The 288358-nt window shown below is 44.6% G+C and overlaps 2 protein-coding genes across 5 annotated transcripts; one reads left to right on the forward strand and one right to left on the reverse strand.

Annotated features, from left to right (window-relative positions):
- The first annotated feature begins 248 nt into the window (after positions 1-248).
- Positions 249-76721, forward strand: GFRA4 (GDNF family receptor alpha 4). Its single transcript, XM_074904254.1, has 8 exons — positions 249-713; positions 58413-58691; positions 61373-61453; positions 64961-65306; positions 68473-68582; positions 69560-69694; positions 69959-70116; positions 72617-76721. The coding sequence occupies exons 1-8, from the start codon at positions 674-676 to the stop codon at positions 72761-72763; spliced, it is 1296 nt and encodes a 431-aa protein (XP_074760355.1). The 5' UTR covers positions 249-673; the 3' UTR covers positions 72764-76721.
- Positions 76722-84647: 7926 nt separating this feature from the next.
- Positions 84648-239039, reverse strand: ATRN (attractin). Of its 4 annotated transcripts, XM_074904259.1 has the most exons (30): positions 238634-239039; positions 204518-204601; positions 200464-200577; positions 190851-190979; positions 188631-188836; positions 186594-186762; positions 185127-185217; positions 182907-183150; positions 181270-181453; positions 179087-179241; positions 173946-174030; positions 172072-172292; positions 170785-170906; positions 170131-170269; positions 168485-168666; positions 166040-166256; positions 165155-165163; positions 164599-164784; positions 162596-162829; positions 161757-161894; positions 156320-156413; positions 155374-155426; positions 153668-153762; positions 153057-153135; positions 152520-152677; positions 127739-127800; positions 115345-115423; positions 103038-103145; positions 88854-88968; positions 84648-87746 (listed from the first exon to the last, which is right to left on the reverse strand). In XM_074904259.1, exons 1-30 carry the CDS (start codon positions 238975-238977, stop codon positions 87622-87624), a joined length of 4221 nt encoding a protein of 1406 aa, XP_074760360.1. In that variant the 5' UTR covers positions 238978-239039; the 3' UTR covers positions 84648-87621. The 4 variants fall into 4 exon arrangements, with proteins under 4 accessions (XP_074760360.1, XP_074760358.1, XP_074760359.1 ...); XM_074904257.1 differs by lacking the exon at positions 165155-165163; XM_074904258.1 differs by lacking the exon at positions 165155-165163 and having other exon boundaries at positions 166040-166251; positions 168468-168666.
- Between the last annotated feature and the right edge of the window lie 49319 nt (positions 239040-288358).

The raw sequence follows: 288358 nt of genomic DNA on the forward strand, positions 1-288358 counted from the left end.
GGGGGGTGCCGGGGGTGCAGAGGGGGAGAAGGAAGGACATCCCGGGGCTGGGAGAGGGGAAAGGGGCCATGCCCCGGGGCGCCTGGGGCTCACCCAGGACACGGGACCACGACCTGCTCTGGGTTGGGGGAGTTTCTCCTCCTCTCCGCATCCCCGGGGACAGGGATGCGGGGCCGGGGGGGGCGGGGAGGAGCGGGGCCGGGCCGCCAAGCCCCTCCCCGCGGAGTCTGGGCGGTGGAGAGGCGGCGGCGGAGGCAGCCCGGGGAAGGCGGCGAGGGGCTGCCCCGCCGCTCGGGCACGGCGGAGCCTCCGCCCGGTGGGGAGAAGTTTGGTGCTGCAAGAAGAGAGGGACGGAAAAATAAAATATAAAATAAATTAATAAGAATAAAAAAATAAGCCAAGAAGTGCCTCCTCCGCAGCTGCCCCGGAGGGATGCGGCGGAGAGCGGCCGGAGGGAGCCCGGCTGCGGGCACGACCCGGGGCCGGAGCGGGGCTGAGCCGGGAGCGGTGTGAGCATCGCCCCGGGGGGGCCGGGCCGGGGCGGCGGGGACGCCTCCCGCCCTGCCCAGCCGCCGCGCATCCTCCGAGCCGAGCCGAGCCGAGCCGAGCCGGGCCGGGCCGGGCGGTCCGAGCCGTGCCGAGTGGGTGTGATCGAGCCGTGGCCAGCGGTAGGATGAGGGGCATCCTCTACTTCTGCACGCTGATCCTCCTGGGTGAGTAGCGCGGCGGCAGGCGGGGGGGGACAACTTTCTGCTGGGGAACATTCTTGCGGGGACATTTTTTTCTTTCTTGGAGGTCCATTTCTTTTCTTCTTGGAGGTTCATTTCTTTTTTTCTTGGAGATCCTTTTATTTTTTCTTGGCGGTCCATTTTTAATTTTTTTTTTTTTTTTCTTGGAGGTCCAGTTATTTTTTTCTTGCGGGGACATTTCGGCCACCCTCAGAGCACGGGAAGTGTCCCCCTCCCCAGCACCCTAGAAGCAGTGACAAGCCCCGGGGGGAGCAGCACCCAGCTTTCTGTTGTCTCCTTTCCTCTGGACCTAAGCGCTGGGCTCTTTCCTCCTTGTCACTCCGGATAGTCCTATTTGCCGCGGAAATGGCTAAATTTACCCCGCGCATTAAAGCACTTTTTGCTGGGGAAGGGGAGCTTTGGAGGGATGTGTTCTCGGCGAGGGGCGGGGGGGGGACACACACGACAGATTTTGCACGGCTCCGGGCAACCCCACGGTGGTGCTGAAGCTGGAAAATGTCGGGGTTGGGGGCGGTGGGAGCAGGCTGGCAGCCCCAGCTCCGTGGATGTGCTGCGCAGCGCCGTGCACCGTGTCCTGAGCTCCGACCTGGGCTGTCCTCAGGGCTTTTTGTTCTGGGTTGTTTTTTTGGGGGTTGGGGTTGTTTGTTTTTTTTTTTTTTTCGCACCGGGAGCGGGGGACTACGAACCCCAGATGCCTCCCCCATCCCCCTGTCCGCTCTGAAGGCATCCCTCCTCCTCTGTGGCGGCTGGGAGATGCTGTCCCCCGTGGGATGCCGCCGTACCCACGGGGGTGGGGGGCAGTGAACTGCAGCACCCCTGCTTTAAGCATCCCTCTCGCATCCCGCATCTCCCCAGCTGGGAGCTGCTTTTCCCCCGTGCCATTCCCGGGGCTCCCCGCACCCCCGGGAAGAGCCGTGCCCGGGGCTGGCAGCACCCGGCAGCGGGCAACCGCGACTGGGAGCCGCCTCCCTGCCTGCTTTTGCCTGGTTGCAGCCCACCAAGCTCCCCTTAGGGTATTTTTATACTCCCCCCCCGTGCTTCTTTGAGATAGCAAAGCCAAGAATGAGTCTGTGCTTAAACAGCCCAGGAAAGGCTGTGGGGAGGCAGGGGGTAGGATGCGGCGGTCCTCTTCGGGTGGCCGCTGGGGGAGAAAAAGGTTTGGGGATGTATGGAAGTGGCTGGGGCATCCCGGCACTGCCTCCTCCGCACCCCGAGCATCCCTCCTGCCAGCCCACCTCCTGGGGAAGACCCCGAGTCTGTTTTTCCCTCGGTGGGGAAGGCAGGCTTTGTCAGAGCTCCAGGTAACTCCTCTCGCCGGCTCTCTCTGTCACTAGATGTCAGCAGCAGCAACTCTTGCAAGTCCCAAAGGCGAGGGGGGGGTGGTGGGGGTGGGTGTTCGACACCCCAAGAGGAGCCATCACCGACCAGGCAGTGCATTGCTCCAGGGGGTTGGGGCAGCACCGGGAGCTGGACATACCCCAGGTTGGGGCGGCTGCTGCCTCGCAGGGGCTGGAGCTGTGTCCTGGGCTGGGGGAGGTCTCAGTCTCCCTCCGAGCTGGGGATTTTTCCTGCAGGGCTCACAGGGCCTCTGGGTGGGAGTCCAGGTGTCTGCAGGATCCATTTTCCAAGTGCCTCCCTGATTGACTGCCTGATTGACTGGCTGGTGGACTGATTGATTTTCTCTAGAGAAAAGGGACTTAAAGAAAAGAGCAAATGGCCAGCTCTCCACTGTCAGCTTGGCAATTGGGAATAGTGGGCAGGTGTTAAGGACGCGCTCATCACCTCCAGCCCAAGCCAGAGCAAAGCCATCAGCTAGTATTCACGTTTTGCCCTCCTGATCTCGGGGTCTCCAGAAGGACCTTTTCATCTCTGAACCGGCATTTGACCCTGCAGGCTCAGCACCATCCCAGCAGATGCTATTCAATGCCCTCAGCCTGCTCTCTAGATATTTTCTAGATGTTTGTGTCAGGGATGGACAAGGGCTGCTCGTTTCGATGTGCCTGGGGAGATCCCCCGCAGGGGTCGGAGGTGCTGGGGTGCCAGGCTGGAGACGGCAGCTTCTACAACTGCCAGCGTGGCAATTCCCAGCTTCATCCACGCTGGCTGTACATCATGAGGGCTGCCGTGTGAGAGCCTTGCTTTTTGTGTGCTCCCCCCCTGCCATATTTAGGATGATCCTGGGTGGAGGAGGCAGGGCTTGGAGAAATTAGGGCTCTCTGAGGTGGGACTAGGCAGTGTCACCACCATCCAGCCTGGAGGGAGAGCTCCTGCTGCCACTTCTTCCCCAGCTCCCTGGTGGCACGGGCCCAACTTACATAGTGGAACATCATTTTTATTTTTCTCAACCACTTTTCAGCCAGATCAGCTCCCTGACCCGTCTCACCAGCAGCCACATGCCAGTGCCAGCAGCAAGGACAGAACAGGAGCACACAGCTGGGGCCAGGGATGTGGCTTTGGGAAAGTTCATTGCTGCCGTAGTGTCCCCTGATATTTGCTTGTGTGTGTGGTATTGGCTAGAAATCCTACTCACAGGACAGTGGTGAGGCATTCAGGAAGACTTTATGGAAAATCGATGCTCTAGAAAGCACTGATATACTTAAACATAATTTATTTTACAAAGACACTGGGTTACACTTGTAACCAGCCCCCAAAGCATTGCCCATCCCTTGTACAGCTTTCAGAGGACACATCAGTCCCAGCCCTAACAAAATAATAATTAAAGGATGAGAACAAAAATCTGGGCTAGAGTTGAAAGCAGTAGTTTGTTGTGAAGTCCCCATGGGACCAAGAGTAATTTCTGGACCATTGCGATGGAGGGCAGGATCCTGAAATGGCATCTAGGCTGTCTCCTGCCCACAACTGCTGCGTTTACCTGGCAAGTTTTACCGCACTTGGTCGTTAGTGTAATTTCTGGCATATGTTCCCCACAGGCTTTTCACAGATGCAATCAAACACAAGAGATTGTCTGGCGGCTTTTCACCTGGTTTGGGAACTCAGATCCCAGGGGGAGAGCAAAAAATCTCTTGAAAAATGCGTCTGTGCGTATGAGAGAGGGAAATGCTCTTTAAATTAGTGCCTTTGTCAGTTCTGACAGGAGCAATCCGTTATTTGCATCAATAAGAATGTGATATTTATGCCTCTCCGTATTGGTGTGGAGGAGAAATAAAACTTCTCCCTCAAAAGGCTGTCCTCAACCACTCTGCAAATTCCTCTGCAAGGATCTCACCACACCCAGGGAGTATTTTTTCCAGAGCTCTGGAGCTTTAAATAGTAATTACTGCTGGGTAAAAATTAGTACTAGTTAAGTCTAATAATTAGTATAACTTACAGTGAATAGTGCTTTATTTTCCTTTTGGAGACAGAAATGTCTTCTCTGCTCTCCTGGCAATTTTCACAGACGACTTCTATTGTGCCTGAAATTTCCTTCATCATTTTCACACAAGACTTGTTCATTTTTATAACTTTCCACTTGGTCATTTTTAAACATGACTTTTAATGTCGTTAAGGTTTGCCACCTTTCGATAAAAATACTCTGCTACCAAGATATCTATGATTTCTTTTTCCCTCCAGTGGATTTTATATTCCTTTTGCTTCCTAACACAAAAAAGTGACCTCTTTCTTCACAACCCAAACGTGGAAGAGGACAAATTCAAAGGTAGTTCTGCTAAAACATTTTTTTTTTTTTTAGAAGGACACATTTCACTGAAAAAATAAAATGGAACAAAACTATGAAAATCTTGTTCCTGTCAATCTTCAGTTCAGTGCAGCTCCCTTGTTTCAAATGCATCTGTCAAAATCCCCTCTGGTAACACCTCCTGGCAATGAGCTTCATGCCTGGATGGACTGATGGTGGGAGCTGTGTGACAGTGGTTGGGGGAGTTGGGCTAGGAAGACATTTCCACCACCTCATGTGGATTGCCTTCATCTCTTTTGGCCATCACAGCTGTAAAGGTTCAAATATGGGCATGTCGGGGCTGGACTCCTGGTGAAACCAAAGTGCAAAATCATGGTTGAGAGGCTGAGGTGGATGAGAAGCGGAGCCATGGTTGGGCATTATGTCCTGGAGAAGGGCAAGGAGGAAAACCAAGTTTAGTGTGACTGGGTGGAAGAGTGTGTCCAGGGGTTGTGGTGGTCAAGGTGATGGAGAACAAAGACCCAGGACTGTCTTATGGAGAGCAGAAAGGGTTACTGGAAGGTGAAGCCACCATTTGTCCTGGGTAAGGAGAACCTGGGACTACCACAGGGAAGAAAAATGAGCATACAGGAAGGACAGGTATCTTCTAAGGTCACATCACATTCCATCACCTGTGACTCCTCCAGGATTTGGGACTAATAACAAGTGATGTCACAGCTGGCTGCCTGTGAGCTGTAGTGAGCTTGATAGGTGTTAAGAAAGGTTGTTATCTTCATGAATATTTCCAGGCATGTCTCTGCATCTTACCAGAGCTGAGTTGATAAGAAGTCTACCCCAACTGCCGATCTGCCTTGGGGGTCCCTCAGTCCCTCAGCAATGACACGTCTTTGCCTGCCGCTGGGAATGGCATCCCTGGAAGGTGCAGGGCATGGCCAGACCTCTGGTGGGTCCTCAGAGCCTGCTCATCTCCTGCACCCTCTGGTCCACCCGACTGGAGCTGTTGGGGTTACTGGGATTTAGCTGCCTGCAGCAGGTGGCTTGAAGGAACAAATGACCTCCAGAAACAGAGACTGAATAAACCTCTTCAAGTTCACAGCTTGACTATCCTCATGGGGAAAAAAGTGTTTCCCTGTATCCCATTGGATTAGATATATGTGGCCTTGGCCACATCTGGTCACTCCTGAGTCTCATCTCATTTCACCTCCCTTCACGCGAATCCCTCTTCTTTCTCCACAGGCAGCTCCTCAGTGCGCATGTTCCTCTTTCTATCCAAAGCCATCTGGAAAGCAGTTTTTGTGAAAGATGCAGTAAAATAGTTGCGCTGTGGTTTTGATTTATTGAATCCAACCGGAAAATCCTGTCTGCAATACCTGCCCTCGCTGAGGGCTTTGATAGCGTTATTAGCAGCACTCCCCGCGCTACTGCTGACATATGGGTTGGGGGGTCGTTTTGACACACAAGTGCAGGCAGCTGGTTTCAAAGTTCATGGGTCCAGTTTATTGAGGAGAAAGGAATGGGGCAAGTTTTCTGGTGCTTCTTCCAAAAGGAGGATCAAATTGCTCATCTTTCATACATCACCAGGCTAAGCCATCTATTCTTTGCCCCCAGGGGGATGGCAATCCACTGCGGGATGGGATTTTAAACAGGTCCAGATGTTAAAGGGCTGCGAGTGAAGACCTGAGAAACTGGTGGGTTTTGCTCCCCTCTGCTCTTCCTGTTACTTGTACAACGATGAAAAAGGCCAAGCACAATAATTCGAGTCAAGACTCAACTTTAATGTTTTTGTCTGAGCTGCAGGTCTTTAGCTGCAAGCGGTCTGTGCTGCAGACTGCCGTGCAGGAGGCGTACACACGGGTTTCACATCTCTTCTGCCTCGAGGGAGTTTAGTGGCTAACGGCCGCAAAACCCACGAGGAGTAGGGGTGCCTGTGGGAAGTGCTCGGCTCTTCAGACAGGCAGCAATGGGAGCGTCTCTGGGAGTACCTGTCTGCGTGATTTGAGGTCTCGGGAGGCTCAGAGCTGAACTGGACCCAGGAAATGCTCAGAACACATCTTGGGAGAGCTCCAGGGTGCCTTCAGAAGTAGTGGATTGAACACAATCTCTGCAAAATAATCAGGTTTACTTCAAGCTTTGCATCACACGACGTTGGCTGATGCCTCTGCAGCAGCCACCTGGGAAATCCCATCATCCTTGATTAATCAGAGCAAAGGAAACACAGGGCAGCTACAGCTTCACGGGAAGGGAGCCTTCACTTGGATGATGGCTGTAAATTTTTTGGAGCAAACCTGGTGTCTGGGCCATCACTCGTTCAGAGTTCATGTGGTCCTGTCTGTGAGAATTTTACATAAACAGTCAAATCAATCGTAAAGGGGTTTGAATTTCTCAGTTCATCTTCTTTTACTGTGGCAGCATTTATTGAATGCTTTGAACTATTTTTTTTCCCTCCTGCTGCCCATATTGGACCCTCCATAAGTATCAGCTCCACCATAATTATAACTTGAGTTTCTTACTGTCCATCGGACATCTGCATCTCCCATAACTGGTGCCCAGGACCTGCAGACTGTCTCCCAAAATGTTGGCTATAGATGCAATGATTTGGCTTACAGCCAACCTGGCGCCTTCTTCAGACTTCCCCCGGAGGGAAAAGCCAGGAGGAACCTCAGAGCTTCTCAGAGCTACCTGTCTCTATGACTTTGGATAAACAAGTCTTAATAACAGGCTAGCTATTTCTTCTGAGATTTTAACTTCCATGCATGTGAAGAAAAATGCATCTCCCCATGACAGCCTTCACGACAATATCTCTCAGATATTATACAGCTGACTCGGTTACCTGCAATCTGGAAAGAGGTAGCAGATGTCTCTTGTAGCACCGTGCAATTTTTTTTTTTTTTTTTCTTTGTTGCTGTCTGTGTTTTCCTTTGATGTTCGGTATGTACAGCAGAAGGCACCTTAAAAAGATGTCACAAGGCTTGAGGCGACATAAATCCATGCACACTGAATCTGCTGTAATAAAGGCTGCAGGTTAGGACGATGTGTTTGCCATCTACTAATGGAGAGGAGAGCAAACCAGCATGCTGAATTATTAGACAGGGCTTGGAATGAATCAAAGGCATTTGAACTGTTTGTGTAAAGCCCCAGACAAGGCTGAGTTTGCCTAAGTGCTTCCTCTGCACGGTGAGGAATTACACTCCTCCTTGAAAGAGTTAGTTGATTTGACACATGAGTTATAGAAATTTCACATAGGTCCTTTCTTTCTTTTATTTTTTTTCCCCCTTCCAATCCGTTCGTTTTGTTTTTTCCTCTTGGTAAAAGAACATAAGCCAGCGAGGCTGCTTGAGAGACAAACTTCATGCCTTGGTCTGCCTGTCACAGCCACATCATCTTTTCAGAGAGAGGGCACGGGCAGAGTCATCTCAGCTGAGCTTTCCTTCTAGTGTGGGAAAAAGTGCTCGGGGGTCATGGTGCTCACAGCCTATAAATACCTTCAAGGTATATGTGAAGGAGTTGTTCTCCGCCTCGCAAGGAGCTGCAATGAAGAGGGACTCGAGCTGGGTGTTGGGAGTAAAAGCTTTGCTTTCAACCAGGACATCTGATTACTGAAAGGAAGGAAGAAGAGTAGGTTTCCCTTTGGGAAGATAATGGGATCACTTGGGAGCTTTTCAAGCTTTGTTGGCTTTAGAAAGCCATACACAGTGTTGCCCAAAGGAACTCCCGAAAGGTGGTCAAGTGCCCCATTCCCAGAGAATTTCCTAGTTTTCCCTATTTGATTGGAAAGGTCGTCTCCATTTTGTGATGATTTAGGATGTTAATTGCAGGGATAAACTAAAGGAAATGTGCTGATGCCCAGATGAGGAACCTCCTCTAGGATCCAGCCTTGGGGGGCTCTCCTGCTGTTCTGGGAAAAAGATCAGAAACTGCGTTAAACTTGCGACACGCAACTTCTCTATCAGGGCCAGAAGGTGTGGGAAGGGAACAGCAGAGAAGGTCCTGATCAGAAGGTCTGGAGGCGGGAAACGGAGGAGAAACAACTCCTGAGAGGTTGGATAGAGGATGCAAATGAAGCTTAATAGGAAATCCAGGAGCTGGGAGGAGGAAAGTGTGGGATCGTAAAACTCTGCAAGGCTTTCTGGAGCTGGGGAAGCCCTAAGGGTTGGCTTCCCCCCATCTGCAAAAAGTGATGTGAGTCTTCACAGGCATGTGGAGTGACAGCTCGGGGACTCATCCGTCAGTGTGGAGTGTGGAGGCATACGCGCTGGGCAAAGCAGCCCCAGAGTTACCACCCTCCTGGGACTAATGCAGGGAAATTTATCTTCCTCTCCTGATATTGCTTCATTCTTCCTCTCTACAGACCCAGCCAGACCAATTCTTACTGTGTGCTGGAAAGCCTGTTAGTAATTAAGTACCTGACTCGAGGGGGTTCAGAGCTCTAGTTGAGTTCGTTATATGCTATCGCATTACCAATAAGTTTTAATTATAATTGGAAGGGCTAGAGGAAAAAAAAAAAAAAACAAACAAAAAAACCCCCAAACTAACAAACAAATGAACAAAAAAAAAAACCAAATAAAAGGAATCCATTAAACTACCCCAAAAGTGCCTAATCTGCAGGTTGGATGCTGTCCCATGAGATGAGGAATTATGTCATCTGTTTCTGGGTGTCTCTCAGGTTTTTGGAAAATGATGCAAAATCACTGCATCACAGTGTAAAATAAGGAATTTTTTTTTTTATGGTAGGGAAATTACTGTGAGGCGAAACCAGGTGACAGTGCAGCGTTTGACCTGGGGTATTTGTGATTGTGTGAAGCAGCTAACTACAAGCTGGGATCAAAATTTCTCATCAGCATATTGGGAACAATGTGACTTTTAGCAGCACCTGCTGTGCACCCAGTCTACCGAGCTCTTATTTTGGTACTCAGGCAGGAACTGAATTCAAGTGCAGTAGCTGACTAATCTGGTCTGAAAATCTTTCCATATCCCCTACACAGGGATCAGTGATCCTGCTTTGCACCAGGATTAGAGATGTGTGCTGTTAAAGAGAAGGGGCTGAATTCAGCGATGTACCACAGAGACGGGAGCAGCCATGGGGTGCAAAAAAATAAAAGCCTCTGATAGAACAGCAGGCTGGAAAACAGAAATTCATTCCCCCAGAAAAATACTGGGCTTTTTTGTACAATTTGGCTTCCAAACAACAGTGACAAATCAGGAATTGTAAAAATTGCAATAAAAGATAGTGAGTGGAGAATAAAATGCTTATTGAGGATAATTCCAGGGGAAGAAAAATGAGGACTAAAATAAAGCCTTAGATGTTTCTGTTCTGTTTTGCCTGCTTTTATTAAGAAAACAGAAAATTATCTTCCTGGAGGGACCCTGGACGGGAAGAGAAAGGGATCCTGTTTCTCACTTCTCCCCTGCTCACACACCAGATAGGGATGGGATGGTCCCAGTAGGCTGCAGGAGATGGGTTTCACCCCACCTAGTTTTCTCCTGGTCTTCTGAACTTTTCCTTTAAATCAGTGGAGAGAGGCTGACAGTGGCCAGAGGGACATTTACCCTCTCTACAGATCAGTGTTATCTCCAAGATCTACAAAGCGAATCAAGGTGACAATTTTAGACCTTTCCTTGATTTTGCTTTAAGTTCAATGAGATGAACCCCACCTAAGCCACCAAGGTTTCTTGTCTTCCAAGAGAGAAGCTGGTGATGGAGGGAGCAGGCAAGGAGCCATCATTTCAATGTACCCGACTAAAAAAAAAAAAAAGAAAAGCCAAACCGACAAAAAAGGTAGTAATATTAAAACATTATTGAGCACTATTTTTCTACTTGCGAACCACAGATTTTGTCAGGGAATGCATTTTCCCTTGGTTAAAAGAGAAAGAAAGAAATCCAGTGGGAAATTTCCAACTGTTTCACAGACCTGACTGCTCCGTCCACAGTGATGATTGGAAGTACCTGGAGTTGCTGACTCTGTGGGGGGTCACGGAGGCCACTCATATATCACACAGTGCCCAGGAGCCTTTGGAGCAGTGGAAATTTGATTGTCACGCTTATTAAACCCCCTGAAGTGGTTTTGGCCATGGCCAGCTAGACATCTCCTTGGCATCGGTCAGGAGCTAGCACAAGCCAAGGACTAAACTCAGTTGGTTTGCAAGTGGGTGCTCTGTTTTGAAGGGGAAGAGCGTTTCATAGCACAAATGAGGCACTTCTGGGTCATTTGAACCAGCACCTTGAGTTTCACTAATTAACTAACCTAGGCACAGCACGAGAGACCACCCTCTCCCTCCCAGATGCCGTCCACTTCTCAGACAGCCTGCAGATGCTGTTGGATAACCACGTTTCAGCTTAATCTCTTTCAACCCCCTACATTCATCTTCCTTTTGGCTCTTTCCAGCTCAGAAGGCAGAACACTAACAATGACATGAGATAATATATAATAAATGATAGCACTGGCTAATTTGTTCAGGAGCAGATAAATCCCCGTTTCTAATGCACGCAGGTGCGTGCAAACCCACAAGCACGTAGACCCGGCAAGGGGCCAGGGATGCGCATACGCAGAGCGAGTCCATCAGAAGTTTCTTGCAGAGCCTGTGCAGTGGCTGTATCAGCTCTGAAGTGTCCTCTCCAACAGGCAAAGCCTTTCTTGGCTTGCCATTGCAGTTAGCATGACCTCGTGAAAGATAAGACACATGAGAGAGGTCTGAGGAAGCTTGATTTATCCAGAGTTGAAAAGGGAAGAAAGAAACAGGAGAGAACATGATCACACTCTATAAATACCTTCAAGGTAACAGTGCAAGGGAAGGAAGAGGATTAGTCACACTTCTGTAAGACAGGGAGGGGAGGAGAGAGAGCAACAGCATGAAGCAAAGGAAGAAAAAGTTTTAAGCTGAGTATTAAGAGTGAAATGTTTAGGCTATTTTTCTTTCTTATTTTACTGAAAAAAAAAAAAAAAAGAAATTTCAGGGCCTCGGTTTGGGCTAGGTTTCAGGCTTGATGAATTTTTTTTTTTCAGGAGAGTTGTGTGTAATGGGGATGAGGATTAAATGGTACATGGATGTGTAAGATCTGCAGGTTTTAGATGCATTTGTGAACTAAACAAGGGGCCTGTGTAGCCTCTAAGACAGCAACAATGTCACTAGGTGCAGGTTAACCCTGCTGCCTGGTTCACAGTTGGAGGTTGGCCTAAATTCTTTCGCCCCTTCCCCTTTTCCCTGCACCCCATATATCCCAACACTCATGTTGAAGGTACCATGGAAAGATGCTGCTGCTCAATCAAGGGTCTTAGTGGTCATTTGATGGTAGAGCTGGGAGGTGGCTCAGTGATGGATGGTGAGTCTGGGTCAGCCAAGACTCTCAGCTAGCCCTGGGCTCTACCTGTTAATAGGTGATGAGGTGGCTCCTCCTCCTCTGCAGTAAAACAGCCTTGTTCTTGGTGCCTTAGGCCTGGCCTCACCCTCTCCACCTCCCAGACCCCCCCTGCTCCCAGGACACAAGGCCTCCTACCTTCAGACCTGGCCCCATCCTTCCTGGAAATGGAGGTGAGGAAGGCAGGAGCTTTGATACAACCTCCCTGAGGGATTGGCTCCAAGTCAGTCCTGGACAATCATTCTTATTGTCACCTTCCATTATGCTGGGACGCAAAAGCAAATGTTTTCCAAAAAATGTGTGTAGCTGCTGCCAAGATTTTTCCCTGTCTCCTCAAGCAAGTGCCAAGAACTCTTTCTTCTCATAACAAATCAACTAGCCAAATATAGGTGTCCCTGGAGAAAACCCTTCAGGCTAGTAAGAATTAACGAGTTGATTCAACTAAAGGCAAACAAGCTAATTATGCTGTTCTTCAGACTGTGGTTTCCTGAGAAAATGGATCTTGTGTATGTGTGTCAGTCTGTCCACCTCCAATAATTTTTGAGCCCCCTGGCCAGGTTACATGGGTTTGGTAGAAGTCTCAGAAGATGTTCAGATCCCACAGGTTGATGTGAAGTTGGCTGTGGAAAAGGGAATGAGCTCCTAATGTTGCCCACTGGGGGAAAAATTAGTGAAGTTCATAGCAGAAAAGATGCATGTGAAAGGAGATGTAGGAAACCAGGCTCCTTTCATAGCGCTACTTATTTTTTCCCAGCTAAGCAGTAGTGTCTGATGCAGATCTACGCAGAGTCAAAGAAGCGGCTTCCTGGGGCCATAAAGGCCCATAAAAGGCCATGCAGCCTGCAAGTCCGGGGAGAAAAGTGAGAACTTTACGTAGGTTCAAGACTGCTCCTTGGAGGTAAAAGCGGCTGGGCACTGTCCCAGGGGAAGGATGGTCCTGTGGATGTTAACCATCACGAAGTAGCATAGCTGTGGACATAGATGCGTCATCTCCCAGGCAATGCCCAGGACCGTGGTCCTGTGCCATCTGCACCTTCCGAGGAGGGCTACATTTTCCAGAGGGATGGATATTAGCATGGAATTTTGCAGGAACTCCCTCAGGTTGTGCTTGCTTGTTGTGGCGTCACCTTGAACATGCCAAGTGTGCAGGAGAATTGCTCGAGGGGCAGCAAGTAACCTGTTGGTGATGAAGGGAATTGGGGAGACCGTAGGCTGGTCTTCAGAGGGTCCACAGGGCCATGGTAGAGCTTCCCAAGATGAAGTCCACCTGGTTGGACAGAGCATGAACAACAGAGAACACCTGGTTTTAGTAAGAGTTTTCACCAGCTCCAGTGTGTGGTGCAGCTCTGCTTGCACCTCCCATGTGCTGCTTGCCTCAGATGTGACACACAACTCTCCTGATCTCCATCATCTGACGTGTTGGGTGGCAGAGGTTAATGGCATGGCATGCAATGGTCAATAGCTGTCGACTACAATAGATATTGTGACAGCCTGCGGCGTGGAAGGGGCAGGGATTAAGTGAATTGGCTGGAGCTTTCTTCGCTTCTGTGCATATGATTTGTGTGCACCCATCTGAACCTCACTGCTTGTTCCCATCATCCCGTGTATGCTGCTGCCCCAAAAATTCAGGGGCTGGTCCAAAGGTGCCGAGTTTCACATCTGCCCCATGGTATTTTATACAGAAATCACAGGGTAAAAGATCAGAAGGGAAAAAAAAAAAAAAAAAAAAAGTGAAAGAGAAGGAGGGAAAAAAATGTTCCTTCATGGTGCTTTTGTTTTCTAACAATGTTGACATTATGTGGAGTAACCGAGTATAAAATCTGCCTATCGTTTGGGAGCTGGTGTGCAGAAAAGATGCTATTACCCGAGCCTTTTATGCCTCTTTACCCTGTCTGGATCAGAGGAGATAAATGCGTAGATAGGAGCTGAGGCTCCTATCTTTATTTAAGCTGTCAGGTACTGCTACGTTATTTTATGCTGATTGTTATAGAAAGCCTCCACAAAGAGATATATGTTTCTATATTCCCCCCCGTTTCCTATTTTAATCTATAATTTAATAATAAAAGAGATGTATTTCCCTATATTATTTTTATTTGTAGTGTCAGTGCTTCTCTTGCACTCTTATTTTTCAAATAAACATTCACAGACAAAAAGCACTTAAAATATGCACATAATCAGTCTTCTCTGTTCTCTTTTGGTCTCCCTTTTGACTATTATTGCAGTCGTGTTTTAATTTATGCATTGATGCAAAAACATTTTTAGTGTAAAACAGGTTCCCCGTGGGGACAGCAGACTGGCAGTGAGCACATACGCAGGAATGCATGGCCGTCGTTACCTTCAGGCACGTTCCCACCCCAGTCCCATCTTCACACGGCTCACACGGCTGAAGTTAAGCACATGTACATATGAAATGAGGCACAAGACACTTCTGTTGGTGTGAAATAGTCCATAGAGCCAGGATCGGGTTGGACCAGGTTGCCCAGAGAGGTGGTAGATGTCCCCTCCCTGGAAGCACTCAACGCCACGTTGGACGGGGCTCTGAGAAACCTGATCTAGCTGAGGATGTCCCTGGTCGCTGCAGAGGGGGTTGGACTAGATGACCTTTAAAGGTCACTTCCAACCCAAGCCATTCTTAAGCCTTAAGCCTTAACCCAAGCATCCTTAAGCCCTGCCCTACTGTTGTCCAATCTCATTATCTATCAGCTCACTGGCATAGTTTTGGCTCCTCCTGACCAAACAGTTCCTTGGCACACTCAGGAGGTGTCGTAGACCCAGGACACACGGGTAAAGGTGTCTCTGCTGGTGGGGAAAGGGTTTAAGCATGTGGACACAGGCAGAATGTACCTTTTGACCTCAAGGCCGAAGATTTTGTCCAGTCTTGTTTTATGCAGTAGTACAGATAAAACCCAAGATGCCATCAGAAGCAAAGGGCTAAACTTGGTTTCCAAAGAAATGCTTCCCACCAGGAGTTAAAGAAATGCTTCCCACCAGGAGTTAAGGAAATGCTTCCCACCAGGAGTTAGGCGTTTCCCAGCTATTCCTCAGTTCAAGGTGAACACTGAGGCCAAGTTACAACTGGATCAGCAGCCAGCAAATGTGAGTAGGAAATAATATGGGCCACAGGGCTTTGCTTGGCTAAGCCCACGTTTAACCTCCTGCTTCTTCACAAACATTGACAAGGACAAGGACTTTCTCTTCTTTTCTTCTGTCTGAATTTCTACTGGTTTTGCCTGTACATTGGATTAATTGTAGCCAACTATCCAATTAACCCAATGCTTGTGAAAGGGGTTGCTGGAAAAGACAGTGATTGACATATTGAATTACAGGGAGACCAAGACTGGCCAAAACTGAAAAGTGGGGATCAGGAAGGACAAGGGAGATGCCATTTTGTGTAACTAATCGAACATGCTCCATTTCTAATCACAAAGCTTTCGTAGGTAAACCATTCACTTTGATGTTACATGAGATTATTAACAGATGCTGGGGTTGACTTACCCATCAGGGCTTGAGCAATATCTTCCTTAATATTGAGACGTCCTCATCATATGAGGGCACTGAGCTTCCCATAGTTTTCTGGGAGAGTTAGGTACCTTAGAAGGAGGTAGGTCTTGAATGCCTATGGGTCTGGAGACAGCTATCTAGTGTACATCTAGACCTTGGGTGAGTTTGCTTGAGCCGAGCTCATAACCATGATTTCTCTGCAGCTTGGTCTCTCTAAGGTTTGTGACCTTACCTGGTGTAGATTGGTGTAGACATCAGTCAAATGGCTCCAGACAACACCGTAGGAATCACCGATGGTTGAAGCAAACAAAGGGCTTGTGAGCTGTCATTCTCTTGAGTTTAACAAAGGTCCCTGAAAACATTTCAGCTCACTTCTTCCTGTGTAAAAATGTCTTTCGGTCATCTGAAACCACTTAGAATAATTCGTCTTTTTTTGGGAAAGTATTTTCCTTCTGCTTTGTTTTTATTTTGAGGTTTAAACAAAAGGGAATAGCCCTTACCATTCTCAAAATTTTCAGTGGGCAGATAGAGCAGCACTTGGGAACACCAGTTTGATTAACTTGAGGCTGTAGCTGGGCTGGGCTCTGTGACCGGACCAGATCTCCTGAGGTGCACAGTGACCTCCTGGTGTGCAAAAGTCCTACTGGGGAGCCTGGCCTTCAGGCCAGAAGGGTAACTAAAGCTGTCTGAAAAATTCCCAAGCAGAAACTTGGCAGCATTTCAGAATTAAAACAGTGAGACAATTAGTGGAAGTAGTTTCAGTCTCGATTATTTCCCTCTTATGACAGAAAAAGAATCTGTGGAAAACTAGGACAATTTCTTTCTGAGTGTGTTGAAAACATATTCAAGAGAAAATGAGGGAATCCCCACGTTGGCCCAACAACTCTTGCTCCTGCACTTCTGAACTCTGTGCCATCCGATACCCACCTCTGTCCAACGTCTCAAATCCTGGCTATAGAATTATAGTAGGAGTTACAAGGCTTGTTAGAAGCATTTTTATTCTATCTAGTCTAAACACCACCCCTAATATCCAAGCCATAGGAGTTCTGTTTTTAGAAAAAAAAAAGTGAAAAACTATATAGGGTATTCCTTCTGCTCCCATGTGAAAACTCCCAAGAGAAAAAATGACGTGAAAAAGCAACTAGGAGTCACTGAGTCTAATGTAGACACGTCTATTCGAGTGATTTGGTGGGGGTCAATATTACTCTGTTTAAACCTAGAAATTGTGTCAGGTCATCAGGGCTGCAGGATGTTTCTCGAGCTCCATCGCTTCTCATGGCGGCGGCGGAAGGGTTGTTCTTGGAGATGTACAGGGGTCCAGATTCACGGAGGGACGCAAGGCACAAAGACTGCCTGTTCATTCCTCCACGCTGTGTTCAAAGCAAGAAGCAAAGCTGCTCTGCATCCCAGAAAAGCGAAGTGTGAAAGGACCATGTTGTCCTCTCTCGGCCAGTTCATAATTTAGGTTGGAAAGATGCACAGACCATCTTTTCCAGCACATTTCTCAAGACCTAGGAAAACTCTGTGATGAGAACTATAAGCACAGGCTCCCTGTACCCCCTGACACGTGGTGACTCTTCCTGCACACACAAAGTGCAGGACAGGCTCAAGAGTAAAATGAAGTATTTTCTTCCCTGGGGACCTTGCACCCCTGTTGCCCACATTGCTGCTCAGCACCCAGCTGGAACAGAGCTTCACAGTATCTACACGGTGGTTTGGAAGAGCTTATCTGAGACCAGGAGGTCACCTTTTGTCCACATCCACCAATGTCTCTGCCTCCCAGAGAGGTCCATGTGGGAGATGTTACTGGAACTGACAGCGTGGACAATGGGTGTGTAAGGACCCAAGAGTAGTCTTAGCCCTACCAATGACCCGAACTTCTGCTGAATGACACAGATCCTTATTTATGTTTTTCTTCCTACACAGACAGGGAAAATACGTGTCTTTTGGCTTCATGTAGAAAATTTATCAAAAGCTTATGTGAAGGAACGACTCAGCTTGGTCCCACTGCAAAATTTTCTCCTCCTCCACCCCTGGCCACCTTCCTATGCAGCTCTTGACGGCAAATTTCTACCTGTGGCTGTGTCACAGGCCCTGAAAGGCTGCCCATCTCCCCAAAGCCTGCTACAGTGAACCTCAGAGATCTCATCTAATCAGCAGGTTTGCAGAGAAAATGAGATTTTCTTTTCTTCCTGGCTGACTTCCAGGAGCAGCTTCAGCTCTCCAAGGCACATCTCAATTAATTAATACAGTCAAACCTTATTAGAGACAATCGTTGGCCAGAAATTACCCAGTCCTGAGTTCTCTTTGCCTTTCTCCTTGTTGTTTCTCACTTTTGCTTTCCTCCCCACTGTCCTTCTCACCAGCGAAGCATGTCCTGGTGAAGCCTGATGTAGAGTGGGAGCTTCTTCAGTGTGCAGTGGAAGTTTAAGCCTCCTCCTAGCCCGAAGCCCTGCTGCAGTCGAGGTTCCTAAGAAGATCTCAGCACAGCCTGGTCAGAAACCATGCAGTTAGCTGAGGCTGGGCAGCAGCAGGTTACAGCAGTTGGGGTCTCGGGGGCTCTTCTGTCACCTCGCACTTGACATTGGTGAAAGATCAGGGAGCTATTTCTGTGGGAGAGGAAGGAAGGAAGGAAGGAAGGAAGGAAGGAAGGAAGGAAGGAAGGAAGGAAGGAAGGAAGGAAGGAAGGAAGGAAGGAAGGAAGGAAGGAAGGAAGGAAGGAAGGAAGGAAGGAAGGAAGGAAGGAAGGAAGGAAGGAAGGAAGGAAGGAAGGCAAAAACTAAACTCAGCACACTCAAAACCAAAGACCTAAAGCACACATCAGCAAATACAAATGATGTTTGGTTGGTTTTGTATCACCAGCCACAGCTGCTGCAGAATTCCTCACCTCGGGTTTTTTTGATGCTTTGGAAAATAATGAAGTGCAAGCAGGACAGGGTGCAGTCCTTAGGAGAAGTACGTGATGCTGAGGGAGGAAGGGATGGAGACAGCAAGATCCCCTGTGAGATGCTGCTTAGTTGAGAGCATGTGCTGGGGCTATTTTTTTTTTTCCCCGGCTTAGCATGAAAGGCCTGGGGTACCTCAAGACCAGGAAGGTCCCCTTTCCTCAGGTCCCACCCTACAGCAGCCCCTTGCATGAGCCATGGCCATGAGTTGGTGGTGTGGGGATGTCTGGGCACACAGCTTGTTGCCCCTGAGCCTGGGCGATGAGGCTGCGGGTGGTAGAGCCGTGGGCTGGGGGGTGGGCTGGGGTTCATCCACAGCAGGGAGCAACTGTGCCCCAAACCAGGCTGATCTCTCTCCAAACAGAGGTGGCACAGCAGGAGCAGAGGCTGCTTTGTGCCTGTGGGTAAATGAGAGGCATTCTCCAGGGCTGTCAGAGCAGCACTTTTCAACAGCTTCAAATTATTATTATTATTTTCTTTTAACATGAATGCAAATACGTCAGCCTTTCTAGGTGGCTTCATTAACTACCCAGCACATCACTCAGAGCCTCACAATTCTTGTCAAGTGCTGACATTCCCGTCCCATGTTCATTGCAGAGTCTGAATTCCTCTAACTCCATCTCGTGATGGAAAACAAGTTTAGGGTAGGATTTAAAAAATATCCGAAAGATAATAGCAATTGTTCTTCTTCTTTGCAGTCACTAAATAACAGGGTGGATACCTGTCAGAGTCACTGCAGCTTACACCCAGAGTATCTCAGTGTTTCATCACAGTGGCACAGGCAAAAACTGAATCCCATCCTGGGTTTTACTGGGTCGGAGTGGAAAAGATAAGTGGGGCAATGCCTCATCCCTTCTGTGTATGGGAGGAAGAAATTCTTATCTTCCCCATTTTATTTCTTGATTGAACAGAATAGAAACAAGAAAAGGGCTACAGAGTCACTATAAAAGCTCATCAAACTTAAAAGCAATAAATAAATGAACTAACAAGAGAAAATCCTTTTGTTACCAAAAGGTCTTGATTAGTCTGTTTATTTTTATAAATGGATCGGGTTGGTTGTTTGAGCCTCAGTACATGCCATTCCATTTCCTAGGAATTTTACCCACCTTTAGCCCCCATATATTGTCAAATAGGGGACGTGCATCCCTCTGTCATGTATCTCAATGTCAGAGACCACCACAAGACTCACCCATGTCTGCTTGCCCCATTTGTTGGGCTGCCCCAGTGTCTCTATGCATTCCTCCTTCCTGAACCTGCCCTTGAGACTCAGCACTTCTCCTTGAAAGCCTCAGCTCCAACAATCAGATCCTTATGGGAGAATTTAGCTTCTTTTCCCTGACCAGCCATGTCACGCGCAGGGAGAGATGCTAGAAAGAAAAATGTAGAAGACTGCAGCCTCCCATCCCTTTTGGGATGCAAAGAGCCCTTCCCTTGTGCTGATCTCTTCCAAGGCATGTCCAGCCTGACTTTGCTTCTCCCACTGAATCTCCTCTGTCCTGTAAGAATATCCTTCTCTCAGCCACAGGCCATCAAGAAAACCTCCTTCAATTGCTCAAAACATGGGAAAACTCAATATATTTCCTAAATAAACGAAGCATGAAGAGGTGGTTTCCACATCTCCTTTGAGGCTGGGGAGCTCAGACGAGAGATTTTTCATTATACTGTAAGAAAATGCAGTTGAAGAGGCAATTTTCAGGAAGGGAAAGTCGTGAGCACCCACCCCTGCTCCTGCTGCATTTCAAGACCAGTCAAAAAAAAAAAAAAATTGTTCAGGATTTGAGCAGAAGGCACAGCACACGGACTGGCTCAAAGATGTTGAGAGAGAATCAAACCTATTGCGTCAGGTGTGGATGGAGAAGACCGTGCTGGCTGATGTGCAGGGAGGGGCAGTTTTAAGTATGTTTTAGCAGTATGTCTAAAATGCCTGAGCCTAGATCTTCAACTATACATAAAAGGAGTTGCAGGCTTTCAAATCTTTGAGACTTTTTATTTTAACGAACGACAGGTACTCCAAAAATTGCAGAGTGAACTGGCAAAAGAAATGAAGGAAGTCTGAGGCGCTAATTAAAACACCACAGTGGCTGTTTTGTTACTCATGCAACCATGAAAGCTGTGGGAACCTCAAACCAAGCTTTACATTTGATGATGCAAGTGATATTTTATAGCTGAAGTAACTTTGGCTGCACTGGCTTATTATCAGCCTTCACACAACCGTACCTGCCTCCTGGAGGCTGTGAACCCTCCTGGTCCCTGGAGGGACGGAGGGCCATTTCTGGCGACCCTTTTCAAATCAAAGACGCCGTTGCACAGAGGGGGTATCAGGGTGTATGAAAGCAAAAGCATCCTTGGAAAGATTCAGAGCACATGTCTGCAGATGAAATTTTCTTAGCGTACTGGTTGGGAGCAGAGAAATGTGAATGGGAGAACAGATTGCCAGCCTTTTAAAAGCAAGGCTGGGAGCTATAAAACCAGCTGTATATGGAAAGACAAGGAGAAGTCACGGAGGAAGAAAGAGCAGTCTCCTAAGGTTAAACTCTTTCAACTTGAACCATTGCAACATTTAATACTTACAACTTTCAATACTTAAAGGGAGCTTATAAGAAAGGCAGAGACAGGATTTTTAGTAGGGCCTGTAGCAAGAGGACAAGGGGTAATGGTTTTAAACTAAAAGAGTGTACATTCAGACTAGATCTAAGGAAGACATTTTTTACGATGAGGGTGATGAAACGTTGGCACAGGTTGCCCAGAGAAGCTGTGGCTGCCCCCTTCCTGGAAACATTCAAGACCACATTGGACGGGGCTCTGAGCATCCTGGTCTAGTTGAAGATGTCCTTGCTTATAGCAGGGGGTTTGGACTACATGACCTTTAAACGTCCCTTCCAACCCAAACTATTCTATAATTCTATAATTCTGTAACATCCATTTGGTTGCACCGACCTCTGAGGAAAACACCCTCCTGCCAAACTCCCACAGCCAGGCTTGGAGAGGGGACCCGTGATCAGATCCTGGTGGCTGCCACGAGGCTTAGCGATGGATGAAGGCAGTAAAGCACAGGCTCTGCTCACTAATCGCCAGGAGTTTACCCAGGGATAGATGCTGTTTGCTTGTTTCTCAAGCCCTACTTTTTGATTTGAATGTAGGAGAAAAGATGGGCATTCGGAGGAGAAATGGGCATTGGAAGGGCTTGGCCAAACTGTTGTTGACGTGCCTGGGTGTGGAGGTGTGACAGTGCTGTGGGGAGAAGCAGAGGAGGGTTTTCCTGCTCCTCCCGAGTGCTACTGTCGTTTGGTTGGCAATTTTGCAGACCCTCACCCCTCACCACAGCCTGAGCTCTTTAGTCACTGGTTTTGTTTTTTCTCAACAAAAAAATTTACCTATTTCCAGAAGTAGCCATCTGTATGCCTCTCATCACCCCCAGATGATCTGCTTTGTGCCCCCCTTTTCTGCCCCACTCTGCACCCCACTACCAACTCTCAACTCCCACCCTGGACCCCCGACACACGTGCCTCCCCCTACCCACCCAAACCAGCAGGTCCCTCCTGAACCACCCCAAACCATCGCATCCCTCACACGGAGCATTCAGCAAAGGGGATACCAAGGTGGGAGGGGAGAAGGAACCCGACTCAGCACAAACCAGGGGTGTTACAGAAAACCTTTAACTTTGCCCAGCCCACTTGTTACTAAACCATGTGTTACTTGGAGAGAACACACAAAACCTGCTTTGGAACACCAGTGCTCACGCCGCCCGTATAAGACCCCTCTTTTTCATCAGTCCGAAAGAAAACAGAGAATTTTTCCTTTTAGCAACATTTTAAAGTTTGTTAATACTCAGAAGTACTTCTGGTGTCACTCTCACGGTAAAGATTATTCCAAATCAATTAAAATGACCACATAAATTACCAGCATTAAATTTGGCAAAGTCATAAGTTTTCCTTTAAAACACACAGCTCCTTCCCAAGCAGCAGAGGAAACCTTCCACACTCCTGATTCACCTGATACAAACACCCGTGTGTATTTTTAGGAACTGTATCTCTTAATGCAGGATCTGAGGCAGGTGGCCTCTGACTTTGTGGGTTTTCTTTGCTTGTGTTTAGACCTTAATCTGCCAGTATATTATTCTTTAGGTTTGGAATAATTTGCAACATTCTTTGTATAACCCCAAAATATTTTGTCTGAGCAAAGCTGCCATGCACGATTCCTTGTAAGCTACTGCTAGAAGAGGTTTTTTTATCTGCTCTGTAAGCAAAGATAGGAACTTGGGTTAGCGGAGGCAATCCATGCAAAACCCAAGTGCTGTGTTTGCAAACTGAGATATAATAATGGTTATAGGTATTCCAGGGCTGTAGCAGGAGCAGCTATTCACTTTGGGAGGTTCGGGTTGGACAGAGGAACAAATGAGTTGAAAAAGCAGGGGTTTTAAGCCCAGCGACTAAACTAAACTGAAAACCCAAGTGAAGTGAAAACACAGCAGTTAGTTAATGGGGAAAAATGGGCACGGGCTGTGCGGACACCTGAGGTTTTGGGGGACATCTCAGAGACCCCTCATATTCCACGCATTTCTTAGCATCAGGGAAAGCATCACCCCCTTGGTTTAATAAAATGAACTCTACATACTCTTTCAATAGCAAGTAGATGTTGGGGAGAAGCTGCTAAAAAGCTTTTTTAAAGAATTAAAAGATTTTTAAAGATTATACCCAGGTGGCCTGTCAGATCGTATTTAATACAGATTTTCTCAGCCATCCTGAGACCAAAAACTTAATGATATTGAAAGGAAAAGGAGAATCCCTGTGCTCCAGCAAAAGGGAAACCCTTTCTAATATTTCTAGTCCCTCTGCACTGGGGACCGGGGCAGTGGTAGTCAGCACTCACCGGGATTTCTAACCTCGGTGAAGGGAGGGATGAGGTGGTGGGATGGGTGAAGGACTCTCACAGTTCCCTGCTTAAGGGTCTGGGGTTGATGTCTCTTGAGCCAGTCCATGAATCTGGCTGCTGTTGGTTTTCTTTAGGGCTCTTTGAGTTTGGGGTTTTGCTCTCCAGGTTGTTTTCTTGTCTGTTTGTCCCCAGGTCTCCACGTCCTGATGGGAAGCAGAGGCTGCTCTCAGCCAGTCTCTCCTCAAATCCAAAAGCAAGCAGCTAATAAAACATGATGTGTTTTACATATTTGCAATGTATTCCGCTGTAATTGCACTCTCACTTTCACTCTTTTTCCCCTCAGAGGTCTGATCTTAGGGCAGAGAGCGTGATACTGAAAATTTTACTCATGGTTGCAGTTGTCCTGTGGCCCAGGGCTGTTGTTATACAGCCACTCCAAATATCTCTTGATTTTTTCCTCCTCTAAGTTCACTTTTTCCAAAATTTTACAGACAAGATCCAGTAACCAATGCCAAGTAGTTAAATCATCCAACTCTTTTTTTTTTTTTTTTTTTTTTCCCCCTCCTTTTCCTCTTGTTTGCACAGGACAAGTCTGTTGTCATCACAACACGTTATTTCCCTTTTCAGCCTTTCCATATTTTTTTCTTTATTTAAAATCTTTTAAGGAGGCTTTTACACTCTCCATTACACACCATTTGTTTTGCACATGGCATCCAAAGCTCATCAGTATTGTATTTACATGACTTAAAAAGTCAGGGGATCTTTTATCCTCCTGAACAACCTTTCAATGGAGACAGCCCTGGGGTCAGATGGTTTTGAGTTTACCATGAGCAGTGTGTTGTGTATCTGAAAGTGGCAGTGGATGAAGCTGAGCACACTTTCTGGTCAGTCCTACTTTATACTCGTGTTTTTTCCATGTCAGGCGATGATATGTGTCCTGGTTGGGGACATTCGTCCCACAGTCTTCATTGTCTACTGAAAACCTTGCTTTTAGCTAGAGGTCTATCAGAAGATATCACTATCAGAAGATATCTCAGAGTGCAGATACCTCTGCAGTACCTATGGAGAGAGGGGCAGAGGCTCTTGTAATTTTGCTTTTCAGGTGTGACCCTGCACCTGAAAAACCCTCTTTATTTATTTGAAAGTAATTATTTATTATTTGTGCTAGATTATTTTTAAGGTCCTATCCAACCCAAACAATTCTATGACTCAACCCCTGCTTAGGGAGAAGGTTTGCAGGCTGGTAACCCATCCCTCTGGGTGCTGGGTGACATAGGACAGGCAGAGGAGGGACATGGTAGCTGAAACCCTGCTGCAATAAGAGGACCCCCAAGGACCCAGGATGGAATCTCCCTAATGTGAATATCAGTATAAAACACCTCTCAAAATTAGAGTGGTAGGGATGGTGTTCCCCCTCCTTTATCTTTAACTGATGCTTTTCCTCCTTGTTACTCCATGGAGGATCACTTTGTAAATGTTTTAAGGCCAGCTGGGTCTTCTGGAGTGGTACAAGATGGCATCACGCAAGTGACAGGTAGATGACCCGTGGAAATGCTCATGGCAGGATATTGCAGATGTTTACGTGGGTCTGTGGAGAAACCGGACAAATTCCCCAAAGAGAAATCTGCTGAGAGTCGCCTCCTTGCACAGAAACCACTTTTTGTTCAGGATGTCCACAGGATAAAAAAAGCTGAAGACTGGCGGGGTGTCAGAGAACAGTATCATGCGCTGGTGCCTTTTTTGTACTCTTCCCCAGGCATCTTCTGTCGGTCACTGCTGCACACAGGCTGCTGGGTGGGATGCACCTTTGAACGGCTGCTGCTATGTAAATCTGGGTCAGGAGGTTAAACGCCACTTTGTGGGGTCAGAGTGTGATTTACGGACTACAGAGTAAAGGTCTGTCCAGCACAATCCTTCCCTGGGCTTCCAGCTTAACACTATCAGCAGCTTAAAAACTTCCTAACTCAGAGGTTGTATCCAGTCCCTCCCGTTTAATAGCCCCAGGTGATGCTGAAGCCTTATCCCACCGGGACAGGTGTCCGATCCAGGAGTCCTGCTTTGCTGTTTGCTCTCTGGGTGCTTCCAGTCCAAGCTCCGAGGATGGACAGAGTTAAGGCTGCAATTCAGTTATGGGGGAGCTTCATCAGCAAACCCCAAACCACTGAACAGAAAGCATCAGCCTCCCCGGACTCATATTTCCTCTGCAGCCACCACTTTGATTTTATAGGAAATTAATTGGAAGCAGCAATGCACCCACGCTCCACAGAGGATATGCTGGGGGAAGAGGGGCTTGGGGATGCTGGCAGGATAAGTTCGGTTTGAGCACAAGCCTGGTCTTGTGTCGCAACCCTGCAGAGTCTTCCCAGCCCTGTGGGGAGGGAAAATGGACAGACAACAGATGGAGAGATGAAAGCAGCAGGAGGAGAAACTGCTTTGAGAAGAGGGTGGAGGAACGGAGAAGAAAAACTCAAGCAAGGGGGGAGGGTGTCAGCATTCTAGAAGATGATAGTTTGCCCGGATTAGTCCTTGGGGGGATTCATGCCCAGGGTGCTTTCTGATGCTAATCAAGCAGGTGAGGGAAGAAGGAAGATATAAACCTCTCTCGCAGGGTAAGAAGGGATGTGATATCTTTGCTAAGTGAGGAAGGAGGAAAAGCACTGCTACCTGAAGTCCAAGGCAGCCGCTCACAGCACGGAGCCCTGAGCCAATAACTCAGGGGCAGGAGGGATGGATGGGCAGGTTTCAAAGAGCTCAGTTATATACCTGGAGTCAAAATACTTCTTAGTCACTCTGATCAAAGTTAAGGATGAGTTTTTCAGCCATTTGTCTAGAGCAAAGCTAATGACTCCTTTCTGAATCCAGAATCCCCATGCTGTCCCCCTCCCATCCCAGTCTGGCTGCTCAGGCCCCACCAAGGTGGACAGACTGGTCCTTGCTGGGCTGTCTCAGGATGAAGGTGAAAAGGTGAAGGAGTCCACCTCTGCAAGAGTCCAGCTCTGCAGACATGCTCAGGGTGCAGAGATGCTGCAGGACTTCACAGCAGCACCGGAATGGACTTTCCCCAGCATATGTGTGCGGGGATAGAATCAATAGTGCTTGAATAGTTGAGGCTGGAGTGGATTTAAAGGGGCTTTTATAAATGTCTTCAGAATGATTTTATTAGGACTGGTTTAATTTTGGTCCCAGATGAGGGAAGCTTACTGTTTTGTTCCCAGAAAAGCTTTGTCAACTTGCTTCTGAAACCTTTGAAATCCAACAGGGAGAAAGTGCATCATGACGAGTTAATCCTGATTTCTTCTACAGTGTTCAAAGCAATCCTGCATCTTGCAGGAGATCAAGAGCACCAGCTCCCACCCCCAAGTAACAGATTTTCTCATGACCCAAATATCATCTGCATTTGCTGAGTCAAACAGGGGAATTCGTAGTGACTTTGCAAGACCCCAACTTTGCAAAGTTGCCTCACGTGGCGGTTTGTGTTTGACAAGTTTTCCTTGAATCACTGAAAATGTAGGGAAGTAACTTATCTCAGGATGAGATCATGGACCCCAGACAGGCCCCGAGGCTGAGATCCTGTTGTGCAATAACAGAATAAGGAAGGGTGAGAGGGAAAGCAGGAGAGGGAGGTGGTCTGAAAAGTCAAACTAAGCATAAACAAGAAAAATAAAACTTTGGTTTGTCAGTCTGGAGTTTGTGTTTGTGCAAAGACTAGCAGTGCAGGACTTAAGCACGCTTGGCAAGGGTGGAAGGAAGGAGTGTTTGCTCTCCTGGGATTAATTTAACTGATAGAAATGTGATCCCAAGCAAACCCGTTGATTTCCAATGTCCAGGGGAAAAAAAAAAAAACAAAACAAACAAAAAAGCAAAAAAGTACAAACTCCAAATACACCCATTAAAAAGAATTGCAGTGATATATGAATAAACATAGGCTTATCCACACCCAAAGCTCAGATTCCCAGCTAAATTCTTAGTTCTTCATCCCTGTATTTATCAAGAATCTCTGCTGATTCATGTCTGCTGAAGTTCTGGCTCAACAATTTAAAATGGCCAGCATTCCTGTAAAAGATAATCGGCACCTCCAAAGGCTTTTCTTCTTCCTGTCCACCTTCCCACCAGGATAAAAGATTCCCCCGCATAATAATTGGCCGAAATGGAAATTGCACACGTTTTTCCCTAAGGTATGCACAGCTGAGCATCTGCAGTCTCAGCTGGGAAGTTTGATTTTATTCAGCCATTCAGCCCGGATGCTCAATAAAAAATGCAAGAGCGACAACAACAACAAAAAAATCAAAAATCAAAGGGCAAAGGAAGGTAATATTGCTGTCAGCTAAACAGCTCCTTTTAATCTGGGCTGTGTCCTCCTTCTGAGGGGGGAATGGTGTTGTTATTAAAGTCAGATGAGAGGGAGAGATGGGATCCTAGGTGTGTGGAGCTGGAGTGGTTTGAGGAGATAAGATGTAATTTTCAGAGGCAGAAGCTGGAGCTTTGTTGTGGCAGAAGGGGGTGTGTGTTGCGGGGAGGCTGTGGAGAGCAGGAGAGACGTTTAGACTTCGCTTGATATCAGCACAGGGCGGTACAGGGCTGGATCTGCGTGGTCAGAGGCAGACCCAGCTGGAAAAAAAAGAGAACTACTTCTGTGCGTTATTTTGGATGGCGATTTGGTATGAATGCTTCCTTTCCTTACTGGGAAGAATTGGTTACTCCTAATGATAAGGCTCCTGCATCCTTTATGGCATCCCGAGGCATCCAAAGGGCACGGAACACCTCTGTATAGGCCTCTGGATCCTGCCCAGTCTCTGCACTGGTTTCGATGGGAGCTGAGACAGCTGCCAGACACGTTACTGCCCCACAGATCTCTGTGACACTGGGCTCCATGCTCCAACCCCAAACTGGTTAAAGAAGTCCCTTCTTGCTTGTGACGCTGGGATTTCCCTCTCCTGGTCCCTGTGGCTGGTGGTGGCTGGAAGGACCTTCTGTCGCTGATGAAATGCCCAAGGACATCTGGCCAGTTCAGCCAGTTTTGGGGAAAGGTTGGAGATACACAACACAGTGCAAGCCCAACTCTTCCAGACACCAGCCCTGTTTGAATCCCTGGACACCAAACAAGGAGCCTGATGCGGAGAGGTGTTTTCTTCCCTGCTTCTATACCTTGGTTTTGGAGGAACAAGGACAATGTTTGGCACCTCTGCCAGGCTGAGCACTGTTAGGCCAGGAGTGGTTGCAGGCAGCCACCTTCAGGATGCCAAATATCCTGGAGTTACAAGAGAACCTGTGTGGCTCCTTCATGATCTCCACCCGTTCAACTTCTGCTCAGAGCCTACATTTTCCAAACTATTCTGGGAAATTGTCCATTATCAATGCTGTGGCATTGCACAGAATCACTGAGGCTGGAAAAGACCTCTGGAGATCACCTAGTCCAACCCCCATTCTGAAGCAGGGTCACCTAAAGCCAGTTTCCCAGGACCATGTCCAGATGGACTTTGAATATCTACAGGGATGGAGACTCCACAGTCTCCACGGGCAACCTGTTCCAGTCTTCTGTCACCCTCACAGTAAAAAGTGGGTTTACTTTGTTTAGTGGAAATTCCTGTGTTTCAGTTTCTGGCCACTGCTTTCAGTCCTGTCACTGGGCACCACTGGGAAGAGTTTGTCTTCCTTACTCCTCCCAACAAGCATTTATCTGAAGGCAGAGCAGCAGCCGCAAAGCAGAGGCAGACTGGATCCAAGCCCAGGGCTCAGCTGAGTTTCTCAGATCAGGAATGTGTAAAAACTTGAAGCCACAGGACTGGTCTGGGGCTCAAGGGAACTTGGGCTGCCCCTTCTCTGCCACTGACTTCTCGTGTTCCCTGGGAGAGCCACCTCACCCTGACAGGTCCATGCTTGCCTTGTCTCTTTGCATTAAAAACCCCACAGTGATGGATGAATGGCTCCTTCTCTTTATTATTTTAAGGAGGCTTTAGAGTACAATAACCACCCTCAATGCAAGGAATTCCACTTTTTTTAGCACCGAAATGGAGCAAAAATTCAGCAACAGCCTCAGTTTGATGAGAACTGGGTGTTTCCCTGTGTTCCAAAATGCCCATTTTTTTTGGTCCCAAGATGCCCGTGTGGTGCTGGGAAAAGAGGGGAAAGAAAAGGAAAATATTTCCTTGTTGTATGAAATTGTAAGAGTCTGTGCATTGTGACTGCTAAAGAAGAAAAGGGAAAAGCATCGGTCAGACATGTTTTTTGAAAATTCCATCTGGATTTGCCACTGAGCCTGCTCTTGCAGTCACTGCTTAAAAACCCAGCAAGTTCAGACCCTCCTTTTGTAACTCACCCCAGAGGCAGTCTCAGAAACATGGTGGTTTGGGTTATGCCCATGTAGCCCCATCCAGAACCTCTTCAAAGAGCTACTCCAGATGCTTGGTGGTGGTCAGAAGGACCCAAGTGTTAGTCAGGGCAGGTTGGGGATGGAGGGCTTGTGTGCTGGTGCTCAAAACCAGAACAGATGTTCATACAGTAGCTCACTTCTGCTTCCCTTTGCCCAGCTTTATTCTGGGAGGTATTGCTCTGGGATTGCTGCATGATGGGCACCAGAAAAGTCCCATGATCACCCACTGTTGACTGAGAACCATTTAATGAGTTGCCAGAAAAGCAACTTTAGAGTCAGCCAAATATCTGTGGCAAGAATTAGGTGAGCAACTGTTTACTGTGGCTCCAAATACCCATGTCCTAATCTCAGCTTTCAAATTATCCTTTTCGTTAGGATCAGGGCTTTCTGCCTTGGTCTTGAAGACCTTCACAACAGGGACCATCTCTCCCTATGCTTTAGAGAGAGGTGGTGGCATGAGGGGGGACTCCACAGTCTCCTGTGCTGCAGAAATGGTGCTGCCACCACCGTCAGACCCAGAGTGAAATGACCGAGAAGTAACTTGCCCAGGACTGTGCCACCAGCCTGTTTCAGAAGTGGGAACAACCCTGACGATTCCCAGTTGTGTTTGATGCTTATTGACATGCCAGAAGGTTTGTCAATGAGAAACTCAAACTTAATCCTCACTATCTTGATGGCCGCTTTTGTGTGTGTGTGTGTGTTTGTGTGTGTGTGTGAACTAGTTGCCAAACACTTGATCAGAAAAGTGTCTCTGAGCTTTAAAGCAGTGAGAAAAGAACGCCCACATGTTCACAGAAAGGTGGGGATGTGAGCTCCCAGAGAAGACACTGGTCTGAGACAGTGAGAACCCTCTGGATACCCGTGTGTGTGACACTCAAACATCTTCCTGCATTCATAAAATTGGGGTCAATAACACCATTACTGATGCTAACTATGGCAGCCCCATTTCCCAGAGTGTCAGCTGTAATAAAATAGCTCCCCAAATGTCAGGCAGAGCATAAAGGATATTAGAAGCCTAATGGAACACATTCATACTTCTAATTGTGAGTAAAATATCAGCAAACGACTGAAGACTTCGACAAGGTTGTTTAATAATTAGGCCAGGATGCAAGAGAGAGGATTCAGCTTGTTGCTGAAAATGAGGCAGGGCTTATGATGAGGGGAATAAAGAGAGTTTTGCAAAGGTAATTTGAGAGGAAATACTGCTGGAAGAGTGCTGTAAAAAATGTCATGGATATGGTCTCAGCGTGCATAGTCAACGGGAGGGCGAGCTCGCTGCACTTATTGCCCAGGGAGGAGCCTGCCAGAAGTAGGTGTTGGTGAATAAGCTAAGTTTAAAGAGCAACTTTGTTGTGTTTGCTTTCATTTGGGTTTTTACATCAAAGACCTCGTTTATCTTCCCCTCCAAGCAAAAGGCTACAAGAGGCAAAGCCATCCTGCTACCTGAGCAGTAACAAAAACCCGGCGGCTTTGAGCTAGAAACATGAAAGACCATCTTTGTGACCCCGCCTTGACTTTGGCAGTCTCTGGAGATCCTCCCCATCCCTTGATTGCTGCGATTCTCTGAGTGATGCCCTCCCTTCATGTAACTGCACTAAACTGGCGGGGAGATGTTTGGTGTTGCAGAGATAGGGGAAGTTTTCCTTGTCCTACACGGGGACGTGGCACTTTGACCATCTCCTCTCACCACTGCGTAGGAGAACCTTCGGTGACCCCATCCCAGATAACGCCCATCAATGCCACCGTGACGGGAAGAGTGTGGCGAGAAATGGCACTGTGGGTCTGCTCAGGGTAAATAGGGTGATGTGAAGATAGATATGGGGAATACAGTAAAGCAATCAGGTATTTCTGTGATAGAGGGATTGATGAATGCCTGCGACAGAGAGACAGGAGACGTTTGAGAAGATCCCGGTGGATTTTAGGGTACAAGTTTCCCACCAGCGTGATGCTGCCTGGATTTTGGGACAGGAGAACAGGTGAGATATCTGCCCTTGCCTCCATCGGTTGTGCTTACAACTCCCATGGCACCTTCGGTAAGATCAGCAAAGTGTGATCGCTGGCATCCTGGCCCTGTTCCAGCAGTAATAATTATATCCCGCCTCCCCAAATTCCTCCCGTAATCTCAATTAGAAACAATTTTCTTCTTCACTTCATGACCCAAACAGTTGCCTCGATTAGTTGTGCAATGTTGATTAAACAAGCCAGTTCCTATAGATGGTTGGAAAGGAGTCTGTGGGGATTTGAGCACTGATGGAATGCACAATATTAATAGAAATCAATAGAATTAATGGGTTAATTCTGTGCTAATACATAGTGCTGGAGGAGAAGTTAGGCTAATGAAAATGCATGTATTCCCTAAACTATTCCATTTGCATCAGATGATTCATCCACCACTGCTTCTTTCAAACAACATTAATGAGATTAAAAGCACATTTACTAAGTGCACATGACCACGGGGGGAAGGGAACACCAAGTTGCTTTCAGCAAGCTCTGCCTTACCAAACTCTCTATGTAAGGTGCTCTCTCTGTACCTGTTTTTTTGGAGGTTAGCTGGGCATGTGTTGTGAGAAGGGGGATTTTCCTTTGACAGCAAGCACCTCTGCAGGGTGATTTGTCTATGGAGCTTTCACTAGGTTTGCCCTGGCCTAGCTAAAATGATGGTGAAAAGTGAGAAGCTATAGTTATTTTGATGCCATGCTAAACCTTGCCTTGCATTGGCTTTGGTTTTTTTTCTTATACTAGATAGACCCACCAAAAAACAGTTACAGCTCCCTGGGTTTTATTTCTTCTGGTGCTGATTGGTGATTGGAAATGGGTCTCAGTGGTACCGGTAAAGTGGGATAAAAATTGAAAATATCTGTGATTGCAAGAAGAAAGGTACATTTTCAATACACTTGGACGTCCCTGGGTATCACTGGGCCCCAGCCCCTGCCAAAGGGCAAGAGGAAATATTGGTGAAGTGGGGTTCATTTAGACTGAAAAGGAGGTGCAAGAGGACACAGCCTTGAGCAGCAGAGGACATAATCACAGAACTATAGACTGGTTTGGGTTGGAAGGGACCTTAAAGATCACCCAGTCCCACCCCCCTGCCCCAGGCAGGGCCACCTTCCACCAGCCCAGGTTGCCCAAAGCCCCGTCCAACCTGGCCTTGAGCCCTTCCAGGGAGGGGGCAGCCACAGCTTCTCTGGGCAGCCTGTGCCAGGGCCTCACCCCCCTCAAAGGGGAGAATTTCTGCCTTAGATCTGATCTAAATCTCCCCTCTGTCCGTTTAAAACCATTATCCCTCATCCTATCCCTCCCCCTGATCAAGAGTCCACGACCCATGGGCAGGACCTTGCACTTGGCCTTGTTGAACTCCATGAGATTTGCACGTTCCACCTCCCCAGCCTGCCCAGGTCCCTCTGGATGGCCCATCCCTTCCCTCCAGCACATCGACGGCACCACACAGCTCGGTGTTATCAGCAAACTTGCTGAGGGTGCCTCGATCCCACTGTCCATGTCTCCAACAAAGATGTTAAACAGCACCTGCCCCAACCCCGACCCCTGAGGAACAGCACCCATCACTGCTCTCCACTTGGACATCGAGCCGTTGACCACATCTCTTTGAGTGCGACCATCCAGCCAATTCCTGATCCACTGAGTGGTCCTTCCATCAAACCCGTGTCTCTGCAATTTAGAGACAAAGATGTTGTGTGGAACAGTGTCAAATGCTTTGAACAAGTTCAGGTAAATGACATCAGTTGCTCTTCCCTTATCCATCAGTGCTGTAACCCCATCACAGAAGGCCTCCAGATTTGTCAGGCACGATTTGCCCTTAGCGAAGCCATGGTGGCTGTCACTAATCACCTCCTTATTTTCCGTGTGCCTTAGCACAGTGTCCAGGAGGATCTGCTCCATGTCAGGCACAGAGATGAGACTGACTGGCCTGTAGTTCCCTGAGTCTTCCTTTTTTCCCTTTTTAAGAATGGAGTTATGTTTCCCCTTTTCCAGTCAGCAAGAATTTTACTGCCACAACTTCTCAAAAATGATGGATAGAGGCTTAGCCACTTCATCCGCCCATTCTCTCAGGATCCACAAATGCATCCCATCGGGTCCCATGGAGTCGTACACCTTCAGGTACAAACTCTCAAACCTGATCTTCTCCTACAATGGTCAGTTCTTCCCTCTCCCAGTCCCTGTCTGGGACTTTGTGTCCATCCCTTACATCCTTTTATAAAGGGCAAGAAGTCATGAACTTAATATAAAGCAAGATCAGGAGTTAGGAAACACTTTCTGAGCACTACAAAAGAGAAACACTGGAGCTGTAGGCTTCATGGAGGTGTGTAAAGTGCAAGTTAGATGTACATCTGTCATCTGTCAGGTATGAGTGTGATTTCAAGTCAAACCCTTCGTTTTTGTCTCAGAGAAGCTCAGGTATAAGGTTTCAAATCTATCCAGACTCCAGTAAATTTTTCAACCTTCTCTTCTTGCAAAACTAAAAAGTCCCCCCATCTGGATCTCAATGACCATAAAACCAAGTTTACCAGCATAAGAAAGGATTGAAAGAAATATCCTTCCAACATAGTGGGGATTCGATAAACAAATGGCACCTGAGTAGAGCCTGTGACCCAACACTGCAGCCGCTGAACACCCCAAGGGCTGTACTACATAGGCTATAGTGCCTAAGCTGTACTACATACGTTGTTTTGCATATGGGTATTGCACACATTGTATTGTAGACGCTGTATTAGCATTATTGCATACGTTCGGCCCAAGAGCATTTTAGCTGTGGCCCTGTGTGGTCGCTCTGATAAAAGAGCCTTTTGTAGGCTGCATCCAAAGGCCACCCGGGCAGCTTATGACTCAATTCAAAACCGAGGAAGGAACTTGCTTTTTGAGCAGTCCAGACACGGGCCCTGGCACAGCCTCAGCCTTAAAACCCACTGAGCAGGACGTTATTCTAACCGAGCAGAGCAGGTTGCAAAACCTTTGGAGATAGTTTCCCCCCTGCGGGAAATGTTGACAAAACCAGAGGCAAAAAAGACAATCCCAGCAGCCTACCGAATTTTTGGCAAAAGAGAAAATGGCTTTGGCCGAAAAGGAGGTGATTTGGATCCTGAGCTGCATCTATAGGGCATGCTGGGAGATGAACTCCAGCTGCAAAACTCAGAGCAGAAGTGAGCCAGACTGCAGGACTCACCATGGCCACAGTTCAGAGGCCACATTTATCTTAGTTTGGGGACATTTTAGGGGTTTTGATTTAAAACCAAAAATATCTATCATCCGCTCTTTGTCTGTGAATCTCCATCTGCTCTGTGCAAGGCCAGAGCTTTGGGTGGGTAAAAAGAAATTCCTGATCACACAGCGGTTTGGGGAAAAAAAAGAGCTTGGAGAGACTATTTTTGGGCATCTCCCCAAAACTGGGGAAGGAACCAGTTTAAATCACCGGGACAAAAAGCTTTGTTGCAAACAAGCAGCAACAGCCACTGAGATTCCCGGGTGTCGTAGCAAGGCTGATGTGGAGACTGAGGGTTGTATGTGTCCCACTGCTGTTCTGCATCCCCCGAGCTCAGGGATCCCCTCTGCCAAAACCCCTCTGCTGCCCTTGGCTTTGAGTTTGTGCAATAAGGCTGGGTTGACAAAAGAGGACACCCTTTAAGTGACGGTCAGCCCTTGCTCCCCAGGAATGCTACAGCTGTCTGTTCTGTCCTTAAATCACCAGCTGAACGAGTCCTGCTATGTCCAGAGTACCTCCACTTTCCTTTAAAAGATGTTTTGGTTTTGACCCTAGACTATCCCAAACCATGCTTAGGAATGAATTCAGCGGTCAGAGCTTCTGTCAATATGAGGATTAACTTGTTATCAATGAGAATAGATTTTATTTTTAAAATGGCCATTTGGGACAACATTTTCCATCTCAAAATAGGCATTGCCCAAAGTAAAATGTGGGGAATAGGTAGCTCCATCTGTGGGAGGGAAAGGCTGGTTAGATAATTTGAGGAAAACTCTTCTATTTTGGTTTGACAGAGGTTTCTAACCAGTTCTGCTTTGTAGAGTGACTCCGCAGCTGAACTTGGGACTAATTCCCCAAACTCACCCCTCGCTCTATGGCATGAGCAACAAGCTTTCCTGCTAACAGGGGGTCTCTTATCCTCTCCACGGGTAGCCATGAGATGGTGCCTTTACTCAGCCATCCACATACAATGTCAATAGAGTCTTTTCCTTAATTTACTAGAAGTGACATTGATTTCCCACTTGATCTATTATTCTTCTGGACCGGAGCACGACTGTGTTTTTCACATAATGAGCTCTATATTCAAAAGCACTTACGCAATGTGAAAGGCTCATTTTCAGAAGTGTTTTACAATTTTAAGAGAGTGTGTCCCAGACTACAAGATTGGGAGAAATCTTTCATTCCTGTGCCCATTAGTGTACCTTGGTCCTGGCCCAACACTGCATCAAGGGTTTAGCACACGTCAGGCTCTACTTTGACCTTTAGTCTCCACAGGAAGGAAACCGGGATGCACAGCCTGGAAGGACCCAGGGAGCATGCAAGCCAGAACTGCTTCCCCAATATAGATGTTTATTCGTCCAGAAGGGGAGGCAGAGATGACCGGTCACACCGGCAAATCATCCAGCTCATGAAACTTACCTTTAGTCTCATACTTTTATACACCACTGACTTCACTGCAGAATTGACACCACCAAAAATAAGACCAAGGTCTGGTCTGCTCCTTGCGCACTAGAGACATCTGTGATATTTGCAAAAAACCCAGAGTCACCAGACTTATCTCCGTGGAATTACTGTGGCTTTACAGTCGTGCAACTGTGATTAAAACCTTGTCTATACATTAATTCATATTTCACGGGCCTTTTTTTTTTTTTTTTGATATTTCACATTGTGAGTCCGCTGGGGAAATTCCAGCTGCATGTTCTAGATTCATGATCTGTTTTATTTTGTCATCTATTCAGTCTCTTGTCACCGTGGCTACTCAGTCAAAGGAGAGGAAAAAAATTGTGGCTTTCCCCCAGGCTGGTGTAAATCAGCATAACTTCAGTACAGTCATCTGAGACAGCCGTGTCTTCACTCAGTTGTGCCAGCTTCTAATTTCATGAAATTGGGGATTTCTCCTTAGAGAATGGCACTGCAAGGAGCCGGGAACACACAGGACAAGTGTAGTACAAAATTCCCAGCTTGCAAAAGCAACGTAAAGTGGGACTGTCTGAAGAGGGGGTGGATGGACAGGAATGGTGCCTGGTTCATGATTTTGAGCCAGTAAACAACTAAGTTTGCAGCCAGCATCACTAACAAGAGGATCTCTAGTTCAATACCTGTCCCCCAACCATCAGGTTAAACTTGTAGGAGGTATGGGAGGGTTGGGGGCACAGTGCTTGCTGGACCCAGGTGAGCTTCACAGGCCAGAAGGAAGTTCAACCCACCTCAAATCTGTTCCCATTAAGTCTGTCCCTGAAAAGTGCCCCACAGGAGCTGCAAGAAAACTGGAATTAGGTAAAGTAGGAAATGAGCACTTCAGAGGGGATGGCTGTGGTGAAAATGGTCAAAACCAGGCTGAAATGATCAAAACCGACATCACCTCCCAGCTCTGGAAACCAAGGCTGAGGGACCTCCAGTGTCATTGTTAGGAACGAGATCAGGAGCCTTCATCTGAGGCTCATGTGTTGTGTGCAGACCACACCATCCCACCACCTCTCCAGAAGAGGCCACGTGTCCTCTCACGAGGCACAGAGCGCACAACATGGCGTTCACTACTGGTCCCATGTGTGATCTTTTGATGTAGAGGATTGAGGGAGGGAGGGGGTTCAGCAATGCCTAGAGATGCCTGTGCCTCTCTCTGAGATAATTTGCAAAGCTGCGAAGTGTTCGTTTAGGAGAAAGTGAGGACAGTGGGAGATCTCACGGGTACATTACGCCTGCTGGTATCTTGTGGGGGAGGAGAGGGAGAATAGTCTGAACTTATTAGAGAAGGTTGAGGTAGAAAAGCCAAGCAGTCAAAAGGCAGGAGATGACAGATCCAAGGCTGTCTGTGCAATTTAATTCCTTTCCCCTGGTGCATATCCATTCTGATATGGTCTTTAATTACATGATTAAAATTATTGATACTCTTCTTGGACAAGATTACAATCTGTAGTGTGGAGGTACCGAGTAACTGAAGACACAAATCCCCATCGCTGGTATGTAAGCGAGGCAGATGCAATGAGCTTGATCTGAATGCAGGGTCCAGGTTTCCAGAATGGGAGGAAAACCACAGTCCCTTGTCACAGAACGATGGTATTTTGGTGGAGAGAGGAGTTAGGGACCATGGCAGACAGGCAATTCTGATGATACTGAAAAGATATTGTATGGAGGACTCAAATCCTTCATAGACACAGAAGTGAAGACTCCATGCTACAGCAGACCAGCACAGTTGGGGGGGATGCCAAAAAAATGGAGACGAGCTCCCTCCCCGTGCCTGGAGGGCAGATTTTGAATTATTGGATCAGTGGATTAAGGAACTACAGAAATAGTTTGTAATTCTGCAAAGACCTTTCAGGGGCAGAGATTTTAAGGAATGAAGTTGTTGCAGAAGGGAGATGAGCGATGCAGTGATTCTGTTTTCAAGAAGAGGGGGGGAAAAAAAATTGAAACCTCACAAGGAAAGCTGTAATAAGAGGTGGGGGAAGAAGATGAGCCAGATACAACCCAAGGAGCCAAAAGAAGCACATTTTGGCAAGACGGGTGATCAACCATTGGAACAAACTACTCAGGATGATAATAGATTTCTTTCTCTCTTGAGGTCTTCTTATCTATGGGGGCTCTTCTCTGAAAAATACGCTTGAGCCAAAGGCAAATTATAGGGGCCATTACCACTGTAAGTGGATGCAATCCTTTGGACTGTGTAAGGGAGGTCAGCTCTGACCTCCTGGCCTCTGAACTGGTGAATCATATATTCCTTTTTCTTTCTGAAGGGCCCTTGCCTCGCTCACGCAGGCAGCACTGAGGGATTTAGTCAACTACTTGCTGACCACAGCAGAACGGTGACGCTCGCGCATCCTGGCTGTAATGCAGGTCCTGTTAGAGGAGCAGCCGAGTGCTTCAGACCTTTGCCCTCTTCCACCCATGGGTGTTTTTTGCTCCAAATAACCTTACACTGACCCACCTCTAGACTACGCGTATTAGCTCTGTTCTCATCAACGACCACATCCACCCTCTGTTCATCCAGCACAGACCCTTCATTCCTGCAATCCCAACACCTACCCTAATTTGCTGCCTCTCCTTGACCTCGTTTACTCCATAACAGCTGCTAACAACTCAGCATGAGACCACACAAGCAAAGGAGCTTGGACTCACACCGACATCCTAAAAGTGCCCATCTTTCGCATTTCCAGCGGGACCCTCCTCTGAGACGATCATGGGTGGGTCTGGTCTGGAAACAGCCTCATGCCTGTTCCTTCCTAGCTGTCATCTCTCCCTTGTGGTTTCTGTGGTTTTAAATGGATGTAGCAATCTTCTCAAGGGCACTGCATTCGCTACCTCCTTTGGTAATTCCCAACCTTTTTCTGCAATGGGACCTTTCTGCTATTGAGCTGGGTGCCATGGAGAACTACTTCCATGGCACAGGGAGCTTAATTCTGCCTTGGGCACTAGGAACCTCAAGTTGAGCCACAGCTGAAAAAACACTTTAAGGATGAAAAGCAGCTGCTGCAGCCCTTTGCCTTATTGTTTATCTCCGCACAGAGCCAGGAACTCCCCCTGACTGCAACAGCACTTGTGAACAGAAGCATGACTCTATAAGGTGAAAGGCAGCAGAGGAACTGGACTTGACCGGTGGTATTGTCTCTGGCCGGGTCCCAGACAGCTCTGAATCACTTTTCATCATGTGGTGGAGGAAGAGGGTCCTCACAGTTAGTTGCTGGCACAATTTTGTATTGTCTTGAGCAGAGCAGCACAAGGCTGAGAGCCGCCTCAATGTGCCATGCGAGGTTAAAAAAGGGTCATTGAAATAACAAATGCCGCTCAAGGAGAGCTGTGATTAGCTGGGCTTTATGCAGACAGTTAGGAGGAAGGCTGAACTTTATTGCTCTTGGCTTTTTTAGCTGCCTCTGGTCTATTCAGACTTCATGACACTTAATATCAGCTTAAATGTTAAACTTATGTAAACTGGGAAACTGAAGTTAACAGAGGGCAGGGAAGAGAGACCAATCACAGTGTTACCTACGCTGATTAGATGATAGAAAACGTGATCTCCCTTTAAAGGTCCTGTCGATTTAAGTGTCTGAAATTCACTGATGTGCAATAGAGTTTTTAATAGTCCACATGTTCCCGGTAAACTTTCATAATCAGTTTCCCTTACACATTTTTTTTTTAATATTATCCATGATAATCACCTTCCCCCAGCTCTCCTCAGCAAGCTTTTCTGAATTTCAGGCTTGTTTGCAACCTGCTGACCTCCCTTCACCCCGCTGTCCCATATGAAACCTATGAATAATCATTGGAAGTTATAAATAATTGCATGTGTACAGCAGCCAGTAATTAAATTTTAGGATTCTGCTCCTGTTCATGGAGGGACCCTTGCTTTACAAGGGTAAGAAAACCTTTGAGCAAGTAACTAGACCTTTGTATGGATCAAGTTGTCTTGGATTACAAGATCATTTCTTACAGGAAAATTCTTCTTTGTTTATTTAAGCTGAGACTGAAAACAGATTTCCAGAACAGAAATAGGGAGGGCATAAGGAGAAAGTTCAGCATGAAGGTTCAATACTTGCTTAATATCTTATTATTATTTAATTTCCTTCTATCCCCTGGGATCTCTTGAATGGAAGGAACACATAATTGCCATGAGCGTGGGTCTAATTCAGGTGAAGACATCCTGACTTCAGGATGCAGTTTCCTTCTTTGGTGTTTTGGAAGTGCTGCTGTCTGGGGGCCTGTTTTGCCAATTATGAGGCCTAGCATAAAAGACCCAGCCAGCATCAAGCTGAACCAATAACCAGATTGTATTTGATACAAAAGGGTCAGGACATGGGTGAGCGCTGGGGGTACAAACAAGTCAGTCAGGTTATACATAATCAACATCAATCCCAATGATCCCAACAACGACACCACACGACCAACAATGGGTGGGATAAACAGTGAAATGCAGTCTCCCATAGAAGGGACGGGAGACAACCAGGTCAACCAGCCAAACACATCAGCCCAAGGAAGCCCCATCATGAATCCCCCAGAGCCCACGTTTACAAAAGCCAGACCTGAGTGGAGCCCAGTCCCAGGGAGGCGGGAGGTCCTTCCCCAACAGGGAACTCTGCACAGGGCATCCCCCTCACACACAGACACTCCTCTCTCCCTGCAAGGGGTCCCAGCTTTGATCCCTCAGGGGGACACCTGACCTTGGGTTACTCAGTGCAGACCCCTGGGGCTCCTTTACCCAATGGCTCTGTCTGCAAGGCCCCGCACCCTGGGGGGAAGCCTAAAGGGAAACTCACCCCCCTTTGGGAAGGGCTGTGGGAATCACCCACATGTCAGCCTTAACTGGGGGCTTGGGGTTCAAACCCCAGCGTTTCAGGGCTCCAGTGTTTATAGCAAATGACACTGCTGGCACTTTGCTGCTGTGTTACACTGTGAAAGCCACCTTAAGCAAGCTCTGACTCTAGCTGGCTGGCTCCAGATGCTTTATTTAATCCCTGACACAAGCTAGCGGTCTTCTTTTTAATTATCTTGCTACTTCCCCTGACAATGAAGTTAATGATCCCTGCTGTGGCCACATTTGACACCTGGGACTTACGTTTTCACTATCATCCCTCATTGTTTCAGTGCACCTTCAGCAAACATCTTGTTCCTATGTGATGAGGATTCAGCTCCAAGGGTTGTAACCCTCTAATTTCACATAAGTGTCTACCTACAGCTGAATCGGTTGCCCTACCTAATGCTCTGCTTGGCTTCCAGTTGCTGGCCCAGAAATTCCCATGGGACTGTGCCACATCTGCAGTCCCTCTTCATGTCTCAGATACCCTGGAGCATCCCGAATGGCATCAGGATGCACCCACAGGTTGTCAATCGGCTCCTGGAGTGGTATAGAAACATTATATTCCTAGCTCAGATGGGATCAACTAAATGAATGCAAGACAATTCCCATCTTTCCTTTATACAGCCCTTCTATGACAAATAATTAAATATTTGCTTTTCATTCTGTATATTTATTTTTTTTTTTAACATACTGCCCTCATCATTCATTATCTGCCCATTTTTCTTGCCTCTTGCCCAGTGCCTCAACTCGGCATCTCTAGGGAAAACAAATCCCTCATCTTGGTTTTGAAGCAAGCCCAAGATATTGTCACTTTTTCTTCTCTATCTCTCTCCTACTGTTTTCACTGTGTTTCCCTGTTCTGCGGCCTCCACACTGGTTTTATGCCTTTTATTACTAACAGTTAGCTGGATGATATATCTCTTTTGCTCTCCCTTTTATGAGATGTATTTGAAAAGACTTGCCAAAGCTGCTTAGATCTTCCAATGTTGCTTCTTACCGCTCTGCGCAGCACTCTAAATATTACATGAGGTACAAATATGAGGCTGCATTGCTTCCAGAGGTAGATTTTAAGCTGAGTTTGATGATTAAAATAACACCTCTGGGTCTAACTTGCAGTCAGCCCCTGATGTTCTGGGCAATCTAGATATGCGTAATAAGAAACACTCCTGTGTGTAAAGTTGTAGTAATGCATAGACTGGAGTTGTTATGTGACTGTGTTGGTAGAGACTATACGATCATGCTGGTTTGGGACGAGAAGGGTGGATATTTCACCTCCTTCTGGATTACTCATGGTATGTCCCAACTTGTGAATCCTTCCATTTACAGCCTCAGCACCCCTTTAATGTGGAGTTTTATTTACTTCAGTATAAGTTCTCATGGGTTTGTGGTTTTGCTCTTCCAACACATCCTGCCTTTTCCCTTTCATGACCTCCCACCCCGTGTCTGTTGTGTTTCTCTCCCCATCAGTCTGGTGGGTTTTGAGGGTGATCACAGCTCAGTGAGGCTCCCTAGTCTCTCCTGGAGTTGCTGAAGGCATGGAAGTGTTGCCAGAGAGTAACTGCAAGCACTTAAATCAGGTTCCTTTATGGATCGCCTAACTCTTGATCAGCTCTGTGTTGACTACTTCTCTGCGGTGATGTCGTAATATATATTATCTTCCTATATACTTACTTACATTTAAACACATACTTACGTTTAAATACATACTTTTATATATATGTAAATATATATATATATATATAAAAACCTACATACCTAAATTTCATCTGTCTTGCATCAGCGCTCATTTCTCACTGCCTTTTCTCTTCCTCTCCTCTTCAGCAAGAAGTTTCTCCTGTTTTTCCAACTTGGCTTCCCTCTCTAATCTCAGTTTCTACCTTATTCAGCCTCACTTACGCTTTGGATTCGGGAGCTCCAGCCTTCATGTTTAATATCTCATGTCAGAAGCAAAAGAGCAGGGTAAGCATGGGAAGAAGGGATGATAGATAGATGCAGTGACCCAGGCTGGTACAGGCATGTGCACAGTTTTGTCTTTGAACCCAAGGTTGCCTGAAAAAATGCCACTGGAGAACATATATTGGAACCCTATGGTTTTGTAAAGTCAGGAGAAGGACCTCTGTACTTTGATTTTAATCATCATTCATCTTCATAAAACTTCAGGGGGGTTTAGCTTTTGTTTGAATGAATTTTGTGACTTCCAGAGAAAACAGAGGCGGGGGAGTATAATTGAGAGCTTGTTTAGTGCCAAATTCATCTTAAAGCACGGAATGCAAATCGCATGGCAAGTGTTGAATTATATATGATTAAAACTGCTTCAGTCCTTGCAAAGAAAAATAAAAAAGAACCCTTTTATTCACCAGTTAATCATGTACAAAAAAAAAAAAAAAAAAAAAAAGCGTATGGAACAAAAATGAACTTAATCACACAAAAAGGGGTCACAGTTCCTGCTTGACATATGTCTGGGTTCTCTATCATAACTGTGCAGTGCAGAATGCACCATCATGTAAGTGTTTTAAAGAGGTACATTAAGAAGAGAGTTCATTGATAAATGATCCTTTAAAAATGGGTGAGATTCTGTCCTTACCAAAGAATGCTCAAGGTCTGCACAGTTGTCTTGGCCTATCGCGGATGCTCTTCTGTTTTGCAGGCAGAGCTGGAAGGTTTTTCAGTGCTTAGCTATATGTGATGATGTATGGGGTAGGTAAGAGTGTGTTGAAACCACTGAAGGCATGATCCAAACACTGTCCATTTTTTGCTAATAATTGTTAGTCTGGCAGTAGTTCAAACTGAACACCCATGGATTTTCCTGATCCAGAAAGTGCCAGAGATCAAACAAAGAAAATGGAATTTTCTCCTCGCTTCTCTACAGTGAGGATGGTAACCTGAAAATGAGTTCTGGCCCCTGCTGAACCAGCCGTGTTGACATGCTCTTAGGGCTGTTTGATGCGGTGGGCATCACAGCTCCCTCAGAGAGCTTGCTGAACTTCGTGTACTGAGCCTCTGTCTTTGAAGGCGTTGCACTTATTTTGCTATTGGCAGGAGTGGACAAGGGGATGCTACGTGCTCTGCCTTAAGATCAAGCCTGCAGAGATGGTGTTGAGACAAAAGAGGGTGCAGTGTGAACAAATGGGCTCAGCTTGCCCTTGAACAGCAGTTCCCTCAGCTCTCTGGCAAGGGTGGCAAAGGAGGACACAGACCTCCAGCGGGTGCTTTAAAAAACCCAGCCACCTTTCTGCTGCTTTGGTGGCAAAGTGTCAGTGTTTGGTGGTAGCCAGTGATATCTACAGAGCTTCCGTAGCTGTGACAGAGCCTGGTGAAGCAGGGAAGAGCTACTTAGGGACCGTTGGCCGGATCTATTTGCTGAATAAGGCAGAGGCACTCATGGATCTGAAAGTTAAATACAAATGGGAAAACGTCCTACCATCTCTCCTGGGATCTGGGTATTCTTTGGGGCTTGGTCAACCTGCCCAACACAGGCCTCTTGAATACAAGAGGATAATTTTTTACAAAGAAAGCAATCATCCAGTGGAATAATCACCCCAGGAAAGCGGTGGATTCCCCAACATTGGATGCTTTTAAGATTTAACTGGACAGGGGGCTGGGCCATCTTTTCAAGACTGTGCTTTTGCCAAGAAAAGTTGGACCAGATGATCCTTGAGGTCCCTTCCAACCTGATATTCTGTGATTCCAACACTGTATTCTCCACCATCCCCAGCAGAGCTCCGTGCTGAGCCCACAGGCAGCTACTGTGGGTAGTAGATGAAATATATTTAATTTAGAAGTGAAATAGAAGTATATTTAATTTCCAGGATAATCCAAATGACTGAATTTCCCCATTGCCATACTCAGCACATGCCCAACCCTGCATCCAGTCTCAAACAGCTTGTCTTTCATGGGTTAGTGTGGTGGTTGTAGCTCTTGCTGGGAGGACTTCCAAACCCATTTCCTTTGTTTCCCAAGAGTCCCCAACCACCAGCTGTATAATTATCCTCAGAGGAGGGAATACTGCTGCTTTTTTTTTTTTTTTTTTTTTTTTTTTTTTTTTTCACAACAGTTGTACCAGGCTTCCTTCTTCTCAGCTTTGGTTTTACACACCTTTATGTTGAATACTTCAGCGATGTCACTGCTGATTAACACCAGTTTAACTGCGAGAAGAGGGAGATGCCTTGTCTGGAAGAGCCAGACTTCATACAGACTTTAATTCACCCTTGATTTGTGTCTGACTCCAGTGTGGTTTCTTTGATTTTGAGGTGCTTGTTCTCACTTTACAAGTCCACACTGGCCACAAGGCCTTCAATAACCTACAGTGTCATAGGAACGGAGGATGGGAAGGGACCGCATGTACAAAGCAACCTGCTCCAGCAGAGAGGGGAAGGATGCAAGAGCCATTTCTGACAGATGCTTCTGTAAATGATTCCACTGCTGGGGATTAAACAGACCCTCTGTAATCTGTTCCACTTTTTAACTTCCCATATAACATTTTTCTTAATATCTAACTAAATCTCCCTTGTTGCACATTTACTGAAGATTACTTCTCCTCTTACATCCCATGACAGCGGAGGGCTATCTATCACTGTCCGCTTCTGAACTGTCGTGTTTACATATCCGAGGGCTCTGATTTTGTTTCTTCACAGCCTTCACCCTAAACTACACAACCCTGTTCTTTCAGACTTTCCTCTGTTGAAAAACTGCTTGTAATTTTAATAAAATTCCTCTGGGATCTCGTCATCTTCCTTAGCACCTGTTGCCCCAACAAAAAAGTGGACCCAAACCCCAGCTAAAGCCTCACTGGAGCTGAGGATTGCAGGATAACTGCTTCCTGTGATAAATTTGTACCACTCATGTCCCAGACCTTGTGTTTTCTGGTTTGCATCCTGTTGCTTCTTCTTGTTCAGCCTGTGACCACCTCCCACCCCATGGTCATGTCTCCCATACATCTGGAAAGCCACCCATTTCTTAGGTTTGCTTTTCCCTCCGGTCCTTTTGCACTCACATCACCCAGTGCCGCTTTTGCTTCTGGTAAGTGTTATCCACCTGATTTCAGACACTGTCTTTAACAGATCAAGATCATTTTGAATTCCAGTCTTGTCCTGCACATTGCTTGTGACCCCCTCCTCATCTTCTGTCAGCCACAAATTACATAAATCTATTCTCTATTCCATCATCCGAGTCATTATGAGAATATTGAACAGTACCCGACTCAGGACAGACCCTTCAACACCTCTTAGTATGAAAATGTGCCTTTGCTGCTCTTCTTCGATCACAGTATTCATGAGCACCCGCTTTACCCCGATTGCTCAGAGGCCATTCTTATGGGCACATCATATGGACCTGTGCCAAATAGCTTGTAAAAGTAAAATCATACCGTGTCACCCCTTACTCTCCTGGCCAGTCTTATCCACATGATCGTTCTATAATTCATCTGGTTCCTTCTTCTGCTTCTTTAAAAAGGGCATTTCTTTGTCCACTTCTTTGGGATCTCATTCTTAATGAGGATCAGGATGATAAAGAAGTTACTTTTCTACCATTTCTTGTAGATGATATACGCAGACTCTCTGACAGGTACCAGCAACCCCTGGGAGAACTTATTTCTGGGAAAGCAGTTGTGTGGCATAGGGGTGGGATTTTAAAACCGTACTTAAAGGGAAAAATCTCTTATTTTGGGGGGAAATGTGGTGGGACATGACAGGAAGCAGCCTGGATGTCATTTTGAAGATCTTGCCCAAAAGGGTCCTCAAAGTGCTTTATCTCCTTGGAACTGCTGCCCGTCTCGTCACCCACCACAAGTCCTGGCTTGGGCAACAGCATAAATTCAGGGTCTTGCATTTCATTTTCTCAGAGGAGAAGCCCATGACATGCATACCAGATACAGTTCTGTCCCCATTTAGCAGTTTGTACCTGTCCATCACTGGATCACCAGCACAAACATCCCTCTCCTCACCCTAAGCCTCGCTCCATCAACTGCTTCTCAGTTAAAAACTCCTCCATGGGAACTGACAGCAATCAGAGACCAAAACAGTTGGAAAGCTTTTTTTATTGTTTTCATTTTTTTTCCCCAGCGTAAATTATTTTTCAAGTTTATGTCTTTAAAGAATCTGAAACACCAGATGGTATCAGGAGCAGGGAAGTGATACATTGCAAAGCAGTGTAGACCAGGAAAGAGGAGTGCTGGGGTTAAGGGGGGGGTAAATTAAGCTAAAACTTCAGGAAACTGAAAAATAAAATACATCAGTAGTGTGAGTGGATCACAGGCAAGGGATAAGTGAGGTTCTGACTTATAGGTAATGTCATTAAAAGAAGGAATCTGGTTTACAAAAAAGAAAAAAAAAATAAAAAAAACACCCCAGTATCAAGATGTCTTTAATGGCATTTGTGAACAAGGCATAGAAATCTGTGCTGTCAGATCCGAAGTGCTCAGTTCTTCAGCCTCCAGAAATGCTCCTCGGTTCATGAGACAGAAATTAAAGGAAGGGTTTGGACTATCTACTAACACAGAAAATAATTTTTAAAAATAGAAGCCACTGCAACGTGCCTGCCCCCGGGAACAGCAGGAAAGAAGGACAAGTCCCTCGGACTGAGATTAGATGCCAAAGAACTCAGTAAGAATATTTGGAGAAAATATTTTCCTTTGCCTGCCAAGGGAGATGCTTTCAAGACAATGGCTGGAGATGTGTTTTCTTTTATGCTGTTAGCTGTCCCTCTTGGGTCCTTGCAAATTGCCCTGACTGAGAAGACTTTGAAAGGCTGCATTTCCAATGACTCTGATGGGAGATGTTGCTTGTACAAATTTCCCTCTGGGTTTTAACTTGCTCCTGAGACTTTTGACAGGAAAGTGAAAGAATTATTTGAAGGAAATGAGGGCATTGCAATACAGAGAGATGACATCCTGAAAGACTGGGTGGGGTACAGTGAAAGGAGAAGATGACAAAAAGCTGCAGAAACTGGTCAGGAAATGGGGCATGGCAAGACATATCTAATTTAAAATCAGAAACATGAGATATCTGGGAGAGAGTATAAGTGAATCAACATACACACATACTCTGGCCAAAGTCAGATAATCACAGAAATGCTGCTTTGACAGATAAGAAAAATTCGTATGTCTTGATGCCTGGAATAAAACAAGACGACAATTGTTCATTCTGGAATGTGCTGAAGGACTCAGGAAGAGACAGGATTGACAACCTGGACAGGAAGTTTTGAAAGCCAAAGAGAGAACAAAGCAAACACCTGAGTTTTGACAAGCTGTGTCACCCAAAGAAGAACCACCTGGCCAGTAAATCCTTCTGTAAATGGCTCAGGACAGCGTGACAAAACTCTTTGTGTGTGCAGGCTGGTCGGTTTTCAGAAATACTTTGGAAACAGCATCTTAATATGTAGAGGGATGCCTTTGCTGCAGAAGATGTTGACGAAAAATCAGGTAGAGAAGGTGGATCCCAACAAAAAATGGACCCCAAATTCATTGCTCCCGAAGCAAAAAGTTCGTTCACCTTCTAGAAAGCAGAAGGGTGTTTCATTTTCCAGCTGCATCCATGAAGGCTGAGCAGTGTGCAAGCCAGCAAAACAAGAGCTGAGAGAAGGCACAGTCCTGGGAGTGTTTGAGGAGTCTGTTCTCGAAGGCTACGTGGAGAACGGCATAACACATGCAAATCTGTTGGAAGACATTTCTTTCATCTCAAACGCAGTAGGGAATAAACTTCTGGAGGCCACAGCAAAAGACAAGACATTGCAGAAAGCTGTTAACAGTGTCACTGAAAGAAGGCTCGGGAATTACATATCAGTTCAGATCAAAGATTGCTATAATTGATCACACAGCGTACAGATGCAAAAATTAGCGGTGCCAAAAATACTACAGCCCTGAGGTATTCTATAGAATCTGTGACATCTTGAAAAACATATTGCAGTGGTCACAAATGAATATAGGGATGAAGAAAATTAATAGATGGATATGCATGAAATGTGTCAATAATTTCTACCTTGGAGAGAAAAAACAGTGATGCTGGGTCAGATATGGTGGAGCGGTTGGATTATCCAGGGTACTCTGAGACTGAATTTTTAGAGACTCTTTTATTGAAGTATCTTGTAGAAAAGAATAAACCTTTATTTAGCAGATACGGGCTTCCAGAAATGTTCGTGTTTTACATCAACCCATACTTAACTGACAGGACTTTGAATGGTTTTGAGGAACTGATGAATGCCAGAATTCTTCAGTCAAATGATTTGAAGCAAAGTGGAGTTAAGGGAGTTAAAAAAATGACATATATATATTTATATATATATATTTGTATGAAACTATTACAGGCTCTGATAAAGATCTGTATCTCACTCTGCTGGCCTTAAGAAGGCTGCCTTTAAGGCATTGATTGTTGCTATCTCAAATTTTGCCCAGAAAGCTGAGAATTAGACTGCCTTGCTTATTTAAGGCTGGTCTGGGAAGTTGAGCTGATCTTGAGGTATAGATAGATAGACAGACAGATAAAAATACACATACAAAACCAAAGGACAGCCGAGGAGCTCAGTTACTACAGGCTCTGCGGCTGATGACCCCTGAGTGCTGTTTTAGTGGCAGTTGAGCATAAGCTGCAATGCGAGAAGAATTCCTGTTTATAAAATAAGAAGATGTAAAGAGCTTACACTCAGTTTACTCTCTAGAAAATAGAGACCAAGAGAACATGTTAACAGCATGTTCCTTGATCTCCAGTTTCCATACAGGCCTGTGAAACATTTCTTTTAAATGTAAATCTTGCTCCAGATGTGGACTGTTGAGGAACCCCAAACACCACAGTCATAAATTCCATGGGGATCGCACAGCTCAGTGCCTGCCATTAAGGAGTAAACACATTAAGGAGTTACACTGCCTTGAGTAGAGTAAATGTAGCCATTAGAAGCACCAGAAACATGCCTGTACTAATAGTTGGAGCATGTAGAACTTCCTCTCCTCTAAAGACTGGAAAACCAGCCCCATGACTATGAACTTGAGCGTGTAACCCAAGTAGGGGAGACTGTTGTAAATGTTTAGCATGTTGCTGATGTCATGAATACTGCTTTGATTAAATATTAATTTATCCTACCGTTTTCCCCATCTATAGACCTCCATTTCTCTTTTCATGTCTCTACGTAGGATTGTGCCATCCTTGCCCCACGCTTCCTGCATCTGCTTGCAGAATGCTCCACTCATTCCTTACCTGAGACTTGTGTCTGGGACAGGGAATTTTTTTTTCCTTTCTGTGTGTCAAACCCAGGTGATGACCAAGGACATTGTCTTCTTGATAGCGGTACAGACGAGTCATCAACATTACAATTGTCATTCGTTAGCCAGAAAGGTGGTAGATGCCCCATCCCTGGAAACATTCAAGATCATGGTGGAGGGGGCTCTGAGCAACATGGTCTAGTTGAAGATGTCTTTGCTTATCACCTTTAAAGGTCCCTTCCAACCCAAACCATTCTATGATTTGTTTTGTTTTTTTTTTAAGTCTCCAGCTTCGCATCTAAAATTTGTCCCTTTTTTGCCACAATTCAGGGTGGCACATGCTTAAAAACATCCTTCCCCCCTCCAGTGGAGGCTGGACTTCTATCTTTGGGGCTGCTATAGCCAGATCTTGCTTAGATAAAGACTAGGACTGCTGCTTTCACTGGCGCAGAGGAGAGCTCTGATGTGTCACACATTCTTCTCAAGGGCATCGAAGAGGAAGAGAAAAGGTCACAGCACTGGACAGGGCAAGCAGAAGTGACCCGCGTGCAGAGCATTACTGATGATTGTGATCCTTTTTATATTGCTCTCAGTTCATCCAGATGCGGTGCCAATTGAAGTGATAATGACTCCTCTTTCAGTGGCAGCTCTCATTCGAAGTATTTTGATATGCCAGTAAGAGTTGCTTTAAAATGCCGGCAATAAATACACATTCAAAGCAATACACTTAGTGCCTCGGCTTTGAAGTCCATATATGTTCCCATCAGATATATTTTTGACTGAATAAATGCTAGGCATGAACAATACTTGCCTAGCCCTCCCTACTCGCCACAACCCTCCCTACACACACACACACTCGCACACACACGTGCACACAAAGGCTCTCTCTTCCTTTCTCTCTGAAAAGATGAGATTCAGGTTTTCCAAGAGATGCAGGCAACCTGTGTGCTTCCCACTTTGCAGCCGTGACCAATTATACCGCCTCACTGTGCCATATCTCTGCAGGAAAATGTATAATAGATCCCTCTCTTAGGGACAGGGTGCCCACAAGGATCAACCTAATAAAAGTTCTTGGGATCAACCTAATAAAAGGATCAACCGAATAAAATAAAGATAATATAGAATTTCAAGAATCCTCGGTATTCTTATTGAGTCACCTTCCTTGGGACTGGCTTTCTATAACATATGACAGTCAAATACCACACGTGAAGCCACAGGCAGTCGTGCAGTCAATGCCTTTATTCACCATCATCTTTTGGGTGAATAGGGGTGTGTCTGAGCCCTGCCCAGCACATAAGAAGATCTCTGGACAAGGAACTTGAGAGGGCAGAAAGGAGAAAGAAGACAAGGTGGTGTGATTGAGCAGACCCAGCCAGAGCTAGACCTAAATAGGCGCCATCTTGGGTCTAAATTTGCTTTGCTCTGCCTCAGCAGAGAATCTTTATGTCTCTATCACATGGCCAGGATATTTTAAAGTCAGACTTTGGTGGAACTTGTGGTCTTACATGTATCTATTTTAAGTATTTAGAGATCACCTCTAGCCCTTGAGACCTCACAGTCTTTAATACAGTTGTACTTAGAGCTCTCTGCTAGACGTGTTCTTATCTTCACAGGCAAGGAGCTGATATTCAGAGACCCTCAAGTTATCCCAGAGGATGGGGTGCTTATTTTTAGGCACCCGTGTTAAGATCCTAGTAATCGCAAGCCCCACTAACCACTGTATCCTGTTGGTGGTACAACTGGTTAGCTTTGGGATGGGGGAAGCATCTCTGTTACACCAGAAATCAGGGACTGAAGCTCCCGGATATATCAATATCATGGTGTGCCCAAATTTTGTCAAGCAATGAATGCGATATGGATCTCGTTCACTGCCTAAACTTTTATCTTGTTGTACAATATGGATTTCAGAGTACAGATTTCAGAATAGCATGTACCCAGTTTGAGGCTTCACATGGGTGCTCGAAAGTTTGAATCCTTCTTTCCAGTCAGATGGATTAATCTTATTCAGAATAGGTATACAACTATTTGCAACCGGGTCATGCAGAGAGCGTGATGGTTTGATTTGCATCTTACTTTCATAAGAATATTTTTTACAGCTGATTTGGTGGTTAGTCTGGCTGAGTCAGTCCAGCAGGATTTGGCATTCCAGAGGCGTTTTCAGAAAACAAAGGCTGAAGCCTTGTCCAAAAGGATGTGTTAGTGTAGGACAGTAATGATATCTAGGGAGACTTCACCCCAAGTTATCATGAGAGTTTTGATAAAGAATTCTTTTCTCCTTAAGGGTAACGGAGGCATGATATAACTTCACCAAACCACTGACACCCAGAAGGCTCCAGATTTTCTTCCAACTTGAAGTTTGCAGACACCATCCAACAACTAATGCCCCAGCCTATGGTTTGGGGTTTTTTTTCAGACAGTTTCTAGACATTGACTTGATGAGGGACAAAAAAATCACTTCATCTTTTCAGGCTTCACCGACGTCAGAGTGATTCTTGCCTCCTTGGCAAATGGCTAACAGAGCTACAGATGAGAAGGGCTGTCAAAGACAAAGGGGGATTATTGAGTTCATCTTAACAGATGTCTAAAACCCGACTCAGCGAGCCTTCTTTGGCTTTCATTTCACACGTATGGCCATCACTTTTCCCTCCCATTTTGCAGTGTAAATTCTCACAGGGCAGAGAATAGCCTGCTAAATCTTGTGCATCATCTGACTTGAGTAGATCCCTCAGGCCGAAGGACAGGTGGGGTGGTTTGCCTCACAAAATTCCTGCCACAGCAAGGATCTTGACTTAAAGGACATCTCAGGTTTTCAGGATTCTCTGAAGCTATTTAGGTGTCAGGTATTAGCCGATGATAAGCAGGAAGACAGATCAGAGGAGTGTGGTTTCTTCTTGTTTTATTCCATACAAGTAAATTATCTTCTATGTGGGTCAGCTATTAGAGGAGAATGAAATATTTAGTGAATGTTATTGTATTTATTTGCGTTATTTCCCCAGTGCCTGTAAAGTCCGGCTTGAAGGCACTGAGCAAATACAGGCAAAATATTGTTTATAACCTGAAAGTAAGGGGAGAAAGGTCAGAGCTGTAGGTACAAAGAGTCAGGCAGCACAGACTTAATGCCTGCTCGAGACATGCAGCACGTTCTTGGCCTGAACTTCCCAGTATAGCTTTGACACCCTCAGACATTACATTCCTGAGGTGTTCTCAGCAAAATCCACGCCCCCACCCCCCCAAGTGCTGACTGGGAAGAATCGATAGCAAAAGAAGATCAGTATGCACTGTGGGATTTCATTATGCGTGTGTTATGTTTGTAAAACCATCTAAGTCCACAGAGGGCTGACCAAAATGAATGGTGTCATCCTCGTCACATGAGCTTCTCCGACCTAATCCAGCAAAACGGTGAGCCAGCCCTCAAAGTGCTCATGGCGCTGGAGCACTGAGCATGCCCTGAGCCCAGGGCAAGACAGAGGGAAAGGAAGGAAACTTTCCCTTGCCCGAAGAACAGCATCCCGAAGGGGATTGATGGGCACTACAAAGTCCGGATGACAGCTCTGAGTGCTGGACAAGGTGTGTGGGATCTCCTGGGAGGGCTGTTCTCAGGCAGGTTTTGGGAAAGGACCGTTGGTATGGCAGAGGGGCAGCTCTGCACAGGCTGCAGCTATTTCAACAGTAAATGGGAAGTGAAGTTTGAGCTATATACAAGGGCTTGTTCCTTAGGTGATCCTGAGCACTTGGCTGTAAAATCATGACATGAAAACATAGTCTAAACCAGGTTTAGCAGTGACCACCTGCATCAGCCCCCTGGCCCCAGGCATGCATCATTATTGGTTTATGAATATTTGGGAAATAATAGGAATATTTCTTCCAGCCTCCCTTTCCCATCGTTTTTCACTTCAGGACAACTATGCGTAACAACTTATTTCTGACATCTCTGGGGAAGTTGAAAGTTTCTGGATATCAGGCAGTTGCCTATTAGCAATTACCAACATTTATCCTGAAGATTTAATTTGATCCAGGCTCTTAAGATTGCCCAATGATGGCCATTTTTCCCAGCTGAACACAGAGCGACGGTCGGGTGCCTACCTCAGATTTAGACGCCGGTTCTTGGAGGACACAAGTACACTTTGTGTTGACCTCTTCCAGTTGACCTATATTCTGGCTGGAAGACTGGCTCTGGCATGAAGAGAGCTATCCACCTCTGCAGGCAGAACGAGGTTTGTAGAGGAACAGCCTCTCACACACCCTGATGTGTTGCGTGTGATATGTCTGGTCAGCAGAAGACCTCTGAAATACAGCAAGAACAAGAGGTGGCAGAGCAGAAGGGAACCCACATTTTGGAGGGTGTGTGAGCACAGGAGATCCAGCCTGAGCGTGAGGGGAGTGAGAGGCAGGAGCTTTCTGCACCATATTGTAATCATTGTGCAAGATTTGGCAGGCCTGATTTAGGAAGAATTATGTAAAAGGTGTCCACCTAACCTAAAGGGGTAATAAACCACTCCTGTTCTTTTGTTGGAGATTTTGGGTGGTTGTTCTCTTAGCAGCAAATATTGTAAAAGCAAACACCAAAAGTTCTGGAGTCAACAGCTTGTCGTGGAAATAATAACAGCGTTCATCTCTCCCTAGGACTGTGCGTGAATCGGGGGTGTAAAAGGATTCACATCTAATACACACACAAACAGGCGAGGAAGGGGTCGTAACAGGAGAGGAAGGGGTCGTATCCCCAAGCCCCAGGTTAAACAGTGCCATGACAATCAGTGTGGTTCCTCCTAAAAAAGCTGAAGTTGGTTGGACGAGAAAGGCAAAGTAACAGAGCCCCGTGTTGGTGCTCCCCAGGCGTTTTGTTCACGATTTCCAGACCACATGGAGTCACCTTCACACTTCCGTACCCCAGGTACAGCTTCATTCCCTCAGTGAAGGAAATGGTCTCCTTGGAAGACATTCAAACCTTCTTGTTCAACAAAATGCACGTTGAGATACCTGCATAAGAACCAAAGGTCTGTTAAGGCAATAGGAAGAGCCAGATTTTTCTCTTACTCCTACACCATTAGGTGTAGCTTTATGTAAGTGTCACTGAGGTAAGCAAGAACAGAAACAGATGTGGAGCATAGCTACAAACAGGATGTGAAAATAAACTCATTACTCCATCTGCCCACCGTAAACAGCGTGAAATTAGCAGCAAGCAAGGAATAAAAATCCAGACAAATGGCCTTTTAAAGAGAGCAGCGGGAGCTGGAAGGTCTGCTATTAGAAAAGCAGAGGCACGGAAAGCCCAAGCCGTGCACAATCGGGTCGTATCACAAAGCCCCTGGTCCGTCAGGGGCAGAGGTGGAGGAAAATCTCATGGGGGAAAGCCCACAAGACACTATTTTTGAAGGCAAAACCAGAAAGGCCACTCCATCTTTGGGACAGAAGACCTGATTTTGCTTTTGTCCCTGCCTGTTAGGAAGCACCATCTATTTTATAAGCCACGGAGATTTTTTTTTTTTTTTTTTTCTCCCTAAGAGGCGCTCTCTTAATGTTGCATAAAATTATTCTCTCAGGGGTAGTGTGAAGAGGAAAACGTGGTGTTATGTTGTCTCAGTTGCAAAGACATCGCTAACAATAAAAGCCCCTGAATGATTTGGGTTTTAAGTGACGTGATTATGGAATGGGTCATTCGTGACGCTCCACTTCAAGCACCTCTGTCATAAAGTCTGAATGGGGGTGTTTTATGCTTTGGGCTTGGGCTGTAAATATTCACCCCTGGCCTTTGTTCTATGAGGCAAGTCTCAGCTTGAGGATATGTTTACTTAAAAATTTTGCAGGAAAATTTCTCAAATGGTCAATCTGCTTGATTTATTTAAAGTGGGATCCCAAAGTGTTTTACAGCTTTTACAGGTTGGCTGTGTTTATAACCATCCTGGGGAGTATCTTCTGCAATTCATGTAGCAGAGAGGGGGAAGGAGCGTCATAATTTCTATTTTAACCTACTTTTCTAGCAGCTGACATGACACTGACAAAGTCATCTCTTCTAGAATAAAACCTGCCATGCTTTATCCTTGTCCAGAAGAAATCTTTTAGAGAAAGCCAAGGGTAAAATGTCAGGCACTTTTTTTCTTCCTCTACGGATTCTGCTCAGATATGTGCATGGGCAATTCAGTGGTGTCTGAAAGCAGAGACTATGAGCAGCTCTGGCTCATTTTATGGATCCCAGTGAAATTGCAGACCAAATGATATTTCAAGGAAACTAGTTCCTTGTGTTTTGAGTTCTTCAAGATATGATAGCCCAAGGCAGAGTTTCCTACGTGTTGGAAATAATTTCTCTTTCCGCATTTGGCAGATCCAAACAAGCCTTGAGTGCTAAATAAACCAGCTCTATGAATAAATCAGGGGTAGAACTCAAATTTGAGGTGTTGTGAGACTTGAAATAACCGAAAGGTTGACGTTGGCCATGAGGCACTTTGAAATAGTCTGGAGTTTGATGAAAAGTTTTGCATTTGAGATGCCATTGGGATATTTCAAGAGGAAACCTCCTGGTGGGTTCACCGAAAGTTTGTAATAAACATAATTGAAATATCTGAACTCCAGCTGCTACCTTCTACTCTAATCAAGAGCAACAGAAGCAGCTCCTTCTTAGCAAACACCCAGTGATGGCTGAGGGAGAGAAATGGATATGCTGGGCTCAAATGCTGAACTGGGAGAGGAGCAGAGGCTGGTGCAGAAATTCAGGGCAGAAGAGGTGGCAGGTAGAAGGAGGAAAAAGGGACTTTATGGAGAGATCAAAAGACTCTTGGAGAAAGAGGAGATCTCATGAAGTCCTCAGAGATGGAAATCAGGGCCCCTCATTTTTCTCAGGAGAGAGGATTTTCTAATATTGTCTGAGTTGGGTCTCACTGGGAACAGACCCTGGAGAGGCTCAAAAACTAGAAGGTGCCCCCACCTAGTCTATCCTGTGAAGGGTAAGGTGTCCTTGTCCTTCTGGTTCCTATCCAAAGAGATGACAAGTTATATTAGGGACAAGGTGTTCCTTTGGGAAGGATTTGTGAAGTCCTTCTTCAAGGTCATGACAACAGTTTCTGTTTTTATGGTACAGCGCGATCTGACATTATGTTATAGGCACAAGGATTGATTCTCCCCTTCATAAACCTGGCTTCCCTCTTCATCACTGCCCCAAGCCTTGGTGCAGTCACGCCTGACCTAAGTCAACATACTCCAGAGGATCACACCAACTGGAAAGAGTGCAATTTGTCCTGACCCCCTCATTTCCTCTCCATCACTTGGGTGCCACCACATCCTGCTGAGCATTGCTGAGCCTCTGGCCTTGCCATTGCCAGGGTGCAGCGATGCAGCCACGAGCCTCGGCGTGAGCACATCCCCAGGAGTCAGTCTGGATGTGGCCAGCCTGCTTTAGAGAGGAAATGCATTTAATAGCATGGAATTAGTTCCAGACCATGGGGGCACAGCACCACTGAGCCCTGCCGAACTGATTTATCCGTGGTATCTGAGGACAATTTATAGAAGCTTGGAAAAAGCCAAGACAAAACAGTGGGAGTCCTGGGGAGGTGGTGACCGTGAACAAGGGCCAACTATAGGGACACATGTGTGCTGACTCTATGTCAAAACACCACACACAAAGCTGTTCATAGCTTCAGGGAGGTGTAGGCAGAGTTAAAAAATGTGCAAGGAGGACAGACTGGGGTCTCCATAGCATTGAGCTGCTGTTAACTTTGGAGGGCAGAAATGAGATAGAGACCTGGGGGATCAAAGGGTTTGAAAAGGTTTTTGTGCTCCAAGCAGAAAAGAGCAAGCATCAGGAACCGGTTGAGTTTCTGCCACATAGAATCCTGCCTCCAGGCTGACCCTCTCCAGGGTCACTCTCTCAAATCAGGAAGAACTGGCTCTCCAGGAGAGAGGTGACTTCTCCTGCTGACTCCTCAGCTGCTGCTGGTGGCTCAGCAATATGAAAGAAAGGGTTGGGTTGAAGTGTTGTCTCTCAGGTTGTGTCTTGTCTCCTTAACATCCCTCCCACTCCCTTTCACCCACCCCTGTTCCCCTGCGTGCTGCGGCACACTCGAGCAGCCAGTGCTCCCCATCGTGTGGGCACTCCACGAGTAGGAGTGGCAAACCTGATCATTTAAACCCTCCAGCTGACCGGTTGGAGAGGGATCTGGCCAGTTAAAGATTTCAGAAGGAGGGTCATTGCTTGTAGACTGGATGGTGATGAGAGGGATTTCCATCTCTCACGTGAAGATGGATGTCCCAGACTGGTCCAGCTCATGGGAGACACAATTAATTTCCTATTTCTCTGGTTTTCTTGCAGAAGGTATGGCGGAAGCTGTCAGCTCAAGCAGGGACTGCCTTCAAGCAGGCGAGTCCTGTACCAACGACCCCATCTGCAGTGCCAAATTCAGGACCCTCCGGCAATGCATCGCAGGCAATGGAGCCAACAAACTGGGCCCCGACGCCAAGAACCAGTGCCGGAGCACAGTGACGGCCCTGCTCTCCAGCCAGCTGTACGGCTGCAAGTGCAAGCGAGGCATGAAAAAGGAGAAGCACTGCTTGAGTGTCTACTGGAGCATCCACCACACGCTGATGGAAGGTCAGTTGATCAGGGTATTCATCTCTGATGATCTTCCTAAAAGGGAATTTACTGCTGGGGTTTTCTGAAGAGCTTCCCAGAACCAAAGTGGCTGCCAAAAAAGTCACTGCTGTAGTATTCCGTTCCCTCTCAAGGCTTACTGACCCCCACGGTAATGGCATTTTGGGGAAAGCAACCCTGAAAACCTGAGACACTTCCTTCCTTTTTTTTTTTTTTTTTTTTTTTTTTTAACCTGGCCTCTTTTTCATGATGTTCCAGTAAACCTTGAGATATTTTGCTGGGGAAACACATGGTAAGTTTTGTATCTAAGTATGCTAGCCAAGACCACAAAAGCCATGGATATTACAGAAACACTATACAAATCATGGGCGTTGAAAAAACAGCATGAACTTAAAAAAAAATAAAAAATCACTCTCTTGGAAGGTCTGAAATGCACCAGCATCTTCGGGTTAGTGAAGATTTGGGGCTGGTGACATCAAGTTGGAATTTAGAGTGTTCCCAGAGCCAGTATTTAGTAAGTTTGGATTTTGACGTTTTTTAAGAGTCATCATAAAAGTGCACCTCGGTGGCCATAACTCTTCCTTGTCAGGCTGGTGAGTATTTTATGCACCATGAAAATTAAAACGGAGAATAAAACAGACCCTTCCAGGCATAGGCTGTGAAATAGATTAATAAAACATCACTGGCTGAAAGCTGAAAGGAAAGGTACAGGGGTGGTAACACAGGCCAAAAGGCCAAGAAAAACAAAGAGGATGGAGACTATAATACACAGGCTTGCCAGAATGGGAACTGCTTGATCAAGTTCCTGGAAAGATTTCAGGTGAGACAGCTTGCGATGTGCAGAGCATGGTGCTACGAACTGACTGGGGAAATAAGAGAGCTCAGCACCCTCCAGGATCCAATCTTTCCCATAATTACTTGCCAGGAGAACTTGTTTGCATTGAAGTGAAGCCTGGGGAAGAGGTGGCAATCCAGCCTCTCCATTCATCTTAACAGGCTGCATCACAACTCCTTCGTGAAGTTCGGACACAGCTCATCTGCGACGCGGTTTCTCAGGACAGTGGTGTTGGGAGGGCTTCTAGCACTGGGACCACTGCTGGAAGAGCAGGGAGAGGATAGCAGGCAGTGCTGGGAGCAGTCAGGGGCCGAGCGTGGGTCTCCAGATGCAGAGTAGGAGATGGGTGCTGGATGGCCAGCTTGGATGGGTGGGCATCCTGGGGATGACTGTGAGAGGGCTGTTATCAGAGACTGCCAGGACTCTGCCCTATTTCTCTTATGTCATGCCCCGAGCCCCACATTTTTTCAAGCAGAGTTCACTTGCAATGCAGATCCACGCTCCCAAACCTTTGATTTCCTTACCTTAATTTCCCTGGGGAAATATACTTCATAATAGTCATGTTTCAGAGTCCTTACACATGTTTAATTGACTGAGAAAGGAAGCCAATCCACATGCTCCGTGTAGAGCTTTGTCTCTCAGTCATACATACCCAGGAGGCCGTAAAAAGCTTCCTAGAAGCCCTCTTATAAAATCAATTGTGAAAGTGTGTGCTCAGGGAATTTACAAAGCATACTATTTACTCAGCTCCTCTTGAGCACGCCTGTGTTTAGCCACCTTCCCATTTGGAGACACAATAACACGATGACAACCCGATAACAATTCTCTGATAAGGTGCTATATCATCAGGACATAAAACTGCTATGCTGGAACATACAAATGGGCCCCTCTCCAGTCGGTAACGATGCAAGATATTTCAATGAAGGTGTAAAGCTGCCTTGTAATGCACCTGTGGTAATTGCACAGGGCTGTGTACCCTGGGAGCCATTTCTTCCTGACCGCAGCTGGTGATCAGCATATGCCCGGAGCATGAGGTTTGATAGTCCTTTTATCCCAGCCAGTACATCTGCTGCTGCTGTCCATATCCATCTAAATGTCTAATAAAAAAAAAAAAAAAAAAAAAAGATACTGAGCTGTTTGCTTCAATAATATTCTGTGGTATCCATCAGGATGACGGGGCATTACAGACCATTGAGCGGATGAAAGGGAAGAACCGATTGAATAAAATTAGCTTCCCAGCAACTTAAAAATGAAGAGAGGAAGTTTCTGCCGATGTTGTGGGTCATTAGCTCTATGCCAAGTAAGAAAGGGCTGTTGGCAAGGAGAAGGGGAGGTGTAATAAATATGAAGGGGTGTGTGTGTTGTCACACCCACAGACCTCTGCACAGCCCTGGCTGTGTCCTAGAAACAGGTGAGGACCATTGACAGAGGCGGGGACATATGAGAAATAGCAAGAATGGAAATGGAAACGCCATGTGTTTAGGGAGCTGGTGGTCTGAACTCTGCCCATGAGCAAGAACTTCTGCTGCAGTCTGGTGTCCTCAGTGGCAATCCCTGTAAAGGGGCCCAAGACTTGAGCTATAGAGGGCTGCAACCCAACAGTTCCCCAAGAGGCTGTACTACTCCAAATTTGTCAAATATTTTTAAAAGCTGGTTACATCCTATTCCCTTCTTTAAGAATATGGCCACACATCAGTTCCTGAGTGACTTAAGTATCCGTTACTTATGACCTTTAGAGCACATGACCCCTTGGGCTCACCAAGCAAACCTGAACTGCATCTCTTGAACCTTGTACATCTTGGACATCCCTCAGTTGCCTTCTCACTAACTTCTCTTTTCAATCCAGGCATGAATGTACTGGAGAGTTCCCCTTATGAACCATTCATCAGAGGTTTTGATTACGTCCGGCTGGCATCCATCACCGCAGGTAGGTGGGTGGGAAGATGGTCTTACACTGACTGGTTCACGCAGGGGGGGACTGGCTGCGGGGTCAAGCCCTATGGACAAGGCAGTCCTCTGTGGTCTCTTACGGCCTCTTCAGAAAGCGTTGCTGAGATCTTGCAATCATTTTTCCAAGGAGCTTCTTATGATTTTGGTGTTAGACAGTTGATAGAAGAACATGTCCTAGAGAGAAGCACTTGTGATTTTTTTTTTTTTTGTTCTTTGGCTTTTTCACGTCCATACTGTAAAGGGCTGGGACTGAGGGACATGATACAGGAAAGCTTCTTCCAACAAGCCATCACAGGTGGGCTGATTCTCCTTAGCAGGTGGCTGACCTGTGCCATGCAGACACCCTGCCGAGCAGGGACTGCTCAGGTATCGGCAGGTATGAGAATGTGCTTCCCCATCAGTCACGGGGACAAACTCTGCAGGCAAAAAAGATCAAGAACCCAACCTACTGGTTGATCCCAGTCACAGCCTTTAACCCCATGCCCTGAGGGCAACCCCAGGACTCAGACCCGTGTTCTGCTCTGCATCATGTAATCCGCTTAATAACACGAGCAGAGCTGCCCGACACCTCTTAACCCCCCCGAGGGCATGAACCCCCAGCTCAGCAGTTAAAAGGTCAGTGCAGTAGCTATTAAGCCATTCATCACCAACAGCACAGCTGCCACCACAACCAGTGTTCGACTCTGCTTAAGCACCACGGCCATGGGGAAGCTTTACCGATGGTCTTTTTTTTCTTTTTTTTTTTTTTTTTTAACCAAACTTGCCATCTGGGAGCAGGTTACGTACTCCCCGCGTGTTTCTGGCAGATGTGCCAAACCAGCAATCTTGCTGCAGCTCTTTCCAAGCGTGCACTGACTCTGGGGTGCCATCCACAGCTGGAGTGCACCCAAGTGAGGAAGGAGAGGCAGGTCCCTGCCGCCACCGGCTGTCTGTAGTCCCAGTGATGGCGAGCCACTTGTTAGGTGAAAATGTCCAGGAGCAAATTAACCCACCAGCCCTTGACAATCTGAGCAGCGAGGGGAAGGGGGGTGCTCCGTGAACTCACATCTTCTTACTGACTCCACTTGACTGATTTGAGCATGGAAAGTGAAGCATGCACAAAGCTGTTTGCCGGGTCATGGCCTTCTTTACTAGAGTTTTTCCCCCTTCGCTGAAAGTCCTACAGGGCTCTTCAGAGCACGGTGAAATGTAGGGTTGGGGATTTTTATGCATGATTAACGCATTGGCAGGTTTTTTAAAGCAGACTGAAACCGGTTTAGCAGCAAAGCAAATGGGCCCAGAGCAGCAGGGATGTGTACGAAAGGACTCAGCATCCATCTAGGGATATGGAGTTCCTTGGTTTAAGCTTTTTTTTTTTTTTTTTTTTTCTCTTTATGCAGATCAACACTTTTTATAACATGTTATGAACTCCCACCCCATGCAGGATCATGGAGTCAGCATTGCCAAAGCACTCTCTTTCAAATCTACCAAAAAAAAAAAAAAAAAGAATTCTCACGAACTTGTTGAAACATAAGACATCCCCATGACTCTATGCCAACTCAGAGCAACAGATATTTTTAACCCAATTTTACATAAACAATATATGGCCACTATTAAAACTGTACAAAGGGAATTATATCCCTCCACTCTAATTGTAGTGGTGATTTAAAAAGCACATTCTCTGTTGTTGCATGGGAAGAGGAGAAAAGCTAGTGTGTTCCCTGTGATTCATTAGCTGAATGGGTAATGAAACCATTCCAAGTAACTGTTTCCTACACATTTGTTGACAGCTCCCCAGTGTAAAACAGCGCTCTGACAATATTCATCTCTGGGCATTTTTAAAGGGAAGTACCTACATGGTGGGAACACACCAGGAAAAAGCTTCACCCGTCATAAATAACTGCAAAACTTGGAATTTGACTTCCAGCTCACTGTAAGCAGCGGGAACAACAGGAAAGGAAAAATAAATGCTCGGAGAAGGACCATCTGATAATGTCAGTGAAAATGAAGGAGGGCAGTTCTGAAGTGCTCGGAGAGACTGTCAGTGTTTTAACACTTGTCAGCAGTGACGGGCTGGTTTTAACTCCCGGCCAAAGATAGGGCTTGACTCTGCATTGGAAATTTATCATTCTGGGGATTATTGCTCAGTGAAAAAATCCTCCTCTGCTGGGGTCACAGTCCTTCTAGTGTGCTTCAGGTCATGGGCTTAATTCAGAGAGGTGAAAAACAGCTTCAAATTCATTTTCTCTCTCACGCTTGGAGGACCCTTGTCTTATCTGTTCGATCAGACAGAGCCTAAAGTCTCGACCGACTCTTACCAGGGATTCTGTAGCATTTCCCCCCTCTATAAAACAGAGCCCCACCCATCTTTGAAGGACCCCAAAAGCAGTGTTATACAAATACCTTTCCCTCTTAAGCTATTCCCCACATTTTCAGAGCTCGTTGGCATGTAAACTCATGAGACCCCTATTTGTGTATAGAAGACAGTGTTTCTAATCCATCCCCACATTTTTTGCTTTATTTTCCTGACTGTTCCCTCTGCTGCAAGTTTTTGTCCATCTTTGCATCCCCACAGCACACCCCTTCTGTTCCACCAGGGCTGCTAATCTGGGACTTTCTTTCCCCTCTTGTTTAAGAGGATGGAAATGGTTGAAGCGATTTCGCTGAAGCCAGAGAAGGGGTGACCTTGTGAAACGTGTGGGGAAAGACCCACATGAGCTCACCCACAGGTAGCATTAAGGTCCCAGGTGCATCAGGCGGGATGGTAGCTCTGATCCCCATCTTGTGAAGACACTGTTGCTGCTTAGGACATGGGCATACTGGGCAGGACTGGTCTGAATGGGGAAAGCCAGAGCACTGTTGTGGTGCTTTGAGACCCAGACAGCTCCCACATAGCTGGACGGGTCCTGGGATGAACATAGCAGAGATGCTGCCAAAGCCAGGCTTGACCCTCCGGAGGCCTGAGGAAACTCATTGCATGCAGTGTAGAGTCTGAGCTTCAGTGCAGGGCACCCATGTAACAGGAGACCCAGCTTTGCCACTGACTCAGTGTTCAATCTTGAGCAACGTTTTAGAAAAAGAAGGTCCCTTAGAAGCGATCCCATCACACTGGTGGAGCCAGCCATGGCCATTAGTAGATGCACTTTCTAATGACTGTTGTCTTCCCAGGCCCCAGGTGGGTTGATTCACATTGGTAAAGTGTTACGAGATGCCCAGGGTAGAGCAAAGCTTCATTTTATTAAATGCAGGCTCTGGAGTGCGATGTTTGTTGTGTGACTGTGGCATCTCTTGAGAAAAGTGAGTAGGGAAAGGGGATTTGGTCCTGCCAGGACACAGAGAGCAAGGGCAGACTTCAGCCCTGCCAAAGCCTTCCCAGAGCGGGTGGCGGTCTCACTGAGGAGGCCAGGGATGGGAGCAGGGTGGGGATGAAGGTCTCAGCACAGGGGGGTGCTGCTGGCAGGGAGGTCAGTACAAAACCCCGTCACCATCTCCCCCCACCCCGCAGGGTCTGAGAACGAGGTGACGCAGGTGAACCGGTGTCTGGACGCCGCCAAAGCCTGCAACGTGGACGAGATGTGCCAGCGGCTGCGGACGGAGTACGTCTCCTTCTGCATCCGACGTCTGGCCCGGGCCGACACCTGCAACCGCTCCAAGTGCCACAAGGCTCTGCGCAAGTTCTTCGACCGCGTGCCGCCCGAGTACACCCACGAGCTGCTCTTCTGCCCCTGCGACGACACAGCCTGTGCCGAACGCCGGCGGCAGACCATTGTTCCTGCCTGCTCCTACGAGTCCAAGGAGAAGCCCAACTGCCTGGCGCCTCTGGACTCCTGCCGGGAAAACTACGTCTGCAGGTAACGTTCGCACACCGGGGTGGCCCACGTGGAGATCTGTCCCTTGGACAAGCCGAGGGCTCATCCACTGGTGACCAGAGCCAATGCACTCACCTGCAGGGTGCTGTCTGGAGGCACCCATCCCACCACAACCCTCCAACACAGGCCACTGCCTGAGCGGCTCCTTCCCATGACCCATGTCTCATACTCTGTACAGAAGGTGCTAACAATCGGGAGAAGATCTGAGATGTTTGCGCTGGAGTTTTTTAGACCTTTTCTATGGGTTTTTGGCTTTGATTGTAAAGAAAGACCTGCTATGGAAATAGTTCCAGGAAGGTGCAAGCCAAGCAGGGATGTGTGGGGTGCTTGCAGCCACTTTCACTAATCTCCTCACTGTCTACCTTCCCTAGCCCAGCGCATCCTACAGGAGCACCCAAGCTGTCCTCACAGTCACAAGCACTTGTAGGTACCTTAAACCCATGGCTTTCTTTTTTAATTAGAAAAAATATTCATATATATGAAAAATACACCCTTCTGCCGCAAGCCCAGATATTCTAGTGATTGCAGTAGGAGTCTCAGAGTCACAGTTCTCCCTCCAGGCCCACCACGCAGTATGGCCAGGGTGGTTTGCTCCTCCGTTTCCATTTAAGCCTCATGCATGCGCCATGCACAGACCCATCCCAGTGTGCACACTCACAGGCATACCCCTTAAGAGTTTTTCCCTCAGCTGTGCTATTTTCACCCCTCTGTTTCTCAAAAAGCCTTTGCTATTCCAGAGGGATAATCCACACTGAGCTCTCAGGAGTGGAGCCCATCAGTCAGTAGGAGCTGTAGCAACAGTCATCCGGTACCAAACGTGGTGGTCCCAGCCCCGTGTCCCGTGTGCAGCTGTGGCCTTGAGCAGATGCCTGGAGAAGAGCACGAGAGCAAGTGTAGGACACATTTCACAGTGTTGTCCCAGCCTCTAATTACTGTGAGCTTTGGGACTTCCTGAGCTGAACTTCCAGCAGCCATCTCCTACCAGCACGTCATCTTTAAATTACAATTAAAAAATTACGTCTTTTCACAAAGGGAGGTGAGAGCAGCAGCGTCCTCCTGGACAGATGGACTCGTACTAATAACCTAACCCCTGTGCACCCCAGAAATGTGGATGAAGGAGAACAACCGAGCTATACATCTGAAGCTGACCCCGAAAGATGCAAATCCCCTGAGCCACACCAGCTCTTGCTCAGCTTTCCCTTGGCTACTGAGGGAATCTGAAAAGGAGGGGTACTGCCCTCTCCCTAACAAGACAAGTGGGCCCAGGAGGGAACAAGAAGTTCAAAGGGGAGAGTGTTGCTTCCCAGGAGGCTGGAAACTGTTTCCTGCAAGCAGCACAGCTGTTAATTATCTGATTCCTTGGTGTCTCAATATATAATATAAAACATCCTCTAGAGACACAGCAGGAGCAAAGGGTTGATGTGTGACCCGGTCAAAGCTAGCAGAGCAGAAACCAAAAGGAGAGCCAGTAACAAATCATGGCACTTTAAAGAAATAGAGGAAAATAATCTGTGGCTAACCCTGCCTGCACTACTTAGTCCTCCTGCAGCTTCTCCACCGCTGTAACCCCTTGAATTTCCCAGCTTGGAGGGGTGGGCTCTGCTGACATGGATAGTACAAAACCTGCAATCACCTCCCTCCCCTTAAAAACGCAGCAAAAATTTGGGCAAGAAGAGTTTGCCTGGCCATGGCACAGGAGAAAGGGGTTGGTGTGGGGCAAACGTGGGAACAAAGAAAAGAAAAAAAAAGAAGAGTGGGGAGGAGGAGAGAAGTGGGCAGGAAAGCACAAGCCGGAGTGCTGACACTGACCAGGAGCACCGGCAAAATGTCAGGACGAAAGAGACTGTCTGAGAGGAGCAACACACGCCGTTTTTCCAAGACTGCCCAAGCAGAACAAACATTTTAGGTACCCAGTTCACAGACCAGTCACTGCAGGTTGGTATCGAAAGGGCCTTGCCTTCAAGTGTCGGCAGTGCTAGCGCTTGCTTGAGTTTCCTAAGCAGCTCAAATGCCGTGTGAGACGCCTTCTCGCCTGGCCATGGGATGCCTGTCTAGATGGACCTGAATCTCCAGTAGGTCCTAGGTCTTACCTGAAAGCCCCATGTGGATGTCTTAGAGATCCTACACTGTCCAAGCACCACTAGATGCCTATGTGCCAACAACTGGCTCGCCCCTAACGAATTAGTTGGCAAATATCTGTTTGGCAGCATGATGTACGGAGTTTATCCAACCAGGCTAGCAGGGGAGCCACGTGCAAAGAGCAATCTGGCAGTCTGTCTGAATGATGCACCCACTTCCCTGCGTGGCCCAGACAGTCCCAACAAGCCCAGTGTGTGACTCAAAGCTGCTTTGTGCTACGTGCTTTGGTTCGGTGCGTTGATCTAGACAACGTGAAAACCAAGGCACGGAGTGCTGCGGTCAGAGCTGTATGTAACGCACATCTTGCTCCACAGAGTCCCATCTTCTCCTGAGAAGCAGAGAGTGTGGCAGCAGCCCTGGTTAGAGAATTTCATACCTGAGCCGCTGGGCATTTCCCCTAATCTGAAGTTGAGGTTGTCTACATTTAAAGCACAGTCTTTGAAGAGAGAGAAACTGGACCAGAGTGATTCTCTCTTCCACCAAATCAGCCCCAAAATGAAGGCAGTAGGTCTCCAGGGGAAGTTATTACCCAAGAATCGGATAATGGCAACACAGAATTAATTCCCTCGCTGTCTGCAACAGTTCTTCCCTTAAAAAACAGCTTCATGCATCAGAAAAACAAACATTTCTTCCAAGACTGGACCCTTCTTTCTTGAGGTCCCAAAGGAAGCCTGTAAAACATTAACTACAACACCTATTCATGTCTCATCTCAGAGGGATAAAACCTTCTTCTGGGTTTGTTGGGGTGGGGGACAGAAGCCTGTAAAGCATTAACTACAGCACTTATTCACATCTCTAAAGGGATTAAACCTTCTTCTGGGTTTGTTGGGGGGGAGGGGAGCAGGAGAGTATAAAATGACATTTCACACTGGTTCAGCAACACCTACAGCAGCAAAGGATTTTCCAAATGTCTTCCATTCCGTAAACACCACCAGTGTGTTATGATGTCCCTTTTTTTTCCTCGAATATCTGTGCTGACATGTCCCATTCTGTGCCCTCATTCCATCAGGTCACGCTATGCAGAGTTCCAGTTTAATTGCCAGCCGTCCCCGCAGGCTGCCAGCGGTTGCCGGCGGGACAGCTACGCTGCCTGTCTGCTGGCCTACACAGGGATCATAGGTGAGAGCCCGCGTCCTTCGGACGGTCTTTCTCCCGCCCTCTGGGTGGGAAATATCCTCATCGGGTGGGAAACATCTCCTCTGGGTGGGAAACATCTCTTACTCTGGCCAGCTAAAAGCTATGAGGACAGTAAGGTGGAGAGCTGAGACTGGGATCTCAGGGAGGTGCTGGGCTTTCTGCAGGGACTAGAGAAAGAGCCTAAGCCATGAGCGTGGGTTAACTTCAGGATAGCTTCAGAGGAGGGAAAAAAAAATCTCCCGCCATGCTCCATGAGCTGCTGCAAGATCCCAACTTCTCTGTCCAGTGGAAATAGATTGGCTGTTCCAGGACATCTGCTCTGTCAGGGGTTCCCTGGTGCCACCACCAGAGATGCCACTGGAAAATACCATCCACTGCCATCTTGATGACTTCAGAGGGTGACAAACTGGGGTTTTGGATGTTGCAGAGGTGCAGCTGGCAGCAATTAGCACAGGTACATACAGAGTCCAAGGAGAAGCACCAATGTCCATTGGACTTGTTCCATCCTGATGGATGGGATAGATTGACAGCTTGACAGGGTCAAGATTTCATTCTTCTTTAATCCTTTGGTGTCTCCGACCATTCCAGAGATTGAATTTGGCTTTTTCAATGGCAGTGTGGAAAACTTTTATACACATTCACATCAAGTTTTTGAATGTTATTAGGGAACCTGAGTTCCCAGGAGCCGCCCATTCCTTGGAGTGATAAAATGTTTTAATTGACTGAAGGCTTCGGTGATGGTGGGGTGAACAAAAGGGTTGTGACTGCCCCTCTTCTCCTCCCTGGGAGAAAAACAAACCTGTGACACCAACACTTCAAGGTTTTTCTCGTGCTGCCATCACAGAGGGGCTCAGCTGAGGCTGTAAGCAGAACAACCCAAGAGAGCAGCAGGGTGGGAAATCCCTGTCCCTTGGCGAAGTACGAGCCTTGCGGTAACACTGCCCCATCCTTCCCGACAGGCAGCCCCATCACACCCAACTACATCGACAACTCCACTTCCAGCATAGCTCCCTGGTGCACGTGCAATGCCAGCGGCAACCGGCAGGAAGAGTGTGAGAGCTTTCTGCATCTCTTCACCGACAATATCTGTCTCCGTAAGTATCACCCGGCACATCGCTGCTCCAGCAGCATCGCCCGCAAGCTGCTGAGGCTTCTTGTGAATGAGGGTGTGAAGATGCCCTGGTTCTCAAGAGTCTATAGGTGTCCAGCTCCCTGTGCTTTCAACAAAGGAGGTCTGAAGACCCTCAGGCATGTATTTTGGGTGATGACCTCAAAGGAGGCTGGAGAAGGGATGCGTGTGCTTTCCTTTGGAGATGTTGCCCTGACAACACTTTTTTCCATCTCTTTCCCACACAAAGAAAATGCCATTCTGGCCTTTGGCAATGGGACCTACCTGAATGCAGCCGTGGCCCCATCCATTCCCCCCACCACACAGATGTACAAGCAGGAGCGAAATGCCAACAGAGCCGTGGCGACCCTCAGAGACAACATCTTCGAACACCTCCAGCCCACCAAGGTAAGAGAAGGCTGACCCCGACCTCAGAGGTGCTTGGCTGTGCCTATACCTCCTCCATGCCCTCCAGCCCTCCTCACCTCAGCCCCCTCTTCCATCTGGGTCATTTCAGCTACGTGCAGACATCCAACCTCCCCTCCACCTCCTGGGGTTCCTGATTCACCCTCCTCTTCATGCCCTTGACATATTCTTCCCCCACATGGAGCACAGGGCAGCATGCTCCTACCCCTGACTCTGCCCTCCTGCCTGTTGGTCACCTTCTCTTTTCTTCCGTGGGTGCTACAGATAGATACGGAGTTTTTTAAAAGTACTGGGAAATCCATGAGCTTTTCAGGAGTGTAAAAGGAGAGCCAGGACTACTGGTTTGGCTCCTCACCCTCATGCAGGGCATCCACACGGCTTCAGACAAGCATTTCAGCTGCCTGGGACACAGGTTCCACCCTTGTTAGATGAGGATCACAGAGGTCACACTGTAGAGGCTTTACTGACTAAGGTTTGCTAAGCGTCAGAAAATTTCAGATGAAAGGTTCTAGTCATCAGCAAATTGTTAGTATCAAAATAATATTAAATTGAAATTACTTTAAAACGAATAACAAATTAATTTACTGATGATGGCAGCAGTAGGCATTCAATATTTTATTTTTTAAATTAAAAAAAAAAAGACCTTGATATGCCATGCACCAGAGTAATTTTCAGATTGAATTATTTTACTCTTGAATAATTAACAGTGACCCTGATTTGCTGAATGTTCAGGTAACAGAAGCTGTCAGTTAACTCGACTCCAAGGACTGAGCGTGGGCTTTGCACTGGGCTAGCCGATACCTTCAGAGAGTTTCCGCACGGGCTTTTTTAAGCCTCTCCCCTGTTTTTTTTTTCTGGGAAAACATCTGATTCCCCTCCCTCCACTCTGTTTTCACAGAGCAAGTTAGGAGGTGCATAAATGTGGCCTCACTGCTTTTCAGGGCACTGGTGGCCGTGTTCAGGTGTAGCTTCACCAGGCCATAAACTCTGCATCCAGGAGATTTGGAAGATTTACTTCTAGATTATGCTCCCCAAACCTTAGTCCAATCCAAGCAGTGGCCTGAGGTCCAGACCTTGAACTGAGAACTTTATCTTGGAAGTGATGGAGAAGCTGTGAACCTCCCTCATCACTGACAGTCCAGCCCAGACATCCAACTGCTGCCGCCACCAGCAAGCGGAAAGCTGGACAACCCCCTGCAGTAAGGGATGGCCCTACCACATCGCCCACCTCCACGCGACAGCAGCACATCCCTCTGATGAGGTGTCAGTGCTGATGGAACATGGTCCCTGATGACAGTGCCAGAGAAACCCGGCGAGTCGGGTCTTGACTTTAGACTCAACTTCAGATCCAGATCCTGTCCAATGTTTAATGAGGTTGGTGCCCCTGGATTTGAGGAGGAAAGGTATGATGGACCGATTAGTCCATCTGCTTCCCATCTTCATAGCAGTGCAGACCCTTGGCTCTTAATTATCTCGGTTACCAACTAATGCAAATCGATGTCTCTAGTAAGCAAATTTTCAGCCATAGGTGTCAATGCACTGCAAAAGGAGAAGGGTGAAGTTTGTCTGCAGGGGGCCAGCACCCAGGGTGGGAGTCAGTCATAGAAACAGACTGGTTTGGTTGGGAAGGGACCCTAAAGATCATCTATTTCTAACCCCCCTGCCCCAGGCAGGGCCACCTTCCACCAGCCCAGGTTGCCCAAAGCCCCGTCCAACCTGGCCTTGAACCCTTCCAGGGAGGGAACCTCGCTGGGCAACATGCTCCAGTGTCTCACCACTCTCACAATAATGAATTTCTTCCTTATATCTAATCTAAATCTACCCTCTTTCATTTTAAAACCATTACCCCTCATCCTATCCCTATACTCCCTGATAAAGGGTTCCTCCCCACCTTTCCTGGAGCTGCCTTCAAGTAATGGAAAGCTGCTAGAAGGTCTCCCTGGAGCCTTCTCTTCTCAAGGCTGAGCAATCCCAACTCAGCCTCTCAGCTCAGATGCATAAACACATGGACTGGATTTTGGAGGAAGCCACCCGGCTCCCAGCTGCTGCTTGGTGAAATGTCCAGCAATGGAGATGTATCCAACACCCAGGGGACATCTCCACCCGTAGATGCCACCAGGTCGAGCCTCTGTCCAGCAGTGGCTCCAAAAGCTGGATGGATCTCCATTGACCAGAGTGGGCATCCAGACACCCACAAAGACACCTCCAACCAATGTCCAAACCCGTGGGCTGCACACCCAGTGCTGTGCCCAGGAGGTGACCCTGCTGCACACCACGATGCTACCACCACCTTCACCACCAGATCTCCAACAGAGCTGAGCTCACTTCCAGTCTAGACCTGAGCTATTGAGACCAGTCCAGGCTCCTGCTGCACATACACACACATAGGAGGGCTTCACAGTCCCCAAACCCCAAATCCTCAGAGGGACCAAGGTGGGGAGCAACCCACCTCTCACCTCGTGCTGCCTCCTTTCTCTTGCAGGTGGCCGGAGAGGAGAGGCTCCTGCGGGGCTCCACTCGTCTGTCATCAGGGACCTCCAGCTCAGCAGCTCCCTCCCGCTGGGCAGCCTCTCCACTGCAGATGTGGCTTCTCCCCGCTCTTGCTGTGCTGAGCCTCTTCGTGATGTGAAGCAGGGCGGGCGCACGCCAGGCAGAGACTCTCTTTGTGTTGGTTTCTTTACAAAACAATCCGACCAGTAACTTTTCGGGGAGGGGGGTGGGGGAAGGAGGGAGGAGATGAGAAGGAGACGTGAGTGCGTGGGCATCCCTTCCTCCTCCTCATCCGTCTGCCAGTTTATTTGATTTTATACAATCAGCATCGTTGACAACGGGCTCATTCTTGGTCCTGGCCACCTTTCCACCCCACAGCTTGGTTGTTGTCTCTCCAGCTCTCTGTGGATGGGGTCAGAACTTTGGACAATTCCCTTGGAAAAGGTGAAGGAGAGAGTTGAGCCAAGAAATAAGAGCTGCAAAGGAAAAGCTTTTGCCTGCCCCAGCCAAGAGGGGAAAGCCTTTTGATGGATGAGCTGTCAGGAGGCTTCCTGAAGCCCTGACGCAGGTTTTGGGGCTCTTGACAGCGCACGTCAAGCGATGTGGAGTTCAGACTGTCTCCAGGGTTGCTCAGGACCTGAAGGGCAGCCCACCTGGTTCAGATGGAAGAAACCAGAGCACTGGTGAGAGGGTGGTTGGTTTTATTCACCGGAGAGGATCTTGAAGCACCTCTGGGGCAGGACAAAATAACCATGCTACGAACTGGCTGGCGGGATTATCCACCCGCTTGAAATCATGGCCAACGTGCAACCATCATGCATCTCCAAGCTGTCACCGACCCCTCGGGCCCTCCTTTTTAGGGAAACGTGTCATATATTGATGGTGTTCAGGAAGAAACACGTGTGTTGCGTTCTGTTTACAGCTGGCTTTCTTTGTGTCCCAACCCTAGCATCTCTATTCACTGGTCCCGTGAAGTGTTTGGGGTAGATATTTTTTTGTCACGTCCAAACAACCAGAGGCCAATGTTGTCCCACTCCAAGCTAACCCGTCTCCATGAGGGATGAATGTGTGACCCCGTGGGCAGGACTCGACGTGAGCCCAACGTAACCCATTTTCACATGCTACCTGTGCATTTGCCAGTCTCACAGAGATATAGAGGGTCTTCAGTCAGGGGATTTCATTAGTTTCCCTAGGAAGAGATAAGATAGAAAAGGTTTGCTGGATACCACCCTGGGGACATAAATATCCAGCCAATTTGTGGAAAGGCCAAGTCATGAATCATGTCATGGATAGGGAGTGGATTGCTCTGGTTCCCCTCCTTGAAGAGCTGGCAGAGGCAATTGTTTGTGTGCAGGCTAGCACATGAAGGACATTGCCTTCTGCCAAGTCCTATTTGCTCAGCCGAGAGGTCATTTAAGCAAAGGCTGGTGAAGTGACTGAGCTGCAACCAGAGCCCAGCTGGAGGGTGAGGACAAATATCTCTCTGCTCTTTTGGGCACAGAGGGGTAGATGAGCGACCCTGGGCTACCTGAGCATTTGGGGGGTCTTCCCTCGAGGAGGTGAGCTGAGGACTCTCTGTGACTTCTTGAGAGACTGAACCCCTCACTAGATCAAGCCAAGAAAGAAGATGGTAAGGAAGGGTGAGAAAGTTTCCCAGGATAAATGCCTACCCAGGTTGACTGCCACAGGAGGCACAGGAATAGCTTCAGATTCTCCCTATTTAGGCCTGGGCTTTGAAGCAGACTATTTATTCCTTGCTTTGTGTTCCTCCAAGGAACATCATTAGTTCCTTAGCGTTTGGGTCTGTAGAAAGGCTTAGCAGCAGCTGATGCAGCAGAGTGCAGTGCTTTTTATTCCCATTCCCTGCAGAACACCTTCCATTGTTTATTGCTTTAGACGTTGCTGAGAAACTGCAGCAACTTCCTTGGGTTTGGGTCCAATACGAAACCACTCGTTTTCAGCTGAACACCTGTGGATGTGCAAGACATGCACAGAAATCCTCCTGGCTCCATCCTATGCAAAGTTTTGCTCCTTGAGGTCCTCGGGGCTGTAGCACCTGGTTGTCCTAACCCAGGGGCTGTGCAAAGGAACATGCCAAGATCCAAGTCCTGTGTGCAGAGTGCCAGGTCACACCCTGAACTGAAACGTGCCTGTGAGAGCTTCGCTGCCAAGAGGCTCACGCGGATCAGAAAAGCAGGCAGGGAGGCAGCACTAAGGGCAGGAAAGTCTCTTCCCTCCCTTCAAAGTGCCGCGGCCGTGCCCCGAGTTGCCGTGAACATCTCCCCTTTATCCAGGACATCACATCGGTGTCCTCTGAGAGACCGTGGAGCCATCACAAGCAACTCAACCCCTACCTGCAACGCTGCAAAACTTGTGTCCTCCGAGCTTCAGGTGAGGAAGGGATTAAACCCTGATGCTCAGCCCTTCAAAGGCAAGGAACTGCCTCGACATCATGAGGTCACGCTGTGAATTGCCGCCTTCTGCCACTTCTTTTTCCAAGTCCTGTAGTCATGCTCTGCTCTTCTACACATCCAGCCCCGGCAAAAGTGTCTCCACCAGCCTTTAAACTTGCACGGGCTGAGTCTCTGCGTAGGGTGGGCATCAAGTGTCAGCTGCTTTCCAGGAGTGCCCACACCTGCCGTCCCGCATGGCTCCACTCCTGTGGCTCTCAAAGCTCACTGGCGGTGATGTTGACATGTCACTTTGCCGTTTCCTTCTCTGATTGACAGCCCACAGAGACAGACTTTTTCTAGGTGGTCAGGATGACTGGCAACCCCACTCCAGCTCTCCCTTAGGACTGGTATGCTGTGAAAAATAGATGTGGAGAATCCTACTCATAGACCAGAGGGGGTGGAGAAGACCTCCAGAGGTTACCTAGCCCATTCCCATCTCCCACAGCAGGACCAGTGGTCTGTTTACACTTTCTGGCAGATTTACCTTAAATGATTTTTTAAAAATTACAGTGAGACACATCATCATCTCCCATGGATTCCTGTCTTGGTTTAAAGACTCCTCAGGTTGTTAGTTGTCTCTAAGCATCACAGGCCAACGAGACCCTCAGTTGTCCTGTGCTGTGACTTTGGATGCAGCATCCTTCAAGCACTGTCCCAGGCTGCGTCCTGCACTCCCGGGGGTTTCCTGTGGTCTGAGGATGCTTTGAAATGAAGTGAGTAAGGCACAGAGCAATGAGCCACTTGCCTAGCAGAAAAAGGCCAAGAGTTTGGGATGGGCAATCATATTAAAAAGAAGTAAAAAAAAAATAATCCTCAAACCTGCATGACTTTTTCCTGATCATTTCACACTTTTTGCCAATATTTAATGTCAATTCTCCTTCCAAGTCCGTTCACAAATCAAACTTTGCAAAAAAAAAAAAAAGGATGGCTTTTGAGCAGACCTTTTGGAGGAAGGAAACTTGATTACATTCTTCCCCACTCACAAACACATGTGTGCAAAGGCCGGTTCTTTTCCCTTGTGAAAAGTCAGGAATTATTTTTTTTGACAGAATTTAATCTCTGTTGAACTCTGTGATGCGAACAACGGATCTTCATTTTTAAGTCTCTTGACTAACCACCAAAGTCATAGCAGCTGCTTGTAAAGGCAAAGGACTGACCGAGCCAAGAGAGAGAAAGGGAGACAATTTTTTTAGGAATTACTCCATACATGGGGACTTTCATAAGCACAAAGAAGAGGCATGGGAAAAGAAAAGAAAAGAGGAAAAAAAAAAAAAAGAAAAGACAAAAAGAACCAGCTAAAATTTCTGTAGCCACCAAACTCTGTATTTTTGGCTACTCAACACCATTCCCAGTGGTTTGGCAGTCCTGAAAGCCAGTGAAATATTGCGTATGTACAAATACCACATCGTCATCAAAACAAAAACATGAGGAGGGAGGGAGACACTGCGGTGGGGAGCCAATGCTGGAGCAATAACCCCACAGGTAGCACGGTGATGCCAAAGTGTGCGTGTGAGTGCACACATGCATGTAGGGGAGGATGGTTGATGTCTGCCTATACTACTGGGGTATAACCTGTACTTAGCTCTTCTGTACATGTCAATATTCAAACATATCCATGAATAAAGCACACATGCATTTTCCTGACCCCCTTGCTCCTGTCTGCGACGCCAGGCTGCCCGTGCCCACATGTCCTGGCTGGTGCATCTGCCAAGCTCACTGGTCCCACACCGTAAGGGCAGCTGGAGGACATGGGGGGATGTTTTTTTGGGGGGGGGTGGCAGAGCAGCGAGGCTCAGACGCCCTGTGCTTGGCTGGAAACCCAGCTCTGATGTGCTGCCTACCAGCAAGGAGGGGCAGGAGGTGAAAAACCGACTGCTGAGATGAGGAGACATCAGTGCCACCCAGGAAGGGGACACGGACCCACGCGAGTCCCGGGGCTGCTTGTGCTGCACTCAGGGGTGACATGTGCAAAGCTTTGGGAACAATTTGGAGAAGATTTAGCTCAAAGCTGGAGCCAGCGCAGGAGGAGGGAGGAGGCATTGCAAGATGTAGAAGGGATAGGAGTAACTACCCCCTCAATTATGGCACGTGGAGCCACTCACACTGAGATGCTGCCACGTAACCCAGGTGGGTGGAAATAACTGGGGGCAGCTGGTGCTGCACCCACCCGCAGGGCACAGGAGGAGGGGAGATGGAGGAGGAGGGAGGGTGGCGGTCCATGCCAGCCAGGGAGACTTCTGTTCACGCCACGAACATCTGTGAGTTATTTTTGGTGACTTAAAAAAAAAAAAAAAAAATCACAGGAAAATTGATTTGAGGCAAATTGAATGTTTTCTTGCCAATTTGGGGTGGGAAAAGAAATCCTAGAAAACAAATGTATATAAAATTTATATAAAAATAGAGAGTGTGATTCAAGTCAGTTCCTAAACACAAAGTGAGTTCAAGGTCGAACCCAGAAATGTTGAGCTTCTTTCTCCCCCAAATCACGTTTGTCTTCATGCATGCACGAAGCAGCTGAGGATGCAGAGGAGGAGCAAAGCCTGAGGGTTAGGCCAGACTCAAGACCTTTGTCAAAGCTGTCTCCTTCCCCACAACATTCAGGCTGTTTTGGTGGCTGGGGTTTTGCCGACACAAAGAAAATTTCCTGGGGACGTTCCAGACGGTTGAACCTGAAAGGCTCTGTGAAAACATTGCAGGTTTGATGCATTTTCCCTGTTTCTGGGCAGGCGGCTGTTCGCCCAAGGTCAGCACTTGAAAATGTGGTGGGGTTGGTCTGGGGGAAGGGGGGGACAATCACTAGAGCCTCACCAGGGGCAGACAGCCCCCGGGTGCCAGCGGGGACCTCGCGTTGGAGGAGACCTCGGGACAGCACGTGCTGGTTTGATTGACCCAGGGTGAAGCATGAGGCTGGTTGGGACACCCTGGCTCTGGGTCATAGCAACTGGCTTCAGGCAGGCCTGGAAATCACCCTAAATTAAGAGTGAAGAGATGCTGGAGCAGGATCACCACTAATAGCTAGAGGGGGCTTTGCCTGACCCTCACTTCTATCACATCTCTGGCTCTGGACCTGGTTTTTGGGGGCGCGGGCTGTGCTCGCAACAAAACTGAGCCCCTCTCCCTCCTCCAACCAGGGACACCAGACAGGGACAAACACTAAAACAAGAGCAGCTGAAGTGATTTTCCCCAATTCTCAGAGAAAAGGTCCTCAAACCTCTGTAGCCCCCAGGACAGAGGAGAGCCCTGGGTGTCTCTAGAGATTTGGAGGAGAGACCTGCAGGCAGGACGTGACGGGGACCAACGATCCCCCGTCGCGCTGCGACTGCAGACGCAGCACAAGTGAAATCCTGCAGCTGATGTACAACCGCTGCGAGGGGATGTTTAAAGCAGAAACAACAATTTACCATCCGTTATCTCCATGCAAACGGTGCTAATGTGCTGATAGAGGTGGATGCATCTCGCTTCGGTTATTAAAATGTTGTCTTTCTGCGCCGTGTGCGGAAACGGCGGATGTTAGCCAAAGGGAAGAGCTGCAGAATTAGCTCTGACATGAAAAATGTTCAAAGTGCTTTTTTTTTTTTTTAGTGTTTTTTGGTTGTGGTTTTTTTTTTTTTTTTTTTTTTTTTCTAAGTAGAAACCATTTCTGGTGGGAGCAGGGATCCCAGGGAGTGTGTCAATGGAAATACTACCAGTCAGGCTGTGGGAGGCACGTTGTGGCTGCAAACAAGTCAGCGAGCTGGTGGTGGGATGGATGGAGAAGTGTGGACACCAGAGTTATCTCCATGCTCTGCTTTATTTTCCCATCGCGATGATGCTTCATGAGCAGCTGTCACAATCCAGACCTCCCTGCTAAACTTGTTTCCAAACTGAAGTCAGGGATCAGTGTGAGGACCAGGAGAGATTAAATCCCACCCTCCCAGGCATTGCGGGTCACCACCGGTGGGGTGAGATCTGAACCAGCCCTGGTCGTACAGGCTGTGTGTATGTAGAGCTGTACCCAGGCTTCTCGCCAGCAGCAGGGCAATGAAGAGGAGCAGGTTGTTAACCTCCCTGTTAGAGCCAGGGTGGCCAGAAGCACTTTTGGCAGTGGTTTTTTGGTTAAATTCCCTGCGGATGTGGCTTTTGGGAGATTCACGAGAAGGTCTGAGTGGGGATCCAGGAACACAGAGAAGCAGAGATGGAAGAAAGATTCTGATCGTGTACCACAATCTTGCTCTTTTCACAGAATCCCAGAATCATCCAGGTCGGAAAAGCCCTTGCAGCTCCTCCAGTCCAACCATGACCCTCCCCCTGACCGTTCCCAACTCCCCCAGATCCCTCAGCGCTGGCTCAGCCCGACTCTTCAACCCCTCCAGGGATCCCGGGGACTCCCCCCTGCCCTGGGCAGCCCATTCCAACGCCCAACAGCCCCTTCTGCACAGAAATCCTTCCTCAGAGCCAGCCTGACCCTGCCCTGGGCAGCTTGAGGCCATTCCCTCGGGGCCTGGCGCTGGGGCCTTGGCTCCAGAGACTCATCCCCCCTCTCTGCCCCCTCCTGGCAGGGAGTTGCAGAGGGCCAGGAGGTCTCCCCTCAGCCTCCTCTGCTCCAGACTGAACCCCCCCAGTTCCCCCAGCCGCTCCCCAGCAGACCTGTGCTCCAGACCCTGCCCCAGCTCCGTTGCCCTTCTCTGGCCACGCTCGAGTCATTCAATGGCCTTTTTGGGGTGAGGGGCCCAACACTGAACCCCCTCAGCGAGGGGCGGCCTCCCCAGTGCCGAGCCCAGGGCTCAGATCCCTTCCCTGTCCCTGCTGGCCACGCCAGTGCTGACACAAGCCAGGATGCCGTTGCCCTCCTTGGCCCCCTGGGCACACTCTGGCTCATTCTCAATCCCCCCGGGTCCCTCTCTGACCGGCAGCTCTCCAGCCACTCCTCCCCAGGCCTGTAGCCCTGCTGGGGGTTGTTGTGGCCCAAGGGTTTGGGGGCAGATCTTACTTCCCCTAAGACATCCCACACAGAGCTTGTCACTGAGTCTCTGGAGTCACTGAGGAGGAAACAGCCCAAGGGCATCACGGACCTGACCTCAGTGTTGGCCACAGGGTGACAACTGGTGTCCCAGAATCATGCAGCTGAGGGTGTCGGGGCTACCTGTGTTGGAGACACAATTTGGGGAGGTGTTGCCCTTCCTGACCACCCTTGCGAGGGAGAACAGTGGGAGCTCAGCCCAGCTGTAACTAAAGGTGACACCTGGCTCCTGAAGCACCACCACCAGCCCATAAACTCATCAGCAGCTCCCATCAGTCAGCTTATTAAAAGATCCCCCCACCTACTTCACCTTACATCTCTGAAAATGTCTCTGAGTTTTCACTTTGTCACTCGATCCCCTGCGTTGTTGCTACTTAATTAGCTGAGAAACCAAAATCCCCGAGGAGAAATACAAAAACTTCTGCAAATTATTTTTTCCCAGACGGTAAATTGTGCTAGCTGCGGAGCTCTGGCTCACTTATACACTTCTCTTCCCCACGCCGCCTTTTCCTGTTAATGGGGAAAAAAGCAAGTTCTTGTGCTTCCACTACACCAACAGATGATTTAATACCAACCAGTGACACGTAACACACCCAAGATCTGCCCCAAAGCCCAGCTTTTACTTGGGTAAGGAGAAACAACACCCACAGCAACCCCAAGTCCAGGCTTTCTAGAGGGTGATTGACTTAAACTGGTTGATCTGTAAAAAGACTTTTAATTGCTTCCCCTTTCTCTGTAGATGGTTGATATTTAAGTCCTATGGGAAGAAAAGCTGCATGGCAAGTACTTCTCTGGCTCCTTACCCAGTGCATTCATTAATGATAGGTGATGCAAAAGAGCGTCGTCCTGGGCGTACGGAGAGCCTTGGAGAGCCTCCACACTCTCTTCCATTCTTTCCCAGCAAACCTCTTTTCTTGGCTACAACACAAGAAGAAAACATCAGAGCAGGGATGAAATACGGCCCCATACCTCTATGTTTTATCTTGCTGTCCAAAACGAGCTTCAACCAGCTTTAAAACCACCACCCCCTGCCCACTTCATTTCAAGTCCGGACACACCACGCTGTGCTTTCAGACCCGTGTGCTCCGCTCAGCTTGGCAGCAATTTCTGAGAGCTGGGCTTTGGCATCCAAGTTTAATGCCATGGGATGAAGTAGCACAACAGTCTTAGGAGGCGGCGGTGACTGAAACCTTCATGGCTCATAAATGCCAGGTTCAACTCTGCTTCATCTCAGCAGTGCTTAATTTCAAAGCTGAAGAGAGACATAAAAATAAATGGAGAACAACGGATTGCGTCTCGGCAGGAATGTGTTTCTGGATGCCGGGTGTGCTGCACGGGAGCTTCCGAGGGGTGGGAGAGGAGAGGTCACCTCTGGCTTTGCTCTCCTGGCTTTCATGGGCATCTGAAACACCAGCTGGCACCAACGTTTGATAATGTTGCGAAATTATTAGCAACATTCTTCGGATGATGGTCTCCAGGGATGTCAGATTTTTTTTCTCTTCTGGTTCAAGGGAAGGAGCAGTTTAGCGGAAAAATTAGCAGTGAAAGTAAGAAAGGGGAGAGGCTGAGATTTTGTATTCGTTGGGCTTATTTAAACTCCAAATGCAAAAGCCCTGAGCTTTAGGACAGCAACAGTCACCGAACCAGACAAGGGCAGAATGTATGACAGCAAGGACTCATGACCCCCGTGCTGAGGAGGTTGGAGCAAATAAATCCCCTCTCCAGCCCTGACCACCCGCATGGAGGATGAGCCCCTTCTTCTCTCCAATGAAGCCTTCGACACCTCTTTAGGACGCTCCTCCCTCCCACCGCCCTGCGGAGACAGCCCTTGAGAAGGTGAGGGCCGAGAGCTTCCCTAAGGCACCGTAGGGAAGATGTAGGTGAGGGCGGTGGGTTTGGGGGATGGCAAGGCTGGCTGCAGACACAGCACCTACCCCCGTGCTTTGGTGGAGGACACGACCCCTTTTTCCTCCTCTCAAAGGGCAGACACAAACACCTCGAGATCCACCATCACCGTGGTAGAAACCCACCCTCAACCCCAGCCAGGAGTCTGAAAAACATCTTGAGTTAATTCCTCCCCCCATTTTAAGAAAGAGGGGAAAAAAAAGAAGAAGCAGGGGATTTTTTTTTTTTTTTTAACCAGATCATCTACTTTTTATTTCAGAGGAAAGATTTGCATTATTTACTTTTATTTATATACATGTACTTCACATTTGTATTTAAAATGCACAGACCTCCCAATAATTTTCTCGTTCCTGCTTTAAATTAGCTGTTATTTTACAATACAAAAAATTATACCAAAAACTGCAGTCCTAAATGTGTGTATGTATAACACCCACAGTCCCCAGCAATGAAATAGTTTACAATACTTGCTCATATTTACATATGAATGCAATAAATGCTAAATTATACATATTAACAAACTAAGCTCGAGTCTGAACACAGATAAGAATCGTAAATAATTACAGAACAAAGAAAAAAAAAATCCAGAATACAATTAATTCAAGGATCTTAGTGTAAAGAACATTTATTGTGCACAAATTTCAGAGTAATATAAAACTCTATTTTTATTTTCTTTTTTATTTTTTTTTTTTTTTAAAAAAAAAATGGACTGACATATGTTACACTCCATAGTTGTTTTTTTTTTTTTTTTTTTCCTTCTTTCTTCTGGTGAGGTTTGTGGAATCAATGTTAAATGCAGAGGCAATGTCTAAAGAACTATAGTACCTGGAAGACGCACAAAAATAGCCCGTGTGTAGTGTTAGAACAAATTAATAAACTGAACAAAACCTGCCCTGATGCAGAAGCCGAAAAAAACCCAGCGTATACACATTATGGTAGTATTCCTAGCATGGGAAACTAATCTAATTTAAGCAGCTATCAACAGAAAGAGTGTGAATTTGTCTAAAATTGCCAACAACACGTCCAAAAAGGAGAAACGCACACCTACCCCTCCCTTCCCTTCGCTCCCGCGTCTTCCAGCGGCCCCTTCCCGTTTCAAACATGCACAACTCCCTCTCCCGACCTGCTCCCAGCTCAGGAGGCTCCAAAAACCCGACCCCCTCCCTTCCCCTTCCCCTTCCCCTGCGGGATTCCCAAATGAACAATGAAAGGGGAAAAGAAGAGACACTCGCAGCTTACTGTGAGGTGGATGGATGAGGTTAAGAGCCGCTCCTGGCACGCCGGGTCTGTTCTTGGCTTTCTCAGAGCCAGCAACTCCCAGTTTGCAGGGAAAAGGGTTTTACTGGTTCAGAGATGCAGCTGATGCTCTGTCCCTAACTCGCAGAAAAGAAAAAGCAGCTGCTAAGACGGGGAGAGCAGTTAAGGATGGAGAATCAGCCTCATCTTTGCGGCACTGGACTTTTGAGCAGGTTACAGGAAAAGCCTGAAGTTTTATTTCAGGCTCCTGAGTGAGGGTGTTCTATCAAAAGCTCATTTCAGCTTATTTAGGGCCAAGCAAGCTGAGCTGCCATTTTAAAACCACACTATAAACCCAGTGACTATGTATTTTGGTAAATGTTTACTGCAGAGAAAATGCTATTTCTGAGCAATATTTAGTATACAAACTATCCCTAAGGAAGCGTGTACTGCCAAGAGGGGCTGTCATGCTTTTATGGTACCATACCATCAAATTTTGGGACATTATACGCTATGACTTTACGCTAATCACAGACATTACCCCATCGTGTATAGCTTTATTTTGGCAATTTCAATACGGTGCATTTTAAGCCCAGGGAGAGTGGCAATAACTCCAAAGTTGTGTCCCACAAATCTTCTCGTATCCAACATCTCGACCCACGCTGTGGCAGGGTCTCCCATCACTCACGCTACAACAGTCCAGAGAAAATCCTGGGCTAAAAAGAATGGAAAACAGTGAACCAAAAAAATGTATGTTATTTAGAGATCCAATGGCACTGTTGCTTTCTAGAACAAAAGGGCTCCAGCGTTCTGGTTTTTTTTTTATTAAATTTTTTTTAAAGGCTACTCTCAAAGAATAAAAATGTTTTGAGGGTTGAGACCTTGAATGCTGAATTTCAGCCACTTATAAACGCTTGAAAATAGTTGATTCTGAATGGAAATCACTGGCACAATCTTAATGGTAGAGGCTTAAACTGCTGACTTAATCCTCCAAGTAATGACTACTTTAAGTACATTTATTAGTTGTCTTCAAGCGTTGCTTTTTTCCCCCTTTCAAATGGAAGAGCTGTATTTTATTTCGCTTATACATTTAAGTGAAATGCATTTAAATACATAAAAGTCAAGTTATGCCTCCCTGCTTTATACTGCAAGATATCACGGATATAATTTGATGTTTCTTTAAAGCTCTGGAAAGTTTTCTAATACTCATCATATGAAGAAGTTATTAAGACAAAACTCATACATCATTTAAAATGCATCAAAAATACATTCAATATTTTTCTGGTTTATATACACTTTAAATCTCTCAATGTTCTGCACGCTACTGTATAGTTTATGTACAAGTGCAAAATCAGTGTGTTATTTCTCATTTATTTACAGATTCTCCCATGAAATAAGGTCGCTCTTCCCCCCCCCCCCCCCTTTACCTCTGAAAGAAATAAACCCACAAATCCTTCACTTTTGATATTGGCCTGGTGATAAACCACCAGCAATTCCTCCCCCACCATCCATTCCCACCTGCGTCTCTATTTTACCTTTAAGTTGGGATGAAACTGTTTGCAGCAGAGATATGTATGAGAGTTCTCTTTTTCCCTCATCAGTATGGAGATAAGATGCAGAGCGGAGCTACATCCTAAAGGAGCTGTTTTGTTTTATTTATATAAATAAGTCTCGTTGCTCTATTTACATTTTTTGGTTCTGCTAAACCTCGAAGTTTGATCATTTTTGCTCGTCTTCCCAAGATCTGACACCTGACTTTGTGGCTATAATTCTGGGCATACTCCACCATAACCTTTTGAGACCAGACAACCCAGCTTGGTGTGTGTGGCGGGGGGAGACAAACACACGCACATCTTTTTGTTAATGCAAAAATATATCACCCCTCCAGGCCTCTTGTTCTGAAAGCTGTTTCTATTCAGGAAAATTGAAGCAACAACTTTAAGCACCTGCTTAAGTGCTGACCTGAATACAGAGACTTAAGCACAAGAGCTTTCTTAATTCGGGTTGGCAGCTCTCCTCCCATAGGAAGTGTTGGAGAAGCAAGAAGATGACATCTCTGAACGCGAGGATGGGCATCCCGACTGAAAGCATGTAAGGTAATAACAGGGGAGGGATTTTAGTCCAGTATTATTTCTCTAGTTCAGGTTAGCCCTACACACATAGGAAGTTAGAAAATATTTTCAGGAGATGAATCTGTCTGAGGTAATCTGTGCATCAGTTAAAACTTAAACTGTCTAAACTCCTTCATTCTAAAAGACAAAGCTCACCCCTTTCCCTCCCATAATTTCTTTTCCCCAGAAGGCATTTAAACTTCTAGTGAAGAAGCAGGTGCATTTTATATATATATATATATATATACACTATGCGCACACACACATATATATATTTAAAATGCATTTTTTCCACAGTATTTTTTCTGCAGTCCTCTTGTATTTGTTAAATGACACACAAAATCAAAATTATAATCCACCACGGTCTTTAAGCCAGCAGGCTGTCTCCCATCACTGCTGTCCAGACATGCACAGCAATTCCCATCTTTATTGTGATGCCACCGTGCTCCAAAGAGCTGCTTCAAAATACATGGTTAAAAAACCTCCCAAACAACCGAACAAAAACGCGTGGCTGGTAGGTGATCGATCACCAAAACATGCACATAAAAAGATGCAGGTACTTGGGTTTCATTTTGTCGGAGTGCTACCTGGCCAGAAGATTCAAGAGCGCTTGCCTTAACTCCCCTTAATTTGTTACTCCTCCATTTCATAAATACTAGATGTCCTCATCAGAAACCAGCAACTCAGCGCCCTGAATGAAACTGCACTGACTGTGATTAAGCAACAATTACACGCCTCGTTTGGCACCTTCACATAACATCTTCCTACCAGCTTCAACATCACAACTCCGCGTGGCCCCCGGCCACATGCCAGAATCAAGGGAGATATCGAGCACCAGCATACAGAGACTGGGAGGTTAAGTCCAACCTTGAGCCTCAAACCATAATCCTAACTAGGCAGAGTCCTTCAGAAGCTCTGATAAATCACCCAAAAGCCAAGCCTTCTCTTCGCAAGTCCCTTCCTTCCACCAACCAGCCACCTTACTCAACATCTAAGAGGTCAACCCCAATGGGCAACAGCAGTAACTGATCACGTAGAACTCAAACCTGCTGCCAAACGAAGCTGTTCTGCTTTTTATCTGAAGTTCTTTTTTACTTCATCCACAAATGATCTGGCACCTCAAGTGTTGCTTTTTACACCCTGCAAGGAGATGGAGCAAATCTTACTTCTGAGGAGTGATGCCTCTGAGCCCCAGCACAGCTCAGCTCTCATCCAGAACAACAGCAGGACAGAACGGGGAGGGAAAAAGGCCAAACAGGTGGAGAAAATCAGAAAAAATATAATGTATCTGACCTGGAACACAAACTGCTTCTACTAAAAGCCCTGGTGAAACCAGGAGTTTTCTTATGAGATACTGAAACTCTACTTTCCCTCCAGATATTTCCATCCAGTTGAGTAGTTTGTTGGTCAGGAAAATGCCATTTTCCCCTGACTGCCCATGATATATTACAAAGAACACAGATTGCCTTGGGTGACTATATATATATGTGTGTATACATATATTTCAAAGGAAAATAATTATGTTAAAAAGAAATGTGTGTAGCAGTCTCCTCACTCCCTAGATCTGTTCAAGTCTAGGCACTTGTGTGTGGTGTACTCCGAGCAGGTTAAGACTATGTAAACACTGAGTCCTTCAAAAGCAACGTTCAGCTTCTCCAGGTATCTGTGTGGTCTGAGCAACACGTGACACCGGCCTTTAAACCATCCCAGCTTTTGCGTTCCTGATGTTCTGGACCACGATGACTACAAAAACGCTGTATCTGGAAGAGAGTTCCACTTAAAGAACGAGGGAATCAATTTATAATATTAAATGAAAACAAAGGATGAAGATGCTTTGAAGATTAATAGTAGTGTTTATGTGTTGAGAGCTGACACCTGTAAACACTGCATCTTTTTCTTTTTTGTACAGTTTGATAAATACATGAACTACAAAGCACTTTCCATGTATAAACCTGAGTGTCATTCATATTGGACTACTGTTCTATTTACAGGGACCATGAACGGCGGCGACTGGATGTTACTGGACCTGCAATCAAATTATTTTACTTTAAACTTGAAGAAAACAAAGGAGCAATCGGAAGCCACGTGTCAGTAAAACTTAAGTGGAGCAAGTTGTCAAATAAAGCCAACTATCACGTAGATGAGAGAGAAAAAGTTGGGTTCAAGGAAGTTGTGTGGTTTTTTGAGTGCTTCTAGTCTCTCGTGACACAACTCGGAAATCTTTCTCCTCCTCCTCCTCCTAGGTATTACTTTTCCGTTTTGTTTAAAACCCTATACAGTTTCTGATGTCCATGCATCAAATACAGGTTCCTGGCTGCGCAGGGGGCTGCTGTTTCCGATTTCGTATTGCACCCGATTTCTCTTTGTAGGCAATTGGCATCTGTTGTGAAATGTCCACCAGCGCGCTGGCCACTGCAAGACCTGAGGCAACAAAATAAAATAGTCACGGAACGAATCAGTCACAGAAACAAATCCTTCTGCCACAGAGAAGAAAAACCCTCCAAGCCACAAAATGAATATAATTTTTTGAGTTCTTCTTAAAAAAAAGCAAACTAGAAAAAAAAACAAAACAAAAAACCCAAACATTTTGGCTTAAGAGATTAAACTCTAGCTGCTGTTCTGAAATAAGCTTTTAAATACTGCATGTTTTATTGAGAGCAACTGCAGCAGAAAAAAGCTGGAAATAAGAAGTGTAGGTATTAATGGATGTGAAACCCATAATATTGAAGGGAGGTGTCTTTCTCTGCACCAGGAGATGTGCTGGAATTAATCCTCAAAACACATGTGCATGGATGTTTCACGGCACTTCCCGGACATCCATCATCTCTGCAGCGTCCTCCCGGCAAAGCCACAAACCAACCACCACTGGCCATCTGGGATTTAGTTCAACACAGCTCACGACCAAACCACCCCATCTCAAACCTGGCTAATTCTCTTTTATTAATCCTCTGCCTCGCCCCATGGCTCACTGGGCACTGGAAAACCCCAGTTAGATCAAACTGCCCAGGAGATTATGTCTCAGTGCCCTGATGTCAGGTTTAAGTGAAGGAGCTGAGAACAAGGAAACCTTAAGCTGGATGGAGAAAAATTCTTTGTCCAGAGCTGCTAAGAGAAGGGCACGGATGCTTTGAAAGGACTTGATGTCTACAAATAGAGCTGGGAACCAAGGGGACTACTTCCTTCATCCAACCTAGATGATGCTGGGATATGCTGGGAGACAAGTTACCTTCATAAGTAACTACTGCCAACCTGTCTGTACCAAATCCCCCTTCTTCCCCAGCCACAAATTAAAGCGTAATCCAAATATCAAGTGTTCATCCATCAACTGACCCAAGAAATTGAATCAACCCTCAGGTCAGAAGCTAGCAGGGCCCAAGCGAGCTTAAAATAACCCGAGCACATCCTCAGCTGCTGTGTGGGTACAGCAATTACTACGGGATCAGGTCTGAAACTGTAAGGTGACTCTGTAAGGCTGCGGAAGGAGCACGGAGTTCACACCAAGCAAGTAGAGACGAGGACATTCCTCACCTGACTGTCCTGGTGGTGGTATACCCCCAAGTCCTCGAGGCAACCTCACGAATACGGAGAGAACGGCTGCTTTGTTCCCAAAGCAGGGTTCCAGCGCTATGGGCTTTGGTACAGTCTGCAGCGAGGGAAGGAAGAAGAGAAAACAAATGTTATACAGCGTGTTACACCCTCCCTCTTCCCCCAGCATCATCTTTTTCAGATCGTACAAGCTTCAGGGCATGAACCGTGTTTCTGTGCTTGGCAAATTTCCAGCACGTAGCTCAACCCAACGTTAGTAACAGTCAAAACCCTAATCATTGCAAAACCCCCCACATTTACTTAATAAAAATCTAGCTATTAAAAAGTCAAAGCCCTGCACAAGGCTCCCTAAATTCAATAACAAAGGAGCAGTTTATGCTAAACAACAGGATTGAGGTGTTGTTTTTTTTCTTTTCCTTCGAAACCATCAACAGCGTATCACAAACATCAGTGCGATTCGGCGGTTCGACTTCTATTTCCAGAGTTTAATTCCACATAACACCTTCACTGTATGCACGAACACGGTGAAGAACATTCACCCCCAAACCACAATCTCAACGGTGTTTGCTTTAAGCTGTGTTCCCCCTATTTTGTCTTTCATTTCTGTTCTTTCCCAAGGGGTCGTGTTAATTTTGCAGTGGTCTTCTAGGCCACTCTGAACTATGTTCTTAGGTAGCTGGTTGCTCTGGGAGCTGAAAGTGCTTTAGAAAGTCTACTGGATTGTCCTGCCCTTTTTTTTAAGTTGAAAAGCAGAGGGTTCAGCAGAGCAGGGGACCAGGTTTGTGCTCCTGGCTCTGCAGCTGGCTTCAGTGACCTGTTGTATCCTAAGATGAACCACTCAACATGCTTTACTGAAGCCTGTTTACTCTGAATATGAATATTCCACGTTATAGACGTGGACGTGAAACAAACTTCTCAGGTAAAATGAGAATTGATAACTATGAAGATATAGTGGACAGCCAGCTTTCTCCCACCCTAGAGGAGCAGGGGACTGGATCCCTTGCTGACCCTCAGTGTCTTTGAACATCACCCTTCCATTGTACACTTGGAAAGATTTTATCTGAACGAACAACAGCTAATTTGAATATCATTAGAAAGACAAAACCTAACAGCACAGCCCAGAAACTAAAATATGTTCTGACCTGAGCCAGGCCCCGATCCCACACACAATTTACACGTGACCAGTGTTACTGTGAGATGGCACAACAGTGAGATGAAGATGTGAGTCTACGAGTACCAGAGTACCTGCTTTTGTTCTGCACAAGCAAAAAAGGCCGAGAAACACTGTTTTACCTGATAGGCTCAGTGCTTTCTGATTTCTTTCGTATGGACAAATTCTACCCTGGTATTAATGAAATAATTATTGCTTTTTCCATTAGGCATAAAATTGTACTACTGTACTTATACGTTCAACAGAAACTCAATACAATGCAAGACACTGAAAAAAACCCCAACAACAAACAGGAGTCAAACAATGCTATTAAATTACTGCTGCTCAATAAAAAAGAAAAAAAGAGATGACAGCAAGCAAAATGAAACTTAAAACTGTTTTCATATCTCATATTTACTGTAATGATTGCAACAACAATTTGTTAGTCTGTGCAAGGTAGATAAATACATATTCTACAGGCTCTAACGATGTAAGCTGCCGTCTGCCTGGTTTATGACTGCAGATTTCTCCATCTTCTCCCCACCCCCCAATAAAGGGATCAAACTCAAAATAATGCTTTTCCCACAAGGCAACCAAGCATACCCTGGTGCTATATCCCACAGGCGACTCAATTACCAGAGGTAATGGGGAGAGCACAGTGAAGGCCAAGTGCAGAAATACAGCCCACAGACTTCTGCTGCAGGAGCGGGAGCATGCACCGAGCACAAAGTTTATTTTATTTTGGAGAAAGCCAAGTACCTTCCTTATTCCACTGTTAACAAAACAATCCTGCTGATTCCCAGAGGTTGGAGCACAGTGCTTGGGTGTGAGAGTGAGCACCCACACTCATCCTCAGCATTAAGCAGAGCAACAAAGACCAAGCAGAGAAGTAGCGAGGGCAAGAAAAGGGTGAAGGAGCAACAGAACAAGCCAAGAAGATACTAACTTTTTAAATACCTTTTTAATGGATTTGGTTTTAACTCCTACTGGATTAATGACCACAAAAACGATCAGCGGGTTGGAGCCCCCCCCCCGTGAGGACAGGCTGAGAGAGTTGGGGGGTTCAGCTGGAGGAGAGAAGGCTCCGGGGAGACCTTAGAGCGGCCCCCCAGGGCTGAAAGGGGCTGCGGGAACGGGGGGAGGGATAGGACGAGGGGTGACAGTTTTAAACTGACAGAGGGGAGATTTAGATCAGATCTGAGGCAGAAATTGTTCCCTGTGAGGGGGGTGAGGCCCTGGCACAGGCTGCCCAGAGAAGCTGTGGCTGCCCCCTCCCTGGAAGGGTTCAAGGCCAGGTTGGACGGGGCTTGGGGCAACCTGGGCTGGTGGAGGGTGACCTCATGGCAGGGGGGTGGGACTGGATGGGCTTTAAAAGTCCCTTCCAACCCAAACATTCTGACTCTAATCAAAATGATTCTGCAACTCTGTTCCTTCCCCAACACAAACGTTTCAGTGCTTTGTAACGCCACGGGGACGCACAGCATCCCGCTCAGCATCCTCCAGCCAATACGCAGAAACAGGAGGTTGGAAAATACTTCTCCCAGTCACCAAATCCAGCACTTCACTAAGGCAGGTGACTGCACACAGAAGTGCAACGCTCTGTTTTAAAAGTAGTTATACTTCCAACCTGTGCCATTACCTCTGTGAGACCTTTCCAGAGGCTGCCTGCTCCTGGATCTCATCGCTCTGACACCAGACACTTTCTTCTAACCTTCATTCTTTCCCACCTAAATTTATTCATCCGTATGACGTTCTTCTGTGCCTTGACCCTCTCACTGGGCTTTACCCTACTGTACATCTTCACCTTCATTTGGCTCATCAGAACGAGAATTTCTTCTCTGAACACAAACACTCTCTTCTCCAGCTCTCCCAACAGTCTGCTGCTCTGGACCATGGGTGACCTGAGAGGTGTTGCAGGCTTTGACAGGGACTCTGTAATGGTATCAAACCCACCCTGATTCTCCTGCACATCATAAACCGGTAAGGAATAGAAGGAATTCATTATACAGCTTTCAGTCACAGAGCTGAAGGGACTTTGAGGGTAATTTAGCTCATCTCGCAGCCCCAAGCAGGACCCTTTCTCCTCCTCTGCCCTTTCCAACTAATGAACTCTGAGCATGCAGCAGAAATTCTCATTACGAGTCCCTGTAGGCACGATCTTTCCCTTTCCATGGGATTTTTATTTTGTTCCTCAAGGTCACACGTCTTCCTCCTCTCTGCTCTCCCGACCCCACTGTGAACCACGAGCAGCTCCTACGCGGGTGTCACTGGTGCTGAAAGAGGCCAAGCAGGCAGCCAAGGCTGGCCCCAGTGAGTGACAGGAGAGCCCGGTCACCCCAATACCTAAAATTCAGTGTTATTTCATGGGGATGAGTCTGACCCTCATGCTGCAGTGAATTTTTAATTTATCTGATGTACCATGGATAGCTGAGGGCAGAGGACACACCTCTGAGCTTCCTTCCTTCCTTCCCTTGTCAACCTGCCCAGGAAAGCCAAGTGTTAGTAAAAAATATTTCACCGTATGTGGAACTTTGTTTCCATTAACCATGCAAAGCAAGGAAATATACTTTCTATAGTGATGCATCCAAAATCTATCAGGCAGTTGCAAACTCATTTAGAAGGAATTAAGCACAAGACCATCTTGCTGCAGCTAATCTCAATCTTAAATCTAAAAGGGAAAAAAAATAAAAATGGCCTACTGTCCATCAAAACCAGCCATTTTCCCCAAGACAAGCTACAGTTAATAACAGCAAAAAACAGCATAAAGAATCAAGTCCAGCAAATTTATTTTTGACAGCACCAGTTCAGGCACCTGCTTTTTGAACTGTGACTCATACTGCATCTCATCTCCGAGCGTGCGCTCACCAGGCCGAGAGACAAAGCGCAGCCTGATGAAATGACTCACGCGCCGAGTGATGGGAATGTTGAATTTGATGCGAGCAAGAGGTCAGCTGGGAGTGAAGGGCATCCTGTGCCCTCTGCCAGATACAGAATAACCCGGCGGCGGAGCTCGGGGACCACATTCTGCAGACAAGGAGGAAAACACGTGGGTAGTTCAACCAACAACTTAACGGCGACCTTGATTGTGGATCTCGCTCACCGCTGGCCTTGCTGCGAGTCTGCTCGTGTTTTGCCATGACTTACGTAGGTGCTACCACGATGCAAAGCAGCTAAGGAGAAGCTGGTTGGCTTCATCAAGTTGAACTTTTGTGGGTGAGAGGTAAGAGAAGCTCACGTCTCCTTTCCTTCCCCACCTCTGCAGCGTGTCTGCCTCCTACATGGTTTCCGAACCCTCTTGTTGCAGATCCAAGCTGCTTTTGTGCAAGAAGGTTCGGAGTGGACTTGGGAATCAGAGATCAGGGCATTCTAAATGCCTGTTCTTCAGTCTGACAGGTGGCTTTTAATGGCCCACTTAACAAAAACCATAAAATACTTAGACCTCCAAACTTTGTAACACCTTTCATCAGATGGTTAAAACCAGCCTCTGCCAGAGACTTTCATTTAGAGTGTTTTGATAAACCCATTGTTGAATTATAGAAGCAATTCCTTTTTATTGAAGGCTTAATGGCACAATAAAGTAGACATTATTCAAATCTATGCAAATAAGGTGCATCCCTCAGATACTTGGCATATGACGACTGCTTTGAGCGGTGCCTGAACAGCAGAGTCCCACACTGGGAGGGGGGCACAGAGGGGAGAGTAGAGCCCAGCTGATGGAGTGTGTGGAAAGAGCACAGTCAGTGGGATAAGAGGATCTCACCTTTGGCGGTGGGTCACAGAACCACAGAATCCTCTCGGATGGAAAAGCCCTTGCAGCTCCTCCAGCCCAACCATGACCCTCCCCCTGACCGTTCCCAACTCCCCCAGATCCCTCAGCGCTGGCTCAGCCCGACTCTTCAACCCCTCCAGGGATCCCGGGGACTCCCCCCTGCCCTGGGCAGCCCATTCCAACGCCCAACAGCCCCTTCTGCACAGAAATCCTTCCTCAGAGCCAGCCTGACCCTGCCCTGGGCAGCTTGAGGCCATTCCCTCGGGGCCTGGCGCTGGGGCCTTGGCTCCAGAGACTCATCCCCCCTCTCTGCCCCCTCCTGGCAGGGAGTTGCAGAGGGCCAGGAGGTCTCCCCTCAGCCTCCTCTGCTCCAGACTGAACCCCCCCAGTTCCCCCAGCCGCTCCCCAGCAGACCTGTGCTCCAGACCCTGCCCCAGCTCCGTTGCCCTTCTCTGGCCACGCTCGAGTCATTCAATGGCCTTTTTGGGGTGAGGGGCCCAGAACTGAACCCACTCCCCGAGGGGCGGCCTCCCCAGTGCCGAGCCCAGGGCTCAGATCCCTTCCCTGTCCCTGCTGGCCACACCAGTGCTGACACAAGCCAGGATGCCGTTGCCCTCCTTGGCCCCCTGGGCACACTGCTGGCTCATTATCAACCCCCCCAGGTCCCTCTCTGACTGGCAGCTCTCCAGCCACTCCTCCCCAGGCCTGTAGCCCTGCTGGGGGTTGTTGTGGCCCAAGGGCAGCCCCCGGCATTTGCCCTCAGTGAAACTCCCCCAGCTGGCCTCAGCCCATGGCTCCATCCTGTCCAGGTCTCTCTGCAGCCTCCCTGCCCTCGAGCAGATCAACACTCCCACCCAACTGGGTGTCCTCTGCAAACTGACTGAGGATGCACTCCATCCTCTCATCCAGATCATCAATAAAGATGTTAAACAGGAGTGGCCCCAAAACCGAGCCCGGAGTTGCCATTCCCCAGGCCATCAAGGAGGAGCTGTGCCCTTGACAAAACACTGAGCACGCCTGTGCCCAGCCAACAGGCACAGCAGCAGTCAGAAACGTGTCGCCAGAAGACCATCTCCCTTCTGGTTGCAATCAGGATGGAGGTCAGCCAAGGGAATGCTGTAGTGCCTGGGATGTGTCAGTCCATAGCACAGACAACTGCAGCCAGACTACTCCCCTAAAGCTATTTCTTGTCCTCAAAAAAATATTGTGAGTGTGCTGGAGCGACGCTTTTGCACAGCTGATAGCCTGAACCTTTCTCCTGCAAAGGATTTTGACTGTTCCTCCACAGCAGCAAGTGGATGAATGGATATGGGAGGGGAAAAAACCCAATAACTAGGAATGAGGATAGAGCAAATGTCAAACAAAGACCAACAAACCAGCCCAGCACACAGATTCAAACTCGCTTTACCGGGTGATGGGTGCTGCCAGAGGGTGCACTGCAGCATTTGGCTTCTAACTGGGAAGCATTATCACACGTTTTGTGTTAGGCAGTGCTGGGAAACAGCAGCAACCCTTTTTTTTTTTTTTTTTTTGATGAAAATACAAAGTTAACGATATTTTACTAAGTGGTGACACAACCCCATTGTTCCTAGAGGCAGCGAAATCTGTCCACAGATGACTTTATTGTGCAAAACCAGCTCTAAAAAGCCAAGCGTTCCAGTTGTTTATGAGTTCTGATATGTACTTAATATGCATAAAGCTTAAACAATTATAGAAGTTAAAAGCAGTAAGAGACCTATTAGGTCATCTAATTAGTCCGCCTTCTCCAGCAGGATTTTCTACACAAACAGGGCATTTTCCAGGCCTTTGTCTGGGCTATTTCTAGGTGACCCAGGTGTGGAGTGCACCACCAGTTCCCTTGGGAGACAATTTCACAGCCAACTGCTTTCTGCAATCAAGTTGAATTGCGTGATGTTCCACCCAAACATTTCTTTTTTATTTCATCTCATTATTTCTATTTACGCTGCTTATATTCAACAAATTCGAAAGGTTAATAATGTGTCACATAAAACTAATGGCTAGAACAATAAATATTCTGTGTAATTTAAAAAACATAGCATCAATTTTATTTAGGTTCTGTAATACATTGCCAGCATATTGCTTTTCAAAATGCATTAAAAAAAAATACTGTAGAGAATTTTTTTTTCCTTAACAAGAAAACATATTTCTGTGGTTTGATCAAGTAACTCCTACATGGTTTTCAATTTCCAGTAAGGAAATTAAAATAAAGAATAAATCTTATGGCGGGGAAAGAGAAGAGGAACATTACTGAAACAGTTCAACTTTATTATTTGATTCCACTTCTTCAGATGATTTCACTCTGTAGAAAAAGGGTCAAATTCCATTTGCAAGTTTTTAAATTGTGCCATTAAAAGCCGAGTGAACATTTGTAAAATAAGTTACAAGCAATTTTGTATAAAAAATAGAGTATTAAGTTTTAAAAAATCATATTCTCAGGGTAATATGTATGTCCTCCAAGATAGAGATGAATGAACTTCAGCAATAATTTGCAGTAAATGAGTCTAGATTAAAAATGTGCGTTTACCTTGTCCGTGATATCTACCTTGGAAGTGGCATGGGGCTGGGGAATGAATTGCTCACAAACTCAGCCCCAACGCTGGGTTCCTGCATGTGAGGAACTAAATAAAAATAATATTCAAGCTTTTAGATGAATGCTAACAGTCTGAAATTGAAAACATGGATCCAAGCATCCTGAGTTACCAATAATTAGGAGCACATCCGCAAACCAGCCTTGCAGGGCATCGAGTTTGCTCCCGCTGCATTTAACAACTGCTTTCTATTTTAAAGTGCACGTTGTCAATCCAGCAAAACACAGACACGAGCTCGCGGTGAAAGAAAGGATTTTGCTAAGCAAGTTTGTGTTTCAAAAGCAGTCACCCTGAAATGACAAAATCTCCTGTCACGGCTTTGAGCACTGCCACTCACTAAGCCAACGCTCACCCTTCTTTTTCAATTCCCGGCTGATGCCTTGGGGAGGGCATGGGTTGGACGAGGCCACGGGTATCAAATCTAAGCAAAATATATATATGGCCAATGGTGGGCATTTATTTTGATTTTGTACGGATGAAGAGGCAGGACTTTTCCGGTTCTTTTCGACTATTTGGCTGGTTTTTGCACATGAAAAAGTATAAGGAAAAAAAACCCTCAACGAAACACGACAGTTGGACGAAGACTGCAAACACAAGACACACAAAACAGCTACTTGGTATAAAGGAATACTAATAGGTCCTGGATAATGTTTTTGAGAAGCTGCTGGTGTTGTCAGTACTTCAATCAGAAGACACACTTGTTTGCACTAGAAGAGATAAAAAAAAGCTTAGAAAAACCCTCTCCTGTGGGAAACTTCATGCTCCCTGCTCACCCTCCAGCAAATTCCTCTGTATCAACTAAAATCGGGGTCCATCCTGCTGAAAAATTTACAGTCTTCAAATTTAAAACTAGTTAAATCTCAATTATCAGCCAGATATTGCCCAAATACAAGGCAGGCTTAAGAGGTGTCTCTCCATCTCATGACAGCTCCCCTTCCAAATAGTTACATTCTGTATTATGGAAGTGCCAAAAGTCCTGCCCCAAGTCCCTAATTTTGCCGCAGAAATCAAAACAAGATATCCAGCGCTAGCTAACTGGAAATAATTAATTAGGTGAAGGTTTTATCAGGTGTTTTTGTTGTTGCTCTCGCAGAAGGGATCACAGGCAGACTATAGGCAATTCTAGAGCAGCTAATCCGTTTTACACACCTCGCCTGCCCAGATAACGCTCCCTTCTTACCACTGGCAACTCCACCTAGCACAGGGCTCCTTCAAAGGGAATCCTACGCTTTTCCATGCATTAGTAAGTGGGCCAGTGTAAGCAGAATTAACACCAAATATAAAGTACAAGCCGGGATGTCACTTCTTGTTGTATGTCCCTCGTCACCCTGATGCAAGGGGAAGGCTCCTGCCATCCGCTCGCACACACGGACCGAGTCTAACGAGTGGAAGTTCTTTTGCTAAAGACAAGGAGACAGCTACACACTGACATGCTTTGAACGCCTTAGCATTAATGCAAGGAAACGCTCCTAGAACCAGCAAACACTAGAAACCCCAGAAATAACATATCAGAAATTAAATTGCATTTCAAAAGCCAAGCTAAAAAGCCCGAGCGGTCTGCCTCAGACAGATCAGGCGAAATAAAACCATTTTTTCTGTCCTCAAAGGCTGAATGTGAACCATCTCCAGCAAACGCCACATCAGATTAAGATCATACAGTTTGTGTTTTCGTCCCTCAATTTCATCTCCTTCCTCCAACCATTATCCTTTTGAGGATAATGAATGACTGTCCCTTTCAGCTTATTTACACCACCTCTGAAAAACCCTAACCTGCTCTGTCCCCCTCCAATCTCGATAGCCTGGTCATTTCTATTTAAGAGTACTCTTATATATCACAGCTCAAGCCTGCCATCCTTCCAAACCTGCCCGCTTGCACGAGGACCCCCAGCCTCAGCTCGGTGGCATAGCCAAGTGCAAGACTTTGTGCTTGCTGAGTTTACACTAACCCGGCTTATTTTAAGTCAAGTAGATTGGGCAGGGTCACAGAAGCTGGTTCATCAGCAAATTTGATGGACTGATAATGGGTCAATAACATGTAAACTGAAGGGGAAATGAGTCACCAAGAGTGACAACCAGCACAGGATAACAGCCCTAAAATTGATCAGCTCCTTGGCCCTTGCTTGTTCTTTGCTGAACTTCTATCACCGCACAAAACAGCCCAACACCGGGCTCAGAGCTACATGTAAAAATTAAGATGAAGTCACCCTGTAGAAGCACTGGAGCTGGACGATGCTTCATTTCAAATCACTCCTCACCGCAGTGGCACCCATGCAGCTTCCCCAAACCCATGACCCTGTGGCACAGGACTTCCAACTTCTCACTTCTCTACTCACTACTGATAGTAGCAGCTTCATTGCAATGTAAAAGGAATTTCACAAGGGCACCGCTCAGATGCAAAATACAAGTAGCCTGAAAATATAAAGCTGTGGTATCCCTTGCCCACTCCTAAATCAGCCCACCACTTCATCTCTGTACTTCTTGAACAGATGGGACCTTCTGGCAAGTCTTTAAACCACTCAACAGCACTTTCTTCCATAACAAAGCAAACTAATTACTAGAGCGAGATGTTATTTTCCATCCATTTTTCTGCTATTTTTAAGGAATCAGCCAGCTTGGTGAGCTGATGTCTGATTAAGGATTTGCAATGAAGCTATTTTGCCCTCAGAAGCCTAACACAGCAGAATTAAATGCACGTTGGCATGAAGGTACGGAACACGCTAAATGAACTTCACAAGGATTTTGCTCACCGAATACTTCTCTCACTCCATTTAGGCAACTATAGATGTGGACAGCCTGTCAATCCCCACGCAAAGATAATCACCTCTTAGCACTGGCTTTGCACATTGAATCCCTGAACACAGCCCAGCAAAGGCTGCTCTACGGATCAGCCCTACTAGGCAAATGCTCCATTCTACAAGAGTGTTTTTACAAATCTTCTAAAAGCTTCCAAGACAGCTTTTTTCCAACTTAAGGATAATTTTTTCTAATGTAACAATTTTCTTGTTGATCCTGCAGGTGATTTGCTCAAGCTAAGCGTTTGCTTACTATGCTGTGTATGTGTTTTTCCCAAGAATCTACCAGCGTTAATTTTGTGCCTTTACCAACCTCAACGTACCTGGAAGTCAACATCAAAATCATAAACTTTGCAAATTCTTTCAGGAAAGCTTCTTCTAAAAATGGCTGCAGAGGACTACGGGACTTAAGATTAATTAGATAACAAGACCTAAAAGCCTGAGTTACAGTCATACCAGTTCAGACACTTGGATGAGTCCCAGACACCCAACGATGTGAAACACTTTTAGAAAAGAATTGTGATACGCAGCACCTCCAAATGCACAAAAAGCTGCAGAGAAAAGCCAATGGATTTTGTAATAGCTGAGCAAATTTAGTGGTAGATTTGCGATCCAGTGAGCATTTGTTGAGTGGGAAATAAACCAAAGCAGCTAGTTACGTGTTGCCTAGCTGCAGACTGTAATATGAATAGTTTCCCTGCAGGTAAATCACTTTCTATTACTTCTAAGTACCCCAGGAAAAATACTAATTGAAAACATGGTTCTAATACTGTCCAGCTGGAAAACATTAGCTTAGGATGGAACTAGCCTGACACTGGCTGCCAATTGGCTATGCACAATGGAAAAGGAAATTAATCTCTTGCAGACAAGATGTCCCATTTTCCACTTCTCCTTTGTAACCCTCAAATAAACTCGTTATTAACCAAAGGCTTTGATTCACACGGGGAAAGAAAAACATCAATGCATTTATGGTAACACAAGTCTGGATTTCTTGCATTAAAATGAAGCCTCTCAAATTTTGTCCCAATGAATGGCAGAGCAACTGGAGAATGGTTCACGGTCCAACAGCATAGCAACATTTCACTCTTTTCTTCGCTAATAATTAAAGAACAGACAAAAACCAAAGGAAAAGGCACTTCTACAATTCATCCCAGCTCAAGTTCCTGCAGCTCCCTCCTGCTAAGAGCTTTTTTTTTTTTTCCCATGCAGGTGCAAAAGGGACGAGGAAAAAAAACGAAGTTGACCCCACAGATATTGAGACTGCTTTTTCACTTCTCTTCCAATTCATTTATATGCAGCTTCCAACAGGCCAAACTATCTCAGAAGGGTCATTCCCCAAGTTGCTCACAACCCACAAACTTCCTGAGCCTCCTCTCCTCTCCATGTGGTTTCAACTTTGCTGAAACACTCCAGACTTTTATGCATTACTTTTATCCCCTATCCAAATTCTCCAGGATGACAGAAAACTATATAAAACTCCCCAGAATTTAGCAACTCTTCTTGTCATGGAAAAACATCCTCGTTCTACACCTGGATCTTCCAGCAGATTAATTACCTGCTGGCACAATAGTCCATGTCCATGTTCCCTACTTGGCTTCAGGTTACCGTACAAGGTTTGTGCCATTTGCCAGAATCAGACCGTCTCATTTATGCTTCAAGTTGATTAAGAAACATTTGTACGAGTTATCAGCACAGAGGGCAATTAGCAGTTGGTAACAATTTCTGGGTCTCAGAAACGGACATCTGTCCACAGTCTTATTTATTATGCTTAAAACCGGCTTCTCCATCCGTTGAGTAACCCCAGGGGGTCAGACAAGTGAGTTATGGAAGATGATGGCAGACACGGGAAAGCAAGGAAGCTTAGCTGCGAGTGACAGAAAGATGAAATCCTGTCTGTGGTGCTGTTTGTGGAAGCGCTTCAAAAGAGAAGAGTTCAACATTTCTATAATCAAAGAAGAAACTGAAAAGAAAACAAAAAAACCCAGAGAGGGACGGAGCAGAAATCGAACAATGAGGCCCAAATGAAAAGGGAAGAAGCGCTGTCAGCTGAACAAGAGGAGAAATAACACACTAACCAGAATATATGAGATCCAAAGTTTACTATTGTCTCTGTAGTTTGAGTGCAGAGAGATCAGAAAGTTTGGGACGGCTTTGTTCTAGGCCTGATCCTACAGGAAAAGTGCTTTGAGTTAACTTATTTCTAGAAAATGGAAAGAGGGGAAGGGAATTGCTCCCAGATAGACAGACTGCAACCCAAACCAAACAGCAGCCAGGCTACAGCCACCCAAATCCACCCCCAGCCCGATGGGAACATCCATACACATCCCACGGCTTCTTCGATAAAGCAACGAATAAAAGGCTCCCTCTAATTTGTTGAGTGACAATCCAATTTTAAAAGCATCTATTTCAAAGTCTCGGTGAGCTATTAGCAGCTAATGACTTCCAGTGCCTATCATCCTTGTAATAGAAGTAGAGAATTTATAAAAACTCAGAAAAAATGAATGATCTGGAGTCAAATGAAAGTCAATGAGGAGCAAAACCACTGAGAGCCTCCAAGGAAAGGTCCTAGAGACAGGTCAGCTTAGCTGCCCTGTCACTTAATTACTCCTAAGTACTGAGTACCTTTGGAAATTTTACTTTATTTTCACTGCACTGCAAGGTTCATCTCTGCAAAACAGGGACGATAACCCCTGATTTCAGAAAAAGGTAATGACTAATTCACGAAGCACTCACATGTGGGGCAATCACAGGTATCATTCAAGCTAAAGGTTTGGATGGAACACGGTAAATAACCAGAACAAATGATGAAAGTAAGACAATACGTTGAAAAGCTTCTGCATAGTGTCCACCCAGAACATGCTGCAAGACACCGATCAGGTGGAAAAGTGTTAAAATTTGCCATAAAGGACTATATTCACAAATAAATAAGGAAGAGCTAAAGCTATACAGGAAATCTTAATTATGGCATCTCCTGATACTAAGGCCAAAGCTTAAATATTATTGCTCACCAAACAGAATTTTGGGGGTCAGATTGTTTTAATGTGCTTTACAATAATTAAAATGCACACTTTTTTTTAATAGGAAACCATAACTAACGTTCTTGTCACAGTAACAGAAGGTGAGAAACTTTGTGCCTGGACTAATGAGGAAGACTCCCAAAAACCTGAAGTCTAAATAAAGCAAACCAGCTACCTTAGACCACAAAAAACCAATCAGCGTTCTCAGGTTCTTAAGTTTTTCTTTTTGTATGCAAGTCTAGCTAGTCAAAGCATCACATTTAAAAGTTCTTTTAATTCATTAGTTTCCTTTTAAATATGCTTCTCCTAAAAATACAACATGTTGTGTCTAAGAACATGCCAGCCTGGTGTAAGACAATGATTTCACCACGCTCCTATCTGCGCATCACAAGATGTATTCAAACATATATTTATAATCAGAAATATGTTAACACTATTACAGTACACAGACACAATTATATTCCTGTTTGCTTTGAGATATCACAGAAAATGGTTTCTATTTGCAGCACCTCTAACTATTTCTAGCCAAATGTTCTACTGTGTAAAGCTGCATTCTTCTCTATTACGAGGCATAAAAACTAACAAGGCAAACACAAAATCTCATACCCTACACACAGTATAACTTTTTATCAAAACCAGCTCAAAAGTTGTAAACGCATATCTGAAGGGATAAAAGCAAATGAAAACACTCTCTGTTGGCCCTCCCGGGCTTACGGTTTCTTGCAGGTATAAAACAACTAGAAGATTTGGAATTACTGTGTTAACTACAGTTTAAAACAAGCATCATGATTAATTGTGGTAAGGACCATCCTAAAGCGCCAACTCTCACCTTTATGCTTCCCCCAATGAGATCTGGCGGCTCTTCATCTGTTTCTAAGGCAACGTTGATGGAGGCGAAGGGGCGACTTGCCATCTGTTGCATCTCACGGAGTAGTTGCTAATTTAATAAACAGAAAAATATTATTATCATATTGTTCCAACACAGAGATGAAAAAAAAAAAATGTATCTGAGAGGTTCTACCCAATACGAAGGGATATCAATGAATATGGAAAAATAACCTCCCGGTGTTTGAACAAGCTTAAGGAGACAGACAGATAATTGTAATTATTCACATTACTGCAACTTAACAAGTTACTGCAAGTAAAGCTACGTGCAGAGTCTTAGCCCGAGTTGTTTGTGAGGGAAAATCCACCTGCTTGAGTCTCCATAAATTAGCTATTTACTTTTTAAGCTGTGATACCCCAGTTGGTTGCCATCACCTGTTTGGGGCATGGCAGGATTGACTCCATAGGATGTGTAGGAACCATTTTAAAACTAAACTAGCAGCAGTACGTAACTACTGTAAAAAAGAATTTGATATTTTTTTTATAACCACGCTAGCAAAATGCTGTCAGGCGCCTATTGAATAATCATCCTTTTTTATTGTTTGTTTCCTTTCCGAATGCAGCAAATGTATCAAATAGCAAGTGTGTCCTTGTTGCAGTATGTTTTGTTAAAATAGAAAACCTTTTTCCGGGTAAATCTCTGCAAGCCTTCATGACAAAAGACATCCTTTTATTGTACTCTTAAGCACTTTTAAGCATTACGATGCAGCTCCTTTTTTTTTTTTTTTTTTTTTTTAAACACACGAAAAAAAGACACTTCCTCTACGGCTAGGCTGGAAACAGCATTTCAGTTTTAGCTGAGCTGTGGACACACTTCTTTTTGGCTTTAGTGGCTAATCTCTAACACTAACAGCAAGCTACACAACCTGTAAGTGGATGCAGAAGCCATAACCCTAATTCCCAGAAGCAATGGGTTTGATGCAACTCAGTGCCCCTATTTAATAAGGAAAGAGCCATACACTTTGTAGAGCTTGTAAAAAAACAGCAGTCTTACCCTTAAGTGCAGCAATGGCCTAAACCCTGTGTACTTGTTGTACACAGCTTTACCCATTTAGCATTAGTGCTCAGCTGCACCAATACTAGTTACACTCTTTATACTTTTAAGCTGGATTGAGGCACTACCAAACGCCCTCTATACTTCCCACCATAACCACCTGCATTTCCTCATTAATTCTGGGTAACTGGACACTCCAAGCCCTAAATGATCATTTACAGCACTCAAAAAGTGCTAAAGAAATCACCACAAAATTCATCGTGCCCCAAATAACCCAGGAAGGTATTACTGCCCACATCCAGCACGGTAGAAGAGGACACAGCACACAGGTGAAAGGAAGATGCTGCTAAGTCATTTGGGCAAAACTAATTACATCATCATTTTCTTGAACTCATAAACCTTCTATGGTCTCTTCTTTACCAAGCCATCTTTTAGCTGTGGTAGGGTGTTTTTTTGTGTAGAAAACTGAAGACTGTCGCTGTAAGATTGGGGTTCAGGCAAGGTGGCAGGAAGGCACGATGGGGTCGAGGCAACTAAGCTTGGGGTGAGGTCTATAAGACTCTATCGTTCTCGGTTTAATAGAAAAATATATAAAATTTCATGGCTATAGAAGACAAGTGGCAAAGTTTTGCTTACTTTCTGAAGACGGGAGAAAAAAAAAGAGGAAAAAAAAAGGCATATTGGAGCAGATTGTAGATAGTCAAAAAGCAAAAACACCCAGCGAATTCACACAAATGGAGCCGTATGAAGCATTTGCAAGGAAACTTGTGTGTAACTCACACTTGGGTAAAAGAACACGAGGAGTTTTCGAATATTTAGAGCACACCAGCAGATTGCAGACTAAAGCAAGTGTGAAACAGATTGCTGGGTTGTTGTTCCTGCAATTGTCCCCTTCAGCTATCATAAAGCGCTTTGTTTAATGGCTATAAAATCAAAGAACAAGCTGTCCTGATGAAGATGTCCAAGAGACTCACGAACTAAAAGCTATTAGCTCCTTGAAGGAAGTTTAGTTTCCTAAAGAAAATGTGCTATTTGGCAACATGACTCCTACTGAAGTCAACAGTAGCTTCAAGAAATAAAACCCCGAGCAGCACGGCGAAGGCAGAGATATGCTACAACACGAGCAGTGGGAAAAGCAGTGCTGACAGCAACGTTATTTTCTTTTTTTCCTGAACTGGCCAAGGAAAGCCCTCGCTTTTGGGGTTGTTCCAAAGCCAGCTGACTCCCAGCATAATCACGGCCAAACCAGGTAAAACCAAAGGTCTAAGCTTCAACCAAAGCAGCAAACGCCTACAGGAGAACATCCTTTTCCTGACATCAGTTTCTGCTGTAGCACAAGTCACGTTACAAAATTCCCCCCCCCCCCCCCCCCCCAAATTAAGAAGAAATTTGAGAAATAATTAGTCTGTAATCAGAATGTCACTTTTTCCCCCAAGGCATGCACCGAGCATGTTTAATCTGTGCACGTATATATCCTTCGATATTTGTTTGGTATGTCAAAATTTTAATTAAAAGATTTTACTGTGTTGTAAAGGAGAAATTGTGGCATTTCCCTAGCCAAGACGTTGAGCGTGTCATTAGAAATCAGCAGCAGTTAACATCAAGATACCCCAGAACCTGGCTTAGCCTCATTCCTAATGATTGGCTTTCTGAGATTTAAACTAATGAACCTCAATACTCTTTCAAGCAAACCTTTGCTTTTTACATCATGCAATTAATAGGACAACCTGGGAATATTTTAAATCACTTGGGTCTGAAGAGGGTTTTAAAGGCAAAATGTTTGACAGGCTTACAATAAAAATACATCAAAAAGCGTGTATTGGAACACACCAATGGCCTTTAATGTTTAAGTAACCTCAAACTGTGAGAACCTGCACAACTTTCATTTTCATTGATTTTTTCTTTTTTTTTGGTCACTAATCAGTAGAAAAATTCAGTCAAAAAAAAAAAGTAAAATCACAACTTAAAGCAATCGCTGAACGGGAAGTGTGGAAACAATGCCTGAAGGTTTTGTGCAACCAGGCACTAAGAGGACCCGACAATAAACCAACTCCAGAGTCTATACTGGAAGAGAAAAAGAGCAGGGAGATGAGGAGACCACCGAGGTTGTTCAGCTCACAGCACCCAGGACTAGAGGTGCAGATCGAGGAGCAAACGGTGCAGGAACGCAGTGTTTCATACCAGGGATTCTCAAAACTCATACGTGTTGAGTAATAGATAATCCAAAATGAATAGTGTCTTACTGATGGGAGAAAAATCGCCAGAGGAATTGAGGAAAACCTTTTCATGCAGTAGCAGAGGCTCTCACACAAAAGAAAAACAGCTCTTCAGGTTACCAGGTTAATTGACTAATATAACCTATGCTGTGTTTTCTGACAAGAAAAGGCCGAACATTTTATTCATGATAATAAAGCAGTCACCAGACTCTGTATAACCATCCCGCTACCATCCATCTCAGCAATTGCCCCCTGCAGAGTCTTTTTTATGAGCACAGGGCTATGGTACCTTTTGGGATGAGGCTCTGATATTTTCAGCCATGAAAGGATGCTGATTTTTCCAGAAGAAAGCCACGTGTCTTGGATTTTATTTGCTCCTTATAAAGAATGGCTTTAAAAAAAAAATCTAAACAAAAAAGCTATCTAGAACTTGTAATGAACTCTAGTTTTTACAGTATTTCATCTCAGTTTTCAGAGAAGGAAAAAAGAAGCTCAAGTAGGAAAAAAACCATGGGTGAGCTAACTGAATGATGGGCACGGACACGCTTTGATTTTAAGGCAGAGTAAAAGAGAAGCGAGTAGGAAAGAAATTTCTCTCACAGGAAAGGGAGCAAAATATTTCCAGCAGGCAGGACATACTCGGACAGGGTATCAGCAGGAATGTCTGGTACCACTACACCAGCCTACAGCCGAAGGAGGTGAACTATAATAAGAGGAGCCAGAAAAGAGGAATAGTCTTAACAGTTTGGGTTTTTTTCCTGGAAATTTGTAGATATAATCCTTCAAGGCATTTCTGAAATTCAGATCTTTCTGGACCCATAGCTTTTTTTTTAGAAGTATAGCTACTGCGGGCATCCTCAGGAGATAACATTTTGGTTTTAGAAGAACTTTTGTTGAAGATATTTCAACAGAGCAAGCTACATGTTCCTTTACCTTGATGAGACAAGTACGATTAAAGGTCATCCTTTGAAGATTCATATTACAACCTTCAAGGCTGCAATGAATTTGAGATAGTGCTCCAAAGTTAAGGCTATGAGAAGCCTCCCACTGAACTGGGTCTCTACTGCCGTATTTCTGCACCACCACGGCAAAATCAAGCTTCCCTCTCTTATGAGCAAGGAAAAGCACCAGCTGGGTTGTCCCTACTGTCCACAGGCAACCTTAAAAACCAGGAGACTGCAATCAGCTGCGTGTTTTGGACCACTGCTCTGCCTTGTATTGCAAAGATAAATTGTTCCAACGGGCCAAAACCCAGAGACCTCACAAACAACAGCGAGTCTCAAGAAAGTAACAGCTCTAGTGTCATGGAAAAAGAAGAAAGGTAAAGAAGATAAGGAAACAAACCAACCTGTACTCTTATTAAGATGTTTAGAAAGAAGAAAAAAAAAAAAAAAGAGATTGAGGCAGAACAGAATATTTGGGATTTTCCTGTATGGAGCCAAAGTGTGGAGCTCCACCACACAGAGCATAAAGATGCCATTCTCCAACGTGGACTCAGCAACTCGGGTTGCTGTTTATCCCCCTCAACCGAAGCGAAACAGAGGCTGACAGGAAAACAGAACAAAGTTGTCTGCCTCTTCCTGACCTGTCTTTTAAGCAGCATCAATTCTGCAAAGTCATTCAGGGGTGTCAGTCCTCTTATACCTTCCCTCCAAGGCTTTGCACAACATACACGATCCAATCCAGCATCTAAAAGTATTGCTGCACACACTGAGCAAAGGGTAACAAAACTCTCCCAGCGAGGCTTGTTAGCTCTGACTTGGCCACTTGCTAAGCAAAGTCACAGTGATTTTGTTGAGGTCAGAGAACCTCCTGTCCTTCCAAAACGTAGTGGGTAGAGACAGGCATTTTGATCTTATTCCTGTACATCCTGCATTGCTCCAAGAGCTTCACCTGAATTCAGAAAAAGGCTCATCCCATTTATACACAAATACATATTTGTGTATGCACATAAACTATCAACTACCTATTACCAGGCATGACTAACTTAGAAAATCTCGCCTGGAGAACCTGTCCCAGAGCTCTCCTGTAATGACATCTGCCAAAACTGCAGCTCGCAGGCTGCTGACAGCCAAGGTGGGAAGGGGACACCACCCTCCTGGGGTTCCCAAGGGCCTTTGGAGAAGGTGCCCTTCCCGGTGGCAACAGCAGCTAGAGAGAGCTGCACGCCTGCGGCCAGCACTGACGGGTGCTCGAGCAGTGCTGTGCATTGCTTTGAAATAACAGAAATATTCTGCTGTGGGAACCTTTGCTTTACGTTATAGTTACTTGGTGACCTTGGGGGAAAGAGGAGAAGACAAGAGAGTTACCTACAAAACAAAAAAGAACATCAGCAAAGAAATAAACATACAAGATATAAATACTGCAGGAAGATGAACCACATTGTCTCGGAAATAAGTGATTTAAGGCATTTAGCCACAATTACATTAACTACCATGTAAGTCAACAAACAAACAATTTTCTCTGACGCTTCCATCATCACTGAAAATTAAGTTTTTAAGCCCCTAGAGCAGTGCACATATTAATGTTAGCTAATTAGTTTTGTAACTGACTTTGCAGGCTATGTTGAAAGAGAGAGGAGGAGAGACTTAATGTTCAAATGCTTCTCAACAGGCATTTCCACACTTCAAAACTATAACAAACCAGAAAGCAAAGCTGCTGGGAAGTCGCCTCATGCTGAAATGACAGAAGATATTTAATTCAGGGCTGATTAAGATAAGTAAGTTATTCATCATAATCAAGCCCAGTAGGAGGGCACAGAAAACCTGACCTTTAATAATAAGAAGATATCATTTCTTTTTAAAAGACCAGAAGTATATAGTCCATGCAGACTAAAATATATACCACGACCAGATAATTACACAATAGCAGAGTGCACCTTTGATTGACTTGAGCTCTTCTAGCATAATTACACAACACTGCTTCTCTCCCTGATTTTTCCAAATAGCTAAATTAGGTACCTGTACCAGTGATTCCTATCATCAGAGAGACCTAGGAGTCTGAAACGACAACAGCTTCAATGTGGGGCTTTTTAAACAAGGTTGAACTCTCCTAGAGCTAGACTTGATAGTCTAGCTTCACTATCCCAAATACTGGCCAACAGCTCTGGTTTAGGGGATATACTAAACCCAACTTAATTCTCTAGTGGCAGCACCACTAAAAGCACATGAGAAGAGCTCAGCTGGATGCCAACACTGTGTATGTGGGGGCCAACCTGAGATGACAGCGTCCAACACGGACAAATTAAAGCTACAAATGATCAGCTGTAACTCACCACCTGCGAGTTCAACCAGAGATGAGCTCAGTTCAGCACAGAAGCGACAGTAGCATGTTCAAACTAAAACGGACCATCAACCTCCCCCTAAGCTGGAATCTCTTGTCAATGTTAATATTTTGGGATGTTTCTCATCTTCAAGGCATCTCTTATTTCTGTTACAATTTCCTTCAGTTGGTGACCAAAGCCACACTGCAGAGAGCACGCAGCGTTTGTATTTTGGAAAAAAGCCTACAGGCAATACGAGTTGGTTCCCATTCACAGATTTTAAATTTAGGGATAGAGCAAAGTTACAGTTATTTGATCTGACCTCCTGCATAGCACAAGCCGCTGAATTGCACCGTGGGATTGACCTAGAAAAGATCCTTCTAAAAGCACTCAAATTCTGAGCGCCACTTTTCTAAAAAAAAAAAAAAAAAAAAAAAAAAAATTGTTGGCGTTGCTACTCTTGCCATTAAAAAGAGGAGAAAAAACAAAACAGCTTTTGACTTTTTTACCCCCAGCTGCAGAGACTGGGTGTTATGCCTTTGGCTGATGGTTTACAAGACCCTCATTCCCATCGTGAATCTTCTATGATTCCTTTTCACAGACACAGACTGACATCATCAAATCTCAATATGTTTTTCCTTGGATAAAATGAGTAATTTGTGACGCTTTAGTCTCTCACTTATCTTCCAGATAACAAATTAATCCTGCAGTGTTGTTCTGCGCCATCTGCAATGCCCAAGACATTGCTGAGACCAGAGTGGACACAGCACTTCAATAACTAGTTACACCTAATGCTAATACTGCTCTTAATTTATTACTCTACTTAAAAACGCAGCAAGTGGGACTTTACATCGGGTTATTAAATCACCACGGCCACCACCATTTCAGTCTATTGTCCAGGGAACAGGTATTCTGGGAAGTAAACCCACCTTAACTGTTGAAAAAAATACAAACACAGGCTTGTGTTTCACACTGTAATGAGACAACTGAGTATGCTAATCACGTAATCTAGAGCTCCTTACAAGTTATCTGCTTGCCATGATTTCTCACTCCTCCAATTCGTCTTTCCTCTACAAACTACACCAACGAGTAGTTAATACTTTCTTCTTGGCTGAGAGACACCCAATAGCGCTGTGGGTGCTATCGAACGAGAAGGCCTACATGCCAAATAACTGCTGGGAGCTTGGAGAATACAGCAGCAAATTTCAGCACCAGCACATCTCATTTCTTACAAGCCCTCCAAAGCCCCTGAGACCGCCCAAATCTAGGGACATTTGTAGCTTGACTTTTTAATGTTCTTGCGTAAGGCTGATTCTTCCCAAACACTTACTGGAGTCTCTAGACAGAGAGAAAGATCCTGATTTACAGTTACAATTTGAAAATATTCCAATCCTGAATCCTTTTCTTTGACTAAGGATGCCCTAAATCACAGTCTAAGAGAGAAGATAGAAGAGATGAATGAAAGACTAACAGGTGAGAGCAGGATGGGGAAAAAACCAAAGGCAGGGCAATAAATAATAGACAGCACACATCCCTTAGAAAGTCTTTGCTGTAAAAATGAACACAGAAAACTGCCTGCCTAAGAGGTATTCAGTGTTCATGGACATGACAGCAGAGGATGCCAGTGAAAAAAGAAGTGCTGCTACATTTTGAATACACTTGGGAGGGAAAGAGGTTTCAGCAACGAGGTCAGGAAGGGGAAGGATAATCCCTGCAGTAAATCAATACAGCAAACCCATCCTGAATAAGTTGAGCAGTACACAGAGTGAAAACATTCAGTCCTGGATAGTCTTGGCAAGAAAGGAAGCAAAATGTAAACTATTTTATGCATGTTACGAGTGCAATGGAGCTTTAGACACCCAAATTTAGTTATGTCTCTACGTGCTTGTGTCAGTGCTCCCAACACAGCTCGATGGGGCACGGAGAGTGATCCAGCTGACCCTCACACAGCCAGTTACACCGGGTTGGCCAAATCATTATCCACGCTCCGTTTGCTGGAAATGTTAAGAGGAGCTATTTCTTGCTGAAAGTGGAGGAGATGAAGCAGACCGAGGGTGAAGAGAATAGGATTTGGATGCTAAAATAAAACAATAGGATAGAAAATTCATGACAGCAGATGAGCATATTAAATTTCTAATGCCACTCTCGTACTTTGTGCATTACTCTCTATTACCACCTTGATACATTTAACGTGTCATTTTCTAGAGACAAAATAGAAAGGTTTCCTATCCCTATTTCCTAATGTCATTCACCTCATCCTAAGCCTCCTATAAAAGCTGCCTTTTTATTTCCATTTTCCCTCTTTAAGATGTCTGAAGATATTTAAACTCGGTGCTCACTGGAGAGGGAATAAACACACAATTTACAATCCCATCTCCTCCATGCCTGATATGACACAAATTGTTCCCATTTTTACTTCAGGTCAAGTTTTATACTCTGCAAGGCCTGAACTTTTGCTCAGTGCTCCAAACTCATTTCCCTACAACTATATATTTGCTACGCTGTGTTTGCACACCCAGAAGACCCTTTAGCCAGAAGGTTGAGGAACATCAGCACCGACATGTGCAAGCAGCTGGTCAAAGAGGATGGCAAGAGCTGCAGAAAGGAAAGAAAAAAAAAAAAAGTCAGGAGAATCTGACATATTTTTACAAGATTATGATGCAGATTTTGGATTTGTAGTACACTGCTTTCCTGGTAAGGAGTAACGCAAATGTAGTTTAGCAAACGATGCTGCTCTGTTCCATTAACCTGATCCACCAAGCACAGCTACACAACTTCTCCCAGCACATTTTCTAAGCAATATTGTCTGAATAATTTTGACTACTAGATCTTTCAACACACTCCCCTTTCCTGTCCTATACGTATCTCAGATTAAGCTTCAGCTATCTACTTCTCACTCTGCACTGCGATAAGCAGTTAGGCACTTGCAATGCTTATACTGGAAGCAGAAGTGATTGATAGCTGGGAATTACCTGCAGATTGCATTATATTTTACTTACTTTTGGGTTAAGATTAGAAAACACGCAGAATTACTGCAGCACAACCCATGGGAGACAGGCAACTGTAACTTGACTACTTCTAAAAATACAGCCCAAACCAGAGAAATATCTTCCTCCAGGGCTATATTAAAATATTATGCAGCATATATTAACTTAAAGCTTACAATATGCTGTTTGAATCTGGTGTTCTGTCACTGCTGCTTAATCACCTTTCACTCTACCTCTAAACTGTGATATGGTGGGAGGAGGTGGAGGAGGTGGTCTCCATCAACTGCATCAGGAGTTTATAGAGGGAGGGAAAAAAGCGATAAACTAAAACCTGGTTAGTCAAACTCTCTGATCCAAGACTCCCGAAAAGGTAATGGAAAGAACCAAAGAAAGAAGCCACTTCCAAAGGAAAGAAAGAATGGCAAATCTAAGTGTCACAAACTTCAAAACCATCCTCAGAACAACAGATGGGTAAGCCTGTGTACACTTAAAACTTTGCAGGATTGTATTAATCATTATTTTAACTACTAATGTTTAAAGGGAGCCTTGATAGGATTTATTGAGTCCATATAAAAAAAAAAATCCTGCAAACTATAAAGTCATCTTAGATAATACCAAAAAGTCAAAGAACTTTTTGGGCAGACTTTTGTTCCTGGAGCCAGTCTTTCTTACTATAGCTAATAATGGCATGGCAAATATTTAAAACAGTTTCCTCAAGTTTTACAAGTATTTCTTAACAAAAGAAATAGATTTCTGCTATGAACTACAAGATAGAGTCACTAAACGAAAATGATGAGCAAGATAAGTAACAGCAAAAGACAGGAATCTGCCAGGAAAAGAACACAGTGATGAACTGCCCGTCAAATAGCCACACGTGTAAACTGATTTTAAACTAAACCACACCAATATGTTGTTAGTACTCCAGCTTTTTTTCTTAAAACATGCATCAGACTGAAAGTAATTTATAGGGACATGTTTCAGTTAGGCCACTGCTAAAATATTTTAACTGAGCTCCAAAGCACAGTATTTACTTCTCAGTCTATATTATACATTCCTAGATAACACTTAACCCCAGGAGCCAACAGGGAATGTTATGCTGACTCCAGCTTACTTTCTTGCCAAGAAAGCAAGAAGGAAAAAAAACAGCCACCCTAGGAAAAATTTATCTACCATCAGAGAATACAGAAACCTCAAAGACTTAAATTATTTCAAAGATTAAGGGTTATCTCTTTGAAAACCACTGATTATATTACACATTTAAGTTCAGTAGTAAGAGCAAAAACATCTGAAGCAGAAAGAGGAAGAAGAGGACAAGAGTTATCAGACATCATCCTGCTTTATTATAAGAAAGAAAATCCTCAGACTGACTAAATTTATACAATTCCCACCACTGCACTGGAAAGTACAACCAGATACAGATTTTTGAAGATATGAAAGAAACGGGCGCTTGCACAGAATTTCAGCACTAGAAATTAATCCCCAGAATATTCTTGATAAACTACTACGTATGAATAAAACAGTCTTCAACAGGTACATGCAGCTGCCAAGTGTTTCATCCCAGCAGGACACCTGGGAGGAAAATCAATAGGAATGGGCAGATTTCACCCTAAAATCCAAAAGCAAGGAGTGAGGTGTGTTTCTTCTCCCTTAGGGAAAGGTACCTGCTCTTGGGTGACAACCTACATATAGGAAGTACACACGGACTCCCCTGAACAAAGCCTGGCTTCTCTCATTTTGCATACAAAAAAACACTGCACAAGACAAAGCTCCTAAAAATAATCCCAGGCACAGCCCAGCCCAAGCTCTGCTGTATTTGTACCTTATACAGGGCTTTGCTTTCCATAGTTTTAGTGCTTGCCACAGCAAAAAAACACCCGGGGATGTGTGGTTGCCTGCTTTGCAGCACACAGGACTTGCTTCTTTACATGGGTCTACTATACATTTCTGTGTTTGTGCTTAAAAATGAGAAATAAGGACATGTTCTTTATGTTACTGAGGGGCACTGGCCATCCTAGCTCGGTCACCCTGTTACACAAGGTGTAACGTGAAATTAGCTTCAACTGAGAAGCACGAAAAAAGGGTGGTGAAGAAAAATCCCCAAATGCAGCAGGGATAAACAAGGAGGAACCATGTTTTGGGGAGTGTAAAGCACACATTTTTTTACATGCTGCAAACAAGAAAAAGTTGGGAAGCTGGTATGGTCCTTGGCTCGGCAAAGAGGAGAAAGCTCTAGCACTGGAGGTTGGTTGACTCTTTAAACAGTACACTACAGCTTTCTAAATCGTGGGTGGCTTCTCCCACCTTTCTCTCATACTACTGTATTCCAGGGGAAAAAAAAAAAAAAAAAAAGAAAACAACAACAACAAAAATCCCACAACATTTAGATAAGCTTTTAATTTAAAAATGGGGATTAGCCTTTTTTTTAAATCAGATTAAAGAGGGAGCTAAATGTGGTTCAGAGCTTCAGTGGAGAAACTTCCTCTTTTGAGACAGCATCTCTTAATTTGTGGTGGGTTTGTATTTATGTTGTCTAGAGTTCTGGGAACGCAGGACACTGACCCCTATTTTTTGTGCTTCACAGAAGCTGCAGCATCAGGATACTAAAATAGCATCATTTGTCACTGAAACTGTAATCGGAAGTACACTATTATAAATCCCCAAACAGAAGCATTTATAGATTAGTGGAGCTTATCCTTAACTGAAGGTTAATGCTATGCATATGTGAATAAATACAAGAGAGAACAACTATAAAAAGTCATTTAAGAGATAGCATTCAATTTTGTCATTTCAACCTCTCTTCGTCGTGATGCCCAGCAACTTTGTTTAATCTTCCAAACCACAGCTGCCACCAGGAGTAAAGACAGGAAACAACTGTAAAGGGAAAAAAAACAAAAAAAAAAGAAAAAAAATCTTATTGTCCTTGTTCACAACATAACAGCAGCTAAAAAACTCTAGCAAATAAAAAGAAACCTAGGCTAAAAGTCCATAAAATACTTAGAGGTACTTTGATAAAAGATAATATAGCAGCGCAAGGTGTTTTGCACAGTTCAGTGCTCATGACACCTGGTGAGGAATGATGCACATCTATTTACAGAGAAAACTGTTGTTCCAACGTTACCTGTTTGACCTCCTTATACACTATCCACCAATTTTCACCAGGAAATCAGAACAGTAAAGCCAAAAGATTTAATCAAAATGGAAAAGCCAGTATTGCCTATCTTTGGTGATATTTAAAGTGAAAGGATAACCCAAAAAGGAAAGCTTTGAAAGAAACAGAGAAAACAGTTATTTTTTTTTTTTCTTTTTCAAATTACAAGAATAAGTGTATAGTAGTTGGATTCTTCTTAACTGGCTGTTGCAGAACTACAAGCCTTTCTTGATTTCCCCAAATCTACATTGCTTTTCTTAAATCTGAAGAGGAGAAAAGGATGAATAGATTTATCAACTTCTAAGGAAAATGCAAAGCAGCAGATTTAACAAAAAGCAGTTACAATAATAATAAGAATAATAAAAGGCGACTTTATTGACAGTTGAGATCTTATCACACTGAATACTTAATGAGCAACTTCAAGGCACACAAGCTTTCTAAGATAATTTTTTTTCCTTTTGTGTATCTGAACCTCAGCGAAAGCTTCTCTTCAAGTACGGCACTGATGGGTAAGAGAAAATGTCCCCCGACCTCCCTCCCCACACACTTTATGTTTAAAGAGAGCGCTGAAAGGAAGATTAACCACAAGAGATGACTTGTTTCCTCAAGTGCACTATTCACACCCACCGCTGTGCTCTGTAGGTCTGAAGAGGGATTTTTGTTGAAGGGGGAACTGCTGTGCCCCTCTCCTTGCCTCTGGGCACGGCTCAGTTCTTGCCCTTCTGGGGCTCCCAATGGAGACCCATGGCCACGGAGGAAAGACAGAATCCCAGAATCACTCAGGTTGGAAAAGCCCCTCGGGATCACCGAGTCCAACCCTCAGCCCGACTCTGCAAAGTTCTCCCCTACCCCACATCCCCCCACAGCTCATCCCAACGGCCCTGAAACCCCCCCAGGGATGGGGACTCCCCCCTCCCTGGGCAGCCTCTTCCACTCTCGGACCACTCTTGCTGGGAAACATTTTCTCCTCCTGCCCAGCCTGAGCCTCCCCTGGGGCAGTTTCCAGCCGTTCCCTCTTGTCCTGTCCCTGATCCCCTGGGAGCAGAGCCCAGCCCCAGCCTCTCTGCAATGTCCTGGCAGGAGCTGCAGAGAGGGATGAGGGCTCCCCTCAGCCTCTTCCTCCTCACACTGAACACTCCCAGCTCCTGCCCTGCCTCCTCACAGGATTGATTCTCCAGCCCTTCCCCAGCCTCGTTGCCCTCCTCTGCCCTCGCTCCAGCCCCTCCAGATCTCTCTGGGATTGAGGTGCCCAAACCTGGACACAACCTCCAGGTGTGGCCTCCCCAGTGCCGAGCACAGGGACTGTCACCTCCCTGTCCCTGCTGGCCACACTAGTGCTGACACCAGCCAGGAGGCCGTTGGCTTTCTTGCCCACCCGGGCACCTGCTGGCTCCTGCTCAGCGGCTTGTCAGTGAGAACCCCCAGACCCTTCTCTCCCAGACAGCTCCGGCCACCCCTCCCCGAGCCTGTAGCCACGCAGAGGGTTGTGGTGGCCCAAGGGCAGGACCCGGCACCACAAGACTGTGGCGGGAGGAAGACCATGACCGCTCAGTACTCCCTGCCTTCAAAAACAAACTCAGCACTGCTTCCAAAAAATCAATCCTTACTGCAGATCCCCAAACTTCTTATTTCCAAACAGTGCTGTGGCTTCCACCGTGCTCTCCCACCCTACTCATACAAACATCCATGACCCCTACGATGACTTCTTCTACTCGGACGTGAAGCCACAGTCGCGCTGCTGACCACAAATCCACAGCTTAGGATGATGGATGGCATCTCATCCCACCAGCTCCCCGCTGTTCCCTCTCTTCATAAATGCCTCACACGAGCTGCGAGGGGCCGCCGATTTTGTCTTTCAAGCCCTACTTCAGCAACTTTACAACAGCAAATCCTTTCGCAGAGAGGAATGCAAAGATGTGGAAATATTTAATATTAAAAAAAAAAAAAAGGACAGACAGCAGGAACCATTCCCTGAGATGCAGAAGGAGGAGAGCCTGTTCCTGATTACCTATCACTATCCATAGCCTATATATTATGAAAACTGCATGAAACACCCAAAGAGCAGCCAGTAGGCAACATGACTATATTTTTCAAGCTTAGATACATACAGAAATATGTTTTACTATCATCTAGGATAAGATATTAAATTAAAAAATTGGCACTTGTGTGACTTTAGAATTAAAACATCTACATGGCTTCAGAAGACTCCTACGGTGCTTATTTCTTTACAAATTTAAGCAGGATCACAGAGATTTTGTTTGGCCTTTGTCATTTTAAGAGGTATGTATTCCAAATCACTTCCCCAACGTTTTCTCCCAATGTTAAAAATTGGACATTATTTCTCTGTAAAAGCCTGGCCATTCTTCTGCAAACACAAATAGTTTAGACAAGCAGTTTTAATGACTATTTTATTTTCCTTTTTGAGAGGTACTGGATTATTACTGACTTTTGCAGTAAAAAAAAATGTGCCCTCATTAACTTGTAAAGTGTATACGTTAAATCTTTAATTGCTATTTTGGTAAAGAAGCTAACATGCATTATTCATGATCAAGAATTTCATACCTTCAGCTTTCCCTTTCTTTCCTGAAGCTCCCCACTGCTGTATTAAGTGCGAGAGCCTTATATCACCAGGAAACAGTATTTTTCTTCTGGACAAGGTCACGTTTGGACTAGATGGATTTCCACTTATGCCACACTTGAACAGGCACAAGTGAATGATGGACTAGCAAAATTTTTGAGTGCCCACATTTGTCTTGGGACACCTGTTCGCTCCCCACGGCATGAATGCCGCCACACTTACTCAGTGGTTTGGGGTAAGCTTTTTTTCCCTTTTTTTTAAGCTCCCTTTTCCTCAAAGAAACCTAAAAATCTTCCTAAGGTGCAAAGTTTGCTGTATCTCTGAGGTCCAAAGAGGACAGTGCTCCCTAAAGAGCAAAAATCCAAAAGGTATGCATGCAAAACCAGCACAGCTGAGACCGTCAGCTAAATCTTTGGTCTGCTTTGTTTTCAGCGACATTTTAACATCATTGCACAAATAGAGGGTGGAAGTAAACCAAAACCTTCAAGGCAGCAGGGACAAGTGTTCCTGGTTCCACATTTAATTTGACCATGAAAACAATATTCAAAGCATCTGCAGGAGTCCCCAGGACAGGCTGCCAAAGGACAACGCCTGCCAGGCGATCACGTCCACGTCATGAGAAGCTTCACCTCAGGACAAGGCGTTTTAGATGCAGCTCATGGGCAACAGCTACTGCCACGGCTTGTCTGAGTCTACCTCCTCGATACCCCTTTATCTAGGAAAAGGAGATGGAAGTCCAAAGGGCAGAGGAAAAAGCCCAGATGCTTCATCAACCTCCAGCATCTCTGTGTTCTAAAGACCCATTTCAGAGAGATTTACTTTCAGGACTCTCAAGCACACAGATGAAGCTACTTTGTGCTGTGCACAACCAGCAAAGTGAATGAGATCTCCACCTTTCTGTAGGTGACCCTTCCAAGACGTGCTCCATTCACACGTATCTATCAGACAGCACCAGGAACCTACACACCCAACTGAAGATATGTGTCAAAACATGCTGAACTCCTACGAGAATGGCTCCTTTTTAGGAAAAATGTGACTTCAGCGAGTTGTAAACGTCAGGTATGAACCTCTTATTTTTGGTTGATTTGAACGCGGTATCTCCCTATATATTCGTTTACTCCCTTAGAAAAGAAATCTGGAGTGGAGAACTAAGAGGATCACCTTTATCCTTACACTAAATCCTCTTTCTGAAATTGCACAATCCCAGAATCTTTCATGGGTTTCTCTTTCCTGCCTCACTTCTGGCACCACAGCCAAGACTTTCTGAAGAAAGCACAGAGAGGAATGAACAATTAAGGACTAATAAAAATTCCTCCTAAAACACTCAACACAGTACCCTCTATTTCAGAGCAACAGCACCATACATCTTTGTACCGACACAAGGAGGCAGCAAATACCCACAAAAGCTATAAAATCACTAAGGAAATATATTTTCCCCCTTGTACTACCTTCCCTTGGCAGTACTTGGGGAAGAATAAAAGGCAGTGCCTGCTTGCTGGGCTGCAGTCCATCACCTGCTGGAAGAACCCTGGGGGAGAGGGAAGTCAAGATCTATCTGCTGGGTTTACTCAGCCTAAACCATCCTGAAGTAAGTTAAAAAGACCTGTCCTCGCATCAGTAGCTTTAAAGAAGCTTCCCCCGCCCCATCTTCTCTTGGAAAGCAACTGTGTAAATATGGAAGCAGTGGAAGAGAAGAGCTGTATGGAACAAGAGCCGTGTTGGAAAATGATTTGGAGCAAAAGCCTACGGTGGTTGGTGGAGTCTTGGTCAAAGGCCACACTCTGCCCTGCTTTCTCCTGAACTGCCTCAGCCATCTTTCTGCCAGCTACCAATATCCACCCATTTCCAAATGGCTTTAAAAATAAACCTTCACTGCAGGACTTACTTTACCTTCTCCTTCTGTTTCTTTCTCCTCTAAAACTAACAGCCCACCAAGAGCCTCCTTCATCCCTGAAATCCACCGTTCATTCAAGCCTTCTCTCTCCACCTCCCCCATCTCAAACAATGTTTTCATACAGTTTCTCCTCACCCATCTCTCTGAAAAGAAGGTAAATGAGACAGAAATGCTCTTGAGCTTGTAACATCCCAGGACAGTCTGTACACAGTCCTGCAAATGTCACAGAATCCCAGAATTGTCTAGGTTGGAAAAGCCCCTGAAGTTCCTCCAGCCCAAGCATGACCCTCCCCCTGACCGTTCCCAACTCCCCCAGATCCCTCAGCGCTGGCTCAGCCCGACTCTTCAACCCCTCCAGGGATCCCGGGGACTCCCCCCTGCCCTGGGCAGCCCATTCCAACGCCCAACAGCCCCTTCTGCACAGAAATCCTTCCTCAGAGCCAGCCTGACCCTGCCCTGGGCAGCTTGAGGCCATTCCCTCGGGGCCTGGCGCTGGGGCCTTGGCTCCAGAGACTCATCCCCCCTCTCTGCCCCCTCCTGGCAGGGAGTTGCAGAGGGCCAGGAGGTCTCCCCTCAGCCTCCTCTGCTCCAGACTGAACCCCCCCAGTTCCCTCAGCCATTCCTTGTACAACATGTCATGCACAGGCACCACGTCCAGTGGCTGTACCTGAACTATCAGGCCAGTTTGAGAACAGTTTCATTTTTCCAGCAGAAAAAGAAGAAACCAGAAAACTCAGACGTGAAACCAGACTGGAAGGAAAAAGAGCCATCTAAAGACATCTAACACCCCTGAAGAGCTTTTCATCCCGGGGAAATTTGACAGTGACTCCTCATTTGGGTCAAGTTCTATGAAACACGGCTTCCAGTGGCCTATACAAGTTCTAAAAGTTTATATTTATGCAGCATAAATATTGTCATATAGGGAGAAGTTACATTTATATTTTACAAACAATATTATATTTGATGATTACCTTACATAACTCTTAATTATTTCTTATTGAAATACAACAAATAAGCAACGTGGCTATAAGTAATCTCCCCTCAGATGGCCTCAACACATGCACCAATTGTTCACTGATAAGCCTTCAGCACTCTTTATACCACAGGGTATGTTCACCCTGACACACAAAAATCTGAACTTAAACACCCTGTCTGGTTTTATTCTATACTCTAAACTCCTCTTCATAGCAGAGGGGATATTCTCTCCACTCCAGGTATCCTTAAAACTCTTCAACCAAGCATGTGTTCATTTTTAAATGGCTGGAAAACTTCATCAGCACTTTGATATGATGCATTCTCACGAGGAGAGAAGAAAATCCATCTGGCATATTAGGGCCCAATTATTAAACTCTCCTACAATGTTTATCAACATCAGAATTGCTAGTAAAAAATGGCAGTTTTAAATGCCAAAATATACAGCAGCTTCAATACTAATACGCTTTAACATATATAGGTCACTTCATAATTTCAGAAAGCACTGCAATGATTACTAGAAACACATCCCAAATTATTTTGATGAATTGGAAGCTATTTAAATGCTATTTAAAAGTAAATTTTAATATGCTGGAGAGTTATAGGACACGTTTTTAAGTACTCTGATGCATTAAACCTCAAAATAATTGGAACAAGTACATAATGCTGAAGGAGTGCCCAGGGTTTGCACAGTCGGCCTTTGCCAAAGAGCTATCTGCAGCCAACAGCAAACCAACAGATCTGATCTACAGATTTATGACCTTATCTTTCTGCTGAAGATGGCACCAAGGTTTAACAAGCCATAACCCACCTTATTTGCAGCTGGTGTTTCTTTTTGGTTTGTTTTAAAAATCTACTTACTGGCTAGCACAACCAGTCTGACACCCTGTAAACTGGGGGCAGCTTCTATAAACACAAGATCAGCCTAACTAGAGGTTTGAGGCCTTTTGGGAAAGCAGGTATTAATATATCTGGGTTTCTGTTTGTTAGTTTGCTTTGGTTTTTTTAATTTTTGTTCTGTTTTTTTAGGGCTCAGATTTGCAAGGCCTTCTGTGATATCACAAAGGGCATAACATGAAAGGGAAAAAGTCAGTCTTGCAGGTCTGGAAGATGGAGCTTTAAGGAAACACACCAAAAAACACGGGACACATGATGGAACTGGAATGGAAGTCAGTGTTATTTTGACCTCTGTTTTGACAGTTTTTCCCTCATACTGTTTTCAGGCAGGGACATCTGAGCAGGCTGGAGCTACATGCAGGACTGGGGACCAAGCACAGCGCTGGCCCTGCAGACTCTTTCCGTTCTCAGTTCTCCTCTTCTGTAGTCTCTGCACTAACCTGCTCATCTCGTCAACTCAACCCGTGAGAAATACCCACAGGAATTACAGACAGACGTCCGTGGCTCACCCTATAAAGGACACCTATGTCTGGTAACTGAACTGCTCTTTGGTGTCCGTCAGCTGGAGACGGCACACACAGAAACCTAAATTAAAGCTATAAACTAAATCCCACTCAATAAAGGTTTAAAAACCCTAACTGCTTCTATCACACCCCAAACCACTGCGTTGTCACAGGAGATTTTAGAGGCCAAAAGCATAAAAGGGACCAGACAATGATGAGACTAATTAGGGGAGAAGAGACCAAATGGCCTCACTGCTCTGGTCTGCATGTGACCATTGTGAAAGACTAACGAGTGATGATGACAACATGAGAAGAAGGAAGTAATGGATGCTGAACTGCTAAACTTCTTCATTTTGTTAGAAATAAGGTGAAAGTATTCCCAAATGCTTCCTTTTCCTTGGAAACAACAAAAAAAAAAAAGGGAGAGGGGGGGGATTCAGACTATAGGCACATACTTAGTAATGCCATTTGTGCTGCAGTAAGAAATTATTTAATAAGGAAAAGAAAGTAAATAAAATATCTGCAGCACAACTCCAGATTTAAATTATTGTAACAGGCCATTCCCATTTATTGAAAACACTGGGCAAATGCTTACAGCCAGGAAAAACAGTATACAGCACATTAAACCATCTGTCTGGCTGTTGTACAGACAAATACTGCTCCCTCTGAAGTTTTTCTGGGGAACGAGTCCAATTATTTGCACCAAACTAAAATTACATTATTCGATATTCAAACCTTAGAAGAGGCACGTGAGGTTTCATGTGCCACCATGGAAATAGAAAACTGGCAACTTTTGTTCCGTTCATGAAATACACCCATTTCTCTAACAATCATTGTAAGACTATGACAGGATTAGAGAGTCAGCACTGAACACCCCTAGAAGGACGTTTCAAGGGCAGACATGAAAGATGAGACATACAGCAGTCAAGAAATGGGGTGAACTGTGCACGTGGGGACACAGAGGTGCAGTAGAAGACATCAGAGGTCTATGGTAAATTAGTCTAACATAGCTCAGGATGAGATCATAACCGTAGAATCATAGAATGGTTTGGGTTGGAAGGGACCTTTAAAGGTTTTCTAGTTCCAACCCCCCACCCCTTCCAATGACCATGGACATCTTCACTAGATCAGGTTGCTCAAAGCCCCGTCCAACCTGGCCTCTAATGTTTCCAGGGATGGGGCATCTACCACCTCTCTGGGCAACCTGGTCCAGTGTTTCACCAGTCACATTGTAAAAAATGTCTTCCTTACATCTAGTCTGAATCTACCTCTATTTAGTTTAAAACCATTAGCCCTTTGAGCTGTTGCTACAGGCCCTACTAAAAACTCTGTCCACAGCTTTTTCAGAAGCCCCCTTTACGCATTTAGAGGCCACAATAAGGTCTCCACAGAGCCTTATCCTGGCTGAAGGTGATTTTATTTAACAAAAACCTCAGAGAAAAATCAATTATATGCATTCACACTCTCACACCCAGATGCATCGGCCAGCTAGTCTGGCCAACACCACTTGCATCCCACAGAGAGGACAAGGGATACTGGCTGTCAGGGCCTTGCCACATCTCCTGGCTGCTTTCCTGGAGACAGCCAGCCTGATTTATAGGGTTTATAGGTCTTTTATAACCCACAGGGGTCAACAGTTTCTTTGGCAGGACCCTTCGGCTTCAGTCTTGTTCACTTCACACTTCCAACCTTATAGGCAAGTCTGTTGGTCGATAACCTCCCATCTCCTCATTTTGAGTTTCTTAGGGCTCCTACACTGGGAAAAGGAATGGCAGCGGTGACATGATGTGACCTTGTTGCCACACTTCCTAGTTTTGGAGCAAGAAGTCTCCTCCTGACTGGCTGCAGGGTTACCAGCATGATCCTCAACCGCCTTACAGCCAGCTGTGCCCCCGGTTAGAACACTGCTTTCAACTCCTGTTGTGCTGTTTCTCCTGGTGCTTACACGTCCTTATTTCATTCAAACTGTTCTTAATACTCCTCTTATAAATCTCTACAGAACTGGCCAATAAAGCTGAGAAGCACAGAAGAAATACAGATGCACTTTTTCTTTTTTTTTTTTTTAAAGGAAGAAAAAGGATCATTTGTGAGCAATATGAGTTTGGAAGGCAAAATATTCATAATAATAAATATTTTCATATCTTCTGTATGGAAAAGTACACTGGTGAGAAATATATATTATAGATAGGTGTGGTGGCATACAGAGATTTTTTTTGAAAGAGAACGAAGCAGAGATACTAATAAAAATGTTTACTAGAGACTGTCAAAAGAGCTCAAACTATCTGCTGAAAGACAACAGGCAGGTTTGTAAATTAAAAGAGATATGTTATAAAAAGCAGAGAGGAGAAAACAGGAAAAAAAACCAACCAAACAGTTTGCTTGCAATTCATTTAGCTTTGCAAAGGTTAACAACGGTTAGAATATCATTTCTCCTGCGGGTCCAATTATAATGCAATATTAATGACCCCGTAACTTCACCGTTCTGTCCAACCTTTATCCACTGACATTTTCTTTGCTTAAAATAAAATGTTAATGTGTTGCAAAATAAAACAGCGCTAACATACAGCCACGCACGCTGAACACTGATTCCAGAAGGAGCTCCAGGAATCTAACGGCACCTCGAAATGTAAGGCACAGCCCATCTGACCCACAGTAGCCCAAGCTTCTAAATAAAATGGAAATCAAATCCAGAGCCACGTTTCATCCTGCTCCAATGCCTGATGTTGTTTAAATGCATGGCCAGGTTCCTGGTGTCTCTGTAACGTTGTGTGCTCACAGTCAGTCCAGCCAGTGCTTGTGATACTCCATAAATTCAGCAGTGCTGGAGTTTGGCAATCCAGCTTGCACTCCAGTGCCCGCTGGAGGGACTGACTTGCCCTAAATCATCACAAATGTCAGCAAAGAAGCTGAAAAAAAAAAAAAAAAAAATCTAACACACACACACACATCTGCCTCTCCCTCTGGTTCTCCATGCAGTTTAAGGCACAGCTGCATCTTCCAGTAGCACAGCAGAACAACATGTTTAGGATGGGGTTACAACAAAGGGAACAAGGTGGCTTCTAGAAGCTGGAAACGGGCCACAACATCATCAGCAACAGAAAAATTCCCCAAACTGCCCGCAAAACGGCAAAATGAAGCAAGACCCTTGAACGTGCTAACAGAATGTCATTCTAAACATCCATTTTCCAGAACAAAGTCTCTTTTTGTGCCCATTACACTCAAAGAATTGATACGTATCTCAGTTTTCGAGTTAGAGGCCTATATCTCAAACTGTCTTTAGGCTTCACAGAAAAGCATTTTCACCGCCTCTACTGAGTGTGCAAATTTTCAGCCAACTCTATCTCATTAACATCACAGGGGGCTATCAGATATTACTTATTTATGGTCTAACTCGGATTCAACTGTAATTATGAAATGCACCCTAGAGCATTAAAAATGCAAGCGTTTCAATAGTTTCCCCTACAAACAGCAGAGATGAATCATCACGCTGCTCTAATACACCGGTTATTTAGCAAGTTATAGCGACTGTAAAATAAAATACTGGGAGAGGAACTTAGTAGTTACCGTTAAAAAAAAAAAAATAAAAAAAAAATCAAAGAATTTTTAATGCTTAGTTGGAAAACACCAATAAACTGTCTTCTCCCAAATATACACGTTCTTATTCCTCTGGCATGTGAGGATATTAAATAATATTGCAACATGACTTCTCAAGGAGCTCCGTGTGATAGCAGTGAGGGAGGGAAGGAAAATAAAATCCCTGTTGACTATCTTCAATCTGCCTGTCTTTTGGGCATGTATTTTCAGCTGCATGTGCTATATAACGCACGTATCTTCTGCTTCAAACTGTGATTCTCTTCCAATAATGGAACTGAAGGAATCGCTCATATGAAGCTTCAAACTCTCCTATGCAAGTGGGTCTGGGCCTCTAAAGAACTAATGGGTAGTATTTAAAGCACAGATTGCTCTTAAACCATTAAAAAGGAACTAAGGAACCAACTGCTTCCCTGTTTGTTCTCCTTATAAGTAATTACCCTGCCACAGAGATTTTTAGGGAAGACCTTGGGTGAGATGGATTCAGCAGAACAAATGCTGATCCAGGAGTAAACATTTACTCCGTATCAATGGAAGGAAGGTGGTAGTTGAAGCCTGGTGTTCCCCTGGGATTGTATTAAAGCACACTCTGCTCTGTAAAAGCTACATACTAAAAAAAAAAAACCTCTAATATAAACCACTCGTCTGAAGGACCCATCTGGAGCTCCTTGCTTTAAATAAATTTAGCATGGAATCTAAAGATTATTCCTATTGCTCATTTTAAAATGGGCATAATATTACCCACTTTAAAACAGGTGGTAAGATCTGGAGTACTGTTTATTCCATGTATACCCCTCCTGAAGGAGTTTTCCTTATTGATTAAGTATCGGTTTATATTTGTGGAGTATTAACGCTTCCTAAAATAGAGGCTAAGACATCAGATTTTGAAACCTTAAAGAGTGGCCTGCTATGCTTCAGGAGATATTCAACCTCCTGCTTAGGGATACACTTTTTTTGGAGGATGGAAGAGGAAACAAGTGTTAATACTGCTTCTGTCAGTTCCAGCTTCTAGGGAATCATCAGTTCAATTCACACTAAGAAATGAGCTTTACCAAGCAGTTCATGAAAGGCAGAAGGGTATTTGGCTTCAGTTGTGCTGAAGCCTCTACGTTCGTATTTAACTTGACATATTTTCAGAGTTCAGTTTAAAATCAAAAGGCGTTACCTAAAAGAGTCCGAAATCAGTCCATGCTTAACTCTTTACAAAAATCACTTCCTTGATTTATGATTTGTGTCTGACGATGTGTGAATATCTGCAATTTCTAGAAGTCACACGTTATTTGTATGATATGGTAACTCAGATGACCTCTTCTATACCATTTCAAAAAGACTCCCCCAGCCCCAACCTCCCTTTCCCTGCATGCACAGGCCAGGATGCATTTGGAAAGATAGGCAGACAATTTTCTTAACCTATTTCCTCATTAAATACTGTAAACATAGCAGAGATTTCCATTTTCTAGGCTGTGATGTAAGCAGGATGTTTAAGTAAAAAAAAAAAACCAACAAAACAACACAACAAAAAAACCAAACACTATACTGAAAAACAAAAGGCAAAGATCTTTCCTAAAGAAAAAAACATATAGCTGTCTTAAATGAAAAGTACCTGAAAAATGTCACAAAGAACTGTACCAGGTCCATAAAGTTGCTGTGTTGTGAGAATGCAATCTGCAAAAGAAAAGCAAATGCTTTCTATTACTTACTGAAAAGTAAATTGATATTTAAGATGCACTGCTGCGGGGATCAAAAAATTACAATGAAATAAATATTTAGTTAAGGCAATTAACATTTTTGAACACTGTTTTGAAAAAGCACTGAAATACTCTGAGGGAAAATAAAAAAAACCCACCATAACTTCACAGTATTTTGAAACCATATACCCCAAAAGATTCTAAACAAGTTACATTTCTCTCTCCCAACAATGTTCAAGGAATAGCCTTCAGTGTACATTAACTACCCGGGAGAAAACATTAGTCCAAAAAGTTTGAACACTGAAGTTTCACAGAGCTAAAAATAGAGCATCTTTAATTACTGTAGACACAGCAACCCAAAGTACAACGTTAAAAAGTTTAAAACGCATGCTCCTAATCAGACAATATTCTTACATTAAAATCTCCTTGAATAAGTAACTTACACCGAGAGCAGCAAAAAGGCATGAAACACAGAAGATAATAGATACTGTAAAAACAGTTATGGCATTCATCTTAACTCACTTTCCTGCAATCCCCTCAAACTGCAAAGAAAAGTGAAAAACAACTGAATATTTTGGACAAAAAACAGAGGGAAGAAGCGAACAGGAAATTGGGAGGTGGTTAGAGGCAAAAGGAAAGATTAGGGAGCCTGGTTAAAAATAACAAAGCAGAGGGGAGACAAGCCAAGAGAAAGGCAACTTCTGCAATATTAGGAATCAGAAGTTCTGTCCAGGTACCTCCTATTTCCTCTGACTATCAATCTCAGCACCACAACAGGGTATTAACTCTTTCATGAAGTGACAGAATTAATTTGAAAACTAAACTGAAATCTAAACTTACAAAAGTTATCCATGGATATTAAAGTCTCTTAAGGCATCATTTGCTGGTTCTTTTTTTCTTCCTCCATAAACTGCACGCTGTGGCAAAAACACAAATCTCTCCTCCCAGCAACAGTCACATTCCAAAAACTATGAATATATGTAAATGAGTTCTTGCTCGGATATCTGTTGCTCAAGAACACCTTCTATTATAATATTTGCTTTAAATATCCATTGTAACTTGGTATACAAGCTGACCAAAATAATTTTCTTATGAATATGTTGAAATGTTCTTAAGTTGAAAACTCCTTTACAGTGCATAACTTCTGTCTCGCTGGAAAGCTAACTTGAAACCTGCAGACCAGATGCTTCTGACCTCAATATTACTGCCTACAAAAGGCAAGAAAACACATAGTTTCTTGCTGATTTTTTTTCCTTATAAAGTGCTTCCCAATAGTTTTCTGTTTAGAAAAAGGGAGCGAGTATGATTTCATTTTTTATTTTAAAATTCAGTGCATGGTAACTGAGGTGGTTTTATAGTCGCATAATTATGCTGGCATTTCTTTAAGGCAAAGAAATTTCTTACTCAAATATCACATCCCAAAATACAAACATGTAATATATCCAGTATATAGAAATACACTCCAGGAATAGCTATGATGCTGACTATAAAGATGCATTTCAAAACAAAGACCCTATTATGTATCAACAGCCTATCTTCAAAAATCCTTTTGTAGAAAAAAAAAATAATTAAAAGCACAAAGAAAACGTCAACAGGCCAGTCCTCTGCAGATGATCATTAGGACCAGTTTCTATGATGGAAACTAAAGCTTGCTCCAATTAGAAAAAGAAACAAGTATATGCTAATATAAAAAGAAGACAGATTCTATGAAAAATTAATGAGACTGCAAACTCATCTTTAAACTGTTACCAGAGAACGGCTTCTCATTTTTTGATAATGCAAGCGTAGGAAACAAATAAAACGGAGAAGGATTAATTGGGTTTGTTTCACAGAGCAGCACTATAAATGTTTTACCAGTGGTGACTCTTCTGCCTACCTGTTGGAGCTCTTCTCTTGCAAAGACCAACTGAGGATCTGTACCTCATACACAGATTATAATAAAAAATAAATAAAAAAAGCAGCCTAGGTTGGTCTCTGCAATTTACTTCTCACAAGCTGAAAACACTTTATGCTATTAAAGCTGACCAATCTGTGTCACAGGCAATTTGGTATCATAATTGTTAATGGTTTGCTTACTTAAAGCTTAATTTCCCCTAATGTAATCTGTTCCTAGAACTTAATTAATTCAGTTACAAAGAAAGTTTGGTTAGAAATAGCTGTTAAAAGTAGACTGCTCATTCTGGATATAGGAAAAATATGGCACAAATTTCTTAGCAGTATGGATTTTTAATTAAGTTTAAACGACAGTAGAAGATTCATTTATCCATTCTCAAAAAACTAATTTTGTACCAAAGGAATAAGCAGGGTAAGTGCAGGAAACCACCGTGTACCTGGGGCTGGGGACAGGGTCATCCTCCAGGTGCTGAGCAGAACTTCAGCTCAGCTGCAAAATGAAATTGCCACTTTGGTTAACATATGTGTTCTTCAAAGATGTTTTATACTATGTTCTTCGGCATAATGCAGTATTCTTAAGTAGTGAAGATCAAAACAGATCAGAAAATTAATTACGTTAATGCCGGAAAATATTATAAAGCTTGTGTCTATCTGATCTGAAAAGGCACCTGAAGAAGCATATCAGCCTATCAAGCTTTTTCTAATGCCACATCATTTGAAGTATCAAACAACTTGGGCTGCTTTCCAGATGAACAAAAGGAGCTGGCTATGTGAACTGATTAAAATGTATAATTAAGAGCTTTACTTTCTTCATCATTTGATTAGCATAAAATATTAAGCCACGAATAAAATTTGGCTACCTCTAACTAGCCAGCATCTCAAAAGTGGGCTAGTTTTGAAATCAGTACACATGTATTCCAAAGGAGTTAACGGCAAGTACTTGGCCACAAAATATCCTGAGTAAAGGAAAAGCAATTTGAACCCAATTGACACCCAATTGACATTTCAGTAACAGTTGGTATTTCAAACTCAAAATACTTCTGGACTTAACAGCTGGTGACTGATATAAATTTTGACAAACAAATTGGGACGATTACATACCGGGAATTGGTTTGCATTAGTACCCGAGTTTGTGCTTCAAGAGAAAAGAAACTTGAGAATCATTTCAAGAGAATAATTCTGTACAAAAATGGGTCCAGCTGACTCTTAGTTCAACTTATTTTGAAACATGTTCATCTTAAGCCTGTAAATGCAACCGTATCTGAAGTTATTTAAGCCTCCATTCTTTTGACTTACTCGTGCTTTGAATTCATTAAAAAGTACTTGACTTTCACACAGCACTAAGAAAAATTATTATCATCAACCCAATGAGAAATTATGTAGAAATATTTTTTTCATTAAATAGCGCAAGGAATAAATTCAAGTAACTCCTCTCACCTATCCTAAACAGATTTACAGAAAAATCATCACAACGTAACTCCTTCCACTTGTGCTGGAAGTTACTGTTATTGTAAAGAAATTGAAGCCAAACTATTACCCACAATGGGGACGAGGCAAATCTCTCTCCAAACCCAAATAACTTCTAATATTATACAGTACCAACACCAATATTGTACATAATATTAGTACTCCTAATCTAAACTTTCTAACTGAAGAACTGCTAATGTAATGAAGAACATTTTAGGTATGGCAACTTTTGTAACATAATTTGGTATATTTTTGGTCTCTAAATGATTAAGAAAGCATGAACACACAGAGGAAACACCATTTCTACAACTTTTTTTTCCCCACTCACAATTCAGGATTATTTAACATGGCATATATTTGCCTTTTTCCACTACTGCACGAAGTGACTAAATTCACATCCGTGCTGCTTTTCTTTCCAACCCTACTTCATATTAGGGACAAGAAAAAGGGAAATTGGAAACGATATTTTGAACAGGACACACTCCTAGAATACAATTGTGAAGGAGAGAAAAATAAAAGTCTAATTAACTTATGAAATCAGAGATGTACAACAGAGAAGGCACAACGTGAAGCAGGCTGCTGGAGCGTGGCGCTTGCTGTGAATTCAGAAGGTATCAGAGGTCCCTACTGCTAGATCCATTAACCTCACCTGGCAGGTGGGAGAACGCTACAGCACTCGTGTTTTGAAAGTCTACGGGACCACACAGCACCGAAAACCCACAGAAATTCAGAGATTTCAGGCTGCTTTGCTTTTTATTTAAATAAAGCTCCAGCACCAAAGTTAACGAAGAAAAAAGCAGCACGTAAGACTGAAAGGCGATGAGCTCCAAGGGCTTGCAAAGAGGTAAAGCCAACAGCCAAACAAGCTATAGATGACATTTATGTACATCTTCCTCTATTTTCTCCTCAGCACCTCCCCTGTCTCTTCTTTTTTCACGGTTAGAGGCAAGGATTCAAGCTGACCTTGGAGAACACAGACAACAGTAACAGGATGCCGTGGCCTGAATGCTGAGTGCCTGCACTTCTGTCAAAGGACCAGCTGAAAAACGAATGGGTTTTAAGTATTCCTGAGCAATGCCAAAGTCATCAAAACATTCATTTTGCCCTCTATGATAGCGATGTGGGGAAAGGCTGCTCTTCTGCTCAAAAGAAACATCGTTCCCTGTTTCAGTTCTCCTTTAAACACAAATATAATGTGCTTCGGTGAAACACATGGCAGAAAACATGTATTGTTCTTGGTGCTCTTCACTCAACAGGAGCAACGAGCCAAGTCCAACAGCCTCAGCGCTGAGGTTTCAGGAAAAACCAAACCAATTCAGCTCCACCACCTAAAAGGTGGTCTCGGCTCTGCCACATGCTGCTGCTGCTGTTTTACGAGTTCTGTAAACATCTTTAATGAGCCAAGGCAAGTCATTAAGCCAGAAGAGAGCTAACTGTAGGAACACAGGGGTTTTTTGCTGGTATTTGTGAGCTGACCCTGCTGACTGAGGGATGAGGCAAACTCAGCAGCAGCCCAAGGGAGGAGCAGGGCGAGGTGACCCTTTTTGGGCAGGTGGCTCTCAAACTGTCTCAGCGATGTCAGCTCCCAGGGTAGCTTTTCAGAGGGAAGCATCCATTCACCTCTATAGACGAGATTTATGGAATACAAACGCAGATTAAGACATCTAAATACAGAGGGATGTGCCTATCATTGCTTTACACTCAACAGAAACCTCATGTGTGATTCCGTTGGCCGGTGTGTAGGTGTCTAGTACAGGATTACCTGAACAGTTCCATACCCAAGTCTCCATCTAGAATGGGACGTTAAACACCCAAGGCACATGAAGACATCTATTTGTAGACCCCTACATTTAGATGGTTTCAATTTCCACAGTGCATCCTTGCCCTTGGTTTCACAGATGCACTAGAAACTCTGTTCACTGCCTAAACAGGGGTAACCCATTGCCATTTGGCTGCCCCAGAACATCTCACCTGGCCTCCAGCTGCTGCTCCTGAAGGACATGGGCCTCTGACAAGTCCTAGGTCCTATCTGCCATCCTCATGGCACTACGGGGATGTGTTTAGGCACTGAGTATCACACCACGCCGCTGGACTGAATGCAGCTACATTTGTGGGAAGGCACACAGATGCTGGAGCAGATGTTGAGCAAAAAAAAAAAAAAAGAAAGAGGCTACTGACTTCAGTGTCTAGAGCACACAGAGAACTGGAAACTGGGTCAGCACGCCCCAGTGTTAGAAGCTTAGATGATACAATGAAAAAGATGGAAGAACTTCACTGAATGGAAGAACTACCTAAATCCGGGATTCGAGCTTACAAGAACCACTTTGCCTCCCTCTTGCAAAACTCTCTGATGTGGTTGGTAAGATTAAAAGTAGACCTCAATTTTTTTAAGTCTGATCCAGAGTGGCAAAGCATAGGAAAAGCTCATGCTGTAAGCCTGATAAGCAGGTTAAACAGCCTGCATCCCTCCTCTCCCCCCTCCAAAATACAAATCCGCAAACTTGACTAAGACAAATCAGATAAATTCAGGCTGTAGGAGCCTTGAAAGGCAACTAAATCCAGTCAGAGACCTGACCAACATGTGCCAACATCAGGATACAGGTACAGGGGGAATGCCTTATTATTATAATTATTTCTACCTTTCAGATCAGGCCAGTGAGTAAACCACAAAGTACAGAAGAGCAGGCTAACTCAGGACTACCCAACCTCTGCGTTATCACACCTGGAAAGCTCACACAAGCTCATTAATACCTGCTCTTTCTTTACTTCTTTGCATTATGGCAGAACTTGGGGGCAACAAACGTGGGCTAACACCTCAGAAAATGTTAGAGAACAAAAACGTTGTATTTATAACCTAGGTATAAAAGGTAATAGGCAAATGTAGTAGGATGATCGATTGCTGAAAGAAATCACGATCTTAACCTAACAAATCCTGTTCTAATGGTTGATGCTCTAGAAGGAAAACATACACCAGCTTTGTTTTGGGATCCTTTGGGTCACAGCATCCTAAAAGAGAGTTTCCTTTTCGATGCAAGGGGATCAGTTGCCCTCAGTCCATCTTCACCTGGAAAAAGGTTGATAAGCATTACGCCCTGTCTCAGTCAAGACCCAAACTATTTGCATTCAGATGTACCAAGTACAGTTTGGCAACTTAATAAATGTATAATGGAATACAAATTTCAGTGAATAAAGACATCTGACAGTGAAATATGGATGCTGAATCTCCAGAAGGGAAGAGAAGCATTACAAGTCCTTGCCTCTGTGCAGGGTTAATGTTCAGTTAAGTGCAGAACAAGACACCTACTCTGAAAAAACAAACTATGTTTGCATCCCCGAGGGAATGAAGCAAAGTTTGTTACAGACCATGATTTCACCACCATTTCAACCTTCCACAAGTGCTGCCGGTGCCCAAATGTGCATCTATACTCTCCCTTTAACCATTTGTTCTCATATTTCCCATTACCCAGCAAGAGTGTACAGTGTATTTACAGCTGTAAATGAGACCACACAACCCACTGCTGGTGGAAACTAATTTCTGCTGATCCAGCTTTCAGGTGGATCCACACCCCGGGTCACAGTCACTGCACAATGTGATGCCGCACCATGGAGGCAGGAGGACATTGCCTTTCACAGGCGCCACGGATCTATTAAGTGAACATCAAAACTACAACAAAATTTTGAAGTTAGAAAGGAAATTTAAGCTGACTTGACCCTTGTAAGTCTTCAAAAGCTGCGAAACCAACCTGTTCTACGGGGAAAGATTCTCTAGACTGAAAAGTAAAACCGTAAATTTGAGAGAAGGAAGGGTCTTACGCCAAATAATGGTGACCTGAAAAACCCTGAGACACCACCACAAGCTGAAGTGGAGCATCATTCAGAGGTGGGAGATCCCAGAGAGTCTGTAATACACCCGATGACTTAGGTGTGGACATCAGAAGGAGGAGTTGTGATGCTCAACTGAAATACGACAAATTTGAATAAGGGATAACCATCCATAGCTGCAGCACCAGCTGATCTGAGAGCTAAAGGTCCAGGAGAGGTGGATCACAGAAAGCAGAGGAGTCCCAGGCGTAAGTCCAGACTGATCTGCTCCTGCTTGTATTAAAAGACTTACTCGTTGCTCATCAGAAGCTCAAAACCCCACCTGCACACTCAGACTGTACAAAAACCCAAAAGATTTGCTCAAAACCCCAAAGCCAGACTCAACAGACTGCTGCTTTCTGTTTTGTAGAAGAAAAACTTCTGGCTAACTTGGTGCAGCTGAAGAGGTTCACAGGCTCAGATTTACATTCTACAACAAGTAAAAATAAAATATCCACTAAAATTTGATTTTCACACCTACTACTACAAGCCACGTTCCTCCTGTGTGAAGGTCCAATGAAAGAGATAAATGACTTACTCCTCACTTGCTGCAATATTAACTAAGCCATTGAGCTTTATGGCACAAAGACTTGATACTGTGCAAATATAAAAACTAGTTCACTTCTGAACTTATACCGAGATGGAAATCGATTTATATTCCAATACTGTGCTGCCTTACTGCAGCAGTCACAAATTGTCACTTTTCAGCTAATTGGCTGCAGTCAGCAGTTGGCTCAGAAATGCCAATTATATATGCTTTGTCTCCCCGTGTGAACTCTTAGATTGCTGCACAGAGCAAACACGGGCAAAGCTGCCTCTAAATTAAAAACAGCACTTAAGATTTAGTCCTCCTTTCTTCTGCATCAGAAAAATTACCACACAAATCTGACAAACGGGGAAGCATTCGTTCAATAAACAGTTAGGTGTTGAATAGTGATGCTCATTTAAATTTAAAGTGCACTAGCAACTGTTCTGCAAAGTCCCACAACTGGAACCGTAATCTCAGATCAAACCCTGCACACCTACGTGTTACAGTAACGCACGACTAAATGCCACAAGAAACCTAAGGCAGGGCCAGAAAACACTCAGCTTTTCTGAATGTTAGGCAGACACTTTAAAACTAATTATTATCTGTTCCCATAGACCTCTGCTGCATCCACTCTCTAGCCTGTGCGCAGACCGAAGGCGGCAATGGTCATGCAAGAGAAGAGTGGTAACTGGAGACTAGTGTAGCAATTTTGTGGGAGAGAAGAATAAATACAGAAATAATAACCCAAAAAATTAATAAAAACCTCAAAAAATTGATAAAGAAAAATTAACGCAACCCTAACCCGACTAACGCAACCCAAGAGGGCCTAGCTCTTGCTTTCAGAGCTATGGCAACAAAAGGGAGTAGCTGAAATAACAGCAAAGGTGGGGCTGTGGTGGTGGTGAATCTCACAGGCTGTGCAGGCACCGGCGGTGGTGTAAGGTTGTAGGGAAATACAGGCCAGAATTCACCACCTTGTAAAGTCTCTTTTGACACTGGAGTTTGGGGTCAGTTGGTGGATGCTCCTTCCTGAGAGCTCCTGCTCGGTGACTGCTGTGAACAACAACGACACGTTTGTGGCTGGAATTAAAGGGTTGTGAAAGATAATTTCTGAGAATCCTTGATGCAAATGGGTTAAAGAGGTCCTGTCCCAACTCTTCTCTCACCCAGGTGTTCAGTAGCCTCCACGGAGGTTTAGAGAAGGAATTCACACCTATAAATCTGCCTCAGAAATGCAAAGTGCAACTTCTCAGGCTGATCTCCGAGACAGTGGCTTTCCACCCAAGTCCTGTGTTTTCTACTGTAACAACAAGACTGTCCTTGCAGGTGACTCCGTACGCACAGGAGCTGAGGTGAACCTGAAAATTCAGGTAGCAACTCCTAAAATACTCTCAGCAAAAATTCCCGTTGGCTTTGAAAAGTTTAAGAGCACATTCGGTGAAGAGGCAGCGTTCAGGAGGATGAGGAGTAGATCCAACAAGCTGAGATGGCCAAGTCAGAATTACAAACTCAGTGAGGTGGGTTGCCCTGGGGAAGAGGGCCTCTAAGGTGCACTTCAACGCCCCTGAACTTTGGGTGTGATCTCTCCCCAAAGCAGAGAGCACAGTACACAAATAATTCTGCCTCATTTGGGTTCTTGCAGACAACTGTTCACTTATTTCGACCTGTTGAATTCTGTTAACTTTTTACATAACAACTCACTCTTAAGACTATAGTTAAAAACAGTGGATTTCATGATAACAGCGATTAAATTCAAGCAAATTACTATCATCAGCTGGAGACAAAGACTAACAACATTAATCACTTCTAGCAGTAAACAGCACCACAGACTTCAGTTATAGAAAAGAAACTGCTTTAACTATTTTAAGGGTTTAGAAACAGAATCAAACCGTCAGGACTCTCACAACCTTCCATACAGCTCGCAGACAAAAATCTTTACTTACCGTTAGCCTCTCAAAATCTATGAATTGGTAAAACGTCCAGCTAAATACCTTTAAATGCAAATTTTATGCTTAGAATTCAAAAGGAAAAGGGGGTGGGGGGGTCTAAGTACAGAAGAGATGTTGACACATCGTTCCTGCCCCCGGACAATTCCCTTCTAAAATGTTTCTTTTTGTCCAAAAAGGGGTTTCTTGTTGCTTACAATCCCTTCTCCATGTGCAACTTTGAAGACTGACCTACAGGTTTGGTGGAAGTTACCTGAAAAAGGATTCTTGGAGCAATCCCAGATGCTGCTCGATTTAATTCTACAACCTTTATGCAACAGCCCCTTCTCAAGCACCGCGCAAAAACTTCATGCCATTTCTACTTTAAACATTTAACTAGAGGAAAAAAACCTCTTTGCTAAAAGGTCTTGCTTATTAGATGAAATGCAGGTGAGGAATTCACTCCTTTAAGAGGAATTCAGATGAGAAAAACGACGCAATAAAAATCCCTCTTCTGTTTTTTTAAAGAAAAAGCACATTTTCCACTGCTCGGTTTAAAAGCAACAAGTTGAAAAATAGAAGACTTCTTGAAAAACCTATATAAAATATCAACCCTTCTACTGGACCTCAGCTGTGTTTATGCTGAAAAGCTGGTTTGAGTTATCTTGAACTTGGCAGCAGGGACCCCGCACTCACGTGTTAGCCTGAGTGGCTGGCGGGGAGCTTGCCGGGGACGGGTAGCCAGGGCCAGCACCAAAGCTCGACTTGCTCGAAGCACGAAGCTGTTCGCTCATGCCACAGAAAGAAAAAGAAAGTGGTTATAACGCACAGCTGAGAATAACATTTTGGTTACAGAGGAAGCTTTCTTGCCACCGTATGAGGCTTTGAAGAGAAAAACACCGATGCATTCCAAATTTCAATTGGATTTGGATTTCTACGCGACTGCAACAATTCTTCTGGAGACAAGGGCAGTTCTGAGCTACTTTGAAAAAAAATAGTTAAAAATAAAAATGCTGAAGCTACACACAAAAAGCGAGCCGCTAGCATTCAAACACTCCACTCTTCCCAGTTACAAGTCCTCAAGTACCTCCCTCCCGTTTCAGACGCTGGCGGGTGGATCCGTTTGCGAAGGATCCCGTTCCTTGGCTTTGCGCCAAGCAGAGCTCTGACACCATCTGTGTGCAGGGTAAGTTACTTTCGTCAGCATACCAACTATTTCTGGAGAGTTTCAACGGGGCAAAAATTAAAACTTCAGCGCACAGCAGCTCAAACACTCTCTCAGACCCTGAAAGTCCAGCAAAAAGAGGAGTTTTACAGTCGACAACAACTTGTGTGCCAAAAGCTTAAAAGAAATGGAAGTTGTTTTCCTAAAGAGCTTGCAGTGTAAGTACGCAAGAGGGAATCAAGAACAGAAAGAAGAGTAAAGCAGCTAAATCCTTATTAGCAATTATTTTCTTTTAGGTTGCAAAATAGTTGACAGATGCAAATGGGCAAAACCTTATGTCTGGCATTATTTCTGACCAGACAAAACACTGGAAATAAATGGAAGACAGAGCTCGGTGTTGCAGTGGTATTAGCAGAGAAAAAGATATGTGTCTCTCTCCGAGGAAGTCATGATTTCTAAGGATCATATAGGATGAAAGATTTAAAACATTTATCAATCTGTATCACAAAAGGTTTGCAATATGCCAGCTGCAGAAGTGTCTACAGAAATTCTAAGGATTTTACATCCTTAATAAAATAAAGTAGTAAAATAAATATATATATTTATATATTTTATATATATAAACTATATATCCAGTTCAAAATAAAGTATATATTTATATAAATAACCAAATAAAAATATCTTTTAGTGACAACATTTCTCACATTATTACACAGTACCGAAGCCACACGCTGTTTCAAACCTCCCATCACAAATCTACGTGAAGTGGCAGTAATAAAAAAACTCCCACAAGCTTATTTTCACCAAACTACCTATTTGCAGGGAGAAAAAAATGGAAGAACCAAAGATATGCAGAGCAATTGAAAGTTCAACCCATTCTAGAATTTTATTATTTTTTTTTTAAACGACACACTAGCATAGTTCTGAAATAAAATGCTGGGAGCTTTAATACACAGGGTTCTCTCTGCTGCATACCCATAACTGTAGGACTGGCAGCTTGGTCCATGTTTCCAACATAAAATCAAGGAAAAACCAGCAGGTAGTTTGGAAAGAAGCTTTATGCTGTGGAGCACAGGGTGTGAGAGCTCGTGTAAGGGCTGATCAAAGGGCTGCCGTGTTACGCGGTATCACTATCAGTTTTGAAAGAGCTCTGAAGTCAGAAATCATAGGCTGGGCTGTTTTACTCATCAAGGTTTTATTTGTTGAAAGCTCTGGCTATGAATTTGTGTTAAAGACTTCTTAACATGAAAAAAAGAACACTGCTGGGTAGGGAGAAATGAACAACCTATATATATATGCTCTTATATTAGCATTAAAAGAAGACAGGCAGTTACTACCTATCACTAAAGGCATTCCAGAACATGTATTTCACCATTTTGTCATGGAAGAACTTCCCCGTAAAAAGCTGAACTGACAAATCAATATCTCGTGATTTATTTCAATCCTCATAGTCAAAATATTCAGGTAATTTAAAGATGCTTTGGGTCCAGGTGTACGAACCAGGATGGTGCTCGTCTTGCAGGCAAAGCAGACTGTTTTAATAAATAACTATACATGACACTCATAATGAAGGATGAAAGAAAAAAAAAGAACAAATAAACCAATTAAAAAAAACCCCAACCAAACAAAAAATTGACCCAGAAATTTATTATTACACAGGGCTGTGACAGTACTACACCACCCTGACCCCAACGCTCCACGCTGCTGGGCAACGCCGCTGTGAGCAGCATTTTGCCAATATGGCAGGAAAAAAATTAATACTACAAAGTCAGGAAACTAAGTGAGAGAAAAAGAAGTTTTAGCGACATTCCCGGACCGGTTTGTTTTGAACAAAAGCAGACCCACAGAGCCATCTGAGAGCTGTTATTGGAGCGCTGGTGGCTCTGTCTTCATGTCGGTTAGCTAAACAAGCCAGAAGGGTTTTGGTTTTGTCACTCTCTGTTAGTATGGGATATATTTTTCCCCCGTGGTTTAGCCAGGCTGTATCTACTGTTGCATTTGAGTATGTTGGCTTCTTATATTTTATTGGCAGTGCACTTTTCTCCTCTTCATTAAGTCTGCTTACTATTCTTTGACTCTTTAAATAAGCTTTCGTGTAAGTAAATATATCTAGCTCTTTTGGTAGCTGTAAAAGCTTCCCAGCAATGGCCCACATCACTCGTTTTCTGAAATATATTTGAACTTGAGGTTTACATTTACATTCAGCAGTGGCATAATGTATTTTCAAGAGCTATTCAGCACAGAGGTACGACAACTGCAAGCAACCAGCACATCATCACCTCGGGCCTCACCCAGGAGAAATTAAGTGCCTAATGCAGACTTTGCTTCCACACAGAAGTAATTCTGCATTTTTTTGATATTATGCTTTCCAGCCCCGCATCTTAAAAGACAAAAAAAGATCAGCTTCCTTCAAAGTAAGACAATCCATACATACCTTACTCTCATATCCAGGAAAACCCTCATCCTAAGAAATCCTCCTGGTGTTATTAAATCTGAATCTCAGTCTATGTCTCTCTGTTCTCCTATAACTTTGCTTTTTTATGCAGCTAAAGTTTTGCAACAGCCACACGAGCAGACTTCCAATGCTCTGTGAAGATACTACAATAACCCTCGCAAACAAAGATACGTGAGTTACTGCAGTTCATCCGAAGTATAGCTCAAGTTGTAGCTACAAAACCCCAAGATTTCAGTGGTCGGGTAAAAGGATAAAAATCCCAAGCAACAATACAGTACTTGGGGAAAGTATAGCATGAGCAATTCTCAATGTTGTTGAAGCCACCAGCTGCAGTAAAAAGCACTGAAGTTGCAACACACCCTAGCAAGGGTTAACTGCCTTTGAGAGAAACCCTAGTTTTTAGGGATTTAAGAGGCTTCTAACAAAAATACTAGTTAATATGAAAGGGAACAACTTCTAAAAGGAGAAAAATGTCATCGGTTGATGCCAAAAATAAGAGAGCAGGAGCAGATAAAAAGGAAGCAGCTGTTTCATGTTTTAAAGTATCATTTAACTGTTCTGTTTTAAATCTTTCCATCCCCAGCAGAAGATGTCAGTTTGCCTGTTCTGAAAAATCAGCATGTAATTGCATGTCTCCAAAAGTAATTACATTCAACAGCAAATTTCATCAGATTAACAAATTGATTTGCGTTTCATTGTTCGGTTTAAAGCAAACCTCTTACCACAGCGAGAGAGATGCAGCGAAATGGGCTCAAAAGCACCTGCAGTTATATCTAAATAAAGCCAAGGGACATCATTAGCAAACAACTTTGGCATTCCAGTGCTTTCAGAAGCAAAAGCAAAAGAACATTTTTGGAACAGAAGGGTCCCAGAGAGCGAAGGATGATTATATCTCTGCACCGACACCTACTCCTCATTAAAGGTGCATGAGGCACACTCAGGACCTGGCAGGAAAGCTATGGAGATCACCATCCTCAGTAGGGTTTCAAGCCTACATAATTATTTTATCAAAGCAATCACTACCTATCTATATGTATCTTATTCTCTTTGGCCAACAACAAAGACATTTTTTTCCTTCCCTTTACCTTTTCCTTTACTGAGAGCTTTCATTTGATTAGCCCGTGGCTTTTGATTACTGAACGACATTAATTTAGAGAAAAGCTGGAAACCTCCATGGGTCATGTCCAGTCTTCAGGGATATTTATGCCCTGTATCAAATGCCTAACGTTTCCTCCAGAGACGGATCAGGGTATTAGAGTCAGTTACAGACTCCGCTTTTTAACCGCGGTACGGTTTCTTCGCTCTATCTTATTATGTGCATTATCAAAGCCTTTTAGTTAGGCTGTAAACCTCAAAGAGGTAACCCTAGAGAGCACCACTGCTGGCAATATTTAAGGTGTCACCTTAAAGAGGTTGAAAGCCTAAAATAAAAGGCAGGTGGACGCGTGGGATCTGACATTCCTCCAGCTCCATTTTTAAGCCGAGAGGTACTGTCTTCCTCACCTGGCAGGAGCTAAGGGTACCCCAAAGCTTTCCTTGGCTGCAGCAAAGTGTCATCCATCACTCAGCTCTGCAAGAAAACAAATGCTTCCCGAACCACATTAAACACTAAAAGGCGAGTAAAATTAAAGCTTAATTTAAACGGGTATTAAGATTCATGCTAATGGAGACCACCTGTTTTGTGGGTAACATTGCCAATAAAAATAGCAGGATGGGGAAAGAGTATAAGAAGAAGAAATTTAATCCAAAACTGCTGTAATAAGGGAGATTTCCTTTGAAAAATAAGAGCTTGGGAAGATTTCAGTACTTGCATACTGCTGGACACAAGAACCATGAAAGATTAAAATAATGATGATAAAGATCAGAGTAAGAGCTTTGTCTGAGGATTGTGAAGACTTTTTAGGAATGTAATTCTGAGAACTTTGGAAAATCTTGGCTATTTCCCACTTAAATAGCCACGTACAGCACAAGAGAAAATAAGCCTGCTTTAATCAGCCAGAGCACCATTCCTTAGAAGAATCTCAGTCTAGTTTATAATTCATCTCTACTCTGAAATCCAGCTGACACCAGCAGCATATGGCTCCACGTGACCTTTGCCTACATACTACCACAGGAAATATCTACTGGCTTAAGAAAAAGACGCTTCGAACACTGGCTTTGCAGAGCTGGCAATAAAGAGATGTGAAGAGAATCTGCTCTCTTGCATTCCTACATACATTTTCAGCGCATCATTGTAAACCAGTGGGAACTGTTTCACAGGTCAAAGGAGACCATTAGTGAAAATAATGCAATCCCAGAGCAAACCCTTGGGTTGCAATGAGAGGCAGAGCAGAAGCCTTTTGATGCACGGGAACAAACAGAGCTTAGGCTGTTCCCTCAGACGAACAACTAAGGAAAGAAGAAAAGGTCATAAAAATATATCAAAATTAGCAGTCACAGGTCTAATACACAAAGCACTCAAATCCAAGAAAGTGTCAATTCTGAAAGCTTTATTCAGAGCAGGATCGTACTTCCACATCTATTTGATATCTTATTCGATGGCAGCAGCGCAGCTTTTAACTGGAGCACTAAAATGTGTATTTTTGCCTCAAAACTTGGATGCAGTCATCCTGGCAATCCCCGCGCCAACAGTAAGTTAATAAAAGCAACATAAGGCAGTAACGGGAGGGAGGGCCCCAAAGGAAGGTAGTTCATTAAAGAGTACATCATCCAAGAGGTCTACACGTAACGATTTACATTTGGCTCCTTGGGAGAGCTCACACGGTGGTTTCTGTACACGCTGTGTAAGCCCTGAGTGTGCAGTGTATACCCACAGCTTAGCAACAGTCACCCCGTCCATCACCGGAAGAAAGAGCTGCAGACAAAAGGCTGATTTAATTACAGAACATCGGAGGCTGTCCTCGATTTCCAGGTCTCCCATTTGTAACAGTTTCGGCGCTTGAACTTTTGGCAGCTCCTTGGAAAGGAGCGATCAGTTTGAGGGAGATAAATTATTTCCACCTTTCCGCTCGCCATTCACAATTTCGGCAGATGAACTAGACAGCAATTCAACATTTTGAGCCGCTTCACAAATATTTTCCTATCACAGCGTATTTTTCAATATCGAGTATAATTACAACAACCCATTATGTGACTGAATTAAGCTATCCACAGTCCATTAGCTTTCTGTGTAGGAAGGAACAAAGCTTTAGAAGAGGTTATAGACCCACAGTCCTGAAAGATATCAACTGGGAGAGCCAAAAAAAAAAAAAAAAAAAAAGGCTTCGACGGCCCATTCCAAAGTTTGAGAAACTAAAAAAGTGTAAGCAGCAATTTTAGTTATTTTTCCATAAAAGTCCTTTATGAAATCAGAGTGGAAGGCAGCCATTTAACTGAAATTTTCCCCCGCTTATCAAATACTACCCAGTCCTCAAACAGCGTCAGCTGTCTAATGCTGCTGCAGTCCTCCACCAAGCAGCACGTGCAGCGATGCTACGTAGTCACGGTGGCCCTTTTTTTGAAGCCCAACGTGATGATGAATTGCCAAGCAAACAATATATAGTGAATTTCTAACGAGAGTTTGCAAACGGTATATTTTATATGCAAGAAGCTGCAAAATCCGTTTGCCTCTTTTTTGTTCCTTGAAGCATTTGGCTCATAATTAACGTTTAAGCGCATTCAAATTAAAATACTTCAACCAACGCGAGGGAAAGAGAGGAGGCAATTGCCAGTTAATGATACAATTACAAACAGTGGGTTTTTTTCCTTAATCGGCTCCTAGGCGTCTTACATCTACTCAGAAAGTAGCGATCAATTCAAAAAGCTTCATCGTGAGGTCTCTGAATCTGGGAGAAAGCAATCTAAAATGAAATGTGACAGAATGTTAATGAAAACAATAGTTTGGATATGAAACCAGACAAGAACATGAGTTTATATTTAGTGAGTGGTAAAAAAATATCATCAGGAGTAAGCTGTAAGGGAGCAGAAAGCTTAGAACCATTAAAAAGGGGTCAAAGTTAGCTATATTAGCAACTCTGATTTTCAGCCCCTGTGCGTTCAGGGGAAGGACTCGCTGAAATCTGCTCCAGGTAAATACATGCTAATTTAAGTGTTAAAAACTGCTGACTTTTACACAAGTATCAGAGAGAGTTTCAAATTCTCCCCATTAACTACTTGTCAACTCCAAAACTGAAGTTTCACCTCTGAGGGAGCTGACTTTTGTCTGGATTGGAACCCATGAAAAGAAGTCTTCACAGTTTCTGCACTGAATTTCCTCGCTTCTTACCGTAATATTGTACATTTGGATTCTACAGCTCTTTTCTAATCTGATACCTATTTTGAAAGAATGACAGAGCAAACTTGCAACAAAGATTAAAACAGAAAAAATAGTGGGGGAAAAAGATCACGCTACCTTTACATGACTGCAGAAAAACGTCAACCCTAACAACATCCACTGATGTCCTTTTCTAAAGGGTGCTCTCTCAGTTTGGTGGAAGATCAGGAATATTTAGGGAATATTTGCCAAGCAAAAGAGAGAAAGGTGAACAGCTGTGGTTTGCACAACGCTTATAAAATCCCCGTGGCCATGCCAGACAAGGTTTGTTAGCAGAGAGGAGCTGCAAAGCAGAGAGAATGGAAATATCGAGACATTTCTGACAAGACCTTACCTGGGTTTTCAAGAAAGCCTGGCAAGCTAAAGTTTTGAGTGATCTTCGCAACGTAGCTTTCATACTCAGAAACCACTCACACAGGAGGTATTAGGAAGCAGATTGCTGTATTCTGAAGGTTTTCTGCATTTTGCAGCTTTAGTTCTTTTACAAAACAGTCATTTCAAGTCATTACAGCAGGCAGGGAAAGGCATCCTAAAGCAATATACTTTACAAAAAAAACCCCAACAAGCCAACAAACCCCAACCCTGAACTGAAGTGGTTTTGAAGAGAGGTGGAGCAAGAAGGAAAAAAAAAAACAACAAAGCCAGAATTCAGCATTGGCAGTAACACAGCTATCTCTAACACAAAAGAGCATTTATACTCTCCAAGTCCAGATTTTAACAGGCAAGAAGAGAGGGGAAGAGAGAGAGACAGATTTCAATCAAGGAGTTCAGAATAAAGTTTCTAATATTTCTTAAAAATTAACACGGACTGTACGTTAATTGCTCTGCAGTAAGGTTTGTACATTTCTGAAGTTCTCTGTATATATATGAAAACTTCTGTTTAGATATATTTACTGTATCTAAACTGAAAATAAGCCAGGATGGGAGAGCGTATGTACAATGACTGTTTATTATGATAGTCAAAAAAACCCAAAAAACCAACCCCAAACCAGTTGGACATGCTGCACTGCACAGGCACAGACCAAAACCCGGCGTAAGCTGCAAGGTGATGCACACACGCACACTAGGAGAAAATATTTTCCAGCAGTAGCAGAGTTCCCCTGACTTAAACACTCTAATTTCAAAAGGGAAATTGAAACATGTTCTGTAGCTGCGAGAAGTTTAATAGTCTAACCGCAATGAGCAAAACTGTAGGAGGAAGCCTGAGATAACAAATCCTGCCCATACTGCAACACGTAGTTTTAATTAACAAATTAGCTTGCCCTGAAGGACCAAACCCAACTGCACAGGAACTTTTATGTAGGGAAATAAAGACTGACCACCTAGAAAAAGTAGTAAGAGAGGAAGTATGGGAAATGTCTGAGTAAAAACTATTCCTGAGAAGAAAGGAGTATGGGATGAGTCCCGAAGGAGCAATCAGGAAAGCAGAGAGGACAAGAAGTGAGAAGTCACCCCACGGCTCTGCTTTAAATCTTGTAGTGAACCCTGGTCAAGACCTGACTGCTAGGAAGTCTTTGTCCCAAAAATCCATACCATGATTTATCTTCTATTTTATCTTATTGGAGATAAACTCTTACAGAGAGCCAAGACTTTACAAAAAGGCAAAAAAAAAATAGGGAAAGCAAATAGGAAAGAGATACAGAAAGGACAGGCAGGAACACAGGTTGCAATTAAGGGCAATTGAGGGCAGCTCAATCCACCATGGAAGATTGCACAAGACCTGAAAGGACATAGTAAGTCCTGAAGACAAATCATACTTCTTTTTAAACTGACTTTTCTCTAGTTTTATCTCTACAGAACCGTTACTTTTCATACTACCATCTCCTACTCATCAACTGCTCTGAAAAAAATTATCAGGATGGTGAAGAGGAAAAATGAATTAAGAGAGTAAAACAGTAGCCCTGGGTGGTATGAGAAGCGTGGTGTCAAACTGCACAGTTTTAGCATCCAGTGTGGAAAAGCTTTCACATGGCATCAGGTCTGACAGCACAGTTATGCCAGACGGTGAATGGGCTGAAAGTACAGTGGGATACACACCAAAAGCAGATCTAAATGGTTACAGGTTCTTTATGAAGGAGACATGACATCCCTCACAAGGGTAGACCTAGCAAATATGGGCTAAGATGACGAGATAGTGAGGTGGATTGAAAACTGGTTGAATAGTTAGGCCCAGTGGGTGACCAATGGCACAAAGTCTAGTTGGAGGCCAGTAACTAGTGGTGTGCCCCAGGGGTCAATACTGGGTCTGATCCTATTTAACATCTTCATTAACAATCTGCAGAGTGCACCCCCAGCAAGTTTGCTGATGACACCAAACTTGGAGGCGTGGGTGATACACCAGGGGGTCGTGCTGCCATCCAGAGGGACCTCACCAGGCTGGAGAAATGGGCCAAGAGGAACCTCGTGGAGTTCCACAAGGAGGAGAGCAAAGTCCTGCCCCTGGGGAGGAACAACCCCAGGCACCAGTATGTGCTGGGGGCCACCCAGCTGGCAAGCAGCTTGGCAGGAAAGGCCCTGGGGGTCCTGGTGGGCACCGAGGTGACCCTGAGCCACCAACGTGCCCTTGGGGCAAAGAGGGCCAGTGGTGCCCTGGGCTGCCTTAGACAAAGCCTCGCCAGCGGGCCCAGGGAGGTGATCCTGCTGCTCTGCTGAGCACTGGTGAGGCCACGCCTGCAGGGCTGGGTCCATGCTGGGCTCCCCAGTACCAGAGAGACACGGGCAGGCTGGAGAGAGCCCAGTGAAGGGCCGTGAGGATGATGAAGGGACTGGAGCACCTCTGCTACGAGGAAAGGCTGAGGGAGCTGGGACTGTTCAGCCTGGAGAAGAGGAGGCTCAGGGGGGTCTCATCAATGTCTGTAAATGCCTGCAGGGAGGGGGCAGAGAGGACGGGGCCAGGCTCTTTCCAGTGGTGCCCAGTGACGGGACCAGAGGCAACAGGCACAAACTGGAACAGAGCAGGATCCCCCTGAACATCAGGGAACACTTTTTTATTGTGAGGGTGACCGAGCACTGGCACAGGTTGCCCACAGAGGTTGAAAAGTGTTCACCCTTGGAGATATTAAAAAGCTGCCTGGACACAGTCCTCGGCAACTGGCTCTAGGTGGCCCTCTTGGAGCAGTTCACCTCCAGAGGTCCCTTCCCACCACTCTGGAATTCCGTGAAGACAACCATGCTGTCTGTCAAATTAAGGAATGCAAAATGCAAACTTGAGACTCCAACGGTTATTAAAAGACGCAGCAGCAAACTGGTTTTATCTCGCACTCAGAGGAGCAATGCTGCTGGGTTGCTGTGAGAAAGGAGGAAGGAATGCTATGCTGGGCTACGAGGAGATCTCCAGTGGAAGGAGGTGCAAGGTGGGCTTCCTGGAGAAAGACAACAAAGCCACAGCGAAGCTCAACGCCAATAGGTATTCGGGGAAAAAAATGGCAGAACAATATCAGTTTTGTGGAAAAAGTTTCTTACACATGAACCGAAGAACATGCTAATAGAAATCGTAACGACCACATATTCCTGGATGCGGTATGGCTGCCAGATTTCTTCACAAAGAGTCTCTCAACCAATAAGAGCTGATGCTATTTTAGACTTTGTTTTGGCAAGTAACAAGGACATTAAGAAGAGCTGGTGATATAAAATTAGCTTGGATTGAGCACACACAAGCACATACATATTAAATTAAGGATAAAACGAGGTAAGTGTTGTAAGAGAATCAAAGTTCACTCCTTTTAACGATGAAAAATTAAGTAAGACAGTAAAATCAAGTGGACTAAGGAGATAAGGGATGGGAAAGCAGCCATCTAAGTATTTCTCTCAGGTCAAAGATGCAAAACTATTTGAAAGCTGTATCCTCAGAACTAACCTCAAAAAGGACATTAGGAACAATTAAAGAGTCTACGTATTATGGAGAGGAAAGGATTCATTAGCAAGAAGCCAGCAAGTAGTACAGAGATAAAATAAGAACTGCCAAATGTCAAGCTGTGCTAGACCTCAGCAAATGATAAAATAGCAAGAGATGTTTCAGCCAAACAAGTAAAGAAGTCCAGAAGGGGAAAGGGAAGAGGGTATGCTGTAAGGATAGGCAAGAGATTAAAACCAATCATCAGCCTCCCTGAAACTAATTAGGCTTTTCATTAAGGACAAGGACACTGAACATAGGTGCAAGGCAAAGCGTCTAACGGGACTGAGGTTATAAAGATACACAACAAAGGCAGAGAGAAAACAATATTTTGATGTGTTTAAACTCAGTGAAAGCAGGCAGCATTCATGCCAGCACTCCAAAAGAAATGGTACATGAAATAACACCTCTGGTAGCAAGGCTCTTAAAAGCACCTACCAGCCGAGCATGGCAGTATGGAAAATTTGAAACTTCTATTTAGAGGAGGAGGGAGAATCTAGATATTCACGCTCCCAAGACCTCAATAGTATGCAACATTTCAGGACAAGTTTTGAAGAACTGAAATAGTAAATGAAAAACTGAATTCATCAAGCAATAATGCTGACAGTGGTGAACTGTGATATGCCAGACCACTATTTTCTGTCTGTAAAAATGAATTAATTGTATAGACCTAGCTCAGCTACTCCAAATTTTATTACAGATTTCAATACATTGGAAATTCCTGGGTGAGAGAAAGATGGTGAGGATTATTTCAAGAATCGTAATAGTTAAGGGGGACAGAAGTTAGTTCATGGCATTTGGACAGACTTTGACCAATATCTTCATTAATGACAGACCCAAAAAGAAAGTGTGCTAACTGCAATCTGCTGATGAAGTCAGAAGGAGATAATAAAAATACAGAAAAGAACCACACAGAAGAAGAACTAGATGACCTTCATGATTGTCAATATTATCCAGTAACAGCTGCAGGATAACATTTTAAGATGTTTTTTGGGACTGAGAATATTTGCTATCAAAACTGAGAGCTCATCAGGTGGAAACCAAGGATGTGAAAGAACAGGGATATTAGTCCTTATTAAGATGAATAAGGACTATTAATTGCTGCAGCCATGAGGATGAACAAAGCAAAACACTGACATAAAAGAACCTAAAAAGGACCATAAAGAATCTAGAGATAATGCTGCACAAAGCAATGGTGAAACCTCATCTCCACGACCTTACACATGGCTGACCAAAACTGTACAAGCAAGATTAATACAAGCGAGCGCAGAGGAAAAACAAATGAGGCAACTGCGCCCGAGTAACCTGTTTCACAGGAAAAGATGATAAGGGTTTCTCTTGCTTAAGTCAACACATAAATACGAAAGGCTGAGAGAGGATATGACCTGTCCAAATTCATCTGGGGGAAAGCAGGAGAGCCAGCTGCCCCGCAAGATGATGGATGGGACATTCAAGCTCAGCGACAACACTGGCATAGGGAAAGTGAGCAGAAATTCATCATAAGTACAGGTGGAGTGGAGACTGGAGTAAGCAGAGGGGAGCTTAAGGGACAGGAGGCAGCACTGTTCCTAAACATCTACAAAGTCCTTACACACAGTTCTGCATCACAAAATAGCAAATAAATAAATCAGGGTAAGGTACAGGCCAGCACCAATCATGGAAAGTAAACGATCAGCCAACATAACCTGGAAGTTAAATAAAATACGATTATTTTTTTTTTCTGAGTTCTGTGATTACCAATTTGATAAAAGAGAAGCCTGAATATTTAAAACCTCATTACACAAGTGCCCACCTTCGTACGCAGGATGTTACTTTATCTTAAAACAATGACTCGCTCCTCGACTATCCAATGACATCAAGGTTTTACCTTGAAGCTCTTGTAGACTCCTCCGTATCTAAAAATTAGGACTTGACAATGAACTAAGATTTTACCAATTTGTAAAGTGGAAGTTCTCTAGTTGGAAAATGATTACCAATATTTTAAGTCATATTAAAAAGAACCAAAATGTAGTCCAAAGTCAGTCTATCAAATCTACCAGTCTGCAATCGACAAGATAAATTTTCCCAAGTAGTTCAAACCCACCATCTTTAGCGGAAGGTGACACCAGAAAGAATACTTACACAAGTATTCCCAATGTGATTTCAAAAGTTCAAGAAATACCTTGAAAAACATCACTATAGCTTAAGGACCTTTTTTTACAGGTGGACCTAATTTCCTTGCTCAATATTATCACGTGCATTATCTTTGCTGGAAGTGACCCCTACGGTGACTTTGTGCGACTGTCATGTCTGAACTAGCAAGTAAATTAATGCACAGTTGTCAGCTTTCACATAATAATTGGCTGAATAAGGGTGAAGACGGAAGAATTTGGGCTCCCACATTTGACCAAGCTTCTTAAAAAAGGCAGAATTCAAATATACAGAGTCTCATTTGAGATCTCTGTTCCAGACCTAGAAGTCCTTTTGTCCTTCAAAAGGTGCCTGTATCACTCTGAGTACACTGCAGCTTGACACCTGACTTAGCCCAGAGCGAGAAGGTGGCCAAGGTTTCTCTGAATTATTAGCTGCTGCAGTAGTTGCACTCTCTTTACGATTGCAGTCTGTGATCTATGAGTGTTTTCATGATTCACCAAGCTTCATCCACTGCTTCTTCGGCGCTAGGCTTATCATCACAGTCAGTCTGACACCTGAGGCAACGTGTGTGTTAACTGACTGCACTGAATTAAGGGAAAGAATGAGCTCCATCTTATTCTGCAGCTCCCACCAGCCTTGGGCAGCACAAAGAAGAAGGGGGATGGCCCCCGAGCTCTGCCTTTTGAGAACAAGACATTAAAAAGAGACACTAAGAACATTTCCTCTGTTGTTGTTTTTTTTTTTCATTCTGGGCTTGGTTTTCGGCTAGACGAGTCTTTTGTTTTCTTCAACATCAATATCCACACATTCAAACTCAGAGACCTCATTAGTACACAGCCCTGTTAATAAGCGAGCATCCCACTTTATTTCACAGCATATTTTTAGATCCACTGGGCTGAGGCAACATCAGAAGATGACACACCTTTTTGCTCTTAATCAGGAACATCAAACCCTTTGTCTGCTGCAGGATTATACAGAGAGCTGCTTCACGCCAAACTGCCACATTGCTTGAGAGACACAAAAAAGTACTTTTAAATAATTATATACACATTAACAGCTCCTACCTGTATTTTTATCGGCCAGGTGAAATTGCTGACGTAAACGAAGAAAGTGATGTTTGGATTGTTGCGGAAATCAAATTTCTCATTGGAGAAACTGTCCTTGTATTCTTTTATATTGGTTCTTGAAACAACTGGAATTTCCTCCCCAGCCTGCGTGCCAGCTATTATCAAATGTTAAAAAGCAGCAAGAAAAGATGTTTCAATGCACATTTTAAGTGGCAAACAAAAAGGGCAAAGCATCCTGAATTTTTATGTTACAAAATTATCTATTCATCTGAACACTACTATTTTAAATAGCACTGCATTCTCAAAATCACTGTATGTCAAATTTCTGCATTATTAAAAATCAAATTTGCACCTTCAATATTTCCAAATTAAGACAGAAAAAACATGCTGCCTCCCAGGCCTAGCATTTAAAGCCATTATAGAACAAGTACACAAATTTAAAAAAAAAAAAAAATTTCCCCAATTAAATTTGCATTTGTTGAAAACGTGTAACTGAAACAAGCTACGAAGAAACTTACATCATGATCGTTTTACCTGTAAAACTTGTGGACCAAGTAATGTTGAGGTTGAAGTTTTTAGATGCATTGATAAACATGTCCAGATCTCTGTTTTGCTTGGGAGAAAAAAAAAAAAACAACAAAAAAACCAACCATTTTTAGGATTACAGTTTTACTGTACTGTTTCCTAGCAAATCTTCACTGAAAAAAAAAAAAAAATCTTGGAACGTGTTATTTACATGAAGCAAAGACATCAAGCCAAAAACTATTTACATTTTCTGAAAGCAGTATTCTCCTCACCAAGGAAAGCATAATAAAGAACAAAACAGGTCAAGTGTATAGACTAAAACAGGAAAAATAGAGACAAAACATACCGGGTGAATAAGCAAAACTAGAGTTGCTCAGCAGTTATTCAAACAACAGTGAAGAGTCAACTGTGGTTTTTTTATGAAATTTTACCATGAAGATTTGAAACTGCATGGCCAAGCCAAGCTCCAAAAGTTCTGGCTGATTTGTGGAGCTGGACATACGTGCCATGTTAAAAGACCTGGAGACCTGCAGAACTGTAACAATTCATCACCTCCAGGGCCAAGAGAAGACCAACATATACCCAAAGGGTGAAGTTTAAAGGGAAAGCAAAAAATTTACCTCTTCGGGTGTAGCCACAAAGTTGATTGCTGTGTAATAGCGATCATCCTCTTGAGACAGGCTGAAGGTGAACTGATAGTCAATGAGAAGAGTATCTGTAAGGAATGCATGGAGAAAGTTATCCTGTGTCTTGGAATAAAAGAAACTTCTGCAAAGCAAGGCCTGATGTCACCAAAGTGCTTCTTGCACTGAGAGCACAACTAGGGGTCACCACGCTGTTACGAACGGCTCCAACCTATGGATGATGCCACACAAAAAGTGTAAAAAAATTTGAGTCTGGAGGGGGAAGAAGATTCTGCTTACATTTCCCAGAGGCCTCCAGCCTTAATCTAAATGACTGTTCATACCTATACATTGTAAAAAAAACAAGCCAAGGCATTGACTTTTGCCATACTGCAATACCTTCACGTGCCAAGGGAATATCAGCAAAGTAAAACAGACCTGGGAGGGGACTAAGTTCCATGCATGATAAATTTTTCTACATCAGCGGACTCCACAGGGAGGATTTCTACAGAGCAGCTTCTTGTTAATGGACCCAGCTGCCATTCTACCCTAAGTCACATCATGTCCAGGCATGGCAGGACCAGGTTTTGCCCTACCTGTACGCCCTCCTAGGCTCATGTCTGCCTAGACCTGCCACTACCTCTCTGTTAATCAACAGTGCGCAGCCAGTTTCGGGGATACATTCATCGGTAAAAGTATCCTTTCATTAAAACGCAGTATTATGACTTATGCATATTTGCTAACCCATGCAGACATCTTCCAAGCAATAGTAAATAGGAAGCTATAAACCAGGTGTTATGTCTCTCTTATTTTCTCCTGAAGGCCTCTTGTTGGACAGACACGGGTTAGACAACCTTCTGACATTTACCCACAACTCCTATGAAGCACTAAGAAATTTTCAAGGAAGAAACCCAAGTGCGACTGAATCTGTAGAGCCCAAAGTTGTGCCTGTAAGAGTTGTAAAGTTTTGTCTTTTTCCCCCTTTTTGCCCACTTTGCCACCCCTGCCACTGGCAACAACGAATCAGGTCATCCTTGCAAAGGGACTGTCATGAGAAGACATCAGTGCCCTTGTTTGGCTACACAAGCAGGATTCAAATTTGCTAAATACAGTATGTTGATAATTTCTGTCTTGCACAAAAATACTGTTTGAGACTTGCATCTTTATGTAATTTAAGATTACATCTATCCATGCCTGACAGTGTGTTGATTGCTAATATTTGCAAATAGAAGCTGGAGAGTTTCCATTAAGTAATCTGAATCTTGGCAAAGTCTCTGTTCAAACTGCATGACAATCCAACTGTTTGTTTCGGAGCAAATGTGGCAATTTTGAAACCTTAACCATTCTAACATAGAGCAGAACTAAAAGAACCCCAGTATTTTGCATTTACAAAAAATTCTAAAGACATGCTTTAGTTGTGACTTATTATATAGAGTATTCTCCAGAAGACCAGATTGCATTTCAAAGTCATGTGAAAAAAATTTAGAAGTTTGTTCTGAAAGATCCAACCATCACACAGACCTTATCAAGAAGAGCATTTTCGTTCTCTTTAAACAATACTTTTGTGAAAACTGGTTTTTAGTCCTTCCCTTAATCCCCTGTATTTTAAACAGATGTTGAGGCAACTAAAACTAGTTTTAAATAAGACATTTGAAACTTCAAACACATTTTTTATCTGCAAACAAAATCCCAAGAGTACTCACAGTAACACGTTCCTTTGAGTGGATTTCCCTGATATCTATTTTCGACTTCACACCTAAAAAGAATACATATCTTTTAATAAATGTATTTTTTTCTTTTCAGTTCTATTTATTCCCAGCCACTAAAAATCAGAAATCACCACCTGTGCTGATAACGGTACACAATTAAAAATAAAAGATGCGTGTCTGAGCTATACTGGGCTGCCGAAGAAATTCCAAGTCAAACTAGTATGCAGTAAAAAAGAAATATAAAATTCTGGATATTAACCTTTGCATCCACTTGGGATGTATTTATTAGCTCATCACAATGCACGGAACTGGATTACTACAATCAAAAACTAACATTTCCATTTACATTTATGGCTATTCCAGGATCTAGCCCTATAAACGTTTACTCATGTGAGCAACACTTTAAAAATAAAGCTGGCAATGAAATTATTTGGAATGAAATTATTTCCACTAACATTACACTAAAAGCATTTCTGTTATGTTACAGAAAAACCTCCAGCAAATTTCTTGCTCTGAAACTGCTCCATTAAAATGCTTGAATGTCAGAGTCTTATTTCAGATATATTTACACTCCCCCAGAACAGCATCAGCGTGCACAGGCAGTAAAAATCTACCAATTAAAAAGAAACTATTGAGGGATAAAGCAAAGCGGTATGTATAGTTTGGGGAGTGGGGGGCATTATTTTTTTCACCCCATCCCTTCCGCATGACATTCCCTGTTGAAGTGTTCTTAAAAATGGAAATCTTCAGGAAATCATTTTGTTCATGTTAGCCCCCCAGGGGAAGCACGGCTGGCTGCACCGTCGATGAAGTTAGTCAACTGTCAGCAGGAAGAGACGAGCAGAGACATCATAAATACAATCATTAAAAAATGTGGGGGGTTCCATGGCGGTATGTGCACCGCCTTTTGATTTCAAATAACAAAGCAAAACGAACTCACAGTTGACACTCGTCTCCTTTTATTCCCTTGGTGGTGCAGAAACATTTCCCCGTATTTGTGTTGCAGACAGACGCGTGGCCATTGCACTTGCAAGCTGTTGAGCAGAGGGGGGGGGGGAGAAAAAGATGTAATGTTGAATGAAGCAAGAGAAACAGATTCGATAGCAATTAAGTCCTTTAGTTGCTAAACTGAGATACATCAACAATTAAAGTGCATATGAAAACCCATTTGGTACTCTTTGGTTTCTTTGTGATACAGAAGGCAGCCAAAAATAGAACTGTGCGTCAAAACAGAGTGAGTGTAGGATCCACGACTGATGTTTTGTATGAAATCATGATCAGACTGTGCTTTTTAGCCTCAAAAATTTATTTAACTACCTCTCTTCTTGTTAGATAGCACTAAGGATACCCCCACTGGTAAGAAAAAAGACAATATTTGGAATAGTTTGGGGTTTGCTAACACATTTCAGTCAAACTCCAAACTCTTGAGAGAAGATTATTTTTGCAAATAAAGCAAAGCTCATGGTGCTTTTAGGGTTTTTTTCTAGAAATGAATAGGCCCTTGAGAAAATAATGTCATTAGCAACAATGTCAGCGTGTCTGCAGTGTAAAAGGGCTGGTGCTAAGCACATGACATCCATGCTGTGGGTGTCTGGGGCACGTGCCCTGATGTATTTTAGAACGGCTTTAGCCTGAGCTGAATGACACCGAGTCGTGGTTGAAGCCAACAAACACACCCCTAGACTACACCAGGTTTTGGGCACACCCGAAAAATACTCATATACTCCGAGCCTGCTCGAGGTACAAACCAAGGTATGACAGTGAAACAAAGAGCCTACTTTACGGGTCCCTGTCCATTAGCAACTTAAAGTATACTTGTAGTAACTTCCCTTCAACAGCGGGGATGTACGGGAGATTTGCTTCAGAACAACGCTCCTGATTCAAATTAAAATGCTAACGTTGACACAGTTTGAGACCTTCACTCATAAAGAAGTTGAGGAGGTATATGCAAAAGAAACCAACCAACCCCTAAACCAAAACAACCACCAACATTCAAACCAACACAAGCAGCTGTCCTCCATATGATGTTCCCCATAACTAGAAGAATAGATTTAACAACTTTTCCTGGAAGGTAGGTGCCTTTTCGAAGTTGTCCTACCCATGAACTGGAAGATACATTCACCTGGAGCTGTGTGTGGCCGAGTGTACAATATAAGAAGGGAAAAAGGACACACAGGGAAGAACTCTCACTTGTGGTCCCTGAGCCTCCTGGAAATAGCACACTAAAGGCTGGTGATGCCTCATTAAGACGACATATGCCTTCTCATTAAGACGACATGTGCCACTCAATGCACCAGCAGATTCTTAGACATGAAGTCCCCATCCTGAATATCCTTGCCAGCACTGGACCTTATTTTATGAATCCTTTTGATGTCTTCTCTATATTGGCATGTAATGCAAGCTATATTGTATCAGGGACACTTAATTGTGCTTCTCAGATGTGGATGAGTGGTTTCCTAGCAGCAACACGGAACAAAATATGAAGAAGCATAAAGGCCTATTGTGGGAGCAAGTAGACGGAATGAAAATTTGACAAAATAATTGTATTCTGTGAAGCAAACACACTTCTCATTAGTAACACTTTAAAAAAAATAATTCTTAATACTACTGAGAATGTCTTGTACTTCCTCCCTTATGTTTTGCAAAAGTGAAATTTGATCAATATACACTATTAAAATACATAAAAATTAGGAGAAATTTCAAATTTCACGTTGTTTAGATACAGATCACGCTATCTTGAGCACTCACATTAATGCTTCCTCACCCTGCACTTTAGACACATATTTATCAAAAAGACTGAACACTCAAATATCTCTATTTAAAACAACAGAGTCTATTTATTTATCCCTTTTCCTATGAGCCCTGTAACTGGAGATCAGTCACTAAAGGACTGGAATATGCACAAAGAGAAATTTTATCGTGGTTTTTCAAACAACTATGAAGTTTGGAAACAAACTGTTGACAAAAGGTACTAGACACCCTCACTGGAGTCTAAAAATGAGAATTGCCCTCCAGAGTTCGGTGCTAGAGCAGAAAGCCTAAACTACTCGAAACGGCTTTTTGACAGCAAAGCACGGTAACAGCCTGATGGCGAATCACTGTACAGTGAGTCTCCTTCCACCTTCTTCACAAACCACACGTCACAGACTCATTCAGAGATGGCCATGGGGATCGCTGCTCCTCTGCCCGCGTTTGTGAGAGTCTGGCACACGGACAGCAACCGCATCACCCACCTGCCCAACACCATTTTCACAGAATCAGAATCATTCCGGTTGGAAAAGCCCCTGGGGATCACCGAGTCCAACCCTCAGCCCGACTCTGCAAAGTTCTCCCCTACCCCACATCCCCCACAGCTCATCCCAACGGCCCTGAAACCCCCCCAGGGATGGGGACTGCCCCCTCCCTGGGCAGCCTGTTCCACTCTCGGACCACTCTTGCTGGGAAACATTTTCTCCTCCTGCCCAGCCTGACTCTCCCCTGATTTTGGCACGCCGAGTGCTTCAGCCACCCTCCAAGGCCCCCCACGCAGCCCTGGGAGGGGGGAGCAGGCAGGACCCCGGCACCAGCAGCTCATCGTGGGCCACCAGCAAACGCTCCACGGAGGCGTTCCGAGGCGCTGCCGCTGCAGCAATCTGATTTCAGGCATAATAGCGCCTTCCCTTCTCTTGCAAATAACTTGCTTATCTACCGCCAGCATATTTTCATGTGAAACTTTAATCAGAAAATTCAAAAAATCCTGAATGCAGAGAAAGCACCTTGCAGCTATTTTTACATTTGATGTGCTGCATTCCCTGCCCTTCCCGATTAACACTTCTCTACGTTGGACACTTCCTAAAAGCAACCACTGAGGAGTGATTTACCTACCATTTAGTTATTATCTGCCCAGCTCTCAAACGCCAATGCCTATGATGATATGCAAACAATTCTTTCAGAGAAATAACTGCAGTTTGTCAAAATTTTTCCAACACAAGCGATAGAGCAGTGTTCACCTGCCCTGGTGGCACGGAGCAGCAGGAAAAAGCATCTTATTTCATCCACTCTTCTTATTCCTCCCTGGCTTTTGAACCCCATCACTACCACTTCCAGCTCAGCACAGCCTTACCTCTGTGAAAGGCAACTGCTAGCCCAACACTGACGCTCAAACTCCCGATGGCTCAGCAGAATGGGAAATACTAAACACTAACACTTTTCCAGCGCTGAGTATTTGCCATTTAGAGGATATTTATGGTCCCCTGTGCTGCAGGAGCCACTGGGCTAAGGCTGTAGATCTGCATATCAATGTGCAAGGACTCACACCAGGTGCTAAGCGTGCAAATGACGCGTATCAGGATGGAGAGCACCAACAATGTCACCGTGGGCTCTAAAAACAGAGCAACACCCAACACCGCACAAAAATGCACAAAGAGTGGCATCAGCACATCATTAATGGGAAAGGAAGGAGGGACCATGGCTCAGAGGAGGGAAAAAGCAGGAGTTGTCTCTGTTGCCCGCCAGTCAACCCTTATCTGAAGAATTCCCCTCTGGAAACCTTCCAATTGAGCAAAAATTACTAATGGCCAGCAGTCGCTCTGCCTGCATCAGATAGGACGATTTCCTCTCACTTTCCCTCTTCTGATCCACCTCGGTCCTTCTTCCCAGCTTCCTGCTTCCCTCATTCTTTCGCCTTCCCAGTAAACAGCGTTAACATCACAGCAAATTAAAAACCTGGGCCCAAAGCACTTGAGAGCAAAGCACTTTTGACATGAGCTACCAGTTTCATCAGATAACGAATGAATGTTGTTCCACAGTCTCTAAACACATTTTCTAATTTCTTTTTCAAGCATCTGGATGACTTTAGTCTATCGTTCATTATCTCAACAACAAACTGGTTTTGGACAATCCTCATGCAAAAAAGTCCAAAGTAACTTACTCTCCATTTCCACGGGCATAGAAAAGCAACAAATAGCAGAAGGCACGTCGTGATCCAGTGATTAAACCTGAATGCTCATATTTTCTCAGGCCAACTCAGTTTCAATTTATTCAATCCTGTACTTCAAATTATCTTCACACGAAATGAGTTTAGACTATCAGCAGTATTTAATCTCGCAGATAATGTTCTGAAATCAAGTGTCAGAGATGTACCTTTTCCTTCGTACCCATGCCATTGTGCTGTCTTTCATAGCTTCATATCCCAGTTACTGCAACACCCTTTTAAGTCAGGCAGCCTTGTCTCTGTCTGTGATCTTTTCACCCCTTTCCTCAAATCTGTCCGCTGGGAGGTTCTTCCTCATAGCCTCAAACATCAGCTACTTGCTCTTGCTTTAGGTATCAGGATGTTCATGCTCCAGCTACTGACTCTCATCTTCATTCAAAAGGTCGATGCTACTTCCAGTAATCATACTAAATGAATTTCCAAGTATTTTGTACTGGATTGTCTCCACACTTGGAAGGAGCATCTCAGAGTCTTCAGTGTCCCTTCAATCACCTTCATTTATTTCTTCCAGGGTGCCTACAAAGCACCCACACTCATTTCATGGATGTAGTGATACTACTCTGACACCAAACAGTGTTATTTCTGCTACACCTTTTCCATCACCGTATCATTATATCACTCCACCTAACAACACTCTGTTAAAGCTCTTTGGAGAAAGAAGCATCTTCCCTTATATCTGCATGTCCCCTATGACAGCTGGATTCTGGTTTACAACTGGTCTCGCCATGCTACACCACTAGAAAATTTACAGTAGTTCAGAGTAATGTGGCAAGGTTCAAGGGCAAAACTCCAAATCTTACATGTTGATTTCTCACTATTACCCGTATTGGTTCTTCGAGAGAGAATTTTTCCCAGTTTGTTAACTGGATCTTGCACAACCAAAAAAAGTTCTTTTTGTCAGAGTCCCAAAGCAATTTACAAACTAAACCCACAATTTTAACAGGGATCACCTAATCCCCTACTGAAATCCAGCCAACTCCTCACTGAAATATGGCAAGCCTTTTATGAAGCAGACGAGTCTAACAATAAAAACACAACACATTAACCAAATGTAATAGAAGGTGGAATTTAGATAAGCAGAAATTTGTTCAAGACCTTGGGATTACCACTTTCTTTTCAAAACAGGATCATCAAACACTACAACGCACATATTTTTCACTGTGGTCATTTAAAGTTTACAAAGGAAGGTAAAATAATCATCTTTGTCTCATGCAATGAAAGTCAAAGAATTTCATCAAGCAGTTTTCCTATCTTTGATTTGAAGAAACAGGGATTGTGCCTTGCTTGCAGGGAAGAAAAAAAAAAATATTATCAGGATATAATTTCAGTTAAGATAGCAGAGAAATGAGTACAGAGCGAAAAACATCAAAGACTCCATCACAGGAAGATTTAAGGCACCACTTACGCTGACACGTTCCTCCATTAGTAGGATCACCGTAGTAGCCTGAGATACAAGTTTCACAGTGTTTGCCAGTTGTCAGGTTTTCACACTTCTCACAGATGCTTTCATTTACACACTTACTGTGCCCATTACACTGGCAGGCTGCAGAAAACAGAAAAGGATGAGTATTTTGTGCTCAAATAGAGTGCTTCACATAGAGCCTCAGAAGTCTGCGTTCTGCAGAGGCTGGAGGAAACCATTTCATGCATCTTCCAGAAAGGTTTTTGCGGTCTTGCTTGCAATATATAAACTCTAAGGGAAATGTGTATTGAAAATTTAAAGCAGCACGTGGAAAACTGGACTCTAAGACATTATGTGCATATCGGACAGAAGGGACTGGAAGCAGCTGGTGGGACAGACTTACAAGGAGGAATGGGGAAGAAAGAGTGTTAGCAGCAGTCCAGGTAATTTTATTCTGTATGTTTGGTGTCAAAAATATTATTTCAGAATCACCCTGAGCGTTACTAAATCAACCTTCAAAGAAAGAATTGGGTTTTTTTCAAACAACACTAAAATGAATAAACAAACAGAAGTTAAAAACTCAGTAAGGGTTTGTAGGGAAAGGAAAGATTTCACTTGACTAATGCATAGATAAGACTTCACGCAGCAAACCTCTGCAGCTCACCTGCACAGCTCCTTCCATCACAAAATGTGTTATTTCTTCTTTGTCTTCCAAGCTCTTTTCTCCCTCCACTAACAGGAGGGAACACAGACATCACTACAGTCTTAAAAAGTCTCTCCCCTTGCATTTAATTAAGTTGCTACGCCTGAAACGTTTGAACAATTAAATGTTGCTCGTTTACCTGGACACTGAATAAAGGACCAGTTATAGCTGTTCTCCACAGGACACATGCTGACATTCAGGACGGGCTCCAAGCTCTGTTTCCCCGTTGCAGATGGGCTTGGCATCTTGACTGGACCTCTGTAAGAGCCTTCGATGCACTTCCCCTTGCCGGTGTTGCTCGGATCAGTGCACCAGCCACAGCCAGGCTGCTCCAAACAGTGAGCACACGTGCAGTAACCTGAACAGTTTTCAGCTATTAAAAAACAAAACCAAACATCAGATTGTGGAATAAATCACTGTCCCAAAACACAGGCGACAACAAACACAGAAACCGTTGTATGTCTTTAGTGACCTTAAGTATTTATCTTGGCAATTCTGTGAATATTTATTCTGATATTCACAGTAACACACACACATATATATTCATGCCTACCAGCATATTTATTCCAGGATCTAAGACAACTAGTAACAGAAGTTGAATTAATCAGTGAGTTACAAAACAACACAATATACACAAAGTTTTTCCAAGCGTTACACAGCACCCACTAAAACCAGAGGTTAACGTTCCCACCTAAGAAAGATCTGATTGATTTACAACAGATCAGATGATAAAACAAGCCATCCAGAAGCAAAGGCTAAAAACCAGTTTGTTTACGGGCTTTGAGTCTCTTCTTACTGCACGTTTTAATGCCACACGCTACTACTTCAAGTATTTATCCCAGTAAAAAAGCACAGAACATAAGTACAGAATAAAATTTGCCTTCGCAGAATGCTCAGAGTGCCACATGCAGATCCCCTGGGCCCAGCAATCAACTAAACCAGGGAAAAACCATCACCACCTTTTAACTGTTCCTTTTTTCAAACGGGATTGTATGTAAGGATGACAGATTCTTTAGATCTAGGAAAGTTTTTCTATTCCTTTTCCAATATCATCTTAAAAAATATTTTGTAGATTCTTGGTGTTCCAAGATGAGCAGGCTTTCTATCATGATACTTAAATTAACAATATTTGCCTTTAAAAAAAAAAATAGTAGAAAACCATTGTTTTCCGTTATTTCAACCTACTCATCTTCTGCCTGATGCTTCCTCCAACTTTTGACCTATGGCAATATGGGAAGTTCACACTTTGAGGTTTGACTGTTACCTGAAACTAATTTTCTCCATCTTTTATTTTGCAACACTTTGAGCTTCTCATCAGCTTCCAAAAGTTCCTGGAGCAACTGCAGCAACTCAAACTGCCCAACTTCCCTCCTGGGGAACACAGGCACTCCTCTCCCTCTGCTACCCTGAGAGCCTTGGCTTTCCTGACTCGTCTGCTTACACTCAGCTCCTGAAGAATTCAACATAAATTAGAAAGTGCTCAAACAGTTTTAGAAATTATTTTTAATTTCTAGACTATTTCAATCCAGTTTGAAGACAGAAAGCAATATTCCATAGCACCACAAATTTTTTGCAGTTTGCTCACATCTACTTAAAAGGGGAAGGGCGGGGGGGGAAGGTAATTTATTTAAGGTAAGTTAGAAATTCCTACTGTGGCTATATGGAGACAATACTTCAGAATAAAACACTTGCGCAAAACCTAACTGGGATTTGATAATCTAATATTAAATTACATGGCTCCTTATATGTAGAAAAGAGATACAGGAGAGATACAAAAAGAAGTTAATCACATGAAATTATGTAATAATTAATTTGAAGGATAGGAATTCAAATAATGAAGCGAGTTCTTCTCCACTGGAAAAAAAAAAAAAAAAAAAGTGGAGATTTCATCATCTCACTTGACAGCCTTCACTATCTATCTGCCGTTTTGTTTAATTGATAGTTCCCATAACTGGGACCTAATTCTGTTTAATGCTTCACACGATGCAGGACTGAATTACACACACTAAGCTCCTGGGGTCAGGTACTTGTTCCCTTTGCCCAGGGGATTTTTGATGTAACTAATGCGCAGGGTTTCACGCCTTTGGTCAGCAAACACAAAACCCCAGCCCGGGCGTCAAGACGCAAAAGCCAAATACTCACGTGGACAACTGCTCATGGTGTACCACTCCATGCACTGCCCGTAGGGGAAAGAGGCCACGTAAGCGTTGGAGTCCACGCACTGCTTCATGTTGCTGCACCACATGCACTCGGAGCTGCCGCTCGTGCACTCCCCGCACACCGTCCGCAGGGCGCAGGGCGTGCGGCACTGCTTGGCGCTGTGGTTTGCTGCGGGTGGGAGGACAAGAGTCAGCTTGTTTCCAGAAAGAAACAGGTACTGAGCCCCGAAAAAAGAAAGACAGAAAGATAAATTCAGGCTGAAAACCAGCTCAGCATCACAGACTTGATACACTTTGTTTGTCGTGTGGCGGAGCTGGATGGAGCTGGAGATACCACGGTGAATACGAGAAATCCAGTAAGTACTGTAAAATCATCTCTCTTGTTATGTAATCATAAGCATGAATGCTTTTTAAGGTATTCACCTTAAAAACACTTTAAATGTTGTTATGAATGCAGTCTTTATCTCTCTGCAGGGCTGTTGATGTGTTCCTCAGCTATTCTCCCAGACAAAGCGTTGGGAAGAAACCCCACGTTCTACGTGAGCACACTGGGATGTGTTTTAAGCTATTTGATCAGTTCCACACATAAAATGAGTATTGAAAGCAGAACTAACTCAGTTTCTGGTGTGAGCCAGTGCTTTATCATCTGTTTCAAGTGACTGTTCTCAGACCATAAATAACAAGTTAAAGCTTAAACCAATTCAAAGTGCTACCAGTTAAAATTTACAGAATTTCGAGTTCAGGTTCCACATTTATGATCTGCCTCCCACACTTCCACAAAGAATGATTTAAAGTGGAGTGGCTTACTTAGAAATTTTATGTAATCAGACAACTTCCTTAAAACTTAAAGAGGCACTAATTGGTATTCAGAAATAATCAGCTATAGCAGAGAGTTAACAGACTAAGCCATTTTAAAAGATACGCAGTTCCAACAAAGCTGGAAGACTTTTCCCAAAAGCAAATAGCTTCTTTTTCAAAGTTCTCATATCTCCAAAGTGTCTTGGCCAATTAATTTCAAACTTTGATAAAATCCTCCTCTGGCTACGGAGCAGGGGAAGGAAGAAAGAGGAGTCCAATTGGAAAAAATAGTTTTTATTTTATTTTTTAAATGGGAGATTGCTCCATACCATAATTAACCTAAATGTCACATTCAGGTATGTAATTCGGAGAAAAATAATTAAAGCATAATGTACTTCAAGCATTTTGCAGTTGACGGTGTAAATGAGCAGCTATTTAAAAACATCTCCAATTACTGTATGAAATACCTACACGCAAGACACTTTTTCAGAACTACTTTTCTTTGGCAAAGTCACCATGCAGCTAGTTTTGTATGTAATGAACGAGATCTTCTTTTCTCTCTAGGAAATATAAATACTTAGTCATCAGCCTGCTCCCCAAGAGACACACAGGTTGGATGTTGTTACCCGGCCTTTCGCAGACGCTGCCGTTGACTTCGTTGATACACGTTGCTGCCTTCAGTCCCTGCTGGAAAGGCTCAGCTAAATAACCACAAAATCCTGCATCGCTCGGTTCATCGGGGAGCCACTGGAGCAGGGTGTTGGTGAAGGGAGACATGTCTTCCCAGCACCAATACGACACGTTGATTTTCCTCAGACCAACCCACGGAGTCAAAGTTTTGGGCTATAAAGAAAGGAAAATGGTAGATTTAATACCCAGTTTTATTACTTTAGGTATTAAAAGAAAATACACATCAGCACATAATGCTCATAACAACTTTGCCAGGTTAGGTGTTGGAAAAATGTAATAAAGGAAATAATTGTTTCTCAGTGCTATCAGAATGAAATGCCACAAAGACAGACGAAACTTTCAGGAAACACCAATTATTTTTTTTTTTTTTTTCAAACTACATTTCTAGTTATCTAAACCAGGAGGTGAACAAGTCAAACATTTACACTGTGTGACTAAGAAATTAACTGCAAGTTGCTCTTTATATGTTTTTTGACTCCAATAGATGGCTAGACGGTAGAAAAAAAAATTTCTGGAGCTACCATTTGCCATAAGGAAGAAAACAAGCAGTTCCTTAGACAATTTAAATGATACAATCTACCTACTCTAGAGTCTGACTTTGCTGTTTAAGTGTGTATATATGGACGGGTGGAGAGACAGAGCAGGTCAAATCTAAACTAGTGTTGCTGGCAATAAAATTCTCAATGTGACGAACCCATAACACAACTATTTCTACTGGCAATTTATTTTTTGACACACATTTTGGGGAAGAGGCGTTTGAACTGTATTGGTACAATATGTTATTTCACTGTTAACATCTTTTCTCCATGGAAGCGCTTTGGTGGCACAGCTGTCCTAGGAAGGCTTTAGACTATACATCTTCCCTTACTGCTATATATAACCATCACTTCCAACTGATTTTATGCACCCTTAAACCTCAGAGCTGCACCTTCTAACCGCAGCGGGGTTACGCAGCACTCTGTGCCAACACCGAGGCGTTTTCTTATTATTACAACACATCTATATGCAGCTTGCTTAAAAGAGGAGGAACTCTCTTTTAAGTAAGAAGGGAAAACAACAGCCTCTCCCAGCACAGCAGCAGCGTGCCACTGAATGGCACAAGTTCAAGTACCAGATACAGGCTGGCTTTTTAAGTAAAGGCATTTTCCCTAATATCAACTAAAAAGGGCTAATAGTCTCTTTAGGTTTATAAGGTTCACTTTTTAAAGGACACTGTAGATTTAAAAAAAAACCAACCACCATAAATTAACAATATTTTTCTCCCCAGTGTAAGGGTTCAAACGCTATCAGGGAAGGGTTGCCATGTGTCTTTAGGAGTTTACACTACACTTAACTACTGGGATATGCAGAAACACCTGGAGCTGTTCAAACCACGTACTTTTACAATATCCCAGGCTTGGCTTCCCCTCTTTACAGAAGATTTAACAAACAATCCTGCTTGAATTGCACCTTACCTTCCCCTGGCTAAACTGAAAACCCTGTAATTGTTGAAATGCCATTTTAAAATTACAAAGGGAATCAAAGCAGGGAATGTTATTTCAACAGGGAAATATTTCTCTTGAGTATCGAAGTACGTTCTCCCCTGAAAAGCAGCAATCCTACTGCCTCCAGTCTCATTTTTTCCTACATAAAACTCTTCCTTGATTGCCAATCCTGCCCACAGTGGCCTCTGGGACCCACGAGGAGTTACTCTGATGTGCTGTCAAGCCACAGCAGCTCTGCAGCCTAAACCAGGATTTCAGCAAAGCCGCACAGCACCGTTCTTTGTTAGGGTTTTAGCACCACCTACACAACCTGCCCTGAATACCTCCGCGCTTCTGCCAAGGACTAGAACAAAATATATATTTATTTTATTGATGCATGAAGAGGGACAGGTTCCAATTCACTTCTCACTGGCTCCGACAGAAAAGCACCTGCCGCTAAATCAAACATAAATAACTCCAAATAAGCCAAGCAGCTCTGCAGAGTAAGGAGCAGACATTTTAAACAGCCGCTTTTCTGAGCGGAATAAATAACTTTAAATGCTTTACATTAAACACCTCCGGTGCCCCAAAGGGACCCGTATTTATAAAATATTGTGTACAAGTCACAAGAGGACTCCTGCTGCAGTCATGTATCCCACAAGAGAAATGCGTGTGTGATTTCATTATAGAAAGAGATACCTTTGAGGCACCGTGTATGTTTATATTTATCTTGCCCATTTACATTCTCTACAATTTCGGTTCAAAAGCACCCATAGGGTATGTTGAATTTCAAAAGAAAAATCAGTCCTTTTCAGTTAAGAGGCATGTCTGTTCTGTACAGAGCATACAATACCACAGCAAGGACTCTTCTGCAGTAAGAGCTTAATTACTCAGGGGACAGAAAAGAGAAGCACTCACCGAAGACTGGATCTTCTGCAGCTCCTTTAGAACAAATTCTACCTTTTTCTGGGTCGTGAGAGAAGCCAGCAACGCACCGTTGGATCTGCAGGACAGTTTGGCATGATCATAGTTCTCCTTTGCGTTTGTAATTTTCAAGCAGGAGTTGCCAACCAAATGCCAGTTTGTTCCGCAGATATTTTCTGGGGGCGGGAAAAAAAAAAAAAAAAAAAAAAAAAGAAAGTAAACCCAGAGATGCAAGTGACCTTCAACAATGTTCAGAGGAGTCAAAGAGCCCTTCCACCAAAATAAAACCTACAGCCCCATCCCAAACCAGCAGGACTTATAGGCACACTCAGAGGTATCGATGTACAAAAATATTGGAGGAAAAGGAAAGCTGTTTAGGGGAGCTAAACGTGACGTCAGCATTTCGTTATCTGCAGTGGGTAGCCAAAGCACTTATTACAACATCGAATAGTAAAATTATTGTAAAAGAAAGAGCACAGGAAAGCAAACGAGTATTTTGCTGCTGGCTTAAAGCCACTGATTCAACCACAGTTGTCAGGACACCTCTCGACAGAAGAGGGTGGTTGTGCTAATCCTGCCCACAGCACTCAACTTCCAGGATCAATCCCTGCTCTGCCTCGAGCACAGCCATGCCCACTACTGAAGAATTCCTTACTCTTTGTGGTTAATTATTTCCCTCACTCCTTACCAAAAAACCTGATGGACATTTGCAGTGTGAATTTTTGCAGAGCTTGTGTCTAGCTCCAACGTCTTGGTTTAGATTTATCTAACAGATTGAAAAGCTCTCAAGTGACAAGTTTTCAGATGGGCTTTTTACACATATGATCAAGTCATCCCCTTTTCTACAACAAACTAAACAGACCAAGATCTTTGTCTATCTCATTAAAAGATGTTTTTCTTGCTCTCATGGCTCTTCCTCAAAGTTTCTTTATTTTTTCCCTATTCTAAACTAGCAAATGCCAGACCTGGACATATCCAGACCTATCACAGCTACTGGGGAAAGGCTTTGCATGCCCATTAAAAGGTCCTGTCTGTGTTGGGATTTTTCCCTTTATATTTTATTAACTGCAAACGTGAATCCCTGAAGATGCTGTATTTCTCTCCCAGTTACTGGGGGGGGGGGAAAAAAAAAAAGTTACTACAGAGGGACTAATAACCAATTCCTGTGAGCTCCCACTGGAAACACTCTACAAGAATCTTCCTTATACTCTTTAGGTGTTATTTGCCTAATTTGTCCAGTATGTGCCATTACGCTTTTGCACAATTCCAGTTTCTAAAATTAAATAGCATGCATTATTAAATCTAATATCTTGCAGAAGCCTATTATATCAACAGTACTGCTTTTATCAAATGAAAAGAGAGAGATGAAATACAGCCTAATAATTATACAAATGATCATACTCCTCTTCAGACAATCGGGACTGAAAAATTTTCCATCAGACTTTCTGCATTTTCTAGAAATAAAGTTTCATATCAAAAGCTGGTACGATTAAACATCATTATTTACTCCAGCTTAAAACTAAAAGGTTACAGATTTTGGGGGGGGGGGGGGGGAACCATAAACCAACCAACCACCCACAACTTTTGGACTGGGTGAATTTGGGGGTTTTATATCTTACATGAATACAACCACCACCTACCTGGTAAAGCGATGCACTCCTGATTCCTAGGTTCCCACTGACAGTTTTGATCCATGGCACAGCTCTTACAACTTGTCTTTTTGTTACAGTAATAGGCAGGGTTATCCTTAGGACAATTGTCATATAGAGTAATAGGAACCTAAAATAAATAGCACAGGTGAGGCTTTTTCCCATCCAACCAATGTTGGTTTGTAACAGCCATGACTACCACACTGAATTTCACAGTTCAGACCTACAAAGCAACCTGTATATTCAAGACCTGTGACACTGGATGTGGTCTGTAACGTGTATTCAAGGTATTCCCCCAAGCCACCACCTGACACATTTTCTTTATCAGAGCTTTTACAAAAGGTTTTTTTCCTAGGAACGCTCTACTGTTAGCAAACCCAAGTGGCTCTGTGCCTTGCTGAATAATCACACCATGGTGAAACCTCCACCTCCTCCCCTACCACAGACATCCTCCTAACTTAAGTGGAGCATCCCATGAAAAGCCCACGGACTAAGTTAAAAAAACCTACCAGCGTGTTAGCACTTTAGAGGTAGACATGCACTGGAAATAACAAAACAGGGGTCAAACACAAACAGACAAAGGCATCTGGGTATTTGATATTTCAAAGTTTTAAACTACAAGAAGTATTAATAGAGAGAGTTTACCTGTTCCTCTGTGCAGTTGTTATGCATTGAGATACACTGGTCAGTGCACCATTGACAGTTGTTTGTATTGGCTGTACAGCTATAGCAGTCTGTAATCTGATCACATTTTTCATTGTCTACAACTATTAAAGAAAAAAACCTGCATGACCAAAAACAGACATTTCCTGACAGAGCTCTAAGAACTTGATTATATATAGCAAAAGATATAACCAAACAGTAGCGTCTGTAGATCTTCCATTATCGACTACTTAGTAAATCAGATATTTTCATGTGATTGAACCGATAGAAAATTGCGTTCATTTGCAGCATCAATCACTTTTAGTGCCCACAGAGCTGTAAAACACACCAGCAGAAAACGCACCAAGAAATGGAAGCGCATGAACTAAGACCAGGCATGTATGTTCAGTCAGTGCCCATGAAAATGATGCCAGAGGACATTTCACAAGGCCAGCGAACATCTCCCACCACTGCAGGCCCATTTTTGCTGCGAGCCTGGCCTTCAATTATGTGAAGCATTTTCATGCAAAGCTTGAACTTTCCATCTCATCTTTCCAATTACTTATCGCCCGTGTTTTGTGAAAATTTATTGTACATTGAGAACCCATCAAAGCAATGTCCCTTTACATCAATTTCTTTTAAATAATTAAAGCCTGCCATCTATTACAGAATCAAGGTTAGTATAATTCATTTCAGAGCAACGAAAGAGCTGAAGAGTTGTTTAAAAATTATCATAAGGGAGAACACAGGAATCAGACCTTAAAACAAACGTTGGTTTTGTATGCCCCTACCCATACAACGCTGCAGAAGGAGAATCAAAGTGACTTTTCTTAAAACAATCTTCCTGCTGGCTCTCTTGAAGAGCACAGGCTAATGCTGCAGGACCCAGATCCCCCTCCCATGCCCTGTGGTGCTCATCAGCAAATTGCTGGCTCTGACAAGGTCAGTTCTTAGAGCAAACTTCTACAGAGCAATGGTCCAGGCCTGATTCCTGACTGATGATGTCTGTCTGGGATAGGAAAGTAAGTACAAGCAGTGCAGTAGGGGAAAAAAATAAATAAATCTAATGAGCAAACAGCTTCAGGGGAAGGAGAAGTGGAAACATCTCCAAGCCACTGCAGCTGCTTAGGCAGAGGAAAGTCTCCCAGGACACGTACGGAACAGAACTACAGCCCCCTCCATCTTAAACTTGGTCTGACAACGCCACACAACTAACGCAAGACAAAATTTGGAAAAGAAAAAGACCCTCCACGCCTTTTGGAAAGGGAAACGGAATCATGTGACACATACCTGGCTTGGGAGGACAGTCTTCAAAGACCTTTTGCTGCTGCTCTACCGTCGCCATTTCCCAGGGGACGCAGCGAGGAGGGCTGGCAGCCCACACGCACCTGATGCCAGGACCCGCGCGCAAGCAGGTGCTTTCGTTGTCAAAAGCTTCACATCTCTCAGGTGTGTACTTCAGTATGTCACTCAGGAGGAGGCTGTTGAAGCCTCCGAATACATACATGGTGCTAGACAAAATGGAAGTAAAGATATAAATATTTGTGCCTGTGGTTATAAAACCACGCACTGCTGCAAGTCAACGGGACTCAAGGTGTGAGCAAAGTGTTTTACTACACTCCAGCATGTATAAAACCAAATAAATAGCTCTTGGTTAAGCAAGGCACTAAAGAAAAGCTCAGTCAAAGCTCTGGTTTTCGGAGAAACCAGAGAATTGCAACATGTGGGTGTTGAGACAGTCAAACCCATCCAAGGTCACAGACCTTCCTCCTCAGCCAAAACTCTGGGTGACACCTGATCAACGTGATGACACACGAAACGCGGCAGAAATGCGGGATCCTCCTGTGAAGAACAGTGGCAAGACAAGGAGGGAAGGCTAAAAATCAGGGAGACTGTATCAGGCCATTAAACCAGCCTTCAGAAACCGTGAGAAAACAATTCAGTGTTGTTACAAGTCACTATACCACTGTGACAAAACCACAGTTATTTTTCATGGCTGTTAGCAACCGAGCAGAGAGTCATGTGTCAACCAGAAAAAAAAAATCCCAACCAACCCTGAAAACAAAATAATATTGCGGGGGGGGGGGAAGTGTTTTTTTATAAAGCTTCTTTAGGATCACAGCTGCTTCAGGCAAAACATCAAATTTTACTAGTGACACAAAAATGCCACCCACAGAACCCTGTGCAGCCATGTTTGCAAATGCCCGTTTAGAAAGACAGTGGAGTCGGTGCAACTAAAAATAAACATTTTTGTTGAATAATAAGTGGGTTCTGATATGATTTTTATCCTGTTTTAGGATGAAAAGAAGAAGTAATGCACCAGCTTAGCTGTCCTTCATGGAAGAAAACACACAGCTGGTATTCAGTATACAATGAAACAAGCAGGTAGCGAGTAAGTTTTTAGAGACAAAACGAGTATCTAGAAGCACACCTTCCTTTTCAAGGCAGTGACAGTTATCCGCCTGGCTTAAACTGAGCTTTAAATAAAGTTACTGGTTTACAGAAAGTATCCTCAGAGGATAAAAGAACCAGAACAAAAGACTCCTAAGAAATATAATTTCTCAAACTTGGTTCCACGGGCTCAAGTACAATAACAGATGTTCTCCTGAGAGCACAGATATTATTATAGTGATATAATGCTTAACAGCAGAAATCTCACCTATGATTTCACCTGAACACTGTACATCATGCGACAGCTAAAGGAGAGACACACAGGCTAAGTGATATAAACTGAAACATGGATGAATTTAGGAAGCACCAGGGAAATTATGATTTGGAGATAAAAGTTGTCACTGCAGCTAAGTAAGAAATAGAAGTATGAAATAAATGAAAATACAAATTTATGAAATAAATTAATGGAAATATAGATATGGGTAAGAAAAGGAACAGAAACATGAAAAAAAAGCGCAAATTTTTGAAATGACCAGGTAAGCTGAGACAGTTTAGTCCCGTGAAGAAGGGCTGATAGGGACAGGTGGATACTGAAGACATTACAAGGGTGAAGACCTCAGAACTTTGAGAGGTTTGCGGCAGATCCTCAACCCTCTGGTCTCCACGTTACTGATCTCCAGGTACCGACGCACACGCACACTGGGACACACGGGTGCATAAAGTTACTGAGGTATGAAAAACCCCAACGCCCCCCAGCATGTTTGTACCCTCACCTGTTGTACAGCACGGCTGAATGTCCAAACCTGTTCACATCGTGATGGAGACCCGGGCGAGGAAGAACAGACCAGCGATCACAAGCTAGGATTAAGGAAAACTCATTTCAGAAAAGTTTCTCGGTATAATGAAAGACTCAAGTTACGGAGCACATTTCTTCCTGAAATATCCCCACGTACTTTAATAACTACAGAGACACCATCCCACCCACCACCAAAATGCAAATCTTGGGTGAAACAGGACAGTTTACAGAAGTGCTGCGTGATCTTCTTTTGCAAGATTAAAGACTTATCTACACCCCAGCTGCCATGGTATGGCAAAAAGGGAAAGGAAGGATGTAACAGCTCTCCTCCATCCATCACCTAAACAATTCATGAAAAAGAAAAGTTTCAGGGCATTATGTTGAAGGTGTTATTAGCTTTTTAGCAATCACACGTAAAAAAAAAAAAATGGTGGTGGCTTGAGTTGGGTTTTTTCCTTTACTAGTGGAATTTTTCACTGCATAACAAGTTCATTTTTTATCTGTTTATATGTGAATTATGTGCAGTTTTGCCCCAAACCAGTATCACCGAGAACAGAAACTTATTTTTTTTCTTCCCATTGCAATTATGTTCCTAGAGGGTAGATATCCATGTTTTTAAAAATATTTTTTACTCATCATAGCTTAAGGATTTGTGGTTGTTTTTCTCTCTTAATATAATGTGAGATTATTCCATCTTTTTCTATTAGCATAACATTTTTAAGTTCTGCTTCATTTTTTACTCGGTTTCTCAGGTAATTTCTTCCTTTAGGCAGCATGAAAAAAAACAGCCTAAGAAACATATAACCCACTGAGCAAAGCAACAAAAGCAGGAAAAGTCAGTCCAATTCAGATCACTTAAACTTCATAAAGTGAATGGGATCACCTTGGGGTTTATGTCCCAGAGGCAGTTGTATGCAATTTATGCAATTAAAACAGAAAAGTCAATCTGCTGTAAAGATCTACAGAGCCCTCAAATACTCCAAGATTCTTTAAAACAAGATAAAACTGTTGTGCCATGGACTGTACCTCTGAAAAATAAACCCCACAAACTCAAACAAGTACATAGTTACACTAAGAAGGCAAAGAAAAACAACCTTATTAATTTTTTACCAAATTTAACTGCAGAATTATTGTGTAAAAAAACGGATCCTAACCCCTGCTCCAGCAGAAACTTTTGTTCAAGGGTGCTGATAAATAAAAGACGTAAGACTCGGTTGGATTTAATACTTTGAGAAATTGTGATTTTGAAGTTTATTTTTAAACATGATTTGCTCGATTTTCAAAGAATTTAACCTAGCCCAGCATCACTCCTGAAACAGGCGTGTATGGTTCCAATTTTTAACAGGAGACTTCAGCAAAATTGGACAGCAATTCACGATTTTTCATCCATCAAGTTGTGAGTTATGTGAGGCCAAGAAATATATTTTTCTAGATTAATAGAAGGCCTGGAATGTTTTGCTTTCTAAGCTTATTTCCCATTTTTAACTGAAGATCAAGTATTGGAAAAAATGAATAATTCTGAAACTACAAAGAATCCTCTCCTTCCTGACTTACAAGTTAAGCCAAGCCTAAAATTTACGATGCACAGGATTCATTAAATATACTAATCAAATAGAACACATATACTATGAAAACATCCAGCCTCTTTCTATGTTTGTCATCAGAACTGAATTTTTGATGGGATAAATAGAAAAGTTTAAACTTCTCTCCTGTGGGGAGAAAAGATCATTATATGAGTATAGCCTTTACATGAATATTTCACGCTGAGTTTTGGAAAAAAAACCCAAAACACACGAAACCAAAACAAAGTTAAAACTCACTTAGAAATGATAAAGAATGGATACTTAACCCACAATAACTGCATTTTGAGACAACCTGCCTGTGAAGATCCCATTCTTGTTTTAGACAACATGTAGCGATGGAGGGGCTGTAACTCCCACCCAGCATCTTTGATGTTGTGGCTCATTGACAGGAGGAGGCAGAGGATTAAAGGAGGCATTTGTCCACCCAGAGACAAAACTGCTGCAGAGCAGGAAACTCCAGCAGCCAGAGAGACCAATTTTGGGGATAGGAAGTACCAAGTAGACATTGCAGCGTGCAGAACACAGGAAAAACACCGTGAGACTGCTCTACCCAAGGGCTCACCCAACCTGAACGCCAACACAATCCAAAAGCTTGTCCTGAGAAGCAACAAGAAATGCACACGCACACAGACAGCTGGATTGCTATCCTGAAACCTTCCAAAACAGGGCATTATCTGGACAATTTGGATTGAATACGCCCCAACTTGGTCAACTGGAGGATAAAAGGATAAAAAGCATTAATGCGTTCTCAGATCTACCTAATCTGCTAAACCCCCAGAGAAACTCAGCACACATCTCAGTGACATCTGTTTGCATCCCACACACACACAAATAAATAAGGTTATATCCTCCCAACGCTCAGTGCATGGGTCTGATTATTTAGGAATTTGAGGAGAGAAAAAAACAAAAATTTGATGAGGTAAATAAAATGAGTTACTGCAGAAATAAGTTTTAATGGCAAAGGTTAAAGAGAAGCCCTAGGTTTGAAGTCTTTATTTTAGACTGTATTTTAATTTCAGTTTTCTCCAGTCTTTCAACCATCACTAAGATATTAACCTTCATCAACAAGATGTTAAAAATGAGCAAATTAGGCAGACAGCATACTATGAAATTAGGGAGTAAGACAGGCAGTTACTAAGCCTCTCCTCCGAAGGCACTCTGTATCAATTGACCTTGCTGCTTGGTTTTCTCCCGGGTAGCTCAAGCCTTGGGAGCATTAAGGGATCAATAACAAACACATAAGTACATTAATATTAAACTTGTGATAGCCATAGCCACATATGGTGGCACAGCCACAAAAGCTCTTGGTGTTTTTCAAATGCTGTTACAGAACCCCAGAACCATTCCGGTTGGAAAAGCCCCTCGGGATCACCGAGTCCAACCCTCAGCCCGACTCTGCAAAGTTCTCCCCTACCCCACATCCCCCACAGCTCATCCCAACGGCCCTGAAACCCCCCCAGGGATGGGGACTCCCCCCTCCCTGGGCAGCCTGTTCCACTCTCGGACCACTCTTGCTGGGAAACATTTTCTCCTCCTGCCCAGCCTGAGCCTCCCCTGGGGCAGTTTCCAGCCGTTCCCTCTTGTCCTGTCCCTGATCCCCTGGGAGCAGAGCCCAGCCCCAGCCTCTCTGCAATGTCCTGGCAGGAGCTGCAGAGAGGGATGAGGGCTCCCCTCAGCCTCCTCCTCCTCACACTGAACACTCCCAGCTCCTGCCCTGCCTCCTCACAGGATTGATTCTCCAGCCCTTCCCCAGCCTCGTTGCCCTCCTCTGCCCTCGCTCCAGCCCCTCGAGATCTCTCTCATTTTGCTGTCTGTTACAGGGGTCATTCCCTTCGGCTTCCTGTGATTTTAAGTCCTATCCCCGTGGAATTTACGACACTTTACAATTTACAACACTTCCCCACAGTACATGGGTTTATTCCCATGGAGACCAACGCAAACACGATCAGTGCAATTCCTGCAGAGATCAGGCATGAAGAACCACCAAGTAGTTGTCTGTGCTGTGACACTAATGATCAGCAAGCACCCTAACGTGTTCCTGGTGGTGCTCCTGGTCTAATGGGATAAGGCAAATAATGTATAAGGTGTCCTGCTATGAAAAGAACAGAAAAAGTCGTCTTTTTTTCCGGGAAAAAAAGCTGCTTTTTCCAGGCTGAAGTGTCTGCCCCAAGAAATAAGGATACCCAGAGCACCAGAACACTTCTCATCTCTGTCATGTGAAGGGCAATCAATGCAAGCTCTAATTGAAAAAAGCTCATAAGGCCTGGGCAGGTTGACTACAACACTTATTTCATGTAACAGGAAGCTGCCTGTTAACTAAACCGCCTTACAATGAACATAATTATTGGCATCTTTTGTCAAATTAACTCGATTTGTGTTTTACATCTAATAGACAGCTCAATGGGTCAGGGAAGACAGCAAAATGTAGCAAGAATAATCTATCACTATTGGTATCAAAGTTTGAAATAATTACTTTGTCTGTGACTGTCGAAATCCTCATTTTAATTCTTCAAGAAAAAACTCAAAAAATAAAGCTAGGTAGGAGCATACAGTAAATTCCACAGGGATAGGACTTTAAAAAAAAAATAAAAAATCACAGGAAACAGAAGGGAATGACCGCTGTAACAGACAGCAAAATGGCACCAGGATGCCAAGCCCTGCTGCTGAAAGTAATCCATTTGCTTGCATATTCCTTTCACAAACCAGGAGTGACATCTCAGCGGACAGTCACTCCGAGAATTCAGGTTTCCGTGATAACTTCAGGGAATCAATCACAAGAGACCACATTTAAGGAATTCTGAGAGCAGAAGGTAGAATGTGATATGAGTACAGAATGATGTTTTTCTACAGTGTGAATTATCTGGACGTGCATGCACCTTCTTTTATATAATTTCATCTCCTTTTCTTCTTCTTCAATGCACTGTCTCTGGACTCCAAATTCACAAATAAATGCTGCCCTCTTCTGGCTATTCAAAACTCTTTGAAATCTAACCCTTCCAAATAAAATCTAATCATTTGGCTTTACTGTTAAATAGTGCTTATGGGGATATTTATGCTTATAAAGCACACATCTAAACAATCTGACATTACAAACAGCACAGCCAAACAAGTCAGCCAGCCTGCAGTTAAAGCAAGGGTGTGAAATGCCAGTGCATGTAACTGTCCTAACAGCCCTCATTTTTGATAAACCACAGATTAAAACACACTCAAAATATCAGGATAGCTTTATGGCTGAGATGGTAGAACAATATGTCTTCTGTTAAAGAAATATTTTAAGGCCCAGGGTTGTGTATATAAACTGTTGACCAAATAACTGCTGCTGTATTTGGCTAGAAATCACTGCACCAGCTCATTTGCTTGGTAATGTGTAGCAAGCTAAACGAGCCTCTCCTGATTACACATTCTTCTGCAGCATGCTTAGTAGCATTCAGTATAATAACCCCAGCATGTAAATTAGTCTTCTTGAAGACAGCTCGTCCTGACTCTCTAAGAAATTTTTTTTTTTATTATTATTATTAGTTCTGCAAGAACTTACCGATATCATACGCCATAAAATCCGAAGAAAAGCACTTGGCACCGTGGCTCATGGAGGTGTCGTTGTGTGTGTTTCCTCCAAACACCAGCATGGTTCCACTCATTATCACAGCCGTGTGCAAATAGCGAAAGAATCGGCTGTCTTTAAGAATAGTCCTTCAGAAAGAAAAACACATTGAAACTGGTTAGTAGCTGGCAAAGACAAAATAAGCCGTAAATCCAAGTTGACGAAGGTTTCAGGACGCAGGGAGGAGTGGGGGGGGTAGTATTTAACTACTTTTCCTAATGACGTACTTAACAACTTTCTTTCCATACTGTTCAATTCCTCCTGTAATTTCATTGTCTCATCTTCCCATCTGCTTGCCAATTTATAGGAGAAATATAGCCACGAAAGCCTCTTTCCAAAGCTATGGATCTTAAAATCATCAATTCTTTCCCCAGGGATTATCAGGTTTTCACACTAACTGGGCTTTTGAGCACAGTCAGCTAAACCTACTGATATGGGAGGACTCCAGTATTTTACAGTAACTCTGCTTTTATAGTAACCTAAAGAATTCTTTCAAACTGGGCATCAAGTGTTGCTTAAAACTAACAAACTGATTTTAAGGAAATTATGCAGCTGCCAATAACGGAGCCCTGCAGCTTAATACCTGCAAAACTCAACGCCTCATCCATGACTGAATCATGGGAAGCGTTAATCATACTCGCCACTGACCTCACCTTTAATCAGGAAAATTAATGGCACTGAACACAAAGGGTCACTCTCTGTAGAATTTCCCTGTTATTTTGAGAGGGAGGGACTGCAGGAAAATCCCGACAGGGCTGTGTCTGTGTCGCAGGCAGCGGTGTCATGGTTTGCAGGCTCTCACACCAGCTCTGCACAAAGCAGCACCCCCCAACACAGCCCGCACCGAAGTCCTGACTTTCATAATGAATTAATTCAGCAAATTAGGGACCTGTTCCTAATGCACGAGCTGCGGTATGGCAGCACACGGGGGCTTTCTGAGCGTTTCTCAGTGCCTGCCACGGCTGTGAAGCTGCCAGAACACTGGAGGGAAGATGGGGAGAAACACACTTGCCAAAATCATGATCAGGGGACTGCTTTTTTTGCCCTTCCATCAAATCACAAGAGGGAGAGAGGGCCTAAATTACTGAAGAATTATTAAAAAAAAAAAAAAAAAAAAAAAGGAGTCAATGGCACCCAAAAAAATTACAGATAAAGATGAGCAGACACTCCTACGCACCTCGCTGCAAGGCGACTGCTCGCCTGCTCAGACAGTCCTCTCGAGACTGACAAAATAAACGTGATGAAAGGAAGTTGGTGCTGCAGCAGTTTGGAAGAATATTGTCACATTTGTGAAATTTTCTGCCTATTCAGCCAGATTTGCCCGCTCCACGGCTGAAGTGGAGGATCAAGTGAACCCAAAGAAGAAGTGTGGTTATTACTGCCTGTACCACGGAGCAGGAAGGAAGGGTTTGGGAAATTAGTCACTGGTTACTTTACTCATCATTATGGACTCACAAACAGTTTTTGCAGAAATCCAAGCTATTTTAAACTCCCCAAAAGAGAAATAGGGTGACTCAAATTCCCATGTGTTAATTCAAAAGATGAGCCTTTTTGTGAGGAGCCTTTAAAAACAACTTTAGAAAAGCCACAAAATTTAGGAAAATCTATTTCACCTCTAAAGCTCAAAGTTGTGAAGTTTTTGCTATACCTTTTTAATAAAAGTCACCTTTGGGCAGAAACAAATGACAGAAGATTTCAGCTTAAGAAATGAATGTTTCAAGCAGTTACAGAGCCAGAAGAAAATGGGGTTATAATAGAAATTCTTTTGTGGTCTTAACTGCAGAATGAATTATCACTCACTTGACTGCAGTAACTGCACTCATATGCACAGTCTGTACCGCTGGCAAGAAAATCCCATCAAATATTTTTCTTTTCAGCTTTAATACAACAATAGATTAAAATGGATTTTTTGGCTTGTTCACGGCCTTGATTATATGTGATTAGATAATTCTCTATTCATAAAGGGACATAAAATAACAGCTACAAGAGCACACTATCCATCCCAAATGCAGGTAACTACATACTACTGTACCCTTATCAAATAGCCCATCCACTTGTCCACTACAAACAATAGTGATGGCAGGGGGGGTTGTTACAGAGGAAGAAGAACTACTTACCACATACGGGAATCAACTTCATATTTGTACAAATCATCTGCTAGCCTGTATTTGTTGGCACTGAATGCTTTGTAACCTCCATGGATATAAATCGATCTTGTATTTGGGTCATAAACACTACTGTGACCATACCCTCCTTGCACCAGAGCTCCACTCGTCTGTAGAATGTTCCATGTATTTGTGGCTGAGAAATCAAAAATGCGAGTGACAGAACGTGGTTAATTTATCTCCAGATATCAACAAATCTGGTGCTGAAACAAATTGGGTTTCCCTTGACTCAGATCTAGACACTGTCTCTACCACTTCATATCCAAAAATATTCTCCTTCAAGGAGTTTGTTGTCAAGAAGTATTGTCAAGTATTTTTAATTAGACCAGAAATATCTCTTCTCCAGTCACTTATTACATTTTGCAGACAAGCTAAGTAAATGAGAGATAAAAAGTACAGAAATAATATACTGCATTTCAGTGACATGAAAATGCCAGCACCGTGGCTTGATTTGGAATGGTACCCAAGAGCACTTTTATTTTATATATATAAAGCCAGACAGCACTGAAGCCAAGTTAAGTACGACTGTGAAGAACACTGCAGTTAAAAACTAATACGTGATTAATGGTCCTATATCTCACTCACTAAAATAACATTGGTTTGAAGCACTCTAGACATAATATAATGGCAACTGAAACAAGTAATGCTGAACGACACACTGATTCTCCGTAGCAAGTGCAGAATGAAACCCTACAGAGGCTTCCTAACTCCAGGGTGGATCAGGGACTCAAAAGGCAAAGGAATTTAAGTCTTCAGGATCACACGTGGGAAAAACAGAACAGCAGCAAATCAAATCACTGCCCCACACATCCTGGTTTTCTCTAGCTGAGAAAACTTGCGCTTGTGGACCCCAGAGTAAGGTCCAGTAGATCCTCTGGATCAAGGTGACTGAAGGATAAGGATAACAGGTCACAAGTGCAGGCAGGGCCATTATTTCTGACAATAACCAGCACATGCACATTGTGAACTTTCTGTGCTTAACTCTACCTGGTCAGTGGAGCAAGGGACATGGCCCCAGAGGGCCATTTCAGAGCAGCTAAGTTAGGGAGAAGTTCAGTTAATCTGGAGAGCTGGTGATACTGGAAATCTCTAGATCCTAATATCAGAATCTGGACTATTCCCAGAGATATGGGGATCAGATCATATCAGAGAGACGGGAGTCCAGAAATTCCCTGCCTGTTCCCCTAAGCACCTGCTACTGGGGACAAGGGTATCAGGTTAAGCAGGTATTTGCTCTGAATCGTTACAGTCATTCCTGTATTTACAGGATCAAAAAAAAATTTCAAAAGCGCTTGCTCTGTCAGAGGGAGAAAGGAAAATTAATCTAATTGTCCCACCGTTATCCTGCTTCGTCTCTCAATTACAGCATTTTTGCTTTTGGAGTCTAAAAAGCTGCATAAAGGTGGAGACACGTGGCTGCCTGCTCACTATCTGTTACACAAACGCTCAAAGTTAGATTTAATTTCTCGTAAATACAAAGAGAAGAGAAGATATCTGTCTTTCTGTTGTTATAGGAATATGGATCATTTAAAATAATTTTCAAACCAACTGTTAAAAGTGAAGCGAAGGATAGGTAGGGCCCCACTCACCCAGGTTGTATTCCTGGACGTTGCTGATATACCCATAAAGAGGACAGTGCCCGAAGATGACGAGCATGACGGCGCTGCCGTCCAGCAGGGTGACGATGTGTGCAGAGTGCCCGACAACAGCGTACTGCTCCTTGGCTTTGGGTGCTGCTTGAGCCCAGGTCTGGGTGGGAATGTGGAACACCCACAGCTGGCTGGTGACATTCCCCGTCGCATCTATTTTTCCACCGTACATGTATATATCGTCCTGAAAGAAGTAAAAGTGAGGTCAATGAGATATGTATTGGCTGTTTCCTAAATGCCAAAGTAATGAAGTTGTTATATTTTGTCTTCTCTCAGACTTTTACTCCTCTCTCAAGGAGAAACAGATCTCGTTCAGCAGTCACGTTTGATGTGAAAGCACCCACAACTGCCAGGGTTTGTATCCAAGTCCGTAATGTCTTCAACACACACCAAATCATCTCAGTTGGAAAAGCCCTTGCAGCTCCTCCAGTCCAACCATGACCCTCCCCCTGACCGTTCCCAACTGCCCCAGATCCCTCAGCGCTGGGTCAGCCCGACTCTTCAACCCCTCCAGGGATCCCGGGGACTCCCCCCTGCCCTGGGCAGCCCATTCCAACGCCCCACAGCCCCTTCTGCACAGAAATCCTTCCTCAGAGCCAGCCTGACCCTGCCCTGGCTTGAGGCCAATTCACCCTACATCAAGGTATGGAGGAGAAGGGGTGCATGGGACCGGACTGACCTTCAGACGACAGACATCAAAACTGAGGTGGCTGTATGCTAGCTGAATGTCTAAATACAGTATAAAATAATATAAATGATACAAAATAAAAATTATAGTGAAGCCTGGAGAATAATTCAACAGATGAAAAGCAGCGAAGGTTGTGCCTACTTTTGGGTGAGCTGACCTGCTCTACAGATTTCACTGTCTGTACTGACAAGGTCTGTTTTCACTATAACCAGAGCTCAGAGGCCCCCCAAAGGCACCCAAAGTTAGGCACCTGAAGTCAGGGGATTTAATAAGCAAGCTGAATCCCTCCCATAGCTTGCAAATGCTAACAGCTGAAGATAGCTGGGAAGAAAGGCAGCTATGATGGAAATTCCTCTGTGTTTGTACACTAAAAGCTTTGCTTTCCTAGTTAATGCACTGACAAAAAATGAGGACCTTCTGGATAGCCAGGATTGTTAGACAGGATTTTATTAATCACCCTGTAAGAGCTAAGTTCCAAAATCCTATCCAGTTTCCTTTGTGGGTTTCTCCAGGCATCTCAGGGTCAGTCATAAATCCACCAAAGTGTGTAACAGAGCCCTGTTTCCCTCCTGACAAGGCTGTAACCTTGGAAAGGGAAATTCTCTACTATAGCTGGTGCTTCTTGGGAAATTCCTGCGAGCCACTGCCCATTACTGATGGCAAACCCACTTATCGTACCCTACTTTGGAACAGTTACTTGCAGAATGTGCATCAAGCCCTCGCAGGCAGGAATTTCCATCCTTTCAGGTTCTTCAAGTGTTCTGTTTGTGAACGGTGCTGTATGGAGGTTTTCAAGTGATTAGAATTATGCTTTATATAGGCTTGCACTGTGATGAGCTAATTAACATTCCAAAACCAAAGGTCAGTAAAGGATTAGCTCGCTTCCTCTTCGAAGATTTTTGCCATTCTGCTCTCACGTGGCCTGCACCCACAGCAAGGCATGCAGGTGAAAAATGAGGTAAAAAAATAGTTAAACCCACTTGTCGTTTCAGGTGCTGGAACAATAGATTCACAGATTTACTGCAGAAACAGAGCAGGCTCCAAAAATCCTTAATTCATCAGCTCTGCTTTGGTGCCCTGGACAACAGAGCTCATAAATATTTTTATGTGGTCTACACAAAAGGCAGCTGGGGAATCAGCTGAACTCCAGCAAACTCTAGCCATCAGGCGTGTCTTGCAAGCACAGACAGCAAGAAGGAAATAATGGGCTCACTGACCTCAGTCAGCCTTAAAATCTCTGAGAAAAGGGCAAAGAAGGAACACACAAGCAAAGGCACTACAGACTTCCCAGGATACCAGTCCAAGGATTCCCTGGAGTACAAGTATATAGACTGGGCTAACCACAGAACAAGCTTTTGAATGAGAAAAAACAAAGACTCTCCCAAAGCAAGACCGATCTGTGGAAAGGGGGGGACAGGGGGGAGAAGGGGAACACAGCCAGGAGGTGAATCTGCAGCACTGAACTTGCTCACCTTATGTAATGCCAACGAATGACCATATCTCATCTCTACGGAGTTCACAGTGCTGTCCAGTGGAAGCCACTCTTCAGAAATAAGATCATACCTGTATAATGGAAATTGAATTAATTTCCCAAGCAGATATTAAAGTTGAGAATATTATTTCTCACCTTTTCTGGGATTTATTAAACAAAAGTCCTAGATACCAAGATTTCAGCATGCACAAAGCATGCACAGACTACTCACGGATTAAAAAAAAAAAAAAAAAAAAAATCCAGTCAAGCCTGCTCTGTTATTTAATGTCCACGTATTGATTTGCTTTACCCTGAGTTTTCTTTCCCATGCAAAACCAAGAGCTAATGCATTGTCTGTTAAGCTATGACAACTTACACCACACAACCCAGCTGAAAGAGCAGAGGAAACTTTTAAGCTCAGGTAAGTTCCAACTACTTGATAATAAAACCTGCCAGTGTTTAAGCGGCATTTTTTAATTACGCCTTTGACATTCAAGAGTATTTTTTCTGTGAACTTGAAACAAGATAAACCCTTTTCCCTGAAAATGGCCTGTGGCTTTTTAGATAAAAGAATGAAGTATACTCGCCAGGCTTACAGCCTTATACGATAAAATAATCTCTGAGAAAGTGTTCAGTGAAGCCATAGGGTATCTGTTGAAAAATCAGGCATGACTTTGAAGGAGCAAATTGTGGATGTAATCAGCAACTATTACAGAACTAAGTGTGCATTTTTGGCTCCTCTTTAATTTCCCCTACAAGAACGTGAGTGCAGAACACACAGCTCTCACTTCGGTCCACGAAAGCAAGTTACGCAGGTATCCCTGGAAAAATACCCAGCTTTTGCCTAGATCTGCCCAAAGACTATTGAGCTTAAGAGGAAGCTTGAAAAGGTTTGTGGGCTGTTGGTTTTGGGTTGTTTGGTTTTTTTTAATGGGGGATTTCCATGAGGTACACACTTATTATTTTATATCTTACTGTTAAATCTCCTCAACTAATTGCATAAATGTCATCATCCTAAATGCCACTCCCTGTTTGGCATCCCATTCACTATGCATAAATATCCACAGTAATCAGTATATATTAATTAAGGAGCCAAACACTCTGATTTCACACAGACAGAAGGAAGGGCTAATAACAGAGAAGCAGAACTATCCTCTTTGAATATAAGGCCAGATATAACTTAGAAGCTAGCCTAGAAATATATAGCGAATACTTAAAATGCTGTCAGAAGCACATGAATCAAAAATTCACTGAACATCAGGAACCTTACGCTTTTTCTTTTCCAAAATTAGCACCCCTTAGCAGCGTTTTTCCACATCTCAAACACGAGTCTAAGTTTTTATCACTGCTGTTTTCCCCTGGAGATGGAGCGTAGGCCAAAGCACAGCATGTCGGATGGCATTTTCTAAAAATAATTCTCAAATCTAAGTTCTTCTACTTTGACTTTATTATCTAGGTTTATACTCACGCTAAAACCTTCTGAGAGTCAGAATGATTGAAGACATAGCCTCCAACAATCCACATTTTATTGTCATGGATTACGGTTTTGTGAGATGCTCTAGGAAGTTTTGGAAGAGAGTATTCCTCCCGGGTCCAAAACGACTGGTTTGCAGGAACAGGAATTGAACAGCCAGGACCTAGGGAAAAGAAAGTTTAAAAATTAAGCTGATTTTTCCCAAAGCTTGTATTTCAGCTAGAGGTCAATATCCTGCACCACAGGTGACAAAGATGGTGCACAGCCAGGGAACAGGTGAAAGCTGTGATCCTCAATTCCTTGCCCACACCAGCAATCTGTGATGGACATGGTGTGCCATCTCCCAACCGTAACCACATATTTCAACTTTTAAATTGTTTTCAAAACTAAAAAGCAGTTCCAGACTTGATGAATCGGTGAGGCAGCAAAGCAGACACTCTGCTCTGTTCTCCCTCGCAGTGATTACAGGGGGGCAGAGTGCAGAACCCTTCCCACTCCACACTAAGAGGGTAGCTACCAGCACTTTTTTCCGTGAACTTGAAAGAAGATAGACCGTTTTCCCTGAAAATGGCCTGTGGCTTTTTAGATAAAAGAATGAAAATATACTCACTAGCTGCCACGTGCCCACAGAAACCCCAATACAACCTGGGAAAGCTTCAGGACGTTGGCTCAGCAGCATGCTACAAAAACCCAGTGGTGTACAACTATCTCTCTTTCCCTCTCCTTCTCAACAATATGTTTTTGTGAATTGTTAACTTTTTTCCCCCCTGTATTTCTGCTTCTCTTAAACCAACTCTTCCACGTCAAAGTTCCCTGTGACGTGGCCAAAGAGAAGCAGCAAGATCTCAGCAAAGTAAGAAAAGCTGCATGGATGCTCTCCCTTCTGCTCAGTGACAACCATCCACATGCACAGGGTTACTACAGACAAGTGAGGGCACAGAACCTGCTGAAGAGGCTCAAGCCTTCAGAAGGGAATAGGTTTATCAGGACAGCCTTTAGGGAGTCATAAAAGAGAATCACTGTGTAACAGAGATGTGGTCTTGACTGTAAGAGACAGTATCTGCTCATTCTGGCCTAGTTTCTGCCAGTAGTATCTTCAGTTCAGGAAAGCAGACTGGAATCGGGTTTATTACCCTTAAAAAAAAAAATCTCAGTTTCTGAGGCAGAGTATTTTCAGATGTAAAAAAGCTTCAGAATAAGGAAGGGAAGAGCAGCTTGCATCTCATTCTGCTATGGTTTGTTTTGGGACTTTTGGAGGCTTTTTTTGGTGAGTTGTTTTGGTTTGGGGTTCCCCCCCCCGCCCTTACACAGTAGTCTGCTACAGAAATGAAAGACAGGGAAAAAAAACAGAGGCAGGATAAAAAATGAGGAAACGTAAGCTCAACTTTGCTGTCAGTGCACAACCGGACTCCAGCAAAGCACCAGGAGGCACCGCACCACGTAAGGGATGTGGCCTTCCAGCCCTGAAGTACACGTGGCTGGTTTTATATCTGAGAGGCAGAGATGCTAACCTCACTGCTGGGTGCAGCCTCCTTAGGATACTCATCTCGGGTTCCTTCCACGGTCCCTAACACCCTGCCTGGTTTTGCAGCAGAGCTGCCAGTGCTGTAGCTAGTTGTATTTCCTATCAGACTCATTCTTCCACGGCAGCGTACCTTTGCAAAGGAAACATGTATGTTTGGTCCAAGCTGTTGCTGACGTGGCAGACCAGCACACCTGGACATGAGAACAAGGCATTTTGTGTGTTGAGAAATGTTAACTACTGCCACCAGGCTCAAATGTGCACAGGGGTTTCGAGTTTTTATCTGGTGCCTGCACACAAACTGCTTTGGGCGGTAGCATCGCTGCTTTTAAAAGCATTTGTTACAAATGAACTCTGATCTTTTGAGAGGAAAAGCTAGATACTCTGTTCCTAATCAAAACGCTAATACTTGTCAAGCAGAACATTCGCCAATACTCCCAATTTAAACTGGAAGAGCCGCACATAGAAAAAACATCTGAGAGCTGCTCTGTATTAATCAGGACACTTACCTTGCCAGCCTGCTGAGCACAAACATATCTTAGTATCATTAACACTGCAGTGCCCTCTCTCAGGTGCCCCACAATCATCTGTGCAGTAGGGAATATCACAGGCTTCTCCCTTCCAGTATTTGGCACATTCACATTCAAGAGCGTTGCTGCTGTTATTGAGCTTGCACTCTCCTCGGCCGGAGCAATTATTGGGACACATATTGAAACTGGGAATATCAGGGAAAGAAGGTTTGTCAGTAATGAAACAGATTCCCAAGCTGTACTTCTTATTAACGAATACAAGAGTGATGTTGAACAAAAGATAATAGAGCTGTTTGTTAACACACAAACCAACAAGAGCTGCTCATCTACAACCCGATGCGACGAACCTGTAGAGATTTGTTCTGTCACCTGCAGAGCTGCCTCACTTAACGAGTTAAACTTACAACTCCTCTGAAAAATTATCAATATGATTTTGAGCCATTTGTAATGCAAATGAATTGCCTTAAAACGCCCAACAGCAAACGGAGAATTTAATCAGCGCTTAAGGCTTTTGTGGTGTCTGTGCAATTTATACTTAAACTACTCACAATTACGTGCTATTCTGGGATCTGCTTACCAAGGGAACACACTCGAGATGAATCCCAAGCCAAAGATGTGCCTGTTTTGAATCATTTCTGATTTTATAATATCTGCAGTGTAGCTGAGGCAAAAACAGACAGAGCCTTGGTGAAGATCCAAATTCAGAGACCCTATTCGTTTCCAAACTCCAGTTTATGCTGGTGTATCAACCAGTATAACTCACAGATGGGGTTTACTACCTAATATCCTCACTGGCACGCAACAGGTCGAGTCACTGGCTCCAAGGCCATAATTTCACAAGTGTTTGTCTAGTACCTATGTCCAGCAGTGACTATAAAGACTGTTAAACTGGAAAAAAAATGAATATACCCTTTGACCTACTCTCTGAAAAAACGTTAGGAGGAAACCTAATGATCAGAACACACAGAAGAAACAAACCACGAAACAGTACTTGAAAAGTGTTTGAAATTATCAATAAAGTGAAGCATTAAAATATCTTAAAGGAACTTAATAAAGGCAGATTATTCTTTACAAGAATGGTGCAATACCGACAGCTGGCAGGAGATGGTGTCATGGTCTACGGGATCAGCCAGACTTTGAAAATGCTACTGCTTCAGCTGCTGTGTTACTAGTAGCTTTGCAAAGGCTCCTCACTTTCTTCGGGAGCTTTCAAGGGGTGCTGGACACCTCACATTTTTCAAAGAATCCACTGTATATTTATGTGCTTAATAAGGCTGAAAGAACCGAGGCTGGTATTCCAAAACTAAACACCTTATTTTAAGGAATTTTAACCTCTGTAAAAAGTCAGTTTGCGATCAAGGATTTCGCAGCTGATTTTTTTTTTTTTTAAAGTAAAAACTTCTGAATGACACACAAATTAAAATCTCCCAGTGCAATGCAAACATAATTTTTATCTGTAGGAGTAAAAAAATCAAAGCCCATGATCCAAAGCAGAAGCAAGAAATTCCATCTCTGCTAGTATGTCCACACTGAGATCATTTAATTCAAAACAAAACCTTTCTAAAAGTCAATGAATTAGGGAGTACCCTAGATTTTTTTTTTTTAAAAAAAAACTTACCAATGAGGACGAAATATATGTCAGCAAACAGAAAGCACCCACCTATATATAATATTTAAAATATTAACCAAAGAACATAACAAAACCACTCAAAACTAAAAATGAGCCAGATTAAGCAATTTGGTCCAAGGACTGAATAAGAAAGAGCATCCCAAAGAAAATTTCTAGAGGATACTCAACAGCAGGTACAGTCCAGGGTCCCAAGGGAAATGTATGTGCTTATGCAAAAGCACGTCCATGCAGAAGTATCTCTGCAGAATGCGTAAGAGCACACACATGGATAAAAGACATCAATTCTGGTTGGCTGAATATGATCAAATAAATCTAATAACAAAATAAATAATGCTATGTCTTTTTGAGCAAACATTTGCCCACGCTTACAACTGACAACTGAAGTTCATGTTGAGCACATTATAGTTATTAGCTGTTGCAAGGGTATAACAAAGATAAAAATCTAAATTCAAGTATCTACTCATAATTACATGCTTCAGTGGCAATTGCTTATTTCAAGACAAAACTGAGAAAAGAGGAAATCTCCTTTTGCTCAGCCTGTGACATCACTTTGGAGTGGTACTACTTACTTATATGTGATGTTAAACCCTGTTAAATTATAGGCAGCATCGCTGAAGAAATGCAGAAGGGCATATCCAGAAGTAGCTACCACTTCTGGTACTGTTTCGTTGCTATCTTTCTCTGGAACAATAAGACCACTGGAAAAGAAAACAAAAAACCACCACAATTTTAGAAGTGAAATAAAAGGCAGCAAAGTAACAATAGTAAATACATCAATATTAATAAAACGATTGAAACAAGGTATTTATTTGCATCTATTTGAAGTATAAGGCATTTTCATAATCATCACTTCCACAGAGCAGTGTTAGCAGGTTGGTTTTCAGCCACAAAACTCCTTAAATACTCAAAAGAAAATGTCTCGACATTGTGAGCTGCATACTCAACCAAGCCTCAAAACAATCGATTCTCAAAGGTGTAAGAACCACCAAGGTTTTCTCAGAAAGATAAACCCACATTCTTCAAGGACCTGTTTATTAAGCCCTCTTGCCTGGCTTGATTATCTGCAATACAGTGGCCACGTTACTGACCAAAAACTGGAGAAAAATTAGAATACTGAGGCTACCCAGAGTAGCATTAATGCTGCCCTCGCTGCACGACCTTGGTCTAGATGAAGGAATGGCTGCAGAAAGGAATGCAAACAAAAAACCCTGAAGTAATCAACCTGGCTTTTCTAAAAGATAAATCTATATTAAAAGTGTTTAACCTGAGTAAACCTGAGGCTGTCTAGAATTCCAGTTACTATTACCAAAAATCTACTTTCCCTCACTTATTATTTTGCCACGGTTTAAACAAGACCCACCCCTAAAAAAAGGTGGCGTGTTTGAAAACAGAAATTACTGTGTCCTAAAAGCATAAAACCTGCTGTACTAAGCCAAACTAAAGCTCTGCCCAGTCCACTATCTCCTCCTGACTTTGGGCTACAGCAAATGCTTGGGAAAGACTGTGACAAAGCAAGCACAGAGCACTCTGGCGATGTGTTATCCAGCTTCCAGAAACCCACAGTTCAGGTGCTTTGACGTGGAGAATGTCCCCGAGACAGCACATTTAAATAAACCATTCGTCCACGCTTGTATCCGATTCCTTTCTCAACCATTTATAACCTTTTCACCTGGAAAATCTGCAGCAGGGAGCTCAGCACTGACTCTGCAATGGTCGAGAAAGAACTTACACCCACTTTACATCCGCAGCCTGATCATACGTCGCTGCCTCTGGGGCTTTTTTCTTTATGAGAAGTAAGTACAATCACTCTTACTCACCATCCTCCTGCCATCCACTCTTTCAGGAGTTCCATCCGACTCATCACATCCACATTTGTTGTCCTTTCTGGCCTAAAGGGCTCTCACACTCGCTATTCCCACCTCATTCATTGCTTCACACTTCTGGTCACCTCTGGCTGTTTCCCTACACCCTGTCAGGTTCTGCTACATCCTCCAGGGGTGGTGGAGAGAAGCGAGGATGGTGGGCAAGACTATTTACAGTGTTTGAGACTGGAGACAGTACAGATTTATATAATGAACTGCCAAAATACCCGGAGTAAACTGAAAAGGAGACTAAATGTCTCTTTTCAAGAGTAACTACTACTTCCTTACCTACTGCACAAAATAGTTTCTGTCTGGAAGAGAATGTTTATTCTTCTTTTAACAGAAGCCTAACAACAACAAAATGAAGTCAATTCCTCCCTCATACAAAAGATGTAAGAGCAAGCATAAATTTGAAGTCTACTGAATTTATTTTTTTAAAATCCTTTACCTAAGCAAAGCACATTGTCTACCATGACCCATTCATCGTCAGCAGTTATTTTCTTGCATGGAATCATCTCTCCCCCAGCTTCAGTCATATTTTCAAAGGCTAAGTCAAAGCTTTTTGAAAAGCAGAGACTCCAAAGCCCAGAGCAGAGCTTGTCGGGCAGGGAACCGAAGGCAGCTCCGGCAGCAGCTCTCCTGGGAAAGCAGCCGAGCCTGGTTTCGTGCCCTGCGACTTCTGAATATCCGAGGGCACCGTCGACTAAAAAGCAACGATGAAAAGAATTTTTCCCCCCTGAAAAGGACTTTTCCTCTTTTCAGATCTATTCAGAACAGAAAGCAAATGCATTTGAAGAGAGTACCCTAGGACAGGGTAAATGAGTTTCTACACCCGAGGAAAACACTCACAGCTATCCACAGCAACCCATTCACATCGCCTGTAAAGCACTTTTTTGTGACCTGAATTTTTCTGTCCCCGCGATACAATACAATGGTGTGCTCGAAGAATAACACAGACGCCCAGTGAGCCTTTCCAAAAGCTTTTAGAAGTTGGGGGTGTTTGCACCAAGAGGCACAGATGAATGCCTTACCTACAGCAGGGCAAGTCTGCAAACTGTACAACGGCCCTGCCTACACAACAAGTCTTATTGTGGACAAAAAGATAGCCTTGATTTTACCATAAAAATGCTGTAACCTGATTCCATGTTTTGGCTAAACAGCTCCAGCACATTTGCAGATACCTAGCTCATTAAATAGTTCCTCGTGAGAAAGCCAATTATTTTTTCCTCTTTCGGATTGCAAGGATATGGGATTAAAAGGCAGAATTCACTGCCTTTTTCTCTGTGTGAAAGAGGTGCCTGCTTCATTCTGAAGTTTGAGACTTCTGATCTGAAGATCACCTCTCCCAAAAGACCATCTCCCTCAACACCAAAGAACAAAAAGTCTAATAAACTTCTCCTTGCTATTTGGTTCATAGTATTCCTTTGTAATGCAAACCGTAGGACAGTATGTCTCCACCACAGGAAAACAGACATCTGAATATAATTCAGGGTAAGGCAAACTACAGCTCAGGGACAAGAGAAAATTCCTTTGTTCTGGTTTATTCTTCTTTGGTCTTCTTGCAGCACTTATCACTGATATTACAGGGCAATCTAACTGGAAAGCCCTGGAGAGGGAAGAATAATGGCAGCAAAGAATAAAAGTACAGAGTGAATAGCGGTAGTGAGAGAAGAAAAAAATCCCCCCCAATAACCTTTCCTAATAAAAGGAATTATTTGTTTTCTGTTGGAAAAATCATGATTTGGGGATTTGTTTATGAAGAACGCAAGTACCTCTGTAGCAGATGCTCTCACCACGTCTCCCACTTGCTCCTTTCACTCTTTTTCTGATGACTCGCATGTAAATGTACTTAAAGAGGACATTATCCCACAAGTTTAAAACAGCCTGATGAAACTTAATAGATTGTATTTTCTTTCAGAGAAAGCCACAAAGAGAACATAAACAGTAATGATCAGGTCCTTGAAAGGTTGAACCTCAAAAAATGGGAATAAATTAGCGTATGTACAGCATCGTTTTGAATAAACCGGCAGAAACGGAATTTAAATTATCTGCCATGAAAAACAATCCAATAGGCAGAATCAGAACGATAAAGGATTATGCAAAACTTCCTTTAAACTACAATCCAGAATCTCTCAGAGACTCGACTCTGGCCAAGATAAGCCTATTTCACAATGTACCGCTTTATTTCTTTTTATAAGCTTTCAAAACATTTCGCAATCATCACTACTCCAAAGCAAATAAATACTCCTACTCAGCTAAGCTGTCCAATTACACCATTTTGTAGACATTGAAAGGCAAACCTCTGTTCTGCCCTGAAACAATTCTATTTTCTGTGTGTTGGGTTTGTAGTCAGTGGCAGAGTGAAAAACAATACCTAGGAGACTCCACTTCTCCATCACTCTGCACACGCCGCCTGCCTTGCTCTTTCCCCTACAGCACAGAAAAACGGGAATTATTTAAAACACAGGGTATCTCCTCTATTACTTTTCCTCGATTTGCTATGCGAGCATCATGGTGATGGTGTATTCATCATTTTCTCCTGAGACAGAACCTGCCAGCGTGGCAGAGATCAAAAGCATAAGAAGCTCTACCGAGCAGAAAAGTCAGAAAGGAAGAAGATGGGAGCCACAAAAGGAAAGGGTGAAAATGCAGGGTACAGATCACAAAGGAGTGAAAAAATAAAGGCGATTCCGAAAAAACAGTAGTACATTGGCTTCTAAATCTATCAAAATGCAACACAAAATAATTCTCTTCTAATTTTTTTTTTTTTTAAATACTTTGATCCATCTGGACACACATGTCTGCAAAACAACAGACATGCAAAAGCAAAACAACAACAGTTTCTCCCTTATTAAAAGACAGTCCATGCATCTCACAACTCCAGGAGTAAAAATAAAACCAAAAATAGAAGTTACAAGAGACTAATAATAAATCAATGCCAAAAAATAAAAAAGGTGGGGAGAAAATAAAGAGACCTCTCAAATTTATTTTCTTAAAAGAAAAGCTACGATTCTTGTGCAGCAAGATGACTCTCAAATATGGACTTTTAAGGAAGCAAAATAATTACAATGATACTTATTTGGGGCGGAGGGGAGGGGGGAAAGACTCATTGTTGAGAGCCAGCAACATGTCGAAGCACAATTTTTCTTGAAAACATCTTTCCTTGTTGCACTACAGACAGACCCAGCTGCTGCGGCACCCGCAGAGGGTGAGCCTGCCTGCCTGCGGAACCCTCTGGATCACAGGGGCTTGCCCCCCCAAACCTCCTCAGTTCTTAAAAGATGCTTTTCCTTCTGGAAACAGTAGAGCAAGGACAAACCATAAACATATTAAAGTGTTTACAAGCCACTTGGTAATTTGTAATGATCGTGTCACATGGCGAGCGTGACTGTAAAAGCTGTATTTCAAGAGAACATGGACTGAGCAGCCTCAAAAGAAATAACACCTTTTTTGCCCTTACAGTGAAGAAGTACTTTAAAAGTTAAAAAATTGTTTTAGTATCTAGTCCTGGAGAGACAGACCATGCTACTGGCCACGGTGCAAATGCTTTCTCCTTTTTTAAAATCTATAGACTGCTGCTGTCATTCAACATCCATGAAGCTCAGTACAGGATAAATGAATTAATGAAAAAAAATTACATTTTTCAGTCCATCAGAAATAGTTCAAGAAAAAAAACAAAAAACTGAGACAGTGAAGAACTGATGAAACTTTCTGCTCTAAACTTCCTTTATAGGCCTGAATTTAATTCAGAGGATTTATCTTTCCAAAACCCGAACACAGAAACTCTCTTTGTCCATCTTGTCAAATTGATTTGGTTTCCGGGGATTACAGGTTTAGCGAACAAAAGCAATTTTGATACAATGCATTTACATTTCTCTAAGAAATCTGACTTTCTACCACAAAGACATTTTGATTAATCAATTTTCATGCAACCCAAGGATCAGCTGGCTCACCGATGGGCTCCCAGAGTAAATGTGAACAAGGGAACATCATTCAGCCAGGTACATTTCTAGCAAAATCCAAAACACGTTTGCTCCTCACTTTATACCAATATTATTATTTTTTTTAAATCGATACTTTAGAAGTTATTGTAGATGTGAAGAAAACAAACAGAGCAAAATAATAAATACTTAGAGGACAGGCTGCTAGGGCAAAAAGCCAACTGGATTGCTCCGTGAATGGCGTGGGTGCACGAGGGTTGTATTGCAACACAGACCAGCACAGGGTTGTAACATATCTTCTATCTCCTATTTTAGGACGCAGAATAAAAACTGATTTAAGAGGCGATGGTTGATGACACACCGAGTGCCAGCTCCATCACAGGAGGGCGAGAACTTCAGTCGGGAAAAACCTGGTTACACGCATGAGCAAAGCACACACAGAGCACGCTTTGAAGCAAACAGCAATAAAACTTCAGCATTAAACAGTCCCTTTGTCTTCTTTACGCAGAGCGCTTACACCCACAGCTTGTTCTGTGCCTATACATGCCGGAGGCGAGGACCACTTCTTCCTCTAAGTCTGTATAACCCCAGCTCTAAGTTGATTAACTCCTCTGGATACTCCTGTACCACAAACAGTACCGAGTCCGCATGGTTTGTGCACTTCCCAGCATAACTTATCCTCGTTAGCAACCTCCCTGCTGTTACCAGCTAATCATTTGCTCTAAGCAATACCACAGAATCACAGACCGGTTTGGGTTGGAAGGGACCTTAAAGACCATCCAGTCCCAACCCCCTGCCCCGGGCAGGGCCACCTTCCACCAGCCCAGGTTGCCCAAAGCCCCGTCCAACCCGGCCTTGAACCCTTCCAGGGAGGGGGCAGCCACAGCTTCTCTGGGCAGCCTGTGCCAGGGCCTCACCCCCCTCACAGGGAACAATTTCTGCCTCAGATCTGATCTAAATCTCCCCTCTGTCAGTTTAACCCCGTTCCCCCTCGTCCTATCCCTCCCCCTGATGACGAGTCCCTCCCCCCGTTCCCGCAGCCCCTTTCAGCCCTGGGGGGCCGCTCTAAGGTCTCCCCGGAGCCTTCTCTTCTCCAGCTGAAGACCCCCAGTATAAGACAAATCAACGATGAAGGGTAACCAGGGTTTGCAGGTTCGCTCACGAAGGGCACTGAGGACAGAGAGTTTTGTGCATGCCTACAGCAGCGATATCAGTTACAATTTCTGAAAAAGAACAGAGGGAATAGGAGGAAAAAAAGTAGGCGGATGATGATACAGCGTATGAGGAGAGGCAGAAGGAGTGAGGTTTGTTTAGCCTGGAGGAGAGATGGCTGAAGATGGGGTGAAATCTAATTGCTGCCTTTGACTACCTAAGGAGAGATTACAGAGGAGATAGCATCAGAGGTCCACAGAAAAAGGCAACAGACACAGGTTGCAGCAAAGGAAATTTTGATCAGATAAAAGATTCATTTTTCCTTATTTTTGAACATGAGGGTGGCCAAGTGCTGGACTACTGGCCCAGAGGATCAGCGAGATTTCCACCCTTAAGAAAAATTTGCAACATGACTGGGCAAAGTCTCAGGCAAGGGCCTGATCCCACTCTGAGGCTGGCCCTGCTCTGAGCAAGGGGTCAGACCAGGGTCCCTTCCAACCCGACTCACCCCAAGCTCTCTGCCTGGACTCAAATTTGGGGGTACAAGGGCCATCTTCACCAGCAGGTAACAAAAGGAAGGTGAGCTGCTCCTGTTATCTGAGAGTCCAAGAGTGACCGTGGGGCACCCACTGCCCTCTCTCCGTGCTGCCACCACAGCCACCCACCCCGCACGAGAGCAACTGAGAGATGCTTCTGAGCGGTCTCAAGTGCAGAGCCACGGCCAAACGTCCTGCACAAGAACGACTGGTTTTGAAGAGGAAAACACCCCCCCAACTGACCAGCACAAAAGGAAAATAAAGGTGCAAAAGCAGCTCCAGTAAATGTTTAACATGGAGTAAAGTTAAATACAAAACCAGCAAAGTGCACAGATGATGAGAGTGTAGTTTATCTGCTTCAGATTTCTTCGTTCTGGGCAGAAGAAAACACTGGATTTCTGTTTCCTCCACGTTCTTTTATCTCATTTTTGAAGCAGCACATTTACAGTCTCGTGTTGCCTATGTTCACAAATATAAACCAGCAAAGATATTTTTAACCCTGCTTAATAGAAAAAAAAAGCTTAATGTACAGGACTGGACTGCCCTGGGGGCGCACAGACTACAAGAAGTTTAGTAAACAGTTTATGCAGACACTTGCACTGTGTAAATGTTTGCATTATGCAAACATTTATCAAAGTTAAGAATGTATAAAACCATTATTTAAAGTTTCTCCATAGTGCAGTGCTGAGGATTTCCAAGATCATCTTATATCCAGAGTAAATACCATATTGTGAACAAACACAAGCAAGCATCAGAAGGTCAAAAAAACAAGATGGGAGCAGCGAAGGAAGTGAGTGCTCAGGCAACTGCTGTAAAAAGCCCAGGAGGTAATAAAAACTGAGTTTTAGAGAGGGAGGAATTTACAGTGTTTATCAACAAACTCTGAAAGTTTATAGTGTCCAACTGAACAAAGCTCAGTCTTGCAAATCCCCTGGCACGGTGCAAAAACAGTCAAGAGTGAAATACGGTTGTGGTTAATTTTAAGATTTAACATAGGCCAAGAAAAGAGATAAAATATGAACACTGCTCTTGAAAAATTGTAGTGCATTTATTTTTGTACCAGAGAAAGGTATTTTTCAACAGATGCTTTTTTGCACTTCAGCAAAATTAGAAGCATCTGCTATTTCCTGAACTTGGTTTACTGAAAAAGACAGCTCACTACTAATGAAGATGAAATTCAAATGTCATCTAAAGCAGCAATTAAAAAAATAATTGATTTTTTTCCAACCTCAAAAATGTTATTGTATTAAACTCACGCTTGCTTGTCCTCGGGCACAGACTTCCTAGTGATTTACAGATGATTTTAAAGTCTGAACCATAATTGTTAATGCTGTGAACTACTTATAACCTCAATTTAAAAAGCCTATTAATTCTTGGAAAACACACAAGAAACTGCAGGCACAAATCATGATCATTTCACCTTTTCAACAGTGTATTAAAAATTAGCTCGATTAGAGCAAAATGACTATGAGTCAAGATGACATTTCTTCCTCTTCCTGCATATCAATTCAGTGCATGATACCACAAGAGTGCTTCCAGGTTGCACTTCAGGTTTTGGGAGGTTTTTAGAAGAGAGATGGTTCCTTCTTCTTCAGATGCAGTGAGAATAACACAATAATTTATTTGTGTGTCTTGTTTTGACCTTAGGTTAGTCTGAAGGTTTACAGGAAGCATTCTTTCACTACAAAACAACTGCATTTTCAGTTAAAGACAAAAAAAAAAAAAAACACCAGAAGTGGTGTGTTTAATTTTTTTTTTTTTAATCAACTTTTTGTTCCTACGCCGATCTTCTCTCACAGAGATCACAAGGATTTTTTAGAACAAACATGAAGTATTTTTAGAACTTCATTTCACAAATGAAAAGAAGCACAGCAGAAGGTTAATTCTGGAAATAGTTAATCAGCCACTTGGAACAAGCAGAGTCCAAAGGGAACCATTAGTTTTTTTCCATACACAACTTGGGATTATTTTTCTAATTTCAGCTAAAAGAATAGAAAACATAAGGTGGTACTTCAGTCTTGCAGTGACAAGCACATAAATGTGCAAGTTATATTTAGGTCTCTCTGTGAAATGTCAACTGTTAACCAGCACCCACAAATTGGTCTCTCACCACAGACAGATGAGCCAAATACCAGTCATCCATCAGAAGAATAGGGTTTTTTTACATGTTTTTACAAGGTTGTCTGACCCATCATTGTTGTTTCTGAACATGTTCCAAACAGTTTAAATTTTTAAAGGTTAAGGTACATAGTTCTGAGACCTGTAAGTCTGTGATGTCGATTACTTGGTTTTTGCCTTCTGTCAGCATTGACATACTGGGCGTTCAAAAATTCTAAATGGGGCAGTTTTCTACTTTAGAAGGAGCCTGCATCCCGAATCATCTCGAGTTCAACAAGATGACAATCATTTTTTTGTCTCTCATATAATCAGGATTTGGAAAAGAAAAAGTAATACTTACACGCTACAGTGTACCAACAGGATCTGTTCATTGTAAAAGCAAAAACAACTCTTTAATTGTTTATGCTGACAACGACCATGCTAAAGGACAGTTGCTATATGTGCTGGATTGGCAGTATTATATATTTAGATTACTGGAACCTGTTTGTACTGCTAGAAGTCACATTAGATTCAGGCTCCAAGTTAAAGAAATATCACTGTGTGGAGTTAAGATTCTTACCAAGGGGAACTTACCTAAAAGCTGCGAGTAAGGGAGCGTAAATCGAATCTCCATCATAGACATACAAGTGGTCCCAACTGCACTCGGTGGCAAAGTGATTGAATCGAAGCCTGAGGATTGTGTTTGGCCTGGAAAAAAAAAAAAGAATAAAAAAAATACACGACAGATTTGTAACGAGCCACTCGACGCACGTGGCGAAGTCGCTCCAACAAACTCCTCTGGTGCGAAGCTCTTCTCTAAACAACATGAAAACTGTGTAACTTTAGATGCATCAAATGTGCTGTGGTCTTATTTTTTGGTGTGCACACTCCTCTGGTATTAAGCAACAGATTCTTTAGGGTCAGAAAAACCCGTGTCCTTAAACCTTTCCCCACCAACAACAGCAGAAATCGAAGAGCTGGCACTGCCAGCCCCCTGCCTTTTACCAGCACTGACTCCCCCAAGGACAGGGCTTTGCAGGGGTAAGCATGGAAAATCTACATGGAAGATACATTCACGTGTAGATGTGGCTTTCGGGGACATGTTTAGAGCTGGACTTGACAGTCTTAGACTTACGGTTGGACTTCATGATCTTAAAGGTCTTTTCCAACCTAAATGATTCTGTGAAGAATCACAGCCACCATCAGGGAATTAACCAGAGCTGCTATTCTTGTTGAAGGGATTTTCTGCAGACTGATATGATTACAATGGCCTGAGATTATTTACTTGTCCAGAAGCTGGCAGAAAAACTTCTTCTATTACTTTATTATTTGTGCAGTACTGCAGGATGGTCCTCCTGAGAGAAGCCCCTCCAAACTGGAAACATGCTTCAGTGGATGCTAAAGAAATTCTCAGTCTTGCTCAGCACTTTCTGGGAGCTGGAAAAAGCAGGTCAAGAGAATTCAGAGGAGACTCATCTACTACAGGACAGGAGGCCCCGGGGCTTTACCTTTTGCCAAAAGCAAGGTCTTTGCTTATTACTGGGACTGTCAAGATGCAGTAACCACTCCCTGTCCCTCATTCCTAACAAACACTGACCAGGTTGCTCGACTTTCTTCTGGAGATGCGTTTCAAAAACTACTGGGACCAGTTGAGAATGAAGGAGCTGCAAGTCCTGGGAAGAGACTTGCTGCCTTCCACCTGAATGCCGCGGGCCCAACACACCCTAATGTTAACACCACCACTCAAGAAGAGTCTGCTCTGTCGATGTCAAGAGAAAACCGTCAAGGGGCTTGATCCTCTGAGATGAATCAGAGGGGAAAAAAGTTTTATTTAGTTGATGTGGGGATGGAAACAGTAGTTTTTGCACCAAAACACATCAGTGTTTCTTTCACTCCATGCACAAAAGATGCTCACTAAGCCATAACCAAGTAACCTACATTTATGCCATTTAGTTTCATGGCTAATATCCAAAGATACATCGAAAGAGAATTACACAGAAACCACGGCAGATACCTAGTTCAGGGCTCAGCTCAAGGAGGGTGAAAATACCACTAACATTCTGCTTGGACCCTGAGATAAAAAGAAAGTGAATCTATAGCAGCACTGCTTTTTCCTACCCGCAGCTGTAGCTGTTGAAAGGATAGATGCAAGTGATTAGGATCTCTTCAACAGCATTGCCCTTGGGTTCAGATTAAACCCTTGTTCATTCTAATCAATTAAATTAATAAAATGTCAGTTTGCCATCGAGTCCGTCCTTCCCACAGAAGGGTAATTCTTTAGGGAGAATTTATTCTGCAAAAGAGTATTTTTTGATAGGCACAATGATCTACTCTTTGGAAAAAGAGCAGCAGGTGTAACTCAAGGATAAAGAAAGGATACAAAGAGTACTCATCGCTTCAAAACTGAGCAGCCTATGAAATTGTAGAGGGTTTGCTTCTATTCTAATGGCCTGACAGCTGTAGAGCAGAAAGAAATACTTAATCAATAAAGGCTTTAGACCAAGAACAAAAAGAAAGCCATTATCTTTGCTACAGCTAACAACTCATTAACAGACAGCACTGATTTGCAGAATGACAAGGCACATGGCTAAAGGTTCTGCCTCAGAAGAGTCCTCAGGCTAGATGGATCTCATCTGCCTTGTCTCATGGTCCTGGGAAAAAATTAAAAGGACACCCCTGGGATGAGGACAGAGCAGAGACACCAGCCAAGAGTCAGGAATGGTGCAAAAGGGAATTGAGTACAGTAAGGAACACACGGCTTATTTTACATCTGAGTTTATCTAGCGTCTTCAATTACACATTGGGATTGTACCTTCACTTGCTAACCTCAAAAGCCCTCCACATACTGGTGTGCTAGCAACGAGGTGAGGGCACTCAGCACAATTTAACAGCTTTGCAGATGCTGTTTTCCAAGTCAGGATCTCTCTGGGAACTTCACATTTGGCAGAGAGCTTGGGCTATTTTCACAAGGGTGCATATTTCAGCTGTTTTAATCAGCGTGATTATCTCCTTTCTGTTTACCACCATCCTCTGATAGCAGGGTGCAAACAATCAGAAGGAGGAAAAGGACACCAGCTAAAATGCCTGGCTATGAAAGAAGGAGGAACATTTCTGTACACCTCTTCACAGCAAGTAAGACCTCACTTCAAACTGAACAAAGTGATAGTTCTCTAGGAAGCCTCTCAGAACTAACAAACAAGGGCTGAAGCAGCAATTATGGTGACATTATTGAGGACCTGTGAGCAGCATTTCACTCCTGATAAAAACATGAGTCACATTATCATTTAAAAAAGAAAAAAAAAAAACAAAACTATGAAGGTTAAACTGACTGTACTAGAACTGCTGAGGCTGGTTTGTCTGTAATAACATCCTTGCAAAACATTTTATAATTATTTGTAATTCCAAACTGGCTGCAGTTGTATTTTATATTACCAACAAAAATTAAGAGGTGTTGCCACTTAGAGCATCTAACTATTGATCTTGACCACATTAAAGAATTGGGCTCCTTATATAGTTAATAGTGAGTGGTAGGCTCTCAGTTTCAGCGTTCTACATGGCTCTCTGGAACAGCTTAGTCCTCACCTTTGAATGTCTTGGGAGCTTCGGTATTTAAGTTACTCATCCAAAATAAATGTCTGAAGTAGATGAAGTGAATACCAATTCCTCCCACCCATCAGACCTCCCAAACATAGAGAGAAGACTAAAGAAAAAAAGCACACCCTGGCCTTTTAGTAAGTTTTGATCCTCCAAGATCCCGAGAGATGTCAGCTTACAGGCGTTCAATGCAAGTGAAATCATTCATGCTCTCACATGAATTGTTCCTGTTCACAACCTCTCTACTTACAGATTCAGGGAACAGTATGAAATGTGACTTAACGCACAGCTGTTAACACACAGCATCCTAACTGACGAGGCAAAGTTTTAGAGACTAAACAAATAGATTTTTACAGTCCTGGCATCAGCTTGGTACGATGAAAAACATATTTCAACAAGTCAGAGGCTCTGAACTGCCGCACCATCAGTCAGATGACAGTCAGAGGATGTGCGCTAAATGGCTACACCTAAAATCTCTGCAAGAAATCGCTACAAGCAATATAAAGATCAAATATAGGAAGGACTGGGAAATGAGAAGAAAAATGTCTGAGAGAATTCTCACAGTTTAGAAGACCTTTGCCAAAAAAAGTTAATGGTCCTCCTGAAGTCCTCATGGCCTAGTGGGTAAATAAGTATCTGAAGAACATCATTACAGAAAGGGATTCTTCATGAATAAGGGATTTAATAGTTTGCTCTGTTTCTTCATACTGTCGAAAAGTCCCATACACAGTGAATCCCAATCGAATGACCTACTAGGGTAACAGTTAAATAACTTCTAGTTCTTCATGTATTTACACAGAGACATTTATTTTCATTTTTTATATGTGGTTTCATCGTGAAGGGTATTTTACACAGCAAACCTCAAATTCAGAAGTCCATTTGGAGGGCTTAGTTACACCAAAAACCCAACCTTATTTACCAACAATACCTAAGTGCTGCCCTATCCAGCTTTAAGAATAACAATAAAAGAATTATGAGATCCAAAAATGCTGATAAATCTCACCTAAAAGTCACAATAAACATCACTAAAATCCAAGATGTTTACTACACTCACCTTCCTTCAATGAGCCAGGTGCATTTTGTTTTGTATTTGTAATTTCCAGGCCCATCCGTTACATACCCTGAAGGTCCAGTGAGCCTGTAAATAAATAAAAAAGACAAGCATTAATCCCCAATGATATTAAACATTCATAAAGGATTTCCTATATTTAGAAGATCCCTCGTTAGATTTTCATTTACTTAAGAGCCACTACAAACAAACCAATAACACAACAGAAAACAACTGGGGAATTGAGATTCTCCTGTTAAACGCTCTGTACCTGCTTTCTGAGGATTGTCCTTAGAGAATGACAGTTGAGTGATGGTTTCTCTATCAGCTTGATGGTATTGTTTCAAAACAACACACCATGAATAAAAAGTAAAAAAAAAGACCTTCCTCCATAAACAAAGACTAATATAGAGACTAGTACCATCCAGCGAGCAAAAGGAATTCCCTAAGAGAAAAGCTAATTATTCCTAAACTATTTATTTAGGCATACTACACAATTCTTGCATGAAGTTCAGATGATCTGAAGTCCATGGTGTGATGTCTCACCCATTCTGTATTTGACTCTTCACAAAGTCCTTGACAATCTCCTGAACGGAGGACTCATCGCCGTAAGGTCTTATTTTGCACCCGAGGGTTAATTCCTGAGGCATCGAGGGCTGCATAACTCAGAACAACATCAGAGCGTGGCAGTTCTGGGCACCCTCACCTTCAGTAGCATGTTCCCATCACCATGTCACCCCATATTAAGTGATTCAAGTCAAATAGCTGAGTGGTCCCCACAGCCAGGACGGTGCCAGGGCTACACTGTGAACATCCCTTCCCCTCTGAGCTATAAACGGGAGGTGACAACTTGACAGTAGCAAAAGACTTTGGAGAAGGATGTAAAAGCAGAAAGTACAGTTGGAATCGTTCATGCCAGGACACTCAGTGAACTTAAAACCATTCAAAATTCAAGATGCCACTGAAAGAGAAGGGAACAAAGCCAGCAAAGGGCTCACCTTTGTCAACATCTGCAAAACACTGTGCATTTGTCATTTGTCTAGACACTGCTTGCAGGGATGTCCAAACAAGCAGCAGCAAACCCAGTCTGAAGCTCAGAAGGGTGTTCTGATGGAAAGGCTGGAACAGGTTTCAGAACTATTCTTAACCCTCTGATGTCATACGGAGGCAATGGATATTCATGCTCATTACTTCTAATGTTCAGTACTTGTAATGAGCATGGATACAGGTACTGAAAAAAGTGAGCAAAGCTGTGCAAAACCCAATTTCACGCTACCATTATTCCTACTCAAAACGCGACATGCAAACACATCCACACTGTAAGACAAAACAAAGGGAGCTCGACTGACTGCAGCTGTAACTTCTCCCTTCCATAGGATTTAACGAGGTGGGTTTTCTCCAAAGGCCACGGGCAACTGAGAAGACAATCACACTTCATCAAGGCTGAGGGAGACAGATCTAGGAGGAGTTTGGGGCAGCAGATACATCACTTGGGCTGCCAAAAACCAGGTGCTGAGATTTCTGCATCTTCTGCCTTAGCATAGAGACCGATGGGAGCACGCTCGGGCTGAAGACAAAACTAAGAGCCTGACGGGGGGGGGGGGGGGGTAAAGGCTCCCATCTCATTAGTCCAGATATTGCAGATTGGTTTTAACAAATAACTCAAGTGTGGCAGAAACAGGTGAAAATAAATTACATGGGAAGGAAGACATCAAATGGAAGCAGTATCTGAAGATGCCCAAGCACCACATTCCAACAGAGAAAATACTGGCATGTGAAACAGGATTCCTACCTAGGGAGGTTAAGAACTCCATCATCAGCACAAAGCTGGAACAAACCACAGCCTTTTGGCAAAACTAAATCATCCTACGTAAAATACCGTTTTAGAAAAACAAAACCACTGCAAAATCAAATTTGGCAGAAAAGGAAGCAAGATCAGAAGTTCCCCAAACCGGTACCTTGGAACCTTTTTGCGTCTTTTCCTAGTGATCTGTTAATGTTATCATCTAATCTTTTTAAAATATTTTGACTGGGTCAAAATGGTTTTCCAGAAACTTTTCCATAGAACACTTTTAAGGTTCACCCCTGATCCAAAGTAAAAAGGCAAACCCCACAGATTTTGGAAACCACCTTCCCCTTCCTCCATATTAATTTATTATAATACTTTCCAGCCTCAGAAAATTAGCTTAAGATTTTTAGAAGTCCGTTACTGAAGTTCTGCAGGATATCTACTTTTAAGCAAGTGAAGAACTCAAATTTTCAGGAGCCTGGGAAGTATCTGTACCTTCTATGGAGACACAGACAGATGTAGATGTAAGTATAGATGTAGATAAATACACACATATATATTTTTTTATGGCTTCAATAACTTTGAAAATTCAGATTACTTATCTACTGACCAGGAATTTGCAAAACCAGATGCAAAGTCCAAGTTGCAGGCAATAATATCTAGACTTTTGAACAAAAAAATTAATCCTTTTGAAAATAGTATCTGTGGAAAAATTAGGAATCAAAGTGTATCAGTGCTTCAACACTGACAGCGCTCTGCCTGCAATCAAGAGTAAATAGACTCTGGAAACCTGAGCGAGTCTCACAAGCTAAAAAGAACCTTATGCAATCTGCCAAGCTCTCAAAGAGACTCTGCTCAGAAAACTCTGAGCAATTTTCTCTGGAAACGATTACTAAATCATTCACCACAGAAATGGTATCAAGAGTGATAGGAAATAAAAAAAATAAAAAAAAAGAACCAACAACAATCCCGTTAGTACTGTAGCCCCAACCATGCCACATCTCAAAGGAAGGGGAAAAAAAAAAAAAAAAAGACACATTTCAACATCAACATAATTTAATCATATTTCAGCAATGCAAAAATAAAACACAGGATTTAGTTTTATAAAAAAATAAAAGTCAAATTTCTTTGATATGCTATTAAATACTTATCTGTAAGTTACTCGGATTCCTTACTAAGCTTTAGAAGCTGCTGTCATTATGAACAAATACAGGATATTAAAAAAAAAATAAAAAATCAGAGTTGATGTCTCTGAAAGCAAACGACAGGCACTAAATTCTTATCCCATGTACTGCCTGGCACAGGCAGGCCATTAGCAAATCCACGTTACTCTATAAACACTCTCCCAGAGCCATGCTTCAAGACAGACAGAAATAAATACTAAGCACTAAAGGCAAACTGAAGCTGGACTTTTATCTTCACATTCAACAGAGAAAGCTAAACTGATTTCCCAGCTACAGTTAATAAAAGCAAACAAAACCCCTTATTGCTTCCAAGCTGGTCCTGTTTGCACCGTACGTGACGGTGTCTCGACCAGCACCGGCGGGCACTGATAACTAGGACATGTCCTACACGGTGTTTTGGCTTTGTCTGCGGGCAAAGGCTCAGGAAGGGAATGCATGACTAACTCAAGGAAGAAAAACACTCCAGGAATGAAGGAAGTCCTCTATGAGGACAGGCTGGGAGAGTTGGGGGGTTCAGCTGGAGGAGAGAAGGCTCCGGGGAGACCTTAGAGCGGCCCCCCAGGGCTGAAAGGGGCTGCGGGAACGGGGGGAGGGACTCGTCATCAGGGGGAGGGATAGGACGAGGGGGAACGGGGTTAAACCGACAGAGGGGAGATTTAGATCAGATCTGAGGCAGAAATTGTTCCCTGTGAGGGGGTGAGGCCCTGGCACAGGCTGCCCAGAGAAGCTGTGGCTGCCCCCTCCCTGGAAGGGCTCAAGGCCAGGTTGGACGGGGCTTTGGGCAACCTGGGCTGGTGGAAGGTGGCCCTGCCCGGGGCAGGGAGATTGGAACTAGCTGACCTTTAATGGTCCCTTCCAACCCAAATCATTCTATGGTTTTACTCCAACACAGGCCATTTTAATGACATACACAGGGCTATGCACTAGAACTACTCTGGACATACACCAGAAAACTCCTACCCCCAGGCAACCTGCTACCAAGCCACCAGGCTCTGAGGTCTTCTGCCCTACTAAATGTTTCATGCATATTTATAAATTCATCATTCAGATGCAAAAATCAGATTCCATAAATTATGGAAAGGTATCGATTTGTTTGCTACCTTGGTAGTACATGATGCTATTCTACAAGAAGCACTTTGTACTGCTTGGATGTTACATCTACTCTGCAAAGAGAAGCTGCTACACCCTAAGAAAACATAAAAGCAAGGTCCTTTAAATATTCTGTGATGCATAAACACACATACAGGCAGGTGGAAAAACAGACGCAAAGCATAAATAACACATTTAGCACCTACAAAGCTACAATATTGACTTTAAAATCACCAGTGAAGAAAAACTATGGCAAGGATCTGTTTATGAAGCTCAGATTTAAAAATATATATTTATATATTGAATATATATATACTTATGGGCGCCACTTAAGGCTTGTTTCAAACATCACCAGTGTCAAGAGTGTTATGTACAGCTGGTGTAAATTTTTCACTGATTTTTTCAAGTGGACTGAAATATTTAAGAATCAAAAGGAGAAAAACAAGAGTTAAGGAGCTCAATCTACAGTACACATTTTCAAAGGGCTTTTCCTAAAACAAAGACAAAAAGGAAGCAATGAAAAGGATTAAGATCTCACACACAAAAAAAAAAAGCCTGCTTCAATGAGAAATATTTCATGTAAAAGAATTCTGTGTATTTGGCTACTCCCCACTAGTTCTGGGAGCCCCTGAAAAGCACAACGCCAACACAAGAAAATCAGACAGCAAGCAGTGGCATCTCCTGGGTAAAAAGCCAAATCTGAGTACTGGAGCGTACCAGATAAATCCATGTGTTTTTAATAACTACACAAGTAATACTAGCAGTGTCTATTTTTCAAATACAAATGAGTATACACTGACAAAGTTCCTACAGAGACATGAACTGTACTACTAGGCAAAGCCTCAGAGCTGTTATCTAATTACCATCTAATAAATCTAAAGCAATCCTCATGCTAATAGCTGAGTATAAGAAGTCACAAACTCAAAAGCAGCTTACAACTTAGGACTAAATTTTGTGGCGCTTACTTTCAAAACACTGCGACATTAAATGTACGCTCTATGCTGGCAACGGGGTGTCAAATATATTTATTTTCATCAGAGAGAATACAAAAGAGAAAATGCAGATTGCCTTTTCTTCATTACTCGCTACAAAAGGTAAGCAGGCTGGCTTGGTTTCTGAAATACATTAAACCTCTAAGAGGTCATCAATGGATCTCAAAATTGGTTTGCATTGCTCTCAGTAAGACTGCAGTGACACTTAGAATGTCACAGAAGACTTACCAGTATATTGTCTGCAGAGCTCTAGCACAGCCCTTTCACTAAAAAAAAAAAAAAAAAGAAGAAGAAAAAAATCCAACAAGCAAACCCAAAACCGAGTTGCTCATCCTCATTTTGAAGTTGCTAAATCTAGAGACTGATGCGAACAATGAGTTTTCCTCCTCTCTCCCCTTCCCTTCCCAAGTGTTGCTGCCTGCCTCAAGCACACCACAATTAAAAGCCATTGTTTCGGGTAAATTTGAAGTTGAAGCCAATAAAGAAAGGGCTGTTACAGCCTATTACCAGAACAAAGGCATTCTAGCCTAAATTGATTAACAATTTAGCTTTGTTCATTTTCTCAATAAACGCACTGAGGTTAAAGGATACATCCTTCTAGGGTTTGCTATAAGCAAATGCCCTAATTTATAGGCATGGAAGAGTGATCTGCCACATAGGGAATGACAGAAGCAGATAAACAAAAGCTAGGCCATCTATTTCATGAATTTCTAATGTGTAACAGCTAAATCCCCTCTTCTGTCAGCTAGGTGCCACACCATGGGTACAGCTGGGCAGACATAATTAATTACACGCCAGCTCTCACACGGATGAAGGTAACAACCGTTACTGCAAAATCAAGTTTGATATTGATTTAACCTGTGCAGCAATAGGTACCCAACCCGACTATGAACTGCTCCGGGTGTATGCACAGACACCCTCCCATGTCCAACGCCTCCAGTGCAACCAAGATAAGAGAGATGAGTACATGCCAAAGTCACTGCTGCCATCATCGCTGCAGAAGTGTCACACCTTAACTTTGTAACTAAGGGTGCAAAGTCACTGCTTGTTCATCCTCTTGGTACTCCTCCACAGTGCTATCACACTTGTTTCTGCATCAGCTTGAAGAGAGCTCTACCCTGTGGTTTCCAAAACTCTGCGGTAAGAGCTCCTGGATGGTGCAAGTCTCCTTCTTTCAGAAGCAGCTGAGTTCATGTCCCCCTCCTCAGGTGGTGGTAGGTTGACACAGAATCTGAATAAAGGTCCCCACCTCAACAGGGACACTCCTCCACAGTTCCAACAATTCCCATCAAGCCACGACCTGTACAGAGCAGAGGTGAAGGTGCCTCCCAGGAGTTCGCTACAACCCCAGCCAATCTGAATACACAAGTTTGAAGAGTGAGAGCTCAAAATTCCCACAGTAACGCCATTTACTGCCATACTCCGCAACAGAGAGGCACACAGCCACGAAATCCCTACAAAATCTGATGGCTTTGCAAGCAAAGAGTGTCTTCAAGCATTCTCACAGCAGCTTGCCGCTGTTGCAGCGCTGGCAAAACCATCCTCCGCACTTCATCAGGGCTTTCCTCTGCATTGCCTTCATCAGGGCTCCCCTCCAAAGAGAATCAGGTATTTCAAGGTCATCCTGCACCACTCTGCCAATCTCACCACGACAAAGAGATCAGAGAGGAATGATGATCACGCTCTACATCAAATAGCTTCTGTTTTCATACCGCTTTCCATGGCACAGTTGAACTGATGCTAAAGAGCTGTCTTGCTTTAGAAAAAAAAAAAATTTTTTTGAATGACTGACACAGTTAATTTGATATGGGAAACACTGCTTCTTCAAAGGAAGAGATTAGCTTTGCCCTTCTGTGCGAGAGACGTAGAAATATGGAAAGTGATTTCCTGGTTGCTGATCAGAGATAAGGGCAGAGCCTGGAAAGCCCTTCGAGGTCTGAGAAAGGATGCTCAGAGAACTGCAGCAGGTAAAACGTATCAACACAGCCTCTCCTGTCTGAGTCACAACCTGCAGCACTAATACTCAAAAACCTACTAAATCCCTCTTTGCTCCTCAAAAATATGCCTTGATCTGACAAGCTGCTGTGCTCTGAAGACAACAGAATGACTGTGTACAGCCTGAGAGCGATCAGAAGGCACAAATGCTGCTGCAGTCTTAAAAATCACTAAGTCAACAAGCTCAGAACCAAGTATGTTCAAACACTGCCCCTCTCCAGTTGGCCATCAGTATCTCCATCTTGACACGCTGTCCCAGCTCCTGCTCTTCTGCTGCCACAGAAAATGAATGCTGTGGAAGTCATCTCCTTCAGGGCTGGCTGGTGCCTCCACCATTACCCTGCTGGAGCTCCCAGCTGCTTTGAGAAGCACCATCGATCTTGAAATGCGTCCTCTCCTTTGGTTTAAATAAGCTGAGCTGCACCTGGAGCTCCTCCCCATTGTCTAGTTATTCCTTTAAAGTTTCACTAACCCAACCAGCTCGCCCGCTGGGAAGGAGAAGAATTTCAAAGGCATTTGATCTAAAAATGCACTTCCTCTTTATGGAAGAAGCTTGCTTTCTCTCTTACCCTATAAACCTAGAAGTTATTATTATTATAAGTGAATTATATCCAGGAAGAAGTTGTTTGACAAGACACCAAACTACCCAACCTCAACACTCAGACAACAGAAACAATGAAAGTTTCCCTCCTCTGACTACATTTTCTCATGTCAGAAGCACCGAAAAAAAAAAAAAAAAAACACACCAATCGGTTAATTAGGTTAATGGTTGGAACTAGATGATCTTCAAGGTCTTTACCAACCTAGACGATTCTGTGATTCTGATTCGGTGCTGGATTCCAAAGGACACCAGCATCTCACCCATTTCACCACCACTGGTTAGAGACACTGCCTTGTAATAACATCCGTGTTGAGACACGCCAGAAATGTGCTGTAGTTCCACCTGACGTTCTTGCCTCTTAGCTTCTCCAGCTATTAAATTCAAACTGAAAATAACCCAAATTTAGATCCCTGCCTATCCTCCTATTTCTTTATTTCCAGCTCCACCTCAGAGATCACAGAACCGCACTGCTCGCTGCATAACCTCAGCTTTATCTCTGTCGAACCAAACATCCAAGCTGCAGCGTAAACGTAAACATTGCCGTGTACCTTGACTGCTGCAAATTCTTCCCCCCATTCAAATTTACTGGGGAAAACAAAGAATAAAAGATATTATCATTACACCACAGGAGTGTCTTCTTCACACAAGCAGTACATTGTAAGCGCAGATTTCTGCGGCTTTGCTCTACGTCTACGTTATCGCTGATCTCCGCCTCCATACCACAACTCCAGTCTTCATTATCAGTCATCTTTTTCTCCAAAACACTTTCCCCAGTGCCTGTATTATAAGCAGAAACGTTACCATGATGAAGGGCCACTTCATGACGTCCCCTTGCAGCCCACCTTTATCCAACACCCGTACCTGAGACAACGGCCACGCAGATGGTGCACGCTACAACAGTTGTCTATTAAGCTGATCTAACAGTTGCACTATGCTTTCCCCATCTGTTCCCAAATCCATTTATTGGATCTTGGCCTAGTTCTTTGAAATATAGATAATTTAGCTGCAAGTGTTTGTAATGCCTAGAAAAACTCGACTCTCATCCTTCACTGCTGGTCCTGAAATGCTCCTGGAGCTTAGAGAAGTAAGTTGTCTACTTCACACTGTGCAGGATGAGACAACAGTGCAGAGCAGAAGCAAATAAAGTTTGTACATCACAAACCATCTAACTTTAGAGCAGAAAAAGGAATATAACGACTCCTCCCTTTTCCTTACACACAGTGAATCCTTACAAGCTCCGGCCAACAAGAGCCCTTGCAAACAGTCTTACCCCGCACAAATTGCCTCAGCATCTCCCAAAACTCAACACCCTGCAAGACAAAAGTAAGGAGGAAGCACGTTATTGCGATCATCAAAGAGAATCATCAAAGGCTAATGATGAAAGATCTCCAGAGCCAGACATATCCTCGTCAAGGTCTACCACTGAAAGATCAAAAAATATTCATTTCGTTAGATGATCCTGCCTGACTTCAGGTAATACAGAAAACAAACACTATAGCCTATGTTTAAATAAAGTACAGCTTCTAGAAAAATACAATGGTTCTAAATACACTCAGAAGGATTAAAAAAAACTCCATGTCATTTAATATTCTTTTTTCTTAATCTATACCCAAGTTCCAGTTTGCATTTATCAAACTTTAGCTCCAATCATTTAGTTTTAGTTTAGTTTTCTAGAAGGAGGTGAGGGCAGAATCCTTTATTAACTAAATTATCATCCCATTACAACAGGTTATGGAGTCTATTTTGAAAAAATGAAGTGCTGCACTACTTAAATTCGGGTTAGAAATTCAAAATATAATCAATTCTATGCAAGATTTTAGTTTAGTAATTTCTGCTTGTGTCATTTGTATTCATACGTGTATATTAGGGTAATATACAATCAGTGTGATTTTAACAGAAGACTATTTGGTCTATGCAGAACCTTAAACAAACTTAACGCGCATCTAGACAAATTTTTTCAAGACATTGCAAGCTCAAAGGCTTAACAGTCAGCACAAAATAACATATTTACAAATGAGCTATTTTAGACCATTTCAAGATACAGTTTGCACTTCTGGTTCTACCAATTTGAATCCATTTTTCTAGCAGTCAACAACTTTTCACTCGTTATTCTGCCCTCCCTTCTGTTTCAAAAGTTAATTGTGATTCACACTCCGTTGCAAATAGCACGCAAGGTTTGTCGTATGATTTTTCAGCACTTTCCCAAAATTAGAAACATTCAATTAGTCAAAAATGTATCTTAAGTGCATGTACAAGCATTTAAATTGCAGTACACCACACCTGTGTACTTTGTAAGTAAGGCATCATAATTAAAATTTTTAAAGCACATGCTCAGAATTGACAGACACATCAACACTCTAGCTGAAGAGCACTTGATTTTGATAAGCTTTCAAGTTACCAGTCCTACGTTTAAACCCAGGCAAAAAGGGTTCATTGGTGGGACGTGTGTTGTATCGTGAATGAAATGGGGTTGAGCTGCTGACTTAACCTCCTAGCCAACGGGAATCAGAAATAAATGGAGTTTAAGGTCATCCCCAGGGAGCAGAGACCCATCATCCTGCTGCACTTTGCTAAGACACATGCACAAACTCAAGTCTCCACAAGAAAATTAAAAGCAGCAGCAGCAATTCCTTCTCCTTTCTAATGCTACATATGAAACTGCTGCCCAATTCTTCCACTGCACCCCAAAATACTCCATTCGAACCCTCAAGAATCATGTTTAAAGGCTGATTTAGCTGCAAACTTGCCCCTCTTCATCAGTGCTGATTTCTAGGCCAAACGCAGAGCGCAGTACCTGGTAGTGTCATTTCCAGAATTTTGGATCAAGCCAAAATTCAGTCAGTTTTACAGGAGGAAAAAAAAAAAAAAAGGAAAATGAAAATATTGAGATGTTCTATAAATAAGTATCACAGCCTGACCCATTTTCCTAACAGGGATAGAAATAATTCCTTTTATTTCCTGCCTGACATTTAAAAAGTTCTAAGCTACTACGTATCAGTGCTACCTGCTAGGAAAATTGTTCCCTAAAAAAAAAAAAAGAAAAAGTTAGAAAACAGCTTGGTGTGAAGGTTAACTTCCATTTGGTCGCAGCCTGAAAAAAGGATTTTGACAAAGATCCTGAAGTGTAGATCTTTAAAATAATAAAGTACAACCCGAGATCTAGATACGGTTTTGCAAGCCTACAGAATGACAACCTCTAACATTTTAAAGCAGGTTTCTGGCCGAAGCTCCACAGAGAAGGTCACGCAAAGAGCAGGGAATCAATATTGAAAGAGGAATCCAGGCTGGAACGTGTGTTTGGGGCAGCCTGGGTTTGTTTACATCGATTTGTTGCTGCAACAATTTTTAATGAATATTCACAAGAGTTCCTACACCCAATAAAACGCAGGAAGCGGCAGGTTTTTATTCTGCTTCTTGACAACAGTGACATATCAAGGTAGCATTTGACAACTAAGCATCCAAAAACAAATTTGGAAGAAAATACTGTATTTATTAATGACACAGATTTTCAGACAAGACACGAATTTAATTATACCTTGAAAAACTTACTAATAAGGAAACTGTTCTCAAGGATGTCACTAATATGAATAAATGTCACGTCCACAGGAGCCCTCATAAGCACTGAGCATTAAATTTCAACTTGAGGGAACAAGACAAGTGGGGTCCCCTAGAAATAAAGTGTGTATGGTTGTATCGTACAAGGATATACTGCCTGCTCCAAAAATGTTCTTCTCACATGTATTACCTTAAAGGATGAAAGGCATACAAATATTATTTGGCTTTAAGGAGGGGACAGAGAATTAAATTTATTGAGGGGAGATGGAGAAGTCCACACAGCACCACTAAGAAAAACAACCCAACTTTTCTGATCAGTGCAACCTTCTAAAAATCTGCTTAAAATATTCCGGTTTGTCCCTCATTTCAGGGAATTCTGCTCCCAGACATAGTCTCTCCAGTCACATGAGCTCTCTTTGCTAACAGACCCTCATCAACAGTCTTTCAACTGAGGACTATGACCGTTGGCTCACGGAGGTGAGCCCAGCTCCTCACTGATTCTTGACTAGAGTTTTCTTTTGTTTCCAGCTCCATTCCCCTCCCACTGAACATCTTTCAGCACCTGCAGAAGCAACTGGAGACGAGCACCTACCTCCATAACATGAATAAGTAATATTTATCTTAAGACTGCCAATATCCAAGGAGGAAAAAACGTGGAACAAAAAGCTCTCTTCTCATTTCTGGTTTTAGAGGGACTTCTCATTTCTACATACATACTGGTACAGAATTGTAATCACCTTCCATAAAAAGTGTACCCATCCTCTTCCCCTTCCCTTCCATTTTCCAGTTCAAGCCAGCTGTTCCTCTATCCCATGGACAGTTGTGCTAAATTCTTAATCACAGCAAGAAAAAGAATGATTTGTAACCCCTTGCAGAAAAGCACGAGTGGTATTTTCCCCAAATGACTCATTTTTAATGAAAGCAATTTCACACTAAGTAGGGAGAAAAAAAAAAAAAAAAAAAAAAGGGAGCTAAATATTGAATACGTCAAGTATTTAATCAAGGCAGATGTACACAGTCAGCTTCCTTAAGAAGTTCCCCTTTGTTAAGTAGAACAAAACTCAAAAATAAAGAATAATCCAGATGACTCGAATTCAGGCAGGATGCATTTACATACTAAAAACGCAAATACCGAGCGCTCGTACAAGCTACGTGTTCTCACTCCTCTTGTGCTTCTGTTGCAGCAGTATGCTGGGCTAACCTACACCATACGCCCCCAAACACAGTCACACTGCTGCCGAAATAGGTTACATACCAACATGAAAAAAACCTGGCATTAAGGTGGTAAACAAGAGGGAGGGAAATAAAGTATATAGAACTGAATCTGTTTCAGGGCCGTTGGGATGAGCTGTGGGGGATGTGGGGTAGGGGAGAACTTTGTAGAGTTGGGCTGAGGGTTGGACTCGATGACCCCAAGAGGTTTTTCCAACCTGAATGATTCTGTGATAACTCTAAGGCTCCTTGAGAACTAATTTGCTGTCAAAACACAACTATATTTTAACACCAACCTGTACGCTCAACTCAGCACCAGAAATGCTGATGCTCAAGCAGCTCAGTGCAATACGGCTGTATGTTCGACGAGGATAAAAACCCACCTAGGCAAACCCTCCAGTGGGCAGACTTCTATTAGGGGAACTTAAACAGCTCTGAAATTCCTCTAGAAGAGCCAAGAAATTAATCAACTCTACGAGCCCCTCATTTAGTTGCCGCTGTAAGGAAATACGGGTTTTGATACGATGCTCTTCACATCTATGAGATGGGAAGTCACCCGTACTGGTTTACACCCAAACACGCAGCCAGTATCCTGCCTTAGCGACTGGAGAAGAGGCTAGACTTATGTAGATTTGGTTAAATCATCTTAATCCCTTAAATGAAAACTTTCTACTGCTGGCACAGATGTGTTTAACCACACTCAGCTTACTCCACCAGCTAGCCTAAGCTTTTCCACAAGCTTCTTGCAAGAATGAAGTAAACCCATGCCACTCAAACCACCACAATGTTTATTTAAGAGCCTGAGAAAATAAATCAAAAGTGAAAGACATCCACTAACTCAACAGCTCCGAACTCAAGGAAGCAAAGAGCTGGAGTGATTTTCAAATATCGGAGCATGTTTGTCAACCTCGCTGTGACCAGCAACTGTAAATCCCTTAGGAAAAGGGGGGTTTTTTTAGCCACTATAAACTGCTGCACTTTATTAAATGCATCTGCACAATAAATTTTACAATCCATATCAGACATTTCCTAACCCACCAAGACAGATTCTTGGCTATTAAAGCACCGAGCCTTGATCCCTTACCAGGATGGAAGAAGCAGTAAGAAAACTCACTTTACAAAAAAAATCTTCCAAAGAACAGACTTTTAAAGTGCATTTTAATCAAGCAAAGACTATAAGAAACCATTTTATTTTTGGAATAAATGTTGAAAATTTGGAAACAATGCACTCACTGGCACATAACACAGAATTTATGGTTTGTGTCAATGCAGCCTTAGCAACAGACTCGCTACAATATCTTTATAATCCAAGATATGTTAGCATTTTTTTTTATACAATAAGTAGCTCTTGAGTGTTTGTCTAGGAAATAGCTCGGCGGTGCAAGGAAGGTCACAACCACCAGCCTACTGATTTCTCAGTTGTGGAGGCGAATATGCATAGATGGTGCTTTCCCCCCCCCCTCTTTTCTTGTAGTAAGGAGAGTTTAACATACAACTCTCTTGATAATCACTACAGAGCAAAGAAACTCTCCCTTAAAAAAAAGAACCAACCACAAAAAAACAACAAAAAACAACCAAAACCACAAGACAACAAATCCAGCAGATGAACTATTGGACCAACACTGGGGTCAATCCAGAAAATAACACAACTGTGGGCATCCTTCGAGCGCAGGAGTCGGGGCGGGTGCTCCGAGGGGCAGGTCTGCAGACGTAAAGAAAGTAAAAAAAGTAAAGAGCCAAACTCCCCAAGGGAAGGTGCAACTGCAAAAAACACTGCTTCCATCTCCACGTCTGCCATATGCACCTTTCCTATCGCCTCTGAAATGACTTAGAAAGGAGTTATTCTTGAACAGTAGCAGGAAAAATAAAAATGAAATTCCATCTGCTCCCAACAGATTTGTAACAACAAAAACAAAGACGGTGGCTCAACGCTACTTATGCAAAGTTTTGAAATAAGCCCTCACTTCACTATCAAGCTGAGCATGATTTACAGGCCACCTCTCAACTAACCATCTCTAAAAAAAAAAAAAATCCCACCTCCTTATTTAGGATTCAGTCATCACGACTTCTTTCCTCACTCTGGTGACATCCATAGGAAACGCATGTTTGCACTAACAAGGAATTCTGCACAAAATGTTGCTCTGTTCACATTAGTTTATTAAGTACGGGAAAGGAAAAGATTTGGCCTCATTCCAGTTTCCCAGTTCTTACATTTTCATTTAGTTATCCCTATTCATAACCAAGATGTCTTAAAACATCATTTACAAGAGAGACACCGACCACCCACTGGAAGCACCTTTAAGCCTTCTAAGAAAAAGTTCATTCCTGCCTTAAAATTCCTGAAACTAAGAGACTATTTAGATGTACCCTATCAGGAAGGATTAGGAGAACCACTTCTGTGAAGTCCTCCGGAGCAGAAAGCAACAACCCACTTCACATTGAGTGCTTCCCTCCGGCACGCTCAAACACTGCTGCATTGTCTGCCCAGCCACGCTCTGCATCCGTGGGAAGGATTTCAAGGTGTTGATGTGGCTTGTGTGTCCACGAGGCTGTTTTCCTCTTGACTGTACTTTCATTCCTGGTGCAAAGCAGTTCTCCGCCCCGCTGATGGGCTGATGAATGAGCACGGGCACATAATTGAGGGTGGCCTTGGTGTCTTAGTACTCATTTCTGTTATTTAACACAATAAATGCCAAACTTCAGGTTATTGAAAGGAGGAAATTTCAAGCTGAATGCTTGCCAGACCTCACCACAGATGTATCAATGCATCATAAGGCCAGTAACTTCCTCTCATCTCCTGTGCTTTAAATTAATCTGTCAGAGATAATTTATAGAACAAGGAATAAGAAGTGAAGCAATCACGGTAATAAATTCCTCTCTTGACACATGAAAAATACAGCGGTACCAGTCACTGGACAACCGTTTTCAGGAACCATTTTGTTCTCGTGCTAAAATTATCTATGCAAAGGTATAAATTAAACCTCACGTGGCTGGTGTTTTTTTCAGTTTAATATCTAATAGACCTGCAACCACGCTGGAAAAGTTTCATAGCGGACTCCACAGACTTCTTTTAACTATGAGCTCCAAAAGGTTCACATGCAGTAGTTTTAAAGACAAACCAAAAACAAAAAACAAACACCCCACAACATAAAAAATGATAGCTGCATAATGTTTCCTCAGAAATCTTAAAACTCACACGTCCTATTTCAGAGCCTCTCTGAGCATCCCAAGTATCAGGAGCACCGAGTGCTTGACTGGGTGGGGTTCCCATAGCTCACATCGCGTCAGAGCCCTTTTATACTTGAATACACAGAGCTGCAACCTCAAAAAGTAAACACGTTTCGCAGGAAAGCAGAGGAAAATGTGGTGCCCAGCTCTCAGGAGATGATCCCTGGGCCAAAGGAGAGCTATCACAGCAGACCGCCACAAGGCCAAGCAAGACGAGGATGGAGACCCAACTTGTTTTTCCCCTTCATCCAGCCTGCAGGAACAGATGCTTTCTTGCTGGCAAGAGCTCTGAGGTACTATTTTGAGCTTTTTGCATCTCATTATTTATTTATTAAACCCCGATTGGGGAAAAGGGAGACAAAACTTGTTCAAAGCATTTCGGTTTTATTTAGCTTAAGCCAGGCTGTTCAAACTGGCTCGTAGTCAAATTGTTCCACTAATTACAATCCCTATTTTGGGGAAAGTGGAAGTATTCAGTTAGATTCTCCAGCTGCATAACTCTTTACTTAGGGGGTGCGTTTCTCATCTCAGCAAATTTAACAAGCAGAGTTTGAAGCATCCGACAAATCTCAAATCATGAAATGGCATTCCCCAGGAAATAGGTCGATTTCAATTTTAGCTATAAAATTAAAAGCATGTTAAGTGTTCACCTTTAGTTAAATATTACAGGTGAGAAAGCAGCAAGCTGCCCTAGGTACAGCACAACCACCCGTTTCAAATGACGGTTAACGGGCAGGAAGACCACAAAAGCAGAAAGGATCAGCAGCATTTAAACCCTTGCTATCAACTACGTAACAAATGACGTAATGATTTTCTCCCCCTCCCCTCCAAATGTCTGAAGGTATTTTAAAGACGGAAAAAGTAAAAACTAATATTGAATGTTCAGCATTTTTCAGAGCTGGGCCAACAATTTTAAAGCTTAACTTCAGCCACCATTTTCCGCTCTGCGCGGTCAACACTTTTAACGCAGAATCCAAAAGCATTTCATGAATAGCAAACACACAAAATCCTTGAAAGCAGACAGGGCTTTCTGACCAAAGACAATTATTAAACTAACCCATCCAATGCAGGACGGGGCCTTTCACAACAGCCCCTTTAACATCAGAAAGCAAACAGGACATTTTTGCAGAGTTCCGACAAAATCCACGAGTTAAACATAGCACAGTTGGCTGTTGCTTCTGAACGCCAGCGAATTCAGTTACTATTTGCGTGGCAGGTTTAGTGCCTCAGTGAGACAGAGGATTTCATACTGTTAATGTTGGTTGGCTTAACGATCAATAAGTAATTTACGCACAAAGAGGGGGTGGCAAGAGTCACAGCTGATTCATTTATTGGATGTTTAGTTCGGAGCGGTGTGTTGCCTGTGACCCTCACCGCTCTATACTGAACTGAAAAGCAGATGTTTTCCCGTGGTTCTTCGTCCTCTTTTCCCTGGAGACAGAATTATTTCTACACGACCAGTGCCATGACTTGTCAACAAGCATCTATTGCTCTGTCAAACCAGCCTTGATAATCTAAAACCTTGTCCGGCCCCTAATTTGCTGCACAGCATTTAGTATCCTGCCTAACCTGGCCACATTTCCACGGTTCCCAAACACAGGTGACATAATTTCAGAATTATATTAAAAATAATCACTTTTAGAACCAAAGAGGAAGGTTGCAACAAATGAAAAAATCTTTTGTGTAAATAAATCTAAGGGGAAAAGAGAGTAATTTGCAAATAATGCCTTGCTGAAATTTTACATAAAAACTGTAACATATATAATCGCTGTTGCATAGGTTCTACCATTCCTCACCAATAATACAACTTCCCACATGGGATTTTATTTGAATTTTCCAAGCCATTAAAAGCTAAAATGGTTGAAATTAATGTTTCAATCCTATGAGCACTTAAGCGCATACCCTTTATCACATGAATAATGACAACATGTACTGTTGGGTCTGACGCACAAGTGACCAAAACTGGGAGAATACAATTTCCAGCAAAAAGCTGGAAACATAAAACCCTGCACTTCAAAAATAAAAATTCAAAAAAAATAAAAATAAAAAAAAAGAAAAAAAAACAACAACCAAACCACCAAACACCCCCAACATTACAAGTAATGAAAAAATTGGGACTTCCTGAAAATTAATTTTATGTACAGAAGAGCACCTGAGACCTCTCACGGGGCCTCCAAAAGGTCAGGCTTCATCAAACAGTGGGTTTGGGGTTAACTTCAGCTCTGGAGGGAAAGGACAGGGTGAGAACACCCAGCCTGCTCTGCTGTTAGAGCTTCACTCTGCTGCACAACGCCGAGCGATAAACACATTATTTTACTTTAATTGTTTCCATTTGAGGCTCTTGTTCTATATTAAGAGCGTTACAGGCGTTCATGCAACTTTTCACATAGCTGAATTTCAACATGAAATTATTTTTTCCATTTGGGAAAATACTGATATAGTAACAATCAGGAAACAAAATAACTGTCTGCTCCCAGTCTAAGCTGTGAGCTATGTGTAAAAAGAAAAAAGAAACAAACCACAACACACAGAAGATCCTGCCCTCTAATGCAATTTGATAGGTTTTAAAAGGGAAAACTGCACGACAAAATGTTCTGCAATTATTGGCTTGCAGTTTATAAGACGTCTGAATAGATGCCACTGGGTTGTACAGCGAGGGATGCACAGGATCATCGAATGACTGGTGCTGCAGTGAATCATCCAACTCTCCCGACTGAAACATCCGGACTTGTTTCATTTCAAAAATCGTTATTTGGTCCATTTTTCCAAATCACGGGAGGAGCGTTACATGCTTGGCAAAGTGTGCCTTCAATAATTGAAATAATAGTTTACGTCTAGCACCCGTGAAGCATTGCTGAACGAATACTCCCCATTTCTTAAGCTGATAAGAAATAGCTGCAGGCAAGAGCATTTACTAATCAATAGACATAAAAGCACTTAAGCATAAATGGCAACCAGGCCCCCTAAAAATAAAAGCAGAAGAAACCCCTTTGCTAACAGGTGATTAAAAGAAAAAAAAACACCTGATCGGAGGGTGATGCTATTACCCAGGAGATGCTCTCACCAGTGCTCTGAACTGTAATATCATTTTCCCTCCTCCTCCTCACCGCCTTTATACTTTGTCTTTCGAAACGCATCACGGTGACAAATAACCACCATTCAAAAGACCAGTTACTGTTTCTGGGTCTTTTTTTTGTATAACTTCGTCTTAACAAGCTTTTTCTGTAAATCACCAGGAGCCTAACACCACTCTGCACAAGGCTGCTTCATCCCCATTCTGTCCTTTTATTAACCCTGCTTTTCCAGGCTGATAGTGTGATCTCTGCACTCAGGCTCCCCAATGATGCCATCAGCGATGTAATCGGGGCAAATCTGCCCTCTACCCAGGTCACAAATTAAAATATTACATCAGGTTCCATCTCCCAACTTCTTACCAAACACTCCCCTTTTAAACTCCATCTGTTTAACGCCTCATCGACAGCTGCCCTTCAATACCTACCATTTGAGAAGGAGCCTGATCAATTTTATGTCAATACAAATGACAGAACGGAAGATAAAACCGGGTTGCCAGCTTATTCTAGTTTTCCCAGCTACTGCACCGAAGGTGAAAGGTTCCTCATAGGTCACATAGTGTAGTCCAGCTTCTTTCTTCCAACAATACTGCAGATGACACTGAATCAAACGGCCTTCCAAAGTCCGGATAGTATTTATCTGTTACAATCCCTTCATCCTAAACGATGCTTAGAAAACATCCCCCTCCCACCTATATCATTAGCACTCTTGCCAAAGCTATATTTTGCTGAAAATAGCATCACTTACAAACAGCAAACCTACCTGGCAATTTCTGTCTCTCTCCAATCATTATTTCCTTTAACATGCTCTAAAGCCTTTTGCTCTCAAGGTCAGATTGATGGGTCTGTAGATACACAGATCATCTTTCCCACAACTTTTTTTTTTTTTTTTAAATAGAAACTGCACATCACTACTCCACAGTCTAAAGACTCAACTAATGTTACTTTCTATGACCAGCTCTTCACCCTCACTATTTTTAAAACTGCTCTTAAAAGATTATGAGTACACCTGCCCAAGGGCAAGATTCGATTATAATTACATGGAGAAAAGATTTTAAAAGTGAATTAAGGATAGAGAGGGTATAACGCAATTGCCAAAAAACGAACCAAAGCATGACGATAAAAAGAGTAGCGACAAAATAGGCAGAACATTTTATTTGAACCAGCGAACATGAATCCCATCGGTACAAATAATCAAGACAACGTACAACATGGACTATTTTAGGGGGAACACAATCCAAATGTTATGACTAGGACTCCTACATACTCCCTGAGTACAAATAAGTAATACGGTACGTATCCATATGCACCATGTTCTCATCTCCAGTGCTCATGATGAGCTCTGCAGTTGAACAGTCAGCTCGGGAAAGGACTCTCCACTCTCTGAAACACTGGGGTGCAAAACAGCTCCCTAAGACCAGTTCTAGATTGACAGCTAAGACTCTGATTTGCATGAGAAGTCTGACAACATCCCAGCCTCAGTCTACAAGGGCTGCAAAGTATCTATTTGTACTGAATCAATTAGGCATCAAAGCAGTTAACGAGTTCATAAATCAATCCTGTAATTCTATCCTGCATTAATTCACTTGGAGAAGGCAGTGTGCGACACCCTTCTGAACCACAACTTCACTGAAAACACGAGGAAGAAGTCAAGGTACAAATCACAACTGTGGGGAAAACACAAACAAACAAAAAAAACAACTCCCACCAAACAAACAAACAAAAAACCCAACCCAAAACCAGACCAAGCGATGCACAGGTGATTTCCTCTCCCCATTTTCAATCCTGTTGCAATTTGCTGCCATGAGTTTGCTGTTGGTATCACTGAGAAGACAGACAGCAGAGCAGCATGCTGTTCTCTCTCCGGCTTTGTCTGCACACGCTAAACTCCTGAAGAAATATTTCTGAAGATGACCTGGAATAAGGCTGAAGGACTGACAGCATCTAACTTTAGTCACCTAAAATACTCTGTGCCTATGTCAGCACGGTCATCTCCTGCACAGTCTATGGATACTGTTCCTCAAAAGGCAACCCATAGCAACATTTTACTTACATTTTTAGATGCGAAGCAGGGTTTAAATTCAAAATATCACACGTGAAAAGTTCGGGTTTAGTTTACTCTAGATGTAAGTGAACGTCCAAAGCATTATCAGTGCCAGCAAATGTGTCTTTAAGGTATTTTATTGTATAATCAGTAAGATTTTTGCTAACAAGATGAGGATGAGATGATAGATAATATACTTCACATTATATATATCAAAACTACCTTGGACAACTATTTCATATTGCTGATCCAGTCTTCCTTCCTCCTTAGCTCCATCATTAAACAGGATATTAGGTATTAAGGAACATCAAGTGGCCTCCACAATAATTATTTTGACTCCACACCTAGGTAATTGTACAGCTTTACATACACTACAAGTGTTTTACACAGAAGAGGCAGAGAGTTAATTGCCAAAAGAACATCCCAACAAGAAAATTTAAAAACTTACCACTCCTACTACTTTCACTCCGCAGAGAAGTTACAGCAACACAAAACTAATTAGGGCCAAATTTTTCCACAGTTTGTTTTTAAAGACTTTGTCTATATATGCAAGAGCTAATAGCGAACATGTACAACCAAGGGAAAAAGCTTGCAAGACTCTTAGCTACAGAGTGATTTCCACTCTAAGTCATTAGCAGAAAGGAGAACCTCTGTCAAAATGCCAGACAGTCGTGGGGAGAGAGAGAGAGATCTGTGTGTGGATATATATTTAACCCCATTAAAATTATAGCTATCGGGGGGGGTTATTTAATTAGAGATTAAAGGGAAAGCATCTTGTGCCAAATCACAGTCCTGACCTGCTCTTAATCTTTAGCCCATCACAAGCCCATCACCAGCCCAGACTCCCAAAGGGCTTCCGACGCTCAGTCTGTTTGTTTGGCACGGCATCTTGTACTACTCTTATCACATGTGTAAATTAGGAGAACTAAAAAATTCTCCACAATACTTTCTGGCCTCAAAATGAGCAGTTTTTCTTCATCAGATACAACAAAGAGAACACAGAAATCATTCATAGTGGTTTATCTCCTCCAGTATCAATAGACAGTGGCCTTCATCCAGCTACCCTTAAATCTTCAGTGTGAATTTGTTGCTTCTGGCCACACCATTCACACAATCATTATGCTACAAGACATTACAGGAATCAGCAATTCCAGTTGTGTCTACAGCATCATATAAGTCTTCCTAAACAGTAAGATTGCCTTCAGTGAATGACAGTTCAATTATTGACCTTGCTACAGAAAAGCAAGACAGCCTCCATGTCCAAGGAGGACCCTGAGAAGCCTACCCATGAATTGCTCAGGCTTTTGCAAAGTTGCTGATATCCATGACTCCATCTTAACTTTAAATCAATAGGAAACGTGTAAAAAAAAAAAAGTGTAAACAGAAGTCAGTGGACACATACACAGTTCCGTCCTACAGAATTTCTTCTTAAATCCACAGGTAAAAGCAAGGAATACAGTTCCAAGAGGTACCTTCTCCTGTTCTCCAACCTCAACAGAGTAAAAAAATTTCTTTTTCAGGTAGTGATGCAGAATCAGGATTTACAGAGAACAGGGGGAAGCTCACTCTGTACTACCATTTCCAAACTGCAGCAGGTCCGCAAAACAACAGGGTAGAGCATCCTTCCCTATTCCTCACACATGGGGTGAAGAGCAGATCTCAAATCCTTCTTTGAGACATTACAGAAACACAGCTCCTTCCTGGAAAGCTGCACGAAGCCTGCACATAGAGAAAGATCTAGGGACTGAGAAGGAACACAAAGTTTAGAAGATGAGAACAGCAAAAATATTTGGATCACAGCAGTTGTGCATGCCCCGAGTCCCATGGCACAGCTGGTTTTTCGCCCAGCAGCTGAGTTTTAACCCCAGAACAACATGCGTGAAGTTACAGCAACCTACAAAAAAAAAAAAAAAAAGGAGGGACACCTCCCTCCACCTTCCCTGGGAGAACCTCCAGCTCAGCCATAGCTCTGGAGGATGCTGCTTGTTCTCAGTGCAGCAGGTCTGCAGGCCAGCATCACCTCCAGCACGATCTCACCAGCTTTGGTGAACCTCATGGTAAAATACAACTTACCACGGCTCAGTGCTTGAGGAGATCAGGTATACAATTTTAGAGGGTAAACCACTGTATCTTCACGTCTGCGCTCATGTTTCACCATGCTTCCATCTTAAGCTGCCTTGAGATGTTGGAAGATCAGTGGGTTTTAGGAAGCTGGGAGTACAGCAAAGGATGTTTTCTTCAGCGCGCTGTCTCATCTCGTGCATACTCTCATACATACAAATCTTGTATCGAAAACAAGCAAACCTCAGGCACAAAAGATATTCTGAAGTCCTGACCAGCTTTGATCAGATAACACAATTTTCGCATAGTACTCTTTTTACTTTTTCTTTTAATTCCACATGACAAGTTCCTGTCAGCACTGAATAGAGAAATTAAGATCACATTTCAACTTCATCACTTTTAACACACAATATCCTTGTTCATAAGCCTCAGTGAAGATGGTTTAGGCATATTTATAGTAACATTAACCACATTTCTTCTGTAGGGCAGTATTATTCTCAGAATAGACAAGTTGGATACCAGTTGCCACGCAAAACTGCCATTAAAATATGTTTCTAAACCTTCAAATTCCTGTGTAAATAGCGTCATCATCAGAACATCTTTAAAACATATAAATAACTTGTCCTTGTTTCATAGACAGGGAACCCGAACCAAGAAGATAAGATGATGAACTGTATACTTCTGTTTGAATCCTGAAGTTGGGTGGCCATTTATTCTCAAGGGACTCGCACCCGATGAATGCCGAGGTATTAGCTCTTGAATATATAGGGAAAGTCTTTAAAAAACAAACCCTGAACTTTTTTCAAAGTAAAACACAGATAAACTGATATGGTGATACTTAAAGAGTTTTGGCAGAACTGATATGGTGATACTTAAAGAGTTTTGGCGGGGGGGGGGGGGGGGACGACAAAGAAAAAAAAAGCCACACTAACTGTGATACCATCCTTTTCTTTCAGAGGAGACACTCCCACAACTTAGAGCAATTTAAAACCAGAATATCTTTGCTTAAAAAGACATTACCAGGAAATGTGGCCAAGGAAGAAAAGCTGCTCTCTACCTCCAAGCTACCGGAACACATCACGCCTCCTTTCCAGCTAGCATTAAGCAAGGGAACCCCCAATTTTGTTATCCACAAGCCTTGTCACAGTTCACCGAAGCCCAGCAGAGATTTCAGTGTGCAGCCCCCCACCCTTCCTCAACGCCCGGGCTGGCACAGTCATGCCCCGACAGCTCTCCCTCGCCTGCTGAGCCCTGGTTCAAACCCAGAGTCCCAACGCTGCGGCCTCTGCCAGCCAAGGACACGCACAGACCCTCAGAGACAGGGCTCTAAAGCAGAACTGGAGAACCGAAACCAACCTGCTTCAGTCTCAACTTCAGGCATGCTTCAGAAGAAAGAGCTCGCCCGTGTTATAAAACCAACCTTGGGCAGGTCTTCATTTATTCATCTCCTTTGCCTTTTCAGCACTGAAGTCTTCTGACCCCCTTTCTATTCTTCCTTAGGTGCCATTAGAAGAGCTACAGGCTATAAAGTCACTACAGTTTTTCCACCTGGATCACACATTTTTGTTTTCCACCAGAAAACCAAATCCCCAGACAATAAACCTGCACAGAAACTGTTATTATGCCGTCCACATTAGGGAATTATGCACGTATTGAGACATTCGCCTGCTGCCCCAGAAATCTTCAGCAGTTCAGGTTACTGGGAATAGCTGCAAATGATCCAAGAATCACTACTTTATTGTGTTCTACATAGCTTGGAGTTTTCTTTGGCCTCACGGTATAAATTCAGATGAAACAAGTTAATAGAATATCAGCGATATCCACCAGGAATTAAAAAAAATAAATAAATAATCCAGCAACATTAGAATGGATGTTTTAGAAAAAAATGTGCATAGGCGGGAAGTCAAATTCTGTTTTTGACTTTGAACCACTTCAACACCTCCTCAAAATGATTCATACTCCAAAAGTTGAACGAGGGCATATTTAAACACCCATTAACATTCCCAAAATGAAAAACACTGACTTTAAAGGATCGCTGCAACCTGTGCTTGTGAGAAACAGATACCAAGTGACCCAAATTTAAAGATCTGCCAGTTATGTGTTGGAAGGCAATAAATCAATCAGTTAACAAAAGTGCACTAACATACTGTCAAGCAAGCAGGCAGCAACTATAAATAAATGCATCTGGAAATACAGAGTGTATCTTGTACAACAACAAATTTAGTTCCAAATTTTTCAACAAGAAGAACAGCAACTGACCATACAGTTATGCCTGCTCCTAATCTCCATTTGGAAAAAAAAAAAAACAAAAAAAGAAAATCACAGAACCATCAGTGACCTCAAAAGTAATTATTTCTCAATATATTATTTGGAATTGGATACTTTTCTTCCAGCGGACCAGAAACTTCGAGGTCTGCTCACAGTTCAGATACAGTAGAATCGTTTTTCCTAACAGCACGCAAGTCCTTGATGGGAAATACCGCAGGAGTTTTCCCTGATTTTTTTTTTTTTTTTTTTTTTCTTGTAACGCTGACCTGCACAGTCAGCATTTCAGTCCCACACTACTTTGCATCTCAGGTCTGGTAACGGCTAGAAATTTTTTTTCTTGGCATAGCCTTTGCTGATTCCACACAAGATCAAAGTATATAACAAAGGCAGACGTTGGAGATACTAAGCTCTGAAATCGCTATAAAATTCATGTGACACTCTCCACTCTGCATTAATAGGGTATCGGTTGGGTAAATTAATCATTAAACAGGCAGGTGCACAACTTTGGCAGGAAACGTGCTACACATTGCTACAAAAAAACCCTTCCCAAAGCCATCTTGAAAAGTTTATTTTACAAGAACCCAAACGTTTTCTCAATCGTAACAAGCAATGAAATCCAAAAACTGTGCCCAGGGTGAACCTCAATCATAGATTTTCTCCCGATAAGGCAATTACATTCAAAATATCTGGCAACAGTGCCACAATACCAACACTCAAAGCATTACAAAACTGGGAAAGGAAGGATATAATGACACACGCACAAAGACACTGGGGAAAAAAAAAATACACCAAAACCCACTCAATACAAAGCTATACATTATACCAGCAGCAAAGCTAAATCCACTGGAGGTGTAATTTTTTTTTTTTCATAGCAATACTAATGACTGAAAAACAGCAGGGATGAAAGCTACCACAGCTTTAAAAGCAGAGTAATTGAAGACACAGTTATTCTTTCACTTCACAACGAAGCAATATTAAATCCAACGTAAATTTTCTGAATGGAAAAAAAATAGTTCTCACCTTCTGCATTTGAGTTCATAAAAGGAGTCTGCAAAAAATGCTAATTCGTCTGTGCCAAGCTTCTCATACTTTGAGTAAACAAGCACCACCTTGGAGATGGGTATTAAATTTTCATGCAATACAAACACTGACTAATAAGAAAGTCTTCAAAAGGGTGTTTTCCTAAGGTAACCTTTCTTATTTTGTGTCCTTTCAGATTACAGAAACCAGCCAAGAAAAAAAACAAGGTTTCCAAAAAACAGGAAATAGAAGATGACAAATAATCAAAAAAAAAATGGATTTTAACAGCTCTCTGTACATCCTCTACAGAAAGTTGAGTGGCACTGGCTAATAGAAGACATTACAGATAATTTTCAGCCCTAACAGGACATGTAACACTCTGTACCTACACGAAGTAACAACCCCTATTTGGGGTTTTTGTGACGTGCAATAAGCACCTGAGATGAGTGTTGTGTACAGCAACACTTTTTCTTCCGCGGCTACAAGCTCAGCAGGCAGAGCAGGAAGAAAAAAAGAAAAAGAAGGACAAAAAAAAAAGACATTTACACACTTGGTTCAGATGCCCAGACCACCTCCACTAGTACGATCTCCCTTAAACCAGCTTAATTGCACTTCTGCACTTTGAGAGAAGTGAAAATTGTGAATGTGATGATACTGCAGGAAACGTGCCTTACCAAATTAAGCCACAACCAGTACCAGGAACGTTAACTAGATCCTGGAGTGTCCTAGAAGTATTTTGTACAATCTGATTTAGAGATCACATGGCTTTTTCGGCAGGAATATTGCTCAGTCCATCGGTAAAACATCTAAATTCTTCTTTGTCATGCAAGATTAACTAAGGCTACTCCCAGCGCAAAACAGAGTCCATTTTCTTTAAAACATTATTCTAAAAATCCCCCACTACTCCGATCTACCAAATTTAGCTTATCAGATTTTCACGTGAAGACTGTTCTGTGTGCAATTAAGGTCTCTTACCAACCCTAATGATTTCACTCCTCTCAATCAGGACAGAGCCTTTCCGTTTTGAGAATCTCAAGGATTTCAGGTTCTACAAGCCCCGAATCGTATGCATGCAGCACATCCACCAAAACCCTCCCATCAACCTATGTCTCTATCAAATAAATATTTATTTTAAGGAAAGGGAGGGAAGGGCATTAGTGACAGTCTCAAGTAGACTCTAAAGGAACTCCATGTGGATCAGCCACAAATAAAGCAAGGGAACAAAAGCAGGAAACAAAAAGCAAACATCATTACTGGTTCAGTGTTTCAGTGTATTTGAGTATAATGACTATTTGATTCAAAGCCACGCACAAAAGCAAATTATCATCTCTGTTCTCTGCTGTAAAATTGATTATCAAATTTTCCAGCCCTGTTTTCGAGACACTGCAGTGGTTACACAGGCAGATGTTAGAACGTGGCTATTCAAGAACACAGTATTGCAATAAAATTGTTGCAGTCCTCCTTAGGATGAATTCCAGTTCGTAGCAGCTCACTCCACCACCACCAAAACCACTTTACCTAAAAAATCATGTCATTCTTCATCCTATCGTCTCCATTTTTTACTGTATCTTTTCACTATGCTTTAGAAGATGTGATTTAAGCACCCCTAAAGAACTACTTGCTGAGAACATTTTGAGTGCAGGGAAAAAAAGCAAAGCTTTTTTCAAGAAGCTAATTCCAAGCGCTGTTCTTGGAACTTCAAATTGGAAAAAAATTCTTCAAGGAAAACAGCTGTTTAAGAAAAGAGCACCCAAGTGCACCATAAATTAATGCAATAATACAACAGTTCGGGCAGCAGCAGCATTATCTCAATATACAAAGGATTTTTGGCATGGATCTTCATAGACACGTTGGGCGCAGGTAGCTCACGGGTTTAAATTTGATTTCTCGTGAAAGCTTCAGAGGAACAAGCTAGGAAAGTCAAATCCATCACATGCATTCCAAATGTTATTTAACTTTATCAGGATCCATGATAAAAGCATTGTCAGTCCTAGTTCTTTTGAAACCTTAAAAAAAAAAAAGAATTGAAAAAAATGTGGAAGCCGTGCTAACCTCAGTCATTTGTTGATATTTCACATTTACGTTAAACGTAAATTGAGTAAGATGGTAACGAACACCTGGTTGGACATGAGCTTATTTTGGATCCATAATGAAAGAAGCAACTGAGACACTGAAATAATGGAAAAATCTAGCGCAGTGTCGGACAACTTCTGCTGAACTGACTCACGCACCTATTCCCTGATATTCAAACAGATGTAGAGAAACGAGACAGAAATGTCTTCTGTCTTGACCACTGCAGAAAAGGAAGCATCTGCAATCAAGTCAGAGGCAGTGATACGTTCCTGGAATTTGCAGGCAGAGGAACGTTACCCTCTACCTGCGCCATTCCCGGAGGTCTCAACGCTCAGACGTGCTTAGCAGGAAGCCAGCAGCTGGATGCTACTCACTCCTCTCTCTCACAGGTTGAAACCATGAGCTGTTCAATAATTCCAATAACTAAAGGCTCCAACGATGAAGACGTCTGATGTGCATGAAGCAGAGATGACAGGAAGGATCTAGCGCATTGTCTTACTGTTCTGAATTTTCCACTGTTGCCTCCTTGCTATAAAGCAGACTGAAAAGTAGTGGTAAGAAGCGAGCTTACTGCAAACATGAACAAAACCTCACGCAAGTCAAATATTTATGCTGGCCATTCAGTGCAAGGCAAAAAGTGTAGAACGTCGCAGATATTTCAAAAATATTGAAATATTTCACGGATGAATTTTTGTTCTTAAAACAGCCCTAGTAAATTGTCGGACTGTCCAATAAAACAGCGAGAGTAACAATAAAACAGTGAGAATTCAGAGGAAATATTAGCCATGAGTTTCTCCCTCGATGAACAGACCATTTATATACATGAATAGGTGGACAGAAATATAGATATGCATATGTGGAGAGATATACACGCACCTCCTAGCAAAATTATAAATCCAGAGCTGGAAATAATGCTTCTGAGAACTAAACAAAAGCATATAAAGGTTCTTTTTTTCCCCAGCGTATACTTTAGAATTGATAATGCTTAAGTATTTCCTACTTGAATAGCTTATTCTTTTATTACCAGCGCACAACATCTGAGTGAGCCTTTCACACAGCAACATGGAAGAGAAAATCATTTTAAAGCACGTTAATGTACTAATGAAAAGAGAGAAGCAGAATGGCGATCAGGCACAAATGCAGCACCCAAATCTAATTTGAGCACTTAAACTGATTTGATTCAAACTGCCAACATCCTTAAGACATATTAAGTCGTTTCCTGACTTTCCTAAAGCTTTAAACTGCCTCGGGTAGTTTTTTAAAGACAATGGGTTTGTATACTAGCTTTTGACCAAAAGTTCCCATTTTTTAAGAATGGGAACTGGGATAGTTCTTTGCTAGCTAGCAACTCTCACAGGTTATGATTTACCCAAATCTTCTAGAGATAAAATTCCTCTTCACTGTAATATTCTTTGGCCAAGGACACTGTATTACCACCGACTCCTTAATAATGTTCAATCAGCAGCCCATAACTTCCTCCATTAAATTATATAAAAAGGTAGTTGAAAAGATACACTCTAATCTTTTTTTTTTTTTTCCTCTCCAACTGACAGGTTGCATTGTTAAGCACTGCTTAGCATTTTCCACTCAAAAAAAAAAAAAGTATTACCATGAAAGGAGAACCAGTATCTTCATACAGAAAAACCAATTTTCTGGAATCATTCGGTATTTCATTATATAGTCAAAATACAGTCTGTTCTTATTTTCAGCTACAATCATACATCAAATTGCCCACCCGTGTGCCTACATACACAGTCCGCATACACTTATTGTTCCAGAAGCCAAGCACTACCCTGAACTTGGTCATCCAATCCTCTACAGTCTCTGACCAACAGTTCTATGTAAAATAGTGGTCATTTCTATACCTGTGCTTTACCTCCCTTGGCAGGCAGACAGCTGAAACATTTCAACTCAAGCAGGACACGAGGTCGCATCACTGAGCTACGAAGGCTCTTTGAAGCAGAGTCTGTGGTCTCAAAGCCTGCAGCATCCTCTGGACTGCACAACACCCAACGCTGGCAAGTTTACTCTCCAGTTTGGTGCTGCTGAGCTCCCACTGCTCAGAAACGTTATCTCCAGCGTCCTGCTGCAGCTCCGTGACCTGGAGATGTCTCATCCCTCCCAGCAGACAGCCTCGCAGCAGTAGCCCTCTCCTGCCCAGGCTACGGCAGCGTGAAGCCACGGGCCTGCGGCAGGCTCCAGCCAGCACAGAAGCCCGCTGGAGGTTTGTACAGAAATAGAAAACACAAGCGCATCAGGCACGTCCTATATTTTCTATTTCAGCTTCCTTTAAAGCCAAGATCTTTATCTTGAAAGAGCTAAGTGGCTGGTTCCACATCTTGAAAGAAGGAAGTCGCACAAAGTCCTTCACTCAATCTTCCACCCCCCCAAGAGCATCACTGACCTGTGCAGTGATTGCTTTCTCAGAAGCCATTCTTACAACCCAGAACTGTCACTAACGAAACCACACGCAGGTACACTTCTACTATATCCTTTTCTTCTGAAGTCACAACACACTACACATGCTTAAAAAAAAAAAACCAAACCAAACACACATCCACACTAGAACTGTAATGCACTGCATACGATCTCCACTTCTGTGGTTTGGGTGAAACAAGACAGAAAATGGTCCACCCTGGGTTTGTTCACCTAACTACAGTCTAAATAAACAGACTTTCCTAACGAAAAAGCAAAGTAGAATATTAGACTGCAACACAAAGCGGCGATGTTCGTTCTTCGCCGCTAACACAGGAAGACGTAAGGAATTAGTAGGTGAGTGAAACACAAGTTGTATCATGACAACCCCAGTGTTCAACGTAAACAAAAAATTCGAGGCCACAAATAGAGTCATCATATACATCTAGATAAGGACAGGAAGATTAACACACCACAGTTAATTACATCTCTCAGTCAAGCAGATAAGCATGTGGGATATACCACACTTAGAAAATAATTTTCACCTGCCCTTCGACTTCCCATTTGTACCTACAGCATCTAACACCACGTCAAGCCTTTTAAAGCCAAGCTGTTGACAACCACGCACCCAAACAAAACCCCTGTGGTGCCCTTTCTGACAGGAGACAGGGTGAGCTCAAGGCATGTGAAAGTTGTGACTGCAAAGATCTAAATATTGTTAAAAACACTTGTTTGTCCTTTTCTCAGGGCTCACAGTTTAAAAACATTACTGGAAGTTTCAACTCACTAATAAATAAATAGCTAGCTAACTAAAACACCTAGAGAGAAAACATGCATTATATTTTGAGCCAAAATTTTAGACTGGAAGTATATGTGAAAAAGATACAAGAAGCTTTATCAAAATATACAACAAACAAAAAACCAAGGCCTTTAGCAGCGGATATGTACCAAGCCTTTCCTACTCAGCAGCACCAGTTTTACCATTCAGAAAAGACAACTCTGCCTTTATTCAGATCTAGTCCCCTTAAAATGACCAACATCCTAAACCACTGGAGGAAAGTAACAGGTAAGTGGCTACTTCCCAATGCTCTTCCTCAACTAGAAGAAAATTCTTATTATGATAGCAGCAAAAAGCATTAAAAAGAAAGCTTTTGATTTGCAGGGCTTGCCTAGCCTGGGATCATTTCCACACAAACCTCCTTTCAAATTTAAAATAAATAAATAAATAAATAAATAAATAAAATAGAAACCTCAACTCCTAACACACATGAAGTGGTTTTGCTCCATGAGTCTGGCATACACAGACAGCTTCCCTTCCCCCAAATCTACAGCAAGCATCCTCCAAGGGTGGTTGGCACTTTTCATAAGGAGCTCTCTGAGAAAGCAATCGCTGCCTAGAACAATCACTCTTTTTTTTTCCCCCCACTTCCTTCTTGTCCAAGAATCAGCCCAGGGAATTCACCTAACGCATGCAGACACACATGCTGGCTCTGTCGCTGCCACAGCTGATAAAACCAAAGCAGGTAACCATCTTACAGAAACCCTTTCTGCTAAAAACGTAAGTTTATACAGCAGCTAGGGTGCATTTCCAGCCTATTCCCATGAAGGTTTCGATATTTCTCATCCTATGGAATAGACTTTAGACACAAAACCCAACTGAGTATCTCGTCACCACCAGAACTGGCCTCAGCACTGCAGGCACTGTGCTTTCTGGTACCACACAGCCCAAAGATCGCCTTTCTCTTGTGGAGACACCCCTCACCACCACACACACACATGAACTGGACAAGTGCAGAGCCAAGGGGTCTCCACCCCCCTGCCCAGAATGACCCTTTAGGGGTTTTTTTTCATTAAAAAAAAAAAAAAAAAAAAAAAAAAAAAAAAGAGACCCTGCTCAGAGGCAGGACCCTCACACCACCCCCTGTCCTGTTCGATCCCCTCTGGCTGCCCAGCTCTGGCCATGTCCCCCAGCAAACCCAGGAGCTTCCTCCCACCAGGCTGTAATTCGCACTGACCCTCCCCACAAGCCAGCACCGCTCCTGCACGCACCCCTCTGCCCCAAGAGCCGAGCCTCCCCACGTGCCAGCTACCCCCCTTTAGACGCTGCCTCTCTCCCCCGCGCACACTTTTCCCGAATTCACCCTTAACTAAAACCAACACCTGCTTATGCCATCTGCCAAGATGAGCTTGCTCAACCCCCCCCAACACCCCTGTTGCCTTCACCCAGCCCTAACACCCTCTCGCACGTCCTTCCTCTCCCACTCCAACCTGCTCCCAGGCAGATCCAGTCCCCCCCTCTGCACGTCAGGCTTCTCCCTGTACCTGCCCCCACACCCACACTGTCCCCCAGCCCGGGCACCTCACTGCTCCCATCTGCCTCCAACACCAGCCACCTCCACACGCAAAACCAGCTCTCATTCACCCACCACCCTTCAGACTTCTACTTTTACAGTTCCCAAACCTGCCCCGATATGTCCCCCTACCCAAACCTCTCCCCCAGCCTTACTTTCTCGAGAGATCTGCAACGTAAACCCAGTTACTCACGCTCACACCCCATCACCTCCCAGGCTCTGTCCTGCACAGTCCGCTGCGCCCAGACCCACGCTGACCCAGTGCCCTACACGCACATCCCTGCTCCCACCCAGCCCCTCACACCCACCACTGATCCCCAGTCACCCCTGTGCAACCAACACCCAAAATACTGTCCCCTCAGAGGCACCTCTTTGTGGTACAAACACCTCGTACTCACCAAGCGCTGCTTCCACACCAACTGCTGCTCAGTGGGGCACCCAACACCCACATCTCGTTACCCGCAGACCTCCCCCACGCAGCCCCGACCGCTTCCATCCCCCGTGGACCCCCAGACCCGGCCTTGTGCAGTCTCAGCCCATCGCACTCAGCATCCTGTCACCCCTCAAACCTGCCCCCTCCCAGCCACATGCCCTCAGACCTCCCCTTCTGCACCCAAACCCGTGTTGCTCCGCTGCCTGGCTCCCACCCGGCCCTTTACACCCACACCCCCCTGGATCAACCCCTCATGCCCACACCCCTCTTGCCCTCTGACTTGACCCTGCACCAACTCAACCACGACACCCAAGCCCCTCTTTTTCCCTCAGACCCAGCCCTTACACCGTCACCTGGGTCTGTGCCTCGCCCCCACGGCCACCCGTGGCCCCCCTGCCCTCCCACTCGCCCCTGGGCTGCCTCAGCCGCGGCGGCTCCCGCCCCTTTTGAGGCCCCAAACCTGTTTCTCACACCCACCTCCCTACTGCACCCCAAGCGCCCCCCTGGGCAGCCTGAACCACGGCCACCCAACCCCCCTTCGTTGCCCCCCCCGCCTGCCTCCTGCCCAGCCCCTCACACCCGCCCCCCGGCCCCCCCACAGCCGCTCCCTCCCGCCCCCCAAACCCCTCACCCCCGCGCCTGCCCCTCACCCCCACGGCCATATTGTCCCTAAACACCCCCGAGCCCCAACCGGGGACACATACACGCCCCCCCGCTCCCCTCAGCCTTCAGGGCACTCACCTGAAGCGTCCCCCGCAGTGCTGGCACTGGTCGCCCACCCAGCCGGGCTGGCACTCGCACTGCCCGCTGGCCGGCTGGCACCGCCCGCCGTTGGCGCACGGCTTGTCGCATTCCTTCGCCACCGCCTCCTCGGCGACAGCAGCGGCGGCGGCGGCGGGCCCCAACCCCATCAACAACACCAGCAGCAACGCCAACAGCAGCAGCCGCGGCGGCGGCGGCAGCAGCAGCGACAGCGGCCTCCCGCCCCGCCAAGCCGGGCCCCGCCGCGCCGCGCCCTCCCGCGCCATCTGCCACCGCCGACTCCGAGAGGGGCGGGCGGGGGGCGGCGGGACAACGCGGACCATCGGCCGCGGCGCCTCCCGGGACGGTGGCCGGTGAGGGGGCTTCCGCCGCTCCCGCTACGGTGGCCGCGAGGCGCGGGGAGGGACGGAACGGGGAGGGAGGGGAGGGGGGACGGCGAGGGGCGGGGCCGAGCGGGAAAGCGGCGCCACGAGCGCGCGGCCGCCGGGCGGCGGCCGATGACGTCACGCGCACGCCAGCCACTGGCAGCGGGGTTCGCTCTCCTCCCGCCCCGCCCCCTACCAGCGAGTGAGGCCGAGGGGGGGCGGGTAGAGCGGCCCCGCGGCCGCCGCCTCTAGGGCTTCGGGAGCATAGAGCGGCGTGGGGTCGGCTTGGGGGGTTTTTGTGGGTTTTTTTCTCCTCTCACCCCACGCTGGGGGTGGCCCCGCAGCCTCCTCCTCGGCTTTTCCCCGGGTAAAGGCCTCTCAGAGGTGGAGATCACCCACCCCCCCCTCCTGGGGCCTGCCTCCCCAGCCACCCCACAAAACTCAGCCCCTGTGGGGAGCGGGCAGGCTCTGGGCCTTGAGGGAGGCCTCGGGGCTGAAGGGGAGGGGAAAAAAGAAAAAAACAACAAGTTTTGGTTTGTTGTTGTTTTTTTTTAATTACTACTCGTGCTTGTTTTGCTGCAGGGTCTTCCACCTGTGGCTGTGCGGTTCAGTAGGGCACTGCCAGCTCCTCACGCCAGGGTCTTTCGGCGAGAAGAGGTGTGTACCATCCGCAGGGATCCCCAGACACAACGGAGGGGGTGATTGCCCTGCGGAGAGAGGGCTGCCAAATTTACAGGGTGGCAAGGCTTGGTTTGCTGCAGAGGGAAGGGATGCTGCGGTATGCAGGAGGAGTTGAAGCTGGAGTTGTTCATGCTCAGGTTATGCCTTGGGGTTTTCCAGGTGACTGCTTAGTGCTGAGATCCACCATCGTTGGGTCTGGCTTAAGCAAAATAAGCAGTCCACTGTTCATGCAAGAATTACAGCAGCACAAGAAAATAATCTCACCAGCGTGGGATGTTTGTCATCACTCGGTAGTAAAGGTTTCCTGTTTAAAATTGGGAGGATGCATCCATCTTATTAAATTGTGTAAACGAGAAAATGCGGATCTGCAAAAAGGGATACCTTCCTACCCTGGAAAACTAGTTAAGCAAATGCTCACCAAGGATTTCTAGGGCTTAATTCGTAACAGCAAAGGACTGAGGGAGGAAGAAGTAAGGCAGTTAAATCTATGGTCCTCCCCTGAGTTCATGGGCAAAGCAGCAGTCTCTTTTTCCATACACACTAGCAAGGTGCCATTTGCAGCAGGAAGGGTGGAGCAGAAACACAGATGCTATTAGAAATTACCAGACCTTTCATTTTCAGCAGGGTGAAGAAGGAGTGAGAAAGCTGACCATGTTGGAGTTCTTGGGTAACTCTTGCCTTTGGTCTATCTCCATTAATATGATTGTATCTGGAGTTAGTCAAGCAGTTGCTTTAATACTTTGTTTCAAATGTGGAAAGATGTCAACATCCGAAAAATAATTTTTTTTTTGTAAATGAAAGGCAAAAAAAGATACTCCTCAATTTTCCCTATTAAAAAAGGCTGACTGGGGTTTGGGTACAGTAATGCAAAGACAGACAACAGACTGGATGGGAATAGCCAGCTCACCATATTTAAATAGTTCATTTGCATTTAGAAATCAAAATATTAGTTACCTGTCTGAGCTGAAGGAGGTTCTTCAGTGGGAGTCTCGGTGATTTTTAAGTGAATTACCAGGGATAATGAAGGGTGTTGAGCAGATTGGGAAGAAAACAGTCTAAAGACCAGTTTGTGTCTTCTTGTCAGTCAAGCATCTGTCTAACAAAACCGTTGTTCATATATTTTGCCTTTTCTGCTTGAGGCCCCAGGAAGGAGACTGAAATCTTGGGTTCATTTTAAAAATGCTGTGCTGGGCTGACCTGGTATCCAGAGGAGACATAACACCAAAAAGATGCCAGAGATGAGAAATAGGTTACAAATACCTTCTAGGTTATACAGAGGTGGAGGCACAGAGAGGGTGTTTCTATACAGATGTGTTTTCCTGGGATGCAAACGACTGCCAGCGTGCCCTGAATCTGCAGATTCAGATACTGTCCGCTGCCATTATCCAGGGTGCTGCCGGCCAAAGCCAGTCTGGCTCTGAGACTCACCCGGCATGTGAGGCTGAGCTCTGGATTGTCCTCTCTGTGTCACTGAGGTGGGTTGACCCTGGCTGGATGCCAGGCGCCCACCAAAGCTGCTTTGTCACTCCCCTCCTCAGCTGGACAAAGGAAATAAAATATAATTAAAACCTTGTGGGTCGAGTTAAGGACGGGGAGAGATCACTCACCAGTTACTGTCACGGGTAAAACACTCGAGGAAATTAGTTTAATTTATTACCAATCAAATCCGAGTAGGATAATGAGAAATAAAACCAAATCTTAAAACACCTTCCTCCCACCCCTCCCTTCTTCCTGGGCTTAACTTTACTCCTGATTTTCTTCACTTTCTCCCCGAGCAGCACGGATGGCAGGGGATGGGGGTTGCGGTCAGTTCATCACCCCTTGTCTCTGCCTCCCCTTCCTCCTCAGGGGAGGACTCCTCACACTCCTCCCCTGCCCCAGCGTGGGGTCCCCCCGGGCTGCAGGTGGGTCTCTGCTCCCCCGTGGCCTCCCTGGGCGCAGGGCACAGCTGCCTCCCCATGGGCTGCCCCACGGGCTGCAGGGGAACCTCTGCTCCGGGCCTGGAGCACGTCCTGCCCTCCTCCTGCACTGACCGGGGCTGCGGAGATGCTGCTCTCACACATTCGCACTCCTCTCTCTGTTACTGTTCCAGTTTTCCCTTTATCTTCCTTAAATACTTTCTCCCGGAGGCGCTGCCACCCTCGCTGATGGGCTCGGCCTTGGCCAGTGCTGGGTCCATCCTGGAGCCGGCCGGCGTTGGCTCTGTCGGACATGGGGGAAGCTTCAGCAGCTCCTCGCAGCAGCCACCCCTGTGCCCCCCTGCCACCAAAACCTTGCCACACAAACCCCGTACAGTCACACAGGCACTGCCAGTGCAAGCTGCTCCCACCAGCTGAAGCCAAAGGGTTCCCACCAGTGGAAACATCTCTGGCACAGCTTCTGCACCGCGTCTGTTGGTTAGCAGCTCAGGCCTGGGCTTGGCATCTGCTGTCAGATATTGCCTCCCTGCTCGGCTTTATCTCTCCCCACACCTGTTTGCATTCACTTGCAGCTATGAGAAATATTACTTATATTTTCACAACACCTGCTCCCCCCTTTCTTGCCAAACGTAGCTAGTTTGTTGCACAAGAGATTGAAAGTAAAAACATTGGTTAACAAGGTGAGAATAAACTTGGAGAAATTATTCCCATCTTGGACTTTGGTTGAAATTCTTTGTATCAGTATCAGACTTGAAGAACTGCTTGTGTGCTCCACAATTTGTGTGGGGTTTTTTTCCAGCTAGGTAAAAAAACCGAAAGATGCCGTCTCTCCTTATATCTCTCCCTACCCTTTTGCTAATAGTAATTCCTTAAAAATTGGTAAATCAAAAGGTTTTCTACCAAATAAAGGATGGTATATATTCTACCAAATAAAAAGATGGTCTCTTAAATGCAGAGTTAGGAAAGATCATGCAGCAAATGAGAGCAGGGAGAGTTACCACATCATGACACGCCAACAGTCCAGCTAATACAGCATTCATCAGCTGCCAGTGGCCAGTCTTGACTGTTTCAGAGAAGTCTAACAACCATAAATGTGCACAATAGGAGAAATCCTTTCCTGACCTTGTTTGTGATCACACTGTGCCCTGTTGCTGTCTTGCATGAAACATTAACTGTGGGAGATCATTATTGTTAAATTAAGCTTAATCTGTTCAATTTTGACGTGCAAGGAATGTTCAAAAATGCTTTTTTAAAAATTTTTTTTGGTCTTTAGCAGGCCATTTTCTGACATGAAAAAAACTGTTTGGAAGGGGAGGAGTTAGGTTAGCTCAGAGTGCAGGCTAGGCTATTTTTATTTCGGAAAACAGAAATATTTCATAATAGACGTACTAGAATAATTAAAACACTCTTTCCTGGCAAGAGGCGCAGCAGGACAATGGTGTTTTTGCAAACCACACGTCGGGAGGGTATTGCATTAAGGGACGGAAGAGTCCCAACTACCACAGCTATAAAAAAATCACGTCATCAGAGCAGCACTTAAGTGACTCTCACACAACTTCATGCAGCATGTGAAATCAACAACTAATTATTAAGCCAGCATTTCCTTGGACATGATTGATTTTAGATGAGACTTTGAAATGAACGGGTACCACCAGCAGTGAATTATGTTTGGAGCAAGGAGCTACACTCGCCTCTGTTCACTCTTGCTGCCAAACTTTTATCACCCTGTATGTTGTCGTTGTACGTGCAATTGAATGCGTATTTACTCAGCACATACTTGCTCAGTATATAAGTCAAGTTACTATCCTCTTCATATGCCCAATGACAGGATAGCTGGGGATGCTAATTAATGAATTGGCCTCTGGGGTGAAATTATGTCCTCGTTAAGAAGACTCCCATTGATATGAATAAGGTCAGAACATCATTGCTGATGGCTGAGTCACGGCTGAGCTGGGTATCATGGATGTGTAAACAATGGAGCTGCCCTGGGAAGCTGGTTGCTTGGTCTGTTTATCTGCACAACTCAAAATGGAGCAAGTCATGGTGATATCTGGGGTCAAAAATCACATGAAGCCATAACCATAATGCTGTATTATACACGCTTTTTTCCTTCCGTTGAGATGAGCTGGTTCACAGGAGCCCTAAACTCCAGAAATAACTACCTTCCCAAGGGCCTGGAACCAACTATTTCCAATTAGCTCATGACCCAGCGTTGCCAGTTTTTCAGTTCCTCACCTGACCTGCTGTTTCCACCCATTGCAACCTCTGCCCACGTTCCCAAATCCTCAGCACCTCCCAGCCCCGTCCCTTCTGTTGAAGGTCCTTCCAGCTGCCCTGCTTCTATCCAGACGACACGGGGCAGTCTGGCTCCAGCAGCGTGTCCTCTCTCCCTACCCAAAACATCCTCCATGCTCTACAAACAGCAAGAGAAAGGAAAAGAATATCCCGTCATCCAGCACTGAGACCATCCCTCACACCCCACCAGAAACTCCTCGCCTACCCAGGCTGAAGAAAACAGCAAGAAAGAAATTCCTGCTATTGCAAAAAGCATCTCGCACACAACACTGAAGCCCTGCTCACTCAATGCAACTTCAGGGCAAGCAACTGAGACGTCTCAAAACAAAAACTCCTTTTCCCCAAAGCTCCTCTTCCCTCGGTGCTTCACCTCTGCAGTGCTGGTGAAGTCTGAGTCTGGACAGGATCGGGCCCAGACCCAAATAGATTCACTTGAGGTGCTTGGTCATGGTCTGGGGAGGTGTGGGGGCCAACCCTCCACTTCACAGCTGCCACATGGTTTTTTTCAGAACACTCGCTGGGTCGTTTGAAGGGCTTTTGCTTAAGGTTTTGTTTTGTTTTTTTTTTTTCCTCTCCAGAATTCAGACTTCCTGCAAACAACTCACCCTTGTTTTCTTTGGGTTTCTGTGATCACATCCCAGACCTCACACTGGCCCAAGTCCTTCTCTCATGCAAATCAGGAGCTTTTCCACCAAAGTTCCCCAGCTGATACGAGTGTCAGGACAGCAGGAGTAAGCACAGAAATGCTCTGTTTTCTTCCCACCCACCTGGAAATCCTGCTGTGAGCATGTTTAACAACACACATCCAATTATTAAGCACATTTAGGCATAAACTCAGAGTTTGCTAGAGGTCTAGTTTGACCTCTCTTTTTCCTTCATTTAGATGTCGAGGTAATGACCAAAGGTCCTTCACAAATATACTTAATAAGGAATGAAATATAATAACTAAAGTGCTGCCAGGAACAAAGGTCTAATAGATTTGCGGGCACAGTAGTGATGAATAGCTGAAAAATACCTGCATCTGCACAGTTGTTTTAGATCTTTCATTTTTAGGGTGAGGGGAAGCTAGTAATAAAACTTTATTGAACTGCAGAAATTAGGAGAGAAAATGAAGAACGTTGCACCCTTCCAAAGCTGATGTGGAAATGGTGGTTAGTGAGATGGTAACAAGGCCCCGTGGACCTGGGTTATATCACCTGTCTCTGTGCAGAGCCCTGAAGAGCTCTAGTGATTAAAAATCTTAGGAACTTGGTTTTATATCTAATTCAAAAGAAACAGTATTTCATACTGTACAGTTATGTAGCACCACAAAGGTTGCTGGATAGATCCAGGCTCAGCAAAAAGCATCTCAGTGGCCGAGTTACTCGCTGTGTTTTTGCTCTGCTTCCGTATTTCTTGTAGATTTTCTATTTTCAGGTTGTGTCTTGAAAGAGCTTTATGGAAAGATTTGACCCATATATCTCCATCTGATTTTAGTGGGAAGATGTGCAGGCTCAGAAGACCAGCATCTGATTGCCTCACATTGGGTAACTATGAAAACCGAGTGTCTGTTTGGGAAAATGTCAATTTGTATAGACTAGGGACTAAAGTCAAGTCCAAACCTGGAAAATGTGGCTCCCAGCCCAGAGCCATAATCATTCCTCTGAAATCCTGGTGGTTTTTGAGATAACCTCCAGCTTCATAATGAAAATCAGAGTATTGTATAAAGAGTAAGGAGGAAAAAGGGGGGAAAAAAGTCCAAAGAAAGTAACTTGAACGTCTTGGGAACAGAAAAATCACTTCAGCATGCCATCTCTGATGGATATTTTTTGATAACCGCCACAAAATGCTGCAGAAAAAAGTCAACTGCACTATCAAACTCTGATTTTTATAAAAAGAGAGGCTTTGTTTGCGAGCAACTCTCCTGCATAGCCTAATCGCCCAATTCCAGCCTGGTCTTTGGAAAGAGCGTGTTGAATACATCAGCCCTTTTTTGCAAGAACAGAGCAAAGTCCCAAGTGTAGCGAGTAATCGAAAGATCGTTGACCAACAATAGCAAGTTAGATGCAGTCTGGGGAGAGCCTAGATACTATAAAAATAACTCTTCCCTCCTTCCTTCCGAAACGGAGCCCTGCGAGAGGATAACGAAAGGCATTCAGAGCCTGGTGTAATGTCACCCTCTGCACATTCAGCTGGAGGGAAGGGGCTGAAAAGAGAGGAGCTGCCGTCATTATGCGGGGTATTCTTGGGAAGAATAAAGGGAGGCAAGGCAGTTTTGTATGTTCAAAACAAAAACCCGAACAAAACGGCAAAGACAGGCTGCATATTGTTAGGGGCCGCGCCAGACGCTCCACGTTTCTCGCGGAGAAGCATCTCTGCTATGTCTGACCTCGGTGACTCTCTCCTCCGACGTCGGGGCTGGGCGAGCAGCTGGTGCCTGTGGTGGCTGGGTAGAGCGAGAGCCTCGGCAGCCCCATGATGGGTGCCAGACTCTTAGCAACGAGGGCGCATCGGCAGACAGGGAGGCAGACGGTGCTGGGTGTGTTTGAGGAGGTCTCGCCTCCTGTAGACAGATCAGACTGGCGAGGAAGAGGAGGGAGGGAAGGAGATGCTATCACATCCATTCCTCCCCATCCTCTCCTCTTCCCCAGCTCATTTGTATAGGCTCTTAGCGTGCCCCGCTTCCTTGCCTTTGCCCTTTCTGGAGGGAGTCAAACAGTGCTGCCCAACCCTCATCGAGGCTGCGACAAGGAAACGCAGTTGCTGCCCTTGACGTGCAGCCTGGCTCTGGCTGACTCACATCCCCGGGATGGAAACACCTTCCCTAATTGTCCCCTGGCACCGCCGTCTCCGTGGCAGCTTTCACCGCCCGGGCACTGGAGTCACCCCGTCAGAGGGATTACGGGGAGGTCAGGCACCGCTCCAGGGGTGCAGGTGCTTTTCTGGCTGCTGCACAGACAGACCCTGTGCAGTACACAACCTCTGCTGGGTGCAATTCCACCGACGGGCAGTGATTAACTGAGGGATTGAAGCATAAACTTACCCATAGACACCAGTTAGCTTTATTTCTGTCTCTTAGCTCTGCTATCAGTTCTCCCTCTGGCTCACACATCAAGCTGATTCCTTCTAGCTCTTGGGAAAGATGACTTATGTTATTCACCATCTGGGATGAGATGCTAATCTTCATTTTCTCAGCTGCTTGAAGCCTTAACCACCTTCCCTGGCTATGACCAAGAAAGTAGCAGTGGCAGGAGACGCCAGCCTTGGGCTTCAGGGCTGTTTTGGCGACCTCCTGTCAGAAATCGCAGCCGGAGCGTGCACCTCTGGCACGCTCCCTCCTCCCTGCCGGAGCTTCCCAGGGAATGGAGCAGGGCTGCCTGCAGTTGTTTAAGCACCTGCCCCTTGGCTGAGGCTAATGATCCAGCATGTTCGTTAGTAGCTCTCAGGAGAGCCACTCCTGCTGAAGACCTGATGCGGCTGTACACAAAAACACCCCGCTAAAAAGCCAGCCGGTGCAAAGTCCTTTCCACAGCTGACTCCTCAGTATTCCCGACAAAAACAACCGTGGAGCTCCACATCCCCAGCTCCGCCGTGCTCAGACCAGTGACCCTTTTGTGCCACGCTGGGCTGCTGGTCCATAAGCTCTCGGTTAGTAGCTGTTAGGGACTTGGCTTCATGCTGGAGAAAAGCGAGACCATTACAAAAATAAAGTCTCTGAAAGCACAGAGAAAAAACTGACTTTTATGAGAAGAGAAACACATGAGTTTGGCATTTGGACTCTTCTCCATGGGCGGCACCTTTCATCTCAAAGCCTTATAATCTTTTTTAAATACTACCCCCTTCCTGATGCCCCTAAATCTTCTTGCACATCGCTTACTCAAGCAGATTTCCACTGGAGGCTCTTGTAGCAGAAGTGCACTGTATCTATATGCTATTGGCTGAGGAATGGAGTTATCAAATTATGTTGTCTTGGCTTTCATACGTCTTATCCTTGAGATGCCTTGCAAACCGCACAGCACTCCAGCACCAGCGATGCTCCGGGCTTTGGAGCATTGCCTGCCCAGCTTTGGAAGAACCTGCCTGAACGTAGCTCCTGTTTCACACCAGTCTACCACCATCAGCGGTGGGAGAGCTGCTGCTTTTTCATAGGATAAGCAAAAAGAGAACTGGGGCTGCAGCGTTGAGTGCGAAGTATGGCATGGGCTAGGCTGCTGGCTTCCCTGGGTGAAATTATGCTGGTTTAAATCAACTTAATAATTGGCCAGGGACTGTGTTTGCAGAACAGATGTAAACCCTGTTGTTCAGGCACCTCAGGCTAATTCGGTTTCAGCAGACTAAGTCCTCTGGGATCTGGAGTCTCGCATTTATGCAAAGTTTATTAAACTACACTTCATCCAAACTTTTACACACGGACTTGTAATTAAGAGGGTGAATGGTCCGGCTGACTTCCATGGGAGTGGCTGGACCTGTAGTTAAACTTGGCCTGCAGCTTAACGAGAGTGAAACTTCCCCGTGGGTTTGCCCATGCCCTGTTGAAACAGCGCATAAGGAACTTGGTTTCTAGATTACATCAACAGGTTTTGCTTCCTCCTATCGTGACAGGACAAACCAGTAAGGAGTTACTGATTTTAAATTGAAACCAGTTCTCCAAATGCCTCTTGCACCTCAGTGCAAAATAGTTGTGCAAAGTATAATTGGGATAATAAAGCCCAGGATAATAACAACATTGGAGCAGGTATTTTGCTAGAGGTTGCATGAACAGCACTAAAGAGTAGGAAGTGCCTAAAGAAGAGGATGAACATTTACATACAGAGCACACAGAAAATACAGGGATGAATCCTCTTTTGAATGGAGCAAGCAGAAATGTGGAATCACAGAAGAATTTAGGTTGGAAGAAATCTCCTGGTCTAACCCTCCCCCCTTCCTCCAAGCAGCAAAAACCACCTCAGAGCAATATTTGGGGCTTGAACATGGCTTGGCTAGTCAACACCTCTGACCACTAAAGCAAGATTAATAGTTTCGTGCTACTTAACTCCAGTACAGCCACAGATACCTACATATTATAGAGCTTAACAAAGGATTAAACCAACTGGAGGAGTGAAAGAAACTTGGAAGGAAGAATGCTCACTCCTCACTTGTTGAAAACAGTATAATTCCATCAAGAGGAGTGTCACAGGGCATGATTTTTGGGAGACGTGGGGAGGAGGAATAAGCTGCTGGCAGCAGACCTGCAACAGCTTTCCCTTGGCGGGCAGAGTCATTGTAAAATCTGGGGTGTCAGGGTAGAGGGGTTGCTCAGGAAGGGAGAGGGAAGGCGAAAAGGAAACAGATGGAAACACAGGGCTCTGTTTTGTGTAGGATTTATGGAGCATTTCGCGGAGTCAGAGGCAAGGAGGGACTGTTAAATCATTGAGGCTGGCTTCCTGCATCCACGGCTCTTTGGCTTCATTCTGTTGCCCCTGCCTGGGATGTAAATTGTACTCCCACCCCATCTGCAGCCCCAGAGGGCCTCACATCTCTGGGCTCCCACGTGCTGCTGTCAAAGCTCAGCTCTGTGGCACAATTCAGGGCGACCGCCGCTGCAATTTGAGCCCTGTGCAGCTGTTCAAGGAAGCGAAACTTCTGGCTTAAGAAGAATATTGCTGTGTAATTCCTTGGGCTTTTGGGAAGGAAACGGTGTCTCATTATAATCCAGAAAGGTCTGGGGGGTTGGGTTTGATTTTTTTTTTTTTTTTTTCCCCCAGTTAATATGACTAAAATGTAAAATGTGTCGTGATTTATAAAAGAAATATAAAAAAGGCTTTTCGGCTTTTCTTCCACTTGCTTTGAGCTCTCCTTGGCATTGTTATTGTGTGAGTGTCCATTCAGAGCAGAAGAGGAGAGGTGGGAGGCAGAGGAATGAGAAAAAAACCAGCCCCCATTCAGCCCCTGACTTGTTGCACATCCCTACACAGGGATGCTGCGGGGATGCTCCGCCAGCAAAGGCAGCAGGCTCGGAGGTGGCTTATGGGCACCAGGTTCCCTCTGACGTGCAAACGCAGGTTCAAGACTGTGGGGAGGTGAAGAGACACCTGCCAAAACAAGAACAGCTGGTTTGGAAAGAGTAGAACCGTCCTGCGTGGCAACTATTTGCTAAAAGGATCTACTCGGTGTGCACAAAGGTATTTGCTGCTGCGGTTGTGTTTGAGAATGCAGATGGAAAACAGAGCAGGCTCTTCAGCAACAAGATGGTCCCAAGAGGTGTCTTTATAGCAATATTGTGTGTTTTAGAAACAACATTGGATAGAGGCATTATCTGGGGACCTGTGAGTCAGCTTGTGTTCGGTACTGGGAGATAAATATGCTATTTAAGCACATAGAAGAATACCCATCTCCAAGGAACAGCTTGGAGACTCAGGCAATCGATATGACCAGCACGTTTGCTAACGGCGTGCAGAGAACAGTGTTAAGAAGTTGTTGTGGTTAAGCCCTGAACATCGAGGGAGAGCCAAGAAAATGAATTCCTTGGCTGAACTGTGTTCCAGCGATGAGTAGGCGGCGATGGCCTTTGCAATGCCATGAACGCTGTCCTTGCTCCAGCCCAGAAGTGCTGCCTCAGCTCCAGGTTATTTGATATTTTTCAATAGCACTGTCTCTGTCTCAAAGGGTGGGACTCACGTCAGATGACCCGAAACAGTGACAGCACAGATGTCTCCATCTGAGCTAGTCCCAGAGGTTTTCTCTGTAGTCAACAGAGAACCGTAGATGTTTCAGCATGGGATTTTCTTGAGCTGCTTTACACGGATGTCTGCACTGTAACCCTGTGGCATGTACTCTCTCCTGGGACTGTAAAAGCTGCCTAAACGTGACAGATACCTGAATCCCACTCACAGTTCTCTGCAGACCAAAGCATGTCACTTCTGTTTTCATATGGGACCACTCATTCCTGTGTGAGGGCAACCTCTTACATCTGCCCCATGGCACAGCCCAAGCTCCAGAGCTCCGGATTCAGGTCCCAGTGCTGGAATGCCTTGTGCTGCTGGCAATGAGTCCTCCTGGATGGAGGACCATGCTCTCTGCAGCCCTCAAAGCACTTGCTGCAAAATTCAGCGATGTTGGGCTCAGATGATGTTGCTCAGGTGCTTTAGTCATGCAGTGTCCCGCCACTGCGGAGAGCCAGCAGTGTGCCCGGTGGCCAAGGAGGCCAATGGCATCCTGGCTTGTGTCAGCACTGGCGTGGCCAGCAGGGACAGGGAAGGGATCTGAGCCCTGGGCTCGGCACTGGGGAGGCCGCCCCTCGGGGAGTGGGTTCAGTGTTGGGCACCTCACCCCAAAAAGGCCATTGAATGACTCGAGCGTGGCCAGAGAAGGGCAACGGAGCTGGGGCAGGGTCTGGAGCACAGGTCTGCTGGGGAGCGGCTGGGGGAACTGGGGGGGTTCAGTCTGGAGCAGAGGAGGCTGAGGGGAGACCTCCTGGCCCTCTGCAACTCCCTGCCAGGAGGGGGCAGAGAGGGGGGATGAGTCTCTGGAGCCAAGGCCCCAGCGCCAGGCCCCGAGGGAATGGCCTCAAGCTGCCCAGGGCAGGGTCAGGCTGGCTCTGAGGAAGGATTTCTGTGCAGAAGGGGCTGTTGGGCCTTGGAATGGGCTGCCCAGGGCAGGGGGGAGTCCCCGGGATCCCTGGAGGGGTTGAAGAGTCGGGCTGAGCCAGCGCTGAGGGATCTGGGGGAGTTGGGAACGGTCAGGGGGAGGGTCATGCTTGGGCTTTTCCAACCGAGAGGATTCTGTGATTCTGGGAGCTTCTACCTGTGCAACAGGGGACTCCGAGGAGCACTTTCTCATGCCTGCTGTCTCTAATCACTGCTGTAGATCTACATATGCTCCCAAGCAATTCCAAAATGCGATCATAAAATTGTATGGCTGTAAGGGGCCTTGGGAGCTCTCTAGCCCATCCTCTGTCCCACGGCAAGGCTGCTGCACTGCTACAAACTTGGGACTCATCAGTCTGCTCAGTTACTGGCCGCTGAAAGCAGACATTGCCCGCTCTGTGAGCTGGAGGTGAGCCCTTAGTGTGGTACAGAAGCCAGAGGTATCTGTGATAGCTTGCACGTGTCTGTGTGGAGCTACGGAAGGGGGCTCAGCTGCTGCTCCTGAGGAGAAGGTCTGGGGCACCCGAGAGCTGCCATGCCAGCATGCAGTGGTGGTGGTCTCTCAGGCCTGGAGCCTGCTGTTGCCCTTCAGAATGTTCCAGACTTACATAGATGAATATTATAATCTACCACATGCTCCACATGCCTACAACCCGTCCTGGTACTGCCCTCAAGCCGCCCCACAGGATAATGCCCTACCAGGGTCTGCCAGCTTGACATATTTTCAGGTGGTCCTTTGAAACTTTCACTGCCTAAAGATCTTTAAAATAGTATATTGAATCAAACCTCCTAACGAGCATATGTACACTGCATTAGTTTTAACAGAGACCAACATGATTCTAGTGAGAATGTATTGGTAAACAGAGTATTCAATTTTTCCATTTTCAAGCATGGTTTATGCATAGACCTGGTGGTCAGAATGCTCTCATGCTCCAGCATTCCCTGCACCAAGGACACAGCATGTGCTGAATTTCTAGTGGGTTTTGATATTTCCATATAGGTATTTCAAAATTTTTACCCTGCTGCTTCTTTACTTCCATTCTGATTATAAATCTCAATTATTCTCCCGTGTCAATTAAATAATGTATGTGTCATCAGGACCTCGGGTGAGGATTAGCGGTTTGCTGCATGGGATGTTAAACAAAGCAGAACATCCGTGTGCTGGGCTGCACCCCGAGCAGTGTGGGCACAGGGCAAGGGGGGGATTCTCCCCTCTGCTCCGCTCTGGGAGACCCCCCTGCAGGGCTGGGTCCAGCTCTGGGGCACCAACAGCAGAAGGACACGGACCTGCTGGAGCGGGGCCAGAGGAGGCCACGGAGATGCTGGGGGGCTGGAGCCCCCCTGTGAGGACAGGCTGGGAGAGTTGGGGGGTTCAGCTGGAGAAGAGAAGGCTCCGGGGAGACCTTAGAGCGGCCCCCCAGGGCTGAAAGGGGCTGCGGGAAAGGAGGGGGGACTCGTCATCAGGGGGAGGGATAGGACGAGGGGGAACGGGGTTAAACTGACAGAGGGGAGATTTAGATCAGATCTAAGGCAGAAATTGTTCCCTGTGAGGGGGGTGAGGCCCTGGCACAGGCTGCCCAGAGAAGCTGTGGCTGCCCCCTCCCTGGAAGGGTTCAAGGCCAGGTTGGACGGGGCTTTGGGCAACCTGGGCTAGTGGAAGGTGGCCCTGCCCGGGGCAGGGGGGTGACTGGATGATCTTTAAGGTCCCTTCCAACCCAAACTATTCTATGCTTCTATGATTCTGTGATCTCTTCTGCAGAAAGCTCATGAGTGGCAAGCAGGACTCAGCAAATGGAGGAACCGAGCAAAGGAGGTGAGCAGGATGAGGAGGATAAAATTGAAAAGCTGTGACTTTCAGCATGTGTTTTGCAGACTTCAGCAAAAGATGACCTTCCAGGCATTGGAGGAGAGTTCCACAGGCAAGACTGGAGAGAGAGTTAAGGTAAAAACAGAAGTGCCAAACTCTGGGTGTTGCAAAAGGGTGCAGCTACACAGAGAAAGGAGGTAAAGTTGGAAGAAGGAGCCGTTGTTTGGTGCAGGCTCGGACTGTGAGGCAGTGGGAGGATGGAGTCACAAGGGCAATGTGTTTGCAGGATGAGCTGGGGAGACAATCCCAGCAGCGATGCTTTACGGAGGAGTCCCAACATGCTCACGGAGAGGTGCCATAAATAACTCTACCCCTCAGGCCAGCTTTCATCCCTTCGGCTTGCACAGAAACCTCATGACCATGTAAAGTGGCTCTTTCATAATGAGGCCCATGAATTATTTTTATGATATTTTTCACTCTCCTTTTGCTCAGAAATGAATGGATTACCCTTGGGGCAAAAACAGCAAAAAAATAGATGATTTGCCTGTACGCAGATCTCAAGCTAAGGAGTGAGGAGCACAAGGTGGGAATAACTCAGCTGGTGACATGGGGAGTTACGAGTGGGAACAGGGGTTAAGAATGAGGATTTTTTACGGTAGAGTAATTTTAACAACACACAACAAGCATCCCGCTATAATTAAGTGCTGAAAAATAACAACCTACCATTAAGAGATCACATTATAGTCTCAACAGTGAACGTACAGCAGTCTCGATAATGGTGTCAAACCAGGATATTCACCGGGGGATTAATGAGCAGTTAAAACACCAAAGCTGCTCGCCAGAAGGTTATCTCCAGGAAATGCCTGCAAGCACATTTGTTATTACTTAAATAGACAGTGAATGGTATTGTTGAATATTAAAATTTTTACATCGTCTTACAAAAATGTCAGAATAGAGGGGATAGGGGAAGTATCATATTTTATGGCAGATATCCAGATGCAAAACTCTTTTCCCCATCTTTTTCCATAGCTTTAACACCCCAAAATCCTTAATTTACCTGCGTGTACCATGCTGTGGTCAGTGCATGTCTGACATCATTTTAGGGAGTCCTCTGCCTTGTAAAAGTGGTTATTTCTGCAAGAGCTGTTCTGTGAAGAATATTAATTTATTGTTCCCATTTCTATATTCTTTTTTGTCCTGGTGTGAAAATACCTTCTTCTTCTGCACAAGCTCACAGAGCATGACGAATTCCTGGTTGATGGTTCAAAAAGTTTCAGAAGCTGCTGGGGAACACCTAATCCAAGAACTGGGACTGCTGATGTTATTTTCCTCAGCCTGGTATCTCACATTAGAGGCAGAAGGATTAAAAAGGCTTAGGGAGGGGAGCATTGCTGTGGAGACGGCGATTAAATGCTCCGCTGACTGTTTTTAGAGGATTTGCCTTGTGTGTGATGATGCTGTAAAAGTCACCTGTCTACCTAGAAAGTGCTGATGGCTGATAAAGGGGCAAGGCAGGAGGTTGGATGAGGGTGACTCAGGAGCCAGGTGCTCTCAGGGAAACGAACTCTCTTTGTAGACACTGAGATAATGAATTTATTTTAATCTCCGTCATCCAGGACTTTGTTCTGTGAGCCCAAACTACACTCAGGAGACACAGGTAGACAAGGTCTCTGGGGTGAGAAGCCATGGGATTTCATGGATCATTGGCTGCCTCTTGTCCGCAGAGAGAATCTGCCCTCCATGCCCCACTCGGCAGGACAGACACAGAATTAAATTGAAACAAATGTGTTTGAGTTAGTCAGGGGAGGAGTGGCTGGAGAGCTGCCAGTCAGAGAGGGACCTGGGGGTGTTGGCTGATAGACAGCTGAACAGGAGCCAGCAGTGTGCCCAGGGGGCCAAGGAGGGCAATGGCATCCTGGCTTGTGTCAGCACTGGTGTGGCCAGCAGGGACAGGGAAGGGATCTGAGCCCTGGGCTCGGCACTGGGGAGGCCGCCCCTCGGGGAGTGGGTTCAGTTCTGGGCCCCTCACCCCAAAAAGGCCATTGAATGACTCGAGCGTGGCCAGAGAAGGGCAACGGAGCTGGGGCAGGGTCTGGAGCACAGGTCTGCTGAGGAGCGGCTGGGGGAACTGGGGGGTTCAGTCTGGAGCAGAGGAGGCTGAGGGGAGACCTCCTGGCCCTCTGCAACTCCCTGCCAGGAGGGGGCAGAGAGGGGGGATGAGTCTCTGGAGCCAAGGAGCCAGCGCCAGGCCCCGAGGGAATGGCCTCAAGCTGCCCAGGGCAGGGTCAGGCTGGCTCTGAGGAAGGATTTCTGTGCAGAAGGGGCTGTTGGGCGTTGGAATGGGCTGCCCAGGGCAGGGGGGAGTCCCCGGGATCCCTGGAGGGGTTGAAGAGTCGGGCTGAGCCAGCGCTGAGGGATCTGGGGGAGTTGGGAACGGTCAGGGGGAGGGTCATGGTTGGGCTGGAGGAGCTGCAAGGGCTTTTCCAACCGGGATGATTCTGGGATTGTGTAAAAAACAAATGCACGGGTCTTGTATTAATGCTGCAGTTAAACTTTGGAGATTCCCGACTCCAGGGTAGGACAGGGTTAAGAGAAAGCTCTGTTCAGACCTGCACTCCCTGACTACATGGGATGCTGTGAAGGATGAGCTGAAATCTCCCCAAAAGGCCTCCTACCCTTTTGATCAGGCTCAAAAGAGAATGTCTCTCATCATTAAAGTCAATTCTTCCAGGATGGCAAGGAGGGGCATTTTCATGCTTGATTAGCTTTGTAAAGCTCGGGCCAATTCAGCTGTTAGGGGAGATATATTGTGCTCCTGCCTGGCAATAGCCGGCCCATTTGCCAGGGCAGGCAATCAGCAGTGCGCAGGGTGATGTGTGAAGCAGGAGCCACTGCACCAAAAATACCGCACTGGGGACTGAGGAACGTAACAAAGCTTCAGAGAGGATTTGAAGCCCTGAAGTTTCTTGCTTGTTGTCCTGGCTGTGATTGCACGTTAGATGTCCATATTCAACTAAAGCTGAGGCCAGAGCCGGGCAAATGCTATCAAAGTGGGGCAGAGAAGTGAGGTACTAAGATGCTGTGCCCTGGAAAGCAAACTGATTTCAGTAAACTTTACCTTTTCATTACTTTCTTTTCTTCTTCCTTCCAGCTATGCCAGAAGGGAATCAAACCCCACATGACAAATTTCCACCTGGTCTCCCCATAGCACCTCCCATTCAGAATCAGCTGAACTGCACTTTGGGGGAGGCAAGGGCTCTGCCAGATGCTGGGAGGCTGTGAAAGCAATGGGAGCTGATGCCTTCTTGAGGATGCTGCAAAATGCTTTTATTATTCCCAGTTATTCATGCACCTGATTTAAGGGCTGCATGGAAATCCCCTCCTCTGGCCGATGCAAAGAGAAACTGCTTGAACTTGTCTGTGGCTGGGGTCAGTCGGGGAAGGTTAAGTGTGAGGTACAGAGGGACAGTCTCCTGTGTGAAAAACGGGGGATTTTCAGCTACCCCTGCTTTAACAAGCTGGAAAGGAGAGGTGGTTGCTGGAGCTGTAGGCAGCTGGTGCAAGCTGGAGAGGACTTCAGCGTGTTCCCAGTGGTATCAGGGAGCTGGGATGCGTTGAGAGGAATCAGGAGACAGGAAAGCACAGGGCTTTATCCTGTCTCTGCAAGTCATCTTTCATCTTAAAGCCAGACAGCAGAAGTAGATTTATAAGAAAAGCCATGGGACTGCGACACACCATGCGCTATGTCAAGGGCAGGTGGGCTGCGGCATTCCTGGAAAAGCTGTTTGTGGGATTGATCCAGGCACTCGGTACAGAAACAGAGCAGTTCTGGTGGGATGGACAAGTCCTCTGGGAATTACAGAAAATGTGGGGGACACAGAAGGTGCCAGGGGGCTGTGAATGCTGGGTGCTGACAGAGCTGCTGGGATGCTGCGTATCTGCTCACCTGTAGCTTAGTTTAACTCAGCGGTGAGGAAACTGGAAAAGAAAGAACCTCACAGGCCAATTTCTGGGCATCTGCATGTTCTTGGTCCTGATTCTGTCACCTTGTAGAAGAGACAGGTCAAAGTGATGGTGACCTGATCTGTGTCTGGATTGAACTACCCCAACTCAGCAGCTTGTGTACAATGTCTCAAAGTAGAAACCGCACAGGTCAGGGCATCCCAAGCTGAGGATCTCAAGACACACGTGTTAGAAACAAGTCCTCTGCTCCAGCACTGATTTGCAGACCTAGGGAGGGAGACCACAGGCACTGTGAAGAGCTTTTCCAGTCTGTACTTTGAGCCTTCCCAACATGTGGTTGTCAACCCTGTGCCTGGTCATCTCCAGTGGTGTCATTTGGTGGCTTCTTCACCCATCTGGTATCAGAGCTTCATTATCCTGACCATGCCCTAAGAATCACAGAATCCCAGAACTGTCTCGGTTGGAAAAGCCCTTGCAGCTACTCCAGCCCAACCATGACCCTCCCCCTGACCGTTCCCAACTCCCCCAGATCCCTCAGCGCTGGCTCAGCCCGACTCTTCAACCCCTCCAGGGATCCCGGGGACTCCCCCCTGCCCTGGGCAGCCCATTCCAACGCCCCACAGCCCCTTCTGCACAGAAATCCTTCCTCAGAGCCAGCCTGACCCTGCCCTGGGCAGCTTGAGGCCATTCCCTCGGGGCCTGGCGCTGGGGCCTTGGCTCCAGAGACTCATCCCCCCTCTCTGCCCCCTCCTGGCAGGGAGTTGCAGAGGGCCAGGAGGTCTCCCCTCAGCCTCCTCTGCTCCAGACTGAACCCCCCCAGTTCCCTCCGCCGCTCCCCATAAGTCATGTGCTCCATGTCTTCAATTCTTCATGTGTTTCTCCCAACCCTGAGTGTCTGCAAGTGCTGGTGACTCCAACCTCCTCCCCATCTCCAACAGCAACACCACCCTTGGCATCCTTGACCATCAGGACTGAGTGTATTTCACATGCATTTCGCCAAAGGAAACTGGTGGGAATGTTCTGAGTTGCTGGGATATTTGTCCCAATGACAGCACAGGCAGAGAGCCTTCTCCGTGGAGCAGCAGTGATTATCATGGGGTGTCCCACAGTTGATCTGGAGATCTTGCAAGGGGCATTGTCAAGGTGTCTGTGGGGGCCACCAGTGATGGCTGGTGCCTGAAATGCCCAAAGGTGATTTTGTGTAGTGACCCGTGATGGAGAACCACGTAGCGATGATGGCACCTTTGGCTCGCTGAGCTGCGCAGAAGAAAGCATCCTTCCCAGTGTCTGGCAACAAATACTGACAGACCTTTCTAAGCATAAAAAACAGACTTTTGGTTTGAAAGCAGATGGTGGTGGATGATACCAGGGCTTGTCCTGATGAGGGACGTCCTACAGCCTCTCACTGGAAATGTTCTTTCATGTTGGGTTTAGCCCAGTGTCCTGGCATGGCTAAAAGGATACAGCTCCTGCCCTCCGCCCTTACACCCATGTCCCACATCCAGCCCGGCATCCCCGCAGCCCACATGTGGGGTTTTATCTCCAGCATGCACAGGGCTGTTATCTGCGCCTACATTTAGGTTAACAATGCCAGCAGAACCCTGTGTTGCAGACACCTCAGCTATATTGCTATTTTCCCTCATTACTCTCTGTATCTCCCCGAGGCAGCAATTTTTCCTCTTGCTTCCTATCTCTGAGTGTTGTCTCCTAATAGCCCAGTCTCAGCCCTAGGGGCTCTGAAATGCAATAGAAATGATGGGGTATTTATCCTGCCTCCCAGCTGAGCTGCACAGACTGTCAGGGCTCGAGCTGACAAGCCCATATTTTGGACATGGCTGCAAAGAATAATACAGGATTCAGGGGCTGAGATTTTCAGGGGGTTGGTGAAGCCTCCCCAGGTAGTGAGGTGGTCAGAGGGGACTGTCAGCGTGAAAGCAAATGCTTGTAATTTACCCTGGAGGAGGATACTTACTCTGGAAGAACATATTTCTCTCTGTGAGGGCAGCTTGATCTCCTCACTAGTTATTAGTAATATTAATAATAATATTAACTGGCTTTGCAGCAGCATCCGAGGGTAGGACCACAGAGGACAGGCTGGCTGTGCCCTCTGAACAGGGTGGTCCCTGCCATGGGGCTGTCGCACAGGGGTTGATAAGACAAGCTGCGTATTTTGGGTCACCATGGTCAGCCCCAACCTCCCAGCCTGGGACGTAGATGGCTTCAAGTTCAGGACCAGCAGTTGCATCGTCCTGGTCTCTCTCTGCTGACTATCCATCAAAGGTGTATCATGAACGCTGAGCAAAATATTCGTATCTCAAGTAATTATGGAGAGCAGAGAGGAAAGGACTGGCATGTCCGCAAGCAGGGCTGGCATATAAATCCTTACGCCAGTGCTCCTTTTTCCTCCACAATCTTCAGGTACAGCAATTACAAAGTAATGAGAGTAAAATGATGGATTTAGCACCATCTGAAGACAAATCTTTCCAATTCCTCTGCAAGTTCTCCGTGTCAGAGTGACTCGAGGTAGAGGGTTACGAATTTATGGCACATCCGAGCTCCCTGGGTTTGCATGGAAGGCCACGGGCTGCTGTGCCTCAACGCTCTTCTCCGTGCTGAAAACCAGTCACCCCTTGCTGTGGGTCAGGAGGCAATATTCCCAATATAGATGAGTTCATATTATATATAGATGAGTTCCTGAAGGACTCGCCAGCAGAACAAGTCTCTGTCTGAGCAGTTCATCCCACACCTGGCCTTTCTAGCATGGCTCCGCACTTTATAGGGAAGGAGGGGTTCAGTCTCTATCACTAAATCCTCCCAATATTACCACGAAAGGAGACAATTACTCGTGACAGCTTTGCTGAAGCAGCCTGTCTAGTGAGGCCGCTAAACTCATCACGCAAAGCTAATGGTCACCTGGTGGGAATGATGCTCGGTCGCTGCCCAGCCATTGTGGATTCTGGTCCAATCTCAGCCCTGATGATTTTTTGCAGTGATTTATTTAAGCCCATATCAGGGTTGCTCAAGAGCTAGGTCTGCAAGCCAAGTCCATCACTCCTGGGCCTGATTTTTTTATTGCAGGACAATCCATCCTGCTGTGACGGTATCTCTTTATCATGGAAAAACGTTGCCCGGAGCATGTCACCACCTTATTTTTCATTCATGGGTCATCTGGTTTTGTTTATCATTCACTAAGTAGAAAGCATGTGTTCAGCCATTTAGGTTAATTAATAGATGATGTTGCTCTTCAGGGAGCGAGATGGGGAAAACACATACCAGGTTGAGAAGTATCGATCAGAGAAGTGTGCAGCAACATGTGCTGATAAATTTTACATCCCCGGATCTCTCTGCCTGCAGAGTGGTGTTCTCAACTCTCTCGGGCTTTAGCAGTTCAACCGAGGAAACCAAAGCCTGAGTTTATCTCAAATCCACTGCGTGAGTCCGTGTGCTGGCAGAAAGTCGATGCAGCGGAGTAGCAGATAGCTGCACATGTTCCTGCTCCACGCGGTACCTTTTCCATGTCTGAGCAGCTCTGATACCCTTCCCTCAAAACCCAAAGGTGAAACTCTTCCCTCTTCCCAAGGAAACCCATCCCTGCGGCAGAGCTGGGATTTTGACAGCATGCTTCATCCGCCGGGGTCGGGGGACTGCCTGTCATCTCCAGGCTTCCCCACGCACCGGAGGTTGTGGTGCTGTCCTCTGAAACGGCCTCTGATGGACCACAGGGCAACGGCCACACAGAGGAGAGACCCTGATGGGAAGGTCTTCTGCCACCAGGCAGGAAATTGCAGCCTTATCTAGAGACGTTGTGAGGAACCACTTAGCAAATTAACAAAAAGCGCTGCACCGCCTGTAGGTGGCTTCAAGAAGTCTGTAAAGAGACTGATCAAGCTTTTATCTTCTGGTTTGATCATCAGACACATAATATGGTCAGATTCAGGCCATCTACGCAACACAAATAGCAGCTAAAGACAAGCTATTGATTAGCATGGGTCGAGCCTTCAGTGCGCCTGCCTCAAAACCGCTGATGGGTGGTTTCACCTCGTTACACAGAATCATAAAATAACTGAGGCTGGAAGGTACCTCTGAGATCTCCAGTCCAACCCCTGCTCAAAGCAGAGCCAACTTCCAAGTCAGATCAGGTTGCTCGGGGTTGGGGTTTTGAGCATGAAGATGGTGACTGTACCTCGCTGTGCTCCCTCTCCTGTGTTTAGTCACCCTCATGGTGCATTTTTTCTTCCTTATATCCAGTCAGATTTCTTTTTGCTGCAGCTTGCATCTTGCCCCTTTGCTGTGCATCTCTCGGAAGTCAGTCTCTCAGTCTGTCTTCTGTCATTCTCCCCACCACCAGGATAGACGAAGGCTGTACAGGATCCCTTTAAAATTTATTTGTGTATAGCCAGTTCTAAGCATCTCTTACCTATCTGTTATCCTAGTCCATCTTCAATCTGGAGACCTGAAAATAAGGAATCGATGCACTGGCCGTGCAGGAATGACTGAGGAAAAAGCAGAGCTTAGCTGGCTCCTGGTAAGTAGCACAGAAGGATAAGTTTGTCCTGAGGAGCTGTATAGCCTTCAGCTATGTAACCTGTGATGGGATTGTTTTATTCCATAGCAAACATCTTGCAACTGGTTTTATTTAAATTCATTTTATGTATTGAGGCCTGTTTCTCTGCTCTGTCACCTTCAGGCTGTGGAGTTTATTTGGGATCCTGGAAGTCACAGAATCAGAACCCCAGAACCATTCCGGTTGGAAAAGCCCCTCGGGATCACCGAGTCCGACCCTCAGCCCGACTCTACAAAGTTCTCCCCTACCCCACATCCCCCACAGCTCATCCCAACGGCCCTGAAACCCCCCCAGGGATGGGGACTCCCCCCTCCCTGGGCAGCCTGTTCCACTCTCAGACCACTCTTGCTGGGAAACATTTTCTCCTCCTGCCCAGCCTGAGCCTCCCCTGGGGCAGTTTCCAGCCGTTCCCTCTTGTCCTGTCCCTGATCCCCTGGGAGCAGAGCCCAGCCCCAGCCTCTCTGCAATGTCCTGTCAGGAGCTGCAGAGAGGGATGAGGGCTCCCCTCAGCCTCCTCCTCCTCACACTGAACAGTCGCAAAGTCTGGGAAGCCAGAGCATGTTTTGTGTGAATGAGCTGCCTGCTCTCTGCCCGGACCACTCCGTGCCCTTCTCCCCCTGCCTGAGGCTGTACGAGATGGGTTATACTCACCAGGAATTAGCATAGCCTTGACACCACGTTGGGCCACTCAAACTGTCCCCATGTTTTTCAGCTCCTCGAGGGTGCCATATATCCCACGTACTTCTGCCTGTCCCTGCACCAAACCACTCCAGCAAATTCTTCTTTAACCCCTCCTCGGTGGACACACGTAGACCTTCACTTTGAAAGGACACATGCCCGTGTGCTTTGAGCTTTGGAAAGAGCTGGTTTTTCAGCTACCTGCTTTCATTAAGGTGCTTAATAAATGTTAATAACCACCTTCAAAGCAGGGCAGTGATTAGGCACAGAAGTCTCCACGCAGGCTGTGGTTAGAGAGGAATCTGCATCCGTGCTGGCTTCACCCTGGCTCTCCATGCTCTTAAGGTGGCCTGTCTGTGATGATGAGGGTTTTTAGTCTAGCCCAACACCAAGTCTCCCCCATCCCAAAAGTGTCTTTGGACTTTTTAAGATTAAAAAAAATAAATGATGGTGAGTTTTCAGAATTTGCTCCAACTACTTGAGTTGGAAGGAGAAATGTGACTTTCATAAGACTTTTTCTACCGGCCTCTGAGAGACAGAGCTCATGAAATCATAAAAGCATGACATGGTTTGGGTTGGAAGGGACTTTTAAAGCCCATCCAGTCCCACCCCCCTGCCATGAAGTCACCCTCCACCATCCCAGGTTGCCCAAAGCCCCGTCCAACCTGGCCTTGAACCCTTCCAGGGAGGGGGCAGCCACAGCTTCTCTGGGCAGCCTGTGCCAGTGTCTCATCACACTTATAATGAAGAATTTAATAGTAAATATTTCATTTACTGAATACAATTAAAATTCATTTGCATAGTAAATCCTCTTCTTGCACTGCCAGAAGCTTGGAGACCCGATATCCTTTTGGCAGCATCAGTTTGCTGCAGCTGAGCGCCGTAATGATTTTAGGAGCTGCACCCAGCAGAAATGCAGCGTGCCACGTGTCTGTGCAGCAGTGGCCTCAACTGGGAGGTATATTTGAGCACCTTCTGAGAGCCTTGAACTGGGACCTCTCCTGGCCCACACGTGGTCTGGTCCGGTGACATGCTTGGGGAGGACCCACATCACAAAGAGTCCAGCAGGATTTCCATCTAGCTTGCTGAATTGCTTGACAGAATTACATTGTGAAGAGCATTGCCAGGTGATGCCAACTGTGTTTTGAGGCTCTTGGGCTCCACAAGCAATAAAAAAGCTTGCAACAAGGACTCAGCTGGCAAGGATGTTAGCAAATGGAGAGAGCTGGCTTCCCCCGAGCAGGCATCGTTGCTGCCACGCTGCTATAGCAGAAAGGCCCTTGTGTGCTTCAGCAATCAGATGTGACTTGAAGACACAGAAGAAGGAGATCTGCTGGGAAAGAAGAAGCTATTTTCATTTGGAGATCACAAAAAAAGCATTTGTGACTGCAGCCGCCTTACAAACAGAGGCCCCTTATTGTTTGCAGAGACACCCTTGGCAACCTTTCTTAGCAGCCTGGATATGAACCAAGAAGGGCTTTGTGAAGCCTTATAAAAGCGCATTATAAGTGGGGGGCCCCACGGGCAGAGGGATGTGCCAGGGCGGTTCTTCCTAGAGGGAGCTGCGGGAAGCAGGAATCTCCAGGAGATGTTTTATACTGGAGCCAGTCTGAACTCGGGCTGCCATGTGCTGGGGACGGGACCACTGCTCCCATTTCCCTGCTCAGAACATCCTCCGTGTCAATCGAGCAGCTGTTTGTGAAGCTGAGCAATCGATGTGGGGGATCTGACCTGAACAGCTCCACTGAAAACCACCGTAGTGTGACTGTAATGGCTGAAGTAGAGGTGAAGGAGTTTGGGTCCTGGGTAGCTCTGCTGCAGAACATCTGAGCAGCACTGGTCAGATGTCCCAGACCAAGAAAATCCTGCTTTCCTGTGAAAATGGTAAGAGACCACCTGATGAAATCCAGTCCTTGTTTCTTAATGGGATATTAGTGACTGTACCCCAATCCCAGATCAGGTCCTTGGGCCCTGGAAAGGATTTTCCTTATCTTTAGCTGCTTGACACCATAACTAAGGTCCAATAGCCATGAAGTACTAGTCTCTGGAGGGAGGCATAAGTGTGTTGTAGATGATAAAATAAAGATGGCTTCATCCCAGGTTATACACACGGCTTTCCACTGCGGGGTGTCTCCCACTGTTGGGTTGAGTGGCTGGAGGAGCAGCTGCGTTGGGATGCTGACACAGGACAGCGTACCCAGCCATGGCAAGAGGCACCTACGCTTTTCCTCAGGAAGGATGGTCTAAAACTCAGGGCTGGTTTTCTGTCTCCGTATCTCAGGGTGTCTCGGTGAGCCAGGAGGTAATGACATGGAAGCTCCCAAAGCCTGTCCGTGTGCTTGTCACACCAGAAGGATGCATCACCTTGTCAGCGGTGCAAGCAAACAAGCCTTTCAGGAGGAGGAGGTTGGTTTACATGGCTGACACAGCCCGGGCTACTCCTTCTGCAGACAGACTCAGAGCAGAGGCAGAGACACTCCTGCTTAACTACCAGGAAGAAAACGTCAGGCCAATGCCAACGCTGGGTATATTTGATGGAGATGACAGCAGCGGGGAACCTTCCAGCTGTGCTGGACAACAGACCCTGCAGGGAGAGGCCCCAAACCCCACAGGGTCTCTGGGGAATGGTGCTCTTCCTCCTTCTTCCCTTGGTGTCGTGACAAGGTCTACCCCAGTGCCAGCCCTCTTCTCACAAGACGAGTGGGATGTGGCCACACAAGAGGGACCCTCTATTTCAACATGAGAGCTGCACATCTGCCCTTTTTCTCGGCTGAGCCCATCCATGACCTGGCGTGTGCCCGTGACACCGTGGAGGGGGCTACGTTTGGGTCATTTGATGCATGTGACCATCAGGGGTGTGAAGACCATCAACAAGAAGAGGCCATCAGTGCTTATACCTGGGGGACCTTTGAGAACTGGGGAGGAGGCATGAGCCATTCTGCAAGCCCCGTTGTCACAGAATCACAGAATTGTCACAGAATCACAGAATTGTCTAGGTTGGAAAGGACCTTGAAGATCATCTAGTCCAGCCATTCACCTAGCACTGACAGTTCCCTTAAGCATATCCTTAAGCTCTAAATCAACCCTAAAATTTTTATGCTATGTGAGGATGCCCAGCACCATCTCTCACCAGAGCACCCCCACACCGGGCTGCTGGTCTCCATCACCGTGGTCAGTCAGGGGTGAGATCAGGCTCCATCCCTGGTGCTTTATATGTGGGCTTCATCTACTGGCTGCTCCGCAAACCCCACTGCCCCCAGCCCTGCTGCTGGGCACAGTCCGGCTCCCAGCAAGGGCAGCACCAGCGGGGCAGCCACTGCCACCACCACCTTCTCTGCTCCCTCCCTGACACATCTCCATGCTACGGTCCTTTTCCAAAAGAGCTGTCGAATCACATCCCAGCTGTCAGGGGTTTTCCCAGGGTTTGCTCCTGTTGCAAACCGGGTGGCTCCATCTCATCCCCTTCTGACCTTCCTTTCAGAGCTGGATATAATCACCTCGTACTTCACCCAGGCTGGGTCTGTAGCACCTTCCAGCTGAGCCGATCTTCAGTTCTTCAGGGGATGAGGCTGATGGCTCCAACCTCCCTGTGGTGCAAAGCTCTGCCCAAGCCACGGACTCTCCTCCCATGCTGCTGGGAGGAGGTTTTGCAACCCACTATGACAGCGTTTGGAGAAGCCCAGCTTCCACAAGCTGTGCTGTAGCCAGGAGAAGCTTTCTCAGCAAGAATAAATTTGCCAAAATTAGGATCTCAGACTATTTACAAAGTCAAGCCGAATTATTTTTGGCAGGTGAAACCCCTGCAGAATCTGGGCAGAGAGGTTGCTGAGCGACTGCTGAAGCCCTGTTTTACTGGTAAAGTCAGCGGTGGCTGCACCAACCTGCCCCTGGGACTGACCCTGTGGGTCTATAGGATGTCTTCAACCCCGTACTGAAGGGTAAATAGGGTCCCTACAATCCATGCAGCAGGGATTTAAATTTAAACCACTTCTCCCTTGCCGTAACAAGGCTGGCTGGTATCTTGACATGGATCAGGGCTCTCTCTTGGTCTGTCCTGATCGAGCCGTTCAGCCAAGTGTGAAGCACTTAAGTATTCACCAAGGTGATGATAGTGCAGGACATTCTCCCAGAAAAGAGAAAATCGAACCATCCTTCTCTTTTCTCTTTCAATACTCACACAAAATTGCCCAATGTCAGCAGAGAGATGGAGAAGAGCATCCCTCAGCTCCGACCTCTGTCTAGGAGCCTGGGATCTCCCCGGACAGGGCTCTCTGGTCGGTGTCTCCCACTGAGAGATATTGCATAACCAGGGAGGCTACAGGGAGCTGAGCTCTTTGCGTGCTGTGTAGGGGCCCATGGGGTTTTACATCAAGTGAAACATTCCTGACAAGCGTAGAAATAAATAAAGATTTTTATTTTGGGGGTTTATGACAAGAAATAAAAAGAGAGCGCAATTTTCTGTTTGGCACTTGGGAAGGAGACAAGGACTTCCAACAAGACATAAGTGATTCAGGGGGAGCACAGATGAGAGAGCTGGGAATAATGTGATTAATAGAAGAAGGAAGAACAGCCTGGTGAGGAAGACGCATTTTCTAACAGCCAGAAGCAGCTTTCCAAGAAAGGGATGAGAGTCCCAGCATGTGGAACTTGCAATTTCCGATAGGCACAACCCCAGAAAACATCCTGGTGAGGATGGTCCCATTCTGCAAACCCACACTGGTGGGCCGGGTGGCCGCCTGAGCTCATCCGCCACTTGTCGTCTGCAATTTCTTTGATTTTCACACATTCTCCAGACTTGTAAGACTGGCTCTGAAAGTGATGAGCAGTCGCAAGATTAATTGCTTTGAAAGCACAAAAGGAACAGAAAATGCCTGAAGGCACTGGGACAGATAATATGTTGTATTCATAAAGGTTTTAATAATTTATTGCCAGCAGCTGTATAAAGTTATTCTGTCCCCTTCCACTACTTCTCTTCAAGGACGACTCAAGGCAGCTCGCTTCCTGCTCAAGGAGTGAAAATCAAAGGATGCCTTGAATCCTTCTTAGGTGGAGTCATATTTTATTAACCAAAGAAACTTGTTTGCTGGTAAGAAATTAAAAGCACTTTACCGAATTCAGGACTCATGAAAAACTCCATATAAATACCCTGGAAGTCGAAGATGATGTTTGCCTTGTCTCTTGCTGGGGAAAAAAAATCCTGCTCAGGGGAAGGAGTTAAGGATGTCTTTAAAATTAAGCATGTACCTAAGTGATTTCCTGAAATAGAGCCCAGAATACTGTGTGGTGCAGCTCTGCAGGACTCTTCTTTGCTACAGAGCCTTCTGGCACTGGGGAGGATGGACACCTGCCTGGAGTTACCCCTTTGGATGTCAGTGCTTTACAGGCAATTCCTGAAACAGGGAATTTGGTTTCTTTGATACGATCCCGTTCACTTACGGCCATAAACCTGGTGATCAGCTATAAAAAATAAGAAAATTTTTCGGAGAAGGATAGAGGAGTGGAACGGGAAGATATTGGGTTGAAATGATGAGAAAAGATGTAGAAGTGTCCTACGAGCAAGCCTAGAGCACCTCTCATTTTCATTTTGTGTTTTATTATGTTGGGAGGCATTTCCTTCAAAAATATTGTCCTGGTTGTAGAGTGGGATATCGCTGTGAAGAAATGAACTCGATCCGAATGAGCCGGCGGTAAGCTGTTGTCCTGGCTTAACTGGAGATCTGCAGATGGAGTTTTGTTGGGGCACCAGTGGTTTGGTGAAACCCTGTTCGATGTCTGTGACAGCCCTCAGGAGAAGCAGGTGCAGAGCAGGGTTGGCCAGGGAAACAGGCTCTTTTATCCTTCTCTTTTTAGGAGAAAATCAATTAAATTAAAAGTAATGAGAATCAGGAAGAGGTGTGAAGGCCAAGGGCTCAGTGAATGCACTGGGAGAAGCCCAAGCTGAGCATCACTCCTGGAGATGGGATCAGTTTCCATGCTGGCCTCCAGGTCCCACCACCACATTTTGTCCAGTTTGATCAAAGTTGAGGGGTGAAGAGGACCCTAGAGGAGCTGTGGAAGGGACGTTCTGGAGGCGGTGGGGAGCAGGATGGCAGCTGGCACGCACAAGTGGCACCAGAGACTGCCCTTACCATCAGTGGGGTAGAAGTTGGGGAGCCCACAGACATTCTGATGACTGCTCAGGGAGACAGCAGAGCAGGACCAGCCACAGGGCGAGGAGGAGACCACACCAGGCCTTGGACCACCAGGACGGACCACCCTGCTCCTGGGCTGGCACTGCAGGTGCATTCATGAATAGCTCCAAGTTTGCATTTGAGAGGAAGAACCTGTCTTCTCTGACCACCAGTTGTATCTTAACACAGGTGTAAGAACTTCTCCAAGGTCAAAGTCAAGACCAGCATTCATTTCCTAAAGGCTGTTCTCCTGGGAAGAGGCATATGGAGGAGATGAACTGCCATCCATGCCGTTGTGGTGCAACAGTTTGGGGCATCAAGTGAGATTATAGGTTGGCTGGTTCAAAACCAAGGACAGAGGAGGGTTAACCAGTGCGACTGGTTCTGTATGTTGACGTGGAAGCCAACACTTTCCATGGGTTCAGAAAGCAATCAGCCACCTCTGTTAAACACAAGACCATCCAGTTTGTCCCCAGCATCCACTGAGCCGTGGAGAGCTGCAGGCTGTGGGGGTGTCCGGAGTAAGGGAAGCTTTAGGTTGATCCACTGTGGCCATTTGTAGGATCTTCTGTTCTGAAACCTCCACGTTTGAAATGCAAATTAATTCAGCCAAATCCCCTGGCTTGAATTATTCTGGGGGTCCAATTACACAAACACAATGATCCCTTTCAGTCTCAAAATCTGTGAATAAAGCCAACAAGAACCATTCTTTTATCTGTTGAAGATCTGGCCCACAGAGAATAATAACTGCTTTAAATTGAGCCTGCTTCAGCTCAGAGAAGCCAGAAATTATATGAATAATTTATGAAACCAGACATGACACAGAGGGAAAAAATAAGATTTTTTTTTTCCCCCAATCCCACTTGACAGTAGAAGAGGCAAAGAGCAAGGCTTCTCTTAACCAAGGGAGGTTGAAGTCTCTGGGAGGAGGGTCGGGTCAGGTTTGTTTTGAAGCTGGGCTTGGGTTGGCATGACTTGCCATGACCGCCTTTGCTGAGTTACAAGTGACTCACAAGCTCAGCTGACTTAGGGGAAAACCAGACAGTTTAGCTCAACAGGAAAAAAATGTATAGCATTCCTTACATGGGCAGAAACCTCTAGGACCAGAAATCCTTAGACTTTGCACCTACGTATCAACCCATTTAAGTGCAGCCCTTGTCTAAGCTGATGCTCTAAGTGCTGGAGGGGGCAGAGCAAGACGGAGAGGTCATCCCCTTCTTTGGCTTCTCTACATTCAGAGCCAGGAAAAAATGCCTTGGCGCCTCCCACTGCCATGTAGAGGGATTTTGCGGGGGATAAAAAAAAAAAAAGTGACCAAATTGCCACAGAGAATAAAGTGGCACCCCAGGGATGGACAGGGTCCCCAGATCTCAGCACATCCCCCCTCCCCGGCAAGGCGAGTGCTTGGCAGTAAAGCCGGGCTATGAAACTGCTCACTATTCCAGGGGGATGCCTCATTTCCATGGAAATAATGTGTTCATCACAAATGTTTTGCTATTGCTGCTCCTGGGCTCCTCCTGAGACACTTCCCTGACCTCTCCAGGCCTTTTCTTTCTTCTGTTGCAATTAATATCCTCATTCACATCCTCCTGGTCCTGGTAAGTCAAGAGGGTGGCATAAAGACCTTGGCGTTAAATATTTCATTACCAGGCAGTGCAAGATATTAACAAGGATGGTTAATACTAAATGTCCTCTTTGTGAAGGAAAATGAACTAATTTATGGCACACAGTCTCGCTTGTTTCCACAAGGGAAGGGGAAAAGTCAGGGTGGTATCTCTCCAGCCTGCATTCAAATGCCTGTTGAAAATAAAACTTAAATCCGAGGGAAGGGTTTGCCTAAAGAGTTTGTGTAGTATAGAAATTCCTGGGTAAATAAAGATAGGCTGCTGTGTCTATATGACAAGGATTTCTGGTCGGGTCTGAGCAGGTTACTTATAAAACCTGCCTGGCTGAACCAAGGCATGGAAAACGGAATTCAGCATCTTTCTAGAAAGAGAACACACAATTCCAGCCTCTCTTCCCTTTCCTTTCACCACGCCATGCTACTAGTCTAGATTGAAGTCATTTAATTACTTTGATTAATTAGTCTGATCTGCAGCATCTCCGAGACCTTTTCATTAAAACAGAAGTTGTTCCTTCTCAGCCTTTCTTTTAACCTTCCTCTTTATGTCTGGATCTGCAAACTCCCTGAGCATTAACTGTGCTGGTATAGAAGAGTAAAAATAACATTTCTTGCTTATTTTCATGGTTTTCTTGATTTTGCTCTCTTGAAAACCCCTGTTGTGGGCTGCGAGCTGAATCCTCCATCCAGCAAAGACGTGAGGAGGATGCTGAAGCGTTTCTGTGGCCACTGGCCGTGGAAGGAGCCCTCCTGGCCCAAGGAGGGGAAGGGATGGATAGGGCCAGGGGGACAGGACAAGGTCCCCGTGGGCTCTCTGCTCCTCCTGCCCCGGCCCTGGCAGCAGGGAGGCACCGTCACCTGTGGCTCTGGATGCGGCTGAGGAGCCGCGTGGCACCGGCAGCACGTGGGGCGGCTTTCCCTCCGCGTAGCAGCTTTATTGGCTTTTAAGTGCTATAAACAATGAGTCAGTGACAGATACTGCTGTTAGCATCCCACCCGGGCTGCCAAATTCCCCCAGCGAGGGGAAGGGAGGAAGCTTCATCTGTGCTGCCTTTATACAGCCGGGCTGGTGCCTGCTTTAGGGATGAGCATCTCGGATGGACCAGAGCCTCGGATGGGCTAAACCTTGCCCCCACGCTAAAGCAACCACACAGCCTGCAGGTATCAAGGGCTGCAAGAAGGCAGCAGGTTTTTCTCACCCAGTACAACACCCTGTATTCATTTAAAACAAAAAGAAAACAAGCAGAAAATGCACAGAGATCTTGCAAAAAGGCCTATTCCGTCTGGTAATGTTCTCGTTCAATGGCAGGATGCACAAGGAGATGATGCCAAAGACGGTTTCGTTCCTGTCTACTTGACATTGCAGAGCAAGTCTGTTCCCTCGCATACGAGACCATTAGATCTTCATTAAATCTGCTCTATGGGCTACTGCCTGCAACCTCAGGCCCAGCTGCTGGCACAGAACCCAAAACCTCTTAGTACTGATATTTCTTAGTGTAGCATCTGTGATCCCGATGTAACCATGGTCCTGCCAGGACAGTCCAGTGGGGAGAAAAGCGAGCTACCATGGATATCAAACATCTTTGTATAAAATGCAACCAAGCCTGAGAGGTTCTTATTTAACTACCTGGGTAAAAAAACCCCACCCCAGTCCCAAGGATTGGAGAGGAACAAAAACCTGCTGGATGACAAGTGTGTGTCTTGAATTTCTCTCTTCTGATCTGCTCGCTCTCTCTGCACTGGAGAAGTGTGGAGGATAAAGCTGATATCACAAGAAACCTTTATTCTGTGTTAATTGAGAGCCATCACCTAGCTAAATCGAAGACACAAATCTCTTTTTTTCCTTCTCCTTTTTTTTTTATGTCCCAGACCAATTTTACTGTCTCCAAGACTGGTGAAGTGATAATTGCTCCAGCTGCACCATGCAGTCTACTCCAGAGAAATCTCCTTGTCTTTAACTCGGGTGGTGATCGGGTGTATCTGTACATTAATATATTCACAGTCCTTTCTCGCACGGGAGACGAGCTAGCTGGTAGAGGACTGAAGGAGAAAGAGGAATTTCATTTTCATCCATTTGGGAGGGCAAAATCTTTAGCTCAGTAAGACAAAGGAGGTTGCTGTTGCTTTTTTGGTGTTGTTTTCTTTTTGAACTAACAAGACTGGAAACGGGAGATAAAATATGCAATTACTTGGTTCAAATTCCATTTCAATCCCTTTTTTCTCACCTAGACAGTGTCTGATGCCTGACATACAGACAAGGATTGTTGCTGTGGTTTTCACCCAAATATGTCATCCAGCTTGTCAGCTTTTTTGCTTCTTTGTTTGTCACTTTTGATCTTTCTTCCACGTATTTCAGGACCAAATCTTTCAGGACTCCTTCTTTGCCGCCTGTCACTCCTCAGATCATTCTGCTTCCAGTCTCAGTCGACGTGAATATTGTTTGCAACATCCAAGGACTCTCCTCCACGTTAAACTTAATCCAAACAGAGTCATGTCCGTGGCTGAAAACCTCCTGGTAGCACTGATGAAGAGGCAACAAGGCTCAAAAGCTCTTGTGTCTTTTCACTGTCCCTGCTGCCAAGCAGCAGATGAGCAGCATCAGCAATAGAAAGTAATTGAATTTTAATTCGTATTGGCTGTGATCATCTCCATAGGCAGGGCAAATCCGACAGGCAGATTTCCGTTCTCTCTTGGGTGACTGAGAGGAGGATGTTGTAAAAAATGCTCATTTACTCTCCTTTAGCCCAGAAGACCTCTCATTTTTTCCTTCCCTGCTCCCCATGCAGCTCACAGCCCTCATGTTTGGGGCTCCTTTGTGGCACCCCCCCCATTTTGGAAAGCTCGTGTCCCGAGTGAACGGGAGACACAAAGCTGAAGCAGAGGGGGTGAAGGTGCCTGTTCACATCCATAGCTGTAGGTCCCTGCAAGTGTGAACTGCAATCCTTCATTATCAAGGATGGCGAGGAGGTTCTCTTTTATCCGAAGGCTCTTTGACATTCCTATTTTCTTCCCTCATTGCTGCTTTCTCTGCTTCTCCTCTTTCCTGTTAACAACCACACGGAGATGCCAACCACCTTTTACAGCTGCTTTTCTTCCCGTGACCTTCCTGTACTTTTATATTCACCGATCAAATGTTTGAGGAGGGAGGGTGGGAGGTAAAGGTGTTTTGTGTGTTGATTTATATCTTATTGATGGGATTCTCTCCAGTGCTTTTGATACACCGACTCAAGCGTATCGATCTCTCTGGCTGTGTTCTTCCCCCCCCCGAGCCTCCCTTCCTACCAGCAGTGACTCAGGCCGTCTGTGTGGAGGGTTTGTTTTCATGTGCAGACTGTACCGATACTGACTCTGTGTGTGTGTGAGCATCCACAAGAATAATTTGCAGAACTGCAATGCAGGTAGCATCGAGATTGTTAAAAAAAAAAAAAAAAAAAAAAATGTTGGGGCTGTAGAATTGTTTTTCTTTTCAGCTGAGCCTTACGGGAAGAAAATACATAAGGACCATCTCGTGGCTGCCAACAGCCTTAGGGGCAAGTCAACGGAGAGAAGATGGGAGGAAACTTATTGCCCCATTAACCCAGTCTGGGATACCGGATTTTTTGCACCGCATCCCCTGAGCTCGTACATCACTTCGGTGTTGTGTTTGGGGGTGTAGTGGGGTGCTCTGCGTCTGGATGAAGCTGAGGGCTCGATGGCTTGGCAGGGCTGACGGATGTCCACGTTGTTTCCAAAAGCTGGAGATGAGAAGCCAAATTTTCCAGCCCACTTCCCAGCCCGTCGTTGTCTTGATTAGATGAAATATTCTTAGTTTCCTGCCCTAAATGACTGGGTAGTTGTTTTGCTCAAGCCCAGTATGTAAATCATCTCTAATCACCGGTGAGTTACAGGGAGGGCGCAATTTCAGCATGAAAAAAATGCCACACTTCCAAATCAGGTTCCTGCTCTGAGTCAGAGAAAATATTGCAACCTCTCCTGGAGAGTACCACTGAAAATCCCCCAAACCTTCTGGTCAATGAAAATGTTGTTTCTATTTTGACTGTTTTCTTTTTCAGTATGTAAGACACTGAAATAAAAAGCTCTTTTGAAATGAAAAATGAAAAGACTTCACTCTTCAATGTTAACATGTTCTGTTTTGATACCTTTAAAACACTTGTGAGCTTTTTAGATTTTTTTTTTTTTTTTTCAAGCTGCGTTTTAATTAAATCTTCAGTCTCAGCGAAACTTACCTCTTCGATTTGCCTCGGCAAATATTTCAACCTGGTCCTCTAAGAACTCCTAGCTGCAGAAAATACAGCCCCGTGTCTTGCAGATATAGGCTGCTTTCTTATTCCTCCAAATTGAGGGCAAGGCCACTGCAGGCAGAGTTTCTCTGCACAGACTCATCCTTCCTCCAAAGCCAACAGCTCCAAAGCAAGCTCTGCTCTAGCGGTGCCCTCATCTTGCTGGAGCTTCCAGGTCCTCATGCCTTCAGATCAGAGCTTGCTGCCTTCAAATATAAGGGGACAAGCAGAATGCAAACAGCCCCGGAGGAAGAGCAGGTCTCAGTATTGTGTTACGGTGCAGACAAGGGGTCTGTGCGGTGGGTGGGGAACTGGCTGACCAGCCGCACCCTGAGGGTGGTGGTGGGAAGCTCCTTTTCAAACTGGAAACCTGTCACAGGTGGGGTCTGCCAGGGATCAATTCTGGGCCCAACGCTGTTTAATATCTTCATACGTGATCTGGATGATGGGATCAAGTGTACCCTGGTGAAGTCTGCTGATGATACCAAACCGAGTGGGGAAGTGGACACTTCAGAAAGGAGAGACACTCCGCAGGAAGGTCTGGAAAGGCTGGAAGAGTGGGATAACAAGACCATTATGAAGTTCAACGAGGACAAGTGTAAGGTCTCGCACCTGGGAAAGCATGATCCAGGAGTGCAGCACGGGCTGGGATCTACCCTTCTGTGGGAAGGGACCTGGGGGTCCTGGTGGACAACAAGCTCAATATGAGTGACCAGTGTGCTGCAGTGGCAAAGAAAGAGAATGGGATGCTGGGCTGCATCAGCAAGGGCATCCCCAGCAGAGAGAAAGAAGTCATTACCCCACTCTACTCAGGGCTTGCCAGGCCACACTGGAATACTGCGCTCAGCTTAGGTCCCTGCTATACAAATAGATGTGGCCAGGCTGGAGAGGGCCCAGAGAAGGGCCACGAAGGTGATCAAGGGCCTGGGCAGCCACGTGAGGAGAGGCTGAGAGAACTGGGGTTGTCCAGCCTTGAGAAGAGAAGGCTTAGGGGAGACCTTATCTCCATGTTCCAGTATTTAAAGGGTGGCTACAGAGAAGATGGAGAGTCCCTTTTTATGAGGAGTTATGTGGAAAAGATGAGGGGTGATGGGTAAAAGTGACTCCTGAGGAGATTCCAATTGGACACGAGGAGAAGTTTTCACAAGAGCAATAATCCACTGGAATAATCTCCCCAGGGAAGTGTTGGATTCCACAGCATTGGACACTTGTAAGATTCAGTTGGACAAGGGGCTGGACCATCTCCTCTGGAGTGTGGTTTTGCCAGGAAAGGTTGGACCAGATGATCCCTGAGGTTCCTTCTGACCTGGTGTTCTATGATCCTATCATTATACAACTGGGAGCTGAAACGTTTGGTCCACTGGGCCATTTGACGAGTCTCTTTGAGGGAGATGCCAGTCATGAAATCCAGGCTGCAGCTGCTCTTTGGGCTCATCCTTTCTTGGTGCAAGCCCGTTACAGAGGAGAAGCACGGCCGGCTCTCCAGCTAAATTGCATGTTTGAGAGTTAGTTCAAAGTGCCCAGTTTGCCCTTTCAGACTGAAGTATCTCCTGGGTGATTTAAATATAAGGTAAATGGTTCAGAGCCAGGGAAGGATTTCACACCATGCTGGTAGATGCTAAAGGTCACTTTCTGATAATATTTACACAGACTAAATGAAGCAATTAAAATAACCAATCTGCTGCCGTTATCTCTCACAGGAGACTGTCCCAGCAGCAGACATAACTTATTCAGTGGGAAAAACTCCTTGGAAGTGTCTGTCTAATTGGCCAGCTGAGGCTCTGTCTAATTGGAGCCTCTGTTTGCCCTGACATTTGTGATGCAGTGGGAGCAAAACGTTCTTTTGAACCCCGGCTCTCCCGGGTTGATCCATTGCCTGTGCAGGCTCAGAGGACTTGGACAATCCCCTGCAATACTAGAGGTGAGAAGCTGCCTGCAGACTTCATTTCTTAGCAGATTGGTGAGAAATGGGGAATCTCTCCCTGTCTCAAGCTCTTTCTAGCCCTCGTTCCCATCACTGACACGTCCTCATGGCTGCAGGGTGGTGGTCGATGAGCCGGGAAAATTCACCATCAGCTGATGCCACGATTGTAGACATCAGTACTCGGGCTGGATGGTTGGAGGGAGGAAAACGAGATTGCATGGGTGCTCCCAGCCCATCCACACGGGAGATGAGACACAAGGGGTGAATCTCAGATGGGCTGGAAATCAACAGCGAGACCCCACCGACTGCAAGGGGGTTAAATCTCGCTGAGCTGAGCAGTTGCACAGAGAGCACTCCATTTAGCTGGATCAGAAATCTGCAGGAAGAAAACAGATTGGAATTTGGCTGCCACAGTGAATTTGCCTTATGTTGCACTTATCACACTGTTGACACAATGTAAATAATAACATCTTATGATTTATTTATGAACAAGCCTGGAGGTGACCTCCAGCTGTAAACTCATGAAGCTGCAATAATCACACAGACATTTGGATATTGATCTCTCAGAGAAAACGAAATCTGTGGAGCTGGCATCAAAGGAAATTAAAAAGATGCGTTGATGGGTTTGGAGGCATGATTGCAAGGGGAAGAGGACCAGGGATCTTTCATCGTGATGGTGATGGGAAAATCAGTTGTGAGGAGGCACCTCAGAAATGGGGCTGGGAAGGTGGTTGGAGATTTCTGGTATCTATAGGTCAAAGATAAGAATTGAAGAAGTTGCTCCATGTGGGCAAAAATCCCGTGCAGTAGGAAATGAATACGTTGGAGACAATGCAATAAAGACTGGAAATTTTCAGCCAAGTGGGACCTAAGGGCTGATATCTACAGGCAGTGGAAGTGCCCACATCTTGTGCGTGACTTCTTGCCTCCCACCTTGGAGGGCCCAGCTAAGGGCTCACCACCAAGCTCTGCTGGGACCAGCCCTCTCACCCCTTTCCTCAGGCCCCTTGGGGAAGTGGTAGAGTTCCACCATAAAAAGAAATCAGAGACACAGCCAAAGCCAAGGGACCTGAAGAAAACCCCACCCCATTTGAATCAAGTGAAGATCCCAGAGACTATCTTGGAAGTCCAGAGACTCCTGATTTTTTTTATATTTTCCCTGTGGTTCCCCATCGATGTGGTTGCAAGTCACGCTACACTGGGAAGTCGTCAACACTTGTTTTGTGTAAGAGTCACCAGACTGTCTGCAAGGGACACCCTGTGATTTACTCAGGATGGGGAAGAGGAGCCATGGGGGCTGTAGACCTCACCCCCATACCTCCTGTCCATGCACCACTTCCCCAAATCCACCTTTCCTCCAGATCTGCCTCGGACGGTAGCCAGGGTTGGCATCTGCTGGACCACAAGCCAGTATCTCCACCAGCCAGACCAGTCTCCCTGGTTCTTTGGTCTGATTAATACTTACAGCGCAGATGTCCTCGCTGCAGCTCCCGTAGAGGTGGGGAAGAAGGGCTTCCTGCAGATTATTTATAGGGCACATCATTATTTACATTCCACTTATCTTCTTGCTACTGTCATCATCCAAACTGCATTTCGACATCACGAGTTAATGACGGTAGCTCGGTGATGGATCTTAGCTTACATGTTCTTAACAGGACAGAATATTTTTTTTTGGCCCGTGCAAATGTAAATAAATAAATAAATAAATAAAACGGACTCATTTCACAGTTCCTTCACTGACGTCCTGTGCTGTTTTCTTTGTATAATTGCAGCCAGCGTTTATTCTCTGTAATGTGGAACGGGGCTTGCTGTTGAAGGCACCAGCACTCCTGAATCTAATTGGCTTGGGGAGAGACCAGGCAGCGTGTGCTCAGAAGGTGATATGAAAACCCTCCATTTCTCCAAAGCTGGTGGGACAATACCAGAAAGCATCCAAGCAAAGTGAGCAGAACGGCCCTTGGCTCTCACGTGTAGAGGGAGGAGTATGGGGAGTGTGACATCTCCAGCTCTCCCTGCTTTCAGTGAATTATTATCAAGCCAATTAATCTGTCACTTGAAAATCTCAGTATACATAAATCGACCCAGATTCCACACTGGCATCAGTCCCTCCTTACCCAGCTGGTACTGGAGTTATTTTTCCTTTATGTTTTATGCTCTGTTATTAATGGGGGAATAATAATAAAAAAAAAAAAAAAAAAAAAAAAAAAGCACTTTTGCTTTTGCAGATACCAGCGAGTGAAGAGGCATGAAAAATAGAAGTTGAAAGATTAAGTATGTTTATTTATGTAGCATTATGGGTTATTTACCCAAACAGTAACTCTTTAAAACTATCACCCTAAAAGATGCACAGCAGTTTATTTAATCACTAACTTAAACTTCCAGATGTTTTGCTGATGCGTGCTTAAACATCCACCAGTAAACCATGTATTATTGTACTTCTAACCAAAGATGACAGCATTTCTAGTCATTAGTAGTGCCAGCAGGGCTGTTATTTAGGGCAATTCATTATTTAATGCTTCTTAAAGATTGTTCTCGTTCCTGCAAAAATACACATAATGACACGTTCCAAAATGCAGCACAAAAGGCCACAAATAAACCTGACTGGAGGGTGGATTTGTCTGTGTTTCAGAAGAGCTGGGAGAATGATAAATAGCTGGCCCTTACTAAATCTGCCCAGGAACTGCACACTCACTCAAACCTCCTTGGACCGCGGTGAACAAGATGCTGCAAATCCAGCAAAATCACACAGGGGCTTTGAGGGATGGGCAGGACCAAAGGGGAAAAAAAAAAAAAAAAAGTGTTGGGGAGGAGTTTTTCTTTTAAATTGATAAGAAATAATCCAGCAGGAGAGTAGCTATCGTATGCAAGACCTATTCAAGGATCTTTTGGGAAAGCAGTGTGCTGCCCGCTCCCCCTTGCTCTCTGTGCCTGGAAAAGCCATTTTTCCTTTTCATTTCCCTCTCTCATCCCCTGTTAGGACTGTGACTGGTTTTGGATTTTTTTTAAAAAATGTTTTTTTTTTTTCTTTGCTCTGCAGCATAGGTGCAAGCTGCTCAGCTGCTGTCCCAGTTTACCAGTGCTTTTAGCCTCACGGGAACAACCTGTCTCCAAAGTTACCAGAGCATCTTGCAAAGCCGTAGGCACTGGCGATGCGAAGTGCGTGGTGGTTCAGGGCGGTGTGCTCAGATCCCAGATGGTCCTGGCGTGAGTCAAACCACACAATATCTGTTCTTCCCCTCTCCAAACAATAAGTTTTAAAAAACTTCCCCAGCCTTGCAGGGAGATTTGCTTCATTTTATTTCTTCCGTGGTCTTGTGGTGCTTTTGGTAAGGAGGCAAGTTCTCCAAAAATGCCTCTTTTGTCTGTTCTTCTCCTCCATCCCTTGTTATTAGTTTGGATCTACCAACTGTCCCCACTGGCAGTGATGATGTGCAGCCCATTGCCGGTTTGCTCCCTTTCTGCGTAAAGAAGCAAGTATCTCTGGGATGCCAAAACCCGGGCTGTGAGTGCCATCAGAGGGATCTGAAGGCAACCCATCACCTCAGACCTTAGAGACTACTGATATTTGTAATAGCTGGCCACTTCCAAGGGTTCTGGAGCACACATTGTTCTTTCTCTGCTTGGGATTTACAGATTGTGCATGCACCCACTCCTGCTTCATTCACAGACCCTGCTAAAACCTTCTCCTTAGAAATTGCTTATTTATGCTGGGTTTTTCCCGTTGTGAAATGCTTATAAAATGATGCACTTGACTGTGCTATCAACATTCGTAGTGAGGCCTTTGATGAGTGATGCATCGTCCTCCGGGGAAGCAGTTTGGGTTCCTTCCTCCTCCTCCTCCCACCCCCTGCAGCACAGACCTCATGTTGAGCATTTTCTGTGTTGGAATAACATGAGTCCGGCTCAGGTTGGTGAGAAATATCAGATCTCAGGCTGGAAAACCACAGGGACTCCAATTTACTGATTTAAGATGTTAAATTTGGACTTGGAATAATGAAAACCTCCGATGTGAATTGCATTTGTGGCTTCATGTGGACACAGCACACTTCATCGTGACCATGAATGAGTGTGTAACTGGTTTTTTGGCTGATTATCAAATTCTGCCTTTCCCAGGAGAACGTTGCGTTTTCGTGATTTAGGGAGGCAGTTTAGAAAACCCTGGTGATGGAGCAGATTCCTACATTTATACCGTGCTTTGGGATTCCCTTCTGATGAAATGCCATGAGGGACATCGCTAACGTCCCTCAAGACAAGCAGGGCTTTTAATAATGAGCTTTCCCTAGGCTCAGCTTGTCATCACCACTGATCTGTCCTTCCAGGATTCGGTCTCCTTCCCAATGATGGCCAATGATGGCTCCACAAAGCTGAGCAGCCAGAACTGGCTTCCCACCAAACAAACCCTCTGGCAGAAGCACCTTGTCCCTTCTTGTGAAGCCTCTGACAGAGACTGGCAGAGCGACAGCCTTGGACCTGAGCTGGTGCAGCAGCTCCTCCACCCCTTGATTTTTTTCTTGGCCGTAGGCAGATGTCCTATCGCAGCTGGGAACATCCAAGCTCATCGTGATCAGAAATGTGGAGTCTTCATTGCCCTCTAAGAACTTGCACCCAGATCAAGAGTTTCTTGAGATTGGCAGTAAAAAATTAAAAGTGTGGTGATTTTAACTGCCCTATACAGGACGTTTGAATGGGACAGAACAGAGCAGGTATGGGGCGAGCTGTGCAGGAGGTGATGAACTCGCTGCACAAGCTTGGTGCTATGGTAGGAGTTTCCCCCCAGGAGTTATGGGGCGTGATGAGCTTGGCTAGAAGTTTCCTTCCTTTTAAAGCTGTGTGCAGCCATTTCTTTTCTCATTTTCTCACCAGTGAGCTCTGGAGTGGCAGAACAGAGCTGAAAGCCCCCTTGTCTTTCTTTTGAGTCACTTTGTCCCTTCTTAATGTCGCAGTATAACACCCTGCAATGTCTGTCAATGAGATTATTGCTGTGTGATTCCGCTATGTTGTCATATTTAACTCTTTATGCAACAGGTTAAATTAAGAACAGCATCCCTAGCACTGCCTCTGCTCTGCCTTCCCATCTGCCAGGCAGACATCCAGCCATGAGTCCATTTTTTTCAATACTTAGCCTTAATTAGAAAATGAATATATTTTCCATAGCAAAACATCATGAATTTCTGCTTGTTACCCAGGACTCTGATTTTCTTTGCAGGGTTCAACAGCCTCCCCATACAAGCAGACCCAAGAGCTGTGCATCACTGTGGGACAACCTCTGCGGGAGCAGGACCTGGTGTGGGATGTGCCCGTCCGCAGAGGGAGCAGCCCAGCCCAGCCCCACGGATGGGGAGCGGTGTAAGACACCTGCTGGCTTTGAGAAACTTTTCTGAAGTGAAATATCTGATCAGGTCATCATCTGCACTGTTCACAGGCTGCTGCACTGAGCCGTGATGCTGGAGTGTTTTACAAGGGTTGGGCATGAAAATGCTGAAAGCTGGAGCTGTGGGATTCACCTACTCAGCTACAGGGGATTTCAGCTTTCATTTTAGAGCTGACATATAAATATCTTAAAGGCGTTTTGCGACCTCAACAATTCTATGACATATTGTCCCGTGTGCCAATGTAAAAGCTGCTGGGCAGTGGTTAGCGGGTGTGGGGCAGAGCTGTCTCCACCAGCTAACAGCTTCTGCTGCTGCCAGATGGGCATGGCTGGGAGAGCCCAGCTGAGAGGAGACAGATGGCAGGATGGGACCAGCTAGGCTACAGCTCAGATGTGCCGGGATATGGCGCTGCCTCATGAGCCCACAGATCCTACACTATAGGCGGAAAAAAATTAAAACCTGAGGAAGGAGGGTAGTGTGCCAGCAAGGCAGGTCCTGATAGTCTGGATGAAGTTCCTGCTGCTCTCAGGTCCTCTGCTAATCTCTGGCTTGGTCTCACATGCTCAGTAAAGATCAGAGCATCACTGTCTGCTCCTAGGAAACACTGGAAGGGGTTAAACTCCATCTGGGGCTCCTATGGATTTTCCTACCTCCAAATTTTTTAGTTCCCTATAGAGCAGACCCATAGGATAGCCCGTGTTGCTCACTGCTGGCCCTGGGAAGACCTTCCTAAAGAGAACTTGTGTATATGCCTGCGTGTGTATGTGTGCACGCTTCCATGACCCAGTGATTTCATTATCTCTCCAGCTAATTAAGAGGCTGCTTGTGTCAGTGTGCATTCAGCCACAGCAAATTCACTGCTACCTTTATGGATTGATTTTTCCTTCCTTGTTTATGTGGTTGGTGGAACACAGTACAGCTTTGAACTGATCAGATTCATGCTCCACGTACCCCGAGAAGCTAATGAAATTACGCTGCAGGATGTAACCTGCCCAACATTAAATGTAGGGAATTGCAGCTCTTCCTGGTAGAGTGTTGAACAAACAAGAAAGTAAAGATATTAAACAGGCAGCACGTTCCTGGTTCCCATATAGCCTGCGAAGCCTGGCCCCAAGGATAACCCTGCAGATGAGTATAACCAGAAACACACCTGCGCCAGCTGTGCCTGCTCGGCGTTTGTGCAAATAAATAAAGCCCCTCTGCATATTCCCTTCTCCGCTGGAACGTCAGCATCTCTGGTTGTCTGTGTCCTCCTGGGTTGCGCCTGGTGCCCATCGTGTGCCCTCAGATGGGTGATGTTCACAGATGTGTTTGGTGCCTTACGGAGAAACAGCGACATGGAAAGGACACCGTGTTTGTTTGCTGAGCAGATGAGAACATGACTGAAGTTGGCTTAATCCTGTAGTATTTCTGTTTCCTTGGCTTCGAGTGAACCAAGTGGTTTTTATCTGACAGACAAGGGGGCCGCACGTTGGTGGCTTGCTGCGTGCCAAGCATGCTGAGACTGATGCTAGCGTGGAAGCTGTTATAGTTTATGGCTCTGTACAGTTATTGGGCCTCAGAAATGTGGACAAACTACTTTTCTTTTGCACGGCTGACCCCCTTCACCTGCACTCTGACTGCTAACCTGTCTCCACCAGGACTGCTTGTTGTTTTGCAAGGTTCTGAGCAGCTTTCAAGTGGAGCCATTATAAAATGTTAAATCTGGCAATGCAACTCTTCTTCTTCCTTCTCTAGAGACAGACACCTAGATCAAGTGACAGCAGAATCCCTAAAAGACCATGATTTATTTTGTTCAGTTCTGGAGTCCTCTGAGACAAGGACTTTGCAGAGCCCACTAATTTGCAATTTGCTGTGGAGAGAAACACTGGCTTTATTCCTGTGGGAGCCCAGCGTTCCCAGCAGTCTGGGGCATTACTCTGTGTAGCACATGCAGCCTCTGACCCGAATCGGGGTGGTGATTTATAGGATCATGCAAGTCCCCTGATATACAGAGCAGCTGTTTGGGAGCTTGTCGCAGACCTTGCAGTTCAGGGCTGGCTTTCCTCCCGTTGCCTTTACACAGGGTTTACTAGGCTGAGGTGAGCTGTCTTTAATAAAGAGAGAGACAAGGTCTTGAAATCACATTCAAACATAGTTTGTATATGGATGGATGGATGGATGGTTGGATGGTTGGATGGATGGATGGATGGATGGATGGATGGATGGATGGATGGATGGTTGGATGGTTGGATGGATGGATGGATGGATGGATGGATGGATGGATGGTTGGATGGTTGGATGGATGGATGGTTGGATGGATGGATGGATGGATGGATGGATGGATGGATGGTTGGATGGTTGGATGGATGGATGGATGGATGGATGGATGGATGGATGGTTGGATGGATGGATGGATGGATGGATGGATGGATGGATGGATGGATGGTTGGATGGTTGTTTGAATGGATGGATGGTTGGATGGTTGGATGGATGGATGGATGGATGGATGGATGGTTGGATGGATGGATGGATGGATGGATGGATGGATGGATGGTTGGTTGGATGGATGGTTGGATGGTTGGATGGATGGATGGATGGATGGATGGATGGTTGGATAAAGACCATTAAACACGTGCATGTAGAATAAATAGGTGTAATTATGCCTTGCTGGAGAAAAGCGTAATTCACTCACTGCCTTCCTTGGATTTTGTGGTTATCCCAGACTCATGCCTTTAAGGGAAATACTCATAAAATGTCAGTTGGTGTCTGCATGTGGGTATAATTAAAATCCAAGCATGAACACACAATTATTTGAAACTTCTTTCTTCCAGCTTCCAAGCCCTACAAGGCCAGGCTGTAGAGAGCCTAGCGAGATCTGAGTTTAAATGCTGATTCACTGTATCATGAGTTCCTGTCAGGTTATTATTAATTTTAATGACTTTTGTTTTCCTAGAAGAAGCCTGGGTTGGTTTTGGCAGTTACGAACACTGCCTACAGCAGCCTGGGTGTGATCGGTGTACAGATCCTGGCAGCAGAGGAGAAGGGAAATGCATGGACAGATGACAAAAGCCAAGGAGAAAAACTGTCTGAGCCTGCAGCAGGAAATGGTTATGGTCAATCCCTTCTCTGCAGGTCCAGCGGAGTCCAAACCTTTCTTCAGGATCCAGGTATAGCCAGCAGAAGCTGAAAATATGGCTGAGATTTCTGCACAAGCGCCTACCATCAAACTTCAAAGAGCACATGAAGATTTGTCAAGCACCCAGGTGGTGAGATAGGAATCAGAGGTGCCTGAGGAGCATACAACAGGCAACCTAGCCAAGATGGTTGTCTTCATTAACCACTCTGATGAGGCTAAAATGACTTTCAGGCTGGGACATGGACCCAGCTTGCAGACACAAGGTGTCTGCGGGCTGTTCTGCAGGAACAGCCGTAAGGAATCATCTTCAAACCGTATCAACGAACCAAAGTGGAGAACAAAACTGTCTTCTACGCTGTCCTGTTGTGTGGTACAACCCATCAGAAATGAATTCCCAAGTGGAGGGATGCAGCCCAGACTCTCTTGCTTCAAGAGAATGGTGTCCCTCTTGATTTGGTCTGGAGCTGGATGTGAGGGGGTCACCGGGATCGCTCAGATCAGCCATCACACAGGTCCAGTCCAATGTGGCAGAGAGAAGGCAAGATGCAAAAGTTTTTACCTTCTGCCTGTCGCCCACCAACATTTCAATGCAAGAAGGTCCATGCAGAGCCAAAATGCAGTCTGACATTGTTTAGGTGGGCTGACTGCAGTGTGGATGTTTTTTGGGAAGAGGAGTACTTCTTTTTGTTTGAGTTTTCATTCCAAACCAGAAAGGGCTTCCCCCTTCCTCTCCTTTGGAAAGCTAGAAGCCCCATAACTTGTCAGCTGCTCATGAATTCTCTCAAATTGCACCTTGATTACTGTGTTCAGTTTTGGGCCCCTCACCCCAAAAAGGCCATTGAATGACTCGAGCGTGGCCAGAGAAGGGCAACGGAGCTGGGGCAGGGTCTGGAGCACAGGTCTGCTGGGGAGCGGCTGGGGGAACTGGGGGGGTTCAGTCTGGAGCAGAGGAGGCTGAGGGGAGACCTCCTGGCCCTCTGCAACTCCCTGCCAGGAGGGGGCAGAGAGGGGGGATGAGTCTCTGGAGCCAAGGCCCCAGCGCCAGGCCCCGAGGGAATGGCCTCAAGCTGCCCAGGGCAGGGTCAGGCTGGCTCTGAGGAAGGATTTCTGTGCAGAAGGGGCTGTTGGGCGTTGGAATGGGCTGCCCAGGGCAGGGGGGAGTCCCCGGGATCCCTGGAGGGGTTGAAGAGTCGGGCTGAGCCAGCGCTGAGGGATCTGGGGGAGTTGGGAACGGTCAGGGGGAGGGTCATGCTTGGGCTGGAGGAGCTGCAAGGGCTTTTCCAACTGAGATGATTCTGTGATTCTCTTAAAATGCCTGGTCTTGCTCTGCAGGAACGTGGTCCTTTGCTTCAAGGTAGAGTCACTATGGGTGTCAGATGCAAAGCTGAACAAAACATTCAGGTGAACCAGTGCCTTTCAAAAACAAGTCCATGATATTTCCAAGCAGCCCAACCACTTACTGGTTTGGATAGCCCAGACTGACTCCCCTGGGTGGTGTCTCCCCTGGCCCAGCCCATCGTGTTCGCAGTGGCTGTCAGGCACAATGAGTCCTTACTTCTGTGCTTTGCTCCTGCAACTGAAAATCCACCCCTCAAAACTGAAATCTGTGTCCAATCTTACAGCAAGGGCTGTTCTATCCCAGAGCAAAATGCATTCCCACCTCCTCTGGACCCTGCGAGCGTATCCGTGCCACTGCCTGTGATTCGAGGATGGGAAGCTTCTCTAATCTCTAGGGAATTGTAGGACATCGATGCCTAAAGTGAGTTTCTGAGTCTTTTTGACATGCTGTGCCCTGTCAGACACATACCTGATTACTTTACCTTGTTGGATTTGTTTATCCTGTCACGCCAGAAGAGAAGCTGATGGTGTGTTGTTCTTGTTTCTTTTTTCTTTCTTTCATTTTCTTTTTTTTTTTTTTTTTTTTTTTTACCTTGAATTTTGCAAGCATTAAAGGCTTCACGGTGGTTGAATAACTTGAAATTGGATTTTCAATCCCTGCAAAGCTCCTGCAGAGGTATGGCTCCAGCACAGATAATTTTAGCCTCCAACTAGTCTGGCAATAGAGTTCAGTTCCCACCCAGCTGCAGGTCACTCTGTACTAATCCTTTAAAGCATTTAGGTACAAAATTTCTAAGGAAAAGCTGCAGCTTAAATAAATGTGGTATTTATTTCAAACGCCTTTGTGCCAGCTCTGTAAGGTCGGGATGACAAATGTTGGGAAGACCAATCCAGTGCATTGCAAAGACCTCAGCAATATCAGAAAAAGTCATCGATGCGAGTTGTTTCTCATTGCACTTTCAGTTTTCAGTTCTGCCTCTCGCAGTGATTTATTCCAGTGGGGGGTTGTGCTTTGAAAATAGGGCTGAAATATTAAAAAAAGCCAGAGTAATGGGCCTAGAAGCTTAGGTGCATATTAACATTTTTTTTTTTTTGTAGATGCAATATCCAGCATCAATATTAGGGCAGTCCTCTTCAAGCAGTGTGTTATGGTAAGTGTCTCCACTTTCCTCCTCCCTAGCTGCTCTGAGGATATCATTCAGCACACTAAAATGAATAAGTTATAGGTGTATTTATTCTGCACAGCATCTGTTTAGTCTGAAGATGATCTAAGACATTCATCAAGTTAGTGAAACTCGTATTTTCCTGTGCTGACAAGCTGAATTTCACGACGGGAGAATTCGGGCAGAATCCTTAAGAGTTTGCACATTTCCATTCCACTTAACTCTGGCCACGGACTCAGCTGTCCTGATGGGATCCCTAGAGCCATGCTCAGCTTTTGGCTGGAAGGATAATAATTTTCACAGGGAGGAAGAAATATTTTTCCTAACATAATTCAGGAATAAAAATGGGACTGAGTCCTCAGGGCTTTTGCACACGCTGCAGGGAGCTTAGGGGAGCGAGCAAACGTAATTTCCATCCTGCTGTTTGCAGTTGGCATCGCTCAAGGTCCACAGTGAGACCAAACAGTAAATAGAGGAATAACCAGGATGTCACGGCGCTGCTGTTTAGTTCATTTTGTGCTTTACCAAGTCGATAGCTGTTAAGGTACCTCCCGAGAGAGAGAGAGATGGAGAAAGAGCTCGATCCTCTGCTCAGAGGAAAACTCCCAGCGCTACGAACTGTGAATACCCGGAGATCTCAGGTGTTTATTTGCTGTACATGTTTCAGAGAGGGTCCCAGGACCTGAGCTAGTGCGTCCTGCAGGAAAAAGAAACTGCCAGACTAATGCCCTGTGGATTACCAGTGATTTATTTAGACCTGTCTCTTGGTACTGAGAGCCTTGTGGAGGAGCGCTCCCACGGGCCACGATGGTTTCTCCTCATGAGAAGCTCCAAGTGCAGCT

This window comes from Athene noctua, chromosome 4 (genome assembly GCF_965140245.1).
Source record: "Athene noctua chromosome 4, bAthNoc1.hap1.1, whole genome shotgun sequence".
Classification (NCBI taxonomy): Eukaryota; Metazoa; Chordata; class Aves; order Strigiformes; family Strigidae; genus Athene; species Athene noctua.

Coding starts and splice junctions, on each gene's coding strand:
- GFRA4 (XM_074904254.1), top strand. CDS start 674: ATGAGGGGCATCCTCTACTTCTGCACGCTGATCCTCCTGG. Junction 58,692..61,372: donor CCACCACACGCTGATGGAAG/GTCAGTTGATCA, acceptor TTTTCAATCCAG/GCATGAATGTACTGGAGAGT. Junction 61,454..64,960: donor GCTGGCATCCATCACCGCAG/GTAGGTGGGTGG, acceptor CCCACCCCGCAG/GGTCTGAGAACGAGGTGACG.
- ATRN (XM_074904258.1), bottom strand. CDS start 238,977: ATGGTCCGCGTTGTCCCGCCGCCCCCCGCCCGCCCCTCTCGGAGTCGG. Junction 188,837..190,850: donor GGGTTTAACATCACATATAA/GTAAGTAGTACC, acceptor TGATATTCCCAG/TTTCAATATGTGTCCCAATA. Junction 168,667..170,130: donor GGAGTGCATCGCTTTACCAG/GTAGGTGGTGGT, acceptor TCCCGCCCCCAG/AAAATATCTGCGGAACAAAC.